This window comes from Capra hircus, chromosome 1 (genome assembly GCF_001704415.2).
Source record: "Capra hircus breed San Clemente chromosome 1, ASM170441v1, whole genome shotgun sequence".
NCBI classification, from domain to species: domain Eukaryota; kingdom Metazoa; phylum Chordata; class Mammalia; order Artiodactyla; family Bovidae; genus Capra; species Capra hircus.
In genome coordinates this window covers 58,400,787-58,680,460 of record NC_030808.1, presented here as the reverse complement: position 1 = coordinate 58,680,460, position 279,674 = coordinate 58,400,787, and the positions used below count along the sequence as shown (strand labels likewise).

Here is a 279,674-nt window from a genome sequence, read left to right as displayed (position 1 = left end):
TTTTAAAAAATCAGAATGTGGGTCAGATGGGGCCTTCAGCCTGTAATCTGGTGCTGTAATTCTCTCTCCCAAGGAATCCCACCTGACCAAATGATACCCCTACAACACAGCTGTTATATAAAGCTGCACTGTATGCACCGTTTTTCCCACTTTTCCCAGACTAATGAGAAAATATTTTTAAACCTCTGTTTAAAAGTTCCTGGGTTTTTTTTTTGGTGGCTCTGCCACCAAAGCCTCAAGCCTGGACTCCAGCCTTTCACTCCATCCTCTCCCTCTCTTTGATGGTGTCAGTTCATCAAGGTTGCCCATGGTGATCCATCCTAAATTAACAATGTGGATAGAAAAAGAGCTATCCCTTAGAAGAGGCATTTCAGAAGTCCAAGGAACTTACCTAGTGGTCCAGGGGCTGACTCCACGCTCCCAGTGCAGCAGGCCCTGGTCAGGGAACTAGATCCCATGAGAGTTTGCATGCTGCATCGAAGATCAAAGATCCCACATGCTGCAACTTAAACTTGGCACAGATAATTTTCTTTTAGAAAAGCTCAAGCTTGTTCCCATCCCTCTGGCTATAGAACAAAACTACCCCCAAACTTAGTGAATTAAAACAGTGCCATGTTCTTATCTGGAGAAGGCAATGGCAACCCCAAATCCCATGGACAGAGGAGCTGCAGTCCATGGTGTCGCTAAGAGTCGGACACGACTGAGCAACTTCACTTTCACTTTTCCCTTTCACACATTGCAGAAGGAAATGGCAACCCACTCCAGTGTTCTTGCCTGGAGAATGCCAGGGACAGCAGAGCCTTGTGGGCTGCCGTCTATGGGGTCGCACAGAGTCGGACACGAATGAAGCGACTTAGCAGCAGCAACAGCATGTTCTTATCTCTCACAATTTCCGTAACAATTTCTTAGTTGGGTGAATATATTAGTTTTCAAGGGCTGCCATAATAATGGACTACAGACTGGGTGCTTTAAAAACAGAGGCTAATTTTCTCACAGTTCTGGATTCTAGAAGTCTAAGACCAAGGTGTCGATTTCTTCTGAGGCTTATTACAGTAACAGACTAGGTCCTAGATGGACTCACCCATGCTAAGCCCCATGTTTACAAACCAAAACTTAACTAAGTTTCTATGCTCAGCTCTCCCAAAAAAGGAAGACCATGGTCAGCCCATGAGGACTTGCCTGCTCAGCGTGAATTACCTGAATTTACTCCAAGAATTCTCTTTGCTCTGTGTAAGGAAAGCAACTCTGCTTTAACGAGTCAGCAAATGCCCCGTGTTCCTTCCTTGTTTCTGCTCACTTTGGTCTTTAAAAACTCCCTCCTTGTACAACTCTTTGGAGCTCCTTTCTATTTGCTGGATTGAATGCTGCCTGATGAAGCCTCCTAGGTCAGTAAATTGTGGAGAATTTTCTTTTAACAGACCTCTCTCGTGGGCTTGTAGATGGCCACCATGTGCATACATCTTCACATGTCTTTCCTTCTGTGTGTGTCCTAAACTCGTCTTCCTACAAGGACACCAGTAATATTGGATTAGAGCCTGCTCGTATAATCTTGTTTTACCTTGCTGCTGCTAAGTCACTTCAGTCGTGCCCAACTCTGTGTGACCCCACAGATGGCAGCCCACCAGGCTCCTCCGTTCCTGGGATTCTCCAGGCAAGAACACTAGAGTGAGTTGCCATTTCCTTCTCCAATGCATGAAAATGAAAAGTGAAAGTGAAGTCACTCTGTCATGTCCGACTCTTAGCGACCCCATGGACTGCAGCCCACCAGGCTCCTAATCACTTCCTTAAAGACCTTATGTTCAAATACAGTCACATTCTGAGGTACTGGGTGGGAGTAGGATTTCAACATATAAACTTTGAGGGGAATACAATTCAGGCCGTAGAGTGAGATTTTTGCTGATATCACACAGTACATTCACTGATATCACACAGTGGGACTTAGTTGTCAGCTGGGATGGCCTGGAGGGTCCAAAGTGGCTTCAGTCAGCTGTCCCAGCTCTAGGTGGGGATGACTAGAAGGCTGAGTTCAGTTGTGCCCATTGACTAGAGAGTCTTCACATAGCATCTTCTCCCTGGCCACCTTGGAGTAGTCAGATTTCTTTTTGAATATTTCTTTGTGTATTTGGCTGTGCAGGTCTCGGTTGCAGCACACAGGATCCTCCATCTTTGCTGTAGCATGCAGGATCTTTTTTTGCAGAGTTGCTGCACACAAACACTTTGTTGTGGCACATGGAATCTAGTTCCCTGACCAGATTGAGCGCACGTCCCCTGTACTGGGAAAACAGAGTCTTAAACACTGGACCACCAGGAAAGTCCTAGTCAGATATTTTACATGGAGGCTGGGTACCTGCCTCTGGAGAACCAGGCATGAGCCTTGTTGACCTAGCCTCAAGAAGAACATAGCCTCTGCCATGCTCTGTTGTTCAAAGCACAAACCCACCCAGAGGAGGGGACGTGGACACTACCTCTCAATGAAAAAGTTGCAAAGAATCTGGGACCTTTCTTAAAATTTCTCCAAGCTGTTTATGGTTCAACCGCATCATCCACATTTTTACACCTCAGTCATCCAGACACAGATGAAAAGAGCTTGATAAACCCCCCTATAGTTACTCTAAACCCTCTGGGTTCCTTTCTGCTTCTTGAGGCCTGGTGGAGATGGCACAATTCTTTAAGAACCAAATGGTCCCTTTCAGTCCATCTGACCTCATCAATCCTTCAGATCCTTTCCTAAGGGCCCAAACATGCCAACTTGGGCTTCTGGGCCTGGTCATAGGAAATCCAGACTTGTCTCTGTCTTCATTCCCACCCCATCTTTTCATCATCGTGTTTGGAAGGCATTTTGTGATACCTTCTGTTTTCTTTTTGAACTGTTTCCCTAATCCTCTACTTCAGAGCTACCATTTTATACCTTGCATGCTACTTGCCCTGCTCCAATCTCAGCTCCTTCTTTTTATTATAAAAATTGGAACCTGGATACATCTGACCCAGATGGGACAGGCCTGCCAGGAACCTATTTTCTGGAAGACTGACTGGAAAGCCCAGGAGACAAAAGTCAGCACAGGACACTGCTAGTCTGACTTAAGAACAAAACCTCAGCTCTCAGAATCGCTGTGATCGTCAGATCCTGAATGGCAGCTGTCACTTGGATCCATCCAAGCTCCTGGCGTTTAGACACAGTCTGGATTCTGAATTCTAGTGAGAGATAAGGCTTTAAAATAAAGAGGAAAGAGCTATTCCTGTCCCTACTGTATAACCGAGTTTATCACGAAGGAAGGGGCGGTGTTCTTCCACTTTTCCATGAAGGGGGCTTCCCAGGAGATCCTGTGAAATGCCTGTTTTCATGGGCAAAGCATCCATGTGACTCCCCCCCACACCACCCCCAGAGTGGGACCTTCAAGAAATCCTTAGGGGAATATGTTCCAGGGCAAGAAGTCTACTTTGACAGGCACAAGGGAGTTCAGTTTGAATTATTAAGTTAATCAGCCCCTACTCGTGCCTACAGAGGAGGTCTGGGAAATCCAGGTGAAAAGAGAAAGATGAGTGCCTTGCCCCTTCCCTTGCCCCTTCCCTTGCTTTGTTCTCCTTTTCCACACCCGGGGGCCGGGGGCAAGGCCACCTCTGCCTCAGTTGTGATGCTTGCATGTTACCAGCAAGCCGTTTCCATAAGACATAGTCAAGGAGGTGTAACTTCTTGCACAGACCCTGCCACTTTTACGTCTTGTAACCTCATGCACAAGAATTAGCTGAACAAAGCTTCTTCATCCTTAAATTGTGAGTTATACCATTCATTAACCTCAAAGGGCCATTTTAAGAACCAAAATGTTTAAATGAACTTAAAATGAAGAGAATCACTACCTAAATATAGGTATCTTGACTATCTTTTGTCTTTGAATATTTTCTTTGTGACTTCAAGGAGCATGAAGCGATTTTAACAGCATCTTCTGGACTACACTCCCATCTGTGTACATCTCTCTTCCTCCACGGTGTAGACCTTTTGCATGTAGCAACAGTGACGTGTACATCCTCATATTCTCTAATACTCCAACCACAGAGCTTAGCGAACTGGTGGGGCTTAATACATCAATAACCAACTTCATTTTAAACCTTCAGCACCCTATTCTCTCTTACCAGGAGATATCGCTTAGATTCATAACCAACCATTACCGCTTTTCAGGATTAAGTCATGGCATTAGTGTTTAATTAATGAAATTTTAGGGGCTTCCCAGGTGGCACTGTGGTAAAGATCCACTTGACAGTGCAGGAGACGCAAGAGACGAGGGCTTGACCCCCGGGTCAGGAAGCTCCCCTGAGTAGGAAATGGCAAGCCACTGCAATACTCTTGCCTGGAGAATTCCACAGACAGAGGAGCCTGGCGATCTACAGTCCATGAGTTGATGTCCACAGAGTCAGACATGACTGAGCTACTGAACACAATGAAATTTTAGCATCACCTCTGCAACTGCGGAGCCTGAGGTTGTGATCTCCTTTCCCAAGGACTGCCTTTACTATCTGGGGTTGTGGTGTGGCTCATACCTTCCCTGCTCCTGCACACAAAGGAGTTTCTGCCCCGCTTGGTAGCAGAGCTCCTGAGTCCTTCATTTGATGTCTGCTGATCTATGGATCTGGATGCTGCTGGCTGCCATCTGCAGAGGGGCCTGGTGATCCAAGTCAGTTCAAGATTGCCTGGGCCGTCAGAGAAAGGCACATGGTCCAGGCTCTTTCTGGCCATCATAGCACCTTCTGGAGGCAAAAGTTCCCTTCTTCCCTCAGCTCAACTAAAACTAGCGTCCTTTCCAGCTCTCACATAAGATGTCTGCTGTTGCAGCAGTGATTCATTCTTTCTCTCTCCTGCCAGATATTGAGGGGAATTTGGGGGCAAGTGAGGTTCTCCCATTTCAATTGTCTTAAAAATCCTTACCTCTGTTCACAGGTCTCAACTCAAGATGGGAGCTCCCTGAGAGTTTAATTTAATTTAATGTACTATATAGATACTGGCTTCCCAGGTCTAAAGAAGAAAAGAAATCAGGGCTCTTTCTTAGATGTCTAGCACCATGGAAAGAAAATGACTGAAAGGCCCTAGTTGAACCAAATAACTCTGTGCTCCAGGGGAAAATTATGGGTGAGTCATGACCAAATGCCCCAGACTCATTTGCATAGGACTGGGAGCCCCAGGGTGTCAGCCACATGCTAACTGGGTTCTAATCTACTACTTCCCCCTAGACAGCTCCCTTCAGACCTGGACAGCTGATAATGTGGGGGGAATTCTCTACCTGGGGAATCCACAGGCACCTCAAACTCACCATATTCATAGGAGAAGTTAACATTTCCACCTCCAAATAAGGCCCTTCACCGAGCTCTCGGCCGATGACATGCCATGTACACAGCCACTCAGTTAGAAACCTACAAGTCATTCTTTGTGTGTGCGTGCATGTGTTTGGAATCGCCCACTTTATTTTTGACTGGAGGATAATTGCTTTATTATTATAACAATATTGTGTTGGTTTTTGCCATATATCAGCATGAATCAGCCACAAGTAAATGTATGCCCCCTCCCTCTGAACCACCTCCCTTCCTCCTACCCCATCCTACCCCTCTAGGTTAACACAGAGGTTCGGATTTGAGCTCCATTGAAACATATACATTACCATATGCAAAATTAGACAGCCAGTGGAAATTTACTGCATGACATAGAAGTCATTCTTGACACCTAGGTTTCTCTTTTCACTATTACCCTTAACATCAGTTCCCAAGTGATTGAATTTTCAGAATCTTTCTTCACTTCCACATTTCCAATGCCCCCTGCCCAAATGGAAGCCTCCCTCATCTTTCACTTGCAGTTAGCCCTTGGAGTGATCTTCCTAAAACTCAAGTCTACACCTGTTATTTCCTTAAGTCACATCTGTAGTGCCTCTAAATCTACAAGATAAAGTCCAAAGATTTTTAAGATGCTTCATCCAATGTTCAACGTCCTCCATGGATGTACGCCCTGCTTACATCTTCAGTTTTCTCTCTCTTCATTCACTCTTGTACTTTATAATTCTGTCACTACATATTGATCATTGTTTTTCCTAGTATATTGGCTATTTGGCTGGAATGAGGCTGGTATATCAAAAAGGTGGTCTGCTCTATTAGGCTGCTCTTTTCCTGGTCTTTTGATTAAAGAGAGAATAATCTTTAACCTTTTTTGTCTTTGCTTGTTAGGAGTTGTGGGTGGAGGTTTTCTCTAGCACCCTGCAGTTTGAGATATATTGGAGGAAAGCCCAGGGAACTCACCATTGTGTCTTTCCTCAAGTCCTACAATTGGAAACAGTATACTTTCCCCTTCTGTCTTTCAGAGCCCCCCTGTGTTATTATGTCTGGGATTTTTTTTAGTTGTAAGAGGGAAGACTGATGAAAAATGGAACTATTCCATCTTGGGCAGAACAAGAGTCCGTTAATTAAGCCTTAATGAAAAAGTCGAAGAGGCTATTTAAGCAATATTTAGGGACCAGATGAGTTGAGTGTTTTAAAGAATGTATTCTCCTCTATTATGGAGAATGTTGAAGAGGGTTCCCCAGGGAAGACTTGCTCCAGGGTTCTGGGATGTACTTGGAATATCAGAATGAAGAAGAGCTATTCTCTATCAATATCTAGAGAAGAATTTCAGTCTGTGGGCACAATAAAAACCCATAAAACTGAGCAGCACTTTATTTTTTTATTAAATTTTTATTTTTACTTTATTTTGCTTTACAATACTGTACTGGTTTTGCCATACATTGACATGAATCCGCCACGGGTGTACATGAGTTCCCAATCCTGAACCCCCCTCCCACCTCCCACACCATATCATCTCTCTGGATCTTCCCTGTGCACCAGCCTCAAGCATCCTGTATCCTGTATCAAACATTAGTCTGGAGTAAGAGACTGTGCTGGAATAATTGGGCTTAAATATGCTTAGTTCCTGAGAGTAGCAATCAGTCCTATATCTGCCCAAAATCAAAAAAGTCCTATCACATCCCCAGATGAGCTCCATTGTCCCCCTTATGGAAGGGAAGCCAAAAAACTTTTTCAGAGGGACAGTTGAAATTCTCAAATAGTAACAGCCACATCTGTCCAGCCACTAACTGAAGAGAATTTAATTGGCAACTTCAGGCAACAGTATAGAGCAGACAAGAAAACAAGAAACTAGGACATGGCAACCCACTCCAGTATTCTTGCCAGGAGAATCCCACGCACAGAGAAGCCTGGTGGGCTTTGGTCCATGGGGCCGCAGAGCTGGACACGACTGAAGTGGCTAAGCATATCAACAACATGAGCAAAGGCTAGCATAGCCCAAGATGGGAAGGCACTCTTTAGGGATCCTCTACTAGACTTTAGCATGGATTGTATTCAGGGTCCCTCCTGCCTCACCTTAGCCCACGTGCTGTGGTTGGGAGTGGCTTGTTGGGAAAAATGGGAATGGAAGAAGTTAGTTAAGGAGTTCTTAGGCATAGCATGATCATCCATCCAAAGGCTTAGAGACTGCCAAGACTGGACCAGACTTTTTGGCAAAGGATTTTGAGAGTTTTGGCATGGGAAACCATGAGATATATTGAGTTAAAAGGGAATGTGGTGGTCCATCTGGAGTTACAAACATAATTATGATTCTATTGATTCACGAATTCTGCTTCTGACAATTTCAATATTCCCTTTCTAGTATGGGTGTGTGTGTGTGTGAGTGTGTGTGTGTGTGTGAGTTGCTCAGTCATGTCCGACTCTTTGTGACCCCTTGAGCTATAACCCACCAGGCTCCTCTGTCCATAGGATTCTCCAGGCAAGAATACTGGAGTAGGTTGCCATTCCCTTCTCCAGAGGATCTTCCCGATCCAGGGACTGAACCCGAATCTCCCACATTGACCCATGTCCTACAGTCTCAGTGAAAACCAACCGAGGTAGTCTAAATGTGGTGAGGGAAAAAATTCACAGATCAGAATAATCTGATCTAATCCACTCTTTTCTGTGAAGAAACCAATAAATCTGGGTCTCACCACATTGAGTTGTCAAACCCTCCTAGACCTAGAAGCAATGAAGCTTTCCCTGTTTCCAATTTCTGAATCTTTTTAGTGTGATGTGATAGAGTGAGACTTTGACATCTTATAACAACCTCTGAAGGATTTGCTGTTTGTGTGGTAATGGGAAATATGCCAATAAACAAATATTTATTTCATTACTTACTTACTTATTTATTTATATGAAAAACTGAGGAGTCAAGCACCCTGTCGGCAAATGACAGACAAGTAGAACAGACAAGACGCACAAGGGAAACCTCCCGTCAGAAAGAATATCTTCTGAGGGAAACAGAAACTCATCGTTCCCTACAGCAACCACCATGGGGAAGAGCTTCCAAATCTACTGGGCGTCCAAGAGGCAGGTGTGGTGCTCCTGAAGCAGCCCCAGTTGCCCAGAGGCAACTCCCACGTGCAGAAAAAGGAAGAGGAGCCGGTCCCACGCTGTGGCGGGAGGAACGCTTTGCTTCTGCCTGGGAAGTGGACCGGCTCCCTTGCGACGCAGAAAGAGAGAAGTTGGCTCCCCAAACAGATAACCAATGGATACACTTTACTGACTTTGACATTTCAGGGGTTTTGTTGATTGTTTGTTAGGCTTTATATTGTTTAAGGGCTTCCCTGCTAGCTTAGGTGGTAAAGAATCCACCTGCAATGAGGGAGACATGGATTCGCTCCCTGGGTTGGGATGATCTCCTAGAGAAGGGAACTGCTACCCACTCCAGGATTCTGGCCTGGAGAATTCCATGGACAGAGGAGCCTGGTGGGGGCTACAGTCCACAGGGTTGCAAAGAGTCAGACATGACAACAACAACAATAAAAGGAATTAACTTGGACAGGATACATATTTGCTCATGGCCCCTATGCAAGGCAGTGTTTCTTACTCCAGGAGACATAAAGGTGACTTTACAGGAATCCTGCTCCTGTGAGCTGTGGGGAAAGTGAGGTTGTGCACACAATCAGCCTCATTGCCAGGCAGACAAGAAGAGTAATTATGTGAGATTAAGGACAAAGAACTAGGGAAACACAAAGAGAGTTTATTCCTAGCCTGGAGAATCAAGGAGAATCCGCATTTTGGGGGTAAAAGGACACTGTCATTGGGCCTGGGACATTTAGAGAGGGAATGAAAACATTCCAGGTTGGGGCAAGGCACAGACAGGAGGTGAAGGCAGGCGCTTGTGAGTCTAGAAAGGATGAGCGTTTCAAGAGGCCTGAGTCACAGGAGGAAAGAGCTAGCTGAGTTAATCACTTTCTAGAATCTGGCAGACCACCAAAAGTGCCTAAGGAGATTTACTTGTTTCTTTGTTTCCTTTTGCTTTAAATACTGTCCTAAGCTTGGGCTTCCTTTCTCCATAAACTGGGATCAGGGAAAGAAGCAATCAAAAGACCATCAGCGCTTGAAGCTGTTTTCTCTCACCTCTAAAAATACTACTGAGTGAAATGTCAGAAACAGAAAAGCAAATACCATATATTACACATATATATGTAATTGGGAGGGCTTCCCCAGTGGCCCAATGGTAAAGTATCCACCTGCAATGCAGGAGCCACAGGAGATGCCGGTTCAATCCCTGGCTCGAGAGGATCCCCTGGAGGAGGGCATGGCAACCCACTCCAGTAATCTTGCCTGGAGGATCCCATTCACAGAGGAGCCTGGTGGGCTGCTGTCCACAGGTTCGCAAAGAGTTGGACAAGAATGAAGCTACTTAGCAAACGTGCATGTGGAATCTAGAAAAAAATGGTACAGATGAACTTATTTGCAAATCAGAAATAGCAACAGAAACATAGAGAACAAACCTATGAATACCCAGGAGGGAAAGTGTGGATAGGATGAGTTGGGAAATTAGATTTGACATAAATACACTACCATATATAAAATAGCTAGCTAGTGGGAACCTGCTGTTTAGCACAGGGAGTTCAGTTTGGTGCTCTGTGATGACCTTCTAGAAGGGTGGGATTGGAGGAGAGGTGGTAGGAGGAAAGTTCAAGAGGGAGGAGATATATGTATATGCATATGTGATAAAACACAGCTGATTCACACTGGTGCACAGCAGAAACTAACACAACACTGTAAAACAATTACGCTCCAGTTTAAAAAAATAAGAGAGAGAACTAACGAGAACCCACTGTATAGCATAGAGTGTGTGCTTGCAAGCTCAGGCATGTACAGCTCTGTTTGACCCCATGGAGTGCAGCCCGTCAGGCTCCTCTGTCCATGGAATTTTCCAGGCAAGAACACTGGAGTGAGTTGCAATTTCCTACTCCAGAGGATCTTCCAGACTCAGGGATCAAACCTGAGGCAGGTGGATTCTTTACCTGCACCACCTGAGAAGGCCCATAGCATAGGGACCTAAATGGAAAGGACCTAAATGGAAAGGAAATCCAAAAAAAGAGGGGATATATGTATATGTATAGCTAATTCACTTTGCTGTACAGCAGAAACTGACACAACATTGTAAAGCAACTCCAATACTCCAAGAAAAAACAATTTTTAATAGCCAAAAAAATTTCAAGACATTTCCTTTTCATTAGACTTTCTTTTCTTTCTTTTTTCCTCTTTCTTCTAAAGGCAGAAAATGTGTCAGAATAAAAATATATCACCCATGTCACTCTCTTCAAAAGTTACTATTTTCATTTTCATTTTCCTGCCTAACAGTCAGGGGACCCTGTTGCTAAGAGCCCACGGCCCATCCGCATTCTTGTTTCTCTTCCACAGTCTTCTTACTGAAGCTTTTCAAGGGCCAGCTTCGCAGATCTGCTCTGCTGGAAGGAGTGGGAGTTGGCTGCATTCAGGATGCCTGTTGGATGTGGCTGAGGGCAGGAGCCCCACAGGCCAAAGGAGAGTATCTCCACAGGTCTGGGTACCACCTAGTCCTCTTCCATTTCCCAGACCTGCCCTTGACCCCTCTACTCCCCTCCTCTCTCCCAGCACCCAGCAAAGGGAAAGGAGGGCTCAGTTCCACAGTTCAGCCCTGGAATGTGCTCACACTGTTACGTTCCTATTCCTCCCCGTCTCTGTGCTTTAAAATGCCAAGTCTGGGAGACATGGCTTCCCTGATAGCTCAGGTGGTAAAGAATCTGCCTGCAATGCAGGAGACCCCGGTTCGATTTCTGGCTCAGGAAGATCTGCTGGAGAAAGGATAGGCTACCATTCCAGTATTCTTGAGCTTCCCCTGTGGCTCAGCTGGTAAAGAATTCGCCTACAACGCGGGAGACCTGAGTTCGATCCCAGAGTTGGGAAGATCCCCTGGAGAAGGGAAAGGCTACATATTCCAGTATTCTGGCCTGAAGAATGGGATCTCTAAGAGTCAGACACGACTGAGCGACTTTCACTTTGGTAGACATACCTGACACAGTGAGAGAGGAGCTCTCTGACTGGGAATGTTTGAAGAGGATAAATTGGAGGGGACCCTAGGCCTATCAGTGCAGATAGACCCATGTAGGACCTAGCGCCAGGTGGGAAAGAAGTCCAAGGGCCATGCTCAGGGATGTCCCAGGTGGAAAAGACCTGCTCCAGGTCTTCTCAGTGCCAGAACTGGGATCTTTACTGCTAGAGCTGGACTTGGGGTCCAGAGGGAAGTTTTCTGTTTCTTCTAACTGGCAACTGAGCAGATCTGGAAAATAAAGAGCATACTTTTCTAGAATACAGGGAACACAGAGTTCACCAGTGGGACACTAACCATATTGAAACACCTCCTTAAAGAACTGGAGACCATGGAAAAGTAGAGGCAACGGAGCAGCTGCCGTTCAAGAAGCTAAATTCCTGTCTTATCCTGGAGCTCGTAGGCAGAAATATCCTCTCTTCTCTTTGGGCTTCTGGAAAAAGATCCCCACAAGGTTGGTGGAAATCCAGCCTGAATTACTCTGTGGATATCCTATAAAAGATATTGCTTAAAACTGAATAGCCTAACCTTCAGAAAAGTTAAAAATAAAAAGGGTTATATATGAATATCAGTATTATATAAAGTTTATGAATACATACATGTTTTCATATATATACTTAAATACAAATGTAGCAAAAGGATAAAAAAAAACTCAAGAAATGACAACAAATGATAAATATCAAATTCACCTCTAGCAAACAAGCTAGTTACTTCTAGAGGTGGTGCGAGGTTAATTGAATCAATCTGTAGGATTTTCTTTATTAAGCTGTGTGGTAAGTAAATGAGTGGTCATTATATTATTATCTCTATGCCTGAAATGAAATATTCTTTGAACATTTGAATATGGTTCTCATGTAAAAACAAAAATCTTATTGAGAACTAGGGTTCACATACATAAAATTGACCCAAAGTACACAATTCGATGGTTTTTAGTATATTCAGAGTTGTCCAAACTATCACAATACAATTTTAGAACATATTTCTCACCCTTCCCCCAGAAAACCCCATCCCCCTTCGCAATCAATCCTCATCCCTTCCTCCCACCCCCACTCTAGTTTCTGTTTCTATAAATTTACCTATTCTAGACAACTCATATAGATAGAATCATATAGTATGTGTTCTTCTGTGGGGTGATTCTTTCACATAGCATAATGTTTTTAAAATTTAGTGATATTGTAGCATCTACCAGTACTTCACTCTTTGTGACTGAGTAATATTCCAGCATGCACATAAATCACCTTTTGCTTATCCACTCGTCCATTGATTGACATTTGGGTTGTTTCCACTTTTTTTTGCTGTTATATATCATGCTTCTATTAACATTTATGTATAGATTTTTGTGTAAACACATTTTTTTCATTTCTCTTAGGTATTTCCCTAGGAATATAATTTTGGGGTCCTGTAGTAGCTTTATTTTTGTGGCACTACAGGCTGCTTTCCAAAATGGCTGCACCATTTTACATTCCCACCAGTGACGTACAAGGTTTCCAATTTCTGCTTATTTCATCAAAACTCATTCCTGTGTTCTCAATTTTAGTCATCCTAGTAGGTGTGAAGTGGTTTTCTCATTGTGGGTTTGATTTTCACTTCCCTGACGCCTAAAGATGCTAGTGCATCTTCTCATGTACTGTTTGCTATTTGCTTATCCTTTATGCAGAAAGAGCTCTTCTAATCCTTTGCTCATTTTAATTAAGCTTTTGTCTCTTGATTAATTTAGTTGTAAGAGTTATTTATATATTTTGGATACAAACCCCTCATCAAAAAAGCAATTAGCAAATATTTTCTCCTAATCTCTGGGCTGTCTTGTTACTTTATCAGTGGTGTCCTTTGAAGCAGAAATGTTTTTAATTTTGATGAAGCCAAACTCAATTGTCCTTTTGTTGCTCATGTTTGCTGTGCCATGTCTAAGAAACCATCACCTAATCCAAGATCACAGAAATTCACTCCTATGTTTTCTTCTAAGAGTTTTATAGTTTTAGTTCGTATATCTGACCATAATGGGTCATGTTACTGTGTGTCAAAACCTTCAAATTTGCATCTCCTTCTCTAGTTCCAAGAAGAACCAGCTCCAGCATGAGCAGGGGAGGGCAGTGGGTCAAGGTGAAACTGCTCAAAATGCTGTCACCATCCTCCACATGACAGACGGTCTCCCCTCCTCACCAGTTCTAGAAGGACTTGGCACTGATGGGATCTTAGGTTTTTTGAAGATTCTGCAACATAATTTGGGCCCCCACCACAGTAGCAGCAGCAGCAGCTGCTGCTGCTGCTGCTGCTGCTGCTGCTGCTAATTCGCTTCAGTTGTGTCTGACTCTGTGCGACCCCATAGACAGCAGCCCAACAGGCTCTGCTGTCCCTGGGATTCTCCAGGCAAGAGCACTGGAGTGGGTTGCCATTTCCTTCTCCAATGCATGAAAGTGAAAATGAAAGTGAAGTCACTCAGTCGTGTCTGACTCTCAGCAACCATGGACTGCAGCCCACCAGGCTCCTCTGTCCATGGGATTTTCCAGGCAAGAGTACTGGAGTGGGTTGCCATCACCTCCACCACAGTAGCAGACTAGCAGCTAAATATGTTCCATTCCTGAGAGAAGTCCTCTCTCCATCCCCTTTCCTGGACTCTCTCCAGGTGCCTGCTACAGTGAACCTTCTGATACATGTCTCCTGGAACCTGTGTGGGAAAGCTTTTCTTTGAAAAGGGCTTTAGGAGGTGAGGCCGAAACTTTTCAGTGTGGTTTTACTCACGACAGAAGCATCAGCAATGTAGAAGAGGTCCTGAGTGTTCAGCCTTTTCCAACTATGTAGTTGATTTGAACTGAATTTAGCACCATCCCCTAAATATGGTTTGATGTGTGTCAGCAGATAATCTGAAGCAGTAAGTAGGGTTCTTTCTTTCCCTACACCCTGCTGGACCAAATTCTTTGCATGCACGTTTGGAGTTTCTCCCTGCCGCAACTGGCAGGGATGAACTTCCAACCACACTTGTGAACTTCCTTCCAGAGTAACTGAAAATTCAATTCCCAGAGGAGCCTCTGGGACTTGTAGCCCCACGCCCTACCGTGCTGAGCACGTGGCCCCCTGGTATCCGTAGTTGGAGGTGTGCTCTGCACAGAGAGAAGCCCTACATGGGAGAGGCCCCACAAGCGCTGCAACTGTGGAAAGACCTTCACCTACTACTTGTTTTTTTTTTTCCCACGTGGCATGACCCAAATTACACCGTGAGGGTAGAGACTGTGGAAACGGTTTTGACTACAGCTGTTCTCTCATCCACACTAAAGGAGTTACAGCGGAGAGAAGCCCTATGAGCACAGGAAATGGGGAAAGGCCTTTGCCCGACACTCCGCATTTGTCAGGTGTAATAAAAAGACCCATACTAGAGAAGAAACGGAGAAGGCGATGGCACCCCACTCCAGTACTCTCGCCTGGAAAATCCCATGGATGGAGGAGCCTGGTGGGCGGCGGTCCATGGGGTCGCTGGGAGTCAGACACGACTGAGCGACTTCACTTTCACTTTTCACTTTCATGCATTGGAGAAGGAAATGGCAACCCACTCCAGTATTCTTGCCTGGAGAATCTCAGGGACGGGGGAGCCTGGCGGGCTGCCGTCTACGGGGTCGCACAGAGTCGGACATGACTGAAGCGACTTAGCAGCAGCAGCAGCAGAGAAGAAAACCTCTGAGTGCAAGTAATGTGGGAAACCTTTCGTGACAGCTTTTCTCTCCCTTGGCATTTGCATGAGTACCCAGTCACTTCATTCATGTGTAACTCGTAGCCCTCCAGGCTCCTCTGTCCATGGGATTCTCGGGCAAGAGTACTGGAGTGGGTTGCCATGCCCTTCTCCAGGGGATCTTCCCGACCCAGGGACTGAACCTGCGTCTCTTAAGTTTCTTTACCACTAGTGCCACCTGGGAAGCCCAGCTAAGTCTTGAGCTACTGTTATATCCTGTCAACGAGGAACCAAGAGTTTTGGTTCCAGGAGCTGGAATACATATATATATATATATACACACATATATATATATGTGTGTATATATATATATATATATATGTATTTATATCTGTCTAGTGACAGGAGAGTTGGGCAGTTGAAGGCAGCTGCATAAAAATGTGTTGAAAGCACTTTTTGTCCTAAAACAGTATCTCTAGTCTTGAGGAGCACAGGTCTTTGTGAGAAATAGAGCTTAAGTCACGACATCCTTGAAACTTTGAAGTATAGAATTCCCACGTTTATTAGTAAGAAATTAGAATATTAAAATACTGCCACATTTAATTATTTTATGTTTAAGAAGATAAGTATCCACATATGAATGGGCACATTTTACTGCATCATTCAAGACTACTGACATCCTTAAAGGATTTTTTAAAATTTCTTTCTTCTTGTGGTTTTGAACACCCAGCACTTTCATTTTTCTTTTGATTCCGTATACTTGATGTGCTTTCTCAGGGATGTGGGGCTGCTCGTGGAGCTGTGTGTCTTTCCCAGGTGAGCCCTAACTCTTTCCTCCATAGTTTCCCAGCTTCTTCAGTCCTCTGCAAAGGGGTTTCTCCAAACCATGTCAGCAGTTTTCTAGAGGTTAACCTAAAACCACAACAAACTTAATAAAATCCAGCTAACTTTTAAGTAACAGGAAATTCAGAAAAAAAATTTTAATTTTAAAAAATGCATATAATGCATTAAGATGTAAAACATGTAGACCCTTTGACATTTAATTCAATTTCTAGAAACCTAGCCTAGAGAACTATTCTCACAAATGTGCAGATATGTGTGCAAAAATATAACTACTGTGACCTTGATTTTATATATGAAACACATTTTATATGATTTTATTTTGAATATATTGAAAAAGTTTTATATTGAGAAAAATATAAATGTCCATCAATAGGGTAATTATGGCACATCCAGTCTATGAAATAGTAAAGTGTCTCTGTATGTAGTGATGTTTAAACATCTCCCAGATCCAGAGTTAGAAGAGCAAGTTGCGGGAAAGTTAGATCTGGAAGGATGAGCATAACATGGTTAACAGTGACTGTCTGTTGGGAATGAGATGAACCAGGCTTGTAGGGAGCTTTCAGTTTTTACTTTATATACTTCAGTATTGTTTTAATCTTTAAAAATAAAGAACAAATATTTTTCAATAAATACTTTAAGTATTTTAATAAAAATGATACCTTAGAATAAAAGTGACTCCTATTATTTCTTATAAAACATAAATTTTATTACAGAATTTTTTTAAGTCCCTGTGTTATTTCCTTAAAAGAATAAAAACAACTTAGATCAAGGATTCAGAGCAGCTTGGCCACACTTAATAAATAAAGTAGTCTAAAAATAGAGTCAACATACAATAATACATGTAAAAAATGAGGGTTCAGCTTAGGAACTCTTCAAGGAACATTTATTTCCTTTAAAATCTTGGAGGTTATAAATGCCTTTTAGCAAGTGGTTAGGTTTAAGGTATCAGGTTTTTATCTCCTTGGAACTGATCACAAGGAAAGTACTTTGCTTGGTGTTACTGTATGTTGTGTACACACATACACGAACACGATTGCTGGTATTGATTGATTTCTAAATGTTTCTTGCTGAATGAATGTGGTTTGGTGATACTGGATTTACTTTCAGACTTTGGATGTCTGTTAGTGTTCTGAATGAAGAGAAGGAAGGCTAGCTGCTTTTTTCCAACATAATGCAAAGTAATCAAATATATTTTGAATGTACATCTCTTATTTTCATCGATGCTGTTGAGAAGTCAGCTATCAGCTTTTCATCATTCCTTTATAGATTATTTTTCTTTTTCCTGCTTCTTCCAAGGCCTATTTATCTTTGATATTCTATAATAGGATTAAATAAGATTAAAGTACCTAGGTGTGGGTTTCTAATTTATCAGGCTTGGTATTCATAAGGATTTCTGAATCTGAGGATTCCCGTATTTCACCAGTTCTGGAAACTTTTCCTTCGTTATAACCTGGGATATGCCTTTCTGACATTATCTCTATTATTATTCCCATAATTCCAATTAGACATGTATTCTACCTTCTCACATATCTTCTCTTTCTCTTTAACTTACCTCCCATATTTTCAGTCTCTTTGTTCCTCCCTGCTTTCAAAGTAATCTGAAAATATCTATTCTCACATCCATTATCTCTCTTTTCACATGTATAACAGAAACTTCTAAATGCCAGTGGTTGCATTTTTCATTTATCAAGTTCTAATTGATTCTTTTCAATAAATATTCTTGATAATTTCTTGTCTTTTCAAGATTTCTATTTACACATTATATTTATTTCTAATACCTGAAGTTTTCAAAGCTCTGCTTCTGCTTCTTGATGTTTGTTTTGGTTTCTTCTCCTGACATCTTATTTCCTCATTTATTTTGTGATTTGTAAATTTTGAGCCAATGTTAATCAGAATCATAATTTTCAGGCCTGAAATCAAACTGCATGCCTTCAGAGAACATTTGTGTTTGTTCCCATCTGGCACCTACAGGCACTACCCAACTCAGATTATTTTGAATTCTCAGTTTGGAAGTCTTCAGCTCATATTAATGATGAGGTTTTTAGACTTAAATCCAATGAGAGTGACTCATGGTTACTAAGTTCTCAGGAGAAATTTACCCTTTCTCAAATCCCAAGGGTGAGTCAGGCAGTTGTATTTACTGGGCCTCCTTTGAGGGGGACTTCTTTTTTTTCTAGTTTGTCTTTCCACCAAGGATGTCATCTTTGGGGAACACTAGCTTTAGGCAATAGTATTTGATCCTATTTTCCACCTCACTAACACCTTGAGATTTATTTCTTCTCTCCCAAATGTAGTTTTCTCCGATTTCTGCTTTCTTGTCATTTTTGGCCTCTAGGAATCTTCCTTTCTTGCCAATACAACTATGCATTTTTTAAAATATATAATTTTTCCAATTTTACATTCTTTTTTAGGTACTCTGCACCAGAAGGATTTTTTTAATATCTAGTATTCCATATTGCCAGAAACAGAACTTCTATTTTTCATTTAGTTAGCTATATCAGGTTTCCTCAGCCTTTTGAATTTACCAAACAGTAAATTTTAACAAAAAAAGAATTGACAGACATAGACTGGCCAACTTTTTATTTTGTAAAGTAACATTTTAAAACAAACAAACAAACAAAAACCTAACTACCTCCTACTAACACGATCATTTCATAGTGGAAATTTGGGCAGACAGATTATGAAAGAGACAGCATTTAACTTAACTTTATTTTGCATTTTGCTAAGATTGATGACAACTCTGCCATACACCATCATTGGCCCATGGACTAGCATTTGGGAACCACTAAGCTATGTCACATTTCTTAAAGATGAATATCTGAAAGTATAAAATTTATCAACCAGAAGCTCCAACCACCAACATCAAGTCAATGGCCAACTGAACTAATGCCACTAAATGTATTTGCAATTGAGCAAGTAACTCCCAATTTATAAAAGAAAGAAATAAAGCAAAGGATGTGAAGTTTAAATTTTGAGTCTCACCTAAACTGGAAAATCACTTAACCTCTTAGCATCAGGTTCTTCATCTGTGACAATAATTCATTATGCATTTGTATATTCTGATGACTAATAGGAGAAGCGGTTATTGACTTTTCTGTTATTCCCCTCTCTTAGAAAATACAAAATGAATTCCCCCAAGAGGAGGAACTCCAAATTCCACTCAACGCAACTCTCTTTTCAATATGGATCTAGAATAGGCAATGTTTTCCATGGGTTCCTTTTATTCCTATCATGGAGGAATAAGTCTGGGCCAGCTAAAGACTTTCAGGAGAATAAAATATGTTAATAAGAGAGAACCCAACCAAAATGTAAGCTCCACAGAAGCTGGGCCTCTGTTTATGGCTGTTTTTCCAGTACCTATAACAATGCCTGGCATGTTGCAATTGTTCACTAAATGAATGGGGAATAAGAAAACAAACCAGAGCCCTATTTTTAAAAAAAAATGAGCCATAATAAAATTACTGCTAAGATGGGCCAACAGAAGCGGAAGACCTATGTTCCACTTCATAGTCTTGCCTTCCTTCAACTCTCTTGCCCCTTCTCTGCCCTATCCTCCCCAGCAGGCAGTGCTTCTCCAAAGAGTTCTACACTGGATCAGAGGCAGAACCTGACTTGAGAGAAAACAGGCAGAATTAGATTCAATATGTTGAACCACCTTTTCAGAGTCCTTGCAATCTGTGCATAAGTCTGTCATACAATAACTGTTGGTACCATGCTCAGCGCTGGCTCTGAAGGCCTGCAAGAGCATCCATCAACCACATTATGGATGGTCAGCTAAAAGCTATGAATAATAATACTAGTTAACATTCACTGAGCAATTTCATTATGCCAGGCTCCATACTAATAGCCTTATATGGATTATCTCATTTAATTCTCAGAGCAACCCATCAAGTTAGGCACTATTTTTCCCCTGTTTTATAGATGATGAATCTAAAGCTTAGAAAGGTGCAATAGCTCACCTGGGGTCACATAGCTAATACTCTGTCTGTGAAATCCATGCTCTTCACTATGGCCCTAAAAAAATACAGATTTTTATACCACTTCTGAGTCTTCATTATGGGTCCCATGTAAGCATATCCATATTGTGATGTAACTTTTATTAAATAAATCTATTTCATTTGCTTTTTCCTACACTAGGATATAAGATAAAATAAATATGAAAACAAAACCAAGTCAAAAGTGAAAACAGAGTTTGAAGTGACTAGAAAGAAAGAACAAAACTGCTCTTCTTTCTTATACTTTCATCTTCCTCCTCTAAATAGTTCTGTCTCATCTCTTTCTCTCCTCTTCTTCACCACTATTACCGTCTGATTTATTATCAATTTTTAAAAACCTTGACTGGATAACTTCTTAGTCCTGCCAGTTTTATTTATTTGGCTGTGTCAAGTCCTAGTTGAAGAACGCAGGATCTGTCACTGTGTCACGTGGGCCCTCTAGTTGTGGCAGTGCAGGCTTATTTGCCCCAGGGGAAGTGGGACCTTAGTTCCAAGGCCAGGGAGCGGACTTGTGTTCCCTATATTGCAAGGCAGATTTTTAATCACTGACCCACCACAGAAGTCCCTATTATTATTTTTAAACTTCGCTATCACTGCAAAGTCTTCCTACCTGCTTTTGTCCCTTCCCATTCAATCGAGAAAGAAAGAAAACCTGAGATTGTTAAAAAAAAAAAAAAAAAAAGCACAATCTGATTGTGTCCATCCTCCCACCTTAAACCCTTTTCAGTGGCTTCCTTCCTTTTACCCTTAGGAGATGGCAAAACTCCCTACCATCCCTCATGCTACCTCTCATTATTCCCATTTCCATCACTTCTCCACCTAGGGGCCTCTGACTCATCTTCCAGGCTTCTTGCCAGTATATCACCATGCAGAACACACACACGCCTACTGCACGACAGGGTTTGAACAGATGTGGTTAAGTGAGAGAATAAAGGAATGGCTCTAGGATGGTTCACATCCCAGGTCTGTTGGCACCAAGTTTTCATTTCAAATCCTCCTGAATGATGAGTCTGGAGGTCTTTCAGCTCCTGTCTCTACCGTGATTATCTCAGGATCCAGGTCAGACTGAGCCTCCAGGTGGGGGCTCATGACCCAACCTCACCAGGGAAGATAAAGGCAAGGCCTATCTCAGCAGGCAAGCTGCTCAGTGAGGTAATCAAAGTGAGTGATCTGTCTCTCGGGAAATCTCGAGGCTAAAATCAACCAACGAGCAGTCAGGAAGCTGGGAAGACATTGGATGGCATGTGCTTACTTCAGCAATGGCTCAACATCATGACTTCTAGCAGGTCAATGAGAATAACCAGTTGGCCATTCCTGGCTTCCTGCTCTTGAAATCTCAACAGCTTTGTCTTCTGCTGAGACTCTGTGCCCTCTCTGAATTCTGTACACTTGTTACCCATTTCACATCTCCCTAATACCCTGTTGGCTGTACCTGGCCCTTCCCAGCACATCCTCATCAACTCCAGCTCCCTCAGCCTCCTAAGTTCCCCCACATCCTTGACCCTTCAGGGCCAGAAGGATCCAATGTCCCATCCCCAAGTCCCTCATCTTACTAATTAATACAGTGAGAGTTGGATATGTTCTTTGGGCTTTCTGTCTCCTCATAGCACCTGGTTAGCCCTAGGAGAGATATTTTCCTACAGCAGATACTAGAATTAGCTTGCTCCAGATTTATTCTAAGCTCCTCTGAGTATGTCTTCCTGTGCTGAAGAGTCCAGAAAGCCAAAAACTACATTTCCAGATTATCTTGCAACTAGAATTCTGGGGAGACTCAAGTCTCACTGAAGAAACTTGAAAGGAGGGAAAGAGAGCATCCATTCATTTGCTGGCATGAAATAAGACAGGGGTAGCATATTCTAGAATCAGCAGCTTCCTAATTAAGCAGTCTCCTGCAACAGAAATGCAACTATTATGATTATCACTTGGTCGTGTCCGACTCTTTGGGACCCCATGGATGGTAGCCTACCAGGCTCTGCAGTCCATGGGATTTTCCAGGCAAGAGTACTGGAGTGGGCTGCCATTTCCTTCTCCAGAGGATCTTCCCAACCCAGGGATCGAACCCAGGTCTCCTGCATTGCAGACAGACACTTTACCATCTGAGCCACTAGGCAAGCCCAGCATATTCTGGAATCAGCAGCTTCCTAATTAAGCAGTCTCCTGCAACAGAAATGCAACTATTATGATTATAATGAAGGTTTATATGACTTCCAGGACTGGAATTACTTTTGGAAGTTCATCTTAAAGCCAGTTCTTCCAGCCCTCAAGTAATTTTATAGCCACTAAATAACTGGTAATATTGTTGTTTTTGTTCAGTTGCTAAGTCATGTCTGACTCTTTGCAACACTGCATGTGTGGACTGCAGCATGCTACGTTTCTCTTCACTATCTCCCAGAATTTGCTCAAACTCATGTCCGTTGACTCGGTGATGCCATCCAACCGTCGCATCCTCTGTCACCTCCTTCTCCTCCTGCCTTCAATTATTCCCAGCATAAGGGTCTTTTCCAGTGAGTCTGCTCTTCAAATCAGGTGGCCAAAGTATTGGAGCTTCAGCTTCATCATCAGTCCTTTCAAGGAATATTTAGGGTTGATTTCCTTTAGGATTGACTGGTTTTGATTTCCTTGCATATTAGTACCTGATAATATTTCTGCTAAATTAATAAATTTAATAGAATGGTTTTTGTTCTATGAAAATGAAATCACCAATACAATGCTTTAAGAATGAATTGTAGGGACTTAAATGGTGGTCCACTGGTGGGGAGGCCACCTGTCAATGCGGGGAATGCAGGTTTGATCCATGCTCTGGGAACTAGGATCCCACATTCACAAGGAGGCTAGGCCCATGTGCCACAACTATTGAATCTGCACACTCTGACTAGAGAGTAACGCTCACGCAACTAGAGAAAGCTCACATACAGTAACAAAGACTCAAGCACAGACAAAAAATATATATTTTAATAAAAAGGAAACAAACAAAAAAAAGAGAACAAATTGTAAGCCTCTGGGGAACTAGGCAGAGACATGTTCTATCAGTCTGGAGGCTTTGTTCCAGACTCAGGCCATTTGACATCTGTGACCATTAGTCCCTGGGCAGCATCCTTGAGACACCACGTAACACATCACCCTGTGCCCAGCTTTTAGAAACTGAAGGATCATTCCCAGGAATGCTCACCCACAGGCAGTTCTTACACTGTTGCTTCTAACTGCCTTTTTGCAATCCCTTGACAACAGCTTTGCACTTCCTCCCTTGTCTGCCCTATGAGTCAGCTCAAGTACTCTCCCAAAGAATTACTCATTTCCCCTACTTCTGAGCCCTGAAATAGTCTTAGCCACTTTAACCCATCACTTCCAATGTAAACAGAGACCCCTCTTCTGTGCCCCACAGCACTCTGCACACACTCTAACAGACTTTGCCACATTGGCTTATATTACCTGCTGACTTTTCTATAACTCCCACCACACTGGACCTGCACGGGAGTGAGGTCGGCACCTGTTCCGCACAGTACTGACTCCCGGTGCTGAGCACTTGCTTTCCATCCAGTAGGGGCTCAGCAAGGGCTTCCCAGGTGGCTCAGTGGTGAAGAACCCACCTGCCAACACATGAGATGTGGGTTTGATCCCTGGGTTTGGAAGATCCCCTGGAGAAGAAAATGGCAATCCGCTTTAGTATTCTTGTCTGGAGAATCCCATGGACAGAGATGCCTGGCAGACTACAGTCCATGGGGTGGCAAAAGAGTTGGACACGACTTAGCAGCTAAACAACAACAACAAAAACAGAGGTGCTCAACAAACAGTTCTATAATTTGTTAACAAATGCATAAATGTCTGGTTTAATGTGATTGTTTCTTGCTAAATCCCAGGGTCTTTCCCTGACTCCTCTGACTAAATCCTCAGCTGGACAACAAAGCACTGCTACAGGGAGAGAAAGAAACTGCCGAAAGTTCACTGTTTAGGCAAATAGACTATTCTGAAATTGATCAATCATATAAAAAGTGCATAATTTCCCTTTTCCTCGGGGGAATATCAAAATTCTTTAAACGTAAGTTATTTGTAATGCTTGCAAAGCCTTTTCCCCAAGTTATGATTTTCTTGAGCTTGGAATTGAATATATCTCAATATTGTCTATTCAGGTATAATTATAGTGAGATTTCTGAAATGCAAAATAAAATTCTTTGACCACATCAAAATCCTCCCTGGCAGCTCCTTGTCTTGAAGATTGGCATTCACAGATCTCCAGTTGCGCCCATGTTCCTGCTCATAGCAAGAAACACACAAATGAATAGCAAATGGTGTCAGAAAAACAATCCTGAACACCTGTGTGTGTTTGTTTGCTTTTGGCATTTCATTCAACTGCTAGCTATAAATTAATTATCCCAGTCAAAATTAATTTCTCCCTCTTCTGTTGCCCAATAGTACTTTCTTTATGCTGCAGTTATAGCACCTAGCAAATTTCTCCATGTCTTACAGAATCGAGTTCCTCAGTATACCTATTAGGGAACTACTACACCATTTATTCAAAGACTGGAAGAGAAAAACCAACATCTAGAAGAGAACAACAAACCATCATCGAGACAAGGGTCCTAGATGGTTAGTTAGTTTCACTCACTAGTTAATGATTAGTTCTCACATACCAGGCTCAAAACACTTGAATTCAAATTTATACTACAGCAATATTATAAATGATATTTATTATCCCGATGGCTCAGCAGGTAAAGAATCTGCCTGCAGTGCAGGAGACAGAGGAGACATGGGTTTGATCCCTGGGTCAGGAAGATCCCCAGAGAAGGAAAACGGCAGCTCACACTGGTATTCTTACCTGAAAAATCCCATAGAAAGAGGAGCCTGGAGGGCTACAGTCCAAAGGGTCACAAAGAGTCGAACATGACTGACCAATTAAGCACAGCACATTCATATAAGCTGTAACTTTACCACACTGTTACCCAAAGAGTGTGTCTCTAACCACTTGAGTCAGAATCAAGCGGGGTTAGAATTAATTAACATATGCAGATTCCCAGGCTCCGTGGTCAAGCTACCTAATCAGAAGTCCCATCGGGGAGAGAGGACAGGATATCCTAAGATACATGCTGGGTCCCATCTATCTGACAGGCCACTATTTTTTCAGTCCTAGGCCTGTACATCATAGTTGTTCTGTAGATTGTTTCTGCAGCTCCTTCTTTTAAATCCTTTTGCCCACTGATATTTGAAGACTGCTGATTAACTATATAACACACCACAATAAAATAAATAAGTGTAGGTAATAAAATCATATGATAAATAAGTAAACAAAATATTAATAAAGCTAAAAAAGAAAATAAGAGAGAAAAGTATGAACAAAGTGTTAGGGAACACCAAAGTGGAGACAATCAATTCTGCATAGAAGGCTCTAGAAAGGCATCATAAAACAGATTATAGTTGAATTGGTTGCACCAGAAGTAGTCGATCAGAGAAGCAACACAAAAACCCTGTGGGTGGAAGCGCATGAGCTGGCTTTGAGGGGGAAATGTGTCTTGGGTGTCAGAGAGCAGCTGGTCTCGTGATAGTTTGGAAGGCAGAGGGGCGGAGTGCTATGGAGGGAAATTGGTAGGAGGTGAGGCTGTCATAACTGGGTCCACACCACGAGGCATCTGGGCCATGTGTGCCTTCCTCCATGTTCTCAGAGCTGTAAGGGATCTCAAGAGGCAAACTGGCACAGCTACAGTCTAACCCAGCGAGAGGCAGGGCTGCCCTCAGACCCAGAGCTGCCACATGCGAGTTAGCTCCTCAATGTGTAGTTGTCCCTGGACAGCATCCAGGTGACTATTTTCAGTGATTTGGAGGCCTTTACGTTACATTAACCAGTCAAAGCATGGACTTATGCTTGTCTGGCTTATGACTTATCTGAAAAGGAATCCCAAATGGGGCCACGAATTGCTTTCAGTGTCCACAGCTTTAGAACCCAATGGGAAATTCTGAGAAGCCAGTTTCCACCATGGGCAGAATTCAGCTCCCAGTATCTGATCATTTGTTCAAGCTTCAGAAAGAAGAAAGTTGAGGGAAGACTGGCCACATTTGCTAAACAGATTGCAGATCTTAGGGAAAGGGTAGACTGTCTTTATCCCTCCCTCCCAGAGGAGTAGGGTAAGGGCCCCTCCTCTTCAGAAACATTTAGACTTCATTTGCAAAAAGTTAGGCAGGAGTGAAGCCTGCAAGAGGAAGGAAAAACCTTACTGGACCACAAGAAAGGTGGGAAAGAACCCACAGGAAAGGGTTCCTCTGGACCTTTTCCCTGTGGCTTTACTGAGTGAGGAAAGCACGATGATCAAGATCCCACCACTACATTCATCTTCTCAAGAGCAAGTTTCTGCCTCCAGTTGGGTCCTATCCTTCCAATATCAAATAAAACAGCAAAGCATAGCCCTTTGCTCAACATCAGCCCTGAGCTTGATCTTTCTTGTAGAGAGGTCCACACTCAAACAGTCCAAACCAACACTTGCCCAATCCTGACCACACTTCTTACACAAAGGGTCTCACTTAATCCTCCCAACAGTCTCATAGGGTTCACACTCTTGTTATCTTCACATTACAAATGAGGAAGCTATGTCCCAGAGAGGTGATGTCATCAACCATGGTTATCATACATGGCAGACCAGCAGAGCTGGGGTGTGAAGCCAGGTAATCTGACTCCAGACTTGTATGCTTAGCCTCTACAACACGCAGGTAGAAATGAAGCTTGATCATGAAAGCAACACAGGGTCACTATAGGAAATTTGGAAAAACAGAAAAATCACAAAAAGGAAAGAAAAATCACCCACTATCCTAAAATTTCTGCCTTTGAGGAAAAGGGATAAAGTAAAAACCAAAAATCTCCTTCTTATTTCTGACTTCAGCTCTGAAAGCTATCCACTGTCCTTCTAGACTTTTTTCTTTAACATTTACAGAAATATGTATAGGCATAAACATCCGCATACAGTGGTTTTTTAAATATAAGACTGTTTGCATGTGGTACATGATTATTTTGCATATTGCTTTTTTTTACTAAATATAAAATCTATTCAAACCTTTTAAAATAATTTCATGATTATCTACTATCTGCTGAACCATAATTTATTCAACCAACACTGTAATAAATATCTCTGTCCATATAGCTTTATGGGTCTGGGCTAGTATTCCATAAGACCCATTGCAACAAGTGGCTCAGAGAGTGTGTGTATTTTTCAACACTAATTGTCAAATTACCCAGTGGATCTTTAGGATGACAAAAAAAAAAGGGTTGTTGATAATAAATCTACATTATGTAATGAAAAGTACATGTGGCTTATTTAAGCATAATTGTATACAACACTGAATGAATGACTTACAGGGGTTTATACATTTCAAAGTCTTCCCCACTAAGAAACTGAAGAAATACCTTTGCTTGTTGTGGGTAAGAAAATGTGGCCCTTTTCGGGTTCTCTGGAATTCTCCTCTCAGTTGAGCATTGCCTTTGTCCCACCTGAGTTCACGCTGGGGTGTATCTTTCTTGTGTATGTGCCGTGTTCACTGTTTCCCAAAAATGTACATTCTTGAATCCCTCACATGTTCAACGTGTACTCCAAACACCAAGTCTTTACCGACAACTCTCCTCAAACAGCTGTTCCCTCCAACACCCTTGCAAGATGCCGGTTGCTGGTTTTCTTGTTTGCCTGGCCTGCCCCTCTGCTCCAGAGTTGGCCAGGCTGATGGCTTCATGCATTCTGGTCACCACAAGAAGGGCAACGTTACTGTTCTGTTTTGTTTTCCTTTTCAGAAAGAGTAACTTTCCGATTGAGTTGGATCCGGTCCAACTCTTCAGCTTCCCTCGGACCACTGCCCACTGTCCCACTTAGCCAAGTCTGCCCTTCACTTGACCTGTGCCTCCTGATATTGAATATTCCTCCTGCCTGAGAAGCAGTGTCACCAAATGCAGAGTATGTGAGGCTTTGGAAGCAGAAATATGGGGATTTGGATCCTGACTCTTAACCCTGTTGGCTCTGTGAACCTCAGCAAAGCATTCAAGCTCTCTGGACTTCAATCCTCAATCATAAAGTAAGTAGTAATGAACTCACAGGACTGTTGAAAGCACTTGGTCTGGCACACACATGCACACAGACTGGTGATGATTGCAGCTATTCTTAATAACAACCAATCTTCTCGAATGAGAGTGCTCAAGCACTCAGTTGGTCTGTCGTGTCCAACTCTGTGCAACCCTATGGACTGTACCCCTCCAGGCTCCTCTGTCCATGGGATTCTCCAGGCAAGAATACTGGAGTGGGTTGCCATGCCCTCCTCCAAGGGATCTTCCTGACCCAGGGATCAAACCTGTGTCTCCCGCCTCTCCTGCATTGACAGGTGGATTCTTTACCACTGAGCCACCGGGGAAGCCCCCAAATGAGAGTGACATCATATAAAATGTTAGAAGGGTTTCAAATCTGGGGATTTTACTGAGTGCCTTTCATACATCGAGGCTCCAGCCTTGGAGTCCATCCTCCCTCTGCTGGTGGCAGGTGACCTAGTGGGACACTTAAGCATGGCTGGAGGTAACGTGACTCACACAGCCTGTTCAGGGTCACACCCCCAGAAGGGAGACAGTCAGCATTTGCATTCTTTAAATACTTGATCAACCAAGAGAACTCATGCTGCCAGCCACCGCCGTTTGAGAACCAGGAACAGGAAGGGGCCCCACTGAGGTCAGGCGGCTGGTGTGCAGGTTGATTTGCAGGGAGGACATTCTAGGCATGTTGCTGCTCATACTGGGGATCCAAGCCTGGGGAGGTTAAGATGTGGGGGGGGATTTCAGTCACTCCAGCACCTGTGATGTGAGAGGCTCTCCTGACAGTAGTGGGTGGATCCACAGGCACCATATATCCTGCATTGCTTGGGTTGTGCCACCCAGAGAAGACTACCCTTCCCAAAATGCCAATAATACTTCTTTTGAGAACCATCTGTAGACTTTAGACATCAAAAAGCCTTTACTATTGTTTCCCAACCTGGTAAAGTAGGCTTTGTCCCTTTCGCCTGGAGGCTGGGTTGCAATGATAAGCATTGGTCTCTGTGCCTCCTTGCCTGGGCACCACATCACTCTTACTTGGCTGCCAGTGTAGAGGGGGCAGGAGGCTAGTGCATGCTGTCTGATCAATAAAGCACTGACTTCAAACCCCTATGTGGTACCCTTGCTGTTAACTGGCATTTGGCATCTTGCCTACAGGTCGATGCCCCAAAAGAGCCCGCTCAAGTAAAAACTCCTTGGGCTTTCCAAGGGGAATACAACCCACTAGCTTCGAGGCCCAATAACGTCCCTGTCCCAACTCTTTCCACATCCCCAGCACTTGGAGAATGCCAAGTATGGAAGGCCTCTCAGTCTTGTCAGAAAAACCCAAGAAAATAAAATTAATGAGTCAACACTATCTGTGTTCTTGCTATGTGCTAGGCTCTGTGCTAAGCTTTGTACATACCTTATCTTACTTCATGCCAAGTGACATAAAATAAAGGTCACCTTAGAAAAAGGCAATGCCAGTCATGCCAATCATACCCCTCAGTCTTTGTGGGTGAGTCTCTGTTAGACTGAAGCTGCACTTGGGCCACCTGAGCTCCCAGAATCCCTCAGTTCTCAGCGGCTGGGGAGGCAAGGTGGCTAAATTCACATTTATTCCAGGGCCCACACAGGGATGACTTCTCTCTCACGTGTCTTCTGCCATTAACAGAGATAAATCCAGGGATTGTCATTACAGTAATGGCCTCTGTGTCTAAGAGGAGTTAAATAGAAAGTCAGCGAATGTCAAATATCTTGAAAAATCTATTCACCATGAAGTCACCTTCTAATGTGTTCCAAGGAAACAATAACATCCATTTTCACTCCAGACACTACTCTCCATGGTAAATAATATCACGAGGTGACTCTATCCTATAAGTCCCCAGAAATTGTTTCTAATTATTGTCAGAGGCACATCAATTACCAGTAGAGCCTCCAGGCAGCCCTCGTCATGGCTCTGATTAGAAACATGCTTTACTTCCATTTTTCCTGTCAAGCCTCTCAGCCCTCTACATATTTAATTGCTCCATCTTGGCAGTGGGCCTGCTTTCTTCACTCTCCAGAGCTTCACTCTGAAGCTCTCATGGCAAAGTCGGCATCTCGTCCAGTCTCAGCCTGCACCTCACCCTCCTTGAGAAGTGCCTCAGCACCTGCCAAGGGCTTGTTCAGTTCTTTTAAAAACACTGGGCCCTAGTGACCCAGATAACTGATAAAACTGCTTCAATCATTAAAAACATACCACTCTGGGCCATGTACTGTGTCTTAAGCACATTTCATACATATTATCTCACTGAATCTTCAGAATGACCCTGTGAAAGAGATATGATGATTTGCTCCATTTTCCATTTGGGAAAACTGAGACACAAAGAGGTTAAATAATTCTCCCAGAGTCACTTAACACACAAACAATGGAGGACCTGCAGCCACCATGATGGAGGCTGTCTGTCTGTCTTTGCTTCTGTTCTTCCAGAGGCCCTGTGTTGGGGGTGAGTTGGGCCTCCTCCCTACGTCCCCTCCTGATTGCTAACCTCTGCATCCCTCCCACTTACTCCCTGAAGATTTTAATTAGTCGGACTCTTTCCAAAGCTACTTCTTCTATCATAATTCTTGGTGCCTTCCACATCCAACTAGACTTCAGGGAGTTGGGCTCCAGAAGACACCACCTATGTAAACCACAACAGGAAGCGGAGGTACCCAAGGGTAGCTGTCTGGTAGGGAGATGCTCCTCCCAAGGGCTGCTCCCACCACGTTATTTTGGCTCCTCTCCTCCAGTGACTTTGCTGTAACCATCTTGGCCAGCCAGCCCATGTTCAGGCCCCTACCTGGACATCAGCAGCTGCAATGCAATCCACTCTCTATTCCAGCATCTCCCTCTGAGACCATTGCCTCCTCTCTTTTCAGCTTATCTTTTCTAGACTCCCAGCTCCAACAGTTCTTGTACCACACCAGGACCAACAAACCATTGTTCCTGGCATCTTATTATTTCCCCTCACCCTTTCCCTACCTTCTGCCCTCTTACCCAACTTAGATTCCATCACTGCGTTACTCTCTGTGTAGCTCAACAGCCTCAACCTGCTCCTTCTTTGTTGTACCAGTTTAAGACAACGGTCCCTTTACTCCATACCTGCATCTGAGCAGTTGAGCATGACTGAAGGGAACAGCCTTGCTGACTGATCTCACTTTGGTCTTATCACAAGCCTCAAGGGGCCCCCAGTGCTGCCTGGCAACCTGCTGTATTTCCCTCATCCACTGACTTTCCCAGAATCATTTCACCTGTTTGTCTTTCGCTTCAAACCTCCAGCACCCTCTCTTCCTCCTCGAGAATGCTCAGCTGATAACTTCACTTCCCGTTTCACTCAGAGAAAATCTGAGCAACCAGAAGAATCTGCACAAGCTTCTGCTGTCACTTCTACATCTTTCCACACTTATGTCCATGTATTACCCTTAACCTTCCCGTCTGCTGCTATGAACTGTCCATCTTCCTCCTAAAGCCAGTCTCTCCTCTTTGCACTATATCCCCTCTCCTCATGCCTGCTCAATGGCATAGCTTTTGTACCAGTGTTCTTCTCCACTGAATCCATGTACAAACATGACGCAATTTCTCCAACCAGAAACACAAACAACTCCCTTTGATCCCACATCTAAATCAAACTAAAGCTCTATTTCTGTTCCCCTTCACAGCAAAACTCCTTAAAGTCTCTTTACTCACTCTCTCCCATTCTTCTTTTCTGTCTTTTCTTGAACACATCACAAGTAGAGGTTTTTCCCTCCGTGCAACTAAAACAGCTCTCACCAAGGTCACCAATGACCACTCAATCTTAAACGCAGTGGCAAATTCTAACTTGACCTTCCAGCAGCAGATGACTCAGATGCTCACCCCTTCCTTCTTAAATGCTTGGTCCCCTTCTCTTCCAGAGCTCCACCCTCTCACCTGCTGGTCATCTCAGTCTCCTTGACTGGTTCCTCCTCATCTCCCTCATCATTCAGACGTTGGAATCTCTCAGGGTTTTAGTTTTCTGCTCTTTTCCCTTCTCTGGCTACAGCCACACCTTGGGTGACAGCTCCAGCCTATACCTCCCCTTTGACATCCAGACTCTTGTGGTCAATCAGCTTCCTCTCCATTCCTGGAACATGCTGAGCATACCTGCCCCCTGGGTCCGTGCCTGCTGCCCTCTCCTCTGAGATTCTCTCCCCTAGATGATTTGTTCCTTTCAGTCTCTACTAAAGACTCACTTCAGAAGTAAGCCCCTCACACCTAGCTGAGCTAACATGAAACTATCGTCACCTTCCACTCCCATCCTCCCTGCCCACCACCCAAATGTATTTTTCTACATAGCATCAATCTCTACCTGAAATATTACAGGCTCAGTTGCTTATTTGCATGTGTCTCCCTTCCCTGGATACTAAATTCCATAAGAACTCTTTCCTATAGTGTTAGATTCATACCAGGCACTCCTTTAAAATGCCCTTCTAAAAAAAATTATTTATTGGACTGCTCCAGGTCTTAGATGTGGCATGCAGGGTCTTACTCAGTTATGCCATGTAGGATCTAGTTCCCTGACCAGGGATCAAACCTGGGCCCCTTGCACTGGAAGTGTGGAGTCTTGGCCACTAGACCACCAATGTTAGTCTCTCAGCCATATCCGACTCTTTGCTACTCCATGTAGACCACAAGGCTCCTCTGTCCACAGAATTCTCCAGGCAAATGCACTGGAGTAGGTAGCCATTCCCTTCTCCAGGGGATCTTCCTAACCCAAGGATCAAACCTGGGTTTCCCGCATTGCAGGCAGATCACTTTACTGAGTGAGCCACCAGGGAAGCCCCTTAAATGTACTTTGACTGAATGAATGAATTTGGCATTTGAACCCGTATCGTCTGAATGTGGTGGCATTAGTCAGAACAGCAGAAGAGGGACATCCTTGTCATGGAGGACTCCAAAAAGTATTTGAGTATTTGAAAGCTAGGAAGTCTCATCTCGTAAGGACAGAGCCAGAAAAGCAAAAGCTCTTTATTATAACTTTATTTTTGCTGCCTCTCTGGTGGGCTGAGAAGGCCGAGTTACACATCTGTGTCACTACAAGAGATGCAAAACACCCCTGAATCCTGAGAACGTGTGATATCATGTGACAACTGCACCCAGAGATCATATGGGCTTCTTACGAATCTTTTTTTTGTAAACTCACCAATTTCAACTGACATATGCTCACCCTGCCTCCTACTCCTGCCCTGAAGTAGTTTCCCCATCTGAACACACCTGTGCCCATCCATGAGCAAATCTGGGCCCATACAGACAATACCATCTTGCCCTGCTTAGCTGGGAAATGTGTCCGTAACACTATAATCACAACTGCCATCTGAGCAGAGCTAGATGGAATCAGTGCACTCATTGGTCTATTAAAGTAAGGATGGTCTATTAAAGTAAGTTCAGTCCTGCTGCTCTCAAAAAAAAAAAAAAAAAAAAAAAAAGAGCTAATCCTTCCCCCCACCCCACTTTGCTTTGCATTCACCTAGATATTCGTGCCAGGACTTGCATGAGAAAAACACTTCTTTCTGACCCCTGTAGTGATCAACCGATGCCTTGAAGCAGGAAATTTGATTGCCCCCATCTCAGGCTGAGTCTCTGTTTTACCAATCACAGAATGACTCAACCCCTTTTTAAAAGCCAGCTGTGACCATTGACTCAGTGACCTCCTGTGGTGGTGAATTCCGTTTAAAAAATAATAATGAAGAAATCAGCAAGGTTATCAAAGCCATTAGGCTTCAATTCTCAATCCTTTGGGGGCTGGAGGAAATAAAGCAAGTTGGCCAGACCTGAGGAGTTGATGACAAACATCTCTCTCCTCCAGAAGCATCTTGTAACTCGTCCTACCCCCAGCAGTGACTTCCCAGGGCGGCTCTTCTCCCCGCTGCTCCCCATCAGCAAGAACGTGCTGACACACAGGCTGATGAGCGGCACCAAAGCTCAGCCAGTGTGCTCTTCTAGGCTCGAACCCCACAGCTTGTCATCTCCTGTGGTCACATGGCTCCTGAACATTCACTCACTGCTCACACAAATCGAAAAGATAATCAAAGGAAAAACTCCGCTGACTCACCCCTGCCTAGACCAGCATGGGGAGTGGTCAAGTGTGAGTGTGAAATATTAGCAGATTCTAATCTATTCTTTGCACCCAGCTCGCGCGCTCGTGCTCTCACCCTCTCTCTCTTTTCCTCTCTTTCATTTTTCAAAATAAATAAATAGGTAAATGAATTTGGGGTTGGCTGAAGATTTCAGCAGTGACTGCTGTGCAGATGGATCCTGCTGAAGCTGGTGCTGGCTCTCTGGGGAGTAGCATGAAATGCTGGTTTTCAAAACCTGAGCAGCGTGTAAATGGCAGCTAAAAAGGAAATGCAGATTGGTGCTGAGTGTTAATTGTCTCTTCCTCTCTCCTTCACACACTTCAGAGGCTGTGTGCTGGCAGAAGACAGGAAAGCAGGCCTGCCCCCTCGTGGGGTGGGTTTTTTTTTTTTCTTTCAAGCTGGACTGAGAGAATAACACCTAGAATCCAAGTCAAAACATGGAACGGGTTTTTTTGTTTTGTTTTGTTTTTTCTTTTTTTTTTTTTCAAGTTCTCATCTGATGAAAGTCAGAGAGGTGGCACCAAGCTCGTCATGAAAGTAAGATTCTGCTGAGAAGGAACTGATGAGATGTGACATAGAACGGGGAAGCAGGATGTCTTTGTTTTGAAATGACAGGCGATAAGCTACGGGGGTGCCTGGTGAGATTTTAGTCCATAACTAGGTAGCAACCTGTCAAATGCAGGCCCCTTAAATGCATCACAAGAATTCTCACTTGAGATGATTTCAATTCCAGCTCTGCGTGTGTGAGTGTGTGAGCACATGCACGCACACACAGCAAACATAATTGAATGCCCAAGCCCCAGGTACGTCCTGTTAAGGGTGCAACGGTAATCACACTGGGGCCAGAGCTCTCATTCCCTCCCTCAGCTTCCTCGCTTAGGCATTGACAGGTCAGCTTCAGGACCACAGCCCAGGCTCAGCACCATTTATTTTCATCCCTGAAGATTTCTATAAGCTTTCTCCCAAGATTTTCACCAGGCAGAACCTCGATGATCTATCTTTTCTAGATGAAGTGGGGTTATTTAAATCTATGCAACTCCAAAAAAACTGAGGGCAAGGGCTTCCCTGGTGGCACAGCTGGTAAAGAATCCGCCTGCAGTGGAGACCTGGGTTCAATCCCTGGGTTGAGAAGGGAACGGCTACCCACGCCAGTATTCTGGCCTGGAGAATTTCATGGTCTCTATAGTCCATGGAGTCACAAAGAGTCGGACACGACTGAGTGACTTTCACTTTCACTTCCCTTTTCAACAGAGAAGCAATGGGGAAAATCAGTTAGCAAAGAGAAAAGAAGAATTTGGAACCTTCTCTTAAAAATCATAAAATCCCCAGGCCCCACCTGAGCCATGGTCCCTGTGTCTCCATGCATTAATGAAAAGGCTGTTTCTCCCTGCTGCTGTTGCCAGAGTGCCAACCCCACTCTGGCTTGCCAGTTGGAGGCAAAGATAAGCAATCATGAGTGAAAACAAGTTATTATCTGTATCCATTGTCCCCTGCATGACCAGGGATGTGCAGGTGAACTGCTCCCCACCCCTGCTCTTCACTGGCAGGACCAAGAAGAGCATGTAACAGGCAGTTTCCAAAGACAAGGGTCCCTCCCGTTGCTGCCTTCAGCTTGGCTGAGTGGTGTGCTCCACACTCCAGCCTCTCCTAGCACCTTTCCTAACCAGGCAGAGAATGGTCTCTGCCGAGAATGGGAAAACGAAGAGACGGATCTTGCTCCAAGTACAAAGTGACCTCACTCAAGCTGTGTGTGTGAAGGAAGCAGATATAGAATGTACTTTCAAGGAATTGCCAAGGACAGTTCTTATACTGCTGCTGCTAAGTCGCTTCAGTCATGTCCGACTCTATGCGACCCCCTAGACGGCAGCCCACCAGGCTCCCCCGTCCCTGGGATTCTCCAGGCAAGAACACTGGAGTGGGCTGCCATTCCTTCTCCAGGTTCTTATACTAGCACCCCAGAAAGAGCTTCCCAGGCTAGAAATGGAGCTCAGGTATGGGACATAGGACCAGACCACTGGTCATCTCTCCTTAGAAGCACCTCTTAAATCCGAGTCCAATCAGTTACCTGCCATCTTCTGGATAAAGTCCAATTTCCCAAACCTATTTCCCTCCCTCAAAGGGAATGGCCACCATATACAGGTCACCTGGACAGAATGACCACAGTCACCACTAATAAATGGGAGGCGTGATGGCTCGGAGAAGGCAATGGCACCCCACTCCAGTACTCTTGCCTGGAAAATCCCACTGATGGAGGAGCCTGGTATGCTGCAGTCCATGGGGTCACTAAGAGTCGGACACGACTGAGCGACTTAGCAGCAGCAGCAGCAGCAGTGATGGCTGCCACTGTAGACCACGATGTTAGCTAAAGGGCTGTCGGGCAGGACTCAGTCTCTGTCCCTGGAGGGGGAGCCCCAGCATAGATGTCTATGAGCTTATAACTCACTGTCCCCAGAGTAGGGGAATAGAATGGGGTGGATGTTTTATTTTGTCTCAACATTTTCTTGATTACAGTGGTTTGTTAAGAGCCTCAAGCAAGGTCGGGAAGCTGCTTGAATGCCCCTCACTGCCTAGTGAGTGCAGAAGTGAGCTGCTGTCACAGAGACACTGCTTCTGGTTAGTGACACAAGCTGGCGGCTCCATGTGTGTAGCCTGGTGCCCGGATGACTGTGACAACCAAAAGAAGAGACATGGTCCCTGCTGCCAGTCCAGCCCCTCCCTTAGGTGACCAAAACAGAACCATCGTAAAGCCGTTTTCTGAAGCTATGGGACAAAAATCAAAACTGAGTATTTTGGGCAGGAAGACTTGCTTTTGGGGGGTGGGGGTTGATTGAAACAGGACATGGAGTGATGGAGATGCTCTCCGTCTTGATCCTATGTGGGTTACATGAGTGTCTGTATTTGTCAAAAGTGATCAAACTGGGATTTCCCTGGTGGTCCAAAGTGGTTAAGACTTTGCCTTCCAGTACAGGGGGATCAGGTTTGATCCCTGATCAGGTAACTAAGATCCCACATGCCTCAAGGCCAAAAGCCCAAAACATAAAGCAGAAGCAATACTGTAACAGATTCAATAAAGTCTTTAAAAATGGTCCACATCAAAAAAAAAAAAAAAAAAAAAAAAAATCTTTAAGAAAAAGGTGATCCAACTGTATATTCTGTTTGTTTCACTATAAAGTGAAGTGCAGTGTTAGTTGCAAAGCCATGTCCAACTCTTTGTGACTCCATGGACTGTAGCCCACCAAGCAACTCTGTCTATGGAAATCTCCAGGCAAGAATACTGGAGTAGGTTGCCATTCCCTTCCCAAGGGGATCTTCTCAATCCAAGGATCAAATCTGGGTTTCCTGCATTGCAGGGAGATTCTTTACAGTCTGAGCCTCTGAACATAAATTATAATTTTATTATAAAAAAGCTATTCTACTCCTAGAGGAGGCCCCATGTGGGATAATTTTGATAGTCCTCAGCTTCAACCTACCTTTCTGGTACCAGCTGGAAAAGGGCAGCCCAGAGGTTCCATTCCCAGCTCCCTGTGCCTTGCTCTGTGCAGTAGGTCACATCTAGGACTTGGAATCCAAAGCCTGCATCTGAAGCCTTGCATCCCCCTCATCATGCCTGTGACTTCTGGATTGTCCCTCCATCTCTCTGAGGCTATATCTCTTCATCTTTATAATGGAAGGGAATGATTCCTGCCTATAATATTATTGGAGGAAACAAAAAATAGTGTTTCATAAACTGGGAAGAACTATAGGAATACAGATTGTACTCCACCTCAAAAAGATCATCACTATTTAGACACTTGCCTAAAATGGACAAGCTCCTTGGTATAGTGTTAAAAACTCCAACTGGACAGTCTGCTGTGAAAACCTCTACAAACAAGATATAACTAAATAATCAGAAGCAGTATGGGAATATAAATGGTGTATCTGCCTTGGAGAAGAGTTTGTTCCTCAAAAAGTTAAACACTGAATTACCATATGACCCAGCAATGCTACCACCGGGCATACACAAAAATAATTGAAATGAGAACTAAGACAAATACCAGTATGTGAATGTTCATAACAGCATTGTTCACAATAGGCAGAAACAACCTAAGCGTCCATCAACAGATGAATGGGTAAGCAAATTGTGATACACAGTATACATATAATGGAATATTACTCAGCCCCAGAAAAGAATGGTGTTCTGAAACATACTACAACGTGGATGAACCTTGAACTTTAAGTGAAATGAGCTAGACATAAATTTTTTAAAAAATTGTGTAATGTCACTTACATGAAATATCTAGCATGGATAAATTCAGGGAGACAGAAAGTCATTAGAGGTTGCCAGTGACTAGGGGAAGGGAGGAATGACCAGTTGTTCCTTAATGGGTACAGAGTTTCTGAGATGATTAAAAGGTTTTAGAAATACATAGAAGAGCTGGTTGAATAACACTGCAAATGTAAATAAGGTCATTAAATCACATTTTTTAATTATTAAAATGGAAAATTTTTATGTTATGCATATTTTACCACAACTTTTAAAATAATGACTGTCTTATAGTATGGTAGGTACTCAATAAATTGTAATAGTAAATAACCATCAGCAGAGACTCATGTAGAAAATAACTTAAATGCCTTGGCCTATAGCCCTTTGGATCTGGGATGTGAAAAAGGTTATGGAGAGGGTGAGGCAGGTCAAATTTGCTTTTATCTACAGCTGCTTTCAAGACCACCATTTCTGAGGTGCTACGTTATCCAAAAACTCATAGCACTACAATCAGAGAAAGAATGTGGGAAGACATTAATCTTTTCCTTATGATAGTTTGGGGGACAGACATAAGCTCAGGGTCTCAGGTAAAACTTATGCAAAAGTACAATTTGCCTTTATTAGATCATCTTCTTTCATTTTAGTTCCCTTCAGGATGTGAAGCGTTCCCAAATCCCTCAGGTGTCTTTTGATAATGGCTACTTTCCCAAGACAATCTAGACCAGTGGTTAAGGGCTCAGGGCTTGAATCCAAGCACTCTGGAATTTGAACCCCAGCCCTGTCATTCCTTCAGTAAGTGATCATGAGCTGGTTACTCAACCTCTCTAATGCTTCGACTTCTTCCTCTGTAAAAAGAGGAGAACAGCGCCCAGCTCACAAGGTAGTGTAAGCTATAAATCCAAGAATGCACATAAAGGATTTAGGAAGGAGCCTGGCAAATATAAAAGAGTGCAATAAATGGCAGCTAAGGTTATTTTAGAGCACTATTACTCTCCTACCAAGGCTTATAAACACCTGTCTGTGTAACTTTAAATGAGGGAAGAATTATTTAACTTTAGTTTCCAGGTATCTGATGAATAAAATAGGCCATTTATTTCTCCATTCAAACTTTTAATGGACACTTGCTATGTGAATGCTGTTCTATTGTGTGACTATACAATCTTGCTTTATTCAGCTGTTGAAGTAGGGTAGAGAAAGGAGGTGTGAACTGGATAATAGTCAGGGCTACCATCACTGTAAGAATTAGATGAAGTTCCTCAAGCAATTAAAATCTTCCTGGTAGCTTCTAGTATCCAGGTCACCTTATGTCACAAACGTTTTTGAAAAGTCAATATGACTGTGCCAAAATCTTTAACTAGAGCATAATGAAATGCTTCCTGGGTGTGAGTAATTATGAAGACCAAGTCTGTTCTAACCTTCTTGGTAGGAAATAAGACTTATTTTGGTACTGTTCATGATGATTATTCAACAGCTGGACCAGAAGGCAAAGTAACCGCTGTGTGAGTGTTCAGATTGTGTAACAGTCCAACAGACAGCTTTTCCTTCAATAATAGAAAGAAATAGCAAGAGAAAGCAATTACAGATCTTTCTCAATTTGTGATGGGTTTACATCTCAATAAACTCATCATAAGTTGGAAAGTATCCCAAGTCAAAAATGCCTTTAACTACACCTAACCTATCAGTCAGAGCTTCACAGGTGGCTCAGTGGTAAAGAATCTGTCTGCCAATGCAGGAGATGTAGGTTCAACCCCTGGGTCGGGAAGATCCCCTTAGAGAAGGAAATGGGAATCCATTCCAGTATTCTTTCCTGGGAAACCCCATGGACAGAGGAGCCTGGCAGGCTACAGTCCATGGGGTCTCAAAAGAGTTGGACGTGACTTAGTAACTAAACAACAACAACAGCCTACCAAACATCACAGCTGAGCCTAGCCTGCCTTAAACCCACTCAAAACACATTAGCCTACAGTTGGGCAAAATCATCTAACCCATAGCCTACTTTATAATAAAATGTTTAATATCTCATATAATTTATTGACCACGGTACTGAAAGCTCCCCCTTGCCCAAGTTCAGGGCTGGCGGCCGAGAGGAGCAACCCCATGTCCAAGGAGCAGCAGCTGTGGGGGCACAGGAGGGCTGAGAGGAGCTACTCCACGTTCAAGGTCAGGAGGGGTGGCCATGAGGAGATACCCCTCATCCAAGGTAAGGAGCAGCAGCTGCTCTTTGCTGGAGCGGCCGTGAAGAGATACCCCATGTCCAAGGTAAGAGAAACCCAAGTAAGACGGTAGGTGTTGCAAGAGGGCATCAGAGGGCAGACACACTGAAACCATAATCACAGAAAACTAGTCAATCTGATCACATGGACCACAGCCTTATCTAACTCAATGAAACTAAGCCATGCCATGTGGGGCCACCCAGGATGGGCAGGTCGTGGTGGAGAGGTCTGACAGAATGTGGTCCACTGGAGAAGGGAATGGCAAGCCACTTCAGTATTCTTGCCTTGAGAACCCCATGAACAGTATGGAAAGGCAAAAGGATAGGATACTGAAAGAGGAACTCCCCAGGTCAGTAGGTGCCCAATATGCTACTGGAGATCAGTGGAGAAATAACTCCAGAAAGAATGAAGGGATGGAGCCAAAGCAAAAACAATACCCAGTTGTGGATGGGACTGGTGATAGAAGCAAGGTCCGATGCTATAAAGAGTAATATTGCATAGGAACCTGGAATGTTAGGTCCATGAATCAAGGCAAATAGGAAGTGGTCAAACAGGAGATGGCAAGAATGAATGTCGACATTCTAGGAATCAGCGAACTAAATTGGACTGGAATGGGTGAATTTAACTCAGATGACCATTATATCTACTACTGTGGGCAGGAATCCCTTAGAAGAAATGGAGTAGCCATCATGGTCAACAAAAGAGTCCAAAATGCAGTGAAACTGAAAGTGAAGTCGCTCAGTCATGTCCAACTCTTTGCGATCCCATGGACAATAGCCTACCAGGCTCCACTGTCCATGAGATTTTCCAGGCAAGAATACTGGAGTGGGCTACCATTTCCTTCTCCAGGGTTTCTTCCCAACCCAGGGATCAAACCCATCTCTCTTGCATTGCAGACAGATGATTTACCGTCTGAGCCACCAGGGAAGACATGCAGTACTTGAATGCAATCTCAAAAATGACAGAATGATCTCTGTTAGTTTCCAAGGCAAACCATTCAATATCATGGTAATCCAAGCCTATGCCCCAACCAGTAACACTGAAGAGGCTGAAGCTGAATGGTTCTATGAAGACCTACAAGACCTTTTAGAACTAACACCCAAAAAAGATGTTCTTTTCATTATAGGGGACTGGAAAGCAAAAGTAGGAAGTCAAGAAACACCTGGAGTAACAGGCAAATTTGGCCTTGGAGTACAGAATGAAGCAGGGCAAAGGCTAATAGAGTTTTGCCAAGAGAACACACTGGTCATAGCAACCACCGTCTTCCAACAACACAAGAGAAGACTCTACACATGAACATCACCAGATGGTCAACACTGAAATCAGATTGATTATATTCTTTGCAGCCAAAGATGAAGAAGCTCTATACAGTCAGCAAAAAACAAGACTGGGAGCTGACTGTGGCTCAGATCATAAACTCTTTACTGCCAAATTCAGACTGAAATTGAAGAAAGTAGGGAAAACCACTAGACCATTCAGGTATGACCTAAATCAAATCCCTTATGATTATACAGTGGAAGTGAGAAATAGATTTAAGGGACTAGATCTGACAGACAGAGTGCCTGATGAACTATGGACAGAGGTTGATGACAGTGTACATGAGACAGGGATCAAGACCATCCCCATGGAAAAGAAATGCAAAAAAGCTAAATGGCTGTCTGAGGAGGCCTTACAAATAGCTGTGAAAAGAAGAGAAGCAAAAAGCAAAGGAGAAAAGGAAAGATATACTCATTTGAATGCAGAGTTCCAAAGAATAGTAAGGAGAGCTAAGAAAGCCTTCATCAGGGATTAGTGCAAAGAAATAGGGGAAAACAATAGAATGGGAAAGACTAAAGATCTCTTCAAGAAAATTAGAGATACCATTGGAATATTTCATGCAAAGATGGGCTCGATGAAGGACAGAAATGGTATGGACCTAACAGAAGCAGAAGATATTAAGAAGAGGTGGCAAGAATACACAGAAGAACTGTACAAAAAAGATCTTCATGACCCAGATAATCATGATGGTGTGATCACTCACCTAGAGCCAGACATCCTGGAATCTGAAGTCAAGTGGGCCTTAGAAAGCATCACTACGAACAAAGCTAGTGGAGGTGATGGCATTCCAGTGGAGCTATTTCAAATCCTGAAAGATGATGCTGTGAAAGTGCTGCACTCAATATGCCAGCAAATTTGGAAAACACAGCAGTGGCCACAGGACTGGAGAAGGTCAGTTTTCATTCCAATACAAAAGAAAGGCAATGCCAAAGAATGTTCAAACTACCACACAGTTGCACTCATCTCACACGCTAGTAAAGTACTGCTCAAAATTCTCCAAGCCAGGCTTCAGCAATATGTGAACCATGAACTTCCAGATATTCAAGCTGGTTTTAGAAAAGTCAGAGGAACCAGAGATCAAATTGCCAACATCCGCTGGATCATGGAAAAAGCAAGAGAGTTCCAGAAAAACATCTGTTTCTGCTTTATTGACTATTCCTAAGCCTTTGACTGTATGGATCACAATAAACTGTGGAAAATTCTGAAAGAGATGGGAATACCAGACCACCTGACCTGCCTCTTGAGACACCTATATGCAGGTCAGGAAGCAACAGATAGAACTGGATATGGAACAACAGACTGGTTCCAAATAGGAAAAGGAGTACGTCAAGGCTGTACATTGTCACCCTGCTTATTTATCTTATATGCAGAGTACATCATGAGAAACGCTGGGCTGGAAGAAGCACAAGCTGGAATCAAGATTGTTGGGAGAAATATCAATCACCTCAGATATGCAGATGACACCACCCTTATGGCAGAAAGTGAAGAGGAGCTAAAGAGCCTCTTGATGAAAGTGAAAGAGGAGAGTGAAAAAGTTGGCTTATAGCTCAACAATCAGGAAACTAAGATCATGGCATCTGGTCCCATCACTTCATGGGAAGTAGATGGGGAAACAGTGGAAACAGTGGCAGACTTTATTTTTGGGGGCTCCAAAATCACTGCAGATGGTGATTGCAGCCATGAAATTAAAAGATGCTTACTCCTTGGAAGGAAAGTTATGAGCAATCTAGATAGCATATTCAAAAGCAGAGATATTACTTTGCCAACAAAGATCCATCTAGTCAAGGCTATGATTTTTCCAGTAGTCATGTATGGATATGAGAGTTGGACTGTGAAGAAAGCTGAGTGCCGAAGAATTGATGCTTTTGAACTGTGGTGTTGGGGAAGACTCTTGAGAGTCCCTTGGACTGCAAGGAGATCCAACCAGTCCATTCTAAAGGAGATCAGTCCTGGGTGTTCTTTGGAAGGAATGATGCTAAAGCTGAAACTCCAGTACTTTGGCCACCTGATGTGAAGAGTTGACTCATTGGAAAAGACCCTGATGCTGGGAGAGACTGAGGGCAGGAGGAGAAGAGGACGACAGAGGATGAGATGGCTGGATGGCATCACCGACTCGATGGACATGAGTTTGAGTGAACTCCGGGAGCTGGTGATGGACAGGGAGGCCTGGCATGCTGCGATTCATGGGGTCGCAAAGAGTTGGACACAACTGAGTGACTGAACTGAACTGAACTGAAGGTTAAGCAGCAAGAACAAAACTATTTTTTTTATTTAAAAGAAAGAACAAAGTTTGAAACTTTGGAGGAAATTAATAGCAACAGGATGCTCTGAGAGGAAGAAAAATTAGTTTCAAGAGAGGAAAACTAAATCCATCCCAGAAACAAAATTAAATCTAGTAATTAGGAAAGCTCAAAGAAACAACACATGAATGCAAAACATTTTCACTTCATTTTCCTGAACTGTCTAATATTTTGCCTCATTATTTCAGAAAATGCTGCCTTTTCATTTCCATCTATTGTTCTAATCATGCAATGTCATTTACTTCATGTTTATAACATGACTTTATTATATGCACTTAGTTTTCTCTGAATTTCTAATTGCATTTCTCTGTAGTTGCTGCTCTTATTATTTTTCATTCATAGAGATTTTTCTCCTTCATCTTATCAATGACATACTTTCCACTTTCAGGTTCTTAATCAATTCATAATATACAGGACTCTCTTTATAGACATTTTTCATGGATCTTCTGATATTATAATTTAGACTTTAATTTTAGGCCTGCTAGTCAGATGTTAAATCAGAAGTTTTAAAAATCTTATTCAGGAGTTATTTCCAATAGCTATTAACATTTCATAATTACAGGGAAAAAAATCAATCAAAGTGACCTAGACTAATACAGATATTAAATTTGGCAGATGAGTGCATTAAAAACATTATTACAACTGTATTCTTTATATTCAAAAGATTAAGTAGAGATATGCAAAAGTAAAGCAGGTAAATTGAATTTCTAGTAATGAAAACTACAATATGGGAGATGAAAACTTTATTGAATGAGATTAATGGCAGGTTAGACATCACAGAAGAAAATATTAGTGAACTTGAAATAAAAACAAACTATCAAAAATGAAACCCAAGAAGAATTTTTAAATATACGTATATTTATAGAAAGACAGACAGAGAGCCGGAAGGAGAGACACAGAGACAGAGAGGCAAAGGGGAAGAGGGAAATAAAAGTTAGCCAGATTGGAAAGAAATAAAACTGTTATTATTTTCAAATGACATAATTATCTATGTATAAAATCCAAAGAATCTACAAAAAAAAAAAAAATACCCCAAAACAAAGAAAAAATACTAGAACACCACCATTTGACACCACCAAATTTCAAGATTTCAGTTGAGTTCAGTTCAGTCACTCAGTCTGTCCGACTCTTTGCGACCCCATGAATCGCAGCATGCCAGGCCTCCCTGTCCGTAACCAACTCCCAGAGTTCACTCAGACTCATGTCGATCGAGTCAGTGATGCATCCAGCCATCTCATCCCCTGTCGTCCCCTTCTCCTCCTGCCTTCACTCTTTCCCAGCATCAGGGTCTTTTCAAATGAGTCTGCTCTTCGTATCAAGTGGCCAAAGTATTGGAGTTTCAGCTTCAAGATCAGTCCTTCCAATGAACACCCAGGACTGATCTCATTTAGGATGGACTGGTTTCAAGATTTAGCTAGAGTAATGAAAAGTGTGTAGTTTTGGCAGAGAGAAGTAAGTCAGAAAGAGAAACACCAATACAGTATATTAATACATATATACGGAATTTAGAAAGACAGTAACAATGATCCTATATGCAAGGCAGCAAAAGAGACACAGATGTAAAGAACAGACTTTTGGACTCTGTGGGAGAAGGCGAGGGTGGGATGATTTGAGAGAATAGCATTGAAACATGTATATTACCATATGCAAAATAGATGACCAGTGCAAGTTCATGCATTGAACTTGGGGAGGGAAGAGGGAGGTGTTCATTATGGGGGGGACACGTATACACCCATGGTTGATTCATGTCTATGTATGGCAAAATCCACCACAATATTGTAAAGTAATTATCCTCCAATTAAAATAACTTTAGAAAAAGACTGTGTAGTATTGGTATCATGAAAGCTTTAATTGATAACAGATCAATGGAAAGATAGAGGGAAGCCAGAAATATACCTACACATACATGAACACTCATTTTTGACAAAGGAGCAAAGGCAATTCAGCGTTGAAAGATTAGACTCCTCAACAGACAAAGGTATGGAAAAAGTAGACATTGTGTGCCCAGGTGCTCAGTCATGTTGGACTCTTCAACCTCATGGACTGTAGCCCACCAGGCTCTTCTGTCTATGGAATTTTCCAGGCAAGAATATTGGAGTGTGTTGCCATCTCCTTCTCCAGGGAATCTTCCCAACCTAGGGACTGAACCCGCATCTCTTGGGTATCCTGCATTGACAGATTCTCTACCACTGAGCCATGTAGGAAGCCCTTATGTAAAAATATGAACTTCAATCCATGCCTTGTGCCATAGACAAAAACTAACCCCAAATATAATATAGACCTAAATGTAAAACCTAATACTATGAAACCTCTAGGGGAAAAAAAAGAATATCTCTGTGACCTTGGGTTAGGCAAAATTTCTTATGTAAGAAACCAAAACACACTCCATTAAGAAGTGTTGACAAATTGGACTTCATCAGAATATTAAACCTTTAAATATTAAAACTAACCCTTCAAAAGACACTATTAAAAGAATGAAAAGACAGACATAGACTGGAAAGAATATATTTGCAAAGTTTATATCAGATAAAGAGCTTGTATCCAGAATGTATAATGAACTCTCACAACTAAATAATAAGAAAATAAATGTCCAATACAAAATGGAAAAAAGATTTGAATAGACACTTCACCAACACAAAAATATAGAGGTGGTAAATAAGCGCATTAAAAAAATATGCTCAACACCATTATTCATCAGGGAAACACAACTTAAAACCTCAATGAGCTATTGCTTCATATCTATCAGTATGACTTAAAAATTTAAAAGGCTGCACATACATTGTCAATGAGGATGAGCAGGAACTGGAACTTTCATACAGCTTTGGTGGGAACGTAAAATAACAGCCACTTGCGTGGTACTGCTTTACACCTATCACATGATCCAACCAGTCCACCCCGAGGAATGTATCCAAAGGAAAAGCACACATCTATACAAAGACATGTACACATATGTTCATAGCTGCCTTATTTCTAATATCCATAAACCGGATATGGATAAACAGCAGAATAAGACTCAGCATTGAAAAGCAGTCAATTATTGCTACAAACAACACCATGAACAGATAGAAAATAACTATGCCAAGTGATGGGCAAAAAAGAATGCGTACTGTATGATTCTATTTAAATAAAAATCCTTCACAATGTAAGCTAGTTTATATAGACAGAAAGAAGAGCAGTGGTCACCTAGGGAAGGAGGTTGGAAGCAGAGAAGACAGTTGGGCAGAATTACAGACAGACCCAAGGAGACTTTGGGGGTGATGAACACACTGACTACCTCGATCACAGTAAAGGGTGTAAAACTTACATTAAAATGTATCACATTGCATACCAGTTTAAAAAACAAGACTCTAGGGGTGATCACGAGGCATAGTTAGCATGAGAGAGAGAGAGTTAGCATTAGTTCATAGATACAACGTGGCCATCCGGCTCAAATTATGCTCCTGTTCCACAGCAACCCTGCAAAGGTTACAGGGACTGTCTGGGGGACAAAGGGAATACTCCCTCCCTGGTTTTGAGGACTTTTGTTTATACTGCCTAAGGTTGCACAGTTTTGAAGTTTTGTGAACATTTCCTTTACTTTAATCAGACTGCTAAATCTTTTTAAACTTATAATCCAATCATTTCCCCCAAAGACCATGAAGTGTGAAGGTAGTGTTAGTCACTCAGTCATGTCCAACTCTTTGTGACCATAAGTTTTGTCAAGTCCGATCTCCCCATCCTTTGCTTTTAGATCAATTGATATTTTACATGTGACAAGCATGTTTCATAATTTTAAACTGTTTCATAGTATTATAAATAGAAATGCTTTCTATTTCAACCTTTTGAATCCTAGTTGAACTATCCAACATTGCAATGTACTAGCTATCCCTCCTCACTATGAATTAACTTCAAACTTAAAAGTTAAACTTTCTAGATTTTCCAGCCACAAAATCAATAACTGTTAAAAGTCACTTGAAGTCTTAAATCATATCAACGCTTTCTTAAGTCAGTCTACAAGGCAATAGAAACAAAAGTGAAAATAAACAAATGGAATCTAATCAAGCTTATAAACTTTTACACAGGTACATCCATGGTGGATTCATGTCAATGTATGGCAAAACCAATACAGTATTGTAAAGTAAAATAAAGTAAAAATTAAAATAAAAATAAATAAATAAATAAAATAAACTTTTACACAGCAAAGGGAAGCATAAACAAAACGAAAAGACAAGCTACAGACTAGAAGGAAATATTTGCAAATGATGTAAACAACAAGGGCTTAATTTCAAAAATATACAAACAGCTCATAGAACTCAATAACAACAACAACAACAACAAAACCCAATGCTCGCTTCAGTGGCACATATAATAAATTGGAATGATACAGGGAAGATTAGCAGGGCCCTTGCACAAGGATGACATGCAAATTTGTGAAGCAGTCCATATTTTTATTCACGGTGAGGTTTGACAGAAAACAACAAAATTCTGTAAAGCAATTATCTATCAATAAAAAAATAAATTAAAAAAAACAAAGAAAGGGCAGAAGGCCTAAATAGATATTTCTCCAAAGAAGACATATAGATGGCTAATAGGCACAAGAAAAGATGTTTAATATCACTAATTATTAGAGAAAAACAAAAATAAATGTAGTACCTCACACTTGTCAGAATGGCCATCAATTAAAGTCTACAAATAATGTATGCTGGAGAGGGTGTGGACAAGAGGGACCCCTTCTACATTCAGGAATGTAAACTGATGCAGCCACTATGGAGAACAGTATGGAGTTTCTTTAAAAAAAAAACTAAAAATAGAGTTTCCATACAATCAACAATCCCACTCCTAGGCATATATCTGGAGGAAAAAAAACTGTAACTCAAAAACATACATGCATCACAACGTTCATAGAAGTACTATTTACAATAGCCAAGACACGGAAGCATCCTAAATGTCCACTGAGAGAAGAATGGATAAAGAAGATGGAAATACCTATACACAGTGGGATATTACTCAGCCAGAAAAAAGAATGAAATAGTCGTTTGCAGCTATATGTATGGACCTAAATGTTATCATACTAAGTGCAGTAAATCAGAAAGAAAAATATAAATACCATGTCACTTATAGTGAAATCTAAAATATGACACAAATGAATTTATCTATGAAACAGAAGCAGACTCACAGGTATAGAAATAGATACCTGTGGTTGCCACGGGATGCAAGGGGTGGGGGAAATGACAGGATGGCAGAGGAGAGAGGGATTGGGAGTTTGGGACTAGAAGATGCAAAGTGATGTATATAGAATGGATAAACCATAAGGTTCTACTGTATAGCACAGGGAACAATATTCAATATCCTGTAATAAGCCATAATGGAGAAGAAAATAAAGCCACTTGACGTCTTACTGTGTCTTGCTGCCAGTCTTGGTTATTACACAAATAATGAAGATGGCTATGGAACTCACTTTGCTTAGTGAACGTATAATTGAGGTATTTTCATAATGCTACACATTTTATTGACTATGTGATCACAGATATTTAAGCTCACCTCATTTCAATGTTCTGGAGAAGGCAATGGCACCCCACTCCAGTACTCTTGCCTGGAAAACCCCATGGACGGAGGAGCCTGGTAGGCTGTAATCCATGGTGCTGCGAAGAGTTGGACACGACTAAATGACTTCGCTTTCACTTTTCACTTTCATGCGTTGGAGAAGGAAATGTCAACGCAGTCCAGTGTTCTTGCCTGGAAAATCCCAGGGACGGGGCAGCCTGGTGGGCTACCGTCTATGGGGTCGCACAGAGTCAGGCACAACTGAAGCGACTTAGCAGCAGCAGCAGCAGCAGCATTTCGATGTTCACACTTTTGCTAGGGTTTGTCATCATCCTTGGATGTGTCTGGTGACCCAGTACAATGTCACCTGACACCCTTTAACTAGACTAGGACATACTGCTAACTAGGCCAGGACATACTGGCCTTTATTTTACAGAGAATTCTGAAAGTATCTCCCAGTTACTGCAAATAACGACAAAAGCAAAACAAAAGGGACTATGCGCAATAACATTCTCCCCCTAGTATTCAGGGAGTCATCCTCCAGAAGAGGTTTCCTGTTATTTAGCAGCAGATTCATAAGCTCCCTTATCGCCCCCCTTCCTCACCCACACTTCTTCCCTTCCTCCCCGCCCCCCCCCCCCCATAAGGACTAAGGCACTTGACAAGCCTCTGGCTCAGCCTCAAGTGGTTTCTTTTGAAAGAAAATCACTGATGAGTAGATTACAGCTGATTGGAAATACCTGCCTGAGGGAATTTCCTAAGAACTGAGCGCAGACAAGCCTCCCCCAAGTCTTAGGAAAGTTGCTACTTCTTCATTCTGGATGACTACATGAAGCAGATTTTGCTCTGAACATTAGTGATAAATGACTTGGAAGCAAGAGGAGACTTTCTTTTACTTGCGTGATTTCAAAAGGAAAAAAAAAATTCTTTACAATACACTCCAAGACTAAGTCTGTCTTTCCAGTGGAAGGAGGAAACGTAGGAAGTGACTTTTCTGAAACAAGACAGCATCATGTTTGGGAACGCATGTAAGAATTAAAGATTTTAAAATTAAAAAAAAAAAAATGCGCAGGATTTAAAATGAAAGGATTATAAACCAAGCCAATTATACTGAAATGCAATCATAAGGCTATAAAGGAAATGTGAGATACAAAAAAAAAAAAAAAAAAGAAACAAGACAGCATGCCTTCCTTCAAAGGAACAGAGAAATCCGGGTAGTAAGTCCAAGTTCACGGAAAACTGATGACATGGTTTTATAAGATCAGAAATTTTGGCATTCTCAACACGTCTGTAGAGATGTGAAGGGCAGAAAGAATAATGAATTCAGGATTCAGAGGGGACCTGGCAGGGAGTGTTATCTGAAACACAACTAGGTGTAAAACTACCAGTTAGATGGAAACAAAAAGAGGAAACTGAGTCTAACACACTGACTTGGAGATGGATAAAAGTCACATTGGCTGTGTCATTTGGGGATACCATTTAGGATATACTCTCAGTCACTTGGATGAACAGGGACAGAAGCTTCTTGTTCCTCCTCACCCCCTCCACATTGCACCAAGCCATATAGGTCCTTACATGCAGTAGGGATGCTCTGTGTCAGCAGGGCTGGAGAAAGAGAAGTCCGGTGTAGGCCCAGTTAACTTGGGAACCCCTCTGAGAGGTAGGCAGCAGGAGCCTTCCAGGTGGGAAGCAGCCCTTCTTCAGTGAGGTCTGCCACTGCCTCTGATGGCACATGTAAGCATTAACTGTCTGCTACCCTCTTCATTTCCCTTCTCAATCCAAGTATTCTAGTGCTGGCTGCTGCAAGAAATCCAGCACAGTGCTTCTCCAATTCTATGTTAAGAAAGTTCGGGGTTTTTCAGGGTTTCTTTTAAATTTCCAACCCATACCTTGAACTGGTGAAATGAAAAAAAAAAAAAAAGTCTAAAATTTAAGTATTAAGTTTAACAAAGATAAAATTATTTTGTCAAATTGTTACAAAGGTTTCTGAATGCTTACTCTCAATTTCTGTATCTATCTTGTCTCAGACCAGTAACAAAGTTCACCAAGTGGCCCCACTTGGTAAACCACGCCTTGAGCCCTAGAGCATGTTCTTTTGACAATTAGAATAGATGGACATAAGAATGTCATTAGACAGCCCTAGGTTAGAACTGGAACATCAGCTAATATCTGTCATAAAGTAGTCACCCAGGAGAGGTGAGAGCCATATGAGACACTGAAGGAAAGCTTAATCTTTAGAAGAAAACTGATGTTGAAACAGAGAAAGAAACGATGAACAGGTGAAATAGATATGCAGGAGTGTGGACAAAGAAATATATAGACATTTGTGCCTGCTTCAAAAATAAAAATAAGTTTAATCAAGATACTGGAAGACTGAATATACAATCAGACTGTGGCCAGACCATATATAAAAATAGAACCTTTTTTATATATGGAACTAAAAAACAGGCAGCAACCTACCCACAAAGCCAACCAATTATTTACAATAAATAACCCCAGAAGACAGTTGGCTCTAAGTTAGACTTGTAGGAAGCCAGACTGCCATCTCTGGAGATAATCAAAGCTAAACAATAACTTAAATAACATTCACTCAGAAACAGACAGGACTTGATTAATAACTGACAGATTCCCTAATTTTTGTCCCTTCTTCATCTCAGAATCAACCAGAAGTCAGACATGCATCTCTAACTAATCACACAGGATGCCCTGCTTCCCAGTAGCCCACTTATTGCTTCCCCAGGACAACAGCCACCAATCAGGGCATTCCAGAAGCCTTCCCTTTGTTCACTATAAAGCTGCCTGCCTCTGGGTCTCAGCCTAACTTAGAGTCTCTACCAAAATGCAAATGTCAGTGGCTGACTCCCTTGCCATAGCACCCTCTGAACAGTCTTTGGTTTTCTCATTTAGTTGGCCTTCATTTATTTCCACAAAATGCTTATTTTTGTTTGGAGACCTCAGGGCTGTTCATAATGGATAAGCATTTCATAGAAATCTGCACATTCTTAATAACGAAGTCCTATCAGGAAGTCCTGTCAAGCCTGTTTCTAAAATGTAACCCAAATGGATTCACTACTCCCCTATCCCCAGTCCCACCACTGGAGTCCAAGAGACCAGCCATGTGCTTTGGATCGCCACAATGACCTCTTCACTGCTCACCGCTTCCTCTCTTGCTCATAAAGCAGCCAGAGAGATCTGCAAATCCAGTACATCATTTCTCCTCCGCTTAAGCCTTCAAATGGCTTCTATCCCACTCAGAAAAAAATTCAAACTCCGATAACATATGGCATACTCCCTCTCCGGCCTCACCTTGTTCCACCCCTCCTGTCATCCACAGCCCTCCAGTTACACTGGCCTCCTCAAATGTGCCAAACGTGTACCCATCTCAGGGCCTCTGTGCCAGCTGTTCCCTCTGCAAGGAATACTCTTCCCCTTGACCTCAGCATGGCTGGCTGCTTTCTGTTTAGATCTGAGCTTAGCAATCACCTTTCAGAGAAGCAAAGAAAACAGCTGCTCTACCGTAGTCGCCCAGCCACTGTCACGTCACCTGATTCTACCTCTCTGGATAATGCTCACCACTACCTGGGACTGTGCTTTGTTAGTCCGTTTGATTCTCTGTTTCCCTCTACCAGAGCAGGAATCTATCTGTCATGATTATCCACTGTATCCCCAAGCCCGAAACAGGCCTAGAAGCAGACTGATGCTCAATAAGTATTTGTTGAACAAATAAATGAAGGAATTAAAAATTGAACTGCCTGAGACTTTGGACTCTGGTAGGTGAAACAAATTCTCCTTCACCATATCCCAGCTCAAATCTAACGCCCATTAACTGAAGCACCAAAATCAATTTCCAGCTTCTCTGGAAAGTCTTCCAGTTCCACTCAAAGGCTGTGCTTTTTTGCTTCCTCACATAGAGCTCTGTCTGAAAGATTCGTTTGAATTTGGTCACATCCACCTTGAAGCCTGCTGCCTAGTCCTGTTAAACTCTTCCTTTGCTTCTTTTTTCAAAATTACTTGTTTATTTATTTGTTATTTTGGCTGCACTGGGTCTTTGTTGCTGGGTGCGGCTTTCTCTGGTTTCAGAGAGTCGGGGTTACTGTCTAGTTGTAATGCGCAGGCTTCTCTTGTTGCAGAGCATGGGCTTTAGGTACATGGACTCCCGTAGTTGTGGCGCACAGGTAGAGTTGCCCTGTGGCATGTGGGATCTTCCTGAACCAGGGATCGAACCCTGTTCATTGGTAGGTGGATTCTTAACCACTGGACCAGCAGGGAAGTCCCTTTCCTGCTTCTTACTGTAGCACACGCACAAGTCCTACTCAGCAAACACACACTGCACTCCATAAAACAGTGCAGTGAGCATAGTGAGAACTCAGTGACCAGCTGTTGGATAAATTTTCTCAGATGCATATCAGGTAAAACTAGGATAACATAAGGCTAAGTTGTAAAGGACAGAGCCGGTGATGAATGAGGCCAAAGCAGAGATCTCAGAGCACTTCCTCAAATCCACATGGATTCCTTCTTGGGGTGATGGCCTGTGTTACCCATTGCCTGTTCACTGGTTTGTTCTGTGCAAAGTTATCTCATCTCTTTTCCTAAGATGCATTCTGTGCTCCAAAGGCAATGCCATGCATGGCCTAGGATAGCATTATTAAAGACAGGCTTATATGCCCAGTGGGCAGCCAGCCAGAAATTGCAGCTTGAATGACATTTTTTTGTTTGTTTGGCAAAAAAAAAACATTGCTTAACCACCCTGGAGCTCAAACACCAGTTCACCCAGTTGGTGAAAGCTTTTTGCTATTTTATTGAAATTATATTCCTGAAAACTCATATAGTGGTTGCTCCCATAGAGTCTGGTTTGTAATACCACTCTTTCTGAAGTATGTAAAAGAGCTAAAATAATGTTTTTAGGAGTGAATTTTCAAAAAAGATCAGCAATTCCACAGGTTACTCCGGCTTTTTTTCCCATCTGCTGTGACAGCAGGTGTGATTTCACAAGCCCACTCCCATCAATCATCCTCCCCAACCTGTCTCTGGTGCCTGACAAGGTGTTTATGTGCATAACATGGAAACCATCACTAGATCCTGCAAACGAGTAAGGCTGCCTTTCACAGTCCTCTAAAGGAAGACTTCCATGGAAACCTCGGTGCTGGGTTCAGGTGGGTGATTTACTGAATCTCCACAGTGTCACCTGCTTGCAGGAGTTGCAAACTCAAAACCCTTCAGGGGCAAGTAGGTACTATGAAATTCGGAAGCATCCTAGTATAAGACAACAGAGTGGAGAAAAAAGTGGCCAAAATGCATAGTGCACGCTCCATCTTAAAAAAAAAAAAAAAAGCATTCGCTTTACAGAAAAATGTGCTGGCTAAACCCAAGTTTAATATGGCCAGGCATCACCAGTTTTCAATCTCTATGCTTCTATTCAGTCAGTATCCTAGCCTGAGGCCCAAGCACAGATGCTTGCCACAGAATTTGAGAATTTCTAAAATTATGGACAATGGAAACTGGAAATGATCTTAGAATTTACTTATTTTAACTTCATCTTATCAAGTAAGGGAACTGAAACCCAAAGGTTGATAAACCAATCAAAGTGTGCATAGCAAGCATGTAGCAGTGTCAAGATAAAACTCTAGTCTCCAACTCCAAGTCTGATGATTTTTCAGCTACTTGCCATCACTTTTCCTATGTGTTAGTAACAACCTTAGGCTTCACGTTAGCATGCTTAAAGTAAATATTACTTTAAAGCTATTACAACATTAATAACAGTAAAAGATATCACTTTAAAGCTATAACAACAGTAATATTAATAACAATGATAGTAACATCTGAATAGTAAAAGTTCAGATGACAGAGACTGGATTAAACTGTTATCACATCCCTAGTGGCTCAGATGGTAAAATATCTGACTGCAAGGGGGGACACCTGGGTTCTATCCCTGGGTTGGGAAGATCTTCTGGAGAAGGGAATGGCAACCCACTCCAGTATTCTTGCCTGGAGAATCCCATGGACAGAGAAGCCTGGTGGGATACAGTCCATGGGGGTCACAAAGTGTCGGATACAACTGAGCAACTAACACTTTCAGTAATTTTGTCATTTAAGATAACAATAATGTTTTAAGATGTGTTTCACAGTTATTTTACATGATAAACAATGACTATAAAATTAAAATTTCAACTATGCAAGAGTATGTGTGCACGTGGACAAAGACAAGAGTGAAATTTGCAAAATGAAGTTAGAGCAGCATGATGATACTGTCATTCTTTTAAAAAAAACATTTTAATGTGTAGTAATATTCCCCATGGCATTTTAGATTATTCTCTTTAACATGAGAATTCATTTTAATCTCAAGGGTAGTCATTTACCACTTCCTGTCTTCTTCCTTATTAGCAAAACCTCATATTTGGTTCAGCTATCTAGGAAAGGCCTAAGGAGAATGTCCTAATAGATCTGTCAAAAGCAATGTTTCCATTCCCTTTGCTACTGATTGGCTGAAGCATGGACATATGATAGAAATCTGGAAAGTGAAACACAAAAAGAATTTGTGTAGAACTACTTGGAATAGGTTTCCTAAGCTTAGTAACAGGCCTCTTTCTCCACTTCTGGATGTTGTTTGAGAATATGAACACCTCTAGCTGCTGCAGCCATTTTGTGACCATGAGGCAAGCCAAACTAAGATCAAGACCTATATACTGAGGCTGGCAGAGCAGAAAGATAGAAATGACCCCTAAAGAGTTAGTGTAAAGTCACCTACCTCTTGTACATATTTGCTTGTAGTAATCAACTCCTTATCATTTAATTCAGTTGAAAAGGAAGTTTCCTGTTGTCTTCCAAAGCCCCAGCCAAAATAATAAGCTTAATTCTCTCCTCTGTATTTTGGGGAGTGTAGTTGGATGCCTTTGTGGAGAGTGGAGCATACCTTATGTTTTCTTCTCCTTTCCTCCTGCTAAGGCATAGGCAGCATGACTACATTCAAATTCTCTGGTGCCTCATTTCAGGGGTGTGATCAAGAAGGATATAAGCACAATTCTCGTGCCTGAGCTATCAGTTAGGGTTCTACTAAGCCCCCCAATATGACCAGAACCTGATGACCATCAGCGCTTTAATCTGACATCTTTAAACCATAAGAGAGTTGAAACCAATGTGAGAGAGAAATCCTCTCTTAAGAGAAAATAAGATAGAAAAGAGGAGGAAATGAGCATTTCTAGGATAGGCATGCCACCCAATAAATCTGAAATTTTAAAAACTCCCCCAAGAGCTCTAGTGATACCAAATATCCTTGTTTGGATGCTTGTATTTGTCCTATTTCAAACCAGCTAGTTTGTAATAATCCGTCATTTTTCTTTGCTCTGAGAGTGACTGTATTTCAATCACAGTACTGCAGTAGGCTATCTGGACATCAATGACAAGTTTGCAAAGGGGCTGTGGAGGGGACAAAAGCTACCACTGAATGCAAGATTATTGTTATTAACATACAAAGTTCTACAAGTCTTGTCTGCTAGGGAGAACTGAACTTTGGAGGATTAGAAAATGTAACCCACAGAGAACAAACTGCAGATACATTTTATACATGCTGAGAATCCTGAAATATCAGATATGAAGATAAAGGAGCTCCTTTGTGCTTGAGGGCAGGGATCAAACTATTATAAAGGCACTTACCCAAGAAAGGCATGGTGTGTGAACACTCAAACTTCAATTTATGACAATAATAATAGTTTATTTCTAATGGGAGAGAACATTTCCTCCTGGGAAATCCTAAAGAATTTTTACAAAATAAACATATATTTTTCATAGGCATTTGCAAAAAAAAAAAAAAAAAGCACAACCTATCCTATAACAGAATGTTATCAACTATGAAAAAGTTAAGGAACATCTATTAATCCTCCATCTTATTCCCCACAATGCCCTTCACCTCTTAATGTAAACCAGTTGAAACATGCCACACCCAGTGGAGGGCTTCTAGGCCCCTTCTGCTTTCTTAGGTATCTCTCCTTCTGTCATAACATTTCTCCTCCATCTCCCGCACCTCTACCCGCTACATACAGCCTCCTAATTTCCAGGAGAGTGGCAAAAACAAATGGAAAATAAATAGCAAACTCTTCCTGTTGTATCTGTAACTTTTAGCAGGCTTGTTCTTTACACCAGTGCTTCTCAAACTTTAACGAATAACCTAAGAATCTTGTTAAGACAGTGATTCTAGATTCAGCAAGTCTGGGGTGGTACCCAAGATTCTCCATTTCTAACAACTTCCAAAGTGAAGTTACCATTGCTTCTCCTGGTCCATGGCCCAATACTTTGAGTAACACAGTTTTATAAAATCAGTTACATAAACAGCAGCTGAGACTCAAAAAAAAAAACCCACTCTAAATAATTAAATGGCAATTGCTTCAGAATGTGATGGGATTTGATAGAATTTGAAATGTGCTGTTCTGAACACTAAATATGACAAGTGCTATACAGACTGAACTCAATATATTACCTATTGCCATATAATAAAATTATTGGCTTAAAACAGTATCAGACATTTATAATGGTCATGAATCTGAAATTTGGGCAGAGCTTTGCAGAGATAGCTTGTCTCTGTTGTACATGGCGCCTACTGGACAGCTCAGCTGGAGATTAGAATAGCCACTTACAAAATGACTTACTCGTAGGGTTGACAAGTTGATGCTAGGTTCCAGCTGGAAGCTCAGCCAGGGTTGTGGGGCAACTGTCTTTGGGTTGCCATTTCCTTCTCCAGATCTTCCTGACCCAGGGATCAAACTCACATCTTCTGCACTGGCAAGTGGACTCTTCACCACTGAGCCACCAGGGAAGCCCTCTTTGGAAGATACAACCTGCCATACTCATCAACCCAAATTCCTCTTTAAATAAATGATGAGTTAAATTTTTCTAATTCTATTCCATCCCCATTCCCATTTGTATGTAATTCAGGGAAGAAGAAAAGAAATCAAATATTGGGAAAAGTGAGAAAAAGGTTAAAGAATGAAAGATTATCTGATGGAGATAGGAAAAAACAACAACAGAAAAAACCAGGAAGAAAATAGGTAGAAAAGTGAAGACAAAAATATAAAAAGGGAGTAAGATGCAAGCAGACAAACTTGTGCTTGCATGCAAAAACAAAGGACAATATCACTTATTTACTTCCTACTCTTACTCTCCTACCTGTAAAACAGTGGAATGGGTACTAATCTGATTGGCTGGGAAGCTTATATTGTAACTTGCTGCCATTTTCTGATAGAAAGGAAGAAAGACTGGAGCACCGTACTAAACAATAATAAATTAATTGAACTATTTTTCTCTTTAGCACATTTATTACAGTAGCAGAGTGAATTCAAACATAAAATCCAGGGCTTTCTCATTTATGGCAAGACCACTACATCACCGGTGAGGCATGGGGGCAGGGATTGGGACGATGCGACCATACTATCTGAACCACTTACTACGTTTGCCAGAGTACCTTTGCACTCTGCAACTGGAAGTCTGATTCCAGTGAAAAACATGCCAAAGGGCTATTCATTGATGGTATTTATGCAATTTAAGATCATCGTGACAATCAAATCTACCAGTTCACATTGAAAAATCCTAGTTACCTTGACCTTGACACCGAGAAACAAAATGTTCCTCTGTTTATACAGAGCCCTGAAAATTGACTCCCCACATTGCCTCATTTGGTCTCCACAGTGTCATGCTGAGTGTGAGCTCTGTGGCAGCTTAAAGTGATGTCAGAAAGTCATGTTGCACTCAGTGGTTGGTGCTGAAGGCAAGATTCCTGTAGAGAAACCGAAGAGTTGCCACCCTGGAGCCAAATTTCAAAGACTTCAAAGAAGCATTTCTACCACAAAATTCACACCAATTCCCTTTCAGACAAAACTCCTGAACACGCCTATGTATCAGAAACCTACCACCTTTTAACTGTCGCTCTAAATCTCCCAGTTCAGCTTCAAAAGATGAAGACTTCCTTGATGAAGCACTGATGACTGGTACATGAGCTGTTCCAGTTATGCTATTGAGATGGGTTCCTGGAAAGAAAATGAAAATGATCTATATTTTTCTTGATTTCTGCCCAAGCATGTCTGTTTTGTAGGCGTCCTGGAGTCCTTCCCAGAAGGCAAATCTCAAAATCTTCAATGCCAATCATGAATAAGAGTTTCACTCACTTAAAAGAATGAAACTTGTTCAGTGTTGTATGAATGGAAAGTGCCAGATAAAAGGAGCAATTGCTGACTATCACCTACACTGAAATCCTGAGAAAAAGGACCCCTCCTTCATCCTTCCCTGCCCATTCTCTAGGGTACTGAGTTGACTGCTTAGATGTGTGACTTTGGGCATGTCAGTTAATTTCTCTATCTGCTGCATTATCAGGCAGGTTCTTACCATGGAGCTGCCTGGGAAGTCCTTGGATGGCTTCAACAGCATAAGTTAATTTTCCCATAATTCTGGAGGCTAGAAATCCAAGATCAGCTTGTTGGCAGGTCTGGTTTCTCCTAAAGACTCTTCTTGGCTTGCAGACGGCTACCTTCCTGCTGTATCTTCATGTGGCCTTTTCTCTGTGTCTCCCTGGCGTCTCTCCCTCTTCTTATAAGAACACCCATCAGATTGGATTAGACACCCCATAATGGCCTCATTTTTACCTCATCACCTCCTTAAAGATCTTATTTTCATATAGAGTCACATTACGAGATTATGAACTTGAAAAGGATACAATTCAATCCACAACAGTCTCTGTAAAAATGGGCATCATGAGGATTTATGTAAGATACAGATGGGAACATGAATTACAGGATGCACTATAAATGATAAATCACCATAATATTGTATCATTGAATATCATCATTTTTGTCATCATAATTATTATTCTGTATGACATATTGGGGGAAGATCCCCTGGAAGAGGGCATGGCACCCTACTCCATTCTCACTTGGAGAACCCCATGGATAGAGGAGCCTGGTGGGCTACAGCACATAGCATCACAGACTTGAACATGACTGAAGCGAATTAGTATGCGTGCACACATGACATACGTCAGACTCCTGAGAAATCTAAATATTCCACTTTTGAGACAACTGTAGCATAGCAGTTAAGAGAACGTGCTCCAGAAATAGTTGATGGCAAGATCCAGATCCTGGCTCTACTACACGTTAGCTGTGTGATCTTCAGAAATTTTCTAAGTCTCAATTTCCCTATTTATAAATTAGGGATGTAAAAACATTACCTACCTTTTAGAGTTGTTGAAGGGATTAAAAGAGAGATAGCATTAAAATGACTGGCTACTAGTACATGCTCAGTAAATGATGGCTGCTGTTAATAGCCATACTTAGACCTTGCTGCTGCGGCCTTTCTCAGCCAGCAGAGATCTCTATCATAGTCAAACGAGGACTAACTTCCCCATGACAGTCCACACTGCAGCTGCCAAACATATCCACTGCCAGTGGAGAGGGTAGTGAAACAGTTCCCACCCTTTCTGAAGGAAGGAAAAGAAGTCAAAAACAAGAAAGTAGGGGATAGTTAGGATTCCATGGTTAAACATTATATGAACAGGTGACCATGAATTAAGATTGTCTAAATTTTAGTGCTGCTTCAGAAACTGACTTTCACTGACTGTCCTTCATTGCATCTCCCTTTAATCAGTTCTAAATTTTTTTTTAAATTACTCACATATACCTCAGAGGAGCCATAAGAATTAATTGGCAAATGTTATTGTAAAGTTCTCTGAAAACAAGTAGTGCCGCTAAATAAACATTTTCAGTTTCTCATAGTTTTAAGCTTATTTCATCTTTATCACCAGTTACATGCCTTGATTTTGCTTCCTCTGTAATATATTTCGTTTAACCTTCTTTTCCAAGACAGGCTTACACCTCCAAGTTCAATTATTCTGTCAGTTGTGTTTTAAATTGTACTGATTTCTATTAACCACTTGTGGTATCAGTTTGTTGATCTGCTCATTCTTCTGAACCAATCATCTTTACACCCACCAAAAGCTGGAATGACAATTAAACTGAGAAAGGTGAGAATTATTCAAAAGAAATTAAAGCCATAGAAGTAAAGACAGTGGGAAACTGAGATTCAAAAGAGCATTGAGGGGAAAATACACATGTACTAAAAAGCATAGCACAAAGCACGTAGAGGCACAGAGGGAAAAGAGAAAAGCAAGGTAGAAAACGGATTCTGCTTCTGCCTGCTACACTTCTCTTTCAGCACCAAGGACAGAGCTTCTGAAGGGCTGACCCAAGCGACACTCAGTTCAGGGTCCCTCCCAAATCCTCTAGAGAAAATGATGCATTTGAAAGCAGTCATGAAACATGCAGTAAGATCTAATAGGGAAGCTGGAAGAGCAGCACACAAATGATTTCACCTTAGAGGCAAAAATGGGTGATTTTATTTCTGTTCATTTCCACAGTTTCTGTGTCCTGAGAATGGCAAAGTTTGCTTTGCTTGGGCAAGTCTGCTGTTCGTAAATGGTTATAGGAGCTGAAGTGCTAAACCCCACCGCCTCCAGAAATCAGAAGAAATTTTCAGGGTAAGTAACTTTATTTCATTTCTAATTTAATACACAGTGTTTTCCTAAGAGGTTATTTAAGCAGCTTGGGGTTCTGTGGTTCTCTGAGACTATACATTACAACTCTGTACCCTTTCTCAAAGACCTGAACCCCTGAGGAAACTGTTTTCATTTTCTCCTCATTTTTTGGACAGTAGAAATGTATTTTCTTTCTCGTTTTTCCCCCAAAATTAGATCTTCTTGGGCTCTAGAAACTATATCAAGGCAGAATTTTAAAATGAAAAATAAAAAGCTGTTACTATTCCTGAGATTTGTATGGAAGTTGATTATTTTCCTCTTAAGGGTTTTACTTAATTGAAAGGGTCTGTTATTTTAAACTCCCCAATTCAGCACCCTGGTAATCCAGAGCTGAGGGTTTGGAGAGGCACTGTTTTCAATGGTTTATTTTAAGTTAGGCTGCTTCCAAGTCAGAATCCAATTATTCCCAACAGAGATATGCAGTACTTGAGATGATGATTGTGTATATTTTCTTTAATGATGGCAGATGATTTTGAGGATATTGTTGTTTAATTGTGGGACTTTCATTACCTACAGTAGCTTATTGGGTCAATGGAAGTTGTTGCAATTAGGCATTTGTTCCAGTTCATGCCTTCAGTTTAATCAAATACTATCAAAATGAATGCACAAATAATAAGGCAGCAATAGCAAGTGAAACTTGGAATCTAGACACATTCTGCATCCTGCTTGAAATTTATAGGTAAAGCCGTTTGCTTACTGACACCAAAAGGTCAGTAAAACGCCTGTCCTTAGGTAAGAATGAAGAATTGATGCTTGATACAGCATTGGATTTCTTGTAACCAAAGAGAAGCAGATACAATATGAGAAAGATTCTTACTCAGACACTGTTTATTTATAGTTGAACATTTTCAAGGGTCTGCTTGGCCAGCAGTGTGCAGAGGTGTTGAACAGAGTAAATACTGACAGCATCAAAATGCATACCTGATATTAATGAATCTATACAGAAGGCTGCTTATTATGGAATGTGAATTAAAACAAATGCCAAGTAGACTTTACCCAATACTAAACTCAGTTTCTAATACATTGCAGTTGTCATCAATCAATATTTGCTTATTGATTGACTAATCCATTGAGTTCCCCATTTTACCTCTGACTAAAATAGTAGGATATTCAGATATCAGAATTTGTGATGGAAAGTGGGGATGCTCTGCTTTAATGGGCAAGTTTAGTGAAGAAAAAACTATATTACCTTAGCTACTGGATCTCAATAACCAGGCATGATTTTTCTCTGTATATTTGCCAACAATGTAAATGTGCCCAAATATATAAATAAGCTATGGATTTCAATTCACTTATGAATCTTCAGTAGGAAAATAAATTAGACACAATTTTGAAGAATAAAGTGCCATAGAAATGCTAAAGACTATCTCTAATAATAATGACAATGTAACTCCCACGGTTCCTACGTGCAGTGTGCACCTGCGTTGTCTTCTCTGAGCTTGGTCAGGTCATGTGCACAAGATACTCTGAAAAAGTGAGGTTTTAAAATTAGCCCCCATTTCTGGCTTGTCTCTCTCACCTGAATAATGGGGAAGTTAAGAACATGGGGCTCTGGAAACAGACAGCTCTTGGGTTGAATCAGCTACATAATTACTGGTGTATGACCTCAGTGACATCCTTAACCTTTCTGTTACTTACTTTCTTCATCTGCAAAAATGGTGATAATAATAGCAGCTATTTCTTTCATCAAGTTGTTATGAGGTTTAAATAAAATAATGCTTATAAATGAATAAATTAGTTATGATTATTAATTTTTTCAGGCAATATAGCAAGTCTGAATTGAATTCCCAAGCCAGAAAAGCCTTGGAGACTAGAGATCAGGATGTAACTGAGTGAAAGTTCAGAGATGGCAAAAGACAAGGATCTGTGACACAAGTAACTGGTCTTGCAACCCTGTTGTCACCTGGAAATGATTGCCCATAGCTACGGCCACCCCCAGAATGAAAGAAAGTGAAAGTGAAGTCGCTCAGTCGTGTCCGACTCTTTGCGACCTCATGGATGGTAGCCTACCAGGCTCCTTCATCCATGGGATTTTCAATGGCAACCCATTTCCAATACTGGAGTGGGTTGCCATTGCCTTCTCCAGGAGATCTTCCCAATCCAGGTATTGAACCCGAGTCTCCCACATTATAGGGAGATGCTTTACCATCTAGGCCACCAGGGGAACCAGCATAGATACATTCAATAAGTCACAAATTTTGGATTTAGGAAAACACAAGATTAAAGTTGGGCTCAACTCAGACCCCTATATTGTGCAATCCTAGGAAAGTTACTGAAATTCTGTCTCAGCTTCTTAATCTGTAAAAAGAAGATATCAGTATCCACCTTCAGGGTTATTATAAATATTAAAATGAGGTGATATCTGCAAAGTACTAGTGCCTAGTACAGAGGAGCAGCCAGAAGTGGTAGTGACTCTTATCTTCAGAAGGAGGTTAAGAACTCAAGGTGTTTTTGTTTTTGTTGTGTTTTGCTTACTCCATGTCCTCAAAGAAAGAAAACAAATAATTAAAACCGTATAAATCTTAATAAGTAACTTCCTAACAAACTCAAATGGGAGTCTGGTATGGAACCAGGAGCCCAAACAGGCAACGGACAGATATTCCAGGCAGACTGTGGTCCACACTGAGGGACAGGATATCATCAAAGCAGAATGCATGTCATAGCTCATGCGGGCCTGACCACACAATGTCCCTCTGATTTTTAAAGCAGATTAGACACTCACTCAAAGAGATGCTGTATAATCATAAGGGATTTGATTTAGGTCATACCTGAATGGTCTAGTGGTTTTCCCTACTTTCTTCAATTTCAGTCTGAATTTGGCAGTAAAGAGTTCATGATCTGAGCCACAGTCAGCTCCCAGTCTTGTTTTTGCTGACTGTAGAGAGCTTCTCCATCTTTGGCTACAAAGAATATAGTCAATATGATTTCAGCGTCGACCATCTGATGATGTCCATGTGTAGAGTCTTCCCTTGTGTTGTTGGAAGAGGGTGTTTGCTATGACCAGTGAGTTCTCTCGGCAAAACTCTATTAGCCTTTGACTGCTTCATTCTGTACTCCGAGGCCAAATTTGCCTGTTACTCCAGGTGTTTCTTGACTTCCTACTTTCGCATTCCAGTCCCCTATAATGAAAAGGACATCTTTTTTGGGTGTTAGTTCTAAAAGGTCTTGTAGGTCTTCATAGACCCATTCAACTTCAGCTTCTTCAGCATTACTGGTTGGGGCATAGACTTGGATTATCGTGATATGGAATGGTTTGCCTTGGAAATGAACAGAGATCATTCTGTCATTTTTGAGATTGCATGCAAGTACTGCATTTCAGACTCTTTTGTTGACCATGATGGCTACTCTTTTCTTCTAAGAGATTCCTGCCTGCAGTAGTGGATATAATGGTCATCTGAGTTAAATTCACCCATTCCAGTCCATTTTAGTTCGCTGATTCCTAGAATGTCGACATTCACTCTTGCCATCTCCTGTTTGACCACTTCCAATTTGCCTTGATTCATGGACCTAACATTCCAGGCTCCTATGCAATATTGCTCTTTATAGCATCAGACTACTGGTCATTCAGGTATGACCCAAATCAAATCCCTTATGACTATACAGTGGAAGTGAGAAATAGATTTAAGGGACTAGATCTGATAGACAGAGTGACTGATGAACTATGGACAGAGGTTCATGACATTGTACAGGAGACAGGGATCAAGAACATCCCCATGGAAAAGAAATGAAAAAAGCAAAATGGCTGTCTGAGAGGCTTTACAAATAGCTACGAAAAGAAGAGAAGCAAAAAGCAAAGGAGGAAAGGAAAGATAAAAGCATCTGAATGCAAAGTTCCAAAGAAAAGCAAGAAGAGATAAGAAAGCCTTCCAGAGTGATCAATGCAAAGAAATAGAGGAAAACAACAGAATGGGAAAGACTAGAGATCACTTCAAGAAAATTAGAGATACCATTGGAATATTTCATGCAAAGATGGGCTCGATAAAGGACAGAAATTGTAGGGACCTAACAGAAGCAGAAGATATTAAGAAGAGATGGCAAGAATACACAGAAGAACTATATAAAAAAGATCTTCTTGACCAAGATAATCATGATGGTGTAATCACTCACCTAGAGCCAGACATCCTGCAATGTGAAGTCAAGTGGGCCTTAGAAAGCATCACTACAAACAAAGCTAATGGAGGTGGTGGAATTCCAGTGGAGCTATTTAAAACCTGAAAGATGATGCTGTGAAAGTGCTGTACTCAATATGCCAGCAAATTTGGAAAACGCAGCAGTGGCCACAAGACTGGAAAAGGTCAGTTTTCATTCCAATCCCAAAGAAAGGCAATGCCAAAGAAGGCTCAAACTACTGCACAATTGCACTCATTTCACACGCTAGTAAAGTAATGCTCAAAATTCTCCAAGCCAGGCTTCAGCAATACATGAACCGTGAACTTCCAGATGTTCAAGCTGGTTTTAGAAAAGGTAGAGGAACCGGAGATCAAATTGCCAACATCTGCTGGATCATCGAAAAAGCAAGAGAGTTCCAGAAAAACATCTATTTCTGCTTTATTGACTATGCCAAAGCCTTTGACAGTGTGGATTACAATAAACTGTGGAAAATTCTGAAAGACATGGGAATACCAGACCACCTGACCTGCCTCTTGAGAAACCTATATGCAGGTCAAGAAGCAACAGTTAGAACTGGACATGGAACAACAGACTGGTTCCAAATAGGAAAAGGCGTATGTCAAGGCTGTACATTGTCACCCTGCTTATTTAACTTCTATGCAGAGTACATCATGAGAAACGCTGGGCTGGAAGAAGCACAAGCAGGAATCAAGATTGCCGGGAGAAATATCAATAACCTCAGATATGCAGATGACACCACCCTTATGGCAGAAAGTGAAGAGGAGCTAAAGAGCCTCTTGATGAAAGTGAAATAGGAGAGTGAAAAAGTTGGCTTAAAGCTCAACATTCAGAAAACGAAGATCATGGCATCTGGTCTCATCACTTAATGGCAAATAGATGAGGAAACAGTGGAAACATAGTCAGACTTTATTTTGGAGGGCTCCAAAATCACTGAAGATGCTGATTGCAGCCATGAAATTAAAAGACGCTTACTCTTTGGAAGAAAAGTTATGACCAACCTAGATAGCATATTGAAAAGCAGAGACATTACCTTGCCAACAAAGATCTGTCTAGTCAAGGCTATGGTTTTTCCCGTAGTCATGTATGGATGTGAGAGTTGGACTATGAAGAAAGCTGAGCGCCGAAGAATTGATGCTTTTGAACTGTGGTGTTGGAGAAAACTCTTGAGAGTCTCTTGGACTGCAAGGAGATCCAACCAGTCCATTCTACAGGAGATCAGTCCTGGGTATTCTTTGGAAGGAATGATGCTAAAGCTGAAACTCCAATACTTTGGCCACCTCATGTGAAGAGTTGACTCATTGGAAAAGACTCTAATGCTGGGAGGGATTGGGGGCAGGAGGAGAAGGGGACGACAGAGGATGAGATGGCTGGATGGCATCACCGACTCAATGAACGTGAGTTTGAGTGAACTCCGGGAGTTGGTAACAGACAGTGAGGCCTGGTGTGCTGCAATTCATGAGATTGCAAAGAGTTGGAGACGACTGAGCGACTGAACTGAACTGAACAAAGAGATGCTACAGTAAATTCTAAATACTGTGTAAGAAATTAAAAGGCTCATTAAAATTTGTAAGTAGTGTGATATATAATGATTCTTGAAAGACTAAGACCAGCAATAATCTTCTAGTCCTTGCCTTCTCCACTTTCTCACTTCCATCCACTCTTATCTAACACCCTTCACTGAGGTCATCAGTAATCTCCTAATTTCCAAGTCCATTAGACACTCTGCAATTGTAGTTTATTTGACTCCTTCACCTATTCCCACTTGCCCTTAAACAATAAAAGCTACAATATTTTAAGTGAATTGTGCCAGACATGATGTTAGAGCCATGATTCTCAATGGGGAGAGCAATTTTGCCCCGCAAGGGACAGTGACAATGTCAGAGACTTGTTTCACTGTCACCTCTGGAGGGAGGGCCATGTTACTGGCATCTAGTGGGTAGATGTCAGTGATGTTGCTAAAAATCCTACAGTATAGAAAACAGTAGCCCCTCACCCCAACAAAGAATTTTCCAGCCCCAGTTGTCAATAGTGCCAAGACTTTGCACGTATAATTTTATTTGATCATTACAATAACCCTATAGAGTGGGTATGATTGTCCTCATTTTGCTGATGAGGAAATCAGGCTATTGTTATAAATTACTTAGAGAGTCAAAGAATTGATGCTTTTGAACTGTGGTGTTGGAGAAGACTCTTGAGAGTCCCTTGGACAGCAAGGAGATCCAACCAATCCATCCTAAAGGAAATCAGTCCTGAATAGTCACTGGAAAGACTGATGCTGAAACTGAAACTTTGGCCACCTGATGCGAAGAACTGACTCATTTGAAAAGACCCTGATGCTGGGAAAGATTGAAGGCAGGGGAAGAAGAGGACAATGGAGGATGAGATGGTTGGAAGCTATCACTAACTCAATGAACGTGAGTTTGAGTAAACTCTGGGAGTTGGCCATGGACAGGGAGGCCTGGCGTGCTGCAGTCCATGGGGTTGCAAAGAGTCAGACACAACTGAGTGACGGAACTGACTGACTTAGAGAGTGATATTTTTTTCCCAGCTGGGCTGGGTCTTCATTGCTGTGTGTGGGTTTTCTCTAGGGGCAGCAAGCGGGAGCTACTGTCTGGTTGCGGTGCATGGACCTCTCATTGCAGTGACTTCTCTTGTTGCAGAGCATGGGCTCTAGCCTGTGCAGGCTTCAGCAGTTGCAGCATATAGCTTCTAGAGTACGGGCTCAGTAGCTGTGGCACTCAGGCTTAGTTGCCCCATTGTATGTGGAATCTTCCCTGATCAGGGATTCAATCCTTGTTCCCTACATTGACAAGCAGATTCCTAACCAGTGGACCACCAGGGAAGTCCACTTAGAGAGTGAATATTAAGTTCAGAAATTCTCTAGACTCTTTACTTCTCCTACCGGAGAACAGTTTACTTGATGGCATATCTATCAAAAGAAGAAAGAAAAAAGAAAATCCAGCCCTGTTCTGTGTTATATAAGCAGTGCTGCTTAAAAAAAAAAAAAAAAAAAAATCCTAAATAAAATCTAAGGAGGGAGGAAGTTGAAACAATTAGCTGAGAAATAGGGAGTAACCTAGCATCTCAGTCATTTTCTGCTTTCATCTCCCACACCCACAACCCATCAGGAACTGCCTGGGCAGCCAAGGCTTACCCCACAGCTACGCTAAAGAATCTAAGACTAGAGATAGTGTAACGCAAAAAGTAAGTAAATCAGAAATTGTAATGGTGATTCCAACATCAGGCTCAGAATTGATTTTCAGAGTCAAGGGTTTCCCTTCATATAATTAGTCACTGACACTCAGCTGTGCTATTTTTAAGCAGCTGCCAAACCTCAGCAGAGTGAAACGTCCAGCACAATGGTAACAAATATCCCAAGGTTTCATGCTTCCCTCCTATCCAAAAGATGAGATAAGGCCAAGACATCACTACCCAACTGCAGACCCCAGGAAAATGTGATTCCTGGCCACTGATTTCCAACATGGCCTAGTTGCAGAAGCAAAAACGTTCCAGGCCTGAGCCTGTCTCAAAGGTGAAAATATCCTTGAACAATCAGAAAGCTTTGTATTTTCCAAAAGCTCTTGGCAGTAACAGTGCTATCTCCGGGGTAGCGGCTGCCCTTCTCCGAATAATGAGAAAATTATAATTATTATCAAAAATTATTATTATGCTTTAAAATATATTTAGTGCAAACAGTGTGCCAAGATAAAGAACGTGTTTTTTTTTTTTTAAACAATCCTCTGAATCCATTCCAAACTGCTCGCCCCTTACAATTAATTATTTGTTCACTTTAACACTTTCACATTCCAGGCTGAAACATTCAAAATGAGATACAAAATGACAGCCAGGAATAAGCCAATCTCCAAATCAAAGGAGAGCTGCAGTTAGCAGAATTGAGAGCAAATGCTGGCCACCAAGCCGGGTCCTGGAGCAAGAATTCCCATGGAGGCCCATATACTACATGTCTACATAGTTTAGTTATAACTAACAAACAGTATTGAAGGAGATGCTTACTCCTTCTGCTTTAATAAAGGTACCTTTTCAAAAACCTGGAAGGCCAGGTTTGAATTTAGGATCCAGGCAAAATGCGAGAAGGCAGGAGAAACTACCCCACTCCTCATCCTGTCCCAGGCGCTCTGTCTTCTCTCCCCATCTCAGGCTACCTCCAAGCTATTCATCCAAACTCCCCCAAACAGCTACCCCGGGGGCCCATGGGTCCCAAACATATGCCGCAGTCTTCCTTCAGGGTGACAAATCCAAAATGAGGCTGGTGCTGCCCTAGAAATAGGGTCCAAGCAGTCTGGGCAGAGAATCCTGTGATCTTGACACCAAGAGTATTGTCTAGAGGGCCTCCCTGGTGGTCCAGCGGTAAAGCATCCTCTTGCCAGTGCAAGAGACACAGGTTCAATCTCTGGTCTGGGAAGATCCCACATACCACGAGGCAATAAAGCCCGTGCACCCAAACTATCAGGCCTGCGCTCTAGAGCTCGGGAGATGCAGCTACTGAAGCCCACTTACCCTGCCGCCCATTCTCTACAATGAGAGAAGTCACTGCAACGAGAAGCCCACACACCACACTACAGAGTAGGCCTCACTCGCCACAACTGGAAAAAAGCTTGCACAGCAGTGAAAACCCAGCATGGCTATAAATTAATAAATTGATTGAATTACATATTACACATGCATATATATACACATATACACATAGATAGATAGACAAAGAGCATAGTCTAGAAAGGGAGTGTGGACTCTGAGTGGTTCTGCTCCTTAGTGCCACGGGAAGGCACAACTTCATCCTCTGGGGAGGTTATGACCAAATGGGGTCCAGAGTGAAGGCCTCGGAAGCACAGAGCCCCTGGGAAGCACTCTGCCCAGGTCTCAGGGTCATGCTATAGGCTACAAGCTTTGTGCTTTCCCAGCATGTGGCATGTGGGATCTTCCCGGACCAAAGGCACTGCTACCCTTGGCACAAAGGCATTTCCCTCTTGTCCCCCATGGACACACACAGCTGGCTTTAAGGGCCCAGAGTCCCTTCTGGCCGCAACAAGTTGGTGTCGTTGGCCAACTGATGGGCTCTGTTGCCTTTCCCACTCTACGTCAAACGTCCCCACAGTTGGAAGGTTGGCTTTTCCTAGAGGGCAGTAATATGACTGCTACTATGGCTTTCAGATGCCAAAGAGCACTGGAAGGCCTGCATGCTGGTTCCCTAAGAAGCTGTATGATTTAAGATATGTTACTAATCTCTCCATGTCTCAACTTCCCTGTTTGAAAAGTGAAAGCATTGAACCAGGTCAGGGATCAAAAACTGGTAACATATGGCTCACTAACCCATGGATGCGGGATTATTTTGGGGGGGATGGGAGACTTCATAAGGCTTAAATATTTTTTTAATTAGTAATGAGTCTTTAAAAATTAGGAAGCTTCAGGAATTCCCTGGTCATCTAGTGGTTAGGGGGCTTCCCCAGTGGCTCAATGGTAAAGAACCAGCCTGCAGTGCTAGAGCTGCAGGAGACGCAGGCTCAGCCCCTTCATCGGGAAGATCCCCTGGAGGAGGGCATGGCAACCCACTTCAGTATTCTTGCCTGGAGAATCCCATGGACAGAGCAGCCTGGGGGGCTGCAGTCCATATGGTCACAGAGTCTGACAGAAAGCAACTTAGCATGCACGTACTAGTGGTTAGGACCTAGCATTTTCACTGCCGTGGTGTGGGTTTACTTCCTGGTCTGGGAACTAAGATCCCAGAAGCTGCGCAGCACAGTCAAAAATATAAAATGAAATAATTAGGAGGTTTCAAATAAAATTCCACATGTGGGTTTTTCCTAAATATAAAAACCGCTATACTGCCTCTAAACCCCATTACTCTTCAGACTTTCTCCCATAACCCAGTCTCCAAAACCACCATGTCCTACTACCTAAGACCCAAGAGAAAGAATGGCAGACTGAAGGAAGTGAAGAGAGACAGAGGGAGGCAGGGGAGAAGGCCAGTGCAGGCAATGGGAGTGGGGTGGAGCGGGGAGGGGGGGGGAGATAAGGAAAGTGGGGTGGGAAGCTACGAGAAAAGGACCAATCTGAGAAAAAGAGCTAACATGTCACTTTCTAGCTGTTGGGCATGGCTATCAATGTCTTACATATATTATAACTCATTTAATCTTCACAAAATCCCTATTTGGACAAGTTCCATTACTTCCCCATTTCACAGAGGAGGGAAATGAAGCTCAGCAAGGTGAAGTGATGTGCCCAAGTCCCCAGAGTTAGGAAGCGGTAGACTTGGGGTTGTAATCCTGCAGCGGCTACCCAGCTCACTCAGAGCCCAAGTGAGGTTCTTTCAAGGGCCCTGCATGACCTCTCAACCACACCCCTCCACTCTGCCCCTGCCTCACCTGGCTCCAGGCACTCTGGTCTCCCTGCAGCCCAGTCCCCCCACAAGCCGCTGCCTTCTGTACCTGCTGTTCCCCCTGCTTGGCTCTGTGCAGTCGGCCTCCTCGGGTCCTCCAAGTCATGACTCAGTGGTCATCTCCCTGAGGGCTTCCTGATTACTCAAGTTAAAATCTGCACTCAGAACCCTTACTGGGTGTCTAGTGTGGGAAAGTCACAATGTCCATCTAGATATTGGTATAGGAGAGAGACACTGTGACTTCCCCACACTAGCAGAGAATTGCACACACACACAATCCTCATCCTATCCTCACCTCCTTCCCTAATTTATTGTTCTTCAAAATACATGTCATCATCGAACACACTGTTGTCGTTTTTTTTAGTCTCTAAGTTGTGTCCGACTCTTTTGTGACCCCATGAACTGTAGCCTATCAGGCTCCTCTGTCTGTGGAATTCTCCAGGCAAGAACACTGGAGTGGGCTGCCATTTCCTTCTCCAGGGGATCTTCCCCACTCAGAGATGGAATCTGCATCCCCTGCAATGGCAAGAGCCACGACTGAGCCCCCTGTGAAAATCTTCATCAGACAAACTACACGTTTAATGTACCTTACTGCTGTCTTCTCCTCTGGAATGGAGGCTTCACAAAGGCAGGAATTTTTATCCCTTTCCTCACTGCTGTATATCCAGGGCTTGGAATAGTGACTGGCATATAGAAAGTGCTCAATAAAATATCTGTTGAAGAAATAAATCAAAAAATGTACCCAGGCAAGTCAAACTCCAAAGAGTCTAATTTGACTGACATTGTTTTCTATCTCCTCCCAGGAAACGTGTGGGGGTTACCCCGCTCCCTCCAGACGATGGCACCTCTCAACCAGCTGGGGGGCCACATCAACGTGACCTGTGCAGCAGAGAACTCCACAGGGGCCGGCCGGGCCCGCCCGCACGCCTACTACGCCCTCTCCTACTGCGCACTCATCCTGGCCATCGTCTTCGGCAATGGTCTGGTGTGCGTGGCTGTGCTGAAGGAACGGGCCCTGCAGACCACCACCAACTATTTGGTGGTGAGCCTGGCCGTGGCGGACCTGCTGGTGGCCACCCTGGTAATGCCCTGGGTGGTGTACCTGGAGGTGAGTAGGTCGCACGTGCAAGCTGCCCATGTGACCGTGCTTGTCTTTGTCTTCTTCCCTGAGCATCTGGCGCCTGGGCTCAGAATGGTCCCTGCCATGATGCAGAGTCCGGGGAAGGAAGGAGAGTTCCTGTTACTCTCCCTTTCACGAGGGAACTGAGGGTCCTGAGAGCGGCATTTATTCAGCGTTACTTGCCCACGCCAGAAACAGGGAGCCGGGAATGATTCTTCCCCGGGCCTCCAGCATCCAGGTGACTGGACCTGAGTAATGGGATTCATCCTACAAAATGCACCAGGTTTACTCCCCGTGTCAGTCACGCCGCAAAGGCATGGAGGGTTGGGGGAGGCAGTCCAGTGGCCATCCTCATCAGTGTTTCAATATACGAATACCTAGGGGTGAGGATGTGCAGCAAGGGCAGAGGAATTCTTTTTTAATGAAATCTTTTTTACTGAATGAGAGGAAATAGGAAAGGAGGATGGGAAGGTAAGAGAAACAGAGCAGAGAAAATTAGGAAAAAAGAGAGAAAGAACAGTCTGCAAACGGATCAGACTTCTGATGGCTCAGTGGCCCTTGGACTCAGCACTTTCCTCCTGGGTACCAGCTCTCCACACTCTGCTTCCACAGGAAAAGACCAAATTTTTATTTTCGATGCCTCCATTAATAGTACAGAGCCCTCACCAGTTAGATAATGCAGCAGACCCTGGAGAATTCTTCCAGAGAGAAACATTTCTTAAATTTGAAAGTATTTTCATTGAAAAGTGCAAAACAGAGTCAGGAGGTGATCAAGACAAAACATCCATTTGCTAACAAGGAGATTGGGGTGCCCACACCTGTTCAAGAAACAGACATTCCTACCAGGAAAACATGCAATTACTAAGGAGTTTTTTAAAAACACCTTGATACACTGTTAATATTTCTCCTCTGCACTGTGTATCATCATTCTAAAGAGGTATCCAATGAAGGCTCAAAATGATGCCATGATTAAGAGAAATTAAAATTCATCAAATTAATATCTCAGTTAATATTAATAGTGAAGATGACAGTTAATTAAGTATGACATATCACAGGAGAGCAAAAACCTCAAACACAGACTGCTTACCCGAGTAACCATATTAAAGAATGACTGGGAACTAAAATTAGACTTATGATCTCAACGGGGAGAGATAAAGGAACAAAATCAAGAAGACAGAAAAGGAAATTCAAGAATAAAAGCAACTAGGCTGACTAGGATAGATTTCAAGGCTAAGGGAATACTCAGAGTGAAAACTACGCATTTATTTTTCCATTAGGATGTTCCTGATGGTGAAGGGTCTTGTAATTATCTTGACTTTTCCATCAACTCAATTGCTGTGCTTAGTCACTCAGTCATGTCCAACTCTTTGTGACCCCATGGTCTGTAGCCACCAGGCTTCTTGTGCATGGGGATTCTCCAGGCAAGAATACTGGAGTGGGTTGCCATGCCCTCCTAACCCAATTAGAAACATTCTTGAAGTCAGAAGTCATGTCTTTGTGCTTTTTTCCCCATAGTCCAAATATACTACTTGGCACATAATATGTGCTAAATAAATATTTGATGTATGAATGGTTAAATGAATCTGCTCTGAACAGTATGCATTAAATAGACCATTTCTGCTTACACCATCGGCAGCTACATCTATTATTACAATAAACTATTTACTTTAACTTTTTAATAATGATACTGAAAAGGAGTTAGAAGCATATATTTCTGTTCAAGAGAGAGGAAGACTTTAGTAGCCATAACCCAGTGTGGTGGATCAGGCAATACTTCAGAACATCCCTACAGCCCACTCAAAAGTGTTTCTGTCCATCCTATACACTATAAGGATTTCTTCAGTCTTTCAGAAGGACGGATGTCGGAAAAAAATGCAGGAACAGAACTTTCCCTCTGATAAGCATCTTAATTGCATCTGAAATAAAACCAGGCTTTTGGTGTCTGTGCACTTAGGCCCTCTTTGGCTGTCCATCTGTGATTGTTTCCAGGACTCTGGATGGATCACGGTTGGAGAATCTCTGTAGATACTGGTATAGGAGATGGACAGTGTGACTTTCCCACACGAAACACCCACTGTATCCCCTTCTGGCCCCAACTGCCAATGTGGCTGGTGCCCCCACTCTACTGCTGAGCATAGAGGAGCACCTGAGTCTGCAGAAGGCCAGCATAAATTCTCTCCAAAGGCCTTAGTGGACTCCCTGCAGGTTTTATCTGTGGCTTTTCTCCACTGGAAAAGCTCTTGTTTCTCCTTATCAAAACCAATACACCCTCTGTCCAACAGGTTATTTGCAACAAGCAGGCATTCAGCGGTCAAGAGGATGGTCATACAAGTCTGAAATCAAACCAAAAAGATTTGGAGGCGCAAAGCCATCTCTCCACTGGGAAATATAGGCTTTGTGACGTCTTTTTGGTCCTACCCATTCGCTTCAAGGCTCCAGTAAATGCAACTCAATAACTCTGCATCACTTTTTCCAACAGTCAACTAAGGGCCTGTCTCAACAAAAGACAAAATATGGCATTAAGTAACTATCATTAAGAGACAACCAGTTAAGACAACAGAAGATTCTATTCCAGAGGATCAGGTCTCCCTACCCCACCCCAGTCTGTGTATTTTCCTTAGTCTTAGATGCCAGCTTCCTGTGGACTTCAGAAGCAGACTGGGTGGTTAAAGAGAAATAAGAGCACTTTGAGCTCTTAAAGGAATCATGAATATATAAATCCATGTGTCTCAGGGTAGAACAAACTGTTACTCCCACTAGCTTGTCTTAATGACAGTACAGTTTGGGTAGCTGGTCTAGAAATTACAAGGTCATACCAAAGAGGAGAGAAGAGGGAAGGATACGGTGTTGACCAGAGAGACTACTGTGGACCTGGGGGTCCTCAGGGGGATAGGATGAATATGAGAAAACACCATGAGTGCGCAAAATTAACTGTCAAATTCCCAGCTTCCTGTACTTTGATTTGAATGTATCCATACTGTTTGAAGGGAATATTGGCTCACATTGGCCAGACCTCCTCCTTCAAAGGAAAATTGGCTCATCATGCCAGACACCAGTTTGTTTGAGTTACGAATGTTTGGGCTGTAAATATTGGAAAATTTGACTCACTGTGGCTTGAACAAATAGGAGTTACTTTTCTTACATAAGCAGAATTCCGGAGGAAGGGGTTGTGTGGGTGTTAGGTCAGCTGCCTCAGGTGTCATCAAGGACCAGACTCTCCCAATCTTTCTGTTCACCATCCTTGGTAAACTGACTCACTTCCTCATGCTGCTCACAAGAGGGCTACTATTGCCCTCAGCATCATGGCCATATTCAAAAATAGGATGGGTGGGGACAGCAGGGAAAGAAAAAAAAAAAATCCTTTCCTGGAGTAGCTTGAAGATCTCTCTAAGGGACTTCATTGAAGTCTAATTGGCCAGAACCGGAACATAAGGCCAATTTTAGCCACAAGGGAGGATAGAAAAGAAAAAGTGAAAATGTGGGTTTTATTAAAACAAGATGTGGGGGAGAGATAGGCAATAAAATGTCATATAACTTTGTGCTTCTGCTGGAATTCACTGGGATGAATGTTATTTCAATACAGTCATGCTACGAGAATGACTCAGAATTGGGAGTCAGAAGGCATGGAGTTACATGAATAAAATGACAATGACAACTACACTTTCCCTAACTCAAAGCGTTGATTTAGGCTCAGCTGTCATCACCTGGAAAAGTGCTCTGATAACTAAAGTGTGATCTATAAGTATCTTAGTTAATACACTTTGATTTGTAAGTAAAAGAAACAACTCCAGTTGACTTAAACAATGAACATTGTTTGTCTTCAATGCATTGGCTCTCCTGTCCTGCGGCAGGGTGGATGCAGGCACAGTTTGAACAGGGCGCCAGTTCCATCTCTCTACAATTCTCTCAGCTCTGTCTTCTTCCATATCCTAGCCTTATCCTTTGGCAAAGGACCTCACATTGCACACCATGCCATTCACAGCAAGAGAGAAAATCTATATCCCGGAATTTCTATTAGAAGTATCCAGATGTACTTGGATTGGATTGGATTGTTTTATGGCACACGATTTTCTGAATTAATCACTGAAGAGAATAATCAGTTTGGCACAGGTTATGTGTACCTTCCATAGAACACATCAACTGCTCAGGGATTCCCAGTGGAATCCAAGGACAACTGGAAAGAAGGAACACTGTCAGCAAGAATGCACCACAGTGGCTTTAATGGGTAGCATTTTCATCGTGAAGGCACGCAAGAAGGCTGGGCTTGGACAATTTATTAAAAGGGACTAGAGGGGGCCAGTCACTATCCTTCTTCAGATTTCTCTGTCCTCAGGGCTGGCAGAGAAGTTGAGGACAAAAACCATGCAGGTGACCTCAGAGTACATTATATTCCAGAGGGCCCTGGCCATCTCTTTAATTCAGTTGGCAGCATTTTTGTGAAAACTCTTTTCTGGGTTATACCAAATAGTTCTATCTCAGATTCCCTCTCAAGTTTTTAATTTCCTGCTTTAGAAGCTGCAATCTGTTCAGAGCTCCTTCTCCAAGCACAAACATCCCATCTTGTTCCACTTGGTTAAGCACCTTTTGTGATGTTTAATGCACTTGTATCAGGGCAGAAAGGCAGCGTAAGCAGCCAGGGGAACATTGAGAATACTAACCAAAGAGTATTTGGGTCCCAATGTGGACTGAAGGAAAGATTCGAGGGTTAGGTAATATAAACAAGCAAAAAAGTGCCAAGTGGGTTTAGGCAGGGGCACTCATCACAGAGAGCATGGTCCAGGTCAGAAAATGGTGACAGAAAAGAACAGCGCTATTTTGGGGAGAGAGATGCCTTTGGACCTTGTAATGATCCTGATTATTAAAAATAAAGACTTTTTAAAGGAAAATTTCACCATTGTCAAAAAACCCCAAATGACAGCAATTTAAGCTCTAGAAACAAAAACACCAGGAGCCTTTTCACCAAACTCTAGATTTTGATGGAAGTCATAGACTATGAAAGCTGGAGGGGCTTGGAGAGTGTTTCTACTGTCATTTCTTTTTTTCTTTAAATATATATTTATTTATTTGGCTGTGCTAGGTCTTAGCTGTGGCATGTGGGATTTAGTTCCACCACCAGGGATCAAACTCAGGCCCCCTGCATTGGGAATGAGGAGTCTTAGCCACTGGATCACCAGGGACATCCCTCTCCTGTCATTTCTAAAGTGTCATCCAACCTCAAGAAGTTTCTGGCAATATCCTAGTGACCAGGATTCTCTGTGGGAATGGGCCTCAGGGTTGAGCTAAACCTTCATTACAGGGAGCTGCTTGTTCAAAATACAGACTGATGGGTCTACCCTAAATGTACCAAACTGGACTGTGGCAAGCAAAACTAGAGTGAAGAGGCTAAACAGAGAAGTAATTCCATATCTACCCCTTGGATATCACCCCAAAACAACTAAAATTCCACCCCTTAGAGCAGAAATTCTTAATCTGGGGAGTTCATCAACTTGGATATAAATAAAATTACTTCTTTATTTTCACTAAACCAAAATTAAGCATTTCCTTCAATTATGAATGTCAGCATCAAGCCACAGGAGAAGAAATCCTTTGTGTCACCAGTAGAAGTCACAGATGTTTATATTTTCAAATCGCATTTCAGTTTTTACAGACACCAAAATAGCATTTACACTCATCAGTACTCTGAAACTATAGGAATTTTGAGGCCTGCACCTAGGTCTTGTCATTTAATGCATTATTAAAGAATCACATATATTTTTTAAAAATTTGTAACTACAGTTTGATATAATTGGTAACCTTTGTGATTCATTGTATTTTGTTTTATGCATTTAAAACACTCTTCTGAGAAAGAGTTATAAGGTCAAAGGCCCCCAAGGGATAAAGGATGCTTCAGGAGCCCTAGGACAACCATTTCTTTTTCTTTTAATATTTTTTTGTTTTATTAAAATACAGTTGATTTACAATGTTGTATTAATCTTTGCCGTATAGGAAATTGACTTCATTATACACACAAATATATTCATATATTATACATATATTTTTTAGGGACATATATACACATATATTCTTTAGGGATAACCATTTTGGAAGACAAAGTCATGCCCTGCCCTCCCACAACATCCTGTGGACCAGTATTTCCCAAACTTCCCAGGCAGCATGAATCACTGGAGGTATGTATTACCCTGAATTGGGCCTAAAAATCATTTTAACAAGAGCCTCAGGTGATTTGGAAAATGCTGCCTTATCAGTGAATTTGGGAAATGCTGCCCTGGCTGTGCCTGTTGAAAATCAATAGCCAACTTCAGTACCTAAGACACTCTCCTGCTCCACCCCCTTCTGTATTGCCAAAGGGAGTCAGTTATATTCATTAGCAAGTGAGAGTAACACCACCTGGCTGCTGTTTAATTCCGAAGTGAGTTATTCATTAAAATTTAGGGGAAAGGTAGAATCACATCTCTTAAAAAGCCTTAAGTCAATCAGATTTCTTTTTTCTGCTTTTCTCCTGCTTTAATTTCAAAAATCACTTTACCTTCCATTTTCTCCCAACACTGTACTCATCTGTCAGCACTTATCATAGATATTTTCTTAGTGTGCCTCTCCCGGGCCTTCAGTTCACCCCTTTCCATTCACACACGACTTCCCGCTCCCCCGCCACCCCCTGCCATCCCCCCCAACACACGCACTGTATTCTGGCCTCACAATACAGTTTAATTCATCTCACAAGTTTAATTCATTTCAGTACACCCATCCCAGCAAAGCGTCAGCCCCATAATGGGCCCTCAATAAACACCGGCACGTGGGTGGATGGATGATGGACCAAGGCCAAGTCTTCCCCCTCCTGTGATATGAGAATGGAGTTAAAATTGTACACGTCTCAGAGGCAGCGTGTCAAGGTGCTGACCTCTGAGAGGCTAAACAGAGTAACGGTTAACATTAAGGTTTGAAATTCCAGCTGCTTTTACTAGCTATGTGTCCTTAGGCAAATTATTCAACCCCTCTCAGACTCCCATTTCTTTTCTATAAATTGGGAAGAATATTTACCTCATTGGGTTGCTGTGAGAGTTACTTAGCATGTTCTTGGCTGCTACTGATTGTTCACTATTATTTACTTGGTGCGGAGGACTCGTTTTTTAAAAAAAATAAAGATATTTTCATTATACATACCACCAATTAGAGACACATCTTGACGAGCAAGCTCCAGAGAAGGCCAAGTGATGGCACCTTAGCGGGAATTACTTAAATAGCTAATCAGGTTGTTTTCTTCTTGACACTGAGCTGAGATCAAGGGGAGAGTGAGTATTTTGCTGGCAGAGTTGGAGACGGGAGGAGAGGAGAGCCAGAATGGGGTAGCACAGAGGGGGCCTGGAAGCCAGAGGACAGCTTGAGGGCTTTGGCCCTGAGGAGCTCAAGAAACCAGGGACCTGCCTGGTGTGTACTTTCACTAGCTCCAAAGTCAGCGGGCCCCCAGTGTTTTGCACTGTTTTTCTGGAATCCTGGGATGCAAGCAATCAGAAGGTCTCCCATTCCCTGGAAGGGGGGTGATGTGGTCCGTCCCACAAAATTCCCTGATGAGCACATGGTTTTCTCTTCCTCCTTGTGTCCACCCACTTCCATCCCTTTCCAACAGCTGCCCCCTCCTCACCCGATACCCCCATACAGTGACGTGTAACAATCTACATTCCAGGGCCCCATCTGTCTCTAGATCCATGCCTTCCTGGGCCAAGGTGCTGCACCTCATCAAACGTTAGTCTCTTTCTCAGCAATGAAGATAACAACAGTCCTCTCTCACAGGACAGTAACCAGCCCCAGAGGCCATGTATGTAATTGTTAGTATTAACACAGATTATGTCAGAGACCCTTCATCCTGTCAGAATATATTTGCAAGCTGGGATTCCTCTAGGAGAGGGATGCAGCGGCAAACAAGAAAAACTCCTTGCTCCTATCAGATTGATTAAGTAGCAGTCATTTAATCTCCTATCAAATAAGTGTATAATTTGTCCTCAAAAAGTGTTGAGAGCACATACAGTTTAAAAAAAAAAAAAAACAACTCAGGGATCAAGTTCCAAAGTTACAGAAATTTCTGCAATGGGTCATGTGGATTGAAGACCCACATAGACTGAGTTCTCAATAAATGTTAGCTTCTATTAATGATATTATCATCTCATGATGATCTCTATTTTATTTAGAATGCCTTGCTTCTTCAGTACTCTACAAGGACGGGGCCTGAAGAACTCTTTTTAAAAAACACATAATATACCCTCCTCTAATGAACTAATAGGAGTTTTGCAGGTACTTATGTTATGGATGAATGAATGAATGAACAGGACGTCCAGCAAGCCTGGAGTTTGCTACTGTTCTAATGATCCTCTCTCACTTACACAGTCCCCCAACACACAGAAACAAACAGGCACTCACAATTTCACCAAAAAAAAAAAAAAAAAAAATGGTTTCCCCCAATTTAAGTTATATAAAGAGATTAGCATACAAAGAGATGTTAAAAGAGATTTAGCATACAAATTCCCCTGGTGGCTCAGACAGTAAAGAATCTGCCTTCAGTGCAGATTCTGCCTGCGGGTTAGATCCTGGAATTGGGAAAATACCCCAGAAGAGGGAATGGCAACCCACTCCGGAATCCTTGCCTGGAGAATGCCATGGACAGACGAGCCTGGTGGGCTACAATCCACAGAGTCACAAAGAGTCAGACACAACCGAGTGACTAACACACTACTACATACAAATTTCACCTTTTGCAAGAAGCTTTTATAGCAAAGAACTGTCCTATGGACTGAGCAAAACCCTCTTCTATTCTCCTGGCTGCCTTAGACAGACGTCCCTTTAAAAAATTTTTCATTTTCAGAATTCCTCTGTATTCATTATTAGGCTTTTATTTACATAGCACCAAATGACTGGACTAAAAGAGAGAAAGTAAATCCACAACTAAATGAACAAAAATGATGACCTCATCACTAGTTTGAACTTCTCATTGTTGCTCTTAAAATACTTTTGGTAAGAGTTTCTCATACTAGAGGCTGGAGATGACCGAATATAGGGAGAAGATCAAATGCTGAAAAGGAAATAATTCTATGGGGAAAAGTGATTAGTGGCGGGGAAACAGAGAGCCTTCCAGGAACGTGCTTTAATGCCATAAAACAAGGATACACAGTGAAGTGGTCTGGTGATAATAACAAGACTCTTGGATGAGAAAAATTAGAGCAACAACAGGATTTTCGTGCACTATTGTTAGCAGTTTTTTCCTTGAGAAGCTACTTCAGAGGCTACTGAACCTATGTTTCACTCCCCTTTCTCTTAAATAGCCATTTGGCCTGCCAGCAGAGCTATCAAGAACACCCAGCTAAACCTAGGGGGCCAGCCTCACAGGTTTCCCCTTAAGACCCATGGTGCCCAAGAATGGCAGCCCCAGGGGCTGGAAGCTGGCAAAAGCACAAAAGCCTCTGGGCCCCAAGAGCAGCATGTGTGCATGAAAGTGATAGTCTCCCTGACATCTCTCTCTGGCTCAATTACGTTATGTAGAAAATTTTTTAAAAATTAATAAAATAGAAAGGAGCTAGAATATAACTTAAATCATCTAAATCCCTGACTTATTTATATATGTTACTCGGAAGAGTTACGGAGCTCGGAACACATGTGTACATGCATGAAGTCAGAACCATCTTCTCTGACTCTGTGAGTAGTAAAGAGGATCTGGGCCCCTTTCCAATGCCCTGGACGCACCTTTCCCCCTACGTCTTGGTGAGCAGGACCGCGGTGATGAAGGTGGGGGCACTGGCATAGGCTCTTACAGATGCTGCTAAAGCTTCCAAGCTTTAAAACCAGAAGCCAGACAGACTTTTACTGTGGAGGGGACGTTTACAAAAAATGTGTTCTCAGCTTATTTCCTGAACAGGGTGAGCTCTGCACTGGGTGGAGGGCTTCGAAGAGGTAGTCTCGGCACAGTGCACACATCTGGCAGTCACCCAAGCTCTTTTACCACGAGCTGTGCATCTACGGATACATCACTTAACCACGATGAGCTCAACCTCAGTCGTGTCCGACTCTTTGTGACCCCAAGGACTGCAGCACACCAGGCCTCCCTGTCCGTCACCAACTCCCAGAGTTTACTCAAACTCATGTCCATCGACTTGGTGATGCCATCCAACCATCTTAACATCTGTTGTCCCCTTCTCCTCCCACCTTTAATCTTTCCCAATGAGTCAGTTCTTCACATCAGGTGGCCAAAGTATTGGAGTTTCAGCTTCAGCCTCAGTCCTTCCAATGAATATTCAGCACTGATCTCCTTCAGAATGGACTGGCTGGATCTCCTTACAGTCCAAGGGACTCTCAAGAGTCTTCTCCAACGCCACAGTTCAAAAGTATCGAATCTTCGGCACTCAGCCTTCTTTATAGTCCAACTCTCACATCCATACATGACTGCTGGAAAAATCATAGCCTTGATTAGAAGGACCTTTGTTGGCAAAGTAATGTCTCTGCTTTTTAATATGCTCTTCAGGTTGGTCATAGCGTTCCTTCCAAGGAGTAAGCGTCTTTTAATTTCATGGCTACAGTCACCATCTGCAGTGATTTTGGAGCCCAGAAAAATAAATCAGCCACTGTTTCCACTGTTTCCCCATCTATTTGCCATGAAGTGATGGGACCAGTTGCCATGATCTTCGTTTTTTGAATGTTGAGTTTTAAGCCAACTTTTTCACTCTCCTCTTTCACTTTCATCAAGAGACTCTAGTTGAAACAGATCAGTGATTCACAAACCTTGGTGTGATGGGTGGGGAGTGTTCATTTTAAAAAGATGATTCATGGGCCCCAGATCCAGACACTGTGACTCAGTTGGTCCAGGAAATGGTTCAGAAATCTATGTCTTTAATGAGCACCCCACTGAGGACTGCACTTTGAGAAATGCTGGAATATTTGATTCAGAAGATCCATTTCAGTACTGACATTCCGCCAGTTTGACCTTTCTCAGGCAAGCAATCTTGGGCACCCTGACATTCGCTCAAGGTCTGCCTACCGTTGGTGATGAGGTTGTACCCACAGAGATGGCATGTCTACATCTGTGCGGGACAGCCCAGGGAAGGCAGTATAGTTGATTGGGTTGCTGTCCCTTTGTTGGGAGGAAACACTAACGTCCTTGTCTCTGATGCCCAGGTGACAGGTGGGGTCTGGAATTTCAGCCGAGTTTGCTGCGACGTTTTCGTCACTCTGGATGTCATGATGTGCACAGCCAGCATCCTGAACCTCTGTGCCATCAGCATCGACAGGTAAGGCTGGGCTTTCCTTCCAGGCTTAGGAGAGAGGTGACTAGGTCAGGCGGTGAGGGACCCCTCCTAGGGAAGCTGCCCTTGCTGTGTTGAAGGTGCAGGGTCGGCATCTAGGGCACGGGGCTCATTGTGAAGTGCAACTTAACACTGGGACATTTTCTTTTCTCTCTTTTTCTTTTAAATGGTGGTTTGTAGATGAGATGAAACTCCTGTGATAGGAGAGAAATAACTATTCTGGAAGTGTTCCTTTCCCACAGATCCCTAAGGAAGATTCTGGTTTCACTTTTCCACCATCCTTGAGGCTTTCAGGACTCTTAACTTTGTAGCAAGAAAGCAGAGAGACAGGGAGGTGAGATTAGGAGAAAACCTTCCTGCTGCTATTTTGTTTGGTTTTGGTAAAGGGAGGGAGACAAAGGGGCCAGGGGCAAAAGACAGAGAGGAGAGAGAAAAGTTTGGGAGTATCTGTGAGGACGGAGAGAGGAGTGGATGAGGGAGAAAGGGAATTGCAGAAAACGTGGCCATGACCTGTTTGTTAAATATTTATTTCCCTCATAGAGTTTAAGAAAAACAAGGACGATGTTTTGTAGAATTGCTTTTCGGTTGCTGGAGTGACTTCTACGATTTTGACTCGAGCCTGTGTGTATTCCATCAGAACAGCATCACTTTCCAGCCCTAAGCGAGCCCTGCCCCAGCTCTGGGTGCTCCGCTCCTCTCTTCCCTCCTCTCTATGTTTCCTCTCCTCTGTCTCTCCCTCCATCCTGAGTCAGATTTGTCATGGTTCCCATGGACACCTCCAGACCCGCGGAGCACCCTGGGAAAAGGAGGTCGCTGTCCAGCCTGCGGCCTCTGTGGCTGGTCAAGAGCCTCCATCTCCCCTTTTCCTACTCGCCATCTACCTCTTGTCTTCCTACACTCTTTCTCCCAGAACTGTATCCATCCACTCCATAGCTTCAACAGGTGACCCCAGATAAAATCTGCCATCTACTGAGAATTTACCACATTGTGCGAAGGCATGTCAAAACCTTAACCCATTTCCTTTTCACAACAACCCGTCAGCCAGTCGGTTCAGCCGCTCAGTCGTGTCCGACTTGTTGAAACCCCATAGACTGCAGCATGCCAGGCTTCCCTGTCCATCACCAACTCCCGGAGCTTACTCAAACTCATGTCCATCGCGGTGGTGGTACAATAACCCTTAGGTAATATTATTAGCTTCATTTCCAGCTTCTTGGAATAATGGAGTTTTCCCAAGTCACACAGCTAGTATGAAGCAGTGCCAGGATTTGAATTCATGTCTATCTGATTCCCAAGGTAATAATCACAGGCTTTGTGCTAAGCCTCCTCGAATCTCCAACCTCACCTCTAATCTGATATCCAGACCACACTATTACCTGGATATACCACTGGCTCCTATGAGGCGAAATGTTAAAAACCAAACCATCAAAGCACCAGACCTTCTTGATGATCTCTCACTGGCAACATCATTCTTCTCGAATCTGGGATTTTATTCAGCTCCCTTCTCTTCCTCATCTCCTTGTTTAGATACACTGATGTAGCTAAACAATCAGGGCTTATAGACTCTGTCTCTGAAATGTTTTCTGAATATGCCCCGTCTTTCCTTTCTTACCTCACCTGCTTCTTTTAGACTCCTATGACCTCCCACAGCTTCCTAAATGGCCCTTCAACCACGCTCAGAATTATTTCCCCAGAATTGGAGCCTGAATGTCCACTGCCCTACTCAAAACCCTTCAGTCACCTTGGCCTGAGGAATAGAAACAGAAACTACCTTCACAGCCTAAGATTCAAAGGTTTCCACAATATGGCCTCACTTTTGCAGTCTCATCTCTTTCTGGGTTGCCCTCTGGCTCTCTTATGCTCCAAGGCTGATCACACCAGTCCCCTTTTCTGCGAAGCCCTTCCAAATCGTCTGCAGTTTAATTCAGTCACCCCTGGCCTCCTATGGTGCTTCCCCTGTGAACATGTTGAGGCATCGCCAGGCTCCTTTCGCAGGAATCCTGAGGCAGGCCCTCCTCACGGCCCCACGTGCGACATTCACATGACCCACAGTTCTGCCCTAAACTTCCCTGCATGTGTGACCAGCGACTGGACATGAGAACCCAACCCTCTGGGGATACTGCAAACCTACCAGCCAACTCAATGGTCTTGACTTTTATCATTTGATTGGCTATCACTTGACTTTTATTACTTGACTGGCTATGCTGAGAAGGAAAATCAAAGAATGCGTCTATAATGCTAAAACTAATACCATTAAAGAATGTGTTAAAAATAAAGGGGAACAGTTGTATAACTCTGTAAACATACCAAAAAACCCACATTAATTTTATACTTAGATGAACTGTGTGAATTATATCTTGATAAAAGCCGTTAAAAAGTAAAGGGATTGTTAGGGATTTTATAATATTTTTAGCTCTCTGAGAACAGAATTCCTCCCATAGCATCTATGCCTTTTGTGTGATTGCTGGACATTTAGTACATGTTTTCAGAAATGTATGATTTACAGAAATAATGGACTGTGTTTGGTTTGCTACATGACCACCTCCACCACCCAACACACCATCCTAGCTCATCGCCCATGAATGTCCCTGCTGTACCTATTTCAGAGCCTTGAACAAGGAATATTAACCTGGATCCAGGGACCCCTGCCTGAGGATAGCCAATGTGTATACCACAAATATGCACCTTCAGAGAGGACATGAGAATGGCATCAGACCAGCCTTGGAGGAGTTAGGGAAGAGCTGCGTAAAGAGAGCTCCTAGGACAGGCTCTGGGCCTCTAGCCTTCTAGTTCCAACCCTACCCTCTCCCATCTTTGAGGGTGTGCCTATACACTCCTGGAATGCAGAGTCAAGTGGGCACTAGGAAGCATCACTATGAACAAAGCTAGCAGAGGTGATGGAATTCCAGTTGAGCTAGTTTAAATCCTAAAAGATGATGTTGTGAAAATGTTGCACTCAATATGCCAGCAAATTTGGGAAACTCAGCAGTGACTGACTGGAAGAAGTCAGTTTTCATTCCAATCCCAAAGAAAGCCAATGCCAAAGAACGTTCAAACTACCGCACAATTGCACTCATCTCACATGCTAACAAAGTAATGCTCAAAATTCTCCAAGCCAGGCTTCAACAGTCCATGAACTGTGAAATTCCAGATGTTCAAGCTGGATTTAGAAAAGGCAGAGGAATCAGAGATCAAATTGCCAACATCCATTGGATCACTGAAAAAGCAAGAGAGTTCTAGAAAAACATCTACTTCTGCTTTATTGACTACACCAAAGCCTTTGACTGTGTGGATCACAACAAACTATGGAAAATTCTGAAAGAGATGGGAATACCAGAACAACTGACCTGCCTCCTGAGAAATCTGTATGCAGGTCAAGAAACAACAGATAAAACTGGACATGGAACAATAGACTGGTTCCAAATCAGGAAAGGAGTACAGCAAGGCTGTATCTTGTCGTCATGCTTATTTAACTTATATGCAGAGTACATCATGAGAAATGCTAGACTAGATGAAGCACAAGCTGGAATCAAGATTGCCGGGAGAAATATCAATAACCTCAGATATGCAGATGACACCACCCTTATGGCAGAAAGTGAAGAAGAACTAAAGAGCCTCTTGATGAAAGTGAAAGAAGAGAGTGAAAAAGTTGGCTTAAAGCTCAACATTCAGAAAACTAAGAGCATGACATCCATTCCCATCACTTCATGGCAAATAGATGGGGAAACAGTGGAAACAGTGGCTGACTTTATTTTGGGGGGCTCCAAAATCACTGCAGATGGTGACTGCAGCCATGAAATTAAGACACTTGCTCCTTGGAAGGAAAGCTATGACCAACCTGAAGAGCATATTAAAAAGCAGAGACATTACTTTGCCAACAAAAGTCCATCTAGTCAAGGCTATGGTTTTTCCAGTGGTCATGTATGGATGTGAGAGTTGGACTATAAAGAAAACTGAGCACCAAAGAATTGATACTTTTGAACTGTGGTGTTGGAGAAGACTCTTGAGAGTCCCTTGGACAGCAAGGAGATCCAACCAGTCCATCCTAAAGGAAATCAGTCCTGAATATTCACTGGAAGGACTGATGCTGAAGCTGAAACCCCAATACTTTGGCCACCTGATGGGAAGAACTGACTTATTTGAAAAGACCCTGATGCTGGGAAAGATTGAAGGCGGGAGCAGAAGGGGACGACAGAGGATGAGATGGTTGGATGGCATCACCGACTCGATGGACATGAGTTTGAGTGACCTGTGGGAGTTATTGATGGACAGGGAGGCCTGGCGTGCTGCAGTCCATGGAGTCACAAAGAGTTGGACACGACTGAGCGACTAAACTGAACTGAACTGAACTACACACTCCACCCACACACACTTTCACGCATGGGCTGGTAGGGGAGGTTGTGCCGGTTGTGGCTAGAGTGTGGGAACTGAATTCAGCCAGGGCTTCATGCCCAAGCCTGGAGTAGACCAAGAGAGGGTACTTTTTTACAACTCACCAGCCAGGAGAGGGTATCTTTTTGTAAGTTGCACAAAAGCACCATTTTGCTGGCAGCAGCCGTGCTTAACGCACACTTCTACTTGCACCACTTAGGACACAACCAACAAGAGCAAACTTTGCATTAGCTTCTGTCTCATACAGGAAGAATTTCCAGAGTACACAGCACTCACCTACCTGCAACCTGAGGGACAAGTTCCCATCTTAGACCCCAATGGACAAGGATGCTCCCCTCTTGGCTTGTAGGTCTAAACGAACCAACCCTCACCAACCTTAAAATGTAGACTCCTCCCTCTTCTAGGACTGAAAATAGGCCTTGGAAAAGCTGTCTCTATTATCCTTCACAGCAGTTTGCAGTACACAGCATTAAATTCTGTTCATGGGATGCCAAATAGCCGGTCAATTCATTAAAAATGCAATCATTCATGCAGACCTTTGGTCTTCACACAATGCTAGTCACCCATCTGACAAACTTGACCAAATGGATTCAGCATTTTTTGGTCATGAAGCCCTGATCTGTAATAATAGGGTAGTAGGAGATAGAAAAGAAAAGGAAATGATAAAAGGGTTTTTGAAAGCAAGTAATACCATTGTCATTAGATTCTCAGGCATAGCTCTGGATGCTGGCATTAATGCTGCCTTTTCTTTTCTAAAAAGCAGAGTGGGTGAACACCACCCCCAGAGCCCCCCTCCCTTGGCTCCTTGCCTCCCAGTGGGCCAACCCCTCCCGCCGCACCCTGGGTCAGAGCTAACTCGGGGAGAGGGCTGAGAAAGTGTCAAAGGAGGAGGACAAGATCCGCGCGAGCGGTGAGAATACGGGTCCTCCGCAAGGATCCCGGGAATAATGCAACCAAATTCATTCACCAGGGAGTTCTTTAAGTGGCTCTCAAATGGCACCCATCACACAGGCAAGCCTCCGCGTCTTTGCAGCAAGCACAATAGGTACCGGATGAGTCACAGGCACCTTGGATTTTTTAGTTTGCATCTAAATAAGCACTTTATGTTTGCAATGGGCTTTCCAGTCATTTGCAAAAAGCTTTCTCCTTCAACAATTCCACGAGGGGAGTCCACAGAACTAAAGATTTATTGAGCCCCCTGTCTGACCAAATAAAAGGTGGTGAAAAGCAGCGCTCACAGAGCTGGGGGCTCATTAAACCCAGGCGGGGAGTCAGACTCAGGCCCTCCCTCCCGGCCCAGCCTCCTGCCGTCCCGCAGCAGCGTTCTCAGGACGCACTCTCCTCGGTTCCCACACACACACCTCCCACCGGTCGATAGGGCTCCAGGCCGAGGTCGAATTCTGCGAGGACCTGAGACCTTCAGTAAAGTGGCAACCCCACGAACCACAGTCACAGAATTGGAAGTCAGAGGGGCAGTAGCTTAACTTGTTGGTGTAGGAATGAGTTAAATTAAACGCTCACCAGGGTCCCATAGCCTCTTAGTTCTGAGCCTAGAACCTGAATCTTCTGACTCACACACCACCCCTCTGTCTGTGCCAACGAGTAGCCCCTTCATTGCTGGAGGCGAGGATGGGGCTCGGAGGGAGGGGCCTCTGGCCAGGCTGGCACCCAGCTTTCTAGGTGCCATTTCCTGGGAGTAAGCCAGGACATCTCCTTTGTCTTCAGTGACCTGGCTACCACTCTGCTGATCCTAACATGAGTGAATCTAAAAGCAATAGCAGTAGAAATACTGCATTGGCCAAAAAGTGCATTCAGATTTTTCCATACCATCTTAAGGAAAAAATCACATGAACTTTTTGGCCAACCCAATAGCTACCGTTTCTTTAGCATGTACTACAGGCCAGGCACCAAGAGCTTGTCATTATGCTGACCCTCACAGCACCCCAGCAAGGCAGGTGTATTACCTGCATTCTACAAGTAAAGAGTCTTTAGGCTAGACTGTGCAGGTAAGCTTGCCCAGATCTCACACCTGGTAGGTAAAGGAGGAAAGACCCAGGCAGCCTCTTTCTCCTCCAGCTCACTGCCTTTCTCAGAGGCTTAGCCACACTCTGGGCCCCCTAGCTCTGAGTCATGGTGCCTGGCTGGAAATCCTGGCTCTACCACTCCATAAGCTTCCCTGCCTACAGTGCAGGAGACCAGGATTTGATCCCTTGGTTGGGAAGATCCTCTGGAGGAGGGCATGGCAACCCACTCCAGTATTCTTGCCAGGAGAATCCCATGGACAGAGGAGCCTGGTGGGCTATAGTCACAAAGAGTCCGACATGACTGAGCAACTAACACTTTCACTTTTTTTACCAGTTCATAGCAATGTGACCTTGAATAAGTCAGTTAACCTCTCTGGGCCTCAGCACCCTTCCATTTAGTGGGGATCACAGCAGAAGGGTTGTTATGAAGAACAAATGAGTTAATATTTGTAGAGCACTTCAAACCGTTGTTTGACTCGAAGAAAGTGCTGTATACTTGTTTGTTTGAGAAATAAATAAACTTAATGTTCCCTGATAATCAGGAATAAGGTGCAGACACCTGCCTCCCCAAAACTGATTAATATGAACAGTTACAGATCCCCTGGCTAGCACAATAATAATGACAACAATAATAATACTGTTTTTCGAATGCTTAATAGGTGCTGGGCATTGTGCTAAAAAACTTCACAGAGATCATCTCATTCAATACCCAAAACAGCCCTATCGGGCGGAAACATCCCCACTGTGCAGATGAGGAAATTGGGTCTCAACGAAGTCATATCTCTGGTCCATGGCCCCACAGTTCAGCGACAGGCCAAGTGGGATTCAGTCGCTAATCCGCCTGTTTTCCATTGCCCATCGGCTTACCACTGAGCACACCGCCAGTGTTCCCCGCCACGCCAGCAAGGACCCAGAAAGCTCAGAGCTCCAAGGGAGGGGTCCTGGCCAGGCGCGCTGCAATCGGGACAGCGCACGCAGCGCATTGGCGCTTGGCTGCGGACCTGGAAGCGCCGAGGGAGGGCACGGGCCCACGCCCAGCCTGCCTTGGCCTAAGGTCGGTCATCTGCCATCGATTCGGGGGCAGACCAGAGGCTAAGCAGTCTGCTTGAGTGGGAATTCGGGGTCCCTGCAGGGCTGCAGGAACCAGGGGGGTCTCCCGAGCTTTCCCTCCCCACCTCCCCACGGTGCCTGGAGAGCCCCCAGGTGAGCCGTGAACTTCTCACCCCGCTGCGCTGGCGGAGCTCTTGCTGCATTCTGGCGCCCTCCGGTGGCCAATGCCGGAACAGCCTCTGGGTCTCAGCCCATTGTGGCAAGCTTCCCGGAGAAAAAGCCCTGGAAGCAAATTGGGGTGAGGGGGGTGCAAAGGGGGGTCACTTATTCTAAAAGTTTAATCATGTTTTAAAATTAAGAAAAAATATTAATGTAACAATGGCAAGATGTAGTCTCATCTCTCACTTCTAACCCAAGTTCACAGGAGTTTTTGACACAGCAATGTTCCCCAATGCAGACTTCCTCCAGCTTGTCTAATTAAAAGATACAGTTGCTTGTCAAAAATACACACTTCTGGAGTGAAACAAATATCCAAGGGTGTGACCTCGAAATATGCATTTTAACAGGACCTGCAGGAAATTAATAGAATCAAGCTACTTGGGGAACCTCAGTTCCAGGCAGCTGGTTGCTCTCAAAGTACAAAGCACCCTTCAATACCATGTTTCCTGAAGAAGCCCTTGTCCCCACAAGGCCTCGTGCGTGCCTGCTCAGTCACTAAGATGTGTCCAACTTTTTGAAACCCCATGGACTGAGGCTGCTAGCTAGGCTCCACTGTCCATGGGATTTCCAGGCAAGAATACTGGAGTGGATTGCCATTTCCTTCTCCAGGGGACCTTTCTGACACAGGGACTGAACCCACATCTCCTGCTTGGCAGGCAGATTCTTTTCCACTGCACCACCTGCGAAGTCCCCACAAGGCCTCAGAGACTTGCAATGCCCTGGAGACGTAGCGGGGCAGCCAGAAGAGGCCTGGCCTCTGCCACCACTAGCTATGGGAAGTTGTTTCCATCATGTAATCATTCAGTGACAGTGCTCTCTATGTTTACTGACTCATTGAACAAATTGGAACCTCCAAGAAGTTGCTGAACATTAAAGCCTATTTAGGAAAATGAGCAACTATCAGTGGTGGACTTGGAGTCAGCTCGTAATGGCCAGTGAGAGCTGATGGCAAAACTTTAGGAGCTTTTTGAGGCAGTTACTAAACCACTGGTGTAACTTGAAATGGACAATGGTGGGAGTATTTGTACCACATAAATTGACAAATGGCATAAATTAAGGCTCTTTTTCGCCTGCAGAGCCAGTTATTAAGCATTTAGCAGCATATCACTGAATGAATGGGATGGTCAGGTTCTTCTACATCAAAGGTAATTATGTAAATGAAGGCCTGGGTCCAGCTGCAGGTCTGAAGGGCAGGAAGTGCATCTTACCTTTCCTTTCTGACCCTCAGCAGGTGTTTGGCCAGGGCAGCTACAGGACTCAAGGCTCAGCCTCTCCTCCGAGGTGCCTCAAGGGATCACTGCTAAGGGCCAGGCCCCGGTAGATGTATTTGACTTGAAGCCCCAGCAGAGCCTGAAGTCCTGAGCAGAGTGAGAGCCCGGAGGAGTGCCAGGCAGTATTTGCCCGCCCCTTCATCTCCAAGTTAGGGATTCAACGGAGGATTTGTAACGTGCATCAGGAGAAGGAAACTGGGCCATCATGGGCCGTCCTTGGAGTTGCTGGTGGGATCTAAGTTTGACCTTACTAAATAAGGGCTCCGTTTCTCCTTCTTGAGAAAGAATCACCTCTGTCACATGCCAGGGTGCCAAGGCCAAGTTCTATCAAGTCTGCATCCATCCTTGCCCTTGGAGCTGACTTGCAAGGCTCTTTGGGGAAACAAATGTTAACACATGAACTCTAAGGCCAGATTCACAAGAGGCAGATGAGTCAGATAGCTGGAGCATTGGGGAGCACTGCCCCACCACCTCCAGCTCAGGGTCTGTCCTTCCTCAGCCCCAAGCCTTGGGGTGCACAAGAGGAGCTAAGGGGGTTCCTGCTCTGCATCTGGCCTCCAGGTTCCCTGGATACCGAGAGGACCATGAAAATCTGAGCATATGTGCTATTTACAATAGCCAAGATAAGTGTCCATCAACAGATGAATGGATAAAGAAGCTGTGGTACATATCCATAGTGGAATACTACTCAGCCATGAAAAGGAATGAAACAATGCTATTCACAGCAACATAGATGCACCTAGAGATTATCATACTAAGTCAGAGAAAGACGACTATCACATGATACCACTTATATGTGGAATCCAAAAAATGGTACAAATGGACTTACTTACAAAACAGAAACAGACTCACAGACATAGAACACAAACAAGATTACCAGAGGGGAAAGGTGGGCGGGAAAGATAAATTAGGAATTTGGGAGTAGCAAATACACACTACTATATATAAAATAGATGAACAACAAGGACCTGCTATGTAGCACAGGGATCTATGCTCAATGTTTTATAATAACCTATATGGGAAAAGAATCTGAAAAAGTGTGTGTGTGAGTGCATGCTAAGTCGCTTCAGTGGTGTCCAACTCTTTGCAACCCTATAGACTATAGCCAGCCAGGCTCCTCTGTCCATGGAATTCTCCAGGCAACTGTACTGGAGTGGGTTGCCATGCCCTCCTCCAGGAGATTTTCCCAAGCCAGGGATCAAATATGCGTCTCTTAATTCTCCTTCATTGGCAGGTGGATTCTTTACCACTAGCGCCTCCTGGGAAGCCCATACACACACACACACACACACACACACACACACACACAGAGTCACACACACACAAATATATATATATATATTTTTTAATCACTTTACTATATACCTGAAATTAACACATCATTGTAAATCAATCATACTTCAATAGTAAATAAATGTTCAGCATTTGTAGACTCAGCTGTATATATTAGATCCCTTGAGCTGGGATAGAATTAGAATTGTCCTCTTTTGGGGTAGGACACCTACAGGATCCATGAGGCAATCAGCCTACAGCTTCTTACTACTTGCCTTGTGCAAGGACCTATATGGAATACCAAGGCTCTAAGATGAGTTGAGCCATTAAGCAGCTTAACGGAGTCTATCTCTCTCCAGCCATAAGCTAAGTTCACTAGTGAGGCAAGACGCTGCATGCAGAAGAGCAATGTGACTGATGGTCAGAAGAGTACTATGCATTTAGAGTTAGAGGGCTTCATAAGATGGAAGGACTGGGATGGTTACTGAGAGCTGATCTGAGGTTAAAGGGGAGAAAATATGAGCTACCTGGAGAAGGAAAAGGGACAATGGATTGAACAAAGACTATTGAAGATTACCCATCAGTAACATGGCTTACATGGCTAACATGGCCGGAGTTATAAGTAAGTGTCAGGGACCAATGGGAAGTCAAATTGGCAAGACAAGTTGGGGTCATGTTGGGGAAGGCTTAGTATTGACACTGTATTTGTTTTCTGTTGCTATGTAACAAATTATCACAAATGTAATGACTTAAACTATATCCATTTTTTATCTCACGGGTCAAAAGTCTGTGCACAGTATAGGCAGGTTCTCTGCTCAGGATCTCACGAGGCTGAAAATGGGTATAGGCTGACTTGTGTTTTCCTCTTTCAAATGTATTCATGTAGTCAGTAGAATTCAGTTGCTTGCAATGATAAGATGGAGGTTCCCACTTTCTTAGTGGTTGTCAGCCAGGGGCTGTTCTCAGCTCCTGTAGGCCTTATGCTGCCCCTGCCAAATGATCTTTTCCCAAACGTGCCAAGTTGCCCCTTCAAGGCCAGGGGGAGAATTTCTCATGCTTTGACTCTCTCTTATTCAGGAAGTACTGAGTTCCTTTTACGGGCTCGCCTGACTAGGCCCAGCCACCGAGAATCATCTCCCTTTCGGTAATGCAATTTGTTGATCTGTAGTCTAATCCCAGGAGTTCTGCTCGTTCTACAGTGCATGAACCTTGGGCGCCATCTTAGAATTCTGCCCATCTTAGACAGTTGTCAGCTGAGCGACCGTGGGGTGGGGAAGATACAACGAAATCTATTTTGGAACCTGGCACAGGAAACCAGCCAAGAGGCTGTGGCCATCACAGATAGAAGGTGGTAGAAGTGCATGGACAAATAGGGAAGTTACTATAACGCATAAATTTACAGGACCTGCTGTCCTTCTACCTAAATGCTCTTCTCCTACCTTCCCTCATGGCTGGCTCCCTCTCACCCCACTCATTTCCTCCCATCTGGTGTCAGTTCGCCCCTTCTTTATATCCTCCTCTACCCTTAAACTGGAAAAGGCAATGGCACCCCACTCCAGTACTCTTGCCTGGAAAATCCCATGGACAGAGGAGCCTGGTAGGCTGCAGTCCATGGGGTTGCGAAGAGTTGGACACAACTGAGCAAATTCACTTTCACTTTTCACTTTCATGCTTTGGAGAAGGAAATGGCAACCCACTCCAGTGTTCTTGCCTGGAGAATCCCAGGGATGGGGGAGCCTGGGGGGCTGCCATCTGTGGGGTAGCACAGAGTCGGACACAACTGAAGTGACTTAGCAGCAGCAGCTACCCTTAAACATGTCACTCAACTTAATTCTTTCATGATAGTTTTCATTTTATATTAACATTTTTTTCATCCATCCACTCTACTTACCTTCAAGCTCAATAAAGAAAGAGACCATTGTCCCATTTGCACATCTTGGTATTTCCAGAATAAGGCCTGGATAATAGTAAGTGAAGTGAAGTCGCTCAGTCGTGTCCGACTCTTTGCAACCCCATGGACTGTAGCCTACCAGGCTCCATCCATGAGATTTCCCAGGCAAGAATACTGGAGTGAGTTGCCGTTTCCTTCTCCAGAGGATTTTCCCGACCCAGGGATCGAACCTGGGTCTCCCACATTGCAGGCAGATGCTTTACCGTCTGAGCCACCAGGGAAGCTAATGCTGGATGAATGAAATGTTAAATGAATGGGTGAGCAAATGATATGGAAAGGCCGAAGAAATTGTCAAAAAGCCTGAGTGTTGGGTGTGGATGTCTTGAAGAAAGGCAGGAATTGGAGCCAGATTAAGAGATGTAGGGAAATAGATCTACTTCAGATAGCTTGAGTTTGGGACAACCATGGAACAATTGTACAGGTAAGTCCAATAAGCAGCTGGAAATGTATGTGTGGATATACTACAGAAAAGACAATATCCAACAAGAATAAAAAACAGCTTTGACCATCTAAAAGCGTGTTCTGCAGACTGAATGTTTACATCCCCTACCCCCAAACTCATATATTAAAATCCTAACCACCACTGTGATGGCACTAGGAAGTGGAACCTTTGAGTAGGAATCCACCCTCATTAATGGGATTTTCCCTTATAAAAGAGACTCCAGAGAGCTCGCCTCACCCCTCCCACCATAAGAGAACACAGCAAGATGGCTGTCCACCAACCAAGTAGTGGGTTTAACACCAGATACCAAATCTACAAGTACATTAACTCTGGACTTCCCAATCTCCTGAACTGTGAAAAATAAATATTTAGTGTTCAAGTCAAACAATGGTATTGAGAGTCCTTGGACTGCAAGGAGATCCAACCAGTCCATTCTGAAGGAGATCAGCCCTGGGATTTCTTTGGAAGGAATGATGCTAAAGCTGAAACTCCAGTACTTTGGCCACCTCATGCGAAGAGTTGACTCATTGAAAAAGACTCTGATGCTGGGAGGGATTGGGGGGAGGAGGAGAAGGGGACGACCGAGGATGAGATGGCTGGATGGCATCACTGACTCAATGGACGTGAGTCTGAGTGAACTCCGGGAGTTGGTGATGGACAGGGAGGCCTGGGGTGCTCCGATTCATGGGGTCGCAAAGAGTCGGACACGACTGAGCAACTGAACTGAACTGATCACATCTATTCTCTGTCCCCTTCCTTTCACAGGTACACTGCTGTGGTCATGCCAGTTCACTACCAGCAAGGCACGGGACAGAGCTCCTGTCGACGTGTGGCCCTCATGATCACAGCTGTCTGGGTGCTGTCCTTTGCTGTGTCTTGCCCTCTCCTCCTTGGCTTCAACACCACAGGTAACAATGACAGTGTCACTCCAACAGCCAAGTGATTCATAGTGTATCTGAACGGCTGTGAGTGGTGTTCATCCCTGAAATGTCTGACCTCAAAGGCAGTGTACTTTGTAATCATATGAGGATTCTATAGACTGCAAAGCACTGGCCTCTACTGATTATAAATAAAATAGAAAGCAAAATCTCTTCAATTAATGGTACAGGAGCCACCTTCTGCCCCAATTAATGAAGTTTGGCTTACTCCTATTTTGAAAGAAATACCATTGTATTCATTTGAAGAAATATGCCAGTTAAAAAAAAAGCTATGCTATATGAATAATTCAGGTGAGATTTGTTAATGAAAAGATGATAATTTGTAATGAATTTACAACGCAAAGTAGCATATCATAAAAGCCCTTGAGCAGGGTATACATTTCTAGCTTTTTACTCAGTAAGAATCATTTCTAGCATTTGAGAACTAGAATAGCATTTGGGAACTAGGAGGATGTATTTTATATTTTTAATATACAGAAATTTTTGACCATGGTGCTTGGCACATGGTACATCTTCTATCAGAAGGATGGATGGTTGGCAGGATGGATGGATGGACAAATGGATAAAAAACGTGTTTATCTGACATGTCCAGGACTTTTAAATACAATACTGATCCAAATCTACACCTCATGTGCTTCAGAACCTTCCATGTCTATTCTATGACCATCTTTCAGCCTCAGGAATTTCATGTGTTGAAAGAAAATTGTTAGCACATATAGTGAAGTTATAGGCATTGAGAGTAAACACTGAGTATTCACTAAGAGATAACTAATTAACTCCTGTTCTAGTGTTCATCTGGATTTCTTACTTTGTCCATTTGAATTGGTTCATTCAATTCCTGCTATGTTCCATTTTAATGAATTTCTGGCATACATGTACAAGTCACGTAGCTATGTACTTATGTGTACAGATTTATGTAACATATTACACATAAATTCAGGTAAATCTTAACTTATAAATAGTCTTCAAAGAGTCATTTGCTGGTCAATTATTTAGAAGTCAGAATACATTTAAGAAGGCAGAGGCCCTGGAGTCAGAAAAACCTAGATTCAAACTTCAGTTCTACTACTTAACAGCTGTGTCTGTTTGAACAAGTTACTTAACTTTTCTAAGTTAAGCTTCCTTATCAACAAATTTGGAGTAATAATATAGTAGAGCATAAATGAACAAAATCAAATATTTGGACTCAGTTCAGTTCAGTTCTGTTTAGTCACTCAGTCGTGTCTGACTCTTTGCAATCCCATGGACTGCAGCATGCCAGGCCTCCCTGTCCATCACCAACTCCCGAAGTTCATTCAAACTCATGTCCATTGAGTCAGTGATGCCATCCAGCCATCTCATCCTCTGTCGTCCCCTTCTCCTCCTGCCCCCAATCCCTCCCAGCATCAGAGTCTTTTCCAGTGAGTCAACTCTTCACATGAGGTGGCCAAAGTACTGGAGTTTCAGCTTTAGCATCATTCCTTCCAAAGAAATCCCAGGGCTGATCTCCTTCAGAGTGGACTGGTTGGATCTCCTTGCAGTCCAAGGGACTCTCAACAGTCTTCTCCAACACCACAGTTCAAAAGCATCAATTCTTCGGTGCTCAGCTTTCTTCACAGTCCAACTCTCACATCCATACATGACCACTGGAAAAACCATAGCCTTGACTAGATGGACTTTAGTCGATAAAGTAATGTCTCTGCTCTTCAATATGCTATCTAGGTTGGTCATAACTTTTCTTCAAAGGAGGAAGTGTCTTGGTCTACGTATTTAGTTAGGAAGTTTTCAGCATTTCTTTTTATATGTGGCCTCCTGCAAATAAGTGCAGCAACTTCATCTCTAAAATTACATGCTATGTTGAACTCTTTATAAAAGATGACATATTACTGCATGTGTCATATGTCTTTACTTATTACTGTTCAGGGTTGTAATCAAATCATATATATTTTTATATGTGATTCAGGGTGAACTTTGACTCTCTATAATTTTCATTGACTCTAGAATCTAAGCCTACATATGCTATAACTTCACTCCACCTCCTTCATGGAGCTTTTTTTTTTTTACAATTAAGTGAAGATTAAATTGGGAAAATATACATAGACATGCTAAGCGCATATCCCCTGCTCAAGGTGAGGCTTGTTTCTCTGCCATATTAGAGGTTAAATTGAGAAGTTATCCAATGAAGATGTGCCTGGTCAATTCAGGGTGCTCCTAAAATATGATGTTGTTGTCATCCTTGCATTACATTTTACCGTTTCCCATTTCCAGTTACCAATGACACATTATATACACAAACACACATGTGCACACACATACGCCAAGGCAACATTCTCTAACGTAACAATAGAGGTTGACTCTGGCACTCAAATACCATTTCGATGAGTCTAAATGTGCTTTGGGCATTAGTCTGATAATTAAGCCACCCTTTATATTCACGTTTCTATAAGAAAATGCATTCTGGACTTCCCTGGTGGTCCAATGGCTAAGACTGTGCTCCAATGCAGGAGCCTGGGTTCGATCCCTGGTCAGGGAACTAGATCCTACATGCCATAACTAGGAATTCTCATGCCACAACTAAGACCCAACACAGCCAAATAAATAAATAAACACTTTTTCAAACAGAGAAAATGCCTTCTAAGTTGGAATCTGCAGTATGGGGCACTCACTACCACTGCTAGACCAAAGTGGTCCTTACCTGGCCAGCAGCAAACCTCCAGCAATGTTTGCTGGGCAAAGTTATTCCTCTAACTCATTCTTGGAGGCTGGCAGGGGCAGTCTTACTCATGCTCACACACACACACACACACACACACACACACACAGGTAACAGTCTCAAAATCTGACATGAGACAGAGTTCCCAGTTAATGTCAACATGTAGAGTGAAGAAGAATGATGAGCTAATTGCAGTCTTGTTGCCACCAGTGAGATCATAATTGTTCCAGAAATAAAACTTTCCAAAAGAATTTTCAAATATAGAATTGAGAAGGCAAAAAAGACTTGTGACTTAGCACGTATAGGCTCGCTTCTCTCTCATCTCTTTCTCTTTTACTTTTAAATGTATTCATTAGACTATACCCACTTCAGTGCTCTTGCCTGGAGAATCCCAGGGACGGGGGAGCCTGGTGGGCTGCTGTCTATGGGGTCACACAGAGTCGGACACGACTGAAATGACTTAGCAGCAGCAGCAGCAGCAGCAGCAGCATTAGACTATAGTAAGTGGAAGTGGAATTCTCCAGGCCAGAATACTGGAGTGAGTAGCTGTTCCCTTCTCCAGGGGATCTTCCCAACCCAGGGATAGAACCCAGGTCTCCCACATTGCAGGCAGATTCTTTACCAGCTGAGCCACCAGGGAAGCCCAAGAATACATCAGGGGCTTCATAAACTTGTGCTGAATGAATCAGTGGGTGAGTCCTCACCATCATTCTTTGCCCCTTAGCTGTTGAAATCAGTTGGCTTAGTAACCTCCTGGCCTTCCCTATTAGGCTTCGGCGCATGACTGCTGATGTTCTTAGGGAAAATGCTCCTCTGTACACGTTGCTCGTTGATTCATCATTCAGTAACTCGTGCTGACAGCACAGTACTGTTTCAGTTAAATAATCAAGACAAGGCACCTCGTTTCCTGGGGAAGCCTAGTTCTTGAGGGGGGCGCTCCCTGCTTTCACTACCTCCTTGGGATCGAGCAGAGAGAAGCTTTCAGAACTGCACCACTGTGCGTGGTGCTTCACTCTTCCCTGCCCACAGGATGCACTCCCAGGCCTTGCCTGGAGGAGGCTGAGGCAGGGCCCAGCTCACTGCCCACCCTTCTCCAATGTCACTCTGCCTGCTGACAGGCCTCACCAGCCACATAGTGTGGAGAAATGGTGGGAGAGGCTTCAAAACTCCGTCTAAGCTCAGGCAGCAGGTTCTTAGGGAAGGAAGGACAGGATAACAAGGCAGGCTCAGGGGGTGTCTTCATTGCTCAGTAACCCCAAAATAACTATGGCTTTCTCTGCTCTCTCTTCACTCTGTTTCTCATACATATGCTCTCAATATTTTTAATGGAAAATGCTTGCACATGGCAAAACATAAAGGGTAGTGATATATATATATATATACACACGTATACTTACATGTAAAAGCATGTACGTCTTCCTTCTACCCTTGACTGCCAGCCCCCATCCCCTCCCTAGAAGCAAACACCAATCTTCTTAAAATATAAGACTTGAAACAAGTGCATACACACACACACCCATGCATGCATACATGAGTGTGTGTGTGTGTGTGTGTGTGTGTGTCCATTTTTACAGAAACGGAAGCATGCTATACCCACTTTTGCTCCTGGCTTTTTAAATGTTGTAGTTAATGTATAAAGTATAGAGGTCAGCCTCCCAGAACCCAGAGAAGGATAAAGAAGTGGAGAAGGTCTAGCTGGGGAGACTCATGGAGACCCAGCACACCAAGGATGGCAACCAGATGAACAGGAGGAAAGTGACTCTGCCACCCCTCTGACCCCCTCTCACTACAGACATGCGGAGGTGCCTCCTCATTAGAGGAGACATGTCAGTCTCTGACAACAAGGGTGCTGATGGCAGGGGCGGGCTGGTCACTGCCAGCATGGCTCCTTATAGACTCAGGAAGACCACCAGGTGCCACCCTCTCCCCACACCCAACCCCATTTCCCCAGATGACCAGAAATGCCAATATGGTGATCACTATTCAGAGTCTTAAGAGCCATTTCCTAAAGGACGAAGATACAGGCTTTGGTGAGAGGATATTAATTTTCCTTGAATTTTACCCCCTCCTCAGAGAATCAGAGAATTTGGAGTGGCTCATAAAGGTTCTGGTGGCAGTGTTGTCATTAAAATGCCTCACTGAGCACTAAACACATTCAGTTTGGTTTGTTTTCATTCTTACCTGTTGGTCCCTTCTCTCCTCTACAAATACTGTTCCATACAAGTCTCTCTCCAAATTTTCATTCCAAGTGATACCTTCCCTTTCAAGTTCAAAAAGCACAGTTCAGTTCAGTTCAGTCACTCAGTCATGTCTGACTCTTTGCAACCCCATGAATCGCAGCACGCCAGGCCTCCCTTTCCATCACCATCTCCCGGAGTTCACTCAGACTCACGTCCATCAAGTCCTTGATGCCATCCAGCCATCTCATCCTCGGTCATCCCCTTCTCCTGCCCCCAATCCCTCCCAGCATCAGAGTCTTTGCCAGTGAGTCAACTCTTCGCATGAGGTGGCCAAAGTACTGGAGTTTCAGCTTTAGCAACATTCCTTCCAAAGAAATCCCAGGGCTGATCTCCTTCAGAATGGACTGGTTGGATCTCCTTGCAGTCCAAGGGACTCTCAAGAGTCTTCTCCAACACCACAGTTCAAAAGCATCAATTCTTTGATGCTCAGCCATCTTCATAGTCCAACTCTCACATCCATACATGACCACAGGAAAAACCATAGCCTTGACTAGATGGACCTTAGTCGGCAAAGTAATGTCTCTGCTTTTGAATATACTATCTAGGTTGATCATAACTTTTCTTCCAAGGAGTAAGCATCTTTTAATTTCATGGCTGCAGTCACCATCTGCAGTGATTTTGGAGCCCCGAAAAATAAAGTCTGACACTGTTTTCACTGTTTCCCCATCTATTTCCCATGAAGTGATGGGACCGGATGCCATAATCTTAGTTTTCTGAACGTTGAGCTTTAAGCCAAGTTTTTCACTCTCCTCTTTCACTTTCATCAAGAGGCTTTTTAGTTCCTCTTCACTTTCTGCCATAAGGGTGATGTCATCTGCATATCTGAGGTTATTGATATTTCAGAAAGTGAAGTCGCTCAGTCATGTCCAACTCTTTGCGAGTCCAAGGACTGTAGCCTACCAGGCTCCTCTGTCCATGAGATTTTCCAGGCAAGAGTACTGGAGCGGGTTGCCATTTCCTCCTCCAGGGGATCTTCCCGACCCAGGGATCGAACCCAGGTCTCCCGCATTGTAGGCAGACGCTTTACCATCTGAGCCACCAGGTGTTTTGATATTTCAGAGGAGGTATATAATAAATAATAGTAAATGATATTAATAATAATAATAGCTGGCATTTAATCTCACAACCTCTACATGAGACAGGATTTTTGTCTTTCACAGATAATGAAACTGAGGGTTTGGCATGAAAGTGAAAGTGACCTCATAGACTGTACAGTCCATGGAATTCTCCAGGCCAGAATACTGGAGTGGGTAGCCTTTCCCTTCTCCAGGGGATCTTCCCAACCCAGGGATCAAACCCAGATCTCCCTCATTGCAGGCAGATTCTTTACCAGCTGAGTCACAAGGGAAGCCTGAGGTTTGGCATAGTTAAGTAATAAACCCAAGGTCAGATAGTCAGTAAGTGGAGACCTGGGTCTCCCACCTCAGGCTGCCTGGGCTCTGCCTACATCCAAAGACCAGGAAGCAGAATGAGGGGTCCAAGGCCCTCTCTCATCAGTTCATACCCAAGGCTACATCTTCTGAGGCCAGATTGTGGATTGGACAATCCCTACCCCTTCATCAAGATTGACTGGATGTGCCAACACCTGTTGATGATGGGACAAAGTGCAAGTTTGTTGTGTCCCAGTGGTAGAGGGAAGCAGGGAGTTAAAATCCTAGAAGGTACATTGGCTTTGGGATCAGAACAACTGGAGGAATCCATCTGGGCTCCACCCCTTTCAGACTCCGTGATGTTGGGCCACTTACTGAATCTCTCTGAGCCTTTGTCAGCTCATCTGAGAATAAAGATAGTAATGGCACCTGCTTACATCACGTTGCCGCAATGATTAGGTAAGACAATGTGTATAAAGCCCTCGGAATCACCCAGAAGATATCAGTTTTCTTCCCTTTTCTTTTCCAAGGCGGCACAAGTATCAGGTCTCACTCTGGCTGTTGGAGGAATCTCAACATCTGCTAATGAAGACGAAGTTGCAGGGCCCTCCTAGAGAGGAGGCCCAGGAGCATTTCAGGACACAAAGCAAGGACAAGGACGTGCCTCAATTCGCATCGTCCATGATGGCAATATGTTTACTGGCTCTTTTCCCGTCGCACCCTTGAGCAGAACAGGGATTTCTGAAAAATAAACTTGCCTGTATTCAGCCACCACCTGCCCCACACTTCATTCAAACTTGGAGACCTGGCATTCTCAGCACGGAAGCCTTCCTCCTTTCTCTCATTGCATGCACTGCTCCTTTGATGGCCTCCACACCAGCAGGCCCTTTTCCAGGGGCTGCATCCCTCCTGGGAGCCTCTGCTCTGTTACTCTGTGAAAGTCCACCCAGCCTCCCAGGCCGCGTCCCTCTGTGACACTTAGCACAGCATACAGAGAGGATTGTCTGTCTGTCTAGACCGTGAGCTCCTTCAAGGGTAGACACCGAGTCTTACTCATCTTTGTAGCCCCGGTGTAGAGTGGTGTCTGGCATGTAATCATCAGTAAATTTTCTTTTTAAGTGAACTGTGAGCAGCACAAAGACGAATTACATTTGCATTTCTCCAACATTTAGTGATGTTGAACATCTTTCCATATATTTATTGGCCATCTGTGTAAATTGATACAGCCACTGTGGAGAACAGTATGGAGATTCCTTAAAAAACTGGGAATAAAACTACCATGGAAATGAAACGTTAGTCACTCATTTGTGCCTGACTCTTTGCGATCCCATGGACTGTACACTGCCAGGCTTCTCTGTTCATGGAATTATTCAGGGAAGAATACTGGAGTGGGTAGCCAGCCATTCCCTTCTCCAGGAGATCTTCCCAACCCAGGGATTAAACCTGGGTCTCCTGAACTGCAGGCAGATTCTTTACCACCTAAGCCACAGGGAAGTGAACTACCCCAACAATCCCACTACTGGGCATATACCCTGAAAAAAATCATAATTGAAAAAGACACATGCACCCCAGTGTTCATAGCACCACTATTTACAATAGCCCGCACATGGAAGCAACCTAGATGTCCATCAGCAGACGAACAGATAAAGATGATGAGGTACATATACACAATGGAATATTACTCCACCATGAAAAGGAACAAATTTGCGTCAGTTCTATGAGGTGGATGAACCTAGAACCTGTTACACAGAGTGAAGTCTATCAGAAAGAGAAGACATTATATTGTATATTAACACATTCAATATCACGGTAATCCAAGTCTATACCCCAAACAGTAATGCTGAAGAAGCTGAAGTTGAATGGTTCTATAAAGACCTACAAGACTTTCTAGAACTAACACCCAAAAAAGATGTGTTTTTCATTATAGAGGACTGGAATGCAAAAGTAGGAAGTCAAGAAACACCTGGAGTAACAGGCAAATTTGGCCTTGGAGTACAGAATGAAGCAGGGCAAAGGCTAATAGAGTTCTGCCAAGAGAATGCACTGGTCATAGCAAACACCCTCTTCCAACAACACAAGAGGAGACTCTACACATGGACATCACCAGATGGTCAACACCGAAATCAGATTGATTATATTCTTTGCAGCCAAAGATGGAGAAGCTCTATACAGTCAGCAAAAACAAGACTGGGAGGTGACTGTGGCTCAGATCATGAACTCTTTACTGCCAAATTCAGACTTAAATTGAAGAAAGTAGGGAAAACCACTAGACCATTCAGGTATGACCTAAATCAAATCCCTTATGATTATACAGTGGAAGTGAGAAATAGATTTAAGGGACTAGATCTGACAGACAGAGTGCCTGATGAACTATGGATGGAGGTTCATAACATTGCACAGGAGACAGGAATCAAGACCATCCCCAAGAAAAAGAAATGCAAAAAAGCAAAATGGCTGTCTGAGGAGGCCTTACAAATACCTGTGAAAAGAAGGGAAGCAAAAAGAAAAGGAGAAAAGGAAAGACATACCCATTTGAATACAGAGTTCCAAAGAATAGCAAGGAGAGATAAGAAAGCCGTCCTCAGCAATCAATGCAAAGAAATAGGGGAAAACAATAGAATGGGAAAGACTAGAGATCTCTTCAAGATATTTAGAGATACCAAGGGAACGTTTCATGCAAAGATGGGCTCAATAAACGACAGAAATGGTATGGACCTAACAGAAACAGAAGATATTAAGAAGAGGTGGCAAGAATACACAGAGGAACTCTACAAAGAAGATCTTCATGACCCAGATAACCTTGATGAGTGTGATCACTCACCTAGAGCCAGACATCCTGGAATGTGAAGTCAAGAGGGCCTTAGAAAGCATCAGCAGATGAATGGATAAGAAAGCTGTGGTACATATACACAGTGGAGTATTACTCAGCCGTAAAAAAGAATTCATTTGAATCAGTTCTGATGAGATGGATGAAACTGGAGCCGATTATACAGAGTGAAGTAAGCCAGAAAGAAAAACACCAATACAGTATACTAACACATATATATGGAATTTAGGAAGATGGCAATGATGACCCTGTATGCAAGACAGCAAAAAAGACACAGATGTGTATAACGGACTTTTGGACTCAGAGGGAGAGGGAGAGGGTGGGATGATTTGGGAGAATGGCATTCTAACATGTATACTATCATGTAAGAATTAAATCGCCAGTCTATGTCTGACGCAGGATACAGCATGCTTGGGGCTGGTGCATGGGGATGACCCAGAGAGATGTTATGGGGAGGGAGGTGGGAGGGGGGTTCATGTTTGGGAATGCATGTAAGAATTAAAGATTTTAAAATTTAAAGAATAAAAAACTTAAAAAAAAAAAAAGAAAGCATTACTACAAACAAAGCTAATGGAGGTGATGGAATTCCAGTTGAGCTGTTTCAAATCCTAAAAGATGATGCTGTGAAAGTGCTGCACTCAATATGCCAGCAAATTTGGTAAATGCAGCAGTGGCCACAGGACTGGAAAAGGTCAGTTTTCATCCCAATCCCAAAGAAAGGCAATGCCAAAGAATGTTCAAACTACCACACAATTGCACTCATTTCACATGCTAGTAAAGTAATGCTCAAAATTCTCCAAGCCAGGCTTCAGCAATACGTGAACCATGAACTTCCAGATGTTCAAGCTGGTTTTAGAGAAGGCAGAGGAACCAGAGATCAAAATGCCAACATCTGCTGGATCATGGAAAAAGCAAGAGAGTTCCAGAAAAACATTTATTTCTGCTTTATTGACTATGCCAAAGCCTTTGACTGTGTGGATCACAATAAACTGTGGAAAATTTTGAGAGAGATGGGAATACCAGACCACCTAACCTGCCTCTTGAGAAACCTTTATGCAGGTCAGGAAGGAACAGTTAGAACTGGACATGGAACAACAGTCTGGTTCCAAATAGAAAAAGGAGTACCTCGAGGCTGTATATTGTCACCCTGCTTATTGAACTTCTATGCAGAGTACATCATGAGAAACGCTGGACTCGAAGAAACACAAGCTGGAATCAGGATTGCCGGGAGAAATATCAATAACCTCAGATATGCAGATGACACCACCCTTATGGCAGAAAGTGAAGAAGAACTAAAGAGCCTTTGATGAAAGTAAAAGAGGAGAGTGAAAAAGTTGGCTTAAAACTCAACATTCAGAAAACTAAGCTTATGGCATCCGGTCCCATCACTTTATGGCAAATAGAAGGGGAAACAGTGGAAATAGTGTCAAACTTTATTTTTCTGGTCCGCAAAATCATTGCATATGGTGATTGCAGCCATGAAATTAAAAGATGCTTACTCCTTGGAAAGAAAGCTATGACCAACCTAGACAGCATATTAAAAAGCAGAGACATTACTTTATCAATAAAGTTCTGTCTAGTTAAGGCTATGGTTTTTCCAGCAGTCATGTATGGATGTGAGAATTGGACTACAAAGAAAGCCGAGTGCTGAAGAATTGATGATTTTGAAGTGTGGTGTTGGAGAAGATTCTTGAGAATCCCTTGGACTGCAAGGAGATCCAACCAGTCCGTCCTAAAGGAAATCAGTCCTGGGTGTTCATTGGTAGGATTGATGTTGAAGCTGAAACTCCAATACTTAGGCCACCTGATGTCAGGAGCTGACTCATTTGAAAAGACCCTGATGCTGGGAAAGATTGAGGGCAGGAGAAGAAGGGGACAACGGAGGATGAGATGGCTGGATGGCATCACCAACTCGATGGACATGAGTTTGGGTGGAAAACCTGCAGATATTGGAAAAATGATATTGGTGGACATATTTGCAGGGAAGGAATGGAGACACAGATATATAGAACAGACTTGACACAGTTGGGGAAGGAAAGAGTAGGATGAACAGGGAAAGTAGCATCAACATATATACACTACCAAGTGTAAAACAGATAGCTGGTGAGAAGTTGCTATATAGTACAGGGAGCAGAAGGGTGTGATGGGGGGACGGGAGGGAGGCTTAAGAAGGAGGGGATACTTGTGTTAATATAATCATGGCTGATTTGTGTTGTGCAGCAGAAACCAACAGAACATTGTTAAGCAATTTCCCTCCAATTAAGAAATAAATATATTTTTAAAAGACGAATTAGGCCTCCTACAGAGGACAAGTGGACAGTGTGGGTGTCTGAGACGGGATAGCCTCCCCCACAGCTTAACAATCAGGCCATGAGTGCTAATGACACAAGAGTGATGACAGCAGGAAATGTGGGGCACAAAGGAAGTAGGAGTTGCTTCTGACTGAGAAACTCGGGGCAGGTGGCCTTCTCAGAGGAGGCAGCATGTAAACTGGGACGTGCGGAGGAGGAGACAGGACCGGCTCCCAGCACTTCTCAGACTTCCACTGTGGACGTGATGGTGGAGACGCCACATGTGGTGTGCAGCCTATTCTGTGCTCGCCTCTGAATCCCGTACTTGGCCAACGACTTTGCTTTCTCCACTTCTCTCATGCACAGGAGACCCCAGCATCTGCTCCATCTCCAACCCTGACTTTGTCCTCTACTCTTCAGTGGTGTCTTTCTACCTGCCCTTCGGAGTGACTGTCCTCGTCTATGCCAGGATCTACGTGGTGTTGAGACAGAGGAGACGGAAGCGGATCCTCACTCGACAGAACAGTCAGTGCCTCAGTGTCAGACCTGGCTTCCCCCAACAGGTGAGCATCCTGGAGCGGCAGAAGGAAGACACGGCCTCCCAGCCTTGTGTCCAACAGTGCATGCTTTTGCCTGTTCTGCCCGTCGGGGACACACATCTGCCACCTTTTAACCTGCAGATATTGGCTAGGCCTTGGAGGAAATCCAGTCTCAACAGTGCATTGACAGTCTTCCCGAGAGCACCCTTTCTGGGCTTGTTCTGCTTCCTTTCAAAGTCTCTCATTGCCCTCAATGAGAGGGCTGTTCAGATATCACACAGGTATGAAATTTCAGTGTAGCAGCTTTACCATTTACTGCTGCTGGGTTTCCAGGAATGACGTTTTGGCCAGACCATTCACATCAAGAATCACTAGGGGTCTGTTGAAATTTCTTTTCCTTTCTAGATCTGCCTCTGTGTCAAGGCGCTAACCAGCTGGTGGAATGGGATGCTGATGGCACATTTTGTTAGGTCTTTTGAGGCTCTGAAAAGGAAGTTCATTGAAATATTCCAATTGCTTGGGCTGTAAATTCTGCTTATTCCAGTGCCTAGTACATGGTTCAAGTGTATTCATTTGAAGCATGAATGGATACATACCTATCACTAGCAACTGCTAAGCAAGAGACAGCAGGGATATTATACAGCCCCTACCTTCATAGAGTTTAAAATCTTAGATAAGCAAATAAAACACACCTACACCCAAAATTAATGAGCAGCCCAAAACTGAACGGAATGTTTGCCAAAGTGAGATGAAGACAACTAAGCACATAGATATTAAATGCTGGAGAGGTTATGAGAAAATAAAGTCAATATGCTCAGAAAAGGGCTTCATAGAGTAAGAACTGAGTGTGATCTTGAAGGTAGGTCCAAACTGGACATGTAGATCAACCTGTAATGACTTGAGTGAGAATCATAATCTCAAACTGAAAGTCCCAAAGCTTGGGTGGAACAGGAATATTAGCCCCCATGAAATAGGAGGTCAGGACCCAAGACTGAGGATATGAACACATTGCATTCATATAGCGTCATCTATATGACCCAACTATATAGAGCTTAACACACAACTGTTTCTCCTTCAACCCACCCTAGTCTTCGTGTCTACGGTTGCACCCCATTCGGCAGTTTTCAATAAGGGCCAGATTTCCATCAGATGCCACAGGGAAAATGGTAAGTAAGCCATGCCTTTGGTTGTAGTAAAAGAATAAGAGACCCTTTCTCAAGACAATGGCTTGACTTGATTCTACTTCCACCCCAAAATGAATTTGGCCCCAGTTTCCTACTTGGATTTATGATAAATAACAAACCTGAGAATCTATCTGATTTAAACTTCAGAATAGGCATTATCAAGTGATATTCCAGAAGCATGTGACTCTTGGGGTAGAGCCCAATGACTGGAGCCAGTGACTCTTAGATGTGTTGTGGAGTTTACTATCCAGAACCAGCTGCATTAGAGGGAAAGGACATGACTGAAACAGACAGAGGCAGAACCAAGAAAAGTAGAAAAAGGAGACTAATGGGAGAATTTCATGTGCCCAATTGCCATCAAATATGGGGAAAACCAAGACATTTTCATAGTTGCCCTAATTCTTATCCTTCCCATTCAAACCAGCCCTGACTCCCTAAGCAAGCCAAGTGCCAAATGAAGCCTAAAAGTGTTAGAGAAAAGACCAGTATCCCTCTCCCTGAACTCCACAGCTAAGTAAATGTTAGGAATAAAGCTTCAAAAACCCATAATCATGAATGACAGAGCCTTGTTTAATTTCTGTATAGTTCAGTCTCTCAGTTGTGTCCAACTCTTTGCAACTCCATTAACCACAGCACGCCAGGCTTCCCTGTCCATCACCAACTCCCGGAGTTTACTCAAACTCATGTCCATTGAGTTGGTGATGCCATCCAACCATCTCATCCTCTCTTGTCCCCTTATCCTCCCACCTTCACTCTTTCCCAGCATCAGGGTCTTTTCAAATGAGTCAGTTCTTTGCATCAGGTGGCCAAAGCATTGGAGTTTCAGTTTCAACATCCGTCCTTCCAATGAATATTCAGGACTGATTTCCTTTAAGATGGACTGGTTGGATCTCCTTGCAGTTCAAGAAGTCTCAAGAGTCTTCTGCAACACCACAGTTCAAAAACATCAATTCTTCAGCACTTAGCTTTCTTTATAGTCATGTATAGTCACATCCATACATGACTGCTGGAAAAACCATAGTGTTGACTAGATGGATGTTTGTTGGCAAAGTAATGTCTCTGCTTTTTAATATGCTTTCTACATTGGTCATAACTTTTCTTCCAAGGAGCAAGCATCTTTTAATTTCATGGCTGCAGTCACCATCTGTAGTGATTTTGGAGCCCAAAAATATAAAGTCTCTCATCATTTCCGCTGTTTCCCCATCTATTTGCCATAAAGTGATAGGACCGGATGCCATAAGCTTAGTTTTCTGAATGTCGAGTTTTAAGCCAACTTTTTCACTCTCCTCCTTCACTTTCATCAAGAGTCTCTTTAGTTCTTCTTCACTTCCTGCCATAAGGGTGGTGTCATCTGCATATCTGAGGTTATTGATATTTCTCCCGGCAATCTTGATTCCAGCTTGTATTTCTTCCAGTCCAGCGTTTCTCATGATGTACTCTGCTTATTAGTTAAATAAGCGTGGTGAGCATATACAGCCTTGACATACTCCTTTTCCTATTTGGAATCAGTCTGTTGTTCCATGTCCAGCTGTAATTGTTGCTCCCTGACCTGCATACAGATTTCTCAGGAGGCATGTCAGGTGGTCTGATATTCCCATCTCTTTCAGAATTTTCCATAGTTTGTTGTGATCCACATAGTCAAAGGCTTTGGTGTAGTCAATAAAGCATAAGTAGATGTTTTTCTGGAACTCTCTTGCTTTTCTGATGATCCAGTGGATGTTGGCAATTTGATCTCTGGTTCCTCTGCCTTTTCTAAATCCAGCTTGAACGTCTGGAAGTTCTGGGTTCATGTACTATTGAAGCCTGGCTTGGAGAATTTTGACTACTACTTTGCTAGCATGTGAGATGAGTGCAATTGTGTGGTAGTTTGAACATTCTTTGGCACTGCCTTTCTTTGGGATTGGAATGAAAAGTGACCTTTTCCAGTCCTGCGGCCACTGCTGCATTTACCAAATTTGCTGGCATATTGAGTGCAGCACTTTCACAGCATCATCTTTTAGGATTTGAAATAACTCAACTGGAATTCCATCACTTCCACTAGCTTTGTTCATAGTGATGCTTCCTAAGACCCACCTGACTTCACATTCCCACCAGAATTTGTTTGGCTCTAGGTGAGTGATCATACTATCATGATTATCTGGGTCATGAAGATCTTTTTTGTATAGTTCTTCTGTATATTCTTGCCACTTTTCTTAATATCTATATAGTTTACTAACAATTTTTACCCGGGCCTCATATAGCAGTTACAGACTCTTGCTGCAAATGATTTTTTTTTTTTTTTAGTAGATAGGAGGTTTAAATTTACCTACAACAAATCCAAGGTCTGAGAAGGCTCCAAGGGCAAATGAAGGAAACGTAGTGACTACGTAGGAGAGATTGGAGAATCAAGAAGCTGGCATTGTCTGGAGTGTGGAGAATTAGATTCTGTCCTGCCATCTGGGAATGGAGGGCTCTGCCAGCCAGATCCCAAGGAGTCCAGTGTTTCTTCATGTCAGCCAGTGATGAAAGTTTGTAGAGAGAGCTGAAAAATATGCTCAGTAACGTGAGAACAGGAAGAATCACTTTCCTTCTGTGGGACTGAATTTCCAAATCTGTGAAAGGGAGACAGGCTGCATTAGATCAGTGTTCTCTGATGTGAGATTTCATAAGCACTCTCAGAAATCTGTCCCTGGCCCTTTCATTTCAGAAATAATGCACCTTTTAGAAGATCACTAGATGTCAGCTCAGTCATAAATATAATCTTACAAATGGTAGGCTGGATACATCACAATATACTTATATTAAATATTAGAAAATTCTATCAAAATGAAAACCAAATTTTTAAAAAACATATTATGATAGAATCCCTACAAACACATCTGTGAGCAGTTTATAAAACACGAAATTATCTTGAAGACCACTTGCATTCATTCATTCATTTATTCAACAATGTTTCTGAGTGTGTGCAGTATACTGCCCCTGGGTATTTGGAAGACTATGATTCCTTGAACTAAGGAGAGACAGTGGTTGTTGACACTGACTAACATGTAAAAAAGGAATTTACTGGAAGGATATCAAGGAGCTCAAGCTTAACAAGAAGGCTAAAGAACAGCTTCCGAAGATGCTGTTCATGTCTAAGGAACAGTCTGGGTAGAATAGTGAGGACACTGGATACTGACTGTCACCACTGCTAGATGAATTCTGAAGTCTTGCTTCATGAGCAAGTTCGAGGTTGTAGGTGCAAATCTCCAACTGGCTGGGCTTGGTTCATGTGTTCATGAGCCAGAGTTCTAGCTGCCCTGTGGGGAGGTCAGGGAGAGTGAATATCTGATTTTCATGGCTTCAGTGCAGGTGTTGGGGAATCTTTCTTCTACTCAAGATTTACACAGTATCTGAGTTTTCAAACGTGGGAAGAAGTGCTGTTGTTGAGCACACACACATCCTCAAAATACCCAAAACATCTGCATATCATCAATTTTCTACTCTGAGTCTGCTCACCCCAAACCTATTTCTTTTTCTTTTTTTTCTGTTTTATAAGTGAGGCTCAGAGACATTTAATTAACTTGCCCAAGGATGCATCTAAGTAGCAGGAAGCTGAGATGAAAATCCTGAGTTTTTAAACTTTCTGTTAATAAAAATTTCAAAAGTAAAAAAGTAGCAAGACAAATATAACTAAGCCTTCAGTAGCCATCAGCCAAGCTCAGCAATTATCAGCTCATGGCCCCGTCTTCTTTCAACTACATGCCTAGCTACATTCATACACCCCACTGGATTGTTGTGAAGCAGATCGCAAACATAATAACATTTTGACCAAAAATATGCTATAAGACTCTATACGCCAACAAATTTGGAAAACTCAGCAGTGGCCACAGGACTGGAAAAGGTCAGTTTTCATTTCAATTCCAAAGAAAGGCAACACCAAAGAATGCTCAAACTACTGCACTATTGCACTCATCTCACATGCTAGTAAAGTAATGCTCAAAATTCTCCAAGCCAGGCTTCAGCAATAAGTGAACCATGAACTCCCTGATGTTCAAGCTGGTTTTAGAAAAGGCAGAGGAATCAGAGATCAAATTGCCAACATCTGCTGGATCATGGAAAAAGCAAGAGGGTTCCAGAAAAACATCTATTTCTGCTTTATTGACTATGCCAAAGCCTTTGACTGTGTGGATCACAATAAACTGTGGAAAATTCTGAAAGAGATGGGAATACCAAACCACCTGACCTGCCTCTTGAGAAATCTGTATGCAGGTCAGGAAGCAACAGTTAGAACTGGACATGGAACAACAGTCTGGTTCCAAATAGGAAAAGGAGTACGTCAAGGCTGGATATTGTCACCCTGCTCATTTAACTTATATGCAGAGTACATCATGAGAAATGCTGGACTGGAAGAAACACAAGCTGGAATCAAGATTGCTGGGAGAAATATCAATAACCTCAGATATACAGATGACACCACCCTTATGGCAGAAAGTGAAGAGGAGCTAAAAAGCCTCTTGATGAAAGTGAAAGAGGAGAGCGAAAAAGTTGGCTTAAAACTCAACATTCAGAAAACTAAGATCATGGCATCTGGTCCCATCACTTCATGGGAAATAGATGGGGAAACAGTGGAAACAGTGTCAGACTTTATTTTGGGGGGCTCCAAAATCACCGCAGATGGTGACTGCAGCCATGAAATTAAAAGACGCTTACTCCTTGGAAGGAAAGTTATGACCAACCTAGATAGCATGTTCAAAAGCAGGGACATTACTTTGCTGACTAAGGTCCATCTAGTCAAGGCTATGGTTTCTCCTGTGGTCATGTATTGATGTGAGAGTTGGACTGTGAAGAAGGCTGAGCGCCGAAGAATTGATGCTTTTGAACTGTGGTGTTGGAGAAGACTCTTGAGAGTCCCTTGGACTGCAAGGAGATCCAACCAACCCATTCTGAAGGAGATCAGCCCTGGGATTTCTTTGGAAGGAATGATGCTAAAGCTGAAACTCCAGTACTTTGGCCACCTCATGAGAAGAGTTGACTCATTGGAAAAGACTCTGATGCTGGGAGGGATTGGGAGCAGTAGGAGAAAGGGATGACCGAGGATGAGATGGCTGGATGGCATCACGGGCTCGATGGACGTGAGTCTGAGTGAACTCCAGGAGATGGTGATGAACAGGGAGGGCTGGCGTGCTGTGATTCATGGGGTCGCAAAGAGTCGGACAGGACTAAGCGTCTGAACTGAACTGAAAGGATATGGGCTGTTTTATAAAACATATAACCACAATACCACATCACACTAACAAATTTAATAATAATTCCTCCCTGGTGGCTCATATGGTTAAGAATCTTCCTGCAGTGTAGGAGACCTGGGTTCAGTCCCTAGGTCTGGAAGATCCCCTGGAGAAGGGAATGGCTACCCACTCCAGTATGAGGAATCTGGTGGGCTACAGTACAAGGGGTCACAAAGAGTCAGACACGACTGAGCAACTAACACACAAACAATGTTAAATGTTCATTCAAATTTCCTCAAATGTCAGTTGAATTTTTATAGATGGTTTATTTGCATCAAAATTCAAGTAAGACCCATACTTTGCAACTAGTAGGTGTTGTTGTTGTCATTGCAATTTATTTGTTGAAGAAATTGAGTCGTTGGTCTGTACTTTCCCATATTCCAGATTTTTCTCCTTACCTCCTAATGGTGTCATTTAACATATCCAGGTCATTCTACCTCAGAAAGTCCAGGCTATAATTCTATGCTCCCCTCCTCAAGGGATTACTGTAATTCTCAGATGTTCTATGTGTGGTAGGTGTTTTTGGTTGTAAAGGCACAAGCACATTTTGTTTACCATAACTTCCCATGAGCCCACCACTCTCAGAGGCACCCTCTGTAGGTTTCACAGAATGATGGTTTCTTTTTCCTTCATTGCACTATTTCCCTTTCAGGAACATTCAGAAGATAAACAATATCCTCAGAAACGTCAGGACCCACTCCTGTTACATCTACAGCCCCTCTCCCCTGGCCAGACACACATGGAGCTGAAACGCTACTACAGCATCTGCCAAGACACTGCCTTAGGAACACCAGGCTTCCAAGAAGGAGAGGGAGACTTGCAAAGGGAAGCAAGGACTCGGAACTCCCTCAGCCCTACCATGGCACCTAAACTCAGCCTAGAGGTTCGAAAACTCAGCAATGGCAGGTTATCGACATCCCTGAGGCTGGGGCCCCTGCAACCTCGGGCAGTGCCACTGCGGGAGAAGAAGGCAACCCAGATGCTGGTCATTGTGCTTGGTGAGTTTGAGTCATGTTAAGCTGGGATAGGTTGGATTACGTTGGGTTAGGCTGAATTCAGTGGAGCAGGTAGAGGATACTTGGGTAACCATATTTAACAGAAATTAGAAATCTGACAACTTTAATACTTGTAAATGTTAATATTTATAAATGTTTAGAATGTAAAGAGTTTGTGAATACATCTTAATGCTGATGGAAATTCAAAACACTTAGACTGAAATTTATGAAACCAAACAAGTCATTTAACTGAGCTGTGTTTCACGTCTATCACTTGGAATTATAATGGATAAACCAAATAATAAATAAGACAACAATTCAATCAAACCATCTGGCACATATTGGATATTTACTAAATGCTTACCTATTTTAAAATATTGAGGGGGGAAATGAGGATACAAAAAGACTACTGTCATGATATTATAATATCTAGATTAAATATAGAGAAAAAAAGACTGAAAATTACTTCACTCGGATGTCAAAAGTGATTGACTGTATGCTGCTGCTGCTAAGTCACATCAGTCGTGTCCGACTCTGTGCGATCCCATAGACGGCAGCCCACCAGGCTCCCCCGTCCCTGGGATTCTCCAGGCAAAAGAACACTGGAGTGCGTTGCCATTTCCTTCTCCAATGAATGAAAGTGAAAAGTGAAAGTGAAGTCGCTCAGTCATGTCCGACTCTCAGCGATCCCATGGATTGCAGCCCACCAGGCTCCTCCGTCCATGGGAGTTTCCAGGCAACAGTACTGGAGTGGGTCGCCAGTGCTTTCTCCAATAGTGGCTGATTATTTTACTTTTCCATATTTACCAAGTTTTCCATAATGTATAAAACCGGAACTAGTTTTTATAGTAGAAAAATACAAACTTTATTTAAATAAAGAAATTAAAAATTGATAAGTTGCAGATACCATATAGAGTTAGTTAAGGTAACCATATCCTGTTCCAATGAGTCAGTTCTTTGCATCAGATGGCCAAAGTATTGAAGTTTCAGGTAACCATATTTAATAAAACTTGGAAATCCAACAACTTTAATACTTGTAAATGTTAATATTTATGAATGTTTAGAATGTAAAGAGTTTGTGAATATATCTTAACGCTGATGGAAATCCAGAATTGACTCATTGGGAAAGACCTTGATGCTGGGAAAGCTTGAAGGTGGGAGGAGAAGGGGATGACAGAGTATGAGATGGTTGGATGGCATCATCAGCTCAATGGACATGAGTTTGAATAAGCTTCGGGAATTGATGATGGACAGGGAAACCTGATGTGTTGCAGTCCTTGGGGTTGCAAAGAGTCGCACATGACTGAGTGACTGAACTGAACTGTATCCTGTTCACTGTCAGAGACAAGCCCCCAACTTGTCATATCTTAGGGACTTCTCATATCCAGGGAATCCCTATGTTAATCTCCTTAACAGCCTTAATTATGTCAATTGCATCTTCAAGGTCTTCCCCTATCAATGCCAAGAATCATATCTTGCATGGATAGACATAAAACAAACATTTGAATTGAACTGAGATGTAGACAAGGCTAATGAAGAATTATCTAAAGATCAAACTAGAAAACTGATTTGGGAGAAAGATCTAGGATGAATCAAAGATGTAAGGATCTAGTTTTCTCATCTAAAAAAAAAAAAAGAAAGAAAGAAAGTGACTAATCATACCTGTTTCATAGGTTTGGTGTAAAAATTAGAAGTTTAAAATTAAAATTAAACTTGCAGCACACTGGCTGCCATTAAGTAGACAAGGGGGACTCATTTTCATGCTGCAACAAAGGAAGTAAACAAATCCCTGACCCAGTTTTTTTTCCCCCTTTGCAACCTAGGGACCTTCATTGTCTGCTGGCTGCCCTTCTTCTTGACCCATGTTCTCAATACCCACTGCAGAGCATGCCACGTGTCTCCACAGCTCTACAGTGCCACCACGTGGCTGGGCTATGTGAATAGTGCCCTCAACCCCGTGATCTATACCACCTTCAACATCGAGTTCCGGAAAGCCTTCCTCAAGATATTGTCCTGCTGAAGGAGGATAGGAGAGAAGACTCCCTGTGCCCACCTTTAGCTGCCAGGCCACAGTGCTGCTGGCCAAGTCCTGCTCAGAACTATGGCGCAATGTTTTCTGAATGGGGAAGGAAGGAGATCCCTGGAGCAAGGATGTCCCTGTGTGGCAGGTGTCACCAACTACTTCTTCCAGAACAGCATGTTCTACCTCCCCAGCTAAAATCTGACTTCAGTCTGGCAATCTTGAAGTGGTTTAGGGCCCCTGAATGATAAGCAATAAGTCAGAGAGAAGCTGATAGACCACGATTCTACACACAAACGCAATTGTCATCAGAGGCAAGATTCATTACAGTGAAGGAAAAAATGAACAGAGCTCATAATTTTCAGCTTGCCAGGGGTCCTTGAAATCTCAGCCAGTAAACCATCTAGCAGCCAGCCAGTCTCTCTTCCTTCAAATTTCTAATTAAGTGTCAGGCTAACCTTGTTCTTTCATGGGCCCACTCTCTCTGGTCCTTCCTTTCATTCACTGCACCCTAAAATATAACAGTGCTTCCGCCTCTCCATAGACTCTGACTGGCTACATTTAGCTTGGGAAATTCCTCATCCTGAGAGAGACATGGTCCCACACTGGGACCTGGGATTCATTTTAAACCCTGCTACCCCTGTATTTTGGGCTTCCCTGGTGGCTCAGTGGTAAAGAATCCACCTGCCAAGCAGGAGACATGGGTTCAATCCCTGGGTCAGGAAGATCCCCTGAAGAAGGAAATGGCTACCCACTCCATTATTCTTGCCTGGGAAATCCCATGGACAGAGAAGCCTGGTGCGCTATGGTCCACGGGGTCACAAAAGAGTCAGATATGACTGAGTGACTAACAACAATAATCTCTGTATTTTAGCTCTAGCTAAGAAGCCCCTTTGACTCCATTCCCTTACTTTCAGAGTGTCAGCTTCAGAGTAATTCAAGGTGTGAGTGGAGTGAAAAAGGAGGGACAATTCTCTCTATAGTATCACTATTGAAACGTATGGTTCAGAACAAGCTTTGGATGTGCTTTTCATAATCTCATGTGAGGTTTTCCTATGCAGACATCTCCATCTCCTGCTTAACAGAGATCCAATACTTTCAGACCCGGAAACCCATTGAGTAATAAGTGTCCACAAGGTGCCATTCATCTCCCAGATTCTGAATAAATGACAATGAATAATATAGCTCCTGCCCTCAAGGTGCCCACCACCTGCTCCAGTGTTTGACTGTTCACTTGTCTCAGGGTGGTAGGGACTCACCTAAGCTACCAGAGGACCCCAGAACTGAGACCAAGTAGCTGTCCAAAGTCATCATAAGGACAGTCTTTGAAAAGTCCCAATGCAGATGCTAAACATTATCCTCCAACAATTTAGATTAAAGGTATAATAGAAACAATGTGTAAATGTCATTCAAAATTGCTTTTAGAAGAAACTTGAATATTCTCACATTTACCTTTTCACCTACAGAAGCTCTTTCTTATTGATTACAGGATCAATAAAATCTGTGGTTAATTTATGAAACATTATCATCCTGAGCTTCAATAAATTTATTGTTAAGACCTGTTAGTGCATAGGCATGACAGATATTTGCTGCAATGCTGTTAAAACCTTAAAATGCACAGGAACTCTATATGGAATCCAAGGCTTCCTTTGCCCCTTCTTATTCCTTTAATCTGTAAGTGTATATAAGGAGGCAATATACGCCCCCACCCTGGGGCCACCCCAGTGAATCAGCTACTGTTACTCCTCAATGCTTTAACTGCCAATATTTTAAAATATTATTGTCCATAACAATGCTGTCTGCCCACTAGTTCTTGTACCTGACGCCAGCTGGCACAATAGGTTTATGGAACAAGTAGAACTAGGGACTGAGACAATTAAATATCAGAAGAAGTCAAAGTATGTAAGTCCTAAGTTTTTCTATGCAAAACAAACAGCAACATAGGTGGGACAATGGGGTGAAAGATCATAGAATTTCATATCAAAATCAGAGTCCTAAAAGGGGAAATATAAATAGCATCAGTACTCAAAATATATGTGAAGAACAGTGATAGCAAATATTTTGTACCATTTATTTATATCAGGTCATCCAACCATTATGATAACTTCAGAAAGATAAATATTTTGTACATGAGGAAACTGGGGCAGAGGGAGGTTAACAGGTTTGTCTCAGGTCACACAGTCAGTCAGTGGCAGAGCCAGGATACAAAGTTCGTCTGCCTGATTCCTAAACTCATGCAATTAACCACTGAGAGTGGTAAAGGGGTGGGGAGAAAAAGATGGAACAAAGATCCCCAGAAGAGTCTTATCCTGCCCCACCCACCTCCACTTGGACTCTCTTGAAAGTCCAAGGCATTACTCTCACCCTCCTTTCATGTTCAACCTCTGAACCAGTCACATGGGACATTCATAATCTGTTTTTGCAGAATCATGGAACAGACCTGAGGGAGTATTGGTTCTAACCTCTCCTTCATTCACAGAAAAGGAAACTGAGGCCCAGAATTGTTGTCCCACCTCTGGTTGACAGACAAGTACTCGAATCTGCTAAATCCTAGTTCAGTACCCTTTCTACTTTACCACACTGCCTGCAAGCCCCATAAAGATCATAAACTCCATACAGATACAAGGACAAAGTCCTACTGTCATCTCCATCATTAAACTGAGGCACTTTTCCCCTCCATAGTATCTGTTGGGAAACAACATCTCCTTTCCAGAACTTCTTTCTGAGCCAGGAAGAGCCTCTTAGGGGAATTCCAAACACCTTCCAAGCACTCATTTCAGCCTCTTCATCCTGAGGTTCTGCATTCTGCCTCCTCCACCTCTCCATTCCCAGCACGAATCAGCACACTCAACCTCAGAGCTCGCTACTTCCAGAACCAGCATGATCAAGTATCCCAGGAGAGATGCTGGCCTGAATAAAGCAGGGCAGAGTTCTTGGGGCAAATCAGGTCTGGAATCCAAAGACACCTAAGAGCAGTCCATACTGTTTGGGTGAAATGTAAACAGTGTGGATATCCAAACAGATGACAACCAACATTCAACTTTAGGTCTGAAGTAAATATTTTCTTCTTCTACAACACCATCCTAAAAAAAATTCCATTCATTACTCATTTACTAAATTAACCCCTTATTCAATAAATATTGATTGGTTACTTTCTATGTGCTAAGCATGGTGCTTGATGCTGGGAAATAGGATCAAGGAAGCCAGAGTCCTTGTTTTCAGCAGCTTGTGGTCCAGTGGGGAGGTAAAATGCCTGTGCACAGTGATAACCTGCTTGTCACCTATTTTAAAGGGAATTCATGGTGTCTGGAAATCCCATATTCAGCCTTGAGAGGGCTTTGCAGACATGCCATAGTTAAGACATAATTAAAAAGTAGAAAGAGTGTTCCAGACAGAGAAAACCTCTGAAAGAATAAGAAAACAAACAAGGAACATGCAAGGTACCTCAAATAATTCCATCTGGCTATAGAGAAGTGATCCTAGAGATAAGACAGGAAAGGGCTTCATTGTTGGCAACACCCTCCAGCTCTGCAAAAAAGGCTGCTGAGCTGGTGGTGACATCTCTCACAGAAACTCTCAAGATTTTGCCTCTGCTTTCCTCCACGTGGGCAACACACATCACAGCACATTTACTGCCGACTAATCTAACTACTTCTCTCTGAATTATGATGAATTTCAATAAAAGCAGAATTCAATTTGAATTTCTGCTCTTTTCTCTACAAGAAGAGAAATGACTTGTTTGGTGGCTGTACAGTCAAAGATGGCTAAAATTAAGAGAGTTTAGTTCAGAAATCGAGGGAGTTTAGATCAGAAATCAAGGGAGGTCAGACAAAGAGATTTGTTTTCCTGAATGCTCAAGTCAGAATTAAAGAGGGAGAAAGGTTAAGGCATTTGCTAAGAAAGGGCTCTCTCTTGGAGATCCTGACTCCCAGGCCTGTGCTCTGATCGTCTGGTATCTGCTGACATCAGAAGACTGAAAAAGCTTAATTTGAATCAACACACAGAGAGCAGCAAGAGGATGACAGGCAATTAATTTGATTCCTCCTTTCTACCTAATTCTCTCCTCATCAGCTCAGAAAGGGAGTGAGTTTCCATGACTACCTTCTGACACACGGAGACTCAGTTGAGGGTGATGCCAGTGTCAGCTCTGCTTTGTAACACACACTGGTGAGGACAAACCCGAAGTCTGTGCCAAGCACAAGACCTGGAACCTCTTGCTCCACCTGCCCTCACTTCAATTAATCACCCAGCCTCTACCATTGTGCATCAAGTCCCTGCTTTGTGCAGTCTGCTGGATACCAGGAGGAGAGGATACGTGGCCGTGGGCCACCAAGGATGGATATGTGCCAGAGAGAGAGCTGGGCTGAACCCAAGGTGCCTCTGACCAGCTTCTGGGGAAAACAATGGACAGAAATGAGAGAAAGACTGGAGGACTAGCAGGGACAAGTGACCTTGGGCAGCTGTTTCGCCTCTATGAGCACCAACTTCTTCATAGTAAAATGGTGACCTGAAGACCGAGCCTTCCTCACAGGCCATTTAAAGATCAAATAGCTAATATTAGAAGTGCTTGGTCAACTACAAAGCTCTAACGAATGTAAGAGATTATTATTATTATTGATATTGTTGTTACTATTATTATCACTCCCCCCCTAGGCAGCTATTTCTACCCTATCTGGTTCACAGTGCACCTTTCTCTCTCCTTGCTGGTTCTCTAATTGTCTCAAGTTATTAAGCACAGTCTGTTCAGCCTCCCACATGAAACTGATATTTTTCTTGTCTTTTATTCCCCAAATGTGCCCATGATCCTTGGCTGAATCTGTAGTCAGATTGTTAGGCAATTGGATAGTTCCCTTTCACTGTTCACACAGCCAAGTGCTCAAGTGTAGCATGATCTAACACCAGACTGACAGCAGATGCTTGCTTGCTAAAGTGACCTTGGGGCCTCTGTCCCTCTCCCGGCCAAGAAAAGAGAGCTGAACACATCTATTTCTCAGGACTTTCCAGCTTTGTTCTTCATGATGTCTGAGGCTAACACACTTTCCTCTTCCTCTGTCTATTTCTTCCTGACCGAGACGAGTGCTTTGGTTTCCTGGAGCTACTAATTACCACAAACTGAATGGCTTGAAACAACAGAAGTTTCTTCTTTCATGATTCTGGGAGCTGGAGTCCAAAAAGTCAAAGTGTTGGCAGGACCATGCTCTCTCTGAAGGCTGTAAGGGAAGAGCCCTCTTTGCCTCTCCTAGTTTCTGGTGGCTGCCAGCAATCCTTGGTATTCGTGGCAGCACAAATCCAGGCTCTGCTTCCATCTCCGTATGGCATTCTCTTCCGTGTGTCCGTGTCCAAGCTTCACTCTTTTTAGAGGTCATTGAATTAGGTCCCACCCTAATCTGATATAACCCCATTTTAACTCGATTACATCTACAAAGACCCTATTTCCAAATCAGATCACATTTACAGATTCTGGGGAATTAGGACATATCTTTTTGTGGGAACACAACTAAATCCATAAAATATGGTGAGGGTGATCTGAAAGGAGGGAGGACTTAGAACCCAGAAGACTTGGGGAAGTGTATAAATGCTCTGTTATTCAGTATTGCCTGCTGCTGCTCAGCCATGTTTGACTCTTTTGTGACTTTGGACCAGCCCTCCAGGCTTCTCTGTCCATGGGATTTTCCCAGCAAGAATACTGGAATGGGTTGCCATTTGCTCCTCCAGGGGATCCTCCCAACCTAGGAATCGAACCCGCATCTTCTGTGTCTCCTGAATTGCAGGTGTATTCTTTACCCATCATTCAGTATAAGAGGTCTGATTTCAGCCTTGGCATATGGTCCTTTTAGTGACCCAAGTTGAGTCTGCAGACTTCCTGGAGCTCAACTTTATTATCAGTGAAAGTGATAAGTCTGAATTCTTAACCTATGATGAGACAACTTAAATAATTCTAGAGGGATATAAATTATCTTCTGAGTCCTAAAAGCCTATGCATATGCTTATTAATAAAAGTCAAAACTGTTCAAAAACAATTCTAAGTTGCTTCTCTGTGTCTTAAGGGGGAAAAAAGGAGTTCAACAGCAAACTCACTGGGGCTGAGGAGGAAAGCTGATGGAATATCACATAAATTTCCTATTCCATGTAGCACCACTTCAGACTGACTAAGGTGGAAGAGGGTACTTTTCCCTTTAAGAAAAACTGACATAATTGAGTCTTGTATTATGGTTTGAGCAGACTCCATAAAACTCCATAGTAAAGACTCTTAGAAAGCATGCAGTTCATCACAGTGTATAATTATGGGATTTGAGAGTTGGAGGGGACTTTAGTCCAATCTCCTAGTTATTGTAGAAATTCTCTCCAACATCGCTGATCCATTATCACCCAATTGTATTAAGAAACTGGCTCACTTCTTTCCAAGACATATAACAAGATATCCTTTAGAAAATCCTTCCTTCTTTTAAGACAAAATTTGCCTTCTTATAAAATCGAACTTTTGGTCCCTATTCTCTCCCTATTACATCTTCCTGATGGTCTTTGCACATTTTGACAGTTCTCCAAAGTTTCAATGCCTATCTCTCTACTTTGTGTTACATTTTCTTACACTCTCCACCTTGGCTGCTTTCCTCTGGGTGTAGCCATGTTGTTAGTGTTTCTCTTAAAACGCTGCTGCTGCTTAGTCGCCTCAGCCGTGTCCAACTCTGTGCGACCCTGCGAACTGCAGCTTGCCAGGCTCCTCAGTCCATGGGGATTCTCCAGGCAAGAATACTGGAGTGACTTACCATACCCTCCTCCAAGGCATCTTCCCGACCCAGGGATCGAACCCGGGTCTTCTCCTGCATTGCAGGCAGATTCTTTACTGCTGAGCTGATTCTTTACTACTTCCCTTTACCTGGGAAGGTCTTCTCTTAAAATATGAGGCCCCAAATAGAATACAATCTTCTAAATGTTGTTTAACCAGTTCAGAGTACCGTGGACTCATTATTCCACATGATTGGAATATTCAATTCTTAATGATCCAACGCAAATTACATAGACTATTAGGGCTCATATTGAAACTCTTTAAGAAGGAAATTTGCATCCTGAATGGATCGTTTTAATGGGATGTGCCTTAGGGAACAACACCTATACTTCAAGGAGGAGTGGAACTGTGGTGTAGTCACACATAAAAACTTAGATGATCCTACAGGGACTTCTGGAGGGGCAGGGTCTTTATGGCCCTTGCCATTAATTGGATGCAGGCTACCTCTGGGGAGGGAGGCATGATTTAGGCAAGGATGCTCTCTTCAGTTGAAGGGTTTCCGCTGTCAACACTGCTAACAACTAGGGGAATAGTTCCTCAGTCCTGAAGAGGCATCTGGGTAGCAAACCATGGGATTCACTACAGTTTACCCTTTATGCCATTTGGCTTCACTTTTCTTCATATAATAAATTCTAGAAGCAGCTTCCACAGGAATCTAGTTGGTTTCTTCCTATGGAACGTTAAAGGGATAGACTATAATCTCTGCCACAGCAACTGGTTTCAAAAACAAAGTAATTCTCATCATTTCCCTTTCTCCTATCTATTCTAGATTCCCCTCACTTTTGATTATCACTGTACTGGTCTAGGTAACTTACTTGGTAGAATGACCTGAGGGACATGGCAACTTTCTCAGGCCATGGCTGCTACACGTATCCATTACCATCAAAATGAATGAGAGGATACAAAGAAATACCTCAGTGGATCATCCAGGTAGCAGATGTATCCTCCCCTGTCCCCATTGTGTAACAATACCCCTAACTTTTCCTAATGATCAGGATTCAGTTGTCCTTGCCAGAATGCTCCATTCCTTGCCTGTTGGTCTCCTGGCACAAAGAATTCCGAATGACTAGGTGGAAACTATAACTCAAAAACTAAATGGGATCCTCATCCCTAGTGAAAGTGTTCCTCCTTTAAAAACAAGGACCTTTACCTTAAAAAGTTAAACAGCATTGCTACATGATCCAGCAATTCCACTCCCATGTATATACCCCCCAAAGTGAAAAGTTCAAACAAATATGTACATAGAAATGCTCATAGTAACATTATTCATAACAGCTGAAAGTACAGAAAGAACACAGATGTACAGCAACAGATGAGTGGATAAACAAATTGTGGTATATACAATACAATTACATAATAGTATATAATATAATTCCATTACAGATATAGATAGAATGGAATATTATTCAGCCATAAAGACAAAGTACTGATACTTGTTATAATGCAGGTGAACCTGGAAAAAGTTATGCTAAATGGAAGAAGTCAGACAGAAAAAGATCACAAATTGTATGATATCATTTATGTGAAATATCCAGAATAGGTAAGTCCATAGTGACAAGGGCAGAAGGAGAAGGGATGCTGCTTCTCTGCTTAATGGGTACATGGTTTTCTGTGGGGTTTTCTTTCATGGTTTTCTTTGATGAAAATATTCTGGAACTAAATAGAGGTAGTGTTTGCACAGTAGATAGAGGTACTAAATGCCACTGAATTCTTGCTTCAAAATGGTTAATTTCATGTGATGTGAGTTTCACCTCAATATATATTTTTTAATTTTAAAAGGAAATAAAAATGATCAAGGACCTAGAGGTCCCATATTCCTGGATTGGAAGACTCAGTATTGTTGCATTGGCAATTCTCTCCAAATTGATCTATATAACTCATGCAATCCAGTTCAAAGTCCAGCAGACCTTCTTTCTTTTCCAGAAACTCACAAGCAGATTGCAAAATTTACATGGAAATGCAAAAGACTCAGAATAGGCAAAATAATTTTTGAAAAGAAGAATAAAATAGGAGAATGTTTCCTTCCCAATTTCAAAACTCATTACGAAGCTACAGTTATCGAGATAATATGCTATTGACATAATAGATATGTAGATCAATTGAACAAAAATGTCTAGAAAGAAATCCTTACATTTATGGTTAATTGATTTTCAACAAAGGCAATCTGTTGGGGAAAGGAGAATCTTTTAAACAAACGGTGTTAGGACAGGTGGATATTCATATGCATAAACATGAATTTAGGCCCATACCTCATGCCATCCCCCCAAATTCAATATGGATCATAAAATTAAATGTAAGAGCTAAACAAAAAAACTTTTAAAACTTTGAAAGAAAATGTAGGTAGAAATCTTTGAACCTTAGGATAGGTGAAGATTTCTTAGCTGAAACACTATAAGCACCATAAAAAAGAAAAATGTGATAAACTGACCTTATGACAATTTAAAATTTTGCACTTCTGAAGATACCGTTTAGAAACAACAGACTAGCTTGCAAAATATTTGCAAAACAAATATCTAATAAAGGATTTGTATCCAGAATATATAAAGAACTATTACAACTCAGTAATAAGAAAAATAACTCAGTCCAAAAATGGCAAAAATATTTTAATGGATATTTTACTAAAAAAGAAAAATTGCTTATAGACACATGAAAAAGATGCTCATCATTATCATTAGACAATGATTAAAAATTTTTAAAAGACAAACAATAACAAAATTTAGAGAGGAGGTAGAGAAATAGGGAACCTCCTACATTGCCCGTTGGAATGTAAACTGTGGTATGTCTGTACAACACTTTGGAAAACAGCTTGAAAGTGAAAGTTGCTCAGCTGTGTCTGACTCTTTGTGACCCCATGGTGTGTCCTTGGAATTCTCCAGGCAAGAGTATTGGAGTGGGTTGCCATCTCCTCCTCCAGGGGATCTTCCCAACCCAGGGATCAAACCCATGTCTTCAGCATCTCCTGCATTGGCAGGAGGATTCTCTACCACTGAGCCACCTGGGAAGCTTCCTAGGTGCACCCCAAAAGTACTAATAACTTTTTTATTTAAAAAGTTTAAATATAAATTTACCATATTATCATTCAGTGATTCTGCTCCTGGGCATCTACTCAAGAGAAATCAAAACAAATATCTGCACAAAGACTTGCACATAATATTCTTTCCAGCACTATTCACAATAGTCAAAAGTTAAAAATAACCCAAATGTCCATCAATCACTGAATGTATAGACAAAATGTGGTATATCTGTACAACAAAATATTATTCAACATTGGAAAGTAATCAACTAGCGGTACATGCTATGACATGAAAAATGTCAGGCACTTTTACTAAGGGAAAGAAGCAATCCACAAGAGACTATATGTTTCACGATTCCATTTATATGAAATGTCCAAAGAGGCAAGTTTACAGAGAAAGAGAGCAAATTAGTAGTTGCCTGGGGCAGGGGAATGTAATGCACATGAAAATCTTAATGGAAGCATACAAATGTTTTAAAACTGATTTATGGTGATAGTTGTACAACTTGGTAAACTTATTAGCAATCATTGAATTATACATTTGAAGTATGTGAATCATACACTATGTAAGGTATACCTCAATAAAATAATTTTTTTGAAAAAGACCTGTAAATGTTCAGAGTCCAGAATAGCAGGGACAAGAAGTGCAAAATTCCTCAAGTGGTTCAGAAACAGTAATGTTAAGCAGGGGTGCTTGTACTTCTATTTCTTATTTCCCAGTATTATACTGATCTTTGATTTAGAGTATATACTCTATCTGAAATCTGGTGCCCCATCATCAGAAGGTATCATCTCCAAGCTGATGCCTCTACTGTGGATCCAAAAAGCTGTTGCACATGCATTAAACTAGCTTTTGGGAAGTGTAATATGTGGATCACACGTTCATGTGCATATGGGCATCCCTTCATCCAGATAAGCAATTTCTTTGGTCTGATACAATATTTGTCAGGAGTCTCTTCCAGTGGATCAAATGCTTCATAAGCACTGTTCAGCTGAGATTCTATGAGTAGGAAAGGTAAATCCACACTGGGATATGTGTTAGTTCAGTCAATTTCTATCAGGAGGAATCACAGTTTGGAAGGACCTATGGTAATAAACTTGCTATTAAGGAGCTGATGGGTCTCTTCAAGCATTGGATCCATATTGCGAGTTCAATGCTGGGATTTTTTGCTGGTAGGCTGGATCTTCAAAAGTAGCAATAATTAGGTCAGACTTGGATAGCTGGAGCCCATGTTTTGGGCCATGTTTTAACCTCCATCCTTGCTAGCATATCATAGAATGATTGTTGTGCTTGTTCACACAACTGGGCAACTGAGTATTTTTTTTGGTCTCCATAATGTTTTTGAGTCGCTAAGTCATATATGACTCTTTGTGATCCCATGGCCTGCAGCATGCCAGGCTTCCCTGTCCTTCACTATTTCCTGGCGTTTGCTCAGACTTGTGTCCACTGAGTCAGTGATGCCATCCAACCATCTTATCCTCTGTCACCTTCTTCTCCTCCCCTCAATTTTTGCCAGCATCAGGGTCTTTTCCAGGTGGCCAAAATATTGGAGCTTCAGCTTCAGCATCTGTCTCCATCACATAAAGCACAGAACTATCTTCTCTTGGTGATAAAGGTCAGTTAGCCTTGCAAGGATGGTGACTCCATTTCTTACCTACTAGTCCATTAATGTGCTTTTTGTGCCAGCATTGATAGGAGGTGACTGACATCAACTAACTAAGACATTCTGTTTTGTAGGTTGTAAAACATCACCTGGACAAGTCATTCACTAGTGCCCATGAGATACATATATATATTCTTACCTCAAAGCACTTCACTTCACAGGCATACTACCTGAGGCTTTATTCTTAAAAAGAATTCCCCTCTTCCCTGGATTAAGTCTGTAGCATTCTAAAATCCATCCTGGCAAGGGGAGTGGAATATCATGATGGGTTTAGTCTTAAGCCAATCATTTGCAGTGGAATGGATTTCAGGGCTCCCTGATCTATAGTTGGTAGAACCTAATCTGTTCCTCTGTGTGCAGAACCTTCAGCCTTCAGGCACCTCTCCACCCCCAGTGGATTGTTGATAGAGGCTCTGGGACCTCCGCACTGTACCTTATTTCAGTTTTCTGGCATTTAATTCCTCCAGCTCTAGAAACTTAGAGAGGGCCCAGGTTTTCTTAATTTCTCACTTATGTGGGACTTCAATCCTCCCTGTATCTTCCTTTCAAAATTGAATATGGTATATCCTGGTATAGCCTTTCTCTGGCTCCTGCATTTGAAAGTCGACTTTTATTTTCCCCAGCACCCCTAGGGAACCAAACTGAGTTCCATCCTCTATTTCCATAAGAAATCCACTCGCCCTAAGCAATTAACAAACTCAGAGGTTAAAGCGTCTGCCTGCAATGAGGGAAACCCTGGTTCGATCCCTGGGTTGGGAAGATCCCCTGGAGAAGGAAATGGCAACCCACTCCAGTACTCTTGCCTGGCAAATCCCATGGAGGGAAGAGCCTGGTAGGCTACAGTCCATGGGGTCGCAAAGAGTCGGACACGACTGAGCTACTTCACTTTCACTTTCACCCAAGATCTGAGCTGAGTGGGGAAGAGAGAAGAGGCAGATCACCATTTCCTTACTTGGTCTTTCTCCTGTATCTTCTCACAACCTTTCTCCCAAATTTGGCCTCGGGGCTCTCGAGTCTTCTCCTGTCCTTGATGCCCAAACTGGGAATCTTCATTCCTTTTCAAAGTGGGATAATATCAATATCTTCCTTCCACATTAAGGGAATTATAATTTTCCCCATCTTTTTGCACATTGGTGAAAACAGAAGCAAAGCAAACAGTAGAAAAAAGTAAAAACTACGTAACTTGGGTTAACGTTACACCACCTTACTTACTGAAAGAGCAAGCTGCTCCACGTTTGGGCTTCCCCTCACTCTGACAAAGCTTTTAGGGTTCTTAGAGCAGCTGTTAGTACTTTTTGTAAGGGGAGGTTTATTCCCAACTTCAGCTTCCTTTATTCTGTTTTTGAAGGTTCATGACAATCTTTTGTGTTCAAGCTCATCTATAATCCCCTTTCCCTGTCTTTTGTTCATGTCCTTTTAAAAGCCTGAGCTCTGCAGAGAGCTCCCTGCACAACCACCTCCTTCTTCAGATGTCTCCCCTTTATCCCTGGATTATTTCCTATTATATTATAATCAGGATTTTATTATTTAAATCTCCCACCTCCCCCAAGTCATATTCCTTCTGTAAAGGCTCACATCACAGAATCGCACCTGTGGTAAATACTCTTTTGAAGTGAAGAATTAATTTGTAATGCAAATAATTACCTCTTTATTTATCTCATTTTCAAGTAGGAATTTTCATATATCAAATTTTCATAAAGACAAATTCAGGGCAAATGATTTCACACCTTTTTTCTTCTCCGTTGCTTCCTCTCCTTCCCCCTCCCACTTCCCTCCTGTCCTATTCCCCTCTGGGTTGTTTTCCTTCCTCCTTCCAGGATCTGTGCAAGGCCCTCGGGCTTCTCTCCCTGACGCTGCTTTTGTCAAACTGAAATACTTTCCGTTCAAGTATTGGAGTGAGCCTTTGTTGTACCAGGCCAACTCAGCTAACACCTGACTCTAAAAGAGCTCACAAGCAGAGCCAAGTGAAGAAAGCACTTGTACGGAGAACTGGTTGTCGGTCTGTAACCCCTGACAGCTGGGGATTTCCATTTCCTGACTGTTCTGTACCTATCAACTTCAATTAAAGTCCACCTCCTTCAACTGACAAACTCTAAGGAGTCAGTCTCTGCCTCGGCCTCCTCAGGGGTAAAATGAGGGCAATGATCTCTGTCCTGTCTACTTTACAGCTTTGTCGGGAAAAAAATCATGTGTAAGAAAATATAAACTGGAAAGCATGATCTAGCTATACAAGAATATCTACTGCTTGTGCTTAATATAGATTTGTTGCCTGAAAATATCAGGGATGGGAGTGTTGAGTCTGGAACTGGGTAGAAATGAATGATCTTTAGGGAGGGTTTCGAGCAAGGTACTCTGAGAACTGAGATTTTTTAAAAATTTATTTTATTAAAGTATACTTGATTTTCAATGTTGTGTTAATTTCTGCTCTACTGCAAAATGATTCAGTTATACATATAATGCATTCTTTTTCATATTCTTTTCCATTATTGTTTATTTTAGGATATTGAATATAGTTCCCTGCATTATGGGCTTCCTTCATAGCTCAGTTGGTAAAGAATCCGCCTGCAATGCAGGAGACCCGGGTTCAATTCTTGGGTCAGGAAGACCTGCTGGAGAAGGGATAGGCTACCCACTCCAGTATTCTTGGGCTTCCATTGTGACTCAGCTAGTAAAGAATCCACCCGCAATGCAGGAGACCTGGGTTCATTCCCTGGGTTGGGAAGATCCCCTGGAGAAGGGAAAGGCTACCCACACCAGTATGCTGGCCTTGAGAATTCCGTGGACTATACAGTCCATGGGGTTGCCGAGTCAGATGCGACTGAGCGACTTTCACTTTCACTTCCCTGCATTATACAGTAGGGCCTTGTTGTTTATCCATCCTATGTATAATAGTGTGCATCTGCTAAGCCCAAACTCCCAATCCATCCCTCCCTGACCCCCAGTCCCACCTGGCAACCACAAGTCTAAGAACTGAGTTTTTTTAATCAAGAATTGCCTTGTCCCTGCTCCTTCCCACAGGGGTGGCTCTGGATTTGTGAAAACCAGAGGTGGCCCATCTGTATCGTATTTGTGGGATCCAGTTCCAGGGCCCCTCTACATAACTGACCCCAGGTATATCATGTAAGAGGGACAGACCAAAGACTGCAAGGATTGTCCAGGGTATGGAGAGGTGGAGTGTATGGTCAGGCCCCTCAAGATGGCTGTTCTCTTGCGCTGTGTACATCCCCTGCCCAACCAATGCCTGTCTCACCTGTATCTTACACACATGACTGACCTTCCATCCCGCATACCTGCCCCAGGCCCCAGCTAGTGATTGTTCTTACCAAAGGGACATGCCCCTCTACTGATCTCCTGCTAATTAATGAGCCCACCTGATGTCAACTGGTAATTCCTGCTTCCCTCCTGCTGCCATGTCCTGCCCATTGTCCACTGCAGACAGTGGACTCCAGGACCTTGCTTCAGACATGTAAGTTCTGATCCATTAAACTACTGATGTCTCAAAGAAAAAAAAAAAGAATCATCCTGTCCCTACACATGTGAAGATTAAAGGTTGAAGGCTTCATGAGATAACAATGTTACTGCCTCTGAGATGATTTATTTCACTTCTAGAAATATTATAAGGACAAAACTGTCCAGAAGACTGAGATAGAGGGAGGGGAGTGGAGATAAGGGCAAGGCTTTCTCAGGATTTGCAAAGGGAGGTAAAGTGAAGGAGCAAAGATTCTGGAAGCTAAGGGAAGTTGTGCTATGTGGAGTAGAAATTGAAAGGAAGTAGGAAAATAGCTTTATCAAGTGAAAATAAATTTTAGAAAAGAGAGAAGCTATGAGATATGTTAGTAAGAAATGGGGAATTCAGTGAAAAGTTAGAAAAAAGCTAAGAAAGCCAAGAGGAGTAATTCCTTTCAATGAAGAAAACAAAGTTTGCCTGCTAATGCCAATCCACCTGCATTCCTGCTTGCCCACCACCACCACCTTCAAACTTTAATCAGGTTTCACTCTGAAGAACTATAGAAGAAACCTCAAAGTTTTGTCCATTTAATTACATCAATCCTGAGCAGCATTATGGGGGTAGAAATAGAACATGGGTTTTAATTCCTATCGGGGGGAAAAACATAGAGAACAAATTGCTGGTTCTTGTGTTGCCCTGGTGATTATGCAAACATGACCTCATACTAACTTTCTAAAGAAGAGACAAGGGAGCTCAGACAGGGGATTTGGAACATCATTTGGGAGAAACATTAAACTCAGCAACCCTGGGAGTGGTCCATGAGATTTAAAATGTTGTCTTCTAGGACTTACCGGGTGGTCAGTGGTTAAGAATCTGTGCTTCCAATGCAGGTGGTATGGGTTCTATCCTTGATCAGGGAATTAAGAATCCTACAATGTTGTGTGGAGGCTGCCAAAAAAATAAATATTTAAAATAAAAAATTTTTAATGCTGTCTTCTTGGATGATGTATTTCATTTTTGAAAATATTATAAGATGTATCAAACACTCAAAAAAACTTTAGAGAATAATTTTGCACCAAAGAAGGGCAATGCCAAAGAATGTTCACACTACCACCCAATTGCACTCATTTCACACAGTAGCAAAGTAATACTCAAAATTCTCCAAACTAGACTTCAATAGTACATGAACTGAGAACTTCCAGATATTCAAGCTAGATTTAGAAAAGGCAGAGGAACCAGAGATCAAATTGCCAACATCTGTTGGATCATTGAAAAAAACAAGAGAATTCCAGAACAATATCTACTTCTCATTCATTCACTATGCTAAAGCCTTTGACTGTGTGGATCACAATAAACTGTGGAAAATTCTTCAAGAGATGGGAACACCAGCCCACTTTATCTGCCTCCTGAGAAATCTGTATGCAGGTCAAGAACTAACAGTTAGAATCAGACATGGAACAATGAACTGGTTCCAAATTGGGAAAGGAGTACGTCAAGGCTGTATATTGTCACCCTGCTTATTTAACTTATATGCAGAATATGTCATATGAAATGCCAGGCTGGATGAAGCACAAGCTGGTATCAAGATTGCCAGGAGAAATATCAATAACCTCAGATATGCAGATGACACCACCCTTACGGCAGAAAGTGAAGAGGAACTAAAGAAAGAGCCTCATGATGAAAGCGAAAGAGAAGGGTGAAAAAGTTGGCTTAAAACTCAACATGCAGAAAACTAAGGTCATGGCATCCGGTCCCACCACTTCATGGCAAATAGATGAAGAAACAATGGAAACAGTGACAGACTATTTTCTTCGGCTCCAAAATTACTGCAGATGATGGTTGCAGCCATGAAAGTAAAAGATGCTTGCTCCTCAGAAGATACTTGTCCTCAAATTTAGACAGCATATTAAAAGGTAGAGACATTACTTTGCCAACAAAGGTCCATCTAGTCAAAGCTATGATTTTTCCAGTAGTCATGTATGGATGTGAGAGTTGAACCATAAAGAAGGCTGAGCACCAAAGAACTGATGCTTTTGAACTGTGGTGTTGGAGAAGACTCTTGAGAGTCCCTTGGACTGCAAGGAGATTAAACCAGTCCATTCTAAAGGAGATCAGTCCTGGGTGTTCATTGGAAGGACTGATGCTGACACTGAAGCCAATACTTTGGCCACCTGATGGGAGGAGCTAACTCATTAGAAAAGACCCTGAGTTGGGAAAGATCGAAGGCAGGAGAAGGGGATGACAGAGAACAAGATTGTTGAATGGCATCACTGACTCAATGGACATGATTTTCAGGACACTCCAGGAGATGGTAAAGGACAGGGAAGCTTGGAGTGCTGCAGTCCATGGGGTCACAAAGAGTCAGACACGACTAAGCTACTGAATAACAATTGCACATAATAGCTATATGAGATGTTAACATTTTGCCATATTCATTTCAGATTTTTTAAAAGAAAGAATGCATTATAAACACACTTAAAGTAATCATCCTTATTGCATTTTCCTCCTTACATACCCAGAAGGAATCAATATTGACATTAAATATTTATCATTTTCACCATGTTTTATGCCTTGCTATGTACACATATATCCATATTTCATTTTATTTTATGTTTTCAAAGTGTAAGTACAATTATAGTACTAATAGTATAAGTACTATTCTCTGAAAATCTTTCTTCATATAAGTTGATACATGTAGGTTTAGTTCATCATTCATTTTAACTCTGTATAAACATACCATTCTCCTATTGATAGTCATTTAATCTGTTCTCAAACCTTTATTGTTTTTAAAAGCTATAATGAATATTTTTATACATATATCCTTGAGCATATGTGCTGAATTTTTTCTAGGATATAAACCTAAAAGAGAAATTATTAGTAGAAAGAGTTGCATATCTTCTACTTTAGTAGATATTATCAAATTATATTATATATTATATCCTAATGAGTATCTAATTTTTTCAAAGCTTTTATTGGAGTATAATTGATTTACAATGTTGTGTTAGTTTCAGGTGTACAGGAAAGTGAATCAATTATACGTATACATATATCCACTCTTTTTTAGATTTTTTTTCCCATATAGGCCATTACAGAATGTTGAGTAGAGTTCCCTATGCTAGTCAGTAGGTCTTTATTAGTAATCTATTTTATATATAGTAGTGTGTATGTGTCGATATTATAAATAGTGCTGCAATGAATATTGGGGTACGTGTATCTTTTGAATTTGTGTTTTTATTTTGGGAGAATATATACCAAGTTTCTGTATACCAACAACATGAATTGGGGTGAGAGGCACAAAATTCAGTCCACAGCAGCCCCCAATGAAATAGTGGATCTGGGAAGTGATCATTAGTGACTGTCATGACCATTAGAAGAAAAGCTGATGGATAAGTCTGCAGTATCAGGACTGCTATTCAATCTTAACGGCACAAGAAGTGAATGAACCATTATGTGCCTCCTCATGGAAGAACACACCACCATCCTCAAAATAGTCTTGCCAGAAAAATCAAATCTGAACCTGATCTCGCCTCTAGATCAGCACCATTCAACAGAAGTATAATGTAAATCACATATGTAATTAAAAATGTTCTACTAGCCATATTAAAAATTAAAAGTAAATAAGTAAATCCAATTTTAATAATATATTTTATTTATCCCAATGAATTAAAGTATTATTTACCATTAAGAGGTTAACGATGTAAAAATAATTATTTGCATCTTTTTTATGTGCTAAACTTTTGAAATCTCTTCCATATTTTACACTTTAAGCATATCACAATTCAGACTAGCCACATTTCAAACACTTAATTGCTACACAGATGCTGATTCAAATAAACCAACTCAAAAAAAATTATGAGATGATTGAGTAAATTTGAATACTGTCTAGGTATTTGGTTATAGTCAGGTGTTATTCATTTTAAGTGGAATAAAAGTACTGTGTTTACTTATTTATTTGTTTATTGACTACAGTAAAAATTTTGTTGAGCCACTTTCAAAGATTTTTCAGTAAAAATCACTAGCTTAATCTCTAATCAATAATAGGATAAAATGGCATAATGTCTAATAAAGGAAAATCTGAAGTGGTTGGCTATTTCACATGTGTATTTTAAAGTTTCTTGGTTGGTTTTTGGAATTATTTATTTATTATTACTGTTTAAAGAGCCCTTATTTTTTTAAAGATATATGTTGAAATGTTTACAAATAATATTAATGTCATAAATTGTCTGTAATTTGCTTCAAAATAATCCAGACAGCACTGAGAGAAGTAGATAAGAATGTAGAAAAAGCAAGATTGGCCCTGAGCTGATGGTTGACACTAAGAACATGGTACCAGCTTGTTGTTCAGAGTTTCTGTCGAAGAAAAGCAGTGTCTTGTTTATTGAACACCGTAAGTTAGGATTAATTTATTATGTCATTCACTTTTGACTCCAGGAGAGGTTATAACAGTGACCAGAATGTCTCCCCTGGCTTTGAAGCAGATATCCAATCTTGGGCAATGTTTCCCCATGTTCCCTCTGCTTCCCTACATTACCCCAAATGCTAAAATTGAAAAAAAAAAAAAAATATATATATATATATACAGTGGATCTGAAGATTTAGACCAACTATGTGAAAAAAATGAAATTTCAACTGCTATCAGGGAAGAAAAGTAATGTTTCAAATCCAGCTTGAGCCAGTATTCCTCCAGGAGACGTTCAGTTGATGGAGACAGGGCTAACTCGAATATGAAACATTCAAAGAGAAGTCAAATCTCAGAGGGAGAACATGGAGCTGCTGGAGTCAGTTAACCACCTCCTCGTGGAATACCATCCTCCTTCCAGCACTAAACCTTGAGGATTCCGGGTTACATATTATCGGAGGAGACAGCAGCCCTTTCTTTTGTATCCCCTGCATAGCCTGCCTAGTCAGTCAGCAAACTGTTGTTGAGTGAGTGAGGGATGGATAACGGAGGGTAATCAGAGGCAACATGGTATCATGGAAGGATCGCAGGCAAGTCTGGGAGGAATTCCTGGACCACTTTGTTAGTGGCCTGGAATTGTCTTCCCTTGGTAAAACTCTATACATCCTTTTTTAAATTTCCAAGTTAACTATTTTCCCTGTTGTTCCCATAAGTAGATTCACATTCATCCAACTGCATGTTCTTTTTTATGTTCAAAAAATATGATGAGAAAAACTTCTCTACCATGTCACTTTGTATATCCCACAGCAGTGTGGTTGCTGTGCTATTTTGCACAGTTATAAATGTGTTTATTCTCTCCACTAAGCTATGATTTCAAAAGCAAAACCTCTGACCTTTTCATGTTTTAATCCCCACCATGCGGCAAATGTGGGACATATAAGCAGGCAGTACATGTTGAATGAATAGATCATCCATCGACAAACATTACTGGGCATCCAAACAGGTTAGCAGCATGAAGTGGCAATTTCCTTAACTTTTTATTTTCTAGATGAACACTCCAAACATGGCTTTCTAGCTAGGATCTTGTTACTGACTTCAAAAGTCACACAAGAAAACCAGTAGATTACTTTGCGGTTACTGACTCATATACCCATACCCTTTAAAAAACAATCATAACCAGAATTACTCAGCTTGACCTTCTCATGAGACATAGATTAGAACGACCTTTGGTATTTTCTAAAATGTAAAGCACACATATATTGCTGTTATTAAGGACACTCAACTGAGTGTGCTTTCTAGTCTGTGCTCCTTTCCCAAACTCTATATCCAAATGTTGCTCCATAAAGGTTTTGAATAATTGCTGGATCATTAAAAAAAAGTCTCTACTCCTATGATTATCTTCAAGATTAGATCACTTCTTTCAAAATTCTGTTCAAAAAAATCAGCGACACATCTCTATACAAACTTGTTGTTAAGAGAAGATAGACTTTATACCTATTTCAGAGCCCTACCCTGGACCTCAGGTGTCTGTGAATGAGAAGAGGGTAAGGTTGGAATTATAGCATAGGCTATGGCACCAGATGTTCCTGGAATCAAAGTACATATTGTAAGCAGTTATTTCATTGTTCCAGCCCTGTTTTCTCAAATATAAATGGAAACAATTATACTTGTTTAGAGGGACTGTACATTTGTTGCTGCTACTGCTAAGTCACTTCAGTCATGTCTGACTCCGTGCAACCCCATAGATGGCAGCCCACCAGGCTCCGCTGTCCCTGGGATTCTCCAGGCAAGAACACTGAAGTGGGTTGCCATTTCCTTCTCCAAGGCAGGAAAGTGAAAAGTGGAAGTGAAGTTGCTCAGTCGACTCCTAGCGACCCCATGGACTGCAGCCCACCAGGCTCTTCCGTCCATGGGAGTTTCCAGGCAAGAGTACTGAAGTGGGGTAACTCTTTAATGTTTGCATTTTCTTTATCATAGGAATTGTCATCTAGTGATTTTTTACATTCTCTCATTTCTTAGGGGAGTTCCATAGTCTTCTTTTGTGGTTAGGATACGACTTAGGTTATTGAGCAAAGTGAAGTTTTCTAATTATATAGAATGTATGTAATTCTGAGTTTACTCCTGGTCTGCAAATTCCAAGAAGGTAGGTGCTTTCTGTGGGGTGTTTGTCACTGAATTCCAAGTGTAGAGAATGACTGACACTTAGTTGGAAATCAATAAGCTTTTCTTGACTAACTGACTATGCTAGATATTGGAATGAATCACGTTGGTGAGGATATATTCATGATTGAACAATATCCCCAGTGACAAATTATGGGGAAGTCCCTCAGTGAGATTTGTTTTTATGTACTGATTAGCTGGATCAAATTCCATAGATAATCAAGAAACTGTGAGAAAAAAGATATGATCACTTGATGAGGCCCTGGATGATGAACACCACTGCTCACTCCTTCCCTTTCTCCTGACACAAACCGGCAGCTCAAAAAAACCCTGGAGCCCTTTACAGTTATGGGAGGGGCATAGAGCAGAGAAAGGATTATAAATGGCAGATTACATTGGAATGACTTGGTCTATATGATCTTTCTAAACTAGGCTGGAGACATCTTTGCCAACTCGTATGATGCCCAGTTGTAGTAAGGTCAATGCAGACTTTGAAAAGTGTATCTATAAACTGAATGATCTCTGCATTCAAGAATCACTTTTATTCCAGAGGCTGGGGAGGCTCACAGCCATGGCCAGAATGGTAAAATCATGCCTGTCAGAGTTCTCCAGAGAAACAGAATCAATAGGAGATGATAGATAGATAGATACAAATAGGAGAGATTTATTATAGGAACTGGCTCACATGATTATGTAGACCAAGAAGTCCCACAATCTGATCTGCCGTCTGCAAGCTGGGTGGCCCAGAGAAGCTGTGAGTGTAATTCCAGTCCAAACCCCTGAGAACCATGGAAGCAAGTGGGGTAAGTTCCAATCTGAGTCCAAAGGGCCAAGAATCAGGAGCATCGATATCCAGAACAGGAGAAGACAGATGTCCCAGCTCAAGTAAGAGACTTATATGCCCTTCTCACACTTTTTTGTTCTACTCAGACTTTTGAGAAATTGGATGGTGCCCACCACATTGATGAGCGAGATCTTCTTTACTCAGTCTACAAATTCAAATGTTAATCTTTCCTGAAACAGCCTTACAGACATACTCAGCAATAATGTTTTACTAGCTATTTGGGCATCCCTTCCACAGTCAAATTGACATATAAAATTAACCATCACAAGTCCCCAGTAGCTGATTAAGAGTACCGAGGCTGTATGGAGGCCGAACAAGAACTAGGGACCAGGAGAAAGGCTGGGAAAGGAAACCTAGACCCTTGTGCCAGCCCTGCCTCTCACTTCCTGTTAGACCTTGGGTAAGTCACATTCTATCTGGGCCTTGGTTCCACCTCTGTTTATAAAACGAAGGGGCTGATAAATGATTGTATTTTCTGTGTCACCAAAGAATCCTGTTTTTGACAAGGAGAAAAATTAAGCTAATTTCCCCTCCCCATCCCTTTCTACAATTTAAATGTCCTTTTGTTTTTCATTTATATGTAAATATGTGAGACTTTGACCAAAACAAAATTACCATCTCTGGGTGACTCCTCAGCCTTCTCCTCATTAAAATTGCAGCTGCAGATTTCTAGAACCAAAAAGGGAAAAGAGAGCTCTTGTTCTGCCTCCATACAGCCTTAGTACTCTTAAGCAGCTCCTACATCATGTACTGGGGACTTGTGATGGTTAATTTTATATGTCAATTTGACTGTGGAAGGGACTGCCCAAATAGCTGGTAAAACATTATTTCTGACTGTGTCTGTAAGGCTGTTTCAGAAAAGATTAACATTTATGAGGATAAAATATCTTATCCCTATTCCTTTTATGAATTATATCATTCATCCGAGGAGTAAGTTTCCCAGCTGGATTGACTAGAAGACTAGTGCCATTGACAGAGGCAAGGAAGTTGGAGTTTGACTTTGACTTTAGTTTGTCTGAAGGAAGAAAGATAATAAATCTGGTTTCTGATGTGTCAGATTTCTGGTAATAGCTGAGCATCCAAGTAGAAAAGCGAAGTTGAACTGACTTTTTTACTATGGCTGGAAGTGACTTTGCTACTCAAACATGGAATTGGGGTCTAACCAAAATCAGATACATGGTAAAAAAAAGAAAAAAATGAATGTACTCTGTCATTCTCTTCTCTTTTGATGTGTAATTACTATGTGGGGGACTGAATATATTTTCATAGCTTGTGTTTTCTTCAGCTGGCATCATGGGAAATGATAAATGCAATTGTGATTAAAACGTTAAATAAGTTTGTTAAACAAAAATAAAAGTAAGAGTTGGGAACGGAAAATTGGAGGTGTGATCTGAAAAACTCTTATTATCTATTATGTCACTGAATTCTATGAAAGGACTTGTGACCAACATAAATCATTCAGGGATGGTTTTAAATACTATTTTAACTGTTTGGAAGGAAATCAGATCCTCCGAGGGGAGACCATCTTCTCATTCAATCCATAAAAATTAGAGTAAAGCTTCACCAGGCCACTGGGTTTGTAATGTTCAGTCTTGAGGGCTAATCTTGCCTAATTTCTTCATGAAAGAAGCGTCCTGAAGATGCTTGCCCTGTTTCCCAGTTACTGGAGGTTCCCTCAGGCCCCCCTCACCTTTCTGTTTCTTATTTCTTACCTCCTGTCTCACATCCCTTACTAATAGCAACTGTAAAGCAGTAGTTATTAAATGGTTATGAAACTTTGATTTGAGACCAAGATGATTATGTTGTTTGGGAGGGAAGGGAAAATGGACTAAATAAAAGGAAGTGACTCTGAGCTGTTAAGAAGGAGAAGACCATTAATAGCCACGTCTTGATTTTGTTCCGAAGCCATCCGAAAGAGTCAGGGAACAAGGTGATAATAAGAGCAAATGCGTTCCTCAAACAAAGGAGCAGCCAGCAGGGGACAGCAGTTCAGGGAAAGAGGCAAGCGTTAGGGAGAGCGTGCAAGAGAAGATGCGCTAATCCCTCTGAATCATACTGGCAGGAGCACGGGCCGTTTGAACTCCTTGGCAACTTCAGCATGGACTCAAAGTGGATTGTGAGGAATGAGAACAAAAGAAAAGTTCACTCTGAGTTCCTCTTGTCAGAGTAGGGGAAATTGCTTTGAGGCCAGCACTAGAAGATGCTAATGGCAGAAGGCAGAACTGAGTCAAAGAAGAAAATAAAAATGTGTCAGGTCACTGGGAGCTTGCCTAATGTAAAGTGAGATAAAATCACTGCTGACAAGACATTCAGCCTAGGTCCCACCGCGTACTGCTGTGTCGGCTCAGCTGGCAAAAATCTGAAGATAATGCCTCAACTGCTCGGAGAATACGCCTTCCCTAGACAAACAGTAATTGAGCTCTCACTGTGTCGGCCGAGACTAGTGCTGTTAAGTGCTGGAAGGTGCGATAGGAACCCTTATGTCCTTGGACCATCTGGTTTTGTGAGCCAGAAAGGATCCTTGGAAAGGGGTACTGGGAAACCACTGCTGACCCTGGAAGGGCACAGCCCAGCAGAAAATAGGGTAGGATGCAGGGGAGTCAAAGTGTAACTGGAAAGAGAGGCTTCTCTTTAAACGCCTTAAGAAGAAAGAAAGACACAGTGACTGAAAGTCTTTCTTCTCCAGGCCTCACAGTTCTCAACAATAAATCAAAAAGTTGAACAGGCAATCATACCTTCCCTTTGGGCAGGTTTGGAATGGTTTTAGGAGTTATCTGGGGATCATGCCAAGGGAGCTGGGACAACATGGGGGATCTCTTCTGTTAAAAAAATAAAATTACCTTATTGAATTCTCACAATCAAATACTGCCAACTAGCATTGCTTCCACTCATGCATCACTAAAAACAAACAGATATTTCCTTGGTATTTCCAAATACCAAATACCCAGTACTCTTGCCTGGAAAATCCCATGGACGGAGGAGCCTGGACACTATAGTCCATGGGGTTGCTAAGAGTCGGACACGACTGAGCGACTTCACTTTGACTTTTCACTTTCATGCACTGGAGAAGGAAATGGCACCCCACTCCAGTGTTCTTGCCTAGAGAATCCCAGGGACGGGGGAACCTGGTGGGCTGCCATCTATGGGGTTGCACAGAGTCGGACACGACTGAAGCGACTTAGCAGCAGCAGCAGCAGCAAAATTTGAGCTTAAAATGCACCTTGATTAATATGTGAACCAGTAATTTGTTTTTAAGCATAACTAACAATTCCGTTCCTGACATGAAACTGAAAGTGTAGTCACTCAGCTGTGTCCGCCTCTGAGGACTGTAGCCTGCCAGCCTTCTCTGTCCGTGGAATTCTCTACTCAAGAATACTGGAGTGGGTTGCCATTCCCTTCTCCAGGGGATCTTCCTGACCCAGGGATTGAGCCCCAGTCTTTTGCATTGCAGGCAGATTGTTTACTTTCCGAGCCACCAGGGAATGGGGCTCTCTTAATGTGGAAATCTGTAATCAGCTGCAGGAGCTAGAAACTCTAGGTGTTTTTTCTGTATATGTTGATGCATCACTGAAAAACTTTTAAATGTTAAAGATGCCAGTCTTCCCTCCAGATTCTAAACCAAGGGTTGCAAACTAGGCACACTTAGGTTTTGCCTGACTAGCAGAATATTTTTTTAAAAATTGATCCAGCATTTACAAGTTGTGAGTTTCAGTGTTCTGTGATGACCTAGAGGGGTGGGCTCGAGGGGGAGGCTCAGGGAGGGGGTATATGTATACTTACAGCTGATTCATTTTGTTTTACAGCAGAAACTAGCACAATGTTGTAAAGCAAATATACTCCAGTAATAAAATAAATAATAATAAATTATGATGAAAATGCAAAAAAAAAAAGAAGCATTTATCTGAAAATCCAGATTTGTTGGCTACTCTGAAAGACTGGAAGACGTGGCGACACTGGATCCACAGCAATTAGCGAGGGGTGGGTAGCAGCCGTCCTGTTTGGATGGGGCATCTGCTCCCGTTTGACCATCCCCACCACTCACATTAGGGTGACCACATAACTTGGCCAAACTTGGGCACTTCTGAGAGTAAAAGGGGTGCTATTAGTAATGATGCCTGGACCATAGACCTAAATCAGGACTGCTGTGGGTAATGAGGATGTATATAGTCACCTCACTTCACACTATTACACTGGACTTTCTTTTCTGATTTGCCCATCTATTAATTTGGTTATATGGTCATAAGTTAGGGATTCCCATGAGGAAGAAGAGAGACAAAAGGTGTAAAACGAGTAAGAGACCTAAAGGGCGAAAAAAAATAAAAGAAATGAGAAAAAGCCTATTACAGTGAATGCCAATTACACCAAACCTTCAGGTAAAGGCAGAGCCTTGCTGGTGGCTGGCTCAGCATGTAAGTTTGACCTTCCTGGCTCCCTGCCCTACACAGCACTGTCAGTTTTAATAAGCTGTAATCCTGTCGCTATGAGCGAGACTAATCAAACTGCAGAGAGCAGCCTGTTCCTAATCAGGAAGGCACAGGATAATCATTTAACTCTGTGGTTTCTCAGTGAGCTCCAAGCTGCTTCAACAGAAAAAAAACATCCTGGAGAAGATGGTTGCTTACACACTCTAATCTTGACCTTTTGATGGCCTTTGTTTGAAATTTTATTAAAATTCTTTAATTACACAAATATTTAGTTTGAAAAATGTGTTAAAAAATCTCTTCCCTTTATTCCCAGAGAATAATAAAATATCCACCGCCCCCCCCCCACCCCAAAAGCATATAGGAAACCTCAGACTCTACTGATTTCTCAAGAGTCCACTTTAACTGATCACAGACCCAAACTCTCTCCCTGGTGGCTCAGATGGTAAAGAATCTGCTTGAAATGTGGGGGACCCACGTTCGATCCCTCGGTTAGGAAGATCCCCTGGAGAAGGGGATAGCTATCCTGCCCACTCCACTATCGTTGCCTTGAGAATTCCATGGACAGAGGAGCCTGGTGGGCTACAGTTCATGGGGTTGCAAAGAGTTGAACACAACTGAACGACTGACCCTTTCTGAAACAGTCAATTCCTAGGCAGGTTGATAAGAAATCCAAGGGTCCCTGAGGAGAGAGGGGTCTGAGGTTCTCGAGGAGATAGGGGTCTGGAATTCTCAAGGAGGAGGAAAGGACAAACTTTTTTTTTCCTCCTCTCTACATTCCTTAGTCACATAAAACAGTTTTTTCTTTAAGCCCGAAAGTGATGATTATACAAGTTCAGTTCAGTCGCTCAGTCGTGTCCAACTCTTTGCGACCCCATGGACTGCAGCAAGCCAGGCCTCCCTGTCCATCACCAACTCCCAGAGTTTACTCAAACATATCCATTGAGTTGGTGATGCCATCCAACCGTTTCATCCCCTGTCGTCCCCTTCTCTTTCTGCCTTCAATCTTTCCCAACATCGGGGTCTTTTCAAATGAGTGAGCTCTTTGCATCAGGTGGCCAAAGTATTGGAGTTTCAGCTTCAATATCAGTCTTTCCAATGAATATTCAGGACTGATTTCCTTTAGGATGGACTGGTTGGATCTCCTTGCAGTCCAAGGGACTCTCAAGAGTCTTCTCCAGCACCACAGTTCAGAAGTATCAATTCTTCAGCACTCAGCTTTCCTCACAGTCCAACTCTCACATCCATACATGACCACTAGAAAAACCATAGCCTTGACTAGATGGACCTTTGTTGGCAAAGTAATGTCTCTGCTTTTTAATATGCTATCTAGGTTGGTCAGAGCTTTTCTTCCAAGGAGCAAGCGTCTTTTAATTTCATGGCTGTAGTCACCATCTGCAGTGATTTTGGAGCCCCTCAAAATAAAGTCAGCCACTGTTTCTCCATCTATTTGCCATGAAGTGATGGGATCAGATACCATGATCTTTGTTTTCTGAATGTTGAGCTTTAAGCCAACTTTTTCACTCTCCTCTTTCACTTTCATCAAGAGGCTCTTTAGTTCTTTACTTTCTGCCATCACGGTGGTATCATCTGCATATCTGAGGTTATTGACATTTCTCCCAGCAATCTTGATTCCAGCTTGTGCTTCATCCAGTCCAGCATTTCTCATGATGTACGCTGCATAGAAGTTAAATAAGCAGGGTGACAATATACAGCCTTGATGTACTCTTTTTCCTATTTGGAACCAGTCTGTTGTTCCATGTCCAGTTCTAACTGTTGCTTCCTGAACTGCATACACATTTCTCAAGAGGCAGGTCAGGTGGTCTGGTATACAACAAACAACTCAGTTTAAACTCTGTACTAGAGATTACATAACAATGTATCCTGCTTTAGGACAGTTTCTCCTTCCTGAAAACCTTCTGACTAATCCTGATATCTTAGAACGTATATTATGGGAATGGGTCTGGCAGCATCTTTCGATTATTAAATTCTAATCCTGTTATCCTAGAATGTAAATTGTGGAGTGGATCTGTAAAATTTTTACAACCTTGAGACATTCTTTTGATTTATTGTAGTAACTAATTTTAAAAGTATATAATTCCCTTGCTTAGACTAGCGAGTGGGGCACCCTCCGCCCCCTTCTGATGTCTATGTCAGAAGCTTCTATGTCCCTTTCCACTTCTGCCACACAAGAGCCCTGAGTGGTCAAGCCTGGTCTCTGGTCCCGAAGCCAAAATTTCGGAGATCACAAATCTGACATCATTCACTGTAAGCTATCATTTCCAAATCCGCTCTATACCATTCAAGTTGTGATTATGGTCCCCAAACTGGGCTTGGGCAAATTAGAGGACATAGAATGGCAACTCACATCAAGTACCTACAGACCGATAGGTGTCAACATGGTACTGTGGGCCACACAGGCCAGTGCCAGCTATTTCCCAGCAGAGCAGTGGGAGCCAGGACTGAGCTCCAGCAAAGCTCCAGAAGCCCCCTGCACCTCAGGGCCAGAAGGCTTCTCTCTTCATTCTGTGCTTCAGGAAGAGGCTAGTGCAATGGTTAACTTGAGTTTTAGGCAGATGGAGCCAACTCTAACCTGGGAGCTGACTAGTGGCAGGCTTTTGGGAAACCACTCAACCTTCCAGAAATTCCTGGTATGGCTCAAGGAGACAACTCAATCTTCCTGAAACTCAAGCTAGGAATAATATCAGCACCACACAGCCATGCTGTAAGAGTCAATGAGATATGTGTGGAAAGCATCTACTAAGGTGCCTGGCACAGTAAAATACTCCATGCTGCTGCTGCTGCTGCTAAGTTGCTTCAGTCGTGTCCGACTCTGTGCGACCCCACGGACGGCAGCCCACCAGGTTCCCCCATCCCTGGGATTCTCCAGGCAAGAATATTGGAGTGGGCTGCCACCTCCTTCTCCAATGCGTGAAAGTGAAAAGTGAAAGTGAAGTCACCCAATCATGTCCGACTCCCAGCGACCCCATGGACTGCAGCCCACCAGGCTCCTCCGTCCATGGGATTCTCCAGGCATAGATTGTGGCTATTACTATTATTTTTATTATGTGCTAGCATAGCCTTAAGGCCTCTGATTATGTAAAGAGACAGGTGCATCCCTGAATCTCTTTCCTGGACTCTGCATTTAGTGTGAGTACACTTGAAAACAATGACTACACATGGAATCAATGTAGAAAAATTCTTTTCTAATGGAGAACATTTCTGCTACCATGGAAATTAATGTTTTGTTTAATAGACGCATAACTATTTATAAGAAACCAGATTAGTATATTTTTTTAATTAAAAATGTTTATTGGTTATTGACTTTAATCAGTTTAAAGGAAAGAAATATTCTTTCAAAGGTGCTAATAAGAAAAAGATCCAAAGAAATGGACAAAGTTGGGCAGAATTTTTAGCGTTTTGAACACAAATAAAGCTCATAAATTTTATATGGATTCTAGGATATTTATTAATATTCCTCCAACAATGGCCTTGACATTGAACAGGAATATAAACATATGAACAAGTCCAGTCCAATATATTTCAAAACAAGAAGATTCTTGAGAATAGAAATTCTGTCTTTTGTAAGTACCCTTGCCATTCATTGGAGGAGAGGTTACAGGAGTATCTGTGAATTCTGAAATTCAGGAACTTTGGAATTCATGTACATTCTTAAATCACTAATAAAAGAAGACCATATAGATAGGCACCCAACATATAAATATACAGTAACCACATAATAATTAAAAACAATGTTAAGTAACGCCCACTAAAATGAACAAAGAGAGAAATACAGCATAAGAATATAAAATAAATATTTTATACCCCTACAAACAAAACAAAGCCATCTTTTTGGTTCTGTTGTTTTATAAAAACTATGTGTGAAACACACACGTATGTGTATTTTTTACAGAAAACTTGACAAATATAGAAAAGCACTTCTAAATAAAAATCACCTGTCATACCATCAACATGAATGTCATTCCTTGACAAGAGCAGAAAAAATTCATAGAATGAGATATGATCAGGGAAGGCCTTCCTAGCCTCAGAACATGCTGATGCCAATTTATCAACCACTTTAAAATCCATGGGCCAAACCTCTTTTTAGGCTCTCAAATATCTCTACTGTTGCCTGACTCCTGATACCACTGTGTTTTAAATCAGGGCAATAGTGATACATGTGAAGCAATGGTTCTAATCTAAAACTTCTTGTTCACCAATTGTTAAGAGCTGGATGGAATCTTAGATATTCATCTAGCACTCTTCACCATGCCTGTCCCCATTATTCAGAAGGAAACAGGAATGGGGAGGTTAAGTGACATGTGCCCAAATGTTACAGCTAAGTAACTGAAACCCAATTCCTGAAGAGCCAGGCCAGGGTTCCGTCCAAGTGAACACACAGTGAATGAATCTCCCCAAGTGATGGAACTTCAGTCATTATGTGGCTCGACTATGAATGAGCCTGAAAGGCAGACCACCGTGGATCTGTATGACCAGATGAAAGCTGCAATGCAAAGTTTCAGCTCCACACAGGCAACTGCGGTGACTTTAGGGAGGCAAGTCACAGAAAGACCATATGGTCAAATGAAGAGTGTGCCCTGCGCCAACTGGTCATTGGAGCAACGTGAGAGCTCCACATTCCATGGAGATGTGAGTCTGGTGAAGTCACAAGAGTCATTTCTGGTTGACTGCACTGCCAGGACAGCTTGGGAGGCAGAAGAATCCAAAAGAGGCCCCTGAGAATATTAGGATTAAAATGAAGAAAACTCTTGAATCAGCTAGATTTCTCTTGGTCAGCAGGCACATGTCCACAGAGGTCATGCGACTTATGACCAATCATCTCAAGTTCCAATCCAACTCAGTGAACCCTCAGATTCTCATCATCCCCACTGCAAGGCTGTCCTCTTATATCTAAAGCTTTTTATCTTTGACTAAACAAATCTCTATTTGTAGAAATATGAAAGGTCATGTTTTAATTTCTTCTGATCAATCTAGGTCATTTCAGTCATAAGAAGTCTCTTTAGCCTCATGTGGGCAGAGCTCAGTACAGATGTTCCTACTTTAAGCAGACTTCAATCTCAAAACTAAGTGATTAAAGTTTAAAGTTATGATCACTTCTGGCTGTCTTCTTCCCACATCACAACCGTGGTGCAGGCTCGACGTGAAGAGTCAGACTGCCACGTCTCAGGAGGCTTGCCGGCGGATGAGCTCTTTCAGCTGAGCCAGTCTGTCACTTTTCAGCGCTTCCCGGATGGAGTGGAAAAATCCAAAGTAGTGTTCAAAGTTGTGCATCATAAGCAGGACGCCAGCCAACAGCTCGTTGGTCACCAGCAGATGGTGGACGTATGCACGAGTGTGGTTCTTGCAGCAGTAACAGGAACACCCTCTCACGAGAGGACTGAAGTCCTCCTGGTACCTGAGGAAGGAAGTTACAGTGATATTCCACAAGAAACTGACAACCCAGACCACCTATTCTGCTGGCACAAAACCAACAGTTAGTAACACGACTAGCAAACGTAGTGCCAGGCACCTGCTGAAGAGGGCAATGTAGTCAAAAGGTAATGGGGAGCACAGCGGGCCAGGAGATTCAGAAGTCCAGCTCTGATGGATACAGCCTCCTAGACCAAGGCTTCCCAAGGAGCAGCAGCAGAGTCACATGCTCACTGCCTCCTGCTGAGCACGGTTAGTCACACTGAAAGGCACACAGAAATGTGAGGAGACGCGGTTCTGACAAATGACACTCTTCTCCCACTTGCCATCAGAACTATAACATTAGAAGAGATGGTATGACCTTTTACTTGCAGAGCTTTTTGCAGTTTACAAAAAACTTCTATATGTTCTGTCTCATTTAATCTCTGCAACCACCCATGGAGAAAGACATTTTTCCTGTCACTTTACCAATGAAGACTGGCCAAGGGGGCTAAAAGGGAAGGCTCTGGGGCTACAATGACTGGGCTTGTTTCCTGGTTCACAACTCAACTCTGGAGAGTCACTTAACCTCCCCCTGGGTCTGTTTTCTCATCCGAAATGTAATCAGGTAATAACAATGCCTTATTAGCGTTTACCTTATAGAGCTGTTACAAGAATTAGATGAGTTAATATGGTAAAGGACACACACAGGCACACGCTAAGCACTATATGTACTATCTTTTATCAGCCATTAAAAAGAAGGTAAGTGACTTGACCAAAGTCACACAGTCATGAGCAGAACCACAATCTGAATGCCAAATCTCCAGAGCTTCAAGTCTACTGCTGATAAATATAGCAGTTTCCAATGACTTCTACAATGTAAAGGGAATTTTAGTAGTAACCATTTATATCACCCTAGCTTTTTAAAAACAGAAATGAATCTCCTTGGCTATTTTTCAGTAAATCAAATATGGTAAGCATCAGCACTTCAGACCTACAATCAAGAAGTCGCTACAGAAAGAAGAACTAGGAATTTCATATTCTTTCGTAAATTTTCAAGTTTGTACTGTTACTAGATAGTAATAAATAAGTCTGAGTCCCTAAAATGTCCCTTTATATAAGACCAAAAATACCCCAGCATTAAAACAAGCATACCAAGTTCCAGAAAAACCACTCACTTGTTCACTGATTATTTCCACTTTTGGCCAAATACAAAGTTACAAGATAGTTTAGTCTTTATAGAGGCAAATACTTTATTTCAGATTTATAATTTGTATATAACCAAGATGGCTTAAATTCCTTAAAATTTAAAAATCTTGTTGTATTTTATCTTGAAATTCTTATTTTACACTGTCATTATTTAAAGTAATTATAAGAAACACCAAACAGTGGATTTGGTCTAATCCTCCCGACAGCTCTTCTAAAACATTAGTTATCAAGCCTTAGTTTTCTGACAAGACAAAGTACACAAATTCATCCACAGGGGGGAAAAAAAAAGAGTTCTGCTAGCACTGAATTTGAGAAGGCCCAAACAATGTCCAACTATAAATATTTTCTGAACTCATAAACTGAGAAGGGAACAGTTACATAAAACTTTTAAAACAGACTGAAATTAAAAAGACAGAAATCAAATTTAAAAAAACAATCCTTACTTTTTTTCCTTTAGGTTAATTTCATATGATGTCATTTCTTGGTTGCAGCTGGTTTTACTTTTCTTTGTTTGATCCACATATTTTATTTCTTCCTGTGTTCCATTTTGTTGTAATACTGAGGGCAAACCAATAAGATGTCTTGAATGAAGGTCAGATAAAGAGGGGTCACTGGGAGAATTTTTGTTTTAGTTACTATTTCAGGTCCTTTGACCCTGTAATTCCACTCCTTAGAACTTATCTTAAGGAAATGCACCCACATTAAAAAAAGGAACCTGTAACAAGGTGATCACTGACCTGTAATCTATAGTATCAAAACCTGGAGATCAACTATGTCTAGCAAAACATGGCTACAAGTATATATCTTATAATCTTACTCTTAAGGAATGATTTTTTAAAAAACCAGCTGGGTGTGTGTATGTTTGTGTGTGTGTAAGACAGAGGGGGAGGGAAAGAATAAATGTGTGTGCCTGTGTATTGGAGTCATGTCTTATCATAATGTACATGCAAATTCATTGGGCTTTGTAACTGCCTCTATTACCGATTAAAAGTAGAATATGGTTATAATTTATGTATTCTGTATGGAGACTCTGGCCCTCCAGGGAACTCAGTTAATCCAGAATTAAATGGGAATTTGAGTTGTTCCCTTGAACTCTTTGCTTTAAGTAAGAACATTGCTGGAATTGCAAGAGAAACACTAGTTACTATGCAAAGAGCCAGCCAGAGTGCAAGTAGAGAAGTATTTCTGGGAAGGAGTAATAACAACGTTAGGCCCAAGGAAAATGGGCAGATGGTCCCAGGAAGGTAAATTCACCCAGGTGAAAGGAAAAAGCGATGTAACCTGAGCATTGAGCCCATGGCTATTCTAATTTTGCTGCCATTATTGGCATGCTGATGTGGAAAACCATAATAAAACCCTGGCTTTTGAAAAGTCCTTGTCACTGGGGAAATTACTGCCTACATCAGGCAACTAATTCTTGTGGAATTTTCACTCTGTAATTGGCAAAAAGCTCCAATTTACTATGCACATACACAAATATGATTCATAATAATACTTTAATAAAAATGTTTAAACTCAGTTTTTCCAATCATGAAGAAATCTGGCTTTCTCTGGCCCAAAAGGAACTTGTTTGTTCCAGAGAATTCAACACCAGGTTCTCTGTAGAGCTTTGCATATTCACAGTACAGAATGACTAACAATCACCTATGTGCTGGCAGAAATAATTTCACTTGTAAATGAAGCCATGAACATTTATAAGGTGTTTATGGTACACCTATCTAGCACATGTACACCTATATAGTACACCTATGGTACACGTTCTAGTCTGTCTAAAACATAGTAAACCGGACCTCCTCTGCTTAAGAATTTGATCAACTTGATTGATTTTGTTTCCAGAAGTAATTCCATTTAGATTAATGTTTAAGTTGTGTTACAGAAGTGTAACAAATCCTGAATGACATTTTCATCACTTGCAGGGAATAAAAGGAGCCTTTAAAAAAGTCTCTGACCCTACTCAAATTTAAGGGGAGCAGCAGGTGGGAAAGGGAAGCACACTCTGGAGGACAGAGGGCAAATGGGCCCACAACACTCTCCTGAAACACTGCAGAGACACTTCAAGGGACCCCAACCCAAAGTCTGTCTCCCAGTTCCTTTTCCATTGCCAGCTAAACATTAGGATCTGAAACTGATTTTCTTGACTTCTGAATAACTAAACAATAAAAGCAAATGGCAGTGCTTCAAAGCAACATTAGCAGAGGAAAACAGCTTTCACATCTCAGTATGAAAAAAAAGCAAAGTAACACTATGATCAGAGGGGGTGAGACTCCCTGTATTTTAGCATGAGGTTTGCAAAAAACAGACAAGAACTCCTTTGTGAAAAAACGAATTAACTTTTACCAAGCAGTTCAAAGGTTTTCTTTTCTAAGATTTTTATCACTATTCATTCACTCTGAATGTTCTTTTTTTCTGGCTGTTAATAGAAGAGGTTTTGTTTTTCTTGGTTCTGCTCCCTACAAAAATCACTTCCGAATATTGATGAGCTATGTATGTAGTATTAAGTGCCTGGTTCTGTGTGCCAACATGCCGGGGTGTACAGATAAGAAACAAAGACGTAGTTTTATAAAAGGCTGGCTTTACAGTATGCACGTATTTCTGGTTTGTGACTCAAGCCAAAAGCTGATAGGAAATAGAAAGAATTTAAGGGTGACACAGAGATTAACTTCAAAAGACCTACATGTCTCTTCAGGATTCGGCTGGTAATCAAAGCTGAAAGTCAGGGCACATCCCCGCTCTGTCACTTGATAAGGGAAAAAACTCTCAAATAAGTCCACTCCTCTTTCAATACACTCGAGCACCTCATCTGGCCGGCTAACACCACAGATGAGCCTGTGAAAGTAATACATACAGTGACATGAGGACAACGCCAGGAATGAAATCAGTCTTTCCAGAGGGCATTAACAGTAATAATGATGAAAGTCCTGGTTAGCATGGCAGACAGCAGATAAAGAGGTGTGGCAGAAAGACTACAGAGCTCTGGCAGCAGAAACCTGGACTGGAATCCCAGCTCTGCCATTTATTTACTTGCTGTGTTACTTTGGGAAGGTTTCTTAACCTCGCTGAGTTTTAGTTTTCCCATTTTAAAAACAAAAGCAAGAACACACGTCTCATAGACTGGCTGTGAGGATGAAAGATGTACTTGAAAAAGCAGAGTGTAGTTTCTGACTCCAAAGAGGAGCTAATAAGAGTTAGTTTTCTTTTCCCCTCATCCCTTCTGAAACAATCTCCAGAGTCTTGGACTGAACTCTGTAGCCTTTCTATCCACTGCATATGATTTTTTTTTCAGTGCAAAGCTGTGTGCTTTATTTCCCCTTCAAATACTCTTCCATGTTTTAACTATACTTTGCTTATAATTCTTTTTCATTGTTGGCTCAAGAAAGACATTTTTACCTACTGTATTCTTCATAGCTCCATTTACAAAGCAATTCTTACTCTCGGAATTTCAACTCTGCCCACAGGATCCAAGAATCTAGTTAGCTTTCTTTATGCTTCTTTATATTTTCTCCATTAACAAAATGTCTGCATGGTGGAATGAGATGGTATTTCTAGAGGCAACAGGTAATGCATTCTGAGAGTGTTAATAATATTCAACTAGGTTTTGCCACTAAAACAAGATGGGGAGATGCAATAGATCAGGGCTGGCTGGCTGCTATTTTTTATGTTTGTTTTTCTACTCATAGTCCCTTTTATAAACTGGCAGAGAAAAGCTTATAGACTCCCTGATTTCTAAAAGAAGTCCAAAAAAAGGCTTATGTAATATTAAACAACCAGAACCTTTAAATATATGCTGGTTTTTCTGACTACAGTTTCCTTCAAGTAATGTCATGTTTTTAGAACTCCTCTCCAACTGAAGCTGGCATTTCTACACACTTAGAGAAAGAAAAACAATCCCAGCTTTCAAATCCAGTAACAGACATCTGTGAGCATTTAATTCAGAAGAAGTCCAGAAAATGACTAGAAATACTAGGGCTGAATTGTCATCTGCACCCGAATGAAATAAGCACAGGAGGGAAAGCAATGAACACAGAGGGCTAGGATGAAACTGGGGCGAGGGTGGGGAGAATGCTGGCTGGGGTGCTGGAAATATCTTGTTCTAGCTGGTGTTTACAAGCATATACAGGAATAAAAATTCATCAAGGCATGCCTAAAATCCATATACTTAACTGCAAGCTATACCTGGACTTTTTTTAAAAAGTAGTAAAATTACATACATATGTATATCACTCAAGGTGTCCCAGGTGGCTCAGACCATTACAGGTAAAGAATCTGCCTGCAATGTGGGAGACCTGGGTTCAATCCCTGGGTTGGGAAGATCCCCTGGAGGAGGGCATGGCAACCCACTCCAGTATTCTTGCCTGAAGAATCCCATGGACAGAGGAGCATGGCGGGCTCCAGTCTATAGCACTGCAAAGAGTCGACACAACTGAGTGACTAAGCACAGCACACATAATATTACTCATCAGCCTGAGGGGTATAAGCATTACCCCATAATCAAACTTCTTAATGTATCTGCAGGAAAAAAAGCATGAATATTCATACCAACTGGGATAAAAGACTACAGTCTTGAAAAAAAAAAAATGTGGATAGTCTGGTAAGACATCAGCTGTACGCAGAAACTTACAGATTCTTTTTTTTTTTTTGCCTTAAAATCTTGCAGATCACTCTTCTCTCCAGCACAGAGTGAATCCTGTGGTGGATGGAAACAGCCAGCCCCACTTAGGCTGCCAGCTCCCCTGATTTCAAAACATACTCCTCCTCACTACCTGCCTCAAATCTAAGAACCTCTTAAAGGTCCTTATTGATAGAACCCGTCTTCATTCCACTGAGGATCCCAGATCTGTCCTCAGCTTTCTGTGATTAAGGCCAGAGTTCCACGTGACTTTCTACCTGTCCCCAGGTTATAATTGATGGAGAAGGCAACGGCACCCCACTCCAGCACTCTTGCCTGGAAAACCCCACGGACGGAGGAGTCTGGTGGGCTGCAGTCCATGGGGTTGCTAAGAGTTGGACACAACTGAGCGACTTCCCTTTCACTTTTCACTTTCATGCATTGGAGAAGGAAATGGCAAGCCACTCCAGTGTTCTTGCCTGGAGAATCCCAGGGACAGCGGAGCCTGGTGGGCTGCCGTCTATGGGGTCGCACAGAGTCGGACACGACTGAAGCGACTTAGCAATAGCAGGAGCCAGGTTATAATGAATAAAGAATATTATTTATATTTGGCACAAGAATGATGGGGAATAATATAATACTTGCCCTCACTTATAAGAATCAAATAAACTAACTCACATGGCACTGTCCTCTGGCCTACATTCTAAAATCAAAGGCCAGACGGCCTTGATGGAAACTCCCCAAGCAGACTCAGCCTGGAAAGAACATAATCAAAACATCAAAAGACACGCCCATGTAGAGACTGCATACTACACTGCACATTCTGCAGCCCACCAGGCTTGGCCTGCATCCTCCTGAACACTAGCCTCGGTTTGTCCTCAGGCAGCTCCGCAGTGACTGATGACAGCAAGTGCAGTCTAGTCTCCAGGGTCGCTGGACTCCCCTGAAAGCCATCCAGAAGGAAGCCACCAACTGGCCGCTTGGCTGTTTCTCGAGCCGACCTCAGCCTCTCCTCTGTCACATCTCCACCTTCGATCACTCCAATGATCGAACTTTTCTTGAGGACCTAAGGTGAGAAAGGATTGAACATTTTTAACTGTTTCCAGTAGTGGAGACCTCTGTTTAAATGAGCATTAGTTACCAGAAGCCCCCTGGAGAGACGAGATCTCAGTTGAAGCATGCAGGGGGATGGCACACTCTCCTTGCTGAGAACGTTAAGGGCTCCAAAGAACACAATATGAAAGCCACTCAACGAGGTAAGAAAAGACTGGAGAGAAACTGAGACAATCAACATAGGCAGTCATGCTTTAGCTTAAACACACACCAGGCAGACACAAGAGGAAAAGAACAAAAGCAACAGCTTTCATTTGTAGAAATGGTTCTCCTGGTCTACTCTGCTGCTGCTGCTGCTAAGTCGCTTCAGTGTCCGACTCTGTGCGGCCCCATAGACGGCAGCCCACCTCTAAATCTCTTAGGACTCACAGACTTAGAAGCCAAACTTACAGTTGCCAGGGCAAGGGACAGTTAGGGACTTTGGGAAGGTCGTGTATACACTGCTATATTTAAACTGGATAACCAACGAGGTCCTACCATATAGCCCATAGAACTGCTCAATGTTATGTGCCAGCTTCGGTGGGAGTGGGGTTTGGGAGAGAACGGACACATATATATGTATGGCTGAGTCCCTTTGCTGTTCATCTGAAACTATCACAACATTGGTAATTAACTATACCCCAATACAAAATAAAAAGTTTGAAGTTTGGGGGAAAAAAAAAATCTCTTAGTTATAAATAACATTAGGAACTAAGACACTGGGTTTGGCTGGGACAACTGATTGCCCATTTGGAAAAAGATAAAACAAAAATCAGTACTGTACACCATTCTCAAACATAAATTCCAGATGGCCCTAAAGATCTAAGCATAAAAGATATGGTTATACAAGTATTAGAAAAACAGATTTAGTATTTTTATACTCTTAGGATAAGGTAGGCCTTCCAAAGCAAGATAAAGCTTTGGAAGGAAAAGGAAAAGGAAAAGGCAGACATAATTGAGCACAGAAACGTTAAAAAAAATCCCTAGTGAAATACACTATCAACAAAGGTAAAGGGGAACGTACTCTTTGGAGGGATAGATAAATGTCTACACCATGGACAAAGCGCCAATAAATCCTCTAAGCAAAGGACAACCCTACAGACATCTAGGCAAATACGTGAATATGAACTTCAGAAAAACACATCCGGAGAGCTTACTAAACCTCACAAGGAAATTAAACCTGGAAATAATTACATACCATTTTTGCCCATCACACTGATAGAAAGGTCAAAAGATAAAAAGCAACATAGTGGAGGTAAAAGGGTTAGAGAAATGGTACTTACACACCCTGACAACTACAGAGAATAAAAACTGGTTCAGTCTCTTGCTAGGGCAAGCATACAACATTTACCAAAATGTCAATACTTTTATCTTTATACCTTCTAAAATTCCACTTCTAAGAATATCACCTACAAATATATTTATTCATATGCACCAAGGTTTATTTTGGGTGCATATGAAGCAAAGATGTTTAGAATAATGAAAAACTGCAATCAGGCTAAACATCCATCATAGAGTAGAGGCTTAAGTAAAGTATAATATGTTCATAGTATGGCTTTCTACATAGCTGTTTTAAAAAGAAAGCAGAATGCATAGTAATATACACATAATATAATATATAGAAAATAATTTCAAGACAAAAAACAAGCAAATTCCTGAAAAGATGATCATATTCATGTAATAAAAACCAGAGGCATGCAGATATGTAACAATTAGGTGTATGTAACTATAAAAAATAAGGTTTACAAGGAAAAATACCAATCAACAGTGGCTCTTCGATAGAAGTGGGTGGGAAGGGAGCCTGGAAGGCTATAAAGAGGCTAAAAGGCTATGTTCCTCCTGCTTCTTGGTTTAAGCAGGAGGAACATAATCAGACTATTCCTCCAGAAAGAAGACTTCAGCTGCTGTGCGGAGAGTGAACCGAGGGTGAGTGTGGTTAAAGGATGGAGTAGAGATGACTTGAATCATTGGGGAAGACGAAGAGGATCTGGACTGAGGTAATAGCGATGGAGTGAAGAGGAGAGAGAGGATCTGCAACCTCGTCAGGAAGAACAATCAACAACTCAACACAACCTGATTGATTAGTTTCCTGGGGAGAGGACAAAGATAAAAACAGGCAACTCCTGGGTCCTATTTCAGATGTCCAGGGAGATGATGAGAAGAGCCAAGACAGGGAATCCTAGGACACCAGTGGAGGGTGAGGGAAGATGATTATTCTGTTGTGTGCATTCTGAGTTTGAGGTATCAGTCACTGAAGATACGGAATAAAAGTCAGGGCAATGTATATACTGGTGTGACTGCCCAGGCTAGACAGCAGCAGGTGCTTGGCACAGGCCTGCCACTCCCCTCGCCTGCTGCCATGCTAGACACAGCCAAGAGACTCTCCTCACCCTGCCGCACTGTGCACAGCTCTGAGCACCTTGGGATGAAACCTATTTACCATGCCCGGCCTCGGGAACACACGCAGAAGGAAGGAAAGCTGACGACAGAATCTTGAGGAGCTTCGATACTTAAAGGCATTCAGAATAAGAGGATTCAATGGATAAGTGGAAGAAATCACAGGGAGAGGAAAAGATGCTTGCAGACATACAAAGCAGACAGTTACACAGGCCTGTTTCTTTACGTGACTGGCACAGCCCCATCTAGGAACTCATTTTCACGGGTATAAGAAGTGTAACCACCAGGGACTTGCCTGGTAGTCCAGAGGTTAAGAATCTGCCCTGCAATGCAGGAGACACAGGTTCAATCCCTGGCCAGGGAAGTAAGACCCCATTTGCTGCCAGGCAACTAAGCCTGCATACCACAATTAGAAAGCCCGCGCACCAAAACCAAAGATCCCGTGTGCCACCACAAAGATCCCGCGTGCCACATCTAAGACCCAATGCAGCCAAAAAGTAAATTTAAAAAAAGTATAACCGTATTGTCTAAAACGGAGCACACTTAAAAGGGAGCACTATCAATAATTATGTCAAGACAACAGCATAAGGGGGACAGAGAGAGATCCGAGCATTTGCCCAACCCACAAGAACAAGGTGAAACAGCGTGGCCAACAACACACAAGAGGGATTTGAGGCTCATCTGGCCTTCCTAATAATCACACTCTGTCACACTCCCTGTCCTCCTTTCTACTCATCCAAATATTACTCATCCTACAAGGATAATTACCGGCCGAAAACAATTGCTAGCAAATAACTGTTAGCAGAGCTAACAATTCAGAGCCGCAGCAATGTCCCCACGCTGAACCCTTACTCAGATACTGAGAGTTCTATCAGAATGACAAGTAAGCTTCCTCTAATTATTTCATGTATATTAAGTTGATTAGCCGATGTACATTTTCTATTAGTAAACTCAAAATAATGATCTTTCTCAAACCCCATGTGCTTTGCCACAGTGGGGCCTGCTAGTGGCTCAGGATTACGCTACACAAATGACCAGACACTAAAAGTCTCTCCTCTGATCGCTGCCTCCCATTCTCCCACCTCCTCTGCTCTCTCCTAATGAATGCCTTCCTTTCCAGCTTCATTAACTCTGCTATCAAGACCCCTTATTCACTACTACAGCTTCATCTTCCCCAGCTCATGAGATGATGAGGTTACTATGCCTTCAGGATACAGAGCAAGAAGGGGCACGCTGCAGACATATGGAGGGAACTGGAGTCAGGATGGAGTGAACAACTGAATACTACCTGGACACTAAAAAGTGTCTTGAAAGACTCATATCTCTGGGCAGAGGAGCTAGGGACTGTCACACAGGGAGAAGAGTGCTGAAGGAGAGCCAGAGGAAGAGCAGGTGTGAGGAGAGGAGATACTGAGTTTGTTGCCTCTGAGTCTGAGGTGCATGAGAGGAATAGTCTAGTGACAGAACATAGCAAAGGCCTGTGGCTGTGTAACTCTGAAGCTAGGAGAGTGATCTTGATCATACGCACAATTTTAGAATTTTCAGCAATTAAAACTAAGGGGAGTTTTCCAGAGAGAACATATAGTGTGGCATTAAAAGAGAGCCTAAGACATCCTAAAGAGTAATAAAGCATTCAGAGAAGAAAAAAACCCAGGAGAGTAAAAGAGACCAAGAAGTAAGGAGCAAGAAACAGGAGGAGGGGCAGAAAGGGTGGTATCATGGAATGTAAATTAGCTACAGTTCCCAGGAGAAAGGTACGGCTTTACCTCTGACTCTTCCTGTAGCTTCAGACAATTATCCAGGAAGAGAAGCGTTCGGTCAACAGACTTTCTGGCTCTTTTTATGGAAGTTGCTTCATTGCAAGTTGCCTCTCCATCTGAAATGCACTGGAACCAGTCTGGCTGAAGGGCCTGCTGAATAGCCATGAACTTGGAGGCAGTCATTTCTACTCGTCCTCCAACACCCCACACAGACACTGACTGCCAGGGAACAAGGTGAGAGGAATTAGCAAGAGTAATGTGCAAATAAAAAGAAAATAATAAAATGATTAAAGCAATTCTAAATTCAATTCTTTACAGCTGGAGAGATGGTGGCAATTCAATCTTCTAGACGTGGTGGGTAAAGAGGTTTCCCATACCATATTCCACATTTTCTAAGGACCTGAGAGCTCATAGTGTCCTTCAATGTCCATTCAAGCCAACTCCTTAGTTATCGCCCAAGAATTCTGTGACTACTTTTCCAGAATCCCAGTCTTTCTCTCTCTTCCACCCCATGCTGTTTCTGACTATACCACAGACTGATTTTTTTGTCTTTCAACACATTGTTCCTTTTGATTGAAATGGCCTTCCCCTACTTCTTTGCCTGGTAAAATACTATTCAAGACATAAGAGTTTAGATGCCATTTTCTCTACTGTGTTCCCCAAATTTTACTAGGCATAATCAATTGCTCACTCTTAAAAACTCTATCAGCAGTTTGTATTTATTTCTTTCATAGAGAAGACAGCCTTTATCACACCATTCTATATTTGTCTGAACCAAGTATCTATAATTATGGTTGTGCCCCAAACACATTCTGGGCCTCACACATTATAAATGTTTCAGTTCAGTTCAGTTCAGTAGCTCAGTCGTGTCCGACTCTTTGCGACTCCATGGACTGTAGCATGCCAGGCCTCCCTGTCCATCACCAACTCCCAGTGTTTACTCAAACTCATGCCCCCTGAGTCGGTGATGCCATCCAACCATCTCATCCTCTGTCATCCCTTTCTCCTCCCACTTTCAATCTTTCCCAGCACCAGGGTCTTTTCAAGTGAGTCAGTTCTTTACATCGGGTGGCCAAAATATTGGAGTTTCAGCTTCAACATCAGTCCTTCCAATGAATATTCAGAACTGATTTCCTTTAGGATGAACTGGTTGGATCTCCTTGCAGTTCAAGGGACTCTCAAAAGTCTTCAACACCACAGTTCAAAAGCATCAGTTCTTCGGCACTCAGGTTTCTTTATAGTACAACTCTCACATCCATACAAGATTACTGGAAAAACCATAGCCTTGACTAGATGGACCTCTGTTGGCAAAGTAATGTCTCTGCTTTTTAATATGCTGTCTAGGTTGGTCATAACTTTTCTTCCAAGGAGTAAGTGTGTGTTAATTTCATGACTGCAGTCACCATCTGCAGTGATTTTGGAGCCCCCCAAAATAAAGTCAGCCACTGTTTCCCTATCTATTTGCCATGAAGTGATGGGACTGGATGCCATGATCTTAGTTTTCTGAATGTTGAGCTTTAAGCCAACTTTTTCACTCTCCTTCACTTTCATCAAGAGGCTCTTTAGTTCTTCTTCACTTTCTGCCATAAGGGTGGTGTCATCTGCATATCTGAGGTTATTGATACTTCTCCCAGCAATCTTGATTCCAGCCTGTGCTTCATCCAGCCCAGCGTTTTTCATGATGTACTCTGCATATAAGTTAAATAAGCAGGGTGACAATATACAGCCTTGATGTACTCCTTTTCCTATTTGGAACCAGTCTGTTGTTCCATGTCCAGTTCTAACTGTTGCTTCCTGACCTGCTTACAGGTTTCTCAGGAGGCAGGTCAGGTGGTCTGGTATTCCCGTCTCTTTCACAATTTTCCACAGTTTATTGTGATCCACATAGTCAAAAGCTTTGGCATAGTCAATAAGGCAGAAATAGATGTTTTTCTGAAACTCTCATTCTTTTTCAATGATCCAACTGATGTTGGCAATTTGGTCTCTGGTTCCTCTGCCTTTTCTACATGAACATCTGGCAGTTCACAGTTCACATATTGTTGAAGCCTGGCTTGGAGAATTTTGAGCATTACGTTACTAGTGTGTGAGATGAGTGCAATAGTGCAGTAGTTTGAGCATTCTTTGGCATTGCCTTTCTTTGGATTGGAATGAAAACTGACCTTTACCAGTCCCATGGCCACTGCTGAATTTTCCAAATTTGCTCGCATATTGAGTGCAGCACTTTCACAGCATCATCTTTAGGATTTGAAATAGCTCCACTGGAATTCCATTACCTCCACTAGTTTTGTTTGTAGTGATGCTTCCTAAGGCCCACTTGACTTCACGTTTCAGGATGTCTGGCTCTAGGTAAGTGGTCACACCATCATGATTATCTGGGTTGTGAAGATCATGCCACCTCTTCTTAGTATCTTCTGCTTTTGTTAGGTCCATACGCAGTCTGGGCCTCACATATGATGAATGTTTAATACATGTTTACTGATTAGACATAGTTAGATACATTATATGCAAAGATATAAATCTCGTAGTATACAAGAATCTCTGTATGTTCCTTTGGTTACTGCATCTCTCTTCTTAGAAAAGATGTACATAATTGGAGGACCACATACAATCTTTTTCATCCTGCATAACACTGTTTGAATGAATCCGTTCTCCCTTATAAATGGAATAAGCAAGGTCAAAATTTTCTTTTGAATTTAAATTGCAAAATAGAAAGAAGTATAAAACAGAAGACAAATTTTTAAAAAGGCATCTTAGGTAAGATTAATAGACCTTGTTGATATCAATAAAGTTGGTGAAGAAAAAGCAACTGTTTGTGAAGTAGCAGTATATACTGAAGTCTTTCCAGAACATTGTCTCTGGGACAAAGCAATGGGGCCATATCTCCAATTAAAACTTTTAATGAAGTCCTTTGGATACGGTTTTGATTAGCTAAAATCTCTGGCTATGGATCCAGATTTTTCAAATTCTGTTCTAAACAGCAGTATTATACTGAAGTCCTACTATATACAGTTATACATGTGATAACACTCATTAGCAACTTTCCCTACTTTTCCTGAGGTTGTTAAAACTGCACATAAAGCATGGTACCAAAAGAGTATTTTTTCCTACCATTACAGCAATTTCTTTTTTGGGCGTGTACTTGACCTTTCTCTCCTCCCAAATTTTTGGCAACAGTGAGAAAGCTGAGGATACATTCCTTACCTTAACTCATCGGTGGGCTGCCCTATAAACCACACCATCCCACTATACTCATACAAACAAAAAAAAGGCATAAAGGGATCTGGAATGGATCAGCATCCCAGGCAGTGGAATCCTTGCATCTGAGAGAGCCAATGGGCTGACTTCCTGAGACAAAGCTTCAGCCTTGAAGGACCTTCTGAGAACATACCTTATTTGTTACATAACCAGCTGGGCAAGGGCTGACTGGATCATGCAGGGAACAGTATAGGAGTGATTCTGGCATGCCTGTATAAACAAAAAAAGAACCCTTAAAGCACTTCTATCAGCAATTACACAGTGCTGTAACTGACAGCAGCTTCATAATGTGGCTTCATATCTAGCAGGACAGATAAAGTAACTAAAACAGAGTAAACGGCCCACACCCGACCTTAGAATTATAGGAGGCCTGTCAACATGAATGAAGATTATTTTTGAAACCTACAAATCCAAAAGAAGAATTAAACGTTCATGTCTAATGAAACTGAGTTGCTACAAAGGAAATGTATAACCAGAAGCACAATACAATGAAAAGTGATTAATGAAATGATGACCCTACATGATTTGCTTTGAAGAAAATAACATTAAGTTCATTCTCAATAAGGTACCATCCAAGGGGAACTTGCTACTGGAAAGATGAAATTATACAGTCAATGGGTAACCTTATTAATAATAAATGGAGCCCATATCATGGGTCCCTAAGGACAGAATTATAGAAAAACTATAGGACACTGCAAATGGATCTCCTTCTCAGTAAGTTTCATTGACTCAAGATGACAGTTTCTTAGGTCTTTTTAATCAAAAAGACATTCGTTAAAAAAAATATTTATTAACTCATATGACTGCAGATGGTGACTGCAGCCATGAAATTAAAAGACGCTTACTCCTTGGAAGAAAAGTTATGACCAACCTAGACAACATATTCAAAAGCAGAGACATTACTTTGCCAACTAAGGTCTGTCTAGTCAAGGCTATGGTTTTTCCTGCGGTCATGTATGGATGTGAGAGTTGGACTATGAAGAAGGCTGAGCGCCGAAGAATTGATGCTTTTGAACTGTGGTGTTGGAGAAGACTCTTGAGAGTCCCTTGGACTGCAAGGAGATCCAACCAGTCCATCCTAAAGGAGATCAGTCCTGGGTGTTCTTTGGAAGGAATGACGCTAAAGCTGAAACGCCAGTACTTTGGCCACCTCATGCAAAGAGTTGGCTCATTGGAAAAGACTCTGATGCTGGGAGGGATTGGGGGCAGGAGGAGAAGGGGATGACAGAGGATAAGATGGCTGGATGGCATCACGGACTCGATGGACATGAGTCTGAGTGAACTCTGGGAGTTGGTGATGGACAGGGTGGCCTGGCATGCTGCAATTCATGGGGTCGCAGTCGGACACGACTGAGCGACTGAACTGAACTGAACTGAAATGTTGTACTTAAATTTCATATGCCACATTTTCATAGGAAACAGGATTTTGCTGAAGACCAAAAATATAAAGCCAACAACAAAAATCTCTGCAGTTCTCCACCTTATTTTCTACAGTTGCAATTATTACAATTATCTCTAGAAAGCTTATATTAGCTGTTTCCACTTAATTATATGCTTGGATACTTTAAAGCCAGTTATTAAAATTGGTCTCAGATCAAGGGAAATGGTATTATATAAATTCCTCTACGGAGATACAGGTCCTTGTGACATTGTGCGGTTTCCCTCAGAAGCAGCAAGTGAATAACCAATGGAAACGGATTTTCAGTCACTTAAGTGAGTCCCAGACACTGAGGAAAAGCTTCAGAAGAAAACTGTCTGGAGATGAGTTGGTTCTCTGGCTGTTACTGCTAAGCTTTTCCTATAAATAAATGGATACATATACTGGCATTTAAAATCCTGTTTCTGGAACAGAGACAATATTAACATATCAGAAACTCTTCATCCTCTGCCGAGTTTTAGGCTTAAACATGACAAGCCTGCTTTGGGTCTTAGGTGTGTTCCACGCAGTCCCTCACCTCTAGGTCTCCGCTCTCCTCCTGGAGCGTCAGCCCACACCTGTCGACCACCACCACTACACACACCTCCTAACCTTGCTTACTCCTACTCCTCCTTGACCCATGAGGTCTCTATCCTGACCTCCGTTCACATGGACTCTACAGCAGGTTATATGTTCCTCCCTCTAGGCTTTCATCATACATGTACCTACTCCCGATCCTGCAAATGCAGTCACCACACTCTATTAGAACCACCGGTTTATCTTTATGCCAACTAGGCTCTGAGTTTCATTCAGTTCAGTCGCTCAGTCATGTCCGACTCTTTGCGACCCCATGAATTGCAGCACGCCAGGCCTCCCTGTCCATCACCAACTCCCGTAGTTCACTCAGACTCACGTCCATCGAGTCCGTGATGCCATCCAGCCTCTCATCCTCTGTCGTCCCCTTCTCCTCCTGCCCCCAATCCCTCCCAGCATCAGAGTCTTTTCCAATGAGCCAACTCTTTGTATGAGGTGGCCAAAGTACTGGAGTTTCAGCTTTAGCATCATTCCTTCCAAAGAACACCCAGGGCTGACCCCCTTTAGGATGGACTGGTTGGATCTCCTTGCAGTCCAAGGGACTCTCAAGAGTCTTCTCCAACACCACATTAGGGCAGTTAATTGTTTCCTACTCATCTTTGAGGAAAAGGCAACGGCAACCCACTCCAGTACTCTTGCCTGGAAAATCCCATGGATGGGGAGCCTAGTAGGCTGCAGTCCATGGGGTCGCTAAGAGCTGGATACGACTGAGTGACTTCACTTTCACTTTCCACTTTCATGCACTGGAGAAGGAAATGGCAACCCACTCCAGTGTTCTTGCCTGGAGAATCCCAGGGATGGGGGAGCCTGGTGGGTTGCCGTCTATAGGGTTGCACAAAGTCAGACACAACTGAAGCGACTTAGCAGCAGCAGCATCTTTGAATCCCCAATGCCTATTCTTAGATGCTCAATAAATGCTTATTATATTCATGAATGAGTAACTGTATATATAGAGTCAAAAAACAAAGAGCATCTTCAACCTCCAAATTAATATACCAGAAGGCACACGCAAATAACTTGATTAACTTTTACCTATAAACTTTCCAACTCCTTCCTTATATTCTGCCAAGACTTCATGATGTTCTGCCCTATAAGAAAATAGAAAAATATGTACCATAATAATGAATCATTCTACAGATACTCTATGCAACAACTGAAGCCCTCTTCTCCTCAGCCAAATGAGCCACATGACAGTAAGCGTAGTCTCAAAATACCAAGTACACATATTCAGGAGTCCCCACTCATTAGGTTGGGTTCATTAGACAGGGCTAAGGTCTTTAATTTGCAAGTGGCTCTGAGAGAAAGAGAAACTGGCAAAGATCAAGGACTTCAGAATATCTAGATTTTCTTCTTCCCCTTGTTCCTTTAAAATGACTGTTACTAATACAATCTTGCAAAGTAATTTGATCAAATAGCAGATTTTTCAATTAGGGATAAGGTCAGTATGTACATGACACAAAATGACCTCACTCTATTAGTTCTGTTACACTAGAGTAAAACTGGCAAGTACAGGACGTGCAGAGACAAAGGAAACTCTGAGGCTGGAGCGTGAAGACATCCCCGCGGTCCCAAGTTTAGCCCTTACGGGGCATTATGGGCACCCCTGGGAGCAGCGGCAATGAGGGCGGTATGGAAAAGTGAAGCAGCTCTAACATGTAGGTCTGGCCTGTGCCTTCCATGTTATGGTCAGATGATGTATAATATTTGATATCTCTCTTCTGATTTCACTATAAAAAGCCTACACATTTTGTATACAGAAGCAAAAAAAAGTCTTTCTCTTTACTGCAACTTAGTAAGGTAACAAAGCTGCTGTTAAAGTTGACATGTGAATGATCAGGTCACGTACTTACAGTGAAGATAGTGTAAGCTGAGCCATGGCAGGAACCCCGTGGATTTTATGCAGTGTGTGATGGGTCAGGTGGGGGGCGGAGCCAGCCTTGGTGTACAGAAGGCAGCCTGGGATGTCCATGCTGCGGTCCCCTGTTTTGCCAAGGTTTTTTATTTTTCCAAGGCGACAGCCATTAACCACCTTAGTAAGATTTAGCTTCATCTTAAAGGGATTCCTCTAAGTCCTGATAAGAAAAGAACAATTACATTCAGAAGTTCCATGACGGCTAAAGGCTAAACATTTTTGAAAGAAAGCAACTTACAGAAAAATAAATAACATGTTTCATATACTTCCCAGTCTAGAAATTTTTTAGATATCAGGAATAGGGGGATGGGAAATGACAGAGAGAATAAGGTACCTTTGCCAGAGTCACAGAGCAATATGATGACATCAACCATGTTTAAATTCAATCAGGGAAGTTTTGTCTCAGCTGATGAAAACCAAACAAATAAAAGGACAGAAGTAAAGACTAATCACGGGAAGAGCACTCTGAAGCCAAGGCTTACTCTCAGCTTTGAAAATGTGTATATAGAAGGGTCATACTGCTTAAGAAATACTATTTTGATCTATTTTTCCTTTCTCTGATTTGAGAGGATACTAGGCAACATAGTAAATCTTCCTAACATGTAATTAAATGAAGAAAACAGGTTCCAAAACAGCATTCCGCTATCTATTAAAATATGTGGAAGAATGTATAGGCTTCACAGGTGGCTCAGTGGTAAAGAATCTGCCTACCAATGCAGGAGGTTCAGGAGACTCGAGTTTGATCCCTGGGTCAGGAAGATCCCATGGAGAAGGAAATGGCAACCCACTCAAGTATTCTTGCCTGAAAAATCCCACGGACAGAGGAGCCTGGCAGGCTATAGTCCACGGGGTCACAAAGAGTCAGGCACAACTGAGCATGCACTCATGGAAGAATATATATGAACAAATAAACAGAGATTATCTCTGAGAAGTGGGATTATTTTCCAACCTTGTTCTTATAAAAACAGAGGTGAGAAACTGTGGTGCATCGATGCAATTCACAAGCAAAGTTACTTTTACAATTGGAAAGGAAAAATATTTGATTAAAAAAAAGATATACTTTCTAATTTCCACAGATACACAGGGGGAAAAAAAATCAGAAAACACTGTCAATTACTTTGTTGGATTGTCTTAATTATTATTCAGTAAAGCAAATCCCAGGCTCCAATTCTTTAAATGCCCTGTAAAACTTGGTAACCAGGCATGGCAGATCATTTGCAAAATGTCACTGGATATCCAGCATTCTGAAATACCAGTGTCTCTATAGCGAGCACTATATCCTCTCAAATTTTTGCAAGTTAGGCAAGGCCCAGTTTTATTAACAGATAAATTAACATGGCTTTCTGAGCGGCTCCAATCTTAGATGCTATCCTCTTAAGCACTATATTAAACCACACTGAAAGTCAACCATTGTTTAAAAGATGTTTTACCAAATAAATAAGCATTATCTATCGTGAATTAAAAGATATTCAGAAATGCAAATATTCCTTTTTGCAGAGTCATAAATTCTTATGTTGAAATAAAATAATCTTTGTGAAATTTAGAAACAAGAATAACTACTTTCTATATGGTTCAATAAGTGATTTCATGTTAAACATGAATTATGTTTGGCAGAAACTAAGCAGAGACATTACTTTGCCAACAAAGGCCTGTCTAGTCAAGGCCATGGTTTTTCCTGTGGTCACGTATGGATGTGAGAGTTGGACTGTGAAGAAAGCTGAGTGCCGGAGAATTGATGCTTTTGAACTGTGGTGTTGGAGAAGACTCTTGAGAGTCCCTTGGACTGCAAGGAGATCCAACCAGTCCATTCTAAAGGAGATCAGCCCTGGGATTTCTTTGGAAGGAATGATGATAAAGCTGAAACTCCAGTACTTTGGCCACCTCATGCAAAGAGCTGACTCATTGGAAAAAACTGATGCTGGGAGGGATTGGGGGCAGGAGGAAAAGGGGACGACAGAGAATGAGATGGCTGGATGGCATCACGGACTCGATGGATGTGAGTTTGAGTGAACTCCGGGAGTTGGTGATGGACAGGGAGGCCTGGTGTGCTGCAATTCATGGGGTCGCAAAGAGTCGGACACAACTGAGCGACTGAACTGAACACAATATTGTAAAATAATTACCCTCCAATAAAAAAATTTTTTTAATAGTATGAGTATTTCAGGAAAGGCTGGTCAATTTTCTATGACTCAACCTTCATTATTTCAAGTTATCACAAATACAGATATAAAAATAACTCTGGGGATTTTCCTGGTAGTCCAGTGGTTAAGATTTCGCCTTCCAAAGCAGATGATTTGTATTCAATCCCTGGTTAGGAAGCTACGATCCCACATGCCTCGAGGCCAAAAAACCCAAAACCAAAACACAAGAATACTGTATCAAATTCAGTGAAGACTTTAGAAATGGTCCACATTAAAAAAAAAAATCTAAAAAATAAGTCTCATTGGAACCCACACAAATACAGAGTTAAGGTTAAGGGGCTTCCCTTGTGGCTCAGATGGTAGGAGATGCAGATTCAATCTCTAAGTTGGGAAGATCCCTTGGAGGAGAAAATGGCAGCCCACTCCAGTATTCTTGCCTGGAGAATTCCATGGACAGAGGAGTGTGGTGGGCTACAGTCCATGGGGTCGCAAAATGTTGTACATGGCTAAATCACTTTCAAGGGAAAAAAGTTATGCTTTAACGAAGGGTGGGCTTCCCTGGTGGCTCAGAGGTTAAAGCATCTGCCTGCAATGCTGGAGACCTGGGTTCAATCCCTGGGTCGGGAAGATTCCCTGGAGAAGGAAATGGCAACCCACTCCAGTATTCTTGCCTGGAGAATCCCATGGACGGAGGAGCCTGGTGGACTATAGTCCATGGGGTTGCAAAGAGTCAGACACGACTGAGCGACTTCACTTCACTTTACTTAATATAAAAGCTACTTTTTATAAAACTGTTATTACATATTAAAACTGTTAAAATAAAATAAAAGGAAGTTTATACCAAAAAAGTAAATATATTTACAGGCTAATAAGAATGTAACACAGAAAATACAAGAAAAGAGTCATTAGTTTACAAAATCATATTTCTTATTGATTTATCAAATAATACACATAATCTTCTGATTTCAAGTGATAAAAATAGTTTTTAAACTAACAGCTCTGAAGCCATTTACAGCAAAGTTAAAGAATGTACTTTGCAATCTAAGTTCTAGAGAATTGAAGCAGGGGGAAACATGAAGGTGAGAAATTCACTTTAAGATTAATTAATCAACCCTATTATTCTATTAGAATCAACTAACATGGAACAATAGGTTTTTGAGACAAAAATAAGAACTAATGAAAATTTATTGGACCAAGGTTACTAATACTGCAAGAACTTAGCACTTACTACTCACACACATCTGAGAATGTAAGAAACTGCATTGTCCCATGTATTTTCCGAAAGGCCTATAGAGAAGAATTTGCTGGTTTCTCCACTTACTTACTGGGCTTCCCTGGTGGCGCAGAGGTTAAAGTGTCTGCCTGCAATGTGGGAGACCTGGGTTCGATCCCTGGGTCAGGAAGATCCCCCGAAGAAGGAAATGGCACCCCACTCCAGGATTCTTGCCTGGAGAATCTCATGGACGGAGGAGCTTGGTGGGCTACAGTCCACGGGTTGCAAAGAGTCGGACTCGACTGAGCAACTTCACTTTCACTTTCCACTTACTCCAAAAATTGTCTCACATGTGTTTAAGCTTTGTCAGAGTTTCAACGTATACACATGAGTTGACCATATAAAAGTAGAAATAGCCTTTACTGGATAAAACTAGCATGTTTGAAAAAATGAAGTTTAAGACTCTAGAAGGCTACCAATTTTTATTATTACTCTTCCTCATCAAACCCTTTCATTTTTCCAGTTTATTAATAAATAAGACTGACAAACAAAGCTGCTGACCAGCATAAGACAATGTGCTTTTCCATGTTAAGTTAACTCAATTTCAGATAAAAACAATACACAACTCTTTAATAAACCTCTATTTAACACCCCAAGTAATGAATAATTGCCATTAGACTTTAGAAATGCTGAGAATAGTTAAGTCTGATCATTACTACCAGAGACACTGAACTTGAACTTGAACTCTGTTGTTTCACAACCACGACTCTGAGGCTAATGAGAGAGTGAGATTAATCAGAGTATAGAACCCAGGGCTCTGCCAGGAGGCCTGTGCTTTTGATGACATCTTTGAAGTGAGAGTAACACAATGTTTGTATATACATAACTCCTTTTGCCACTCTTTCCTCAATCAAAGAAACAGCTTCCTTCATTCTGAACCCAAGGTCAGTTATTACAGGTCTGTGTTAGTTCTAGCGGACATCAGCCACCGTGCTCTTAGATGCAGAGATGGGTTCTCCTGTGACATGATGTAAAGTTTAATCTCCAAACCTTTAATGATGAAATTCAAAGTCCTCAGCTTAGTGTCCTGAACCCACTATGTCAGCTAGAGAGAAATACCCACTTGGTTTTCTCCATAGTATGGGACTCTGATGGAATGTACTCACATTCTGCTCTTTGGGGTTTCTTAAGAGTCCTACCCTAAACAGTGAATGGACACGGCATCAAAGAAAAAAGTAAGCGAGGCAAAGTAGACAATTGGGTTTATGGAAAAGTATTCCAATAGATAAACTGCTAGTGGTGATTCTCTGTATTGTGAGGATGAATGCAAATATTAAGAAATCTGAGGAAAGCATCAGAGAATGTATTTTACCCAGAAACCAATATTTAGAAAATAACATGCTGAACTTTGTCCAGCTTTGAACCCAGCTTTCCTTTCCTAATTACTGATCAATTTGTGGTTAGTATTTTTATAACTGCACCTCTTTTCTAACAGCTCAAACACAAAAGGCTTTTATTATGGAGTAATGTAAATATAATATATACACACATACACATAGTTTTAAAATATGTTTTTGCGGTGATATAATCTACTACTGCAAGCAAAGTTCTCAAGAAACAAACCAACAGTCTCCAAAATATTAAATGGTTTTTATTTGGCCCTTTTTCTTTTCACTTGCTCTAAGTCTCTTCTAAGATTTCTGGGGTTATGCTTTTCTTGGTATACAAACATCCACACTTTCACTTCCTGGTTAAGTCTTAACCATTAGAAGAGCCATTTGGAAATAATGGTTAGTGGGAAAACTCTTAATCACTTTAAGGACAAGCAGTCGTGCCTTTACATGGGTAACCAAGATTCCCTGCACCTGTGGCACCACTGTACCTGTCTTAACACCTCCACTGCCACATATCTCTCCCCTCCCTCTACTCCTTTATGAAAGAAGGGATTAAAAAAAAATGTTTCTTAATGGATTCTCTACAGACTGTCGTGGGAAGATGACTTCAGTATGTTGAGGGAAAAGAGCAAGCGGTGAACATATTTTTTGCAAAAGAAAAATTATATATATATATTTATAAATACACACTCTACACTGTCTGTATGTGCATATTAAAAAGTGTGAAGGACTTCTCAGCAATATGGTGCACTGAGCTAACTAAGAAAGACATACAGAAATGATGGACTTGAAAACTCTGGGAACTAGTAACAGAAGACGAGACTATTCAGAGGTAGTATTCGAAAATTCACTATTTGGGAGGAGGAGAGAGATCACGAAAAATGTTAAATTTTAAGTATGTGTGTTTAAAATTTTTAAGTAACCATTAAAACTTACTGACAATGGATAATTCCCAAACCCACTGGGGAGAGACAGAGAAGGATTAAAAAAAAAAAAAAACTGGTTAATATTTAAAGGCAAGAAAGAGGAAAGGAGACCAAAAAGTATATTAAAAATAGAAAATACAGAATAAGATGGGAGAAATAAGTCCAAATATGTCAGTAATCATAATAAAAGTTAAAATCAGCATAACCTACTGAAAGATATAACAACAGTAGCAATATTTATTAGGTTTTTACTATGTGTCAAGTACTGTTCCTCACATGCTAACTCCACTAACATGTACTGTCATGTCAATCTAAGACAGATGCTATTATCAGGAGCATTTTACAGATGAAATCAGGCTAAAAAAGTCACCATTTAGGAAATGGCAGAGCCACTTAAATCATAGAATTCTGCCTTTTGAGCCTGTACTTTAATAGGTTGGTAGTCTGTTTGAAGTCTCATTTTGTCCATAAACATATGCAATGCTTACATACTAACTGTAATGTTAAGATATAATTTTCAGTCATATTTTCCATTTTGCTATAGTGTTATTGGTGACATTCACTGAGCTTAATTTACCCATTGAAGCTAACTACTTTATGATATTGCATAGCTTGGATGTAACACAATTTAATCAACCATCACCCTTCCAATGAAAACTCAAGTTACAGAGCAGGTCCTATGATTGGTGCAGTAGTCTGAGGGCAAAGCTTCCCTGATCTTTCACAAATCTCAAATCTAGTTTACGTTTCCAAGTAGAGGTCTCTGCATACACTGATTTTTACTGGGTACCACACTCTAATGATTTAGGTACTTTTGCTCCTATTTGAGTAAACCGAGGGTCCGAGAATTATTAAACATGTTTCCTAAGGTCATACGACTACAAAATGACTAGGTCCAAAGCTGCCGATCTAAATCTCTACTCTGCCTTATGAACCTACATATCCCAGCATGGACAGTTCCCGGGAACACCTAGGCTCAGTCAATAACGACGGCTTTAGCTTCACTCCATGAGCCATCTCCAGGGACCCCAGATTTCGCGGAGTGCTTAGCTCAGGTGTTCGAGATCAGTCCTACCCTCCCAGACACCCTGGACAATCTAGAAAAACTTCTGCATGGGAACTTGACCCTTAAACAGACTCCTGTTGAAAGGAGACACTTTTCTCTCTGAGATGAGATGAGGCCACACGATTTGGAAGGATCTGGATTTACAGAAGCCAGGACCCACCAGGAGAACCCGAAAATGAAAGAGACATGGCGGGAGGACAATGACAGTTACTGCAACACAACCGGGAAGGATCTAGACGCGACGCGACGCGACTCTCTCACAGCAGCCCCCACCCACTAGAAGTAGGGAACGGAGGTACTTACCTGCAAACCTCCCAACTTTAGGAAACTTGAAACTCCCTAGGTTCTTGCCTTTCGCTACCACGTGTACAGCTTGCAAAATTCTCTGCCCCCTGAACCACCGCCTCCAATGCTAGAGCCAATCAGGGAACACTGCGTCATCACGGGGCGCCAGGAAAAGGCAAAAGTAATTGCAAAGCGAACACTGGTGATTGGGAGGCGGAGGAACCGCTACCGTTGCCATGGGTAACTGAACAGGATTGTTCCGCCTGGGCAAAGCCTCCTGGGAGTGGTGGTTCGGCTGTGCCCCATACCTACCTGCTTTGTGGGCAGAGGAACTACAACTCCCACGGAGACTCGGAAGCAGCCTAGGCAAAGGAGCGGTTGTTTCAGCTTTGGCCTTAGTCCGTGCCTGAACCTGGAAAATGTTGCTGGCGCCCCAAGACAGGTCCTCCTCCAGGAAGAGGCCGGGGCTGAATCGCTGGAAACAGTTTACAAGGAAGCCGAGTCCCACCAAGGTGATCCATTGCTATCGGGAGCTCGTGGAGAGAGGCGGGGAGGCGGGGACCAGTCCTGAGGACAGCTGCAGCGCCTCCTGCGCTTCCTTCCTCTTCCCTCAGGGGCATCCTTACCTGGCCGGTCCTAGTCAGGACCGACCCCGTGTCTGCATTGCCCTAATGAAGGGGGCCTAGGGATTTGGGGAGTTGGTTGCCTTACGGCTTTGATGGGCAGCGTCGTGAAAGAACCGTTTCCATCTAACGCTGTTCTTAAAAACCGGAGAATCTTAATAGTACCCATCCCTGTGGAGCGAATTCCAGAGCTAATCCTACACCCCTCTACGCCTGTTTTAGGGAAGTCCCCGCAAGGTTTCATTTCTTTTTCTTTTTTTTTAAATGTTTTGCAAGTCATAGGAACCTGTTCTTCATTGGAGGGGTAAGATTTTCACCTTAAATCCTCTACCTCATATCCCTCTCCTTCTAGTTTTACATAAAGTCTGTAAAATGAACTCAGGAATGCAAGTGGATATTGAATATATCAATACTTAATTCACTTGAAAATCTCTAAATTCAAGCAGCAATCAAAAAATAGATGTTCTTTATATTAGTCACCTTTTTTGATGCCTTAGCATCCAAAGAGATGGAAAACCGAGAACTCCACTGTAAACTTGAAACGTGTAAATGACAAGCGCAAAGTCCCAATGACACGGCGTGTGCTTTTCACAGACTGATTTTAACGTTACAGAAATAAATGTTTTACATGTAAATAAATGGGAGTACCAAATGGAAATCTTAGCTTTCAGCTCCAGAGCAGCTTCACAGCTGTTTTCACCCTTAATTTACACCTCCTTAAAAACTACTGTGTAGACATGTCGCCTTTCTGAGGCCAATAGGCAATTGTGCTTGCAGGTTATTCTAAATATGCCAGCTAAATAATGCACTGGATATACTCTAGTTAGTGAATATCTTGCCCCAGATGCTGGAGGGTGCAGACTGGAGCATTAGAGAGATTTGGAAACAGCGCCTGCTTCTATTGTGTGGGTTCTTTAAAAGATTGGATCCAAAATAGGTGATTACTGTAAACTTATGAAAGGTAAAAACTGGGGACAATTTTGGGACCCCAAAAGGAAAGATTTTTGCTGCTATTACTCATTGCTACTGCCTACAGGATAGAAAGGTAAAAACACAATTAAGCTCCTTGGGGCTCAGTTGTATTTGAATAGGATCAGCTGTTTCTTTGTTGCAGCAACAAAATTATTCAGCAGTACAGCTGCATTAGTTAGTTATTTGTAAGCTGCTTTGAAGGGGAAGTGTTATGTAAGTGAAGATAGTATTATACCTTTCCCTCCTCCGTGTGTCAGTATGCTAGTTTGGATATTCCCTTATTTATTTAAAAACCCACCTGAATTATTAGCAAAGCAAATACCTCTCTTTGTTAAGTGACTATTGGAGGGAATTCTGCAAACTTCTAAGAGTTACAAAGAGTGAAGAAAGAAGTTGTTCTGCAGATCTGCTTTCTAATTTCAGATTAATATCTGACTGACCTGGGCAGAAATTTATGTGATTTCTGCTTCATTTTCTGCTCTGTAAAACAGTAGATAATTGGTTATCCCTCACTCCACCCCCCCCCCCCGGTTCTTATTGGACCAAGCAGTATCCCTGCTTTAGGTAAATACAGGTTACTCCTGAAAATAGAGACCTAAGGAAAGGCACACACCTTTCTCCAAGCAGATTTACTTTCACGGCACTTGAATAATCTGACTAATCAGTGCTTATTTGGGTTTTTATAAGGAATATTATATGCAACATTCCTCTATCTTGGCTCTTAACCCTGGGGAGCTTTAAAAAAGTACACGTGGACCCTACCCAAGACCAATTAAATCAGAATCTGGAGCTGGACCTCAGTAAGAGGTGGAAATAGTCAGAAGGTGTTCCAGAAAAGGCTTCATGTTTTTTCTCCTGCTGGCATTCTGTGTTTTTTTGTTGCTGAACTTCCTAATGAAATGCTTTGGGGACAGACTAAAGAACATTTTCCCACATGCTTTAATAAGAAAGACAGACTAAAATGGCAAAATGATAGATATATTGCTGTGCACTAATATTCTGTATATATTATCTACAGCCTGTGTTTGACCCTGACAATGTGGAACACTGGATTAAGGTAAGGATATTTCATAATTAAGAGTCACACATAATCATGTGGAATAGGAATACTAATAGGTCTCCATTTTGCATACGTTTTGCTGTTTTCATTCCCATGGGACTATATAGTCTTAGTTTTATACGCTACATTTTCATGATTTTGTTGCTTCTCATAAAAGCACGAATGACAAGATAACATCCCTTTCAAATGCCGTGAGGATCATATGAAGAGGTTTAAAGGACAGGGGAAGAGAAGCTTTAGGAGGGGACACTGTGGACATCCCCAGATAATTGGAAAGAATGTACCGCTGTGGCTACATTGACCTGTGAGACCAAGTCATTAGGTAAAACTGTGAATGCATCACAAGTGGGAATCTTCTAATGATCGGAGCAATCCAAAAATGGAGCGGGCATTCTTGTAAAGAGGTGGATTTTCTCTCACCGGAGGTATCCAAGTGGATTCTAAATGCTCACTCAATGTTAGGACTATTGAGGAATAAATATATTCCTCATTTAGTCGAGGGTGGGGGAGCTAATTGGGGGTTAGATAACCCCTGAGGTCTCTTCTAGGCCTGAGATGTATGTTTCGGTACCAAGTACCATTTAAGTTGAAAGTACTGTAAAACCGCTTCAGGTGCCTCCAAGTGTCATTTTGGCAACTTGCCATACTCATTTGTTCACCACATGTTTCAAAATCATGCAGTATTTTCTGGGAAAATATCCTTCTGCCTGTTAGTATTTTGAAGAGCTGTTACTTATCTAAATTGACAGCCATTATGCGCTTCAGGCTAGATGGAACCTAGGCCTGATATAATCATTGCTAACCATTTTTTCATGGTTAACTATATTTATTAAGTTTTTAATAATTATAAATATTTAGCCAGTATTTATTAAGTTCCTACTAAGTACTAGCCCACTGTGTTGGGCGCTGGAGGTATAACAGTGCACGGGGCAGGTACAGTTTCTGCCTTTTCAGAGTTTACAGTCTGTGCTGTGTGCGTGCTCAGTCACTTCAGTCGTGGCCAGCTCTTTGCAACCCCATGGACTGTAGGCTGCCAGGCTCCTGTTTCCGTGGAATTTTCCAGGCAAGAATACTGAAATGGCTTGCCATTTCCTACTCCAGGGGATCTTCCTGACCCAGCGATCAAACCCGAGTCTTCTGTATCTCCTGAACTGCAGGCAGATTCTTTACCACTGCATCACCTGGGAAGCCCAGTTTGTAGTTCAGTGGGGGCAAAACAACTTACGTGAAATTGTTGGGAGAATTAAGGATGTGGTTGAAGTCCCTGGGGTGGGGTACTCGTACAGATGGGGCCAGGGAAGCTTCCTGGCTCCTGCAGAAGGCCTGACTTAGGAGACAATAAGATGGGTCCACCATGGTGGAGGCTAACCTCGGGGAAGCCCACTCCCCAGACTACGTCAAGCTCAGCTTGTGTGTCATTGTTGAAAGTTGCAGTACCAAACCCTTCTTGGGCTTGATTGTGTGTTTAGTTGCTGTCTCCTCCAGAGGGGAAGATTTAAGTAAAATAGATAAAATTCTCTCTGTTTGTACTGTTTTCCTTTTTCATGCAATTATCAGCTGGCTTCACTTGGTTAGATTTTATCATTCCTCTAAAACTTCTGCAGTAGCTCTTTCTCCATTATACCCTCAAATCATCCCTGTCTTGAAAAAAATCAGTCTTCATTTCATCCCGCAGTCATTTCTTTTCCACTGTCTTTGGACTGGACTAGTATAGTCTAATTGGAGAAGGCAGTGACACCCCACTCCAGTACTCTTGCCTGGAAAATCCCATGGACGGAGGAGCCTGATAGGCTGCAGTCCATGGGGTCGCTAAGAGTCGGACACGACTGAACGACTTCCCTTTCACTTTTCACTTTCATGCATTGGAGAAGGAAATGGCAACCCACTCCAGTGTTCTTGCCTGGAGAATCCCAGGGACGGGGGAGCCTGGTGGGCTGCCATCTATGGGGTCGCACAGAGTCGGACACGACTGAAGTGACTTAGCAGTAACAGTAGCAGTATAGTCTAATACAGCCTAGACTCCTTGCTTTTGTGTTCTTATTGTCCTCTTTTGTCCACAATTATTTTCCTTCAGTTTCTAGTTCTTAACCACTCACAGAAAGTTGTCATAAATGACTTCCTGACTAAATACAGTGGTCTCTTCTTTGTCCTTTTAACTTTTTAAGGTTGTCTGATAAATTTTTATGCTAGAAATTCTCTCCTCCATTATCTTTTTGTGACAGTTTCCTCTGGTTTCTCTTAATACATTTCTGTTCACTTCTCTGTCTTCTTGTCTGTTCCCTAATATTATCCAAACTCTGAGTATACCTTAAACAGTTACAACTCTAGACAAGGACTTCGAAATCCACTTGAGTGGGCCACTCGTTCAAAATGGAAGAGGGGGACATATATGGGAAGGACGTGGAATGTGGTGAAGATGGTGAAAGGACTTCCCTCGGGACAGAAAACAAAGATCACTCGGTAGAACTGGGACTTGGCCAAAGCAGGGAACCATTACTTTTTGTGATACTAAGAATTGGTAAATCAGATTGATTCAGGCTTGAAAGTTTTCACTGGAGAGGCAAGGAACAAGACATTTGAGGCTTATGTAAGATAATAGTTGAATATCTACACAGAGTAGGAAAGAGAGGGGACCCTCTTCATAGGTTGGGAGAAGGAGGGGATATATGGTGACTAGAGGGCTTGGTTAAGTGCAACACCACTGGATTAGGAGGAGTCAAAAAAGGAGATGAATAAGAGGTTGATGGGGGGAGAGGGGGTTATCAGCATTTGATTTGAACAATGGAAAATTTTGCGACATGGTTGAGGATGACCATGTCATTGAGTTGCTAAAATGCAATTGAGGAGAAAGCTGTTGGCATACAAGAGATCAAGCAAACTTTGAGGCTGAAATGTTGGTAAGTCATTCTCAGGGACATTAAAGTCACTTAGAATCAGGCAGATGCTTGCTAGAAATACGAATCTTGGTGCTGGTCACTCAAATGCAACAGTCCATCTCAACTTACAATTCATCTTGATTTGATAGAATGACTCATCTTCTTACTCCAGTGTATTTGGCTACTTTGAGCTTTCTAAACATTTCTACTGTGTCAGTTCTCTACTCTTGGAACCTTTAGTAATTCTGCATGCTGTCATATAAGTAAGTGTTAGTTGCTCAGTCATGTCTGACTTTTTGCGACCCTATGGGCTATAGCCCACCAGGCTCCCCTGTCCATGGAATTTATCAGGCAAGAATACTGGAGTGGATTGCCATTTGCTTCTCCAGGGGATCTTCCCAATCCTGGGATAGAAACCAGGTCTCCTGCATTGCAGGCATATTCTTTACCATCTAAGTCAGCAGGGAAGAGGCAGTAAATTCTAGAGGGGCCTCTATCAATCTCTGGAATATCAATCTCCCTATAACAGCCCTTTTACTCTTATACTGCATAACTCCTATCATGCCAGTCTCCTTTCCCTGTATCAGGTAAATCTTCCTTTTGCTTTTTTTAATGATGATCCCCAGCTTGGAATACCCTCTCTCTAGGAGGCCAGTCCACATCTTTCCCTTAAATCTCAGCTTGAGACACCTCTCTCAGTGAACAACTACCCCTCACTCCCCTTACCCTCATAATCCTATCTTCTATACTCCTTTCTTTGGAGTTATGTTGGCGTTCATACACATAGATACCATGTCAAGCATTTACTTGTATGCAGAGTAATTAAGTGGACATCAGTTTGAGCAAGCTCCAGGAGATGGTGAAGGACAGGGAAGCCTGGCATGCTGCAGTCCCTGGGGTTGCAACGATTCGGACATGACTTAGCAACTGAACTGCAACAACAACAGCAACAGTGATTAAGAAAGAATTGGGCACTTTCAAAAACTACATTACTCAGAAAGCTGTTATGTATGGACATGCAGTTTGCACATGGGAATTTGTCAAGAAACTCGTGTATGTACCTGCCAGCCTTGAGGAAATGAAGGAGTGCATTATAGAGCTGCCATTTCTGCATCAATGGCAACAGGCTACACAGGGGTCTGTAGTGGGTAATGTAATTAGTGTGTGCCGTGGGACATAAGGCACACATGTTAAACATTTATATGATCACAGGACACACTGAGACAGTTCCTTTACAAATTATATCCTCATAGCATAGTCAATGAGTAAGAAACTTTTGAAGATGTTCAGTTGTTTTAATCACCTTGTATTGCTTTAAGACTGTTCTTAAGTTGTTTATTGCACACATGGCACTTGTAACCAAAACTAAAGTGAACTCTTTGGGAACAGAAGCTTTTAGTTTTGTTTCCCCCTTAATGTCCACAGTCCTGGGAACAGAGTTAGCCTTTAATCAACTTGTTTAAAGAATAAATTGCTAAATAGATACATGAGACCTCTCCAGTCTCTTATGTATTTACATTGAAAAAAAAAAAAAAGGTAAGGATATAATGTTTTAAAACAAGGAGTTACAGAGATTATTTCTAATCCTTACTATCATCTAGCATTTTTTCCCCCAAATCTTCATTTGAAGTGATAGCCCAAACATTTGCTTTGTTAGAGCCAAGCACACATTTCTCTTTACTCCCTGACTTGTCAGTACCAGACTCTGCCCTTCTTTAGTACCAAGATCAGTCTTCCTTCTCCTGTCTGCAAGCTCTCTCTCTTCTAAGAATCTGCACAGATTCCAACTCAGGTGAGATGATGTGTCATGGAAAGTTATTTCTTTCACCCACAGCCTGAAGAACTACATCTGCAACTCTGTTTTTGTTCTTTATATTTAGTTTGTGGATATTGGTTTGTAAAAATTAGAGTTGATCTATTTATTTGTACATTATTTACAAATATATGTGTCTATGTGTGTATACACATGCAAACACATACAGTATATGTGAAATTCATCTCTCTGCCTTAGAATTTAAGGACCTTAAAAGAAAGGACTAGGTACCAAGCATATCGTGACCCTTAAGTGAAGGATATATAACAACAGCATTGACTTGGGTATGTTGGAGGCTCTGAAAGAGAACACATCTCTCCAGAGTGACCTCATGAATGGTCTCTGGTTAGACCATTTTTATTCTGATTTCATATTTTATCCCATATGTTCTATTTTGACCTCTTTTTCGAGTTACCTTGATGTTTCAACTTTATTCCTCTGCTTCTAATTCAGATTTAGCTTATGAAATCCTTAAAAATTTAAAAGATCAAGCCCATGACAAGTTTTGAGCATGCAGGTAAACCAAAATGTCATGAGTTTGCCCACCTCTGCCAACCCCTTCCCCATTCCTGTGAATTTGGCCATGTTTTTACTAGATTTTCACTGTTGAGTTAACATTCTGAATTACTACAGTTCAGTGACCCTTTATCCCAATTTTATTAGTTTGCCTGATATGTAATGGGAAGTTTCCTTCAGGGGTAGGAATCTGAAGTATAGCTACCTGCTTCTGGTTCACATTAATATGCAAGTACTAGTGGCATGGAAACTATGAATAATAAGCTATTGTAGGTTTTTTAAATATCCAGGTGTCAGGATCCCATGACTGATGCTCCAAACAAAAGTCATCTAAAGCTTAAACACCCTTTTGTTCAAATATAAACATTATGAGCACCTGTTAAAACTTGGTAAAATGCTGCAATTAATTTCATGCTTAATGAGTAAAATTATTTGGGGTGGATACTTAAACTTCAAAGTATCTTTTAAAATGGAAAAAAGAAAGTGTCTTGGTAGTTGGTAGAAAATCAGAATCTTGAATAGGAGAGAAATCTTCTAACCCTGAAGAAAGTTGTCATCTTGGTGGATTTTTTTTTCTTCTTTTAAAGAGAGTGGAGAAAGCTTCAGAATTTGCAGTTTCTCAAGTATTTTCTGCTGGAAATTCAAATTTATCCAGAAGGCTTTGGGGCCAACTTGTAGATTTGGAAACACCTGAGCAAATAGAAGATCATGAAGAAGTCTACGCAGAAGGTAAGAGAATACACTGGAGTACAACTTACTAAAGCATAACTCATAATGAATTTCAGACTACAGAACGAAAGTGTTTCTTTCTCTTGTTCTTAATTTTTGTTTTCTTCTACTTTCCTAAAGCTAATTTACTCTGGAATTACTTCCAGTATTTCAAGTAAGATTATATTTAAGGCCTGTTCTGTCTCTTGAAATAGAACCACGTCCAGAGGCGGCTTTGACGTAACACAGTTATCTAGTAAGTGTAAGATACTGCTCCTGTGGCACCAAGGGCAGCTTGTTAACTTGATCTGGTATCATCCAGATAATTTGATCACAAGTTTATGAATCAGCTTTGTTCCTTAGGAAAGGAGAAAGCATTTGCTCTTCTGGAATCAGTATTGTAGTTACTGATGCCCTAGGGAATTCCACTGTTTGGGATGAAGAGATCAAGAGGGACCAGCAAAGAAGCCTGGAAAGGAGAGGCCCTTGAGGTAGGAGGAAAAGTCAGAGAGCCATATCCTGGAAGCCAGTTTTCATTTGAATTATTTATGTCTCCAGTTTTTCAGATTATTTCTTCATTTATTCAACATATATATTAAATTGTTACTCTGTGCCAGGAACTGTTTAAGGCTTTGGAAGAGCAAGTCATGAATAAGGGATGAAGTTCTTGCTTTCATGGAGTATGCATTCTAGAGTGAGAATAAAGAAAATGAAAAACAAAAGGTCAGATAGTGATAAGTCATCCGAGTTTGGACCTAAATAACAAGAAAGAGCCACGTGAGCTATGATGGCGGAAGAGCATCCCAGGCATTGGGAAAGGTCACATTAAGAGTTAAAGTACAGGCTTGGTGTGCTTGAGGGACTGAAGGAAGACCAGTGTTGCTGGAGCTTCCCAGTGGAGAAAGCTTGCAGAAGGGCCTTCTAGGCCTGGGGAAAGAATTTAGAGTTTATTCTGAGTATGAGCAGATATCACTGAAGAGTTTTATTTTTTATTAATTATTATTTTAACATCTTTGAAGGGATTTAAGCAGAGGTACAGTAGGACCTTTTCCTATTATATGAAGACTGAATTACAGGGCGGGAAAAAGGAGACTAGTGAGAGACCGTTACCATGGTCTGCGTGTGCTCTGATGGCACTTGGGGCTGGGTAGTTGGTGGTACTGGAGATGGCAAAAGGAGATTTATTCAGAAATTGGCAAAGCTATGTCTTACCCTACCCATTCTCCCACCCTACCAATAGAAATACACAATATACTTTAGTCACTCAAGACTTCCAAGAAGTCCTGCATTTAAAAAAAAGAAAGTTTACTTACCCCATTTCCCAGCTTCTTAGACCTGGACTTTTTTATCTTGAAATACATATTAATATTCTGAGAAACTTTAGAGACTATTAGTGGATGAATAAAACATTGTTTTCAAAGGTTTATATCCTTTTTTGCCCCTCTCATCAACCGTCTGTTAATATTCAGTAAGAACTAGTGATCTGGGGAACACACTTTGAGAAACTCTACTTTAGGGTGGGCTTCAAGCCTCTGATCCAACGTGAAGTGTTCCTGCAGTTGAACCCTCCAAGGGCCTCCTTCTCTTTCATTGTCTTTTTGGAGCACTTCGTTGTAAATCTCTCCTTACTGATGAATGGCATTTAGTAGATGCAAATAATTTTACACATAAATTATTATATATATAAATATTCTGAACTGTTATAAATGGGGTTACTCAAACGTCTGCTCCATTTCTCTACTTTCCTCTGAAAGCCAGTAGTGTCTGTTGCTAGTATACTTTATACACTTAGTTTCTACCACTTTGATTCATTTTTTTCTACTTTAGATTTCATGCCTTCCTATCTATGTTAAATGTCTTTTAGCATCATTTAATATTTGGAAGCACTCCATTCCCTTAGAGGTGTGCAATAATAATAATAACCATGATGAAGAATGCTAAAATAGACATTTTTCTTCTTTGAAAATTCCCATACCGTCTCTGCAAGAGCTGTATGGTAATGATGATAATGAAGTCAATGCTAAATTTTCTCTCATGCCCCTACATTTAAGAAGATTTTCTGGATGTCACTAAGAAAGATATGCAAAAATGGAAGTTGGCTTCCAGAATATCACACTCCCAATTTTTCTGCTCCCTCAGTGTGGGTCTCTCCTTCCTAGATGGCTTGCCTGGTTCTGCCTTAGCTCTTCAACCTCTAGAAGCCAGAGTTCCTCGGGGCTTAGTCCTTGCACCAGTTCTCTATCCACCTTCCTCCTTCGGCGATCTCATCCTCTTCTGTCTCTACATAGTATCTGTATGCTGACAACACCTACGTTTATTTCTTCAGCTTGGTTCTGTCCCTTGCAACCCAGATAATATAACCAACACCTCCTTGAATCCTTATTTGAATATCTCGTAAGCATCTCAAACCTAACTCATCTAAAGCTGAATTCCTCATCCTCCATCCAGATTTACTGCTCCCTTTTTGTTCCCTGTCTCGGTAAATGAAATCTCCATCCTGTAGTTGCTTAGGCCAAAAAATGTATAGGTTTCTTTCTCTCACATCCCATATCCAGTCCATCAGCAAATCATGTCAGCTTCACCTCAAAACATTATTTTCTAGAATCTGAGCATGTTTAATACTACCACTTCAGGTCTAGGCACCATCACCTCTCTCCTGGATATTTGTATCCCAACTGGTGTCTTCTGCTTCTGTGCTTGTCCCCCTATAGTCTGTTGTAACCTAGTAGTCAGAGTAATGCTCTTAAAATATGTTACCTCTTTGTTTCAAAACCTTCTGTGGCTTCCCATTACATACAGAGGGAAAGCCCAAGTACATCGGATGATGTCAAGACATAGAAAACAAGGGTTTTCAGCCTCAGCACTGTTGATATTTTGGGCCAGATAATTTTTGTGTTGGGGGCTATACTGTGCACTGTAGGGTGTTCATTGGCATTCCTGGCCTCTCCTGGTTGTCAGTTCAGTTCAGTTCAGTCGCTCAGTCATGTCTGACTCTTCGTGACCCCATGGACTGCAGCTTACCAGGCCTCTCTGTCCATCACCAACTCCTGGAGTTTACTCAAATTCATGCTCATTGAGTTGGTGATGCCATCCAACCATCTCATCCTCTGTCATCCCCTTCTGCTCCTGCCTTCAATCTTTCTCATTATCAGGGTCTTTTCAAATGAGTCAGTTCTTCCCATCAGGTGGCCAAAGTATTGGAGTTTCAGCTTCAGCATCAGCCCTTCTAGCAGATATTCAGGACTGATTTCCTTTAGGATGGACTGCTTGGATCTCCTTGCAGTCCAAGGGACTCTCAAGAGTCTTCTCCAACACCACAGTTCAAAGGCATCAATTCTTCGGCACTCAGCTTTCTTTATAGTCCAACTCTCACATCATACATGCCTACTGGAAAAACCATAGCCTTGACTAGATAGACCTTTGTTGGCAAAGTAATGTCTCTGCTTTTTAATATGCTGTCTAGATTGGTCATAACTTTTCTTCCAAGGAGTAAGCATCTTTTTATTTCATGGCTGCTGTCACCATCTGCAGTGATTTTGGAGCCCAAGAAAATAAAGTCTGTCACTGTTTCCACTGTTTCCCGTCTATTTGCCATGAAGTGATGGGACCAGATGCCATGATCTTAGTTTTCTGACTTTTGAGTTTTAAGCCAACTTTTTCACTCTCTTCCTTCACTTTCATCAAGAGGCTCTTTAGTTCTTCTTCACTTTCTGCCACAAGGGTGGTGTCATCTGCATATCTGAGGTTATTGATATTTCTCCCAGCCATCTTGATTCCAGCTTGTGCTTCATCCAGCCCAGCGTTTCTCATGATATACTCTGCATATAAGTTGTTAAAGCAAAAATGGCTCCAGTCACTGCCAGATATCTACGGGGAGGCAAGTTCACCCCGCATCTAGAACCACTGCTCCAACCCTGATCCCTGCAATACTTCTTCCACCTCATCTCCAACAACCCTCACTTACTTATTCCTCCAGCCATCCCACCTTCATGCTGTTTCTCCAGTACGCTAAACACTCTCTAGCCTTAGGGACTTTGCACTGTTTTTTTTCTCTGCATGGAATCATGTTCCCTTATATAGCCATATGGCTCACTCCCTCACCTCCTTCCCTTCTTTGCTCAGATGTCTTCCCAGTGAGGCCTCCTTTGACCGCCCAATTAATTTAAAACTATCAACACCCGCCTTCCATTTCTTGTACACCATTTCTCCTTCTCCTGCTCTGTCTTTCTGACTTACTTGTTCTTTGTCTCTCTTCCCCAGTTAGAATGTAAGGTTCAAGGTGATAGGTTTCATTTTTCCTGTTTTGTTCACGGCTATACTCCCAGTATCTAGAGCAGTACTTGACACATGATAGTGCTCAAGAAACATTCATTGAATGAATGAAGCTAGCAAATGAAGAAAGTCTCTGAAGTAACTGAAATATTAAAAAGATGTTTTTGTCTTATTGATAGCTCAGGAATTGGTCAATGACTGGTTAGACACCAAACTTAAGCAAGAACTAGCAAGTGATGGGGACAGTGATGCTGAAGACACTGTGTCCAGTATCCCTCCTGTGCCAGAAGCCAGTGGACATTTGAAATATGACAAGTTTGATGGTAAGGACTTATCTGATTGTTCTAAGCTTTAACATCAATGATGGTTCCAAGAAATCTTTTTAATTGTTCTGAATAATAAATAATAAGTTATTTGACTTTTCTGTGTTTTGCTTAGTTTTGTAATTGACTTTAAGTTTTCTTGATTCACTTTAAATTACTTATCTATAGGTCAGTAAATTCATGGTGTTTTTTAAAAATTAAAATATTATATTATTTGTAATTCTTATGATTGGGCTTCCCTTGTAGCTCAGTTGGTAAAGAATCTGCCTGCAATGCAGGAGACCCGGGTTCAGTTCCTGGGTTGGGAAGATCCTCTGGAGAAGGAAATGGCAGCCCACTCCAGTATTCTTGCCTGGAGAATCTCATGGACAGAGGAGCCTGGCGGGCTACAGTCCATGGCATTGCAAGAGTCAGACACAACTTAGTGACTAAACCACAGTGATTATAACAGCAATTAATGCTGATTAAGAATGCCTCTTTCCATTGGATGACTGTTTACTCTGATGGCTGTTTCAATGTTTTACCATATTTAAACATTGACATACCATTTTGTATTTACAAAATGTTTCAAGTATCTTTAGGGCTTCCCTGAGCTAACGTGTGAGAATTCCTCTGTTGTGCTCCAGGAGTCTGAGGTCTTTTCTCTACGCATAAGGGTAGGCATAGTGATGGTGGTGGCAGCTCCCCTTCCGTGACTCAGGCACCCCTGGTGAACTCATCTCACAGCATTTCCCTTGTTTAGGACTCTACAGTCACCAAGTCATGAGCTCTTAAAGTTAAGGGACTCCTCAAGATCACCTAATCTGATTTACTCTCTTCACCCCCTCAGACAGGTTCTTCCAAAGTGTCCCTTATATGGGATAATATAATCTTTGCCTAAACACTTCCAGGATAGAGGGCCTGCACTCTGGGAAGAGCCCATTCAGGGCTCTAATCTTCATAAATTCTTTCTTTTTTAGGAAAAATTGGGATTTTGTCCTTATCTTTTACCCTTTAGTGCAACAGAAAATACTGATATCATTTTCTCTCTCTCTCATGACTAGTCTTCTCTTTTTTTGTGGGAGTTGTAATCCTATCTGAACCTTCATACAGGTCAGTGTTCCTAGACTGAATAGCACCAGTACTTTCAGAAGTTCTTTATATCACATTGTTTCAGATATACCGATTGTCACCTTTAGATATTTTTCTAGTTTAGTGATGTTGTTATTAGAGTGAAGCATTTCAGTACTTAGTATTTATTCTGAAGTGTGTCTGAAACATAATGAAACTGCTACTTTCTTTCATATGGTGCTAATAGATCTAATTATATCTCTACTCAGATTTGTTATTACCTTCTAGTATTGTACCAGGCCTCATTCATTTTATACTTCTAGTATTACTCTTTTGGGGGATCAAAGCACTGAACAAAAATATTACCTAGCCATTAAAAAAGAATGTTTATCAAAATTATTAACTAACATGATTATTTCAATAGGTAAAGAAAAATACTTGACAAAATCAATTCCTGGTTAAAACTCAGCAGTCTAGTAATAAAAGGTAAATTCTTCAACCTGACAAAAGGCATTTATACACATGACACATACAGAAAACAAATACCAAAATGACTAACATAAATCCTACCTTATCAAAAATTGCATTACATATAAATGGATTAAACATTCCAATCAAAAGGTGTAGACTGACAGAAGGAACTTATAATTATGACCTCACTACATGCTGTTTCAAGAGACACAATCTAGAGTCAAAGACACAAATAGGTTGAAAGGAAACGGATGGAAGAAGATGTACTATGCAAACAATAACCATAAAGGGGTGACAGTAGCTTACTAATCTCAGAAAAGATAAGCTCAGGATAAAAAATTGTTACTCAGGACAAGGAAGGGCATTCTATGGTGGTAAAAGGGTCAATCCATCAAGAAAGCATAACAAGGATGAACATATATATACCTAAAAAGAGAGCCCCAAAGTAAGTAAAGCACAAACTGACAAAATTAAAGGGGGAAATAGGTCATTCAGAAAAAACTTGGCGACTTTAGTACCCCATTTTCGATAATGCATAGAATTGAATAGAACATCAGCAAGAAAAATATTCAGAATCACTAGGCATTAGGAAAAAGCAAATTAAAATTACAGTCAGTAACCACTATGATACTATTAAAATGGCTTAATTAAAAAACTGATCATACCGAGTCTTGGTAGGGATGTGGAGAAACTAGAGCACTCCTATACTGCTGGTGAGAATGAGAAATTGTATAACCACTTTGGAAAACGGTTTGACAGTTTCTTAAAAAGTTAAGCATGTACTTACTGTATGATCCAACCATTCCACTCCTAGACATTTTCCCAAGAGAAAAGAAACCATATATTCGTACAAAGACTTGTACACAAATGTTAATAACAACTTTATTTGTAATAGCCAAAATCTGAAAACAATCCAAATGTCTATTCCAAATGAGAAAAATGAATTAATTGTGGTATGTCCATACAGTGGAATACTACTCAGCAGTAAAAAGGGATACACTATTGATAGAACAACATGAATGAACCTCAGAATAATTATACTGAGTTTAAAAAAGCATGACCAAAAAGAATACATAGTGTATAATTTAATTGATACCAAATTCTGGAAAACATAAACTAATCTTTTGGCAGAAAGCAGGGCTGAGATTATCTCTGGGATACGGCAAAGGGCATGGGAAGAACTTAGAGGAAGAGATTGCAGATCAGCATGAGGACCCTTTTGCAGCTGACAGACAAATTCATTATCTTGATTGTAATGAATTTACTGGTATCTATATATGTCAAAACTTACTGTAGACTTTAAATATTTATAAGTTTATTGTATGTTGGTTATACCACAGTAAAGCCTCTTTTACAAAGAGCACTGGAGTCGTCAAGGATGTTTAAATCCTTGCAATACAAATGTAAAAGTATTATCTTTTAAATTTGGCAGCGAGGAAGTTAGTGACTTGGGTGAAGGCAGTTCCTCATGAGTAGAGGCTTTTTCCTCTTAGTTGAAGGTAGTTGCTGAGGGTTGTACTCATCCAGTTGGCATTATCAGTTACTATTTATTGAACTCACAGCTTTGTATTTTTATTGTACCAGGATTATTTATATAAATATGGAAATTATACTAAAATGAAATTTTAAAAAAGTCTTTCGATTTTCCCTTTTTTGTTGTTGTTCTGTTTCCCCCAGATTTATGTGGTTATTTGGAGGAAGAAGATGAAAGTACCACTGTTCAAAAATTCATAGACCATCTGCTCCATAAAGACGTGGTGGATTCTGGGATATTGGAAGATCTTAGAATGAATGAAAACCAAGACAAGAAGTGGCAGAAGGATCCTCGTCTTACCATGGAGATGAGACATAAGCAGGTGGGAGGGAAAAGCAAAATTAAAATGGATAACAGGAAGCAATCTTGGTGTAACACATTTAATAAGCTTAAATAAAGACTTAGGCTTTATTGTGAAAAAGGGTGCCATCTGTGGTTTGGTTAGAAAGAATAAAAATAAAATATAAGAACTTCAGAAGAAAAATAATGCTCATAAACTGAGGATAGGAAACAATTTAAGAAAACCAAAAAGAGGAATAATTGATTTTGACCAAGAGAGTGGTGAGCTAGGCTTTATTAGTTTGGATGTGGTACTTCCTATTATAAATATGTAGATTGGGTTTTGCTCGAATTTGGTTTTTGAATTGCAGTGTCAAGATATTAATATCACGAATATTCTGGTGAATGTTATAATGATAATTCTTTTCTAGACAGTGGAAAAATTTACTCATTTTGTGATTATAATTTGAAAGGGAGGACAGAGCTGAATTAAATCTAGTTCATCTGTTTTGAATTAGAAAGGCATATGGGAACTTTCTTTTCTCCAAAGGGAATAGTAGGTTATAGGAAAAAGATTCATCTCAACACTTTGTAGAGGAGCTTCAGGAAGTCAGAATGACCAAGTCTTTTCCACAGGTCCAGAACCAAGACCAGACTAGAATTAATGTCTGTATGTGTGTATGCTGTCTTTTTGTAATACTGAATTTCTGATTACTTTAAACCATAAGTTATGCTAAAGCAGCACTAAGGATGTTAGAGAAACTGGGGTAGAAGTATGAGCCTGGTTTGGATTTATGATGAAAGATGGGGAAATGGCTCACTAAGAGCCATTAGCTAGAAGTCTTATTACAATTGGAGAATAAGATAAGGGTAAAGTTAAGTGAAACAGGAAGGAAAGGATCCCTCTTTAATTCATTAATTCACAGCTAGTTAAGCCTCTAAAGAATTAATGAATTTGAAAAAAAAATGATTGTGCTTATTCAGAAATGTCTGTGAAGTTCATGATTTTGATTTTCAAATATGATCCAGAATCACTGACAAATTTAAATAAAGGTAGAATTGAATAAAAGGTCATGATGTTTCTGAAGTCAGTAAATCACTGTTCTAGCCTTTACAAAGTAACCTGTCAAAAGTACCCTTATCCTTTATTAAATTATAATTAGCGTACAGACAGAGCCTGAGTAAATACCAGTAATGTACACCTTGGAAGATCTTACGGATAGGAAATCGTTACTAAACAAGAATCCAGAACTTGGCATGCAACCCATTTGATTTCAACTTTTTCATGGTGCTGATAATTCCCAATTGTCTGGGGTTGTCTTTCCTGACTTCATTTAAAACTTTGTATTGGCCATGACCCAGTAAACAAATGAACTTTCCCTCTTTTTCTGATAAACAGTGGGGTTCTGGGCCAGCATGTTTCAAAGTAGTTGTATTCTGAACTTCAAAATGTGTTCTTAGGTTTTGCATATCCCTTTCTACTTGAGAGGCTGCATCTCAACCTTGATGTATTCTCTTGAAGGTAAAAGAAAATCGCTTAAGACGTGAGAAAGAACTAGAGCTCCAGAGAATTGAAAAGACCCTGAAAAAATCGGCCTTCTTAGAGGCTCAGTATCTGGTGCAAGAAGAGAAGAAAAGGAAGGCTCTAGAGGCCAAGAGAGAGGAGGAGGAGATTCAAAGGGAGATGGTAAAGCTGCGGAGGGAGATAATTGAGAGGCGACGCACAGTGGAAGAAGCATGGAAAATGTAAGCCAGCCATGATAAGCAGCGTGAAGCTTTTTTGTTTAAGCATTCATTTTGGAAGTACTCTAAAGTTCTTTAAAATGTACCAACAATGCAATAACAAGACACGAAAGAGAAATCATCCACTATTCCATCATCTTAACAAGTTAGTTATTTTCATTTTTCCATGTTTCCTCCTGGTCTTGGTTCCTTTAGGTACTTAATTGCAACCATAAAATAAATTTGTCTTTCTGCTTGTAATTACCACATTGCCTGGACTCCTAAGGTCTGTATTTTACTCCATTGAGTTCCTATACCATAATTTATGTAATGACCTCCACTTTTCATACTGGTAAGCGTTTCAGCTAATTTCAGATTTTTCGCCAGTACGTAGTTCAGTGAGCATCCTTAAGCACAGACTGTTTTCATTCTTTTGAATTATGTTCTTAGGTGTGTAATTACTGAGTTAAATGGAGTAGACTTTTATGACTCTTGAAACATTGCCTAATTCATTTCCCAATGGGTTGTACTTATTTACATGATTGCTGGCAGTGGGCTGCACTCAGCATTGGGGAAGGTCATCACTTTCAATATTTTTACACTTCTAATAGGTATCTTGTTGGTTAGTTTGCATCTGTTTGTGTACCTGAATGTTTTTAAGGTTGAAAATGTTTCCTTATGCACAGTTACTAATTTTGCCTCATTCTGTTGTGAATTGCCTCAGTGTCCCATCTTCAGATAAGCATACAGAGAGTCACCATGGCCTTATTGCCACTGATAAAAAAAATCTGACAAAACAGGGAAATCAAAATAGTCCTCACAGGATGTAGTACTGTTGTGGGTCTTCAGGCAGAGAATGAGCTTTGTAAGTGAAATTACTAACGTATTTATTCTGAAAAACAGCACTGATGCATAAGCTGCAGAAGCCTAAGGACAACGTGCCCGAAGTGCCTGAATACTCAAACTGAGAGGCCAGGAAGACCTATTAGATAATCCCTTCCACCCCCATCCGCCTATGCAGCTTTCCCCTCTGTGTTCCTGATTGCTCTCATCCCACCCAATTTAAAACAGCTCAGCAGTGGACGTGCATTTCATTCTTTCAAGTGCCAGGCTCAGGCCTCCTCCAGATGCCCTTCCTTTTAGAAAGCAATCACCAGTGTTTTAGTGAGTTCTTGCTAAGGTCAGCCTTGCTCTTCAGATTGCTCTCAAGCCCTGACAAATCTAGGCTGACCTAAAATAAATTGTGAAAACAGCATTTGATGGTAGCCAGAAGCTCTGCTCATAGTGGGCACTCCACAGACGTTCACTCACCAGACATTTCTCTTAAAAGTTAAAAGCTTATCCACAGATACAGTGAGACAGGGAACATGCAGTCCTTCTAGGTGGACGAACTGATCTAAACGTTCCAGAAAGCAATTTGGCAATAAACTATAAGAGCCATGAAAAATGTTATTATCACTTGACCTGGAAATTCCAGTCCTAGGAAAACTACCCTAAATAAATAATCAGAAATCCAAATATTTATACACAAAGATAGTGAAAATAACATTATTTATAGTAATAAATATTGGAGAAATTAATAAATACCTGTTGTACAATGAAACAGCACTGACATGTTATCAGTGTGTTTTCTGGGTAGAAATATGTAAGGCGAGTGTGCTGACCACTATGCTCCGGAAATGTTGCCTGGGTACAGATATGGGTGTCCTTTATACTTCTCCAGTTTTTCACAGCGAGCAGATACTGCTTTCATAACAGATACATATTTTGATGTTATTTTAAAAAATTAGATCCATGGTGTTAATATGAGAACTGTATTTCTTTTAATGCCCACTGTGATCTGCCTGTAACTATCTAATATAACACTGTTATGGCGTTAGTCAGTTGGGAAAGTCAGTAAAATGTTATTGTTGGTAGGGCTTTTTAATTTATTTGTAAAGTAGCCTAAATCTGCTCCATTGAATAGTTTCAAAAGTGTCTTCTCTAACAGGTTTATTAATTACGAAGGGAAAAATAGCAACTTTACACTGGAAAAGCTGCCTTAACCAAGTGATGGGTCATATTCTCAGTAATAAGATATAACTTTGTGTGCTCCCATAGGATATATGATAATTAATGAATAAATATCTTTAGATTATTCTGGCATCCCTCTCTCAATTTGAGTTTCCACAACTGTAAAGTGAAATTCAGAGAGACTAGGTGACTCTCCAAAGTTTTCACAGCTGGTTGTGGCAGAGCCCATGAATCCTGATTCCTGGCAGATGCCATCTCTACTACATCACTGATAAAATGTATACCTTATACACATACATACCTGTACAGTTTTAATACACTCCAGTAAGAAGGCAATGGTTAAGAGCTGGCTTGGATTGGTGAGGGTAAAGGGATTACCTGAATGAGAAAGAAAGGATAGGTGGGTGATCAAGAGAGAACCAGAAATTTGAGCAACAAAGTTACTAAGAGATTCTTGTTAACTTCCCTGAAGTCCTTTTCCTCTTTGTTATTATGTACTATTTTTTCTCTTTTCAATTATTTTTAAATTAATATAATTCCATTCTCTCCTTATTCAGTAACACCTGATTCTTTTATTATTTTTCTTCCTAGAAACCTTGTGAAAGCCTTATGATAAAAATCTCACTTCTTTCTTACCTGAGGGTCCTGTTTTATCTCCTCTTGTGAGAAGAGAGAGAACTCATGTCTGTATCAGAGGATATCTAATGGTTGTTATCTCTCAAATTTTGATCAGTATTATTCAATGTTAAACTCAATGAATACACTTTACTAAAATTTCTATAAGGTTTTCTACTTTGCAGAATACATTATAACTGTTATTTCATTTAACTGTATTTTATAAAAAAATAAACTAACTCAGAAAACTCACTCTGTAATTTTAGGCCCAGATCTAAAATTCTCTACCTTCTGATGGAAAATTCAGTGTTCATTCCACTGTGACAGATTCTAATCAAGTCTGTTGTTCATACATGTCGTTTTTAATTGTTATTAATAGAGAGAAGAAGAAGCAAGAAAATTCTCCAAAAATTCCAGAGAAAGGCACGTTTCAAAGTGTTCTTATTCTTCCGGATGAAGAAAAAATGGCAAAAGAAAGAAAGAAGAAGCTAAAAGAGTTATTAATTCAAACTTTCAAGGAAAATCACCAGGTAGGAATTGTAACATCTCTTTGTTCAGCATTCTGCAGTGTAAATGACAAAGGGCTCCATCAGAGATGTGACAGTGTAACACTGAGCCCAACGGAGCCTTGTTACAAATACCAGACATGCCCACACCATTTGCTCTGTGCTACCCAACTGACTCAGTACATAAGGGAGCATTTCGATCTCTTATTCAGGAGCTATTCTTACATACTCTGTGTGATCCTGAGAAATTGGGGGTATGTATGAATTTGTGATGTCTTTCTAAATTACCCTTTTTGGTGCAGTGTGTAAGTACTAATGTAGATCCCTGGCAGTTTGCAAGCATAGCTTCCACTTTGACAGTCTTAACTTTTATTCAGAAGAATTATTCAGAAAGCTACTTGCCTTTTGGTAGCTCAAATCCTGAACAGTAATATATGGGTGCTTCTACTTTTAATGGCATGCATTTTATTTTGCTCTTCTATCACTTTCTTTAGTTCCACTTTTTGTAAAATTAACTGGCCAATTTTTTATTGACTATTGCACATCCTCCCCCAGGCTATTTAGACAGAAATATTTTTCAGTGAAGTAGGATCAAAGGCAATATAAATTTGGAGCTTACAGTGTTTCAGGTAAAAAGAATTCCTTGGAACATTTTTAAATGAGGTCTGATGAGAAAAGACAAATACCCATGTTTTATGTCTCCAACAACAGCCACCCCATGGCCTTGGGCATTGCTGAAATTCAGTGAAAGTTAATGGAATGAATGTACAAATGAATGGATTTAATAAGTGAAAAGAATGTCAGGAAGAGATTGCGGGAGCTTGATAAATGTTGTTTAGTCGCTAAGTCATGTCCAACTCTTAGCGACCTTGTTGGCTGTAGCCCACCAGGCTCCTCTGTCCATGGATTGCCCAGGCAAGAATACTGGATTGGGTTGCCAATTCCTTCTCCAGGGGATATTCTCTATCCAGGGATTGAACCTGCATCTCCTGCTAAACAGGCAGATTCTTTACTACTAAGCCACCTGGAAGCCCTAGGATAGACTAAAATGGCCCCAGAAATCAATAACAGGCATTTGGATATGACATGGATAACTAAGATATGAGGGGGAAAATAAAGTAGTGAAAGCAATTCTTTAAAAAATAAAGAGCTAGACATGTTTGATGGCAGCATTTTAGACTGTCAGGCAAGAAGTCATAACTATTCAAACGTAGAACAACAAGAGTTTGGCCAGAGTTTTGGCTTTAGGAATAGGCAGAGAAAAGCGCAGTAGGGGGAGATATTAAGGGTTGGGATTAACGTTTTGGGAAAGATTGGCAAAGCCTGTTCGATGCTGTGTCCTCCATGAGATGAATGGAGTTAATGTGTCCTCCTAAAGTAACAGTTCAAATTTCTGAGAGCAAATTGGGAAGGAACTAAGTGTAGAGGGGGCTTTTTTAAGAGGACATCAGGGCAAAGGGCCATGCTTTGTTCCAGCCAGTGAGAGATGGATAACATGTGTGTTTTCCATAAGATTATTTTTTAATTTCATCCAAGTCCAACTATGCAAGGAGTGATACAGTCATCCATTGGTATTCACAGGGTAATTGGTCCAGGATCCCAAGTATATACCAAAATCTGTAGATGCTCTAATCCCTTATACAAAATAGTGTGGTATTAGCATATAGCCTATTCACATACTTCTGTGTGCTTTAGATCATCTCTGGATTACTTAGAACACCTATATAAAAAATAAACAGAAACCTGAATTAGGTTGAGTCCAGGAGACCAGCAGAGGGAGCTTTCATGCCCTGTGACAATAGCAGAGCCCAAAGAAGATAAAACTATTTCCTGGCAAGAACTGAGCCAATGAAAAGCCATGAACTCTGCTTACTACTGGGGTTTGATCTCTGAGTCATAAAGATCCCCTGGAGAAGAGAACAGCCACCCATTCCAGTATTCTTGCTTGGGAAATCCCATGAACAGAGGAGCCTGGTGGGCTACAGTCCATGGGGTCGTACCGAGTCAGACACGGCCGAACGACTAACACTTTCACCTTGACTGCTTACTGCAGCCCTCCCAACATAATCTTCCCCTCTGTCAGAGTTCTTCTCCCCTTGCTATGAAAGAACTTGAACATGGCTCACCATGGGTACAGATCCCGACTTACAGATCTCTGCTGATTCCAGATAAACCCAAAGTTTGCTGGAATAATGCTCGGCAGTCTGTTTGTTCCACGTCAACACCTAATACAGTATAAATGCTATGTAAATAGTTGTAAATACAATGTGACTGCTATGTAAATAGTTTCCAGCATGGCAAATCAAGTTTTGCTTTTTGAAACTTTTCTAAAATTTTTTTTTCCCCAATATTTTCTATCCACAGTTGGTTGAATCCACAGCTGTATTGCTTGGAGATACAGAGGGTTGACTGTATGTTTCATAAAGAAGTGCTAGGTATGAATTCTAGATACATATAAAGAGTTTTACAAAATTAGTGGCCTATTGAAACAAATTACTCAACTTTTAAAGGGTCAGATGGTATATTTAAAAATGAGACAATAAATGATCTATACTTTGCCACAGACTCTGCTTGATTTGAACATATATTTTTGAGTCTTCATTTTGAAATAATTTTAGACATGCAGAAAAATTGCAAAAAAAATAGTACATGGAGTTCCTGAATACCCTTCACCCAGCTTTCCTCAATGTTAACATCTTATGTAACCATAGTACAATTACCAAAACTAGGAAATTAACATTGGTAAAATGCCAGTAAGTACAATTAGCAAGACTTAATAGAATGTCACCTATTTTTCCACCAATGTCCTTTTTCCGCTTTAGGACTTCATTTGTAATTTCATGCTGAAGTTGCTTGCTGTATCTCCTTAGTCTCCTGTTTGTGGTCATTCTCCAGACTTCCCTTCTCTTTTATGACTGACATTTTTGAAGAGTACTGGTCAGGTATTTTGTAGAATGCCTCTCAATTTGAGGTTTTCCGAAGCTCTTCTTAGATTGAGATTATGCATTATTGGTGATAACGCAATAAGAAATGATCCTGATCCGCTCTCAGTATAATATCAGTTCAGTTCAGTTCAGTCGCTCAGTTGTGTCTGACTCTTTGCAACCCCATGAACCGCAGCACGCCAGGCCTCCCTGTCCATCACCAACTCCTGGAGTTCACTCAAACTTGTGTTCATTGAGTCGGTGATGCCACCCAACCATCTCATCCTCCGTCATCCCCTTCTTCTCCTACCCTCAATCTTTCCCAGCATCAGGGTCTTTTCAAATAAGTCAGCTCTTCACATCAGGTGGCCAAAGTATTGCAGTTTCAGCTTCAGCATCAGTCTTTCCTATGAACACCCACGACTGATCTCCTTTAGGATGGACTGGTTGGATCTCCTTGCAGTCCAAGGGACTCTCAAGAGTCTTCTCCAACACCACAGTTCAAAAGCATCAATTCTTCAGAGTTCAGCTTTCCTTATAGTCAGACTCTCACATCCATACATGACCACAGGAAAAACCATAGCCTTGACTAGACGGACATTTGTTGGCAAAGTAATGTCTCTGCTTTTTAATATGCTGTCTAGGTTGGTCATAACTTTTCTTCCAAGGAGTAAGTGTCTCTTAATTTCATGGTTGCAGTCACCATCTGCAGTGATTTTGGAGCCCCCCAAAATAAAGTCAGCCAGTTTCCACTGTTTCCCTATCTGTTTGCCATGAAGTGATGGGACCGGATGCCATGATCTTCAAGCCAACTTTTTCTCCTCTTTCACTTTCATCAAGAGTTCTTTAGTTCTTCTTCACTTTCTGCCATAAGGGTGGTGTCGTCTGCATATATGAGGTTATTGATATTTCTCCTGGCAATCTTGTGCCTCTTCCAGCCTAGCGTTTCTCATGATGTACTCTGCATATAAGTTAAATAAGCAGTGTGACAATATACAGCTTGACATACTCCTTTTCCTATTTGGAACCAGTCTGTTGTTCCATGTCCAGTTCTAACTGTTGCTTCCTGACCTGCATATAGGTTTCTCAAGAGGCAGGTCAGGTGGTCTGGTATTCCCATCTCTTTCAGAATTTTCCACAGTTTATTGTGATCCACGCAGTCAAAGGCTTTGGCATAGTCAATAAAGCAGAAATAGATGTTTTTCTGGAACTCTCTTGGGGTACGTAATCTTTGTTTTTGTTTTTGGCTGTGCCATGTGGCTTGTGGGATCTTAGTTCTTCAATGTGGGATTGAACCCAGGCCCTCAGCAGTGAAAGCATGTCGTCCTAACTCCTGGACTGCCAGGGAACTCCACATAATGTTAATATGTCTTATTACTGTTGATGTTCACCTCAGTCACATAAGATTGTGTCTGCTGGGTTTCTCCACTGTAAAGTTACCATGTTTTCCTTTGTAATTCATATCTTAGAGGAAATATTGTGAAACTATGCAAGTATTCTGTTTATCCTTAAACTTTCACTTACCGATTTTAGCATTCATTGTAACTTCCCTGTAACAATAATTTATGTGGTAGTTGTCTAAGGATGATTTTGTATTTCCCTCATCTTTTCTCCATTTATTCATTTAGATTCTTCTAGAAGGGAAAACTGTACCTTCTTCCCCATTTATTTGTTTACTCATTTTTTCAGTTACCTATCTGTATCAGTATGGACTTGAGGATATTTACTTGATCCTTTGGATTATATTCTAATATTATTATTTACTTTGTTTTCCAAATTATTCTAATCTTGGCCATGGGAACTCATTCTGGTTGATTCCTTTGCCCTTTCAAAATCCTTTCTTTCTGGCACCATAGGATATTCCAAGCTCATGTTATACTTTCCCTGCCCTAACTCTGGAACCAACCACTTCTACTTGGAACCCTACTTCCATTTGTTGGAGAATATTTAGAAACCGAGATCTGGTTGCTAGCTGTGCTTACTGCATGTTTTCTGGACCCTCTTGGCAGACAGATTTGGGAAATTGATGTACATATACTAACCTACATATACACACACATTATATTTTTTTCTGTGTCTGTCTATGTGTACGCACATTAAAATCCACTAGTTCATACTGAAACATCCAGTTCTGGTACAACAGCACAGAGGACATGTTCTTCTTCCCTTCCTTTTTTGTAACTTTTTCCGTATCTATCTGTATATTAAAATAATTTTAATAACTTCAACCCTAATCCAGCATCATAGGTTTCAGTGTAGCCTTCCCCCTTGCTTATTTATGCCTGGAAATTATTATCTAAAATATATTTATTTAGCCCTTGTTGTTGCCGTTCAGTCACTGAGTCGTGTCTGCCTCTTTAAAACCCATGGACTGCAGCATGTCAGATTTTCGTGTCCTTCACTAACTCTCGGAGTTTATTCAAACTCATGTCCATTGAGTCAGGGATGCCATCCAACCATCTCATCGTCCGTCGCCCTCTTCCCCTCCTGCCCTCAATTTTTCTCAGCATCAGGGTCTTTTCCAGTGAGTTGGCTCTTCACGTCAGATGGCCAAAGTATTGGAGCTTAGCTTTAGCAGCAGTCCTTCCAATGAATAATTGGGGTTGATTTCCTTTAGGATTGACTGGTTTGATTTCTGTGCAATCCAAGGGACTCTGAGGAGTCTTCTCCAGCACAGTTCGAAAGCATCAATTATTTTAAACTGTTTTATTTGTAAATTGTTTTATTTTGAATTATTTAAACTATTTTAGTCCTAGTATACTATAAAAGTAGTTTTAGAATTGGTAACCTATACTTCTGTGGAAACAAATTTACTGGCTACTGTGTATATGTATACAGCTATTTTTGATTTCAGCCTTATTCAGCCAAAATTGTTTTCCAAAGTTACCTAGGTTGGTTGTTTTCTTCCCCTTCCCCTTTCATATGATTATGTTATTCATGTGCTTTATTGTCAGTGAACCTCTCAATTTCGATTATTCCAGTGGATGTAGGTAAAACTGAGACATGGGGGAAAACCCACTGACCAGACTCTTCAGGCTTTTACATAGACTTGACTGGAAACAGAACGGCCCCTGGTAAGCGCCGGCAGAGTTAGCAGGTCCTCTGGGCTCATTATGTTGGTCCCAATCCATGTTCATAGCCTGGCTCTGAAGGAGCCTAAAGCTGCCCTTGGGTAATGAAACTTGGATACTCAGCAGCCTAAATATGACCACAGTATAAAAAGGGGGAAAATGCCTACCTGGCTTGCAGCGAGCAGAGAGATAGCAGGAAGCTCTTGTCAGCACCCTCCGAACAGTTCACTAGCACAAACTCAACAGCAAGCTAAGTAATTTGCAGGAAGACTTCAAAGAATCTGTTTCTCAGGGTTGCTCTAGTTCAGGCTCTTTTAACTCCTATATTCTTTGTGCTTTGACTCTGGCTTCTGTTTGTCAGACAATTTCTTAACATCACATTTGGGCCACATTATTTAATAGGAGACTCTGAGAGAAACAGAGCAGGCTGTCTTACCAATACACAAGCTCAGGGGTAGCACTGTTCATACCTCTTTCCCACCCATTTTAGTACCAGGTCTTTTTATGTTGTCAAAACACTTACTTTTATATAGAAACTTTGTACTTCTACCCTACCCTACTTTCTCTTTGATCTTACAGTGAAATCTCTTGGGGAGATTCAGCAATCCATGTGTCATTGCTAATTAGCAGAAACAACAAGGGATTAACTATGAAATTCTTACACTGGTTAGCAAGTGCCCTTCTTAATTCTCACCCTGTTCTGAAATGCATTTTATGTTTTCTTCAGATAAGCAAATCTGTGATCCTTCCTGCATGTAAAAGTTGAAGAAAACAAAGAAGGATGGGCTGACACTCACTAAATCTTAAATCTAGGGGCGAGGGTTTTGGTTTGTTTATTTAAGTATCTCTGTTAGAGGATATGATAATAAAGACCTAAAGGAGGCATCTTCGATGTTATGGTTGTGACATGAGTTCAGTTCAGTTCAGCCGCTCAGTCATGTCCGACTCTTTGTGACCCCATGGGCTGCAGCACGCCAGGCCTCCCTGTCCATCACCAACTCCTGGAGCTTACTCAAACTCATGTCCATCGAGTCAGTGATGCCATCCAGCCATCTCATCCTTTGTCGTCCCCTTCTCCTTCTGCCTTCAGTCTTTCCCATCATCAGGGTCTTTTCTAATTAGTCAGCTCTTGACATCAGGTGGCCAGAGTATTGCAGTTTCAGCTTCAACATCAGTCCTTCCAATGAACACCCAGAACTGATCTCCTTTAGGATGGACTGGTTGGATCTCCTTGCAGTCCAAGGGACTCTCAAGAGTCTTCTCCAACACCGCAGTTCAAAAACATCAATTCTTTGGAGTTCAGCTTTCTTAATAGTCCAACTCTCACATCCATACATGACCACTGGAAAAACCATAGTCTTGACTAGATGGACCTTTGTTGGCAAAGTAATATCTCTGCTTTTTAATATGCTGTCTAGGTTGGTCATAACTTTCCTTCCAAGGAGCAAGCGTCTTTTAATTTCATGGCTGCAGTCACCATCTGCAGTAATTTTGGAGCCCAAAAAGATGAAAGTCTGTCACTGTTTCCCCATCTATTTGCCATGAAGTAATGGGGCGAGATGCGATGTTCTTAGTTTTCTGAATGTTGAGTTTTAAGCCAACATTTTTACTTTCCTCTTTCACTTTCATCAAGAGGCTCTTTAATTATTCTTTGCTTTCTGCCGTAAGGGTGGTGTCATCTGCATATCTGAGGTTATTGATATTTCTTCCGGCAATCTTGATTCCAGCTTGTGCTTCTTCCAGTCCAGCATTTCTCATGATATACTCTGCACATAAGTTAAATAAGCAGGGAGACAAGATACAGCCTGATGTACTCCTTTCCTGATTTAGAACCAGTCTGTTGTTCCATGTCCAGTTCTAACTGTTGCTTCTTGACCTGCATACAGATTTCTCAGGAGGCAGGTCAGGTGGTCTGATATTCCCATCTCTTTAAGAATTTTCCACAGTCTATAGTGATCGACACAGTCAAAGGCGTAGTCAATACAACAGAAGTAGATGTTTTTCTGGAACTCTCTTGCTTTTTCTATGATCCAGTGGATGTTGGCAATTTGATCTCTGGTTCCTCTGCCCTTTCTAAATCCAGCTTGAACATCTGAAAGTTCACGGTCCATGTACTGTTGAAGCCTGGCTTGAAGAATTTTGAGCATACTAGCGTGATACGAGTGCAATTGTGTGATAGTTTGACCTTTCTTTGGGACTAGAATGAAAACTGACCTTTTCCAGTCCTGTGGCCACTGCTGAGTTTTCCAAATTTGCTGGCATATTGAGTGCAGCACTTTCGCAGCATCATCTTTTAGGATTTGAAATAGCTCAACTGGAATTCCATCACCTCCACTAGCTTTGTTCCTAGTGATGCTTCCTAAGGCCCACTTGACTTCGCATTCCAGGATACCTGGCTCTAGGTGATCTGGCTCTAGGTGGTGTGATAATCACGCCATCGTGATTATCTGGGTCATGAAGATCTTTTTTGTATAGTTTTTCTGTGTATTCTTACCACCTCTTCTTAATATCTTCTGCTTCTGTCAGGTCCATACCATTTCTGTCCTTTATTGTTCCCATCTTTGCATGAAATGTCCCCTTGGTATCACTTAATTTTCTTGAAGAGATCTCTAGTCTTTCCCATTGCAATGTTTTCCTCTGTTTCTTTGTATTGATCGCTGAGAAAGGCTTTCTTATCTCTCCTTGCTTATCTTTGGAATTCTCCATTAAAATGGGCATAACTTTTCTTTTCTTTTTTGCCTTTCGCTTCTCTTTTCACAGCTATTTGAAAGTCCTCCTCAGACAACCATTTTTGCCTTTTTGCACTTCTTTTTCTTGGGTATGGTCTTGATCACTGCCTCCTGTACAATGTAGGTAAGAACCTCGTTTATACATCATGATTCCTTCCCAGAGATCTTATTTTTGCAGGACTGCCTACATAACACTGAAACACCACCATTTCTGAGCTGAAACAGCAATTGCTTTTCTCCTCTCAATAATGTTGTCTTATGTTTGGAGAAGGAAATGAAAGAAAAGCCTTTTTACATATAAAACTGCAAAGTAAGAGAAATGTTGGGCACACACATGAAGAATATTGGAATTCATGTAACTTTTCTCTGTTATTACCAAGGATAGCATGTGGTGTGCATTTTAGGACAACTTTGAAGCATTATTATGTATTACTTTATATAGGCACTCAGTGGAAATTTTCTAAATAAAATTTTGTTAGTATTAGTAAAGAGGCTATGTGTTTAGTTGTTACTATACTCTTCTTTACTCTCACCTCTCACAGAAGGGGCAGGGAGAGAGAGCCAATTTACCAAAACATTGCAATGGCATTTTGCTTTTCAAAATGCCATTTTGATCCAAGAGGTTCCAATTCAGAAGCATGGGATTTTTTTTTTAATCTTTTAAAAAATGCTGATTAGATTCTGCTTTTAAAAAAGTTAAGAGTCTTTGGCATAAATTAAGCCCATTCTCTAAATTATACAAAGTAGAATATCTTTTTCCCCTGAACACTAGACATTTCAGGTGAGTATTTATAAGGATCTTAAGAACCATATGGGTGAGGACAAATGACTTCACATCATTGTCTTCTGTCAGACAACATGAGGTGGATCCAGCATTTTTCTAATATATTCTGAGGTAAACCGTACTTTTAGTTGTAGTTGCCAGGGGTTGGGGGTAGGGGGATTCAGTGATGCTAGGGTGGGGAGAATGGGCAGGGAGGAGAGACTGGTAGAAGAGGGAAGAAGGTTTAGAAGGGCATGAAAGAGAAGATGATGGGGAGCGGTAGCTCAGCCTTCTCTAAAGACATGAGGTTATGAAAATTGGTCCAGGCTTTGTTGGGAAAGGAGCCCTAGCCTAGTGAAGAGTCAGCTTATGGACTGTACTATGTCATTCGTTAAAAGATCCCAAAGTGTTTTATTGGTTAAAAATGTAATATGATGAGACTAAGCAAGTGCTTTCTGAAATTCTGCTACTTCTGCAGTGAAACTGAATTAGATAATTGCAGCAATATTATTGATTTAAACTTCTTAGAAGAATTAAGAAGAATTTACAAAATGTCCTTGTGTTAGTAATACATATTGATGCATTTGTGGGTGAAATGATACAATGTCTGATGTCTGGGATTTATTTTTAAATTCCAGAAGAAGCTGACTGAGGGGGTTTATTCTTGTTTTCTGCTTTTGGATGTTTGTCAAATTTCTGTCATAAAGTGTGTTTTTTCTTCTTTTGAAGTTTAAAAGTGAAGGGGAAAAAATTAAACACAGAAGTAAAATGACATCACAGCTTTCAGTCCATAACAAAAGTACCTTTTGTCTGTAGCCATTGTGAGCATTTCACATAGCACTGGTTGTCAAAGTTTAGGCTTTTCCATGAAACCCAACAGCAAATCCAGGTCTTAGCACTGAGTGCTGAAAACTGATCTTTTCTTCATTGATGTATTTATGTAGTTATAAGAGTGTATGTGTTCAGGGGTCGGGGGGGCACAATGATTTTCTCAAATCAGGAGTAAGATGGGATATAGGGGACAGTTTTTCAGTGCTGTATCATCAAGATTCAACAACACATTAAAAGGATCATATACCTTTTAATGATCAAGTGGGGTTTATCCCAGGGATTCAAGGTTTCTTCAACATATGCAGATCAATCATTGTGATACACCATATGAATAAATTGAAAGGTCCTCCTCTCCACTTTTCAGGCACTTTTTAGTGTCTGTGGGGTCCTCTGCCTCAAGATAGTGGTCCTCCAAAAGGAAAAGAGATACGGAGGATTGCTTTCTCGTATAGTGTTAGGATGTCTGTTTCTTTGGGCCTGGCAGCAGCCAAGAGTCAGCTGAGCTCTTTATTTCTAACCTTCGGTCCTTGGTTGGCTCCCCTAGACCACTAGTTGCACCACAGTTAGTTCCATTCGGCAAAAATAAATTGTAAACTTGTTGACATTTTTGTCCTCTTTACAATTCATTGTTTATTTCTCCATGACTGAGAATTTTGATGCAATTATCACTGAGCTTTCTGACAAAAGGGAAATAGCAGAGGAATTCTGATGAGTTACCCACTTCATTAATCAGAACAAGCATCTCTAGTGACAGGGTTAGAATTACAATGAAGATTAGATAGCAAATTGCTGTTCCACCTAACGTCAATCATTCCCAGTGACAGCGGTGTGATTACACTTCAGGGAAGAGCTTTTCTTGCCAACAAAAGGAGGGCAACTCCAGTGCAGGTAATAAATTTAGCAGAGTGAGCTGTCATTTCTTCTCTTGAGTGGAATCCTTAATGACTGAATGATGTTTTGTAGAAGATTTTGAAAGAAGAAAAGCATTTCACTTAAAAACTTTCTAAATTTCACTTTGTAGTTGTTGTTCAGTCACTCAGTCATGTCCACCTCTTTGCAACTCCATGGACTACAGCATGCCAGTCCTTCACTATCCTGTCCTTCACTTTCCCTGTCCTTCAGTATCTCCCGGAGTGTGCTCAAACTCATGTCCATTGAGTAAGTGATGCCATCCAACCATCTCATCCTCTATTGCCCACTTCTCCTCCTGCCCTGAGTCTTTTCCAAGATCAGGGTCTTTTCCAGTGAGTCAGCTCTTGGCATCAGGTGGCCAAAGTATTGGAGCTTCAGCGCTAGCCCTTCCAATGAATATTCAGGGTTGATCACCTTTAGGAGTGACTGGTTTGATCTCCTTGCTGACCACAGGACTCTCAAGAGTCTTCTCCAACACCACAGTTCAAAAGCATCAGTTCTTCAGCACTCAGCCTTCTTTACGGTCCAGCTCTCACATCCATACATGACTACCAGAAAAACCATAGCTTTGACTAGATGGACCTTTGTGACATAGTTATTTCTTTGCTTTTTAATACACTGTCTAGATTTGCTTTTCTTGCAGGGAGCAAGTATCTGTTAATTTCATGGCTGCAGTCACTGGCCACAGTGAGTTTTGTGCCCAAGAAAATAAAATCTGCCATTGTTTTCACTTTTTCCCCATATGTTTGCCATGAAGTAATGGGACCAGATACCATGATCTTAGTTTTTTGAATGTTGTTTTAAGCCAGCTTTTTCACTCTCTTTCACCCTCATCAAGAGATTCTTTAGTTGTTCTTCACTTTCTGCCATTAGAGTGGTATTACTTGCATATCTGAAGTTGTTGATATTTCTTCCAGCAATCTTGATTCCAGCTTGTGATTCATCCAGCCCATCATTTCCCATGAGGGCCTCTGCATATAAGTTAAATAAGCAGGGTGGCAATTTTGATGTACTCCGTTCCCAATTTTGAACTCACTTTGTCATATTTTATTTTAAACATGGGCTTCCCTGGGAGCTCAGTCTAAAGAATCTGCCTGCAGTGCAGGTAGATATGTACTTAGAAGCAGTTCTTCCCACAGTGATTTTCAGCATTTTATTTACCTGTAACAAGTCTTAATTATCACCACAACTGTAAAAAAGAGAAGTTAGAAGTTAGTAAAAGAGCAAATGACATTATTTGAGAATCTATTAGAAATAAAAACATGGTGCAGAAATAAATGAGCTAGATAAGAAACAGAGGGAGATAAGACTAGTTGTCTGCCTCGTTCAAACATGGTTCTCTGGCTTAAGCAGAATCTGTTCCTTTTCCAACCAGCTTTGATTTTAAGTAATAGTTCTTGTTTCAAAGAGCAAAGGGATAGAGCCCTTCTGTAGTTCCAGAGTGGAGAACTGTAGAGGAGAAGTAGGCCTGCGCACTGTGGGGACTCTGCTTGGGGGAGCATAATAGGAAGGGTAAGTAGATAGCGACTGTCAGCTGCAGCACTTCTTGTCTGTCCTCAGTAAAAACAGAGTGCTAGCATCTTGTCCCAGAGCAGACAGACTTTTTTCCTCTCTCAAATATTTTCTTCCAAGCACATTTTTGGGACTCCTGTTTGTCTAAATAATGTTTACTGTGAATCAAGTATAACTAAGTGACTATTGATTCATACTTTTATTTTTTTTAATTTAAATGGGATTGCTGGGTTGCTCTTCGGAGTAGACAGGGATAAAAACCAAGGGCAAGGTGATTTCAAGAAAGCAGTTACTGTATGAGTATGTCACTTTGCTGCTATTAACTTCTATGTAGTGAAACTGAATTACAGACCTTCAAAACTGATCATTTTGCTCTCAAAGTCTAAACATAAGTATTTTTAAAGAAATATTAATATATTGACTATGGCATTTACAAATTCAAATTTTCCCCCTCTTAAATTCACGTTTTCCAGCAGTGCTTTTCTACTGAGGTAAGTGATGTATCAAATTCTTTCTCTTTCAGTATAAAAAAAGCAAATAATTTGCTCATCCTCTTTAAGAGAATTTTTGCCTGGTATATTAGGGTCATCAGAATGCCTGAATGTTTTCATTTTAGCCTTAGGTATACCATGAACTCTTCACTTTGTGAATTTAGCCATTATCCCCTTTCAATTTGAAGTTTGCCTTGGTAAGGTAAATCATAATATCTGAAGTCTATTTTGTAATGATGGTCTATGAGTTAATAAAATAATACATGTGAAATGCTTTGAATTTTACAGAGAGAAAGAATGTGGAAATCCAAGAAGGACACTCTTAATAGTGCTATTATCATCAAGGTGGATTATGTTTGTACTATTTCATTGTTAGAAATATTCCAGGAGTTAAAATTAGAGATAGTTACCTATATATAGAATATTTCATCAAGTCTCTTAAGAAACTCTTAAATGAATCTGCAAATAGATATGATATTTTCTTTAGACTACAGTGCACAAGTTAACACTATTTTTTTCATGCTGTATTTTCTAGGATAGATAAATAATAATCAAAAAACATACCCCCTCAACAGGCAGCTGTGCATCTTTTCCTTGTTATGACTAAAAATGTATCTTATGTTCAGAGAATTTCCCTTCATTCATTCTGTTCTTCCTCCCTTTTCTCTTACTTTCTCCATCCTTCCTGTTTTTCCTTCCATTGTGTCTAAGGTGAAAGTCTAGAAAAATCTGTCCTCGTTTGACATAATGGAGAAGGAACAAGGACTTTTTAAAGACTTTTTGTGGTTTCTCCTAATGGAAAATTATAAAAAACAAGATTTTTTAGTCTGTCTAAATGAGAATATAATTGGTTTCTTTTGTGGGAACTATTTCAGGCCAAATGAGCTATTCTAGGAATTCCAGCCTATGCTCGCCTATGCTATTGGTCTTTAAGTTATATACCCTCTCTCCTTATAACCTCACAATGCAGAGATTATATCATAAAAAAACTTGTTCAGAATCCTGAAATTCAAACACTGTGGGTGCTTACTAAATGTTGAAATAGTGAAGGATAAGTATTTTTAAAGAGAAAGAAGCAATAAATAGGGCCAACCCTGGTATGGCCACCAAGTTCTTGATGCTGGTCGCTAGGCATCTCTTGGACCTCCCAGAGTCACTTTCTATGCAGTTACTTATCTATGCAGTGCCCCCCACATGTGGTACAGGGCTTCCCTTGGGGCTCAGACAGTAAAGAATTCACCTTCAGTGCAGGAGACCTGGGATTGATCCTTGAGTTGGGAAGATCCTCTGGAGAAGGGCATGGCTACCCACTCCAGTATTCTTACCTGGAGAATTCCACGGACAGAGGAGCCTGGCGGGCTACAGTCCATGGCATCGCAGAGTCAGACATGACTGAGCAACTGAGCAACTGAGCATGCGCATGTGGGGCACTCTCCAGATCTGCGAGGCCCTTCTCTAGAGGCTCACAGCCTTGTGAAGACTGGTATCAGGTGACTGTAATATAGTATGAGGACTGCTTTGACTAGAAAGCATAGGTTGCTCTGGCAACCCAGGGGAAGAGTACTTACATGTGGGGAGAGTGATTGGTAATAGGAGGGCTTCCCGAGAGAGGTGACTTCTGAAGTCATCAGGCAAAGAGAGGGCATAAAAGGACAGAGAAATTAATATGACCATAAATGGGGAAGTGCAAAAACAGTGTGGTTGGTATAAGGCCAAGAACTGAAAGTAATTTGATGAAGTAGGAGCATAAAATGTGAAAATAGAAGATGTAGGTCTTAGCCTGGGACCATCAGTACTCCTCTGGGGACATCCTTAGGGTCAGTAGACCTTATCTGATTTGTTGTCAGATACATATAGTGGAAGACTGCAAGCAGCCTGGGTATCTAGTTTCTCTTGGAGTGCTCACCAAAAGCACTGGTGAGCTTGCTTTTGGTGAGCGGTCATGTGGTCATGGTCAGTGGTAGCTCAGCTGAAGCCATTTTTAGCTGTCTTGTTCTGAGGCACCGGAAACTGCATTCCATGCTATGGGATCTCCTGTGTTCATTTGTGTAGAACATCAGTGATGTTCCCGGTTGGCATGTAAGCCCCAAGACAGTTTGGCACAGGAGATCTATTGTAAGCAGACCTTTCAAGTCTCCCAAATAGGCCTCTTAACTTAGATCTTAGTTGTGACAGCTCCTCCAGCTCTACGTAGGACTAGTGCCTTAAGACAAGAGTTAAATATTGTAGTAATAGCTTAAGTCATGAGGCTGATAGTGCCTTAGCTGCAAGACTTGAGTGTTTCTCATCATTCTTGGCATAAAGCAATTGTCTGTTCCCTTTCCATCAAGTTCCTAGATTTGTTAAAGTATGAGGGGGAAATCTGAGGAGAGGGTTCCCATCAGTAGATATTAGAAACCCTAGCACTGATTTTCCAATGTTTCCATTGCAGTGTCAAAAACGGTATTTCTCTGCCTGGCACAAGCTGATTCTTGATCATAGGATTAAGCTGGGGAAAGCTGGGACCCTGTCCGACTGGAAGTTGCAACTGAAGGTCCTGCGGGCCTGGAGAGACTACACAAGATCCCAGAAGTTGGGGCGGGAGACTCAAGCTATAGAAAATTACCTTAGAGAAGAAAACAGGTACTATTATATGTATTAACACCATGAATTAAATGCCATGAAAATGTATATGTAGGACATATGTTTATGTTTCTATGTTTATGTAGGACAGCTTTCCTCCTGAAGAACCCAAAAATAAGTTCTAAAAAGGCTGTTCACTGGAATCATCTCATTTACATTTAAAATATATCACTGTTTTTCTCTGTTACATTCCAAACTGGAAAATTTTAACTGAACATTATAAGCAAAAAAAAAATTGGATTAAAATATACAAATGTACATGCTTTTCTTTTTTTTAAAGGAAGTTAGTATTATGCTTTTTCCCTTGTCCTTTGACATAGTAGCATGGACCACCTTGGACCATCTTACAATTTAGGAGACAGATTTTAGCTTATGTGCTAGTAATTTTCATTGATAGAAATCACTGTCCTCACATAGAATGTTAATTACAGACATAGGGAAAGAACATCCATTTGGGAGAGCAAACCTTGCAAGAATGATTTCTCCCACTTCCCCACACCTTATTTAGAGGTTTTTGACACCTTTATATCAGTTCCCTCTTAGACTTGTGAATGACACAGAATTTGTCCTCAAAGAAAACTTTCTTTTGCTCTACCAACTTTAAATATGTTTTCTTCTTTTGATTTCCAAGCTCAACTTTGTCTTCTTGAACCAAAATCATAGATGTGGAAGGAACCATTTGTTTATTGGTGAGAAAAGCTGGAGGGAGCAGTTCATGGTCTTAGGTTTAATCACTTCTCAACCAGCGATTCTGTTGTTCATTCTGGGTGGGAAATTGGATGAATCGTATGTGAAAGTATCATCATGTATTGATAGAAGGGAGTGTCACTGCTGGAGTTGTGCATCCCCGTGGCAGCATCAGGCCTTGGGGTGGGTACGTAGGAGCCTGATGCATGACCCCTTGTCCTCTAAGAACTCAGTTTTGTGGGGAAGATGAAATCTAGAAATAGTACAGGTGTGAACTAGCATTATATACTTTGTAATGTATCTCCTTTGGCTGTTGAGAACCTACTAGAGGGAACTAACTGAGGAGGCTCCTACAGAATATCAGTTCAGTTCAGTTCAGTTGCTCAGTCGTCTCCGACTCTTTGCGACCCCATGAATCGCAGCACACCAGGCCTCCCTGTCCATCACCAACTCCCGGAGTTCACTCAGACTCACATTCATCGAGTCAGTGATGCCATCCAGCCATCTCATCCTCGGTTGTCCTCTTCTTCTCCTGCCCCCAATCCCTCCCAGCATCAGAGTCTTTTCCAATGAGTCAACTCTTCGCATCAGGTGGCCAAAGTACTGGCGTTTCAGCTTTAGCATCATTCCTTCCAAAGAAATCCCAGGGTTGATCTCCTTCAGAATGGACTGGTTGGATCTCCTTGCAGTCCAAGGGACTCTCAAGAGTCTTCTCCAACACCACAGTTCAAATGCATCAATTCTTCGGCACTCAGCCTTCTTCACAGTCCAACTCTCACATCCATACATGACCACAGGAAAAACCATAGCCTTGACTAGATGGACCTTAGTCAGCAAAGTAATGTCTCTGCTTTTGAATATGCTATCTAGGTTGGTCATAACTTTTCTTCCAAGGAGTAAGCGTCTTTAAATTTCATGGCTGCAGTCACCATCTGCAGTGATTTTGGAGCCCAAAAAAATAAAGTCTGACACTGTTTCTACTGTTTCTCCATCTATTTCCCATGGAGTGATGGGACCGGATGCCATGATCTTCGTTTTCTGAATGTTGAGCTTTAAGCCAACTTTTTCACTCTCCTCTTTCACTTTCATCAAGAAGCTTTTTAGTTCCTCTTCACTTTCTGCCATAAGGGTGGTATCATCTGCATATCTGAGGTTATTGATAATTCTCCCGGCAGTCTTGACTCCAGCTTGTGTTTCTTCCAGTCCAGCGTTTCTCATGATGTACTCTGCATAGAAGTTCAATAAGCAGGGTGACAATATACAGCCTTGACATAAGACTTTTCCTATTTGGAACCAGTCTGTTGTTCCATGTCCAGTTTTAACTGTTGCTTCGTGGCCTGCATACATATTTCTCAAGAGGCAGGTTAGGTGGTCTGGTATTCCGATCTCTTTCAGAATTTTCCACAGTTTATTGTGATCCACACAGTCAAAGGCTTTGGCATAGTCAATAAAGCAGAAATAGATGTTTTCCTGGAACTCTCTTGCTTTTTCCATGATCCAGCGGATGTGGGCAATTTGATCTCTGGTTCCTCTGCCTTTTCTAAAACCAGCTTGAACATCAGGAAGTTCACAGTTCACGTATTGCTGAAGCCTGGCTTGGAGAATTTTGAGCATTATTTTACTAGTGTGTGAGATGAGTGCAATTGTGCGGTAGTTTGAGCATTCTTTGGCATTGCCTTTCTTTGGGATTGGAATGAAAACTGACCTTTTCCAGTCCTGTGGCCACTGCTGAGTTTTCCAAATTTGCTGGCATATTGAGTGCAGCACTTTCACAGCATCATCTTTCAGGATTTGAAGTAGCTCTACTGGAATTCCATCACCTCCACTAGCTTTGTTTGTAGTGATGCTTTCTGAGGCCCACTTGACTTCACATTCCAAGATGTCTGGCTCTAGATGAGTGATCACACCATCGTGATTATCCAGGTCATGAAGATCCTTTTTGTATAGTTCTGTGTATTCTTGCCACCTCTTCTTAATATCTTCTGCTTCTGTTAGGTCCATACCATTTCTGTCCTTTATTGTGCCCATCTTTGCATGAAATGTTCCCTTGGTATCTCTAATTTTCTTGAAGAGATCTCTGGTCTTTCCCATTCTGTTCTTTTCCTCTATTTCTTTGCATTGATCACTGAAGAAGCCTTTCTTATCTCTTCTGGCTATTCTTTGGAACTCTGCATTCAAATGGGTATATCTTTCCTTTTCTCCTTGGCTTATCACTTCTCTTCTTTTCACAGCTATTTGTAAGGCTTCCCCAGACAGCCATTTTGCCTTTTTGCATTTCTTTTCCATGGGGATGGTCTTGATCCCTATCTCCTGTACAGTGTCACGAACCTCATTCCATAGTTCATCAGGCACTCTATCTATCAGATCTAGGCCCTTAAATCTATTTCTCACTTCCACTGATAATCATAAGGGATTTGATTGAGGTTATACCTGAATGGTCTAGTGGTTTTCCATGCTTTCTTCAATTTAAGTCTGAATTTGGTAATAAGGAGTTCATGGTCTGAGCCACAGTCAGCTACTGATCTTGTTTTTATTGACTGTATAGAGCTTCTCCATCTTTTGCTGCAGAGAATATAATCAATCAGGAAGGGCTTTATCAAGAAGATGAGTCTTAAGTTGGATTCTGTATGCGGTTAGTGGGATATTCCTAAGTAGAAGTAGGGAGTGAGATGATGGCATGAAATGTGGCTGGAAATAATCAAGCCTGTGGTTGTCAAGTTCATCAACTTGTGAAAGGCCTTAAATGGTAAGACAAGGAGTTTAGGCATTCTTTGGTAAATAAAGGTGAATGCCTGAAGATTTTTAAGCAGGATGGTGACTTAGACAATTTTCCTTTCCTACAGTATGCTAAGGGAATATCTTCAGTGTGGGGAAAGAGCATTTTACAATTTACTTCTAAATTTTGAGGACCCAGTGATGGACCAAAGAATTGGGTGGATTTGTTGGATAAAAAAGGGAAGGAAATTAGAGGTGTTGCAAAGGGGAAACATCATGAGTGAGGGCGTAACAGGAGTGGAAACTAAGATGTTAAAGTTCAGAGTGGTCTGTGAAATTTACATGCCAGAAGAAGAAACCTTAGGAAGAAAAATCTGAAGAACTTGAGATTCCATTCCAATTAAGCTATTTAAAATAAAAGCACTAAATGGGGATTTCATAATAGCATTATGTGCCAATTTTTTTTAAAGATCTTCTTAGAACTTCTTGTCTCATATCTGTGAATTATTTTCAAATGTCTATTTTTAAATGCTCAGCACAGATACTACATTTTTTTAAAGTGTCAAAGTTAGAAAATATTTAACTTATAATAATTTTTTTTACTATAAACCTTTACAGCAAGAGACTCTTTGAGTAGGAAGGTAGCTCAAGGAGTATCTGATCCAGCCCCTCATTTTACAGATTGCAAAAGTAAGGCACAGAAAGGATAAATAACTCTGTCAGGGTCATAAAGCTTCAAGTAGCCCATCCAATACTAGAGCCTGGTCCTTTGGATGCTGAGTCAGATGCTTTTTCCTATGCTGTGCTGCTCCTAGTTAAAGAAAATCTAGGTGACGGCTCCCTAAGACAGTCATGTATTTCTGGTATATCGCCGTTGACTCTAGATGGTTGCAGGTGTGAAACCAGGGCAGTAATTAACAAATAACAAGTCAAGCTAGAAATATAGAAAAGGAGCCACGCTGTCCTTCATGTTGCTTTCCTACAAATCCCTGGCGCTCTGCATGTTCTTCATTCTAGAGATTGCGTTAGGAAATTTTTGGGTGATTTTGTGCAAAGAAGGTTGGGTTATTAGAGGTGGAGAAAAAAGCTCAAAGATAGCTACTACAAGCAGAAACCAAGAAGTGTCAGTGGGACTAAGGGTGTCAGGAGAGCCAGGATCCCCTTGCCATGCTTGTCAGAGTTTCTCCCAGTTTCTCTGTGAATGCTAAATACGTAACTGATGAATAATAGGTGAGCCAGTGGAGGAATGAAGAACTCGGTTGCTTCCTCTTTTGTAATTTAACTCCATACATTTTCAAGCATTTTTCCCCTAAATAGTGGGATCAAAGGGTAGAGCACATTTATTGTAAATGGGTTACTCATTATAGAAATTAAACTCTTACCAGATTGACGGAACATCGGTGATTCTTTAGCCCATTCACCTGGACGTGAAAGTCATGTGTTGTGTCTGTTTCTCAGATCTCAGCTGTATCCTGAGGCTCCAGCTCTTGAATCCACATTTGTTTGCCACTCGGGCTTTCCTCTTACTGGCCTGTCCCCCTTGCAGGGCCCAGCATTTGGGGCTTCTTTCTCTGCCTTCCTTCCTTTCTGTTCTTCCCACTTTCTCTCTGGAGCAACAACAAATCCCTGTCTTCTCATTCCTGATTTAGTCACCTTCTTTTCTTACTGAGCCTGTGCTCAGAGTCTCACTCATTCATATATTTCTCCTGAAAGATACACCTTTTTCTAAAGGTTTATTTTCTAAATTTTCTTAAAAATTCCCTAAGAGGAATTTTTGTCTTTTTTCTTTTAAAAGTAGTTTTGATGTATATAGAATGTCAGTACAATATTGTAATAAAATTGGAACATTGACAGATATTCCGAAACTCTTAACTAAGGATTTAGCCGCTCAGGTAATACAACGAAATGGTGGCACACAACACTGTTAGACCCTCGGCCATGGTGGTATTGGACTTGAACTGTATTTTTAATTTCTTTAGCATATTCACTTTTGAAAATTGGCTTCAGATCTTCCCATTCCTCCTCTCCACCATATTCCTTCCATTTACAGCCAGTCTGGACACATTGGAAAGAAGCAGGGCTTGTTTTCAACATTCTCTCCCCACCCTTCCTGAGCCTACTCTCCCGATTCCTCAGTTCTTTCCTGGGAAGCATCTCTGTCCTTCCCTTACTAATCTCCACGGTATCCTCAACCCTGCCTTCTCTTGAACAAGTGCTTTGGGCCTTTCCTGGACCAGGCTTTCATCTCTCTTCCCTGTGTCCCTCTAGCCCCTCCTCCTCTGTCTCTGTACTCCTCAATTTGATGTTATCCCTCCTAGGAAACTTTCACTTTAATAGGCAGTGTCTGGAAACAGTGCCCAGAATGTCAGTGATGGGGACTGGGGAGTACAGTGGCAGGCGCTTTGTCATCCTTCAAACCGTGACATTTATTCATTCACTCACTCATTTATTCTGTCTGATAGCATGTATTCGCTCACCTGGTCAGCTTTACTGATGCTTACTGTATACTAAACTCTTTCTTAAGTACCTGCAGAGGAACTAAAAAGGGTGTTGAACATTCTTGCCTTTTAGGAGTTTTCAATCTAAGTGGGGAAGTTAAAAATTGACCCAAATACTAAAAATAATTGCAACAGAAGGCGCAATAAGATAAAAAACTTAGGCATGACATAGACTTGGCTATCATGCATTGCAGTCCCCCAAGCAGCTTTTTAAAAATAGGAACTCTTGGGTCCCATCTTTTGAGAGAGATAGATCATGACTAAGTAGAAGAGAGCATTTTTCAGTTTAGGGGAAAACTGGTAAGCCGGTGCATACTCAGCTTGTGTGGGGACAGGCTGGGGTGAACCTGCCAGGCTAGCCAGGTGTGGGAAGGCAGACCTGACAGGAGACTGCCAGTCCCCGTTTCTGACCCTCCTGATTTCAGCGTGCTGTAGGGCAGTCATTTATGAGGCATCTCTGTTAATCACGGTCCATTGCCCTTCCCCCATGCTCATCTTGGTATCCATTTGAGAGGCTAGAAATTACGTGGCATCCAAAGCTGGTAAAGCTCCTAGTATGTCTGCCAGAGAGGCAGGAGGACCAGCCAGACTTGGCCTGGCTGGCTCACTTTAAATCTCTTTAAAGTGGAGCTGTGTTATCTTGCATGTTTTCCCTGGAGGGGGCTACCTGGTGCATTTCGGAATGCATTAGCTTATGCATTGCTGTTCCTGCTGAACCCGCTCATCCCAAATGCAGCTATTTTTGTGTTCTGCATCAGATTTCAGCACTCTTATCGGATCACTAGCATATGGTTATTTATTTATCATTTCTCACTTCCTTTTAAAAAACTCACTTTTTAAATATCTAATAGTCTTGTCCTTAGATAGTGCTGTTACCTTACACATGCATGTGTTCTATATTTTCAGGTTCTTTTTAAAATTTAATTACATCTTTAAAAACAGACTCCTGTGTGATGGGCAGTATAGGGCTTGTTGTTGTTAGAGTGACACTACTTTTGAAGAGGAATCTGAGACACTTTCAGTTGCTTGCCCAGGGTCCTCTATCTAGTTAGTGTTCTTCTGACTGCTGTGTTTTAGATCAACAGCTACGTAGCATTTGACGTGTTGATTCTGAGCAGCCTGGTTCATATTTAAATTCCTATTTGGACCTATTACATTTTATATACTTAGTTCTTTGGAGACAGCCTTTCTCTGCATTTGTTATATAATTATAATGATCAGTTTATATACTCTTGTCAGAAATTCCCTGATTTTACCTTGGAAACATTGGGACAGAATCCATAAAGGGCCTCTTCATTTTATGTTTATTTGGGAACTGTGGAACCATTTCTTTGGGTTAGCATGCTGAAGTAAATCACATCTGACTGAGCTTTTAAGAAGTGATTTTTCAGTTTCAGAAATATTCATGCTTTTGGTATCATCATTTTAAAGGTATGAAAATGGGCTTGTCTGCAAAAGTGTCACTCTGCTGAAGGGAACCACAGGGGAGCAAGAACAGAACCAGCCTTGTCTCTGGATCCCTGGCTTCTGTGTTCCTACCATTCCCACAAACCCAAGTACATCCTCGAATCCCTGCATTATCACAATAGGGAAAGCTCTAAACACAGTAATAAGCATGCATTTTCAACCCGCTTTTTTTTAAAACTCTTTAGTTTTTTTGTTATATTTCCAGAAGTATTTTTCTCTTTGCCTTTTCATGCTATCCAGATAACCCCTCTCTTTGACAGTCAAGAGTCCAGTGCAGCTTTTAGCTGTTTATGCTATAAAAACATGAGATTAAGATATCAGGTAAACTTCACACTTTTCCTTCATGCCCAGTTTACGATTTCCACTCACTTGAGTAAAATGCCATCGGGTGTCTTGTTTGTTTCATTATTTAGACATTGAAATTTTTTGAGCTTTGCTCTTACCTGCGTTGCTACCCGATTTATTAGTCTTACTTCTTTTAAAATTTTTATTTCAAGTCATTCAGTCTTAGATCCTTTCTTTTTTTCTATCAAAGTAAAATATTATATATAAATATTTATTACCATATTGTATTTTTACTATAGAAACCATCAGTCAATCACCAAGTATTTTTTATCTATCAGTGCATTAGAAAGAAACAATTATATATAATGAAATATGCTGTTGGCAGAATTGCTGTTAGCATTTATCCTAAATGCTATTATTTCAATCAACATTACTCTAATTGGTTATTTCACCCAACTCCTCTGACATATGTTAAATTCTGAGACTCTCGAGTAGTCTTTCAAACTAAAGGGTTTTAACTCATTAATAGTTCCTGAAATCAGCCTCAATACAAGGTATGTTTTTTTTTTAAAAAGAATAGATTAGAAAAGAAACATTGGAGTATATCTCTGGTAGTAAGGGTAAATATCCTTTGACAAAACTTTGACAAAACATACACACATAAGCTTATATTGAAATCATGGTGTAACACTTTTTTCTTAGTGTAGGTGTCAGTCACAGAAGGTTTAAAAGTCACTTTCAGCATTTAAGAACTGTAGAAATGTTCTTCTGACTCATTGGCTTAAAATGTTATGATTTTTTTTGATATGACCCCAAAAAGTCCATGAGGAGGGGTAGGTGTTATATATGTTTAACAGAAGTGGATATGCAAATAGTGCTGTAGAGAACTTATTCAAGTCACCTTGACAAGGTAAAATTAAGTAGGTATCTAAACAGTATTAGATTTTAAATCTCAAAATGGACCCTGGTTGTGACATGAGTTCCAAGCTCTACAGCTCCCTTCTTCAGAGACGATAATCATCCACTTATAGACTGACCTCAGAGACCTCTATGCTTGAATTGTCACCTGGCTATCACCAAAATGTCTCCAAATTATGGGCCTCTTTGGGAGGGGAATGTAGCTGGCAGTTCTCAACTCCACTCAGTCATGTCCCCTAACATCATGAAGTTTTCAGGAATCAAAAGGAGCTCTTCCTTAGGAAGAGACTGCACCAGACCCCCTACTAGGTTGTGAGTGAGCTCCGTGGGAGCAAGTGCCTTGTGTATTCCCTTCACATACTTCTAGTGCTAACAGGCGTCTGCACAAGGGGGTCCTTCATTCATGCAGTTTATGGCTTTGGGAAATGAGTCCTTCTCTTCAGAGATCCTTTCCCTGAGCAAGTCCTTCCACAAGGTTCATGTTGATTTTTATGTCTTATACTTAACTAATTATCAACAATTCACTTGTTAAGTTTCGTCCCTTTCTCCTTCTCCCAAACCTGTCTTCCTTAGATTTGCAAGTATAGTCGAATATCTCCCTCATGCATTCATATATTTGTAAAAGTAGTCACCTGAATACCTGTTCTTTCTGCTCCTTCCCCTCCAGAACCTCTCAGAAACTATATTATGGTAATAAAAAAATTTAGTAAGTCTTTGTGATATGACAGAACAGAACAGTCCCTCTTTCTTCTGAGGCAGTGCCTTGAGGTGCCATTGCCTTCTTTGAGCACAGCCTTTGCACTGGGGAATTTTATAAAATGACTCCTTTGAGCTTAAATAAAAGAACAAACTGGAGCTATGATGTAGCATCTCTAGAACTCCTTTGGACTTGTATTTCATTTATATTATCAACTAAAAAGCAGTAAATGGCTTCTTTTTTAATGGAAGTGCTTTGTTGCTTAGAAAACAACAGCTGGCCACTGAGTATAACCGGAAACAAGTTCTCCAACACCATTTTACAGAATGGCAGCGTTGGCATCGTGCAGAGATCCTAAAGAGAGAACTGGCCGTAACAAAGGAGGAAACCAGGAAGAAAATGAATGAGCTGCTGGAGGCAGCATCACTAGGGAAACTCAGCGCAAACGTGTCATCAAGCATCAGTCTGCTTGAGGAGGCAACGGCTATGGAGGATCCACCTAGAAATGGACAGGTAAGATGTTTCTCCTTTGCTTGGTCTTCCTGCTTATTACATACTTGGGATTTAGCTTTGTCCTTGGATAGCCTGGGCTATTCAGTTGTTAAAGAGTCCACCTGCATTGCAGGAGACCCCAGTTCAATTCCTGAGTCAGGAGGTTCCCCTGGAGAAGGGATAGGCTACCCACTCCAGCATTCTTGGGCTTCCCTAGTAGCTCAGTGGTAAAGACTCTGCCTGCAGTGTGGGAGACTAGGTTCAATCCCTGGGTTGTTAAGATCCCCTGGAGGAGGGCATGGCAACCCACTCCAGTATTTTTGCCTGGAGAATTCCCATCAGAGGAGCCTGACAGGTTACAGTCCTTGGGGCTGCAAAGAGTGGGGCACGACTGAGTGACTAAACACAGCACAGTACAGCTTGGACTATGCTGTTGTCAGATTTCCTGGCCTGGGCCATCTAAAAGATGAGAGCTGCTGCAGTGAACAAAGATTGTCTTTCGGTCAGTGTTGACTTTCTTGAAATGAGTCTTCTTTTATAATCACGTATAAACTTTGGAATAGTTGAAATTTGGTAGAGATGTAATATAGACAGGGAATTTAAAACAACTAAGAGAAAAATTCCATCCAAGAACAGATGTATAAAGCATTGTTTAGAACTCCTAAACCTCTTATTTGATTATCAGACATTTCCTTTGTAAATGAGCTTATGATTTATAAGAGGGGAATGTTTAGTTTTAATTTTCCTAATAAGAATTCATATGTATTAATTGTAGCAATTGGCAGGAGAAAATGACAAAAAGGAAAAAGAAATGAATGTATATATAAAACAGAAACGGATTCACAGAGAAAAAGTAAAAAATAGGAAAAAGAAAAAATAGGCAATAATTCCATCATTTAGAGATAACCACTTGCCAGGTGGTGCTAGTGGTAAAGAACCTGCCTGCCAGTGTACGAGAGGCAGGAGACACAGGTTGGATCCCTGGGTCAGGAAGATCCCCTGGAGGAGGAACCACCTCCTATTGGCAACCCACTCCAGTATTCTTATCTGGAAAATTCCATGGACAGAGGAGCCTGGCTGGCTACAGTCCATGGGATCATAAAGAATCGGACATGACTGAGACTACACACACACACCAATAACATGTTGAAGTATATAGCTGGGTCTTTTCTCTATTTAAGCATATGCAAATTGTTCTCTTTAATGCTATTTAGCTTTTAAATTTTCTTCAGTCAAGCCATTGACTCCAGTACTCTTGCCTGGAAAATCCCATGGGCGGAGGAGCCTGGTAGGCTGCAGTCCATGGGGTCGTGAAGAGTCAGACACGACTGAGCGACTTCACTTTCACTTTTCACTTTCACGCGTTGGAGAAGGAAATGGCAACCCACTCCAGTGTTCTGCCTGGAGAATCCCAGGGGCAGGGAAGCCTGGTTGGCTGCCGTCTATGGGGTCGCACAGAGTCGGACACAACTGAAGCGACTTAGCAGCAGCAGCAACGATAACCCTGTATGCGAGACAGCAAAAGAGAACAGTCTTTTGGACTCTGTGGGAGAGGGAGAGGGTGGGATCAGTAGGGAGAATGGCATTGAAACATGTATATCATATAAGAAACGAATTGTCAGTCCAGGTTCAATGCAGGATACAGGATGCTTGGGGCTGGTGCACTGGGATGACCCAGAGGGATGGCATGGGGAGGGAGGTGAGAGGGGGGTTCAGGATGGGGAACACGTGTACACCCGTGGTGGATTCATGTTGATGTATGGCAAAACGATTACAATATTGTAAAGTAATTAGCCTCCAATTAAAATAAATAAATTTAAATTTAAAAAAAAAGGAAAAAAGTCATTGAGGATATCTAATTTGCCATAATATAGGAAAAGTAAAGCCTAGTTGATTTACGATATTTTGTTAGTGTCAGGTATATAACACAAGTGATTCAGTTATATATACATATTTTTCAGATTATTTTCCATTATAGGTTATTGTAAGATAATTGAATATAGTTCCTTGTGCCCTTGTTGATATCTCTTTTATACATAGTAGTTTGTATCTGTTAATCCCCTTCTCCTAATTTCTCTCTCCCATTCCCCTTTGGTAACTGTAAGTGTGTTTTCTGTGTCTATGAATCTGTTTCCATTTTGTGTATACATTCATTTGTATTGTTTTTTAGACTTGATACATAAATGATATCACATAATATTTGTCTTTCCCTGTCTGACTTCAGTTAGTGTGATATTATCTAGGTCCCTGTTGCTGCAAACAGCAGTATTTCATTCTTTTTTATGGCTGAGTAATCGTCTGCTATGTTTATATACATCACATCTTCTTAAACCAATTGTCTGTTGATAGGCACTTGAGTTGTTTCCAGGTCTTGGTTGCTGTAAATAGTGTTGCTGTGTTAATTTTTAAGGAAACTCTGTACTGTTTTCCACAGTGGATGCACCAATTTACTTTCCCACCAGTAGTGTATGAGGATTCCCTTTTCTTCACACCCTCTTCAGCATTTATTATTCGTGGACTTTCTGATGATGGCCACTGTGACCAGTATGAGGTGATACCTCATTGTGGCTTTGATTTGCATTTCTCTGATAATTAGTGATTTTGAGCATCTTTCATGTGCCTGTTGACCATCTGTATGTCGTCTTTGGAAAAATGTCTGTTTAGGTCTTTTGCCAACTTTTTATTGGGTTGTTTGCTTTTTTGATATTGAGGTGTATGCTCTGTTGTATATTTTGGATATTAACCCCTTGTCAGTTGCATTGTTTGCAAATATTTTCTTCTATTTAGTGGACTTTTTGTTTTGTTGATGGTTCCTTTTGCTGTGCAAAAGCTTTTTAGTTTGAGTAGGATTACTTTTGCTTTTATTTCTTTTGTTTTGGGAGCCTGATCTAAGATAATACAGCTATGATTTATGTCCAGTTTGCCTATGTTCTCATCTAGGAGTTTTATGATGTCATATCTTATATTTAGGCCTTTAAACCATTTTGAGTTTATTTTTATATGTGGTGTGAAGAAATATTCTAATTTCACTGATTTACATGAGACTGTCAAGCTTTCCCAATACCACTTGCTGAAGAGGCTTTTTTCTCCCTTGTATACTCTTGCCTCCTTGGTTAGAGATTAATCTGCTATAGGTGTGTGAGTTTATTTCTGAGATCTATATTCTGTTGCATTGTCCTGTATGTCTGTTTTTGTGCCAGTACCCGCTGTTTTGATTACTGTAGCTTTGTAGTGTAGTCTGAAGTCTGGAAGGGCTATGCCTTCAACTTGATCCTTTTTCCTCAGGACTGCTTTGGCAATTCTGGTTCTTTCATAATTCCATGTACATTTTAGGATTATTTGTTATAGTTCTGTAGAAAATGTCATTAATATTTTTAGGGATTGCATTTAATCTGTAGATTGCTTTGGGTAGCACGGCCATTTTAATAACATTAATTCTTCCAATTCAAGAGCATGGGATGTCTTCCTGTTTCTTTGAATCATCTTCAGTTTCTTTTATCAGTGTTTTATAGTTTTCAGGCCTTTCACTTCCTTGGTTAAGCTTATTTCTAGGTTTCTTCTTTATGCAGTTTTATTTATTTATTCATTTATTATTGAAGTATAATTGATTTTCGGTGTTGTGCCAACATGATACAGTTTTAAATGGAATTTTTTTTTTGCTTTCTCTTTCTGATATTTCATTGTTAGTATAAAGAAATGCAGCAGATTTAAATATGTTAATCCTATATCTTGCGACTTTCCTGAATTCCTTTGCCTTTTTTTTTTTTTTTTTTTTTTGGCTGCACTGCACAGTAGGGATGTGTGCATTCCTTGAGCAAGGATGGAACCTGTGCCCTGTGTAGTGGAAGTGTGGAGTTCTAACCACTGGACCACCAGGGAAGTCCCCTTACTGGATTCATTTATTAGTTCTAATAGTTTGTATACAAAGTCTTTATGGTTTTCTGTATAGAGAATCATGGCTTCTGCAAACAGTGACAGTTTTACCTCTTCTCTTCCAATTTGAATACCTTTTATTTCTCTTTCTTGTTGATTGCTGTGGCTTTCCAATATTATGTTGAATAGCAATGGTGAGAGTGGGCATCCTTGTCTTGTTCCTGAATTTAGTGGGGAGGTTCTCAGCTTTACACAATTGAGCATTATATTGGCTGTGGTTTATCATAAATGACTTTTATTATGTTGAGATATGTTCCTCTATACCCATTTTGGTGAGAATATACTTTCTTCTTATAATAATGTGGTCTGTTCTTCTAAAATTATTTTCCACAATGTAATGAGAGTTTTCTGTGTCACTAAATCTACTTCTACAACAGTAGTTTCCAACTGAGAGTGTAACACAGACTCAGACCTATGAAATCAGAATTTCTGGGTGTGGGGCACCATGGTTTTTTTTGAAGTTCCACGGGTGAACTTGATGAATAAGCCCTGGTTAAGGACTGTCATTCTGTGCCATTGTGTTTAATGACTGCATGAAACTCTATCATGAACCACAAGTTAGACTCTTTTCTGTTGCTAGGCATTTAACTGATTTCTAGTTTACCACTTTTATAAACAAAGCCTTAGTGAACAAGTAGCTAAGTCTTTGCACACATCCATAAGCTTTTACTTTGGATAAATTACCTAAAAATAGAATGCACATTTTAAAGACTTTTACCAAATGGCCCGTCCAGGAAGGTTGTTTCAAAGAAGTACCTGTTTTCCTGTTTGATACCATACTTATTATTTTTGCCAAGTTGACAGGTAAAATATTTTTCATGTTATTGTTGCTTCAACATTTGCATTTTTTACTACTAGTGAGGTTAAGCATTTTTTATATTGACCATTTATATATATATATCTGAAAATGAGTATAGAAAAGTTAATAGTGATTTGTCTCATCATACATTTTGTCCATTTTTATCCTTGATTATATTTTTTTTGTTATTTATAGGAACTCTGTTTTTAAGACTATTGATGCTTTTATTATCATTTATTTTGCATTTTTTTCATTTTATTTGTCTTGATTTATTTGTGGTATTTGGTACTGTATACAGTTAAGTTTCATTTTGTTTTTTAATTGATCTGTCATATTTGAATTTTTTTCTGGTTGTACATTTATTTTAAATTATGTGTTCTAAGTATACAATAATTAATCTGTAGGGAAACCTGTTGAACTCATTTTCTTTTTTTAAATTTTTATTTTATATTGGAGTATCATTGGTTAACAATATTATGTGATTTTCAGGTGTACAGCAAAGTGATTCAGTTATACATAAACATGTATCTGTTCTTTTTCAAATTCTTTTCCCATTTAGGTTTTTACAAGAGATTGAGCCAAGTTCCATGTTCTATACAGTAGGTCCTTGTTGGTTATCTATTTAAATATAGCAGTGTGTACATGGTAATCTCAAACTCTCAGTATATCCCTCCTTCAACCCTTCCTCCTTGATGAACCATAAATTCATTCTCTCAGTATACAGTTAAGTTTTTATTAAGTCAATCCTATACGTTTTTTCTTTCACAATTGCATTTGGCATGTTTGAAAAGACTTTTGGAAAAGAACCTCTGCCCCCTCACCTCCAACCTGGCCCCTGCACCCTTCTACATAATGCTGTTAAGTACTAAAGTCAAATGTGTGAAGTTAAATTGAGCACTGCATGATCCCCAGCCTTGCTTTTTGTTGTGATTACTGCCAGCAAGTAGGCGGGTTTTAATTTAAGCTTAGTCTCTCTCTGCAGAGGAGGGTCATGAGGGTGCTTTTTTGGATTTATGTAACATTTTGGTCCCTCCCCCTAGGCAACTTAACTGCCTTGATGTTAGTTAGATAATCTTGTTTCCATTGAGACCCAAGAGAATCTTCTATGTAAATAGCTGTGTGAAGCCTTTTACATCACAAAGTTCCAGTTATCTTCAAATGGAAGAAGTCAGCAGAAAGTCCTTTGTTACCTGCATAAAACAGAAAAGTTGCTACATGTGTATATAATTTAGACTCAAGAAAAAAGTCTTCAGATCTCTGAAGTCAAGATAAAAGATTTTATCAAGAAAAGATAAAGTTGTAAAAAGTAGAACAAATGAAAATAAAAGGCTGTAATAGATTCTATAGATTACTAGATAAATTCTAATCTTGCCCAGAGTATACAGTGTAACATGAACAAATGAGTATATAAAATCTATACTTAGATGCTCAGTAATTATACTGTCAGAGAAACATATGTACCATGAACACATATCTTATACCTTGAAATTTTTTGAAATTATTAGTTAGCTAATAGAGGTGATTTTCTCTAATTGAGCCAGACTGTTCAGTCCTGTTCTGTTAAGTACAATCTGTACCATTAAGCTTTTCTTTCATTCTCTTATTTTCACCTTAAAAAGTTACCATGATCCAAAAGAAATCTTGTTGCTGTACTCAAGGCTTTTATAGTCTTGCTGGGTTAATAATGCATCATTACCACAAAGTTTAAAAGAGCCTAAAACACATACCTTGCTTGAAATTAAATTGCTTAAGCAGGTGTTCTCATGAATAAATGTCCACTGACATTTCTAAAATAGAAGGCTATGTTTTAAAGTATTTTAACATTTCAGAGTTTCCATATATTATATCTTTTGCTTTCGCTTAGTCTATGGAAAATACTTCCATCATCATGAAAATTATCTTTGAGTTCCCAAGTATGGCACCCTGATGGAGCTAGAAGCTTCTATGATACAAGATAGTTCATCGTATTTTTCTCCTAACACCACTATGGATGACAGAGTCAAAAACTGATCAGACTTTAGACCATGGAATCAAACTATTCTAGAAGAAACATTTTAACTGTGACATTATTTTAACCAGCATAACTTTTTCTGATTAACAAGTCTGTTTCTTTCCATATAGAATTTGTAATTGAGTACAACACCTAAATCTGTTAAATGAGATTTATGTGATAAAGCCTTAAAAACTATTAAGCCATATGCTAATACAAAATATTATTAGTCATATATAATGTAGATATTTGCCCAGTGGGCTTGCAAACACTTCCCACAAATAAATTCTTTGGAATAGCTGGAGACAGTATGGTTTAATCCAGGCCTTAATCCTGAAATAGATAAATACCCTGTGATTAATTTATTAGTGGCAAGAGAGACATTGGAAGAACTGTCATTAAAGAGCTGTTATTATTAAAGAGCTATTATTGATTTGTAAAGTTTTTCCTTAGTTGTCAAACATTCTTGAGAAAGAATATATACTTTGCCATAATATTTTCAATTTCCTGCAAAGTGAAAGTGTTAGTTGCTTAGTCGGGTCTGATTATTTGCGATCCCATGGACTGCAGCCCACCAGGCTCCTCTGTCCATGGAATTCTCCAGGCAAGAATACTGGAGTGGGTAGCTATTCCCTTTTCCAGGAGATATTTCCAACCCAGGAATCGAACCTGGATCTCCTGCATTGCAGGCAGATTCTTTACCATCTGAGCCACCAGGGAAGCCCATTTCCTGCAAAATTCAGGGTCAGTTCATGCAGAACTTTCCTGGTGGCTCAGATGGTAAAGTGTCTACCTACAATGTGGGAGACCCGGGTTCAATCCCTGGGTCGGGAAGCTCTCTGGGAGAAGGAAATGGCAACCCACTCCAGTATTGTTGCCTGGAAAATCCCATGGATGGAAGAGCCTGGTAGGCTACAGTCCATGGGGTCGCAAAGAGTCGGACACGACTGAGTGACTTTCTTTCTTTTCTTTCTTTCATGCAGATTAAATTCCTGGGATGTATATCTGGAGTAATCATGCCCAATTTCTAAACGAACTATCCAAATTAGATATTTATAAGAGCACGTTTTCCTGATCACAAATATCCTGGCCATGGCAGTAAGACTGGCAGCCTCTGAGATAGCCAGGTGGGAGCCCAGAGCAGCCGTGGCTGCGGTCAGGGCAATTGTGCCATTGAACAGAGCAGCACTGACCTGGGAGAGATAGAGTGCATCAGCACAGTCCTTTAAATGAATGAGCTACAGCATATTCCTTCTCTCTCAGGTGCCTGCTGTCCCTGCTTTGTGGGAAAAGCCTCCCTCTGGGAGCAGTGGTTGTCTGCCCAGCTGCCACCTCGGAAGACCAACAAAGAGCATCCTCCAGGTTCCCCTCCAAAAGGCCCCTCCGGATACGTCTGACAGTAAGCCACACAAGGGCCCAGGTGATGAGCCCTCCCAGCAGCCTGGTAACAAAAAGAAGTTCAGAACCAGCAGCCGGAAAGCAGAACCTGTTTGCATGGGTCATTTCCACAACCGCCATATCTTCCAGCAGCAGCTGATTGAAAAGCAGAAGAAGAAACTTCAGGAGCAGCAGAAAACAATTCTGGAGCTGAAGGAAAACCAGCGGCTGGCAGAGGTTCGGTGGGCAGCTGGGCGTACGCACCCACAGAGCTGCCAGCTGTCAGACCCGGGAGAAGATGAATGGGAACGAACCTGCCAGGTGCTTCCAAAGTATGTTCATTGTATTGGAACATTCTCTGGAGTCTTTGTTGTTGTTGCTATTGTTTTACTTTGTGGTCAAAAGGCTCCTGAATTTTACCCAACATCCAGACTCCATAATTGCTTATTGTGCACGTGCAAAGCAGAGAGGACTCATACATTGTGATTGGTCTGTGAAAGGTACCAAAAGGTATTTAAGGCAAGTGGCTGCCTATAAGGATCCAGTTGTATACAGTTAGCAATTGTACTGTAGCTGCCTTTGTCTGAGGAGCTTTGTCACTCTACCAGTAAAATAGGAAAATGCTTACTTGCTTTATCTCGATTTCTGGATTCCTGATTATGTTGAGGGCTGAGAAGCCAGGTCAGAAAATTCCAAGTCTAAACGGAGCAGCCCTTGGGGATGGCTTATTGGGGAAGTCTGTAGTTGTTTGAGATAAACATCTTTGAACCTAGAATAATAGTCCAAATTTCTCAAAAGCTATTTAAAATGGTTTTAGACATGCTTGTGACATACTCAGTATGTGTGATAAATGGTAGGATAAGAAGTGGGCAGTATGTATTGATCTGAAGTACTAGGTTGGGGGTCAGAGCACCTGACTCACGTCATAGACTCAGGCCAGTCACTCAACCTTTCCATGCCTCAGTATACCAATTTATTGAATGGGTATTATAACACATAGTTATCTCAGGGAGTAAGGATTAATTAAAGTTTGTAAAAGACTTTGAGTTCTGAAACTGGTGACTGGTCTGAATTCTTTTCCCCTTTTTTCTCCCCAGTTCACCTGTTGCTTGCCCTGGGACTGAAGGCAGTAGAAGTGATTCCCGAAACTTTCTTTCTGGACCCAGAAGGAATCCAAGGCAGTTGATGGCTCCCCATCCTATACTGAAAGGCAGGGCTATCTCGGTGGGACCTGGGTTATGGTTATCTTTCCTCCTGGAGTAGGATATGTTGGGACTGAATCCTGGCAACTGTTGGGTTTTGAGACTTAGCAGAACCTGGTCAAAGTCTAAGATGGGTAGATATGTGACAAGTAGATTACACCAGAGAACACCACGACTTTTTTCCTACCCCTCCTGCCAAACTTTCTGGTCTTCCTGGCCAATACAAAAACAAAACATTGCTGAAAGGTTTAATCATTCTTTTGTAATTTGAGATTTGGATTGTGTTTTTAAAATGGGACAATTCACAAAAAAATTCTGAGTGGCTTCTAAGAATAAACACTAAAGGTCCCCTGTCATTGTACTTTTTAACATTAAAATACAGATCAGTTTACAGTATTCTACATCAAGTTATTACATCATTTTATAATGAATTGTGCCTTGATGACAGGCTTCTAGAATGAAATCTATAAACCAGACATTTTAATAACATTTTTGATGTGCATAGGAATCATTATTTAAACCAAACCATTCTATGAAAAGAGAAGCATTCCTTAGAACTCACCTAGTGAAACTGCTAGTTGTTTTTACTCTGTACTTAGTCATGCACTGAACATATGTTTGTGTGAAGTGGTAGGCACTTTCACAATTTTACTGTAGCTTGTAAATCTGACTTTTTACCTGTGGTAGGATTGCTGCCCTAACAGGAAGTGATGTCACCAGAGGTACACTGTGCCTGAAGTCTGTTCCTGTTGATGAAAAAAAATCAGCAATCTATGCATTGACTCTCTGCCAAGTCAGCAGTTTATGACCTCTTTGTCCATCAGTGAGGATGATCAGGAAGTGCCCAGTTTGGTGCGATTATTTTTCAGAAATTATTGTTTGATCAAAGAGTTAGCATGTTTTGGAACACCTGGCTATTTTCAAGTAATCTTTAATGACTAGCTCTAGAAAAGATGAAAAAATTGCATATTACCACAGGCTCTGCCTCTTGGGGCTCTCACTTTAATCCCCTAGTCTTATTTCTGCCTCCTTAAAGACAGTCTCATTCCTGACATCTGTGGCACCCCCACTATTCTTTTTCCAGCAAAGCCGACACTTAATATCTGTAAGAAATAACCTGCTGGGTTTTTTGTTTATTAATTCTTGAAACTTGGACTTCAATTTTATTCTCTGTAACACAGCACAAGGAACCTAAAGTAACCATTGGCTGAGTTAGGTGAGCAGAACTTGATACTCCTCCCACCCATGCCCCTCTGCCTATGAAACCCCAGCTGGTGACAGAGTCATATTATCAGGCCATCTTGCACATTTGCTTCTTTTGGATCGATATTTAATAGACTGTCAAGAACAGGAGTCTGACACTTGAATTCGTTCAGATGCCAGTTCTTCAGATGCCTAGTACAATTCCATTTCCTGCCCATCTGGATATCCCGGCCCTAAAACTAGTTTAAAATGTGATCATCATGACCCCAAACCTCAGTTTGTCTGTTGTTGTTGTCACATATACAGACAGACATAGTAACCGAGGAGAAAGTAGCAAACTCAATGATATTTGAGGAGTGATTCCGTTCTCAAAGTATTTGTTAGATATAATTAAAGTTTTCAACATTCATTAATGGAATTGCCAAATTAAAATTCTGGTTTCTGGATTTCACATACTAAAAGTTTTTTTCAAGACACATTATCTTTAAACCAGTAAACAATTATTCTAATAGAAATGTGAACAAAAACATAATCTTGAAAATTGTTCAGCATGGCCAAGGATGGGATTGTCAGTCCTTAACCTATAGGATGTGTGTATATGTGTGTATATACCTATACACATTGTATAGTTACAATTTCTGTAGTTGTATTTTAATATAAATTCTATGCAAATATATATATATATATTTGGCATTGTGAAACTCAAAAGAAAACTTTAACAATTTTACCATAAAATGGAGACATTTCTTTTCCAGTGTTCGTTATATTTTTTATATTGGAACTCTTACTGTTTTCTAGCCATGGAAGAGAGAGCAGTTCAGCGAGCTGAACGTAGGCGGATCTTGGCAGAGAAGAAGAAAAAACAAGAAGAGGAGAAATTGGTAATAAATCAAGAATGCAAAGTGAGGCAAGAAAAAGGATTTGTATAGGTCTTTATTAAAAATTGAAACCTAGGTTGTTTAAGGCCACTAAGGCAGTAGCATAACACCAACTTTGGATATGGCTTTTTGCCGCATGGCCTGAACTCTATGATAGTTTTAGGAAAATGAAGAGAAGGAGCATCAGCATCATTAGTATACAACAGTGATGTTTTGAAATGTTGATGGATCTAGCAACTTAGGAGATTTACACATAACCAAGACTGATGTGTAATAGGTAAATGTTCAACCTGATAAGTTTACAAAGGTAGGTAATTCTTTTTTTTTTTTAATTGGAGGCTAATTACTTTACAATATTGTAGTGGTTTTTGCCATACATCGACATGAATCAGCCACGGGCACACATGTGTTCCCCATCCAGAACCCCCCTCCCACCTCCCTCCCCATCCCATCCCCCAGGGTCATCCTAGGGCACCAGCCCGGAGCACCCTGTCTCATGCATCAAACCTGGACTGGTGATCCACTTCACATATGATAATATACACATTTCAACACTACTCTCTCAAATCATCCCACCCTTGCCTTCTCCCACAGAGTCCAAAAGACTGTTCTTTATATCTGTGTCTCTTTTGCTGTCTCAGATATAGGGTCATCATTACTGTCTTTCTAAATTCCGTATATATGCATTAGTCTACTGTATTGGTGTTTTTCTTTCTGAATTACTTCAGTCTGTATAATAGGCTCCAGTTTCATCCACCTCATTAGAACTGATTCAAATGTATTCTTTTTAATGTCTGAGTAATAGTCCATTGTGTATATGTACCACAGCTTTCTTATCCATTCATCTGCTGATGGGCATCCCTGTCTAGGTTGCTTCCATGTCCTGGCTATTATAAACAGTGCTGTGATGAACATTGGGGTACACGTGTCTCTTTCAGTTCTGGTTTCCTCAGTGTGTATGCCCAGCAGTGGGATTGCTGGGTTGTATGGCAGTTCTATTTCCAGTTTTTTAAGGAATCTCCACACTGTTCTCCATAGTGGCTGTACTAGTTTGCATTCCCACCAACAGTGTAAGAGGGTTCCTTTTTCTCCACACCCTCTCCAGCACTTACTGTTTATAGACATTTTGATAGTAGCCTTTCTGACTGGCGTGAGATGGTACCTCATTGTGGTTTTGATTTGAATTTCTCTGATAATGAGTGATGTTGAGCATCTTTTCATGTGTTTGTTAGCCATCTGTATGTCTTCTTTGGAGAAATGTCTGTTCAGTTCTTTGGCCCATTTTTTGATTGGGTTGTTTATTTTTCTAGAATTGAGCTGCAGGAGCAACTTGTATATTTTTGAGATTAATTCTTTGTCAGTTGCTTCATTTGCTATTATTTTCTCCCATTCTGAGGGGTGTCTTTTCACCTTGCTTATAGTTTAAAGGTGGGAAATTTTTAACCTTCCAAAGTCTTGATCTGGACTGCCAAAAGGAAATTTTGTACCTACTAAGAAAAAATAGGGGCTTCCCTGATGGCTCAGCAGTAAAGAATCCGCCTGCAATGCAGATGACCCTGCATTGGGAAGATCCCTGGATTGGGAAGATCCTCTGGGTTGGGAAGATCCCCTGGAGAAGGGAATGGCAATCCACTCCAGTATTATTGCCTGGAGAATTCCATAGACAGAGGAGCCTGGCTTGGATCCCTGGGTTGGGAAGATCCCCTGGAGAAGGGAATGGCAATCCACTCCAATATTATTGCCTGGAGAATTCCATAGACAGAGGAGCCTGGCAGGCTACAGTCCATAGGGTCTCAAAGAGTCAGACACGACTGAAGCAACTGAGTATGTAAGAAAAAAAAAATAGTTCTAACAGTTTTGTGGGTTTTGGTGAAATGGAAGAAAATTTTTTCTTATACTGTGTATAGTTTGGACTTAGTATTTCATAAATGAAATAAGAACTAAAGAGTAATCATTTTATGATGAAAAGTTAATGGTCTCATTCATGCTCAGCCTCATCTTCCCAAGTAGAAGAGAATCCCTTCGGAGAAACAGTCAAGTTACACAACTGACCACCTGTTACTTGGGTTTTCTACTTTTAATACATAGTGCAGGCTTCTTCCAGAGACTGGGTGAGCACTTTGGTAGATAGTGGACTTTCCTCAACATAAACAATCTTATTTCTGTGCAAATTGAGGGTCTGATTTTTACAAATTCTAACCTTGATTAGGCCCAGTTAAAGGCCCAAGAGGAGGAGCATCAGAAGAGGGAAGCAGAAGAAAAGGAGGCTCAGCTTGAGAAAAAAAGAGAAGAGAAGAGACTGAAGAAAATGGTTAGTAGTTTCTGTTTGGTCAGCCACTTGTCCTGTGAAGCCTGCTGTGTGTGACCCTATAGTCCTATGCACCTTCCCTCCCAAGAATTTCTGTCTAGAACACTCTTCTGTCACCTCCACCCTCTTCTCTACCTTACTTAATAACTACCTGCTCATTCCTCAGATCTTAACTCAACCCAGTTAGCCTTTCCTGCCTTGCCCCACCCTCCTCTCTAACCAGGGTTAGGTGAGATCCCCTTTATGGATTCTGAGTATATTTCCTTCAAAGTATTGGGTTGGCCAGAAAGTCCTATCCTGCATGCAACTGAAAACACACAAACATACTCACAGCAAAATAAGAAGGGAATACTCCTGACAATTCCAATTCATTTCTGTAACCAGTCAAGTGGATGTAGTTGGTATTTATAGTTACCTTGTTTCACTAGCCACTAGCATCTCTGCTAGTCATGGGGTGACCTGAACCTTCATTCTGGGAGGGTTTGGCCTGTTAGTAGTCCTGCATGGATTGGGTTGTAGTTTTCCTTTCACCTTATCACAGGGCATGATAATACTAAGAGATACCCTAAGGGTTCTCCTATATTCCAGTCATATTCATCTTCAGCTCCATTGAGGAGTAGTACCAATTCCCCCTAGTGATCATTGTGTATCTCCTTATGGAAGCATTCCCCCATTTGGAACCAAGACCTCTAGGCCAACAGAACATAAATTTGTGAGAAAAGGAAACCAGAAATGTTGCTAGTGAGTGGTGCCACTCCCACTTCCTCCCCTAGCTTCCTGGCGAAACAGTACCATATACTGGATGCTGATTCAGACCACAGACAGCCTTCTGGAGAACCTTATCCTAGACCTGCAAGGTACTGCCACCTAAGCAGTGTTGCAGCTGGGTCTTCCAAAGGTCATTCTGCCATACTGGCAAGCAAGCTGCCTCGGGATGGTGGTAAGGCCAGTAAATTCCATGCGTGTGGGTCCATCGCTGCATTTCTTTTGCTGTCAAGTGAGTTCCGTGATCAGAAGCAATGCTGTGGAAATCATGATAGTGAAGACAGCATTCAGTAAACCTAGGGATGGTCGGACTGCCATGACAAAACACCACGGGGCAGGTGGCTTACATGACGGAAATTGATTCTCTCCCAGTCTAGGAGGCTGGATGTTGAAGAGCAGGGTGCTAGCATGGTTGGTTTCTAGTGAGAGCTCTTTTCCTGGCGGTAGAAGGTCGCCTTCTCAGTGTATCGTCGCATGTCCTTTCCTTGGTGCGTGTACACAGCAGGGGAGAGTGACAGGATGTGAGTTCTCTGGTGTCTCCTCTTACAAGGATACTAGTCCTACCCTTAGAGCTTGTCATAAGTTACTTAAAATTCCCTCTCTGATAGTTCCAACATCTTTCTCATATGTGGGTTTTGTTCTGATGATGGCTTTCTCTTTTCAGCCTGTGTTAATTTCTTATTTTTTAATATGTCTTTATTTTTTGTTGTTGTTGAAAGCCAGGCATGTAGAGGGCAATGGAAACTGAGGTAAACGGGCCTTTAGTGTGGAGAGTTGTGTTAATCTAGCCAGGAGTCGGGCTACATTTGAAGTTTGTTGTTCCTGTGAGCATCACAGACTTCAGTTTTCTCTAGCGACTATTTCTTTGTCCCCTCTTTTGGCTTTAGGTCTTCCTTTGTGTGGTTCCCTGAGGAAAATCTGTCTCTTGCAGTCCTCCAGCTGTACTCCACTATTATTACTAGGTTTGCTAGCACGCTGGTGTGGTGGGGATGAGTGGAGCCTTCTCTAATGTTCTGATTAAGTCTCACTCTTTGGAGTGCACAGTATTGGCCATTCAGAATTTTGGCTCTTACTGTAGGGGCAGAGATTTTCCCTGCCCCTGTGTTTCCTTCTTTCAGTCTCCACTGTCTCAGTCTTTGATCTTAGAGCACTTCCCTCTGTAAGGTTCCTCCTTCTCTTAAATGAGATAAGGAGGCTACTCTGGGCAGAGTTCCCCTCCCCCCGTGGCAGCAGCCTCACCCTAATGCCTTCAGGTGGTGCTGCGTGCAGATGAAGGCCAGAAGAAGAGTCTAGGCAGATTTCCCAGAGGTTGCTGTTCCTCTGCCCCAGCTAGACCCATGATGGGGACTTTATCTGAACTCTCCCTTGATCTTCTCTGTGACTATCTGGTGGAGTTCCTTGCAGTCCAAGGGACTCTCAAGAGTCTTCTCCAACACCACAGTTTAAAAGCATCAATTCTTTGGCACTCAGCTTTCTTTATAGTTCAACTCTTACATCCATACATGACTACTGGAAAAAACAGAGCTTTGACTAGATGGACCTTTGTCAGCAAAATAATGTCTCTGCTTTTTAATATGCTGTCTAGGGTGGTCATAACTTTTCTTCCAAGGAGCAAGTGTCTTGCAATTTCATGGCTGCAGTCACCATCTGCAGTGAATTTGGAGCCCGAAAAAATAAAGTCAGCCACTTTTTCCATTGTTTCCCCATCTATTTGCCATGAAGTGATGGGATCGGATGCCATGATCTTAGTTTTCTGAATGTTGAGTTTTAAGCCAACTTTTTCACTCTCCTCTTTCATCCAGAGGCTCTCTAGTTCTTCACTTTCTGCCATAAGGGTGGTGTTATCTGCATATCTGAGATTATAGATATTTCTCCTGGCAATCTTGATTCCAGCTTATGCTTCATCCAGCCCATCATTTCTCATGATGTATTCTTCATATCAGTTAAATAAGCAGGACAACAATACACAGCCTTGATGAACTCGTTTCCCAATTTGGAACCAGTCTGTTGTTCCATGTCCATGGTCTATCTTCTGTTCTGTTGCTTCTTGACCTGCATACAGATTTCTCAGGAGGCAGATAAGGTGGTCTGGTATTCCCATCTCTTTGAGAATTTTCCACAGTTTGTTGTGATCCACACAGTCAAAGGCTTTGGCATAGTCTATAAAGTAGAAGTAGATGTTTTTCTGGAACTCTCTTGCTTTTTCGATGATCCAACAGATGTTGGCAATTTGATCTCTGGTTCTTCTCCTTTTCTAAATCCAGTGTGAACATCTGGAAGTTCATGGCTTACATACTGTTGAAGACTGGCTTGAAGAATTTTGAGCATTACGTCACTAGCATGTGAGATGAGTGCAATTGTGCAGTAGTTTGAGCATTCTTTGGCATTGCCTTTCTTTGGGATTGGAATGAAAACTGACCTTTTCCAGTCCTGTGGCCACTGCTGAGTTTTCCAGGATTCCAGGATGTCTGGCTGTAGTGAGTGATCACACCATTGTGATTATCTGGGTCATGAAGATCTTTTTTTATAGTTCTTCTGTGTATTCCTGTCACATCTTCTTTAATATCTTCTGTTTCTGTTAGGTCCGTACCATTTCTGTCCTGTATTATACCCATTTGGCATGAAATGTTTCCTTGGTGTTTATAATTTTCTTGAAGAGATCTCTAGTCTTTCCCATTCTGTTGTTTTCCTCTATTTCTTTGCATTGATCACTGAAGGAGGCTTTCTTATCTCTCCTTACTAGTCTTTGGAACTCTGCATTCAAATGGGTATATCTTTCCTTTTCTCTGTTGCCTTTTGCTTCTCTTCTTTTCACAGCTATTTGTAAGGCCTCCCCAGACAGCCATTTTGCCTTTTTGCATTTCTTTTTCTTGGGGATGGTCTTGATTCCTGTCTCCTGTACAATGTCACGAACCTCCATCCATAGTTCATCAGGCACTCTGTCTAACAGATCTAATCCCTTGAATCTATTTATCACTTCCTAGTCACTGTATAATTGTAAGGGATTTGATTTAGGTCATATCTGAATGGTGTAGTGGTTTTCCCTGCTTTTTTTAATTTAAGTCTGAATTTGGCAATAAGGAATTCATGATCTGAGCCACAGTCAGCTCCTGGTCTTGTTTTTGCTGACTGTGTAGAGCTTCTCCATCTTTGGCTGCAAAGAATATAATCCATATGATTTCAGTATTGATCATCTGGTTATGTCCATGTGTAGAGTCTTCTCTTGTGTTGTTGAAAGAGGGTGTTTGCTATGACAGTGCATTCTCTTGGCAAAACTCTGTTAGCCTTTGCCCTGCTTCATTCTGTACTCCAAGGCCAAATTTGCCTGTTACTCCAGGTATTTATTGACTTCCTATTTTTGCATTCCAGTCCTCTATAATGAAAAGGACATCTTTTTTGGATGTTAGTTCTAGAAGGTCTTGTTGGTCTTCACAGAACTGTTCAACTTCAGCTTCTTCAGCATTACTGGTTGGGGCATAGACTTGGATTACTGTGATATTGAATTGTTTGCCTTGGAAATGAGAGATCATTCTTTCGTTTTTGAGATTGCATCCAAGTACTGCTTTTGAGACTCTTTTGTTGACTGTGATGGCTACTCTATTTCTTCTAAGGGATTCTTGCCAACAGTAATAGATATAGTGGTCATCTGAGTTAAATTCACCCATTCCGGTCCATTTTAGTTCGCAGATTCCTAAAATGTCTACATTCATTCTTGCCATCTCCTGTTTGACCACTTCCAATTTGCCTTGATTCATGGACCTAACATTTCAGGTTCTTATGCAATATTGCTCTTTAGAGCATCGGACTTTACTTCCATCATCAGTCACATCCACAATTGGGTGTTGTTTTTGCTTTGGCTCCGTCTCTTCATTCTTTCTGAAGTTAGTTCTCCACCGATCGCCAGTAGTATATTGGGCACCTACCAACTTGGGGAGTTCATCTTTCAGTGTCCTATCTTTTTGCCTTTTCATACTGTTTATGGGGTTCTCACAGCAAGAATACTAAAGTGGTTTGCCATTCCCTTCTCCAGTAGACCATGTTTTGTCAGAACTCTCCACCATGACCTGTCCTCCCTACACAGCATGGCTCATAGTTTCATTGAGTTAGACAAGGCTGTGGTCCATGTGATCAGATGGTTAGTTTTCTTTAATTGTGGTTTTCAGTCTGTCTGTCCTCTGATGGAGAAGGATAAGAGGCTTATGGAAGCTACCTGATGGGAGAGACTGACTGAGGGAGAAACTGGGTCTTGTTCTAAGATGGCCTCTGGAAGGTCCAAAAGTGTAATCGCTCAGTCGTGTCTGACTCTTTGTGACCCTATGGACTGTAGCCTGCCAGGCTCCTCTGTCCTTGGAATTTTCCAGGCAGGAATACCAGAGTGGGTTGCCATTACCTTCTCCGGGGATATTCCTGACCTAGGGATCAAACCCAGGTCTCCTGCATTGCAGGCAGATTCTTTACTGTCTGAGCCACCACGGAGCCCCAAGGTCCACAAGGGGCAGGTTAAATGTGAGACACCTATTAGACATCAAAATGAAAACATCATATAGGCAGTTGAATATGTAAGTTTGGATATCAAGATTATAGTAAGGAATCTGGCCATCAAAAACATGTCAGTGTTTTAATGCTCTGGATGTGAATGAAATCAACTTGGGATATTATGTGGAGAGAGAAGAAATGCAAAAATCCAAGACCATGTCTGAGAGTATATGAATAACTACTCAGAGGATGAGCTAGTGAAGTAGAAAGAATAGCAAGAGAATTACTTATTGAAAAGCTGAGAGAAAAAAAGTATTTCTAGAAGGAAGTGATGGTGGTTAACTGGGCTAAATGCTGCTGGGTACAGTTAAAAAGAGGACAGACAAACTTTTATTTGGCAACATGGAGATTGTTCATGACATAGACAAGAATGCTTTTAGTGCACTGCTGGGAAGGGAGCCCCATTTCAGAAAGTTGAGGAAAGAATAGGTGGTGAGGCAGTAGAGACCACGCATATAGTAGGGGTCACATGGGGTCAAAGAAGAACTTTTTTTTTCTGTTGGTGATTGGTCTTTTTTGTGTTATTTTGTTAAAAGATGGGCAGTACCAGTACATATTTGCATATTTATGGGAATGGTCTAGTAGTGAGAGAAAAAATGATACAAGAGAGCAAAGACCATAAATTACAGGAGTGCCTAGGTGGGAATAAGTTCCAGAGTGCAATGAAAGGGTGACTTATAAAGGATAGAAGGCAGCGTGTGAGAATGGTGTTAAAAGGTCATCAGGCACTCTGTTATTCTTCTTAATCTTGCTGTAATTCCTTGTCTTTCTTTCAGAGCAATAGTGGTGGAAATATATATACACACATATACACACACACACATATATGTGCTTCCTTGGTAGCACATAGGCACTAATGAATCTGCTTGCTTGTGTGGGGAACCCAGGTTTCATCCCTGGGTCAGGAAGATCCTCTGGAGAAGGGAATGGCAACCCACTCCAATATTCATGCCTGGAGAATTCCATGGACAGAGGACCCTGGTAGGGTACAGTCCATGCCTTCACAAAGAGTTGGAAATGACGGAGCAACTAACACTCACTTTTCATTTATGTGTGTGTGTATGCGAGCATGCGTGCAATTGTGCCTGACTCTTTACAATCCTGTGGACTATAAACCACCAGGCTCCTCTGTCCATAGGATTCTCCAGGCAAAAATATTAGAGTGGGTTGCCATGCCCTCCTCCAAGGGATTTTCCCATATATATATAAAGTCATTTGTTTCATGTTGTTTGTTGAGTAATTTAAATCAGAAAAATATCCTGATTTTGTGTCCCTTTTTAGCCTGAGTGAAGTACGCTCTGTAAAACTTTAGGTGCTAGATCACCCCCAATATAAGTGTCATCTCAAGGCAGACACTTTGATTTCATGTTATCCTCCCAGTAAATCTTAGATGCAGGCATTATGGACATTTTATATACAAGTTAATGGAAAATATAGTAATAATAGTAAAATACAATCCACTGTATTGAGGAATCCTTAATCAAGGCAGGAAATACACATCTAAGTTGCTATACATGAAAACAGAATGTTGTCTCAAGAAGATCTCTGGTTTATTAAACATTTTTCTACTTTTCCATGGAAAAGTAAATTTTTTAAAAAATCTACAAACAATAAATGCTGGAGACAGTGTGGAGAAAAGGGAACCCTCCTACAATGTTGGTGGGAATGTAAATTGGTGCAGTCACTATGGAGAACAGTGTGGAAGTTTCTTAAAAAAAAAAACTAAAAATAGAACTACTATATGATCCAGCAGTCCCACTCCTGGGCGTTTATCCAGAAAAGTTGAAAACCCTAGTTGGCAAAGACACATACAGCCCAGTGTTCATTGTAGCACTGTTTACAATAATCAGGACATGGAAGCAACTGAAATGTCCATCAACAGAGAACTAGGTAAACAAGATGTGGTACATATATGGTGTGGAATATAACTCAGTCATAAAAAGAGAACAAAATAATGCCATTTATAGCAACATAGATGGACCTAGAGTTTGTCATGTTGAGTAAAGTAAGTTAGGCACAGAAAGATAAATATGATATTGCTTATATGTGGAATAAGAAAAGGGTACAAATGAACTTATCTACAAAGTAGAAATAGAGTTACAGATATAGACAACAAACTTATGGTTACCAAAGAGGAAAGGTGAGTGTGATAAATAAATTAGGAATTTGGGGAAAGAGAGAAGAGATTGGGATTGACATATACATACTACTATAATATAAAATAGATAACTAATAAGGACCTGCTGTATAGCCCAGAGGACTTTACTCGATACTCTGTAATGGTCTGTTTGGGAAGACAATCTTAAAAAGAGTGAATATATGTATATGTATAATTGATTTACTTTGCTGTACACGTGAAACACAACATTGTAAATCAACAGTACTCCAATAAAAATGTCAATAAACTAGTTAAATAGGCCATTTCCCCCCACAAACCATCTGAACATGGCTCTGCTTAGGAGCCTACAACACCAGCCACAGGGCTGTATTATAACTGAAGATAACTTAGCTGTGCATGTGCGTAGGATTGGCCAAGCCCAAGGGCTTCTCCGGAGGCTTACTGTCTGTGTTAGATGCTTGTCTGCAATTTGCAACTGCTGCCGTGGACATTTCAGTGAATGTGAACATGGCCACCTTTTGTCTTCCTCCCCACTTAACTCTTGGCTCTCTCTTGTTGCTCTTGGTGGTGCTTTCGTCACTAAGCCATGTCCGACTCTTGCGACCCCGTGGACTGTAGCCCACCAGGCTCCTCTGTCCATGGGGTGCTCCAGGCAAGAATACTGGAGTGGGTTGCCATTTCCTTCTCCAAAGGATCTTCCCAACCCAAGAATCAAACCCAAGTCTCCTGCATTGCAGACAGATTCTTTACCAGCTGAGCTATAAGGGAAGCCCTTGTTAGTCATAAGAAGATTCTTACAAATAATTTTTGTTTCTGTCCATTCAATTCAATACATAAAATGTCTGTAATAAAGATTACGGAGGTAATTTCGGTTTAATCCTTTAGAGAATATGGACATTTCCTTTTCGGTGAGGAATGTGTACAGATACAGGAAGTTTGGCTTGGAAGATCAAAGCAAATATCCCTCCCATTATAGAAATGTTCCAGTGCATTCTCTCTTTTTTTTCCCCTCAGAGAAGGCTTAAGACTATTAAGTAGTTTGTCAGAATCAGCCAATTCACCACAACCATTCTCTTGAAGTGAAATTGTAGGAAATGAAGACAAAAGAAGCTTAAAAATTCATGAGTTTTTTTAAATTTTTACTGCCGAAACTGACAACTACTGTGGAGACAGTGTGAAGTCTTTGCTTTTACTCCTGTGACTTTCGTAACAGCAGCCACTGTATTTTTAATGGAGTATCTTTGAAGTTATTCATATATAAATTTCTACCCTATGATCTAAATGAAGGGGCTATATTGCTATTTTCCATAATAATAAGGGAAAAATACTGATTTCTCTCCTAACTGAATGAATATTTTACTTTCTAGTAACTTGGTGAGATGTGAATCATTTCTGTGAACAATCCTAAATAATTCAAAGCATATGCATAGCTCTGATTCCTGTAGGACTCAAGAGGAACTTTTTCTCCCCTTCTTGGCAGAGTGACTTCCTTTTTTTTTAATGCTCCCGAGTTCTGTTATCATGAATTGCATGCTATTTAGTGGTTACATATTCAAATTAAAGTAATTAGTGATTTGTTGAAATTCATGAGTTTTCAGGTCATTGCATCTTTACTTTTTGTTCAGTTTTATTGAGGTGTAATTGACAAAATTGTAAGATACTTAAAATGTACATACAATATGGGATTCCCACTGGGTTAATTAATATGTCCATTACTTTACATATTTATTGTGCATGTGTGTGTAAGAAAACTTACATTCTTCTCCCTTAGTAAATTTCAAAATTGTGAGAATATTATCAACTATAGTTACCTTGTTACACGTTAGGTTCTCAGACCTTATTCATCTTGTAACTGAAAATTTGTACCCTTTTTCTGGGCCTTGCCTATTTCTCCCGCCTCAAAAGGCACTGGCATTTCTCTCTCTGTTTCTGTAAGTTCAACTTGATTTCCTTTTTTTTAAGATTCCACATATAAGTGATACCACTCAGTGTTTGTCTCAGTCTTTTTTATTTTACTGAGCATAATGCCCTCAGGATTTATCCATATTGTCAATAATAATAGTATTTCCTTCTTTTTTAAGGCTGAGTAACATTCCATTGTGAGAATCAATAGTAAATTTTTTTATCCATTCCTATGTCAATGGATACCTACTTTGTTTCCATTCCTTGGCTATTGTGAATAATGCTTCAATAAATACAGGAGTACACATATATCAGTGGAAGTGAGAAATAGATTTAAGGGACTAGCTCTAATAGTGCGTGATGAACTATGGATGGAGTTTTGTGACATTGTACAGGAGACAGGAATCAAGACCATCCCCAAGAAGAAATGCAAAAAAGAAGAATGGCTGTCTGAGGAGGCCTTACAAATAGCTGTGAAAGACGAGAAGCAAAAAGCAAAGGAGAAATGGAAAGATATACCCATTTGAATGCAGAGTTCCAAAGAATAGCAAGGAGAGATAAGAAAGCTGTCCTCAGCCACCAATGCAAAGAAATGGAGGAAAACAATAGAGTAGGAAAGACTAGAGATCTCTTCAAGAAAATTAGAGATACCAAGGGAACATTTCATGCAAAGATGGGCACAATAAAGGACAGAAATGGTATGGACCTAACAGAAGCAGAAGATATTAAGAAGAGGTGGTGAGAATACACAGAAGAACTATACAAAAAAGATCTTCATGACCCAGATAATCATGATGGTGTGATCACTCACCTAGAGGCAGACATCCTGGAATGTGAAGTCAAGTGGGCCTTAGGAAGCATCACTACAAACAAAACTAGTGGAGGTGATGGAATTCCAGTTGAGCTATTTCCAGTCCTAAAAGATGATGCTGTGAAGGTGCTGCACTCAATATGCCAGCAAATTTGGAAAACTCAGCAGTGGCCACGGGACTGGAAAAGGTCAGTTTTCATTCCAATCACAAAGAAAGGCAATGCCAGAGAATGCTCAAAGTACCACACAATTGCACTCATCTCACACCCTAGTAAAGTAATGCTTAAAATTCTCCAAGCCAAGCTTCAGCAATACATGAACCGTGAACTTCCTGATGTTCAAGCTGGTTTTAGAAAAGGCACAGGAACCAGAGATCAAATTGCCAACATCTGCTGGATCATCAAAAAAACGAGAGTTCCAGAAAAACATTTATTTCTGCTTTGTTGACTATGCCAAAGCCTTTGACTGTGTGGATCATAATAAGCTGTGGAAAATTCTGAAAGAGATGGGTATACCAGACCACCTGACCTGCCTCTTGAGAAACCTGTATGCAGGTCAGGAAACAACAGTTAGAACTGGACATGGAACAACAGACTGGTTCCAAATAGGAAAAGGAGTATGTCAAGGCTGTATATTGTCACCCTGCTTATTTAACTTATATGCAGAGTACATCATGAGAAATGCTGGGCTGGAGGATACACAAGCTGGAATCAAGATTGCCAGGAGAAATATCAGTAACCTTGGTTATGCAGATGACACCACCCTTATGGCAGAAACTGAAGAGGAACTAAAGAGCCTCTTGATGAAAATGAAAGAGGAGAGTGAAAAAGTTGGCTTGAAGCTCAACATTCAGAAAACTAAGATCATGGCATCCAGTCCCATCACTTCATGGTAGATAGATGTGGAAACAGTGTCAGACTTTATTTTTCTGGGCTCCAAAATCACTGCAGATGGTGACTGCAGCCATGAAATTAAAAGATGCTTATTCCTTGGAAGGAAAGTTATGACCAACCTAGATAACATATTAAAAAGGAGAAACATTACTTTGCCAACAGAGGTCCATCTAGTCAAGGCTATGGTTTTTCCTGTGGTCATGTATGGATGTGAGAGTTGGACTATAAAGAAAGCTGAGCACCAAAGAACTGATGCTTTTAAACTGTGGTGTTGGAGAAGACTCTTGAGAGTCCCTTGGACTGCAAGGAGATCCAACCAGTCCATCCTAAAGGAAATCAGTCCTGGGTGTTTATTGGAAGGACTGATGTTGAAGCTCAAACTCCAGTACTTTGGCCACCTGATGCAAAGAGCTAACTCATTTGAAAAGACCCTGATGCTGGGAAAGATTGAGGGCAGGAGGAGAAGGGGGACAGAGGATGAGATGGTTGGATGGCATCATCAACTTGATGGACATGGGTTTGGGTAGACTCCAGGAGTTGATAGACAGGGAGGCCTGGTGTGCTGTGGTTCATGGGGTTGCAAAGAGTCGGACACGACTGAGCGACAGAACTGAACTGACACATATATCTTTGAGATGGTGATTTTGTTTCCTATTGGATATATACTCAGAAGTAAGATTGCTGGGTAATATAGTAGTTCATTTGTAATTTATTGAGTAGTTCATTTGTAATTTATTTATCCATACTGTTTTCCTTAGTGGCTGTACCAGTTTACATTCCTCCACAGTGTACAACGGTTCCCTTTTTTCCACATCCTCATTAGCATTTGTTATCCCTTGTCTTTTTGTTAATTGCCATCCTAACAGGTGTTAGGTGATAGCTTATTGTCGTTTTAATTTGTATACCCCTGATGATTAGTGATTTTGAGCACTTTTTCACATACCCGTTGGCACTTGTGTGTGTCTTCTTTGGAAAATAGTCTGTTCAGATCCTTTACCCATGTTTTCAAATGAGTTTTTTGTTGTGTTTTTTTTTTGGTTTTTTTTTTTTTTTTTTTTTTTTGCTTTTGAGTTATATGAGTTCCTTGTATATTTTGGATATTAACCCTTTACTCGGTATGTGGTTGCAAATATTTTCTCCCATTCCATAGGTTTCGTTTTCATTGTGTTGTTGGTTTCCCTTCCTGTACAGAAGCTTTTTAGTTTGATGTAGTCCTGCTCATTTATTTTGGCTTTTGTTGCCTTTGCTTTTTGGAGAAGGCAGTGGCACCCCACTCCAGTACTTTTGCCTGGAAAATCCCATGGACGGAGGAGCCTGGTGGGCTGCAGTTCATGGGGTCGCTGAGGGTCGGAAACGACTGAGCGACCTCACTTTCACTTTTCACTTTCATGCATTGGAGAAGGAAATGGCAACCCACTCCAGTGTTCTTGCCTGGAGAGAATCCGGGGATGGGGGAGCCTGGTGGGCGGCCGTCTATGGGGTAGCACGGAGTTGGACACGACTAAAGAGATTTAGCAGCAGCAGCCTTTGCTTTTGGTGTCAAATCCAAGATTTTGATTACTGATTCAGTCTCTTTATCAGAATTAGTCTGTTCAGTTTTCTGATTCTTCATGATTCAGTCATAGTAGGTTGCATGTTTCTAGGAATCTGTCCATTTCTTCTTATGTTATCTAACTTGTTGGCATTTAATTGTTTATAGTAGTTTTTATTTCTCAGTTTTCTGTAGTAATGTCTTTCATTTCTGACTTTGTCTTTTTTTCCCTTAGTCTAGCTAATGGTTTGTCTGGGTTTTTGGTTTTTTTTTTTAAACAGTTCTTAGCGTCTATGATCTTTTTAATCATCTTTCTAGTCTCTATTTCATTTATTTCTGTTTTAATCTTTATTTCCTTCCTACTGCTAACTTTGGGCTTAGCTTGTTCTTCTAGTTCCTTGAGGTGTATAGTCAGGTTGTTTATTTGAGATCTTTTTTCTTAATGTAAGACTTTAAACTTACCTAGTAGAACTGCTTTTGCTGCATCCCATAAGTTCAGGTATGTTTTGTTTCCATTTTCATTTTATCAGATTCTTTATTATTTAATTTTCCTTTTGATTTCTTTTGTGACTCTTGGTTGTTCAGAATCATGTTGTTTAATCTCCACATATTTGTGAATTTTCCAGTTTTCCTCTTATATTGATTTTTAATTTTATAACATTGAAGTTGGAAAATATGCTTGATATGATTTCAGTCTTTTAAAATTTATTAAGACTTGTTTTATGGCCTAACATGATCCATCCTGAAGAATGTTCCATGTACACTTGAGAAAAATATGTATTCTGCTGCCAGTGGATAAAATGTTCTGTGTATATCTATTAATTCCATCTAACTTGTTATTTAAGTCCAGTATGTCTGTGTTGATTTTCTGTTTGGGTGATCTGTCCATTGTTGGAAGTGGCTTATCAAAATCCACTACTATTATTGTATTTCTGCCTACTTCTCACTTCAAAATGTTAATATTTGCTTTATATATATTTAGGTGCTCCAGTGTTGTGCATATCATTTAACTTGTTACATCCTTTTGACTGACTTCTTTATCATGACATAATGTCACTTGTTATAGTTTTATATAGGCCTAATGTCTATATTGTCTGATATAAATACAGCTACCCCTGCTCTCCTTACAATCCAAACTACCTGTCTGCATAGAATATCTTCTCCATCCCATCACTTGCAGTCTGTTGTGTCCTTAAAGCTGGACTGAGCCTCTCATTGAAAGCATATAGTCAGGTCTTATGTTTTTATCCATTCAACTACTCTGTGTTTTTGGAATGAGGATTTAATCTATGTACATTTAAAGCAGTTATTAATAGGTGTTGGCTTGCTATTTTGCCATTTTAATTATTTTCTAGCTGTTTTGTAATTTCTTTTTTTCCTTTCTTCCTCTCTTGAGTTCTTTTGATTATATGTATTGTGCTATGATTTATATTTTGTATATTTACTGTAAGTTTATGCTTTGTGGTTACCATAAGGCTTATATAAAACATTTTGTAGTCATAACAGTCTTTAAGCTGATAATTTTGAATGCATACAAAAACTCTGTATTTTTACACTTCTGCCACCATATTTGTGTTACTGTCACACTTTACATCTTTTTATATTGTATATCAAATTATTTAGTTGTTTTTAATACTTTTGTCTTAACTTGTACTAGAGTTTTAAGTGACTCACCATTACAATATTGAGTATTCTGCATTTAACAATATATTTACCTTTATTAGTAAGTTTATACTTTAATATATTTTCATATTACTGATTAGAGAACACTGTTCCTGGGTAGCATATTCTTAATTGGCAGTTTTTTCTTTCAGCACTTGAATATAACATCGCACTTCTCTGGCCTGCGAGGTTTCTGTTGAAAAATCCACTGACAGTTTTGTACTATCAGTGTATAAGGAATGGCTTTGTATATAAGTTACTTTTTTCTATTGTTTTTAAGATTCTTTGTCTTTAATTTTTGACAATTTAAACTGTCTTTGTGCGTGTGTCTTTAGATTCATCTTATTTGGTACTTTTTGGGCTTCTTGAACCTGGATATCTGTTTCTTTCTCAAGGTTAGGGAAGTTTTCAGCCAGTGTTTCTCTGAATAAGCTTTGTTCTCTTTTCTCTTTCTGGGACTCCTATAATATATATATTCTCCCTTTGATGATATCCCATTAGTCCCTTAAGCTATTTTCACTTTTTCTCATTATTTTTTCATTTCTCTGATTGGATGAATTCCACTGTTCTGTCTGTAAGCTGGCTGAATCTTTTTTCCTTCAGTTTAGTGTGCTGTTGGACCCCTTTGTTGAATTTTTCAGTTTGATTATTTTATTCTTCAGCTGTGTGATTTATGTTTGGTACTTTTTAATGTTTTCTCTCTCTGTTGAAATTCTCACTTTGTGCATTGCTCTCCTGACGTCAGTTAGCATCCTTATCACCATTATTTTGAAAACACTATTGAGTAAATTGGACTTCCCTGATGGTTCAGATGGTAAAGCATCTGCCTGGAATGCAGGAGACCTGGGTTCAATCCCTGGGTTGGGAAGATCTCCTAGAGAAGGAAATGGCAACACACTCCAGTATTCTTGCCTGGAAAATCCCATGGACAGAGGAGCCTGGTAGGCAACAGTCCATGGGGTCGGAAAGAGTCGGATATGACTGAGCGACTTCACTATTGGGTAAATCACTTATCTCCATTTCATTAAGATTGGTTTCTGGAAGTTTATCTTGCTCTTTTGTTTGGAACATAGTTCTCTGTTTCTTTATTTTTCTTGACTCTCTGTGTTGGTTTCTGTACATTAAACAGTCACCTCTCCTAGTCTTGACAGAGTGGTCTCAAGAAGATGAACTCATCAGTCAGCCTGGCCCAGATTCCTGGTTGTCTCTCAAACCTTTCTGATTGTCAAAGCCACTGTCTTTGTCTTTAGTAACTCCGCCTGTTTGAGTATGTGTCCAGACTTATCAGTGTCCCCAAAGAAAGGATCTCAGTCAGTACCTTGATGCACACTGATTAGAATCTGTACCCTCAAGCAGCACCTATGCTCAGTGTGTGTGTGTGTGTGTGTGTGTGTGTGTGTATATATGTAGATATATGTAGATATATGTAGTTAAGTGTATTTTATATATATATATATATATATATAGTATATATAGTTAAGCCCCTTCCAGGGAGAAACTAGGAGATGTGTGTTTTTCCTGCTCCCTTTCACTGAGCCCTGGTGTATAGCCCTGGGGCTGGGTGGCCAAGGCAATGGGGCTGGAGTCTTTCTGTGCCTATTTAAAACCTGCTTGTTTGCCATAGTCCTATGGGACTTGTGATTCTAAGTTCCATTGGCTATCAAAGCCCAGAGGCCCATCCCTCTCAGGTGACGGTCACTGAAGTTAGCGTCTAAAACATGTGTATAAGCCAACATGTATATAAGCTCCCTTCAGAGAAATGCTAGCAATCTGGTTTTACCTTTGGAATGAGCCAGAGGGAGAAAGAAGAGGAAGTACCTAAAGGCTCTCTCAGCCTTTAGGAAGGATCTCAGCCAGCTCCTAGATGCAAGCTAAATTAGAATCTGAACCCTCAAGCAGCAGCTTATAAAATATGCAGTCACATTCCTTTCAGGGAAAACCTGGGTGATGGACTTTTTTGCCTGATTTCTCAGAACTGATTGTAGGAGCATAGCCACAGTGAGTACCTCACATCCATTAAGACCTGTTTCTTTGTTTGCTATAGTCTTGTGTGTCTCATGGACACAAGCCTTATTGGCTTTCAGAGCTAGGTGTTTGGGGGGGCCCATCCATTGCTTGAATGGTTATCTTTAAAATCAGGATGCTAGAAGTGTAGTCCAAACCCTTCATTCCTCGTGGAGACACTGAGGAATCCCTATGGATTGGGATGGCTCAGTGCCGTCTCTCCCAATTATATGGCACTGAGCCAGGGATGGAGTTTATGGTGAGACTGTGGCTCAGTCTTTCCTGTCAGTATTTTTGATGTATCAGTGTGGGTATTTTCTCATTTGCTTGATGTGGAAAAGTCACACAGCTAGTTTATGGATTTTTTTCAGAGGGAACTGCTCCTTATGTAGCTATACATTCAGTGCATCCAAAGGAGGAAGGAAGTTTAGTAGCCTCCTATCTCACCATTTTGTTACCTCCTTGGCATTTTTACTTTTTTTTTTCCAGAAAGAACTAGAGAAGCAGAAGAGAATTAAGAGGAACCAGCAGCTGGAAGCAATAGCCAAAGAACACTATGAAAGGGTATTGCTAAGAAATAAAGGTCTGGAGCCTTGGAAGAGGCTAAGAATGCGAAGCAAGCAAAACCTCCAGGTAGAGTATCACACTCTTAACCACCTCCCCCGCCGCAACTCAACAGGTGGACTTTCAAATAAACGCCCAATTAGGCCTTGAGGTTGTTTGGGGATTTAAAAGTCAGAAAGATAAATGAATTGAGTGTGGATATTTATTTGTTTCAGATAACAGTTTGAATTTGGTCTTCCAAGGTAGGTAAAGACTTCTGTAACTGAATCGATTAGAAAAAACTAGAGTTCATTTTTTATTAGAGACCTCCAAGGCAGGATGAATAGAGGCCTCTCAATTTTAGCAGTGTGTAGCTAAAACAGCAGTGTATAGCTAGCTAGGTAATAAAGGAAAAATCATTACCATAAGGTATACTCATCAGGTTTCTGCTGCAATAAAGCTGCCTAACATACAGCCCTAAAATTCTGTGGCTTACAAGCCAAGTATTTATTTCCTACAGGCATGTTTGTGAGAAAGTTTAGGTTGAGTTCAGGTCCCTCCACAGCCTCTCTTACTGGCTCCAGCTGTTTTTCAGGGGAAACCTTCACCTGGCAAATGTCTGAAGTACAAAAGCCAAACCCAATTATGTAAACGCTTATGAAACCTGGGCTTGTATCATGTCCACTTACATTCCATTGGCCACAGGAAGTCATAGGGCCAAACTCAGAGTCACTGAGGGGAGAAAGAGGCTCTATCTACTCCATTGGGAGACAGGATGAAATCACAAGCAAGCTATGGGTGTCTAATCCTATTATCAGGAACAGTAATCCATTCTACCATACAGAGATAAATCAAATATCACTGAAATTCAAATTTATCCAGTGCACAGAACAGAGCATTTAACTAAATAATCAAAAGTTCAAAATAGATAAAATGTTATCCGTAGAATTCTGTTTCATAAAAAGGTCAGTAATACATACTAGTTAGACCACTCTTGTTTATACATTTGGCCAAGTGAATACTGAAAAGTAAGGCTCATATTTTTGGTTGTGAAAACTAGGATTAAAGATGAACAATAATGTTCTACATCGTAAGAATCCTTGAAGATTATACCTTTGTGAATGTGACTCAGGTTACTCTTTTTCCTCCCCTAGCCAATCTGTTCACCTTTCATTCTCTTTGTTCTCTTCTATTTTCACACTTTCTTTCCTTTTTATCTTTTCTAAATGCCCTCCATACTGTTTTTCTGTGTCCCCGATTTTTTGTCCTCTGCCTCTTAATGCCTCTTAGTGTTCTGGAACTACTGAGTATCCCAAACCAGCTAAGGAGGCCAATTTATGGTGGTCAGGCCTAAGGGCATGAGGAGCGCTCCTATTGGAGGCTTTGCCCCATCTGTGCCCCACAGTGAAAAGTCACTCAGTCATGTCCAGCTCTTTGCGACCCCATGGACTATACAGTCCATGGACTTCTCCAGGCCAGAATACTGGAGCAGGTAGCCTTTCCCTTCTCCAGGGGATCTTCCCAACTCAGGGATCGAACCCAGGTCTCCCACATTGCAGACGGATTCTTTACCAGCTGAACCACACTATTTTCCCGATAATGAAATGGGAGGGCCAAGCCTTAATCTGTTGAGTAAACAAGTGTGGAAATGAAATTTGAATGGAAGTTTGCTTCTTATAATATACTACCACAAAGATTAGTCATATCAAATAGTTTGCTATCCATTTATGTGCACCTTGTTTTATCTGGCTTTTGTCTATTTCTTTGTTTTTAATTATTAATACACAAAAAGCAGAGAGGGAATAACTCACTCTTATATTCTTATCAGCTCTTCTTTTTTTTTGGCCCTGTTTTTGACTGAATAAAATCAAAGGTATAAAATTTATGAAGAAAATAATCTAGCGTGAATAACCAAATTTTTTAAAATATTTATTTGGCTGCACCAGGTTGTAGTTGCAGTACTCCAGGGGATCTTTGCTGCCACGTGCAGGGTCTTTGTTGTGGCTTGCAGGATCTTTAGTTGAGGCGTGAGGAATCTAGTTCCCTGACCAGGGATGGAACCCACGCCTCCTGCACCGGGAGTCTGAAGTCAGCCACTGGACCACCAAGGAAGACCCCCAAATTAAGTTTTTAAAAATTTATTTATAAGAATGTAAAAGAAACCAGAGTTTGAGTTCAAAATGACAGCATAGGCTTTAAATATAGAAAAACTTAATTAAACCCAGAAAAACACAGAGATGAATCCAGCATTTCCAAACTTTCCTATTCATGAAACCATCTGGAAAGCTTGTAAAAATGCGTGTTCCTGTTCCCACCCCCAGGTGTTCTCAGTAGCTCTGGGTTGTTGGCCGGGGCGGTGGGGGTGGTGTGTCAGGGACTCTGCATTTTTTTTAAAAGTAGTCTAGGACCTTCCCTGGTGACCCAGTGGTTAAGACTCCACCTTCCAGTGTAAGGGACACGGGTTCAATCCCTGGTCAAGGAACTAGGATCCCACGTGCCATGGCCAAAAACATTTTTCAAAAGAAAAAAAAAAGTAGCCCAGGAGATTCTGATCCAAGTAGTCTTAGCAGCACATTTTGAGAACCACCTCTCTAGTCTGTATTGAACAACAAGTGTGTTACCTATACTGTTGTAACAAATTACCACAGTGTCTTAAAACACAAATTTTATTATCTTAAATTTCTGTTTAAGTCAGAAGTCCAAAATCAGACTTTCTGGGCTTAAGTCCAAGTGTCAGTAGGGACAAGTTCCTCCTGGAGGTTCCGGCAGAGAATCTTGTCTCCTGGCTTTTTTCAGCTTCTACTGGCTGCCTGCATTTCACTGCCCATCGCCCCTTCCTTGATTCTCTCTTGATCCCTTACTTTGATGTCACATCTCATATTGATGCTGTTCCTCCTGCCTCCCTCTTACAAGAACGCTTGTGATTACATTTAGAGCTCTGCCATATAATCCAGGACCATCTCCCCATCTTAAGATCCTTCACTTAATCACATCTGCAAAATCCCTTTTACCTTGTAAGGTAGCATATCTGCAGATTCCAGTGATTTAGCCTGTGGCCATCCTGAGAGCCACTGTTCAGCCTACCACACAGGATAATAGAATGTTAGAATACTAGTAATCCTCTCCCATCTCTTTCAACTTGTAAAGAAACTGAGCCTCAGAAAGGAAAACTCACTTGCTTAAGGTCACATAGCACATTGGTCGCAAAGCTAGGAGGGAACTCAGCAACCCCTTCCTCCAAAAATCCTGCCCTGTTCAGGCATGTCTTCTGTGCTGGGTAGGAATCAGAGGGATATGTAGATACCAACCACCAGCTAAAAGTTTAAAAAAACAGAAAAAAGTAACAGTGCTGGAGAATAGTAAGAGGAAGCAGTAGCTGCTTCGTCCATCAGAGTTGACTTCCAGGAAAGGATAGAAAAAATTAAGAATGAAAGAGGATCTAGTTAAACAGTTACTGGCTTCTTTATACTGCATTTTGTGTTGTTTTCAGAAGAGTTATTTAGCATTTTCCCTACAACTCACATGTACCGTATTCCATTTGTTCCAATAACCACTTTTAGAATTTTAAAGGCATCTTCTGACTATCTTTTTCTCGCTGGTTCTCTTGTGTTTTCCTCTAAGGGAGGGTAGGAGGCAGTGTGTTTCTGGCTCCTCTTGCCTTTTGGCTCCCAGGTGCCACAGAGACCTCCTGGGAGTGTGTGTGACTGGCCAGTACGTGTGACTACCAAGGGACTCATTCAGGTCAGTCACATTCACATTGCTCAGTGGTGAGACAAGGCTTAGAAAACATGCCCAGTTTTCTGGAGAGGACTAAGAGAGAACATCATGAGAAACACTGGGCTGGAAGAAGCACAAGCTGGAATCAAGATTGCTGGGAGAAATATCAATAACCTCAGATATGCAGATGACACCACCCTTATGGCAGAAAGTGAAGAGGAACTAAAAAGCCTCTTGATGAAAGTGAAAGAGGAGAGTGAAAAAGTTGGCTTAAAGCTCAACATTCAGAAAACTAAGATCATGGCATCTTGTCCTATTACTTCATGGGAAATAGATGGGGAAACAGTGTCAGACTTTATTTTGGGGGCTCCAAAATCACTGCAGATGGTGATTCAGCCATGAAGTTAAAAGACGCTTACTCCTTGGAAGGAAAGTTATGACCAACCTAGACAGCATATTGAAAAGGAGAAATATTACTTTGCCAACAAAGGTCCATCTAGTCAAGGCTATGGTTTTCCCAGTGGTCATGTATGGATGTGAGAGTTGGACTGTGAAGAAAGCTGAGCACCGAAGAATTGATGCTTTTGAACTGTGGTGGAGAAGACTCTTGAGAGTCCCTTGGACTGCAAGGAGATCCAACCAGTCCATTCTGAAGGAGATGAGCCCTGGGATTTCTTTGGAGGGAATGATGCTGAAGCTGAAACTCCAATACTTTGGCCACCTGATGCGAAGAGTTGAGTCATTGGAAAAGACTCTGATGCTGGGAGGGATTGGGGGGCAGGAGGAAAAGGGGACGACAGAGGATGAGATGGCTGGATGGCATCACGGACTCGATGGACGTGAGTCTGAGTGAACTCCAGGAGTTGTTGGTGGACAGGGAGCCCTGGCGTGCTGCGATTCATGGGGTCACAAAGAGTCGGACACAACTGAGAGACTGAACTGAACTGAAGAGAGAAAGGCTTTTTCCTCTGACCTCTTGAAAGAATGGAACAGTTACTTTTTAAAATCTATGAAGTCAGAGTTGTATGTTTATTTTGATAGAATGATACTCTGAGCCTTTTAAGTTGGTAAGACATTAAATTATTCATCATGTTATTTTTCTATCAAATGATTCTGTGGTTTACTGATAATGTCTAAATTTCAATGCTAGTGACAGCTCATTCTGCAAAACAAATTGAAAGTATTGGCACTTCCTCAATTAGACAGTGGTTAAGTAGATAATAGAGAGGTTTGTTATGCAGTTGCTGCCCAAGCTCCTGGAGATCAAAACAGACTGTTGCCAGCCACCCACTTCAAAACTCAATACAAGTGACCTAATGGTTTTGGAGGTTATTTATCCATTTCCTTAATAACCAGCCAGTCATTGTGGTCTTCAGAGTCAGTATTGAAAGGCTATGCATTCTGTGAATCTAAAATCCCCATATAATACAGTCAAAGTTTTTAGGACATAAATGAATGTCCTTAAGAGAGTAACTGCCTACGTGGGGTTTACAGCATCACTTGCCGAGGTGATGTGTATTTCCTTAAATGATTTAGGATATAAGAGATAATTTCCTTTTCTCATTTAAAACATTGTCCAGGTGGCCAAAGAGCATCACTCTTTGACCCTACAGAGGAAATGCCTGCTGACCTGGTTCCAGTGGTGTCAGGAAAGCCTGGCTAAGAAGATGGCCCAGGCTGATCAATTTTATTCAGAAATATTGCTTAGGAGAGCTATCCGGAGCTGGCTACAGGTAAGGCCACAAAGAAGAGAGTTTTAAATACATGTCTCTGCCCAACCCTATGCAAGAAAAGTAGGTGTACTCCAGATGTCAAGTCATTATGTTCTTTTCAAGAACAATATAGAAGAGGCAATTCAATCCATTGCTTTGAACTGAATTTGAAAATGTCAGATCAGTTCTTTGTTAGTATAAAACCTTAAGCACATTTCTTTTCACACAGAGAGTACCCATATAAACTGTAATGTGTCACTACCTCAGCTTTTGTTTTTATACTGTTTCTTGTCCCATAATTGCTCAAGTGATTTTACTAGGAACCTGCCCCCTTGGTCCTAGAAGGGTTTCTACCCCTCTGATTCCATTATTATCTTTTTACTCCATGACAGAGGATATGGCCTTGGCTGCCATATCCTCCTCATGCCTCCAGTGTCCTTTGTTTTGATTCTTTCTCTCTCGTACTATTTGCTCCAATTTTTTGTCTATGATATTATATGCCTCACTTTTCCCCCGTCTTTATCCCCAGCACCTGATTGATCTAGACGAAGAAGTAAGAAAACTGTGCGTACATTTTCTTCAGAAGAAGATTTTCAGGGCCTGGCGTGACATGGTCAGGGAGGCCAGGGTCGATTCTCAGAACAAGTACCAGATTGCGGTGGAACACAGTGACAGGTGAGGTTTTCATCTCTGAAAATTCACTCGCAATTTCACAGTTGCCTGGGGCAGAGGCTAGAAGAGCTGACCACTCAGAGATGCCTGGCCGGGTTGGCAGCCCCAGCTTGCCCCCTGACTCTGTGGGTAAAGACGGGAGTAACCCCCTGAAACTCCAGGGTCCCCCTCTTTAAAATGAAGAGGAGGAGGAAGATGATGCCTGCCTCCCATCTCACAGGATGGGTCAGAAAATAATGTGAAATACACGCAAAGGCGCAGAAGCAGAGGCACTGTATTCTTTGTCATATAGTTTTACCTTTTCTTTTTTCAAATATTCTTTATTGTGAAATACAACGCAAATATAGAAAAGTGCTTAATTCATACCAGCACAGCTTAATGCGCACTGTAAAGGGGATGACACTGCTGCCGCCACCGTCACCACCCCTGAGGTTGAGGAGTAGGACTCTGTTGGCCCCAGGAGCCCCCGCGGGCTCCTCCCTAGTCACGGGTACCATCGTCTCCTCACAGAGGTGAACTACCCTCCCGACCTTTACGGTAAACACGTCCTTGCACTCCTTTTATTTTTACCTCCAAAGTATGAAGTCAAGACTTGGAGCTTTATATAAGTAGAATCATATGTCCTGTTAATATTTATAATACAGTAATGACTTATTTAAACTATTCCATATAAATACACTAGGACTTCCCTGTAACTCAAGATGGTAAAGAATCTGCCTGCAATGCAGGAGACCTGGGTTCGACCCCTGGGTTGGGAAGATCATCTGGAGCAGGAAATGGCTACCCACCCCAGTATTCTTGCCTGGAGAATCCCATGGACAGAGGACAGTCCATGGGGTCGCATGACTGAGCAAATAACACCAAGTACATTATTTGTTTTCTAAGTCTTAGGCATTTTGGATAAAAATATTCTAAACTTCACTAGGTACTTCCGTTGGAAAGTAAGTAAATGATTTGTCCTTTATTGGTTATTTAATGTCATTTCTTACAGTTAATGTTGAGTTTCACCTTCATGTTCTGAGGTGTGAAGACTGCTGTGAAGGTGTATGTCCCTTTTCTCACTGTATTGATTCATTTTTGGTTGCTTTGCTTTCATTTGTATGTATGTGGTGTGTGTGTATCTTTTTTTTTTTTTTTAATGTGTTTCTATCATGTTGCCAGTGCAGTGCCCACCTCTAGCAAAACCTTGTTTAATTTATAAGTACTAAAATCTGTGGGCTGGGAAAACATAAGCAAGTTGATTTTAATTTTGTCTAAAATAAATAGGCAATGAATGAAGGTATTCAGAGGGCCTGCCTCTGAATAAATGCTCACAGTTGAACCTCCCTATTCCTCTTTTATAAAATGAGGATAACTGCAGACCATTTTATGGGGTTGTTGTGAGGACTAAACAAGGTAACAGAGGTCCTCAGTTAATGCAGTTAATGCACTGCTGACCCAAAATAATAGCTCTGTTTTTTTGTTTTTAATACATTATTATTAAATACCCTTTTTGTCCAAATCTGTGTTTTCTGTTTCTCAGCTGCCAAAAACAGACTGAGAGATTCACTGAGGCAGCTGCCTGATGCAACATGGGGGCAGTGAGAGGGCTTTCACACACGCTGTTTCACCTGATGAGTGTAGGCTTCGGAGGGGGTCGTGGTATGTCAGGAGTTGCATTTTCAGGTAAAGAAACTGAAGTTACACTTGGTCAGTGAATTGCCCAAATAACAGATGGTGGAGCCTGGACTCCAGATCAGGTTTGAGGCTTTCTGACTCTAAATCATTCTCTTCTTGCTAAGTTAGTCTTCTTCCCCACTTTTCTAATTCAATCTGATTTGTAAACTAAAATACAATAGTAAGATAGTGGTCCTATTCAGAGTGTAAAGTAACAAAATCAGTGTGTGAATCCATGCAGTCCACAAGAATCTCAGCCAACAGCTACTTGGTGTAAAAGTACTGCAGAGACTTCGTCTCTTCCTGCTCCGCACCTTGTTCACGCGGTCCAGCCCCACTAGCCGCCTCCAGCGTTCCTTGGACAAACACTCGATCTGCGTCACAGCTCTCGCATGGCCCAGAGCTCCTCACCAATCAGGTTTCCTCTCAAAAGCACGCCAACTGCCTGCATTCGTTCCTGTCCAGTAACCTGCCCTATTTTCTTCACAGCACTGGAGACCCTGAAATTGTCCTTTACTGTTTACATGTTTATCATCGGTCAGTCCCCATCACATCTTGCTTGCAGCTGTGTCCTCAGCATGACAAAGCCTAGTACATGGTTGCATGATAGATTTTTGGTACATGAATGGATGTTTTATTGCTGCAGTGACACTAATATTTAGTCACAGATCTTTTTAAAAGGAACTTTTAACACTTAAAAATTGATATTGAGTTCTTAATTCAACTTTATTTGAATGAAAGAATATTGTACAGAAAAGCTGTAGAAGAAAAATCTCAGTACTACTGAGAAAGATGATTCCAAACAAGACCATGAGGTTTAATTCTGCATATCTGAATCACTTCTAGGTATATATAATTTGTAATTGGATAGGTTTATAATGTTAACAAATCTGATATTTTATACATGGCAGGACTAAGAGATGTCTCCAGACATGAGTCTCTCATTATCGGTAGTTTTCGTGTAGTTCTGCATTTAGAGCTTAGCTATGTACTTGGCCAGTTCTTCTCAACTGAACTAGTACTTCTTATTTTTCTGGTATTGCCTTGATACTGTAGTTCTTAACCACTTTGCAATCAAAGGCCCCTGTGAGGCAGTAATGAAAGTCACAGACCTGCTCTCTAGAAAATGCACATCTGCACATTACATACAACTTCACACAAATTGTCAAGGAGTTTGTGAATGTTTGTCAAGGACCTCAGGTGAATGGATGTAGGAAGGTAGATAGATATAGACAGATATAGATGGGTAGGTAGGTAAGACTATAAATAAGCACAAAATAAGTGAATGTGACCATATGCTTTAGGAGTTCAGAGGAAGGAAGACAAATGTAGGCAGAAAATTCCCCCAAGAGGCAGAGTTGTTAGGATAGAACAGTAGTAGCTAAAATGCAGAAGTCAGAAAATGGGAGTGTTGCCAGAAAAAAGGTGTGAAAAGCAGGTGAGAGTGGGAGATAGGGTCAAGGTCTGGTAGTGGGGGTCATGGAGCCAAGTACAGGAAGCTATCAGTGGTCGAAATGGATGCTAGATGGATGAAAGAAGAAATAAAATGAAGCAGCTCCACTCCTTGGCCATTTTTAACAGAACAGTAATACCTCCACCAAAAAAAAGAAAAAAAAAAAAAAATCAGCATTATCAGAAACATCAACTACCAGCCATAAAATTAATGGGGGCTGAAATGCATTCTAGGGGGTGCTTCATTAGAAGGTCAAGAAGCCAGAATAAGTCCCATCTATGCCACTACTTCGGAGAAGGCAATGGCAACCCACTCCAGTACTCTTGCCTGGAAAATCCCATGGACGGAGGAGCCTGGTAGGCTGCAGTCCATGGGGTCACTAAGAGTCGGGCACGACTGAGTGACTTCATTTTCACTTTTCACTTTCATGCCTTGGAGAAGGAAATGGCAACCCACTCCAGTGTTCTTGCCTGGAGAATCCCAGGGACGGGGGAGCCTGGTAGGCTGCTGTCTATGGGGTCGCACAGAGTCAGACACGACTGAAGCGACTTAGCAGCAGCAGCAGCATGCCACTACTTATGAAAATATAAACTTAGCTATTCTTGCCTCTGCCTTTACTCAAGACATGCCCTCTTCTAGGAAAGCCTTTTCTTTGCCTGATAAAAATTCAGTTCAGGATGGATCAAGATGGCAGAGTAGGAGGACATAGAGCTCACTTCTCCCCACAAGCACATGAAAAATATGTCTACAAATGGAACAGTTCTCACAGAACACTAACAGAAACCTTCAGAAGAACTCTGTACAACCGAAGTTGCAAGAAAGATCTCCACTTAACAGGGCAGTACAGGAAAAAGGTACTGGGTCAGGACCTGGGCCCCTGGGGGTGGATCTGAAAGGAAGAGAAGGTCCCTATGGGCAGACCCTTGCCCTGGGGAATGAGTAGGCTGAGCTATAGTCTGGGCATGCCAGTCCTGGGGTTCTGTGCAGAGGAGACAAGCCCCTTTGGCTGCTGAGAGAATCACTGGAATAAAGAGAAGGGCTGGAGAAGCCTAACTCTGTTCACAAGGAGTGCACGTAAGTTGGCTTGCCAACAACCAGGGCAGAGAGAGCCTTGCATTGGTAGCTGCTGCGTTGCCAGACTCACTAATCCAAATGGGGTGAACACCCCTGCACTGCATGGCAGTCAACCAGGCCCAGGGAGGAGGCTCATCTAGGGACTGCTCAGGGGGATGTGATCCAAGTAGGGTGGTGGTGACCACTGTCAGAGCTCACTCCAGCGATGCCACAGGAGCACACCAGGGTCCCTCTCCCATAGCACCCCAACTCCCTCCCACTCCACACCACACCGTGGCATTGGGTCTGGGGCAGAGAGGTCCTGAGACAAGGCTGCCACAGAAGCAGCCCAGATACCTCAATTCCTGCAGCCACAGTGCCCTGACCCTCAGCTCCAGCCTAGCAAATGCACTGGCCCCACCCACTGCACACTACAGCTTGCACTAGATCTGGGACAAACACAGTGGGGAAAGAGACCTTGGCCTGCATCTGAGTGAGGCCCAGGTCACCTACTTAGGTGCTACATCAGTGCCCTGTAGGTGCTTGAGCCCCACTTACTCCAGCACTCCCCTCCTCTGGGGCAGGGCATGCACTCAAGGGGAATGGAACCTGATCCTCAGGGCTTCTACTCCAGCGACTGGTAGCCTGACAGGGTAGTGACTGCCACAGAGCAGAAAGTAAGTCCTGCCCCTGCACTGGATTTAGATCAAAACCACACCTCCATCAAGGTGACAATGGCTGGTACACTCTGAGGACAGACATGGCTGGCGTTCATATCAAAACCTGCTCTCTCACCAAAAACACTGGACACACAGTCTACACAGGGGTCTCTCACACAGAAATACTCCTTCAAGACCACAGGGGTAACTAAATACATGGAGACAGAAAAGTTAAGTGAAAAGGAAGAGGAACTACTCCCAATTAAAAGAGCAAGAGAAGTCTCCTAAAAGAACTAATAATAAAACAGAGCTCACCACTCTACCAGACCTTGAGTTCAGAAAGGTATTGATAATAATAAAAATGCTAACCAAATTAAGAAATATTATAAACACAGAACTATAACAAGGAACTAGAAACTAAAAAAAAAATTGAACCAATCAAAGATAATTCAGTTTCCAAGATAAAAAGCAATCTGGAAGCAATGGATAGCAGAATAGGTTATCTGGAAGATAGAATAATGGAAATCAGAATAGCAAACAGACAAATGAAAAAAAGATGAACACAACATATGAGATCTATGGGATAATATAAAACGTGCCAACCTACACGTAACAGGCATTTCAGAAAGTGAAAAGAGAAAGGGATCAAAAATGTATTTGAAGAAATTATGGCTGAAAACTTCCCAAATCTAAAGAAGGAAAAAGATATTCAGGTACAGGAAGCACAAAAGGTCCCAAACAGAATAAACCCAAAGAGACCCACAGCAAGACATACCATAATTAAAATGGCAGAGCTTAGGATTCTAAAGGCAGCAAGAGAAAAACAATTTAAAAAAAAAATCATAAAGCTATCAGCTGATTTCCCTGCAGGCCAGAAGAAAGTGGCCTGATATATTCAAAGTTCGGAAAGAGAAAAATCTGTGAACTAGGATACTCTGCCCAGCAAGATTAACATTTAAAACGGAAGAAGAGAGAAGAATTTCTCAGACAGGCAAACACTAAAAGAATTCAGCAATACCAAACCTAACCTAAAGGAAATGTTGGAAGGTCTTCTCTACATGGAAAGAATTCACTTAGAAAAGGGAAATTCCCAATAGGAAGACCAAATATATAGTTAAGGATTGAAGATCACTTCAATAAGCCAGGACCATCCCCAAGAAAAAGAAATGCGAAAAAGCAAAATGGCTGTCTGAGGAGGCCTTACAAATAGCTGTGAAAAGATGGGAAGTGAAAAGCAAAGGAAAAAAGGAAAGATATACCCATTTAAATGCAGAGTTCCAAAGAATAGCAAGGAGAGATAAAGCCTTCCTGAGTGATCAGTGCAAAGAAATAGAGGAAAACAACAGAATGGGAAAGACTAGAGATCTCTTCAAGAAAATTAGAGATACCAAGGGAACATTTCATGCAAAGATGGGCACAATAAAGTACAGAAAAGGTAGGGACCTAACAGAAGCAGAATATATTAAGAAGAGGTAGCAAGAATACACAGAAGAACTATACAAAAAAGATCTTCACGACTCAGATAATCACGATGGTGTGATCACTCACCTAGAGGCAGACATCCTGGAATGTGAAGTCAAGTGGAACTTAGGAAGCATCACTACGAACAAAGCTAGTGGAGGTGATGGAACACCAGTTGAGCTATTTCAAATCCTGAAAGATGATGCTGTGAAAGTGCTGCACTCTATATGCCAGCAAATTTGGAAAACTCAGCAGTGGCCACAGGACTGGAAAAGGTCAGTTTTCATTCCAATCCCAAAGAAAGGCAATGCCGAAGAATGCTCAAACTACCGCACAATTGCACTCATCTCACACACTAGTAAAGTAATGCTCAAAATTATCCAAGCCAGGCTTCAGCAATACATGAACTGTGAACTTCCTGATGTTCAAGCTGGTTTTAGAAAAGGCAGAGGAACCAGAGATCAAATTGCCAATATCTTCTAGATCATCGAAAAAGCAAGAGAGTTCCAGAAAAACATTTATTTCTGCTTTGTTGACTATGCCAAAGCCTTTGACTGTGTGGATCACAATAAACTGTGGAAAATTCTTCAAGAGATGGGAATACCAGACCACCTGACTTGCCTCTTGAGAAACCTGTATGCAGGTCAGGAAACAACAGTTAGAACTGGACGTGGAACAACGGACTGGTTCTAAATAGGAAAAGTCTTATGTCAAGACTGTATATTGTCACCCTGCTTATTTAACTTATATGCAGAGTACATCATGAGAAACAAACACTGGGCTGGAGGAAGCACAAGCTGGAATCAAGATTGCCAGGAGAAATATCAATAACCTCAGATATGCAGATGACACCACCCTTATGGCAGAAAGTGAAGAAGAACTAAAGAGCCTCTTGATGAAAGTAAAAGAGGAGAGTGAAAAAGTTGGCTTAAAGCTCAACATTCAGAAAACTAAGATCATGACATCCAGGCCTATCACTTCATGGCAAATAGATGGGGAAACAGTGGAAACAGTGGCTGACTTTATTTTTCTGGGTTCCAAAATCACTGCAGATGGTGATTGCAGCCATGAAATTAAAAGATGCTTACTCCTTGGAAGGAAAGTTATGACCAACCTAGACAGCATATTAAAAAAGCAGAGACATTACTTTGCCAACAAAGGCCCGTCTAGTCAAGGCTATGGTTTTTTCTGTGGTCATGTATGGATGTGAGGGTTGGACTGTAAAGAAAGCTGAGCTCCAGAGAATTGATGCTTTTGAACTGTGGTGTTGGAGAAGACTCTTGTGAGTCCCTTGGTCTACAAGGAGATCCAACCAGTCCATCCTAAAGAGATCAGTCCTGGCTGTTCACTGGAAGGACTGATGTTGAAGCTGAAACTCCAACACTTTGGTCACCTGATGCAAAGAGCTGACTCACTGGAAACGACTCTGATGCTGGGAAAGATTGAGAGCAAGAGGAGAAGGGGACAACAGAGGATGAGATGGTTGGATGGCATCACTGACTCAATGGACATGGGTTTGGGTGGACTCTGGGAGTTGGTGATGGACAGGGAGGCCTGGCGTGCAGTGGTTCATGGGGTCACAGAGTTGGATGCAACTGAACTGAAATAAGCCAGTTCAGTTCAGTCGCTCAGTCATGTCTGACTCTTTGTGACCCCATGAATCACAGCACGCCAGGCCTCCCTGTCCATCACCAACTCCTGGAGTTCACTCAGACTCACGTCCATCGAGTCCATGATGCCATCCAGCCATCTCATCCTCGGTTGTCCCCTTCTCCTCCTGCCCCCAGTCCCTCCCAGCACCAGAGTCTTTTCCAATGAGTCAACTCTTCACATGAGGTGGCCAAAGTACTGGAGTTTCAGCTTCAGCATCATTCCCTCCAAAGAAATCCCAGGGCTGATCTCCTTCAGAATGGACAGTACATAGATTAAAAAACAATGAAAAAAATTTTAAAGAGATTATAACTAAAATAAACAATAAAAGGATAAACATGAAGATGTGAAGTAATTCATAAAAATCACAAAACGTGGGTGAGGAGAGTATAAAAATATAGATCTTTTAGAATGTGTTTAAATTTAAATGACTATTAGTTTAAAACAAGAAGATATATTTCTGGGTTGGTCAACATAATTGAACTCCATGATAACCACAATCAAAAAACACAACAGATTCACAGAAACAAGAAAGGAAAGCATATTATAAAAGAAAATCATTAAACCACAAAAAAGAAAAACAAGAACTGAAAAAACAACTGGAAAACAAGGATTAAAAATGGCAATAAGTGTATACCGATCAATAATTACTTTAAACGTTGATAGACAAAATGCTCTAATCAAAAAAGAGTGCAGACTGGATTTAAAAGACAAAACCTTGCAATATGCTGCCTAAAAAGAGACTCACTTTAGGGCAAAAGACACACACAGACTGAAAATAAGGGGAGCAAATAGAAACAACAAAGTGGGGTAGCAATACTCAGACAGAATTTACAAATTGGATTCATTCCAGGATCACAATAATGGTTTAGCATATGCAAATCAGTGTGATATACCACATTAACAAAAGAAAAGACAAAAACCACATGATCATCTCAATAGATGCAGAATAGGCATTTGACAAAATTCAACATGCATTCATGATAAAACTTTCACCAAAGTGGGGACAGAGGGAACATATCTCAACATAATAAAGGCCATTTATGACAAATCCACAGCCAATATAATACTCGGTGCTGAAAAAATGAAAGCCTTCCCACTAAATTCAGGAACAAGACAGGATGCTCACTCTCACCACTTTTCAGTATCAAATTTGAAGTCCTAGCCACAGCAATCAGACAAGAAAAATAAAAGTATCCAGATTTGAAGGGAAGAGGTAAAATTGTCACTGCAGAGAACCCAAAGTCTCTAAACAAAAACTATTAGAATAAATGAATTCAGCAATGTAACAGGATAAAAAAATGATATAACAGAAGTCTGTTGCATTTCTTTACATTAACAGTGAACTACCAGAACGTTAAAAACTATCCTGTTTAAAATCTCATCTTAAAAATAATATACCTAAGACCAAACATACAAGGAGGTGAAACACCTATATGCAGAAATGCATAAAACACTGACAAAGGAAATCGAAGATGACTCGGGAAATGGGAAGATATCCTGTGCTCTTGGATTGGAAGAATATTGTTAAAATGGCCATACTACCCAAAGAAATCTACAGATTTAATGTATTCCCTCTCAAAATACCCATGATACTTTTCACAGAAGTAGTATCCTAAAATTGATACGGAACAACAAAACACCCAGAATTGCTAAAGCAATTCTAAGAAAACAGAACAAAGTTGGAGGGGCAACCCCTTCTAGACTTCAGACAATAAATACTACAAAGCTACAGTAATCAAAACAAACAAAACAGATTTACAAATCAATGGAACAAAATAGACCAGAAATAAACCCACGCACCTATGGTCAAGTAATCTGTGATAAAAGAGGCAAGAATATACAATGGAGGGAAAAAAAAAAGTCTCTTCAACAAGTGGTGTTGGGAAAGCTAGACAGCTACATGTAAATCAATGAAATTAGAACATTCCCTCACACCATATATATAAATGAAATGGTTTAAGCACTTTAAGACAAGTGAACATAGTAAAAACATTCTTTGACATAAATCATAGCAATGTTTCCCAAGGCCAAAGAAATAAAAGCAAAATTTAATCAATCAGAACTAATCAAAAGCTTTTGCACAAGCAAATTGTCAACAAAACAAAAAGAACCTACAAAATGGGAGAAAATGTTTGAAATCATGTGACCAACAAGGGGTTAACATCCAATATAAAACAGCTCATACAACTCAATATAGAAAGACAACCCAATCAAAAAGTGGGCAGAAGACTTAAGGAGACACTTTTCCAAAGAAGACATACAGATGGCCAACAGGCACAAAAAGAGATCCTCATTTATTACAGAAATGCAAATCAAAGCTACAGGGTATCACCTCACACTAGTCAGAATGACTGTCATCAAAAAGTCTATGAAGAATACATGCTGGAGAGGCTGTGGAGAAAACCTTGTACACTGTTGATGGGACTCGTAAACTGGTGCATCCACTATGGAAGGATGGAGGTTCCTTATGAAACTGAAAGTTTGCAGCTGCGAGCCATGAGCTACAGGGGGATTCGTGACCTCTGGAGGAGTTCGATCCGGAGTCAGAGAGAAGGCTTGATCACTCTAAGATTTTGTGTAATAAAGTTTTATGAAAGTATAAAGGAACACAGGCAGCTTCTGACACAGACTTCAGAAGGGGACAGAAAGAGTGCCCCCCTTGTTAGTTTTTAGCAAGGAGTTATATATCTGTTAGCAAGCTGCTGATCAGATAAAGAATCCCCTCAAAACAGAGCTGCATCAGGCCCCTTTCCCACAACATGCATTCTGAGATAGCATTGGCACAAGGTAAGTCATCCCCCCCCCCACCTTAAAACAATTGACCTGAATCTTAAAGAAAGGCAGGTGTCCAAGCAAATATATAGTTTTATTAACATACCTTAAGAGAACATTTCCATGAGTAAGACATTCTGGTTTGTTGAATTATAGGTTCAAGGTTTGAGTCTTTAGGCCTAACCCACTAGAAGAAAGGCAGATTCCAAGGCAAATACATAGCTCATTAACATAGCTTAAGAAAAATATTTCCATAAGAAAAACATTGATTAACTCAAGGTTTGAGAAAAGTTAAGGGAGAACCAGGTGTTGCCATGACAACACAGAATTGAAAAGAATCCTTTTAATTTTGAATAGAGAAAGAAAAAAAGTCTGCCATGTGCAGTTTATTTCCTCTACTTGGGGACCCCTAGCCTTCCTACCTGTTACCCTCTCAAAACTAAAGCTACTATATGATCCTACAACCCCACACCTGCGTATATATCCAGGAAAAATGAAAATTCTAATTCAAAAAGATACATGCACTCCAAAGTTCACAGTAGCAATTTACAATAGCCAAGACATAGAAAGAAGCAAATCAAGTGCCCATCAACAGATAACTGGCTTAAGAAGATGGCCGAGTAATTCTTCATTCACACAATGGGATACTAACTAGTCACTGAAAAAGAGTGACATAGTGACACTTGCAGCAACATGGATGGATCTAGAGAGTGTCATACTAAGTGAGTTAAGTCAGAGAAAAGCAAATACCATACTATACCGCTTTTATGTGGCATCTCAAATAATACAAATGAAAGTATACACAAAACAGAAACAGACCTACATACATAGAAAACAAACTTACGGTTTCCAAAGGAGAAAAAGAAGGGAGAAGGGACAAGTTAGGAGTATGAGATTAACAGACACAAACTACTGTACATAAAATAGGCAACAGTATTTACTGTATAGCACAGCAATCACACCCAGTATCTTGCCAATATCTTGTAGGAATCTATTAATATAAAGAAAAATAACATGAAAAAAAGGTTTTGGAGATTATGAACAATTAGCATTCAGTTAACAAATACTTTATATTCAGTATGTGATATTACAATAAATGTCACTAAAAATACAAATGAAACAGTCATATATCAAATGTTTAAAAGTTCAGACATAATCTCTTTCAAAACCTGATGCTCCTCACCACTAGACCAGGCAGCAAGGACCCTGCAGGATCTCCACCACTGTAGCCCCCCTGCAGCACTGAGGTGACCTGTTCGCCAGGTTAAACCCTACTTGGGCAGACACTGGGCTACCTTTCTGTCCCTGGGGCAGAGCTGGAGTGGGCACTAAGGAATCCCATAGTCATGCTGTCCTAACAGGCCATTGCCTGCCTCCCTATGACAACAGACACCCCCACTTCAACACGTGAGCAGAGACCTCTGGACCATGTTTTCAGATCCTGACCCAAGGGTGTTTTTTCCTCAACTAAAATTCAAGACCGTTGGAGGTGAGGTTTTTTAAATCTCAGTGGGCTTTTTAAACCATGTCTGTCCAAGTACCAGGACCTCAATGCTCGTAACTGGCGTGTGCTGCACAGGTCGCACGCAGGTTCCCAGCATCTCCACCATAAGCGCTTTGGCTGCTCAAGCCCTCGCTTCTCTAGACTCACCTCACCCATAAGGTGCAGGCTGGGGCCAGACCCCCTGAGGAGTGCTTCCCCTGGCCGGCGCACTCAGGAGGCCACCGGGTGCTCGGCTCAGATGTCATCTTCTCACAGAGGCTTCCCCTGACCACCTGACAGAAGAGAATAACCTGCCAGTCACTTCCACCCACTTCTGTTGCTTCATTTTCTTCACCGTGCTCATACTGTCTGAATCCCAACTGTCACTTCCGTACCTTTCCTATAACATTTTATTCACAATAAAGGTGACTGTTAAAAATTTTCAGCGCAGTTTGATGGAAAGTTAACTTTTCCTCAGTATATCACTTTTTCTCTTTTTATTCTTAAAGGAGGATTCTCTGGATCACGTTTCAGACATGGAAGAGGTTTGCAAAATATACAAAAGAGGAAAGAGAAAAAGAAGAGAGGCGAGAGCAGCTCCGTAGGAAGGTAGCTGAAATTCTCCCAGATTTCCAGATGTTCACACTGCTGTGACTCGGCCGCACAGCACTCAGATGCTCAGCCCTTGGGTAAGGAGCCTGTGGTGGACAGGGGGCCACAGCCCGCGCAGGCGCAGTGCAGTGCTTACAATGGGAGTTTCGTCAGTCTGTGTGTGGGTTACCTCCACCGACCCACGTATACGTGCAAACATCTGGCTTATGTTCTGTCCCATACTTTTTGGATCAAAGGAATTATTTTGTGAATGTATACTTCCTTCTTTGATTTATCTTGGATTGCTAATCAGTCCACTAAAGCATTTATCACAGCAGGACCATCCAAAGGAACAGTCTTCGGCTCTGCTGTTCAGATGTACCCTATATATTTTTAGTATCATAAACTTTATGATGTTTGTTTCCCTAAGACTGTGCAGGGAAATGTGTCCTTATAGCTTACTGTGAATTGCTGACCAATGTAACTTTAACTCAATAGAAATTAAAAATAGTGGGTACTTAGAAAAGGAGGGCCAGTCGTCTAGTCCCTCAGCGACAGCAACAGGCATTCTGCCAGACCCTGTCCATTTTGCCCACCTGATGGAAAACTGTGGATCAAAAGGTACTCCAGGAAGCCACTACAAAGGATAGCAGCATCTCCTGATTTCAGAGAAACCAGGCCACCAAAGATACTTCTCCTCAGTGCACTTTTATAATGTGAAGAGAAGTCCAAAAGCAAAGACTATCAAAGGCCGTCCAGCAGTCTGTTAAAATGTAGGCTCATGCTTCCAGCTGCAAACTTGAAATAACACATTCAATCTGTCTTCTAATCCTCAGCTCAGCTTGATCTATGTATCAAGCTTGTTGTTCAGTTGCCAAGTAGTGTCCAACTCTTTGCAACCCCCTGGACTGCAGCACCCCAGGCTTCCCTGTCCCTCACCATCTCCCAAAGTTTGCCCAAGTTCATGTCCATTGAATCAGTGATGCCATCCAACCATCTCATCCTCTGTCGCCCTCTTCTCCTTCTGTCTTTAGTCTTTCCCAGCATCAGGGTACTTATCTTGAATTCAGAGAATGTTTTAATCTTTAAGGTGCTAAAGAATGTAAAGACTGACACAACACTCCTGTGAACTGTCTGAAAGAGTTACCTGCTAGAAAAAAAAGTTTTCATTACAAAGTACATGCATATAACAACAAATTCAGGCAATAAATGCAGACAGTAAAGTGAAGACAGTCTCTTGCAGCCCTGAGGTAACTACAACTATTTGGTAAGCTTAAAATTTGAGTTGGCAATAAAATTCTGTGTGTTGTTCAATAAATCGTGTTATTGTCTCTTACTTCCTAGAAGGGATATCTAGCTACACCACCTACAAAATGACATATCCTTCTTCTATGGAAGATGTATTATGCTTTACTCAGATACAAAAAAAAAAAAAAAAAAAAACCACTATATTGAGCTTTATTTCTTCCAGTCTCCCTATTCTCACTTATCTTTTCCTTTAATATGATTGTAATCATCATCTAAAAATTCTAAGACTAATGGCCGCTAAAGGAATGGGACTAAAAGCAACTCATAGTTAACCTCTTCCTGTCTAAATCACAATCTGTTTTCACTTATCTTTAGCACATTGGCTGATATTAGCAGTCAGAAATAAAATACCAATTTTGTTTTAATGCCAAGTCAGTAGATAAGGAAGGGTGGATCCCTCAAATAAACGTGCCAGGGGTCTAAATAAACTGCAGAAAGCTTAAGTTTTCTCTCTTAAGCTTTATTTTTACTTTGATTTCACCTCCAGCATCAGTAGAAATTGAGTCTTAGCAGTCCACATTCTGATTGTTTCAGCAAGGACTTTTTACCTACCTACAGAAACCTTCTGAAGAGACACAGGAAAATAACTTAGAAAATGACCTAGTTAGCAAGAAACTTAGTAAATGACCTAACAATTTCTTGCTGCTGTATCCTAAAGATACAATTTAAATGCTGGAGAGGGTACGGAGAAAAGGGAACCCTCTTACACTGTTGGTGGGAAAGTGTGAAGATTCCTTAAAAAACTGGAAATAGAACTGCCATACGGCTCAGCAACCCTACTGCTGGGCGTACACACTGAGGAAACCAGAATTAAAAGAGACACGTGTAGCCCATTGTTCATCACAGCACTGTGTACAATAGCCAGGACATGGAAGCAACCTAGATGTCCGTCAGCAGACAGGTGGATAAGAAAGCTGTGGTACATATACACAATGGAGTATTACTCAGCCATTAAAAAGAATGCATTTGAATCATTCTAATAGGGTGGATGAAACTGGAGCCTATCATGCAGAGTGAAGTAAGTCAGAAAGAAAAACACCAATACAGTATACTAACACATATATATGGAATTTAGAAAGATAGTAACAATGACCCTGTATGTGAGACAGCAAAAGAGACACAGCTATAAAGAACAGACTTTTGGATTCTGTGGGAGAAGGCAAGAGTGGGATGATTTGAGAGAATAGCATTGAAACATGTATATTACCATATGTGAAGTAGATCGCCAGTCAACGTTCCATGCATGAGACAGGGCGCTCAGGGCTGGTGCACTGGGACGACCCTAAGGGATGGGATGGGGAGGGAGGTGGGAGGGCGGTTCAGGATGGGGGACACATGTACCCCCATGGCTGATTCATGTCAGTGTATGGCAAAAACCACTACAATATTGTAAAGTAATTCAGTTCAATTCAGTCACTCAGTCGTGTCCGACTCTTTGCGACCCCGTGAACCACAGCACGCCAGGCCTCCCTGTCCATCACCAACTCCCAGAGTCTATGTCAGTGATGCCATCCAACCATCTCATCCTCTGTTGTCCCCTTCTCCTCCAGCCCTCAATCTTTCCCAGCATCAGGGTCTTTTCAAATGAGTCACTCTCCGCATCAGGTGGCCAAAGGCCAAAAGGTGGCCAAAGTAAGGTAATTAGCCTCCAATTTAAAAAAAAAAAAAAAGATACGATTTAAAATGTTACTGCTGGACTTCCTTGGCAGTCCAGTGGTTAAGACTGCAAGCTCCAGTGGAGGGGGGATGGGGAGGCAGGTTTGATCCCTGGGGGACTACATTTGCCCATGCTGCCCAGCCAAAAACAAATAAAACATTGTTGCTAGTAAAATGCCCAAATAAGCAGTATCCCCAGCCTACACAACTGGAAAACCCCCAGCCTACACAACTGGAAAACTAACCCCAAGGAAAAGAACAGTTGAGGGCTGGCGGTAGTTTCCGTCCACAGCATGGGGAGGACAGGTTGCCAGAGAGGCAGCCCAGCTCTGATGCAGGCTTTTCTTAAAGCTCAAGAGAGTTCAGGAGACAAACCAAGAAGCATCAACTATTTTCCTTAAAGAAAGCACTTTATTTTCCATTTAAACAACTTGGTCATGGTACATTATTTTACATGAATGGCAGTCATTTTTTAAATCTTCATTTAAAAGGCCTTGTGTCTGAGTCTGAGGTGATAAGAGGATATGAATACAAGTATAAAAACAGTGCAAAACGTTTAGCCCACAGCCTCCAGATTTGGCTTCAGAAATCCCCTCTAACGTTGCTGAGTTAGTTACATTAAATATGAAATATAATATTAAATAAATTTTCCTGGGCTTCCTCTAGTCTAACATCAGACCCAGAAATGCAATCAAATGAAAAGGCTCAGAAGCCCTAACAACTCAAACCGTCAAAATCATGCAGACTATAGGATCACAACAGGATGGGTTTGTGAGTTCTGTAACACAGCATCTCGTCAGTGGCACCATCTGAAGAAACAGCGGATTTTAGTTGCATCCATTAACTAGAATAGACTAGCTGTGGTTTTAAAGCTTTGCTCTTAAAAGAATGATTTTTCTAGAAGTAAAAGATGCTATCAGGAAGGTTAGAGTTGTGACAAGTCACAGGCCTGACGGAAATAGTCACAACCCCTAAAGGTCTCTGTTCAACCAGGTTTTGACCTGCTGCTGATACTACAGTGAAAAGGTTTGTGCCAACTGAAGTGGGAATAACTATCCATTAGAAACAGGATGAAATGTAGCTGATTTTGCAGAAAGTTTGTATTAGTCACAACAAACATCCACAAGAACATACTGAATTTTCTTCAGCATTAAGTGAAGCTTAATGCTCAAGTTCTCATTCACCACCTGCATCACCTTTGTGATGTTTAATACAAAATGGCACACTTGTCAAGCTGCTGATGAGAAAACCATTTTCCAAACAGGTGCCTCAAGCAAAAGTCTCCATTATCCATTTCTTATTTGAGGAAATGCTTTTTAAAATACAGGATATCAAAATATGGCTAAAATGAAGTTGTCATATAAACCTACTTACCTAATTTAAAGAGACCTTAAACCTCACAAAACATTAATTTTTAAACATCCTGGTTAAAACTGTGCTTCAAGATGTCATATTTTTGCTTATATAAGTTGAGTTTTATAATAAAAAAGCTAACATCCTACCCAAAGGAAATAGCCTATTAAGCAGATGGTCACTCTTACAGAGAACCTTACCAGCATTGTGTCTTCTGGCAGTGGAAGATTCTAGTATAGAAAATTTTTTCTTGCTAAAAATTTTACAAGTACCAAGGACTATTGCATAAGAGAAAGTCCGTAGCAGTCTTTCTGCTAGGCAGATGGTACAGTGGAAGACAAGTACTTCATTCACCAAAGGAAACCAGCACTACTTGGAAAGCAAAGATTTACCGGATCCTAAACACACACACAGGTGGCTGACATGAGAAGGGCAGCCCAGCATCCTGAAAACACACTTAAGGCTTGACTTCAGCAGCATCAGAGAAACCTACCAAAAAGGCAGTGTCAACGGATGGTCAGCTCGCTTCAGGTGTGACCAGCAGTAACCAGAAAGTACTCTGGGTAGCATAAGAAACGTTTTTAAGTATTGAAGGATCTTCTCCCTTTATGCAGTCCTGATCATTAATGGTTTCTCCCTCTGATCTTCCAAGTGGACCCCTTTCTCTTCCCAGGAAGAGGACACAGTGGCATGACCATAATGTAAGTGGTCGGATCACAGTAGATCATTTAGTAAACTCCATATCCAGTATGTTTAACAACAGGGGCTGAGGACGTGGGGTGACCGGGGGAGACCCACTTTGCACTATATTGGGGCAAGCCTGCTCTTACAGCCAAGAAACTGTGGGCTTCAGGTTTGCTGGGCAATTCCCCACGGTTACCACCACCTTTCTCTGGGGCTCATTCACTCACAGAGGCCTTGTCCTTTAAAAGAACAAAATCCCTCATATGGTTCCAGATGGCAAAAAGGCTTGAAAGTCCAGGAGTACAGCTGAAGGACATCCCAGAGTCACAGAAACTGCTCACAGATAGTCCCTTGGCTGCTGCTCCTTTTGGTGCAAATACTTCAATAGGCTTTTACCTCCACAAAACCAGTGAGCTTTGCAAAGGTTTGTGCTTGCTTCTGTAAAGTGCCAATCATGAAGTTCTCAAAGAACTTCAAACAAGCACCTTAATTCCAATCAGCCAGAATAATATGCAAAGAAAGTCCTTATCTGAGTGAGGGGAAACAGTGAATTGCCCATCCAGGTAACCCTACTGGGGGTGTGTTGTTATAAAGATGGTGATCATTCCTCATTCTCCCAAATGAGTTTGGTCTTTTGAGTACTCATCTTCAGCTGGGGGCTTCCCAGGTGGCGCCAGTGGTAAAGAATCTGCTTGCCAACGCAGGAGCTGTAAGAGACGCAGGTGTGATCCCTGGGTCGGGAATATCCCCTGGTGGAGGAAATGGCATCCCACTCCAGTATTCTTGCCAGGAGAATCCCATGGACAGAGGAGCCCAGGGGGCTACAGTCATGGGGAAGGGACACAACTGAGCGTCTGAGCAGATA

At 41.4% G+C, this 279,674-nt stretch overlaps 3 protein-coding genes across 4 annotated transcripts; 2 read left to right on the top strand and 1 right to left on the bottom strand.

The window, feature by feature from the left end:
- DRD3 (dopamine receptor D3) lies at positions 73,568-120,202 on the top strand. Of its 2 annotated transcripts, XM_005674944.3 has the most exons (7): positions 73,568-73,837; positions 85,004-85,116; positions 98,515-98,657; positions 110,474-110,670; positions 117,792-117,927; positions 118,027-118,074; positions 119,895-120,202. In XM_005674944.3, exons 1-7 carry the CDS (start codon positions 73,568-73,570, stop codon positions 120,089-120,091), a joined length of 1,104 nt encoding a protein of 367 aa, XP_005675001.1. In that variant the 3' UTR covers positions 120,092-120,202. The 2 variants fall into 2 exon arrangements, with proteins under 2 accessions (XP_005675001.1, XP_005675000.1); XM_005674943.3 differs by having other exon boundaries at positions 117,792-118,074.
- QTRT2 (queuine tRNA-ribosyltransferase accessory subunit 2) lies at positions 150,272-177,629 on the bottom strand. Its single transcript, XM_005674942.3, has 9 exons — positions 177,522-177,629; positions 170,417-170,638; positions 169,599-169,654; positions 166,689-166,765; positions 163,307-163,519; positions 158,918-159,117; positions 156,120-156,271; positions 153,889-154,003; positions 150,272-152,243 (listed from the first exon to the last, which is right to left on the bottom strand). The coding sequence occupies exons 2-9, from the start codon at positions 170,614-170,616 to the stop codon at positions 152,012-152,014; spliced, it is 1,245 nt and encodes a 414-aa protein (XP_005674999.2). The 5' UTR covers positions 170,617-170,638; positions 177,522-177,629; the 3' UTR covers positions 150,272-152,011.
- CCDC191 (coiled-coil domain containing 191) lies at positions 177,834-275,126 on the top strand. Its single transcript, XM_005674941.3, has 17 exons — positions 177,834-178,015; positions 180,117-180,155; positions 185,951-186,092; positions 190,523-190,666; positions 193,865-194,043; positions 195,523-195,746; positions 198,730-198,880; positions 214,521-214,711; positions 224,245-224,491; positions 232,456-232,901; positions 233,667-233,779; positions 235,773-235,855; positions 238,062-238,163; positions 254,873-255,016; positions 260,224-260,376; positions 260,885-261,030; positions 273,727-275,126. Exons 1-17 carry the CDS (start codon positions 177,923-177,925, stop codon positions 273,869-273,871), a joined length of 2,742 nt encoding a protein of 913 aa, XP_005674998.2. The 5' UTR covers positions 177,834-177,922; the 3' UTR covers positions 273,872-275,126.

Bases quoted from the DNA above. Each gene is read 5' to 3' on its own strand.
- DRD3 (XM_005674943.3), top strand. From the start codon at position 73,568: ATGGCACCTCTCAACCAGCTGGGGGGCCACATCAACGTGACCTGTGCA. The intron at 85,117-98,514 runs GTAAGGCTGGGC...TTCCTTTCACAG, and splicing joins TGTGCCATCAGCATCGACAG to GTACACTGCTGTGGTCATGC. The intron at 118,075-119,894 runs GTGAGTTTGAGT...TTTGCAACCTAG, and splicing joins GATGCTGGTCATTGTGCTTG to GGACCTTCATTGTCTGCTGG.
- QTRT2 (XM_005674942.3), bottom strand. From the start codon at position 170,616: ATGAAGCTAAATCTTACTAAGGTGGTTAATGGCTGTCGCCTTGGAAAA. The intron at 163,520-166,688 runs GTATGTTCTCAG...GTTCCCTGGCAG, and splicing joins CTGGTTATGTAACAAATAAG to TCAGTGTCTGTGTGGGGTGT. The intron at 159,118-163,306 runs GTAAAGCCGTAC...TTCTCACCTTAG, and splicing joins AGCTACAGGAAGAGTCAGAG to GTCCTCAAGAAAAGTTCGAT.
- CCDC191 (XM_005674941.3), top strand. From the start codon at position 177,923: ATGTTGCTGGCGCCCCAAGACAGGTCCTCCTCCAGGAAGAGGCCGGGG. The intron at 224,492-232,455 runs GTAAGATGTTTC...CTTCTCTCTCAG, and splicing joins ATCCACCTAGAAATGGACAG to GTGCCTGCTGTCCCTGCTTT. The intron at 233,780-235,772 runs GCAGGGCTATCT...ACTGTTTTCTAG, and splicing joins TCCCCATCCTATACTGAAAG to CCATGGAAGAGAGAGCAGTT.